Below are 246,708 nucleotides of genomic sequence, written 5' to 3'. Positions count from 1 at the left end.
CACTCTCTGTCTCAAAAATAAATAAACGTTAAAAAATAAATAAATAAATAAACATTAAACAAAAAAATTTAAGAAAAGCAAAGATTACTATCTCCCTTCTCCTGAGGAAGAAATTGAGGCTAAGGAAGGGTTGATTCATTTTCATAGAGACACACAGTGAGCAAATTATTGTTTTCTTTGGCTCATTGGTCCCGTCACTGTACTAAGCAGTTGCTTATGGAAAGAGAAATGAATGAATAAGTTTCATCCACTTGGTAGGAATGCTCTGAAGGCCAGGGGCCCTTTTAGGAAAAAAAAAACCCAAAAAACAAAAAACAAACTATTCCCAAATACTGGCATGCATAAGAATCACCAGAGAAACTTCTTTAAAATACAGGCTCTCGTAGGGGCACCTGGGTGGTTAAGCACAGAGCCTGATGTAGGGCCCCAACTCAAGAACCTCAAGATCATGACCTGAGCCAAAATCGAGAGTTGGGTGCTTAACTGACTGAACCACCCAAGTGCCCTAAGATTTTACTTTTAAGTAGTCTCTACACCCAGATTGACCTTATAATCCCCAAATCAAGAGTTGTATTCTCTAATGACTGAGGCAGCTAGGCACCCCTTCCTGAGAGTTTTTTGCACACTTTAAGAAACTCCTTTGGCAGAGAATGAAGTGGTGGTTGTACATGGTGATGGTGATAATGATGGTAAATGGAGAACAGGGAAAGGAGTCATGTGTCGGGGCAGGGGAAGATAAATCCTGTCAAAATTCTTATAATCATTCAACAAAGTTATAGGACACATAGTAGGTTCTAGGTACTCTGTTAGATGCTAGGGCTATAGTCATCAATAAGATATATATCATCTACCATCTCAGTGGAAAAAGAAAATTCATCCTTGAAATAGAGTGATGCCAATAATATTTGTGGATGTTTCAGGGGTAAAGAAATGTGGGAGAAAATAGAGTAGGCCGAGGTCTGTTAGAAATAAGCCCGTCGACCCAATCAAAGAAGGGACACAGAGACTCAGAACACAGTGAAGGGGGGCTTTAATCAACATTCTTGCAAGAGCGGGTGTCTGATAGACAGGCACACTCAGGGCAGTTACAGCAGACAATTTATCTCCTAGCATGCAGGTCCTTTCCCTGGTTCCTCATTGGCTGAGTACTACAGAGGTTACAGCCTTACCCAGATGTCACCTATGCCCATGTAAGGCAAAAAGTAGTCTGACTGGAACAAATGTGCATTCCCTGAGGTCACACAGAGACTTTCAGCCCCTCCTCCTTTTAGAGCATGCTCATTGCAAAGCCCATGAAAATAAGCCAGGGAAATGGAGAGGGGAAGAAAAACCAGGCAGTGAAATGTTTAAGGGTTTGGGACTCCATCGTGGGGGGGAGGTGGGAGGTTTCGTACGTATTTCCAACAGGTGGTAAACCTATTAATTAGACAGCACAGTTTTTATTTGGTATTTCTGAAAATGAATCATCTCCTTTACTTCTCACAGGTCAAGGTCAGGAGAGGGAGTTGCGTGGGACAGGTTCTAGGAGCCAGAAGAAGCAGAAGCCCACCTCTCTCTGGGAACAAGCTTACCCAGTTGCTTCTGCTGCTTGTCTCTCTGTGGGGCTCCTCTCCCCCTTTCCTCACCTCACCTCTTCTCCTCAGTACCTCCTACTTCACTTCATCCCCTGTGCCTATAGTTGATTTTGCACTAATGACTGGTATTAAAAAACACTGGAATGCTACTGAATTGTTCACTTTAAAATGATTAATTTGTATCATGTAATTTCACCTCAAAAAAAAAAAAAAGCTAGGTGCTCATATTCATCCATCCAAATCAGCTAAGCCTGCCATCCTCCAGGACATGTCATTAAAGACCTTCCACAGCTATAACTTCTCTTCCTATTTTTGCCTTCACCACAGTTCCCAAAGCTGCTCCAAAGATGTTCTCTCCTTCCTCAGGTCTGGTCCATACTAGAAGACAGGAGGAAGAGCACTAGGTTGAGTACTTGTTGACTGTGTGACCTTGCACAAGATACTTAACCTACCTAAGCTTGGTTCCTCAAGGACTTAAACCATTTACTTTAATCACTCATTCAAAAGCACTGAGATGATATTTCCTTAAAGAAAACAGGGCCACTAGATCAGCTGGGATGGGAGTGGGAGGGGTTCCTTCCCAGGGGAGGTGAAGCTAGAAACTGAGGTTTAAAGGAGGCGTTAATTAATTAGTAGGCAAAGAAGAGGGAGAAGAGTGTTTTACAGACAAGTTCAAATTTATAAATCTGAATTTCAGTTTTCTTGCTCGTTCAATGGAGGTAGTAACATCTTCCTCCAAAGGTCGTCATGAAAAGTAAATGAGATCTCAGGTTTGTGAAAAACTTAGCACGGTGCCTGTTACACTGTATGCTCAACAAATGCTATTTTTGCTTCTTCCTTGACTTCCAACTTGCATTGTGTAATCTAGAAGGGAACCTCAGATTCAGAGGAGGCAAAGTCCCCTATAGGGTGGGTTGCAAGCCCCTTTGTCCACCCAAGTGATTGGTGATCACCTTGGAATCTGGTTAAGCTAGTTGTTTGGAATGAGTGGCCTCAGGGGTAAGTGGTCACAGGATTGGGGGAAGGCAATTTCATGGACAGTAGAGAATGAAAGGGGTCAACGCAGACAGCCCCTCTCCTCCACACTAGCTCTAATCCTTCAGCCAATCCAGACCACTATTGACACTCTTGAAATAACAGATAACCTCATAGAAAGTAGGAAGGGGCTAACATATATTGAGAACTGACTACACGGCTGGCATGAGGCTAGGTGACTGGGCATACATGTCTAGTGATTCTCACCAAGCTGCAGGTACCAATTACAGAGGTTAAAGCCAGAGCTCAGAGTAGGGAAGTCAGTTGTCTCAGGTCATTTGCTCTGTATTCAAATCTAGGTATCCCAAATTCCAGGCATGGGTTCTGTTGCTTTTGGTTCTCCTTAATCCTTCTACTGCTGACCTCTGCCTGGGGGAATGTGAGGAGGAAGTGGACAGAGGCAGGGGATGCTGCCAAACAAAATACCTGTATAAGTATGGATGGCTTCAGTCAGGTCCCCCTGCAGCCCCTGAGGTAAGGGAATCCACAGCATGGATGAGAATGCTGGAGTTAAGAGTGTGGCTGTGCTCACAGCTCCCTTGCCCCACCTTCTCCTAAGCATATGGAGGGGGTCTAAGCATCTCTGGGTAGGCTGTCTTTTCAATCCCCAGACTATGCATCTGTCCATCATTTCGTGCTCCCTCAGCAAAAGCAAAGATAGAAGGGGTCTCACACTTAAACCTTAAACCTTCACATCTTGACAGCTGGTCAAGCCAGCTGTGTAAACTTTGGGCAGGAGTGGGGGCCGTCAAGGCCCCCCCCCCCCTCGCCAAGTAATGAACAGGAAGGGGACCCCCTACCCAGTCTGGGCCAGATGCCCTAGAGAGGGGACACCAGCCCAGGTCCAGAGTGTCTACTCCTTGGAGCCAACCTTGAAACTTAAGCTGGCAGCTGGGGACCCCCCAGAAGGGAGAGGGGCCAGCTCTTTCTTCCAGACAGCTCCCTTCCCCTCCCTCTTCCCTGCTAATAGGTATTTCCTGTTTATGAGGCAGCTAAGGCTGGGCTTTTGGGAAGGGATGGTGATGGAGGCTCTCCCCGCCCCCCTCTCCTTCCTAGGGCTGGGCTGGGGAGTCCTTGAGGAGTGCCTGAAGGTTGGGAGGCTCCTCCCTGGGGAAGGAGTGTTCCTTACATTGACCATCCAGATCATCTTTCCTCCTACCCCCTACCAACCCCGCAGCCCCTACGGGTAGGGGGCACTGGAGGGGTCTGCTTCCTGTTGTCTCTAGTCTCGAGGCCCTCAAAGGAGAGAAGCTTGCAAGCGAGGGGGAGTTGGGGGAGGCCGAGACTGGATGGAGAAAGGGGGAAGGGAGGAGAGCGTTTTGACTGATGAGTCAGAGCCCGCAAGGGGGAAGGATGGCCTGCAGATTACCCCCTCCCCAGACCAACCTGACGGTCATTCCACTGCCCTCCTCCCCCCAGCAAAACGCAGATCTCAGCCCTAGGGCAGGGGAGGGCGGGGACCACACTTAATTAACCCTTTTGGTTCTAGTCCTAACTGGTTTAGCAGGCAAGGGAGGGGTGGTTAATTTAGGGAGGAGGTGAGTTGGGTTGCTACAGAAATTAGGATAGTGCTTTCCCCGCCCAGGCTGGGGTGGGGGGCACATGATAAAGGCCCTCCGGAATAAGACGGTAATCTCAGCAGAGAGCTTGGGCGGGGGTCGGCAGTCCCTTTTCCCTCCCAGAGCGTGGCCGGGGTGGAGGGAGAGCTACACCTCAGGCCCACCCTGGCTCCGCCTCCCCCAGTCCCAGCTCCCGCTCCGGCTCAGCTACGCTCCCAACTCGGAGGCACCGGGAGGACGGACACCGAGTGTGAGGCTTCGCCTCTCATTCCTCCCACCGCCCTCCCCCTCTGGGGTCTCTGCCTCCGTCTCCTTTTTTAAAAGCTGCGTCACATGCATGCCGTTCCCCGAACGCTCCCGGCCCCTTGCCGCCCGCCCGCCGCGCGGCGCACGCACGTCGTCGCTCGCTGCGCGCTCGCCCGGGTCACTTTGACACGGCTCTCCCCTCCCACTAGCAGGCAATTAGCATATTAATAAAGCCCAGCCCAGCCCGGCTGGGGCTGGAGAGCGGGCGCCTACGAGAGCTAGTGCGCGAGCGAACGCGGGAGGGAGAGGGGGGCGAGCGGCGGCGGCGTTGGCGGCGGGGAGGGCGGCGGGAGCGCACAGACACGCACACGCACACGCGCACACACGGACACACACTCCGGGGACGCACACCCGCGCGCGCACACGCAGAGGCAGCTCGCCTTCCTGCCTGGCTTCCTTCCTGTCTGCTCCGCGCCTGACAGGCCCCTCGCTGCAGCCAGGGGCCGCCCGCACCGGGCCGAGGCCGGGCCGGGCCGGCGGCGAGGGCAGCGGGGCCGCGGGCGGCGGCGGCGGCTCATGCCCGGCCTGTCCCCGAGCGGGGCGGGCACCGTGACTCGGCTGGGCCCCCAGCGGCGGGCGATGTGAAGATGTCAGTGGGCTGTGCCTGTCCTGGTGAGTGGGGCGCGCGGTCGCCCGGCCCCTCCCTCCCTAGCCCTCTCGGCAGATCCCTCACCCCTTGTTTGGCATGAACTTGTGTGGGGGGCGTCGATGGCACGGCGGAGGTCGGGGGCTCTGAGGGGTATAGCGGGCCTTAGTCCGGGGGAGGGTTCTCCCCAACTGCAAATGCGCAGCAGCATAGAGGCAGGGGAGGGGGTGCTAGTGGAGGGGGGGGGGAGAGAAAGAGAGCGAGAGAGTGTGAGTGTGAGAGTGTGTGTGTGTGTGTGTGTGTGTTTTGGTGGGGGAGGCTAATTGAGGAGGGGTTTGGGGGGCTGAAATTCCCAGAATTCCAGGGTGTTAGCCAATCAGAAGTGAGTTTGGACTTTTGACCCCCCCCCCCTCAGGTCACCATAGAGTTTTGATTGGCTGGTTTGGGTTGCCCCCCCCTTCTTGCTGCCTATTCGCTTTTACATATCCTGTGATACCCCCCTCAGGGCTCTTTCTGAGGACTGTTTTTGGGAGGAGGGATTGGTTGGGGCCCATCTTGCTCCCCTCCAAATTTTCCTGCCTGTTGCCAGGGAAGGTTAGCCCTCCTGAGGGACGTGAGGTACTCTGGGGAGGGGGGGGCGCTCAGATAATTGGGCCCTCAGGTCTGGCGTCTCCACCGTAGTGGGAGGGGGAAATGTGGCAGCTCCAGCAAGTTAGGAAATAAAGTGGTTTGAGGGAATTGAGTTGAGGGGACCAGTACTTGACCTCAAAGTGAGAACTTGGGACAGGACTTAGGCCCAGATCCCCATCTCCCCAAAACGTTTACCAGCTCTTGCTAGTGACAGCCTGGGTCTGAGTTCTTTCCTGGGAAGGAGAAGGTTGTACCTCACTGCCAGGAGAAAAGAGGGAGGCTATGTGACTGGAGAGGTGGTCTTCAGAGGGCCCCCAAACACTGTCTATCCCCATTCTCAGGACTCTGGGTTCTTGCATTATGTGCAGGACCCCCTCTTGTCCCAGGCTGGAGTTAGCTTTATTCTGAAAGTCAGGTGTCCCAGGATCTAGCCTGGTTTGGATCCTTTGCTTCTCCACATGCCTTTTCTCTGGGAGCCCCATACTCCACAACTGAACCCTTGCCACACACACACACACACACACACACACACACACACACACCCCGTCCCCAAGGGAAGCTGCCAGTGCGGAAGCTTCCTTGAAAATCATGTGACACAGGCCAAGCTGGGCTGGGCACACATTTAAAGTGCCTGCTGAGGCTGATGTTTAAGGGGCATGGGGCCCAGAGGTAGGGCTAGTAGAGTCTGAGGATCCTGGAATATCTGGGTGTGGGAACCCCTGACTCCTGCTTGTAGAGGGTGGGGAGAGGAAAAAAAGGGAAGAGCTTGCCAAGCTGGAATCCTGCCTGGCACCATCATTCCTTCTCTTACCAGCTTGGTGTGGATGTTTGTATGTGTATTTTCTTTATAATTGCCCTATGCTGGGTACCCCTTCAGATCCTTCCATGCTCGGAGTCCTCCTCGTGGCCTTCATCCTCCATCACCACACATAAACATAGTAGAAATTAAGGCTGTGAACAAGCTAGAGGCCTGAGTCTTAAATTTTGATTCTTAGTTCCTAAATGGTAGGTAGGAGGTGGGTATGGAAGGGTTGTCAGGTTGGAGGTAGATAAGAGGTTGTTCCTGAAATTGGGGCAGGGTGCCTGGGTCCAGTAGGAGAAAGGATAAAGTTTCTCCGTCATTTTCTTTGGGAGCAGCATGGGGACAGGAAGAGGACCCATGCACAGAGATGTGCGTGAGGAGGGACAGCTTCAATCAGTGCCTCAAAACACATGTTCCTTTTGTGTGTCTGGGTGGCGTGGCTAGAGGAGAGGGGGCAAAAGATGGTTAAGAGTGGGGTCTTTTTTCCTTAATATGAAGAAGTCTTATGGGTTAATGCCACTGAGAATGGATGGAGGTTAGACTTCAAGGAGAACCAAATGGGGAGGGGACTGAGAGTGGCCTGGGGGTGGGGAATGTTAGGAGTTGCAGTGAGGGAGGGGACCAGACTGGATGGATGGGTGGGAGCACATGGTTGAATACAAGGGCATCCTGGCAGCATGTACAGTACAGGCCCAAAGATCCACCCCCCAACTTGAGCAGGCCTGGGGTGGGGGCCGAGGCGCCCTGGCAGGCCGCCTGCCTGCTGCCTGCCTGCCTGTCTGAGTCTCTCCTTTGTGCTCTGCTGTCTCCCGGCTCCTCCTCCTCCCCCAGCCCAGCAGAGACAGCACATGCCCCACACATGTGACTGAAGGAAGCCAGAGCATACGCAGACCCACACACATGCACACACGGAAGGAAACACCACAAGATACACACACACACACACACACACACACACACACACATATACATATATACCCCCAGCTCCCATAGTGCTCCTGGGGTAGGTAATAGCTCCTGAAGCTTTGGTCAGGAGCAGGGAGAACCTCTGCTAAGGGGCATCACCCAGGCACGGCAGGTTGCTGAGGGGACCAGGGCCTGTCTGGGGCAGCATGTGGCTCAGAAGGGTTAAGGCAGGGAGGAGTAGGGGGAGGGGAGGAGGCAGCAGTGGTGGCGGCTGGGAGCCAGGAGAGGAGGATGGCAGAGCGCCAGGCCAACGGGAGGCCGGGCACAGACAAAGGAAGGGGGGCAGGCACACTGGAGGCCTGGGTCAGGGAGCCCCAGGGGCCCGGGCAGGGGGCAGTGCTGGTACCTTATCCTGTGGGTTGGGGCAGGCTGCTGCCCTTCAGAGTTCCCACCTCCAGGAGGGGTACTCTTCCTCTTCGCTCTTTCATCACCTTTGTTATTCTTTGCTGCTCTGCTTTCTCCCCACTGCCCCCCCATCCCCTCCCCTCCCTGCTCCACCAATTTTAGGGCCATCTAACTCAGACTTGCTTTCTTTAGTTGTACCTCTTCTGCTCCTGTGCAAATGGGGGAATTAAGTCAGAAATGAGAGAGGAGCAGCCTTGCTAGAAAAGGGGAACCAGAAGAAGGGCCCCGTTTTGAATGACGTGCCAGAGTCTTGATACATCTTGGTATTTAAGGGCCCTTCCTTCTGAAATTTGAGGAGACAAACTGGGGGTTCTGAGCTCTAGACTGGGGGCAGAAGCCCGAGCACACGCCCATCCCTCTTCCCCCTGTAGACAGTCATTTGGGGCCTGGAGTGGCCATTCCTTGGAGGGGGAAGGGAGTAGGAATGGTTGCAGTGCCCCGGGGCTGGGCTTGTATGAGTGGGGTTAGAAGTCCAGGGTTCCAGCTCGGGCCCTCCTGTCTCACTATAATCTGTTCGAGTGAGCATAATATTTGGCCCTGCATTCAGTAAGAATCTCTTGAGGTATGGCCTAAGAATGAACTTTGGAAAGTTTAAAGGCATGAAACAAACGACAGGAATTGTCCCGTAAGTGGAGGATAAGTGTAGTCATCCTAGAGTTGTGCTGTTAATTTGGGACTCAGTGGAATATTTCAGTTCCTGGTGGTTTCAATTCTGGGCAGAATGTTGCAGGGTCTGGCTGAATGTTATAGATTTCAGTATGTTTGTGAAAGCTGGAGCATATCATATGGCTAGACTGTGATGGAGAATGGTGTGCAGGTTTCAGGGAGGGTGGTTTATGGGGTTAGTCTCTGGGTAACAAATGGCCAGGGTGTGCACATAATAGTCTGTCACAGATTCTGGAGGTATAATGCAGCTTGGGTGTGTGTATTGGGGTCCAAGGGCATGTGTTACAGGTCCCGGTGTGTAAAGAAGTCAAAGTATGTCATAGGCTATGTGTGTGTCCTGGGTTTGGGTTTATCTTGCATTTGAGGTATGTCGCAGGTTGAAGTGTGTATTAGGGACCGATTTATGGAAAAGTAAAATGAGTTTTTTACGTGAGGAGAATGTTCACAGAGCCAGATGCAATATTATTGCACAACCAGTGTGTCTATCATGAGAAACCTTGTCATGGGGCTGTGTGAATGTGGTTGGCGCGGCAAGGTGGGGCATAGGGAACAGAGACTCAAATTGCAAAGAAGTAGGAAGGCTGTATGGCTGCACCCCCTCGTGTGTTGTGTGCTGTGGTGTGTGTGTGTTTCCTTTTTCCTATGTGTCCGGGTAGTATACCTGGACCACTACCCAAGTTTTAGAAACACCTCCTCTCTTGGGAATTCCCCCCCTTGCATTGGAGAACATGCTTTACTTCAGTAACCACATACCTTTTTTTTTTCCCTGGGATGGTGGGAGGATTCAGCAGCAGACTAGGCCCTTTCTGGGGACCCTTGGATGGGCAAATTTGCCTTCCCCAGTTCTGACAGTGCCTCTTTCCCCTGCACCCACCCGACTCTTATGGTGGGGGTTAGGGAAGGGGGCTAGGAACTTAGCTGGGTTGAGGGCAGGGAGCCTGGAGTGCCCCCCTCCCTGCAATCACTGTTTACAGGTTGAAGCAGAGTGTGGCTCTGCCAAAAATAACCCCTTGGAGGTTTCCCCCAGCTGCTCTGGGATTTCATCAGGGGCTGAAGCCCAGGGTGGCAGCTCAGGCCAACCTTCAACCCCAGAGATCACAGGGGAGAGGAAGAGAGATTTGGGGGACATTGGGGAAGCAGTTTGAAGATACTGGGGGTCTCCAGGGAGGAGAGCACTCTTCTCCATCCCTGTCAGTGGCTCCAGCCCTCCTGCTCACCCCTGAGCACCAAGCTTGGGGCTGGGATGGGGGCATTTCAATTCCTGGCCCCACACACCTCCCCTCCATCCAGGTCTCTCCCCAGGCCCAATCTGTTCTGTCTCCATCTCTCCCTCCCATCTCTCTCAGTCTCTGTCTCTCTTTTGTTTTTCTCAGCAGTCCTCCCTGCCTGCCTCCGTCTCTCCCTCCCTCCCTCTCTCTCTCCCTCTTCCTCTTTCCTCGCAGGGAGGGGGCGGGGCCAGTGGGGGCAGCTCCACCCTCCGCCCGCCCTGGGGCCTCATTCTGAGAGAGGCTCGGAGAGCGGAGAGCGAGCGGGGAGGGAGGGCTAGAAAGGGAGAAAAGGCAGGGAGCCGGCGGGCGCTGCGTGTGTCTGTGCGTGTGCAAGTGTGAGTGAGTGTGAGTGCTGGGCCCTGTCTCTCCTGGTGCCCTGGCGGAGGGGCCTGGTGGCCTGGGGAGGGCGGGCGGGCTGCTTGGAGGCAGAGGCAGCGAGAGGCGGCGGCGGGGAGAGCCGAAGAGGAGGAGGAGGAGAGAGGAAAGAGCGGAGCAGCCATTGTTGAGGGAAACCTTGCAAACAAAGAAGGCTCCGGACTCCCCGCGGCCCCCCGCCCCCCAGGCCGGCCCCCTGGCCCCTAGCCCCCGGCCCAGTGGCCATTGTAACTTTCCCCCGGGGCTGTGGCCGCCGCGGGGCGGGCCGAGGCTGTGTGTGCGAGTCTTTGTGCGGCCCGCGGAGTGGAGCTCTCAGCCAGGCCTGCCTGTCCCACTTGGGACATGAGCGGCTGAAGTTGGCCCCCTCAGCCCTCACCCCTGCCAGGGCTCCGCTGGGCTTCCAGCTGCTCCCCGCACCTCTCTTGGCCCCCTCAGTTCTCCCAGGTAAGTCTGGGCACCGTGCAAGCCTGTTGGGGGTGGGCGGAAGATCCTGGGTCTGGCCCAGGCCTGGTATGCTAGCTGGGGCAGAGGTGCCCCAGCTCAGAGAGGCCAGGGCTCTCAGGCTTGCTGACCTGTGGTCAGCCCCCAAAGGAAGGGGGCCTGCCCTCAGGTCAGGCTGGTTACCATGGAAATGCTCAGCTGGAGGTGCCCCCCTCAGCCCCAGGATGCAGCTTCCATCCTGAGAAACTTTACTAGTTCTGGGCTCTTCCTCTCTTCTCCCTCCTCCTAAGGGCTCCCAGATTGCTTGGGGATGGGGGGGGGGTGTATGTGTGACTCCGAGGCTGATGACACATCCCCTTCACCCCCACCCCCACCTTGCTCTCTCTACCCCTGTTGCTGGGGACAGGCAGTAACAGGGACAGATGGTCTGGGTGATGTTCCCTCCCCTTCTCTTCTCACTCCCAAGCCCTTGTGCTGGGGCTACTGGGAGTTGCTATGGCTCTGGAGAGATGCTGAGTTTGTGTCCATTCACTGGAGGTATAAATAGAGGCCTCAGAGCTTCAGGCTTTAGCTCTTCAGAGCTGTTCCCCAGCCCCAGGCAATGTTTGTCAGGTCTCTGGTGAGAGAAATTGAAGCTCTGAAACTTTTTTCAGAATCAGAGAGGAACCCAGGTGTGCTTCCTCCCTTCTGAGGGTCCTGAGGGTCCAGATAGCCCTGAGACTGTGGGGCAGGGCCAGTGATGCCTTTAGGGAAAGGATGGCTTCCTTAGGGGGCAAGGGCAAGGTCTGGTAATCTAGACTCTTGGGTTCATTGACTAGACCCAGCCTCTGGTAGACTTTGGGAGTTTGGGCTTCCTATGTGGCCTTAGTATACCTGTCTGTGGAGTGGGGAGACTTGGAGCTGGGTGGCACTGTCTCTTTCCTAAGGATACAGGCTCCTCATTCAGTCCAAACTGGCATGTGAAGGTTGTGTGTGCTGTGCTGGGAGCATGTGGATGTGGCCTGCGAGAGAGCATGAACGGGGCAAGGGCCTGTTGCAGCCACCCTGATCCTGCCTGGGGCTGCTGGGTTCCAGCTCTTGGTAGGCATGTTGGAACGAGCTGAGGGTGGAAGCCTGCTAGGCAGGATGAGGCACACGCGTGTGCAGGCACACACAAGCTTTGAGTCTTGGCACCTTCAGGAACTGTGTAGTGTAAGCCCCTCTGGGACCCTCCGTTTGCCCATATTGTGAGGAGGGGGCCCTGGAGAGATAATTAAATGATGTGTGTTGGCACAGGGTCTTCCTTTGTCTCTTTCCCCTAAGGAACAAAATAGATTTTGTATTTAATTTGGGGAGGGGGCTTAGATACGGCTAATATGGCTGCCCTTCCAAATGCAAACAAGTTTTGGGGTGGCTAGGAAGCACCTATGACTGAGTTTAGAACCTTTGGTGCTGTGTCTCAGTTTCCCTTCCTATCTGGTTGGGAGGGGGAAAATAGAATTGTAGGGGTGCCTGGCTCGTACCCAACTATGAATGTAATACTTCTTCTAGTCAGGAAATAGTATACCAGGAACAGTGTGCTGCTCATTGAGGTGGAGAGGTGACACATGTGCACATACGCAGAGACACGTGAGCAGAGACCCCTGTCTAGTTACCACTTGCCTCCTAGACTAAGCCCCCTGGAGCCTAGATTTCCTCCTTCCGAGACCTAGGTTTGTAAGTAGAGTGGAATCCATTGGAGGCCTGTCTATCTCCCTCCCCCACTGCAAGTCTCAGAAGTGAGAGGAGGTTGAGGCTTTGGGTTTCTGGTTTGGAGACAATACTAGACCCATGGTAGCTGTGGGGGAGGGGGCTGGGCTGATAAGGGAGTGGCCGTTGGTGGGGGAGGCAGAAGGCCCAACTGGTTATCTGGTGGGAGGCACCCAGCAGGCACCCACTCCCCTTTATCTTTCTATCCCCTGCCCTCCTGAGACCCTGGGGGTGGAGGAGGGGCAGGGAGTTGGCAAAATCCCGGTTCCGGTTCCTTTCCCCAAGCTTGGTCTCCAGAGGGCAATAGAGGGGTGGAAATACTATAGGATATGGGAATCAGATCTGGGCTCAAGTCCTAGCTCTGCCAATTGCTACCTCTGTGATCTTGGCAAGTCCCCTCGAGCTTTCCGTTGCCTCATCTGTAAAATGGGGATTTTATAGTTGACCCTGCTACCTCACAACGTTGTTGTGATGAGTGAACAATACTAGGTGGATGTAAAGGGAATTTATCAAAATTAAATTGTAATGTTTGGATATTCATTTATTCTATGGTGTTGACATTTCTTTGCTGCTTCAATTCTATCATCCAGGGTTCAGCACGTGAAGAAATGGGGTCTTGGGTATTAGGGCTGAGTACTTCTAGTTTCATAATAAAATAAAATTGGAGGCAGATTTAGAAGCAGAGGTAGGTGTTCCATAGGGTAGTCCCCCTCCCCTAGTCCACCCACTCTGGGTGCTCTGGAAGACCAGTCCCTTTCCACACAATCTAGTAGACTTCCAGGAAAGCTCCCTGGGACTCAGGGCACCACTTCTCTTTTTCCCTTCTAGGTTGTTCCTCAAAGTCATTCAAGCTGTACTCGCCGAAGGAGCCCCCGAACGGCAACGCCTTCCCTCCTTTCCATCCCGGCACCATGCTAGATCGGGATGTGGGGTGAGTCTTATCTACTTCCCATCCCTTCTCCAGATGGGATCCTGCCTGAAAGGGGGAGGGAGTGACACCCCCAATAATTCCTGTCTTCCACTCCCATTCTCATAGCCTCTTCCCTTACACAGCCCAACTCCCATGTACCCGCCTACATATCTGGAGCCCGGGATTGGGTAAGTGGAGTCCAGTGGGGAGGGAGGTGCTTTCCATTACATGGGGGAAGGCAGAAGTGGGGGTGGGGTGGAGTGGGGAGACCCTCTTTCTACTGACCTCCCTTCTTCACTTTTCCCAGGAGGCACACACCATATGGCAACCAAACTGACTACAGAATATTCGAGCTTAACAAACGGCTTCAAAACTGGACAGAGGTATGGCTAGGGGAAAGCGGCTGGGAAGGGGGAGGGCCATCTGGAACCCCTGGGATGTCTTCTGACATACACACACAAACACCTCTCCCTGTGCTCCTTAGGAGTGTGACAATCTCTGGTGGGATGCTTTCACAACTGAGTTCTTTGAGGATGATGCCATGTTAACCATCACTTTCTGCCTGGAGGATGGACCAAAGAGATATAGTGAGTGGCCTTTGGGGGTCCTGCTGGTTCTGCTGTGAGAGCATATACTTCCTATGTCCTTCTAAGGACTGGGAGTAGGTATTTGTCTCCGGGGATCTGTCTTGGCAGTTATGGCATCTGCCTGACCCTCTTACAAGTCCTTCTGTTCTAATGAGTTTGTCCCATCTCTACAGCCATTGGCCGGACCTTGATCCCACGCTATTTCCGCAGCATCTTTGAAGGGGGTGCTACAGAACTGTACTATGTGCTTAAGCACCCCAAGGAGGCATTCCACAGCAACTTTGTGTCCCTTGACTGTGACCAAGGCAGCATGGTGACGCAGCATGGCAAACCCATGTTCACCCAGGTCAGCAACCCAGCTGGATGTGGAATACTGAAGCGCCTGGGTTTGATTCCCCTCCTTTCTCCCAAAATGTACTCAGCTGTTCCCCAGGGAGGCAAAAGGGGAAGTGGCAAGACCAGAAGGGAGGGGCAGGCATGGTGCAACATCCATCAGATGCTTATTAAGTTTGTACATGACAGTTTTCTGGGCTGCAGGGGCACACCAGTGAATGAGAGCCTGCCCTCATAGAGTTTATAGCAGATGAGTGTATCACTAGCTACTTGGGAAGAGGACAAGGGTCTGTTAAGCATTTCCACTTTGTGTGTGTATGTGTGTAAGGGTCAGGGGTGTGACAGGTAGATGAGGGAATGGCCTTTGTCAGTTATGCACCCAGATTTATGTGCAAGTGGCAGAAGTGTGTTCAGTGGGAGAGTTGTGAGCAAACGGGAGAGCAGGTATATTTTCAGGCACGTGGGGAGAGGGCAGAGATGTGACAAGCTTGTCTCCAGGTGTGTGTGGAGGGCCGGTTGTACCTAGAGTTCATGTTTGACGACATGATGCGGATAAAGACGTGGCACTTCAGCATCCGGCAGCACCGAGAGCTCATCCCCCGCAGCATCCTTGCCATGCATGTGAGTTGTGGGCAGGACCCAAAATGCAAGGGTGAGGGCAGGCAGTGGGAAGAGTGGATGGAATAAGGTCTGCCATTTCCTGACAGTGACCTCAGACAGAGGGTTAGAGTATCTCCATCTGAAAAATGGGTTTCATAACAGCCCCTCTTCTCTCTCTGGAGTGTCATGAGGCTCAGTGATAGGGCAGGTGAGCAGATGCAACCCAGGTTCTAGTCTTTTTCTCCCCATCTAGGCCCAGGACCCCCAGATGTTGGATCAGCTCTCCAAAAATATCACCCGGTGTGGGTTGTCCAATTCCACTCTCAACTACCTCCGAGTGAGTCCTTGATCACCCAGTTTCTGCCCCATCCCATTTGGAGTCAGCTCCATGTCTCTCTCCTGACAAGCCACCTCCTCGTCTCCCCCCAGCTCTGTGTGATACTCGAGCCCATGCAGGAGCTCATGTCCCGCCACAAGACCTACAGCCTCAGCCCCCGTGACTGCCTCAAGACCTGCCTTTTCCAGAAGTGGCAGCGCATGGTAGCACCCCCCGGTGAGTGCCTTGCACCTGCACCTGCTCTAACCAGGATCTGATGAAGCTCCCCAACGCTCTATCTCTGTCTCCTCATGAAGCCCCTTTCTCACTCCTGGGTCTGCAAGATTGGGATCAGGGTAGGCTCAGGCTCCTTAGGAGCCAGAATGGGGAACAAGGGACCCAGGGCCTTGCCCTTCCTGAGTCTCCTTTGCCTTGGCACAGCGGAGCCTGCGCGGCAGCAGCCCAGCAAACGGCGGAAACGAAAGATGTCAGGGGGCAGCACCATGAGCTCGGGGGGTGGCAACACCAACAACAGCAACAGCAAGAAGAAAAGCCCAGCCAGCACCTTCGCCCTCTCCAGCCAGGTACCTGTAAGCATCTCGGCTTTCTTCTCTCTTCTGGGCTGCCCTACTGCTGACCCCTGACCCTTGACCCTGTCCCAGCCTGAGCTCACTAGCAGGCATAGAAGCAAAAACAGTTTTTCCTGGTGTAATGTGCCAGCATGAGCTGGCTCCTGTCACTGATGAGAGTCCTTGTCAGTCAAATGCCATGGTTGTGATCACAGACTCAGACAGAACATAGGACATAAAGGGACAGAGACAGCCATGAGAACATTTGGGTGTTCAGGATAGACAGCTTAGGGGCACACATACCATCAGAGACCCACACACTCACACTGACAGAGGGACACATAAATTTGAACGTGTGCGAATCTAGAATACACATATGTACATGCACACGCTTTCCCCATTGGTGTTTTTCTTTTTTTTTCTTTTAATCTGCTCCCTCCCTATTATATGTGGACAGAAGTTTAGGAGCCCCCTGAAGTTTGGGGGAGATGAACTAGGGAGCTAGGGGAGTAGATTGACTTCTAGAATCTAGTACATGTGGGTCAAAGCCTGTGATGCTCTGCAGTCCTTCAGTGGGAAGGATTCCAGGGGCCGAGGGTGTCCGAGGATTTGGGGTTTTAAACTTGGGTATGAGAAGGGGTTGGGGGTGTTGAGTTTCCTGGGTGGGTATTGGGGCTCTGGGGGTATCTGCTGCCCTGGGCCGGGCGAGCCCCTGCCCCGATTATGTTTGGGGACCTCCGCCACTCTCAGGATGTGATGGTGGTGGGGGAGCCCACCCTGATGGGCGGGGAGTTCGGGGACGAGGACGAGAGGCTCATCACCCGGCTGGAGAACACCCAGTTTGACGCGGCCAACGGCATTGACGACGAGGACAGCTTTAACAACTCCCCCGCCCTGGGCGCCAACAGCCCCTGGAACAGCAAGCCTCCATCCAGCCAAGAAAGCAAATCGGAGAACCCCACGTCACAGGCCTCCCAGTAAAGGCCTTTCCATGGCCACCCAGTGCTCTGCCTGCCTGCCCCACCCCTCGCAGCCCCAGGGAGCAGAAGACAGAATGAAGAGACTGAGCATCTAAAATGGGCAGCCTCCATCCACCCACTTCAGGGAGGAACTGGACTCGCCTGGGGGGCAGGTGCCAAGATTTGCCCCCCAGTGGCCCTGGGCTGGGCCTGGCCTCTGCAGAGCCTTTTTGGGGGAAGGGGGTACTCATGTGGATGCCTACATGGACCCTGGGCCTCTGAGAAATGTCCTGATCACCCCCCAGGGCATTTGCATCCATCCTCACCCCAGGTTCTGGGTTCCCAATCCTCCTGACTTCACCCCCTTCAAGCCTGGGGTTGTCTATTCCACAGCCCTTAGGGACTTAAAATTATGGGGCTTGGTTGAGTGCCCCTTTCCTAAACCTTTCCCTAGGTGGCTGGTAGTAGAGGGGTAAACCTCTGGCTCCTCCCTGCAGCCACCTATCCCAGCTCCCAAGTTTTTTAAAAAATAATATTATTAAAAATGTAAGTTTAAAAAAAAAAGTCACACATTGTACCCCCTCTTCCCCTTATTAAAAGTCCAGCTACCTCCCTACTCCAGGCAAATCCGGGGCTTAGGGCCCACGTGGAGGTGAGTGTGGGGTGTGGGGGGGTATGCATTAACATTTTATACAGTTTGAGAGCTTCAGACCAAGGAGATACTTTGCCATCTCTCTTCCCTTTTCCTCTGGGTGACTGGAGTTGGGGAAGGCATGCCTTGGGGTAGGGGGCCGTTGATGGCCTCACCTTTGTGACAACCCCCTGCTGTTGTCTCTGTCTTCCCATCCTCCAGGACTCTGGCCTGCCCTCCTAGTGCTTGTGACTCCCTCCCAGCCCCAACCCCCTCCCCCATGGTGTGTATATTCTTTACAAGTCCTCCACTAGAGCAGCTGTCTTGGATGGGGGGAAGGGAGGCTCCCTCCCTTAGGAAGTGTGGAGGGAAGGGAGCAACCTTGTTTGTTGCTGTTTTTTGTTTTGTCTCAGTTGGGCAGGCATGGGATGGAGGGGGAGGGGCTCGTCCACTCTCTCCAGCACTCTCTTTCCCCAACTCCTCAAACTGTGTATCTGGTCCTCCCCTGTCCTCCACAGAGGGGAAGGAGCCACTGAGGATGGCCCAGCTCTAAGCCCACCTGGGAGCAATAGACCTGTGTCCCCCAGCTGAAGTAAAGGTCTTCATCTCCAATATCCCTTCCATCCCTTTCCTCATAGAAGGGAGTGGGGAAGCAGCCAGGATCCTCAGCTCTATTTCACAGTTGGACACACGGATGCTCTGGGCCCAGGGTGAGGCCAGGAGCAGGGTCCCGTGGGTCTGGGGCCAGCTCTGTGGCTTCGCTGCCTTTTCCTGTGGCCAGTTCCAGAAGTGTTAGCACCACCTCTCTCCCCACTCTTCCTTCTGGATTCTCGGGTCCCCCACACCCAGTTTCCTTAACTCCAGCTGCCACTGTTGGAAGGGTATTGTGTCAGGAGCTGAGGGGTGGGGTGGGGAAGATGGATGTCCCACCCCAAATGTAATGCCTTTTTTTTTTTTTTTTTTTTTTTTTTTTTTTTTTTTTGGGCCATTTGAGTCATGTATGGTACCGATCAATAAAGAGACTTTTTGGTTTGAGAGTGTCTTGGTTGGTCATTGCTGCCTAATAACCGCTAAGTTCCAGGCAGTCTTTTCTCCCTCCTTCATGCAGTCCCTTAGGGACCATGACTGGTCCCTAAGACCAGTCATTGGAAAGGAGGTAGGAATTAAGCTTGTGGATCCCCCTTCAGTCTCATCTCACAATGCCCCTCACTCTTCCACCGTTGCTCCTCCTGTCCCAGGCTGGCCCTGTCTCCCTCAAAAGTTGACTTTTCCACCCTCTGGGGCTGTTGTTCCTTGCCCCTAACTGTCCTGGCTGCCAGACAGGTGGCCCTGAGGCAGGGTTCCTGGGATAGAAGGCCTTGGATCAGGCTTTTGGAGGGGGAGGGATCCTTGCGGAGGAGGGCGCTTGGGTTTGAGGAGTTTTGGGTGGTTACAATGACTGGGAGACTTGGTCCTATTTTTGATAGATTCCTGCCCCTATCCAGCCTCCAGCCTCCTGCTCCTATTGGGCCTAGCCCAGCTGAGCTGTCTGAACTAGGATTCCCTGGTGTTAGGTCTTGGGTGGGGAAGTAAGAGTAGCTTGATTGATTGTACCCTTGCTGACTTTGGGTGGGGACACAGGAGGATGCCTGAAAACGGTTGCTAGGAGGCAGCCTGAAGTTCCTTAGGTGGAAGGAAGAATAGGGTGCTTTCCAGATTCCTTTCCAGGTGTTTACTCCCCCCGCCCCAAGTCCCCTCCTCTCCCACCATTAAAGAAGATTGGCAAGATAGGGAAACCCTGCTGTGGATTGGGGACGGGATCTTAGCACCTACCAAATCCCCCTATCCAGACTCCCATTTTCATCCCAGGGAGGGGAATCGGGCCTTTCAGACTATTCCCCCACCAAATTCCCTGGATTTGAAGCAAGTCCTCATAGATGTGTACCTCTACCCTCACCTCCCCAGCTGGCAGGAAGAAACCAGAGGAAAGGACTATATGGCCCATTCCACCCCTCTCCAGTCCACATGGTTACCTTGGCCCTGCCCTGCTGCCAGCCCACCTCCTCATTGCCCATTGCCTCAGGATCCCAAAGGCTTGCATTTGTGCACATGCCCACTTCACTCCTCTGCAGGCCTGACGTGATGGAAGGACATTCACCAGCCAGCTGCTACCAGCAACTTACCCTGGGAGTGCTAGGTAACACCTACCTGTGGTGTGTCTGCTTTTGTAACTAGGTGTACATCTGGCTTTCTTGCCTGAGTGTGTGCCAGGGTATGTATGTGACTGGGCTGGGAGAGGGCTTGGATATGGGTGTGTAAGGAAGCATTGCATGTGTGAATATGTATGTCGGCTTGTCTATGCATTTGTTTGTGGGATGTGTCTTGGTGGATTCATTAATTCAGCTAATATTCATTGAGCCCTCTTTAGGTGCAAGGCCAAACTTTAGGTACTAGAGAGATGGTGCTGAACAAAGCAGAAAGGCGTGACTACTGGGTGTGAATGAGAGGCTACAAGTACATAAATAAGAATATGTTGTTGAACGTGTGGCTTGGCGGTATTGTGTTGGGTTATGGGGTTGCTGGGCCAGGAATTGTGTGACAAGGTTCATATCCTGTATGTGTGGGGTGTGTGGGTGTGTGGGTGTTTGTGTTTTGGAAGAGGCAGTGTTCTAGCGAAAAGGTAGATTGTCAGGCCTGGACTCTGCCCTGCTTGGGGGAAGGGAGTGAGTCAGAGAGACAGGGGAACCCACTTTTTAAACTCAGGAAGCATAGTGGCCAGCGACTTCCTCTGGAGCCCCGGATCTGGCTCCTCCCTGTTTGCCTCAGCAGCCCCTCTGGGGAAGACCTTGGTCTGGAGGAATTGCTAGGGTTGGGGAAGGGAAAGGCCCTTTAAGGCCCAGCCTCAGGTCCCAGCATGATCCTGAAAAATTTGTTTCAGCCCAACTGTGTACTCCAGCCAGCCCCAATGCAGACACAAGCCCTCAACCCTGAGACCCCCTAGCTCAGCCTGAGCCCAGCTTCTTCCCCATGTTTCCTATTCTAACTCAATCCAACCTGACCTCCAGCCCCTTTCTTAGGAGTTCCAGCACAATCTCCAGGACCTCTTTTATACTCTTAGCCCAGTCCAGCCTGACCTCTAACCCCTTCCCCAAAGGTAAGATTCCAGCCCAGCCAGCCCTGTCTGGTTCCATCTAACCCCAGATCCCTTCCCATAAAGTGAAAAGCTCTTAAGCTGTTCCCCTAGGGCCTTCCCTAACCTTTATTTCACAAAATAGGGCCTTATCTTAGGGACTGTAGAAGTTCAGGTGAGGGTACAGGATTGGAACTACAGCCTGGACGAAGAAGGGATGGGCAGGGAAAGCAGGCAAAGGAATTACAAAAAGTGCTGAGAATGGCCCAGGAGTGTTCTGGGCCAGGCTGAAAGGAAAGGGATATGTAAGAAGTTTTGATTCAGCAGCCCCCTAGTTCCAAGCTGAACTTCAAAGATGCTGGGTTTGACCACTGATGGTCCCAGCTCCCCAGTATCCAGAATATTTACAACTCTCTACCATGTGGCCACAGCCTCATCTCTCAGGACTCAATTCTGAGGCTCCTCCCCACCTCCCAACCCCACCCTGAGGTCTTTGACAAAGCAGAACAGGAAATGAGTGGAAGCCTACTCACTTGCAGTTCTTAGACTGGGGAGTGGGGGAAGCTGGATAGGAATGGAAGCTGCCCCACATCTCTAGGTTCCTACTCCAGCCTTGGGAATGGTCCATTTTCCCACCAATTCCGGGACCCTTTTCCTGAAGTAGCCAAACCCTGGATTACTCCCCTCCCTGCTGCCCCACCGGCTCACTTCTGCAGGAGGAGAACCTAGAGACTGTCTCTGGAGAAAAGACCCCACAGAGAGGATTGAGGTAGAAGAATCTTTTCCTCATTGCTCCCAAACAAGTAAGTCTGTCTGGAGAAGGTAAGCATAATTTCTCCCCTTTTCCTTTAAAGATGTCAGATGCACAGAGTTAGATTAATCATGACTTTGGTTCATGACACATTCTTTTCATTGCTTCATGCACAAGACATTTATTTATTTAGAACACTGTCCTCAAAACTCATCACACGAAAGTGAAGACCTTGGCAATAACTGAAATCTGTGGTCCATCCCCATCCCACTCCCCTCCCCTCCCATCATTCTGTCATTCTTTTATCCTTTTTATATATTTATCTTCACGATACGTACAGATTTCCCCCACTATCTGAAAGTAGAGCATTCCTATGAAACCTGTAACATGAAATGGTGTAAAGCAAAGAAGCAATTACCATTAATTTATATGGAAAAAATTTTGAGCATGCCCAGACTCAGAAAATAAGACTCACACTCAAGCTTTTCTGATACCCCAGGACACATCTTGCTAAGGGATGCACAAAATAGAGATAAAGCACAAATGCTCAGACACAGTTCAAACCTGTGGAGGTTTGGTGCAGAGATGCTGAGTGTCATTCCCAGGAACCGAGCTTCTTGGTGGGGCCACTCTTGTTGCTCTGGGTGTGTGTTGCCTCTGTAATGGCTTACTGCAAAACAAACGCTGAACTCTCTTTTTTCCTTTTTTCATAAAAGTGAAAATCTTCAGATTTTTTTCTGTTATTGAAAATAGGTCCTAATGTAGGTCTTTCATAAAAGCGAAGTGGTATAACATGAACTTTTTTTTTTAACATGAACTTTTGAAAATCGGGCAATACTTGTATTCAAAACTTTTTCTTTTTTTAATGTTAGGGGTTTTTTTAACTTATTATAAAGAAATACTGCTATATATAATTTTTGGCAGCTTATTATTTTTACATAGTAGTATATTGTAAGGTTCCTATTATGTATTGCTGCGGTTCGTCTTGAGGTCTGTGTAATATTCTATGGTAGGACTATACCACAGGTCTTCATTCTTCTGTCACTGGACATTTGGGTTGTTTCTAGGATTTTACTATCATGAAGAGCACTTCTATGAATGTTTTTGTTCCTATTTTCTTTTTTTTTAATTTTTTCTAATATTTATTCATTTTTGAGAGAGAGAGAGAGAGAGAGAGAGAGAGAGAGAGAGAGCACAAGCAGGGGAGGGGCAGAGAGAGAGGGAGACACAGAGTCTGAAACAGACTCCAGGCTCTGGGCTGTCAGCACAGAGCCCGACATGGGGCCTGAACCCATGAACCATGAGATTATGACCTGAGCTGAAGTCCAGATGCCCAACCAACTGAGCCACCCAGGTGCCCCTCTTTTCTATTGTACATGTGAAGAGTTTTTCCTGGTTATATATTTAGATATGATCTCTGCAAACTCCTGTTTGCAACTCTGAAGCCCATGTCTGAGTGCTTTCACTATGGCAGAGGGCCTAAGGTTAACTTGGATTAAAGTTCAAGTATGTGTTGAGTACCTGCTATATAAACCACTTTGTCTATTTCTTCATTCAGCAGCCAAGATGCTGTTGAGCATCTACAACATGCTGGGAACTAGAGATAGAACAGTGAACAAGACAACTTAGCACATACAGTTGAGCGAGGAAACATTTTTTAAAAATTTTTTAATATTTATTTATTTTTGAGAGAGAGATTGACAGAGCATGAGCAGGGGAGAGGCAAAGAGAGAGAGGGAGACATAGAATCCGAAGCAGGCTCCAGGCTCTGAGCTGCCAGCGCAGAGGCTGACATGGGGCTCGAACTCACAAATCACGAGATCATGACCTGAGCGAAGTCGGATGCTTAACCAACTGAACCACCCAAGCACCCCGAGTGAGGAAACATATTAAACAAAAGTTCACATATATATGCAGTTACAATTTATGATATAACTGAACAGAGCAGGATAAATACATAATAGGGAGGCCCGATTTAAACTGGTGTGTTAGGCAAGTCTTCTCCAAATTCTATCAGCTAATATATGAAGGACAAGGAAGACTTCACCAGGTGAAGAGCATAGGGAAGAGTATTTCAGATAGAGGAAACAGGTTCTGATGCTGAAAGTGCTTGGCAGGTTGGAAGAATAGAACACCAGTGGGTTCTGAGTCTAGTTAGCAAGGGGAAATGGTCACAAGAGAGAGGCTAAGGCCATATGGGACAATACCGTGGTGTCCACGACAATGATGATGATGACAATGATAGCAGTTAACGTCCATTCTGTACCAGGTATTGTGAGAAATCCCTTCTATCAGTGATCTCATTAAAAGCTAACCACAATTCTGTGTTTAGGCACTGTTGTTATCTCCCATTAACAAGAGAACTCTAAGAGCCAGAAACTAAGGGGGAAAACTAAGGGCCAGGAGAAGCCAATGAACTTGCCCAAGATCATAGAGTCAGCAAGGATTTTGAATTTCATCTAAATGTAATGGGAAGTGAATGTAAATGTCAGTGAAGGTCAGTAAAGCAGGTCATAATTAAGACCTGGTCCCTGCCCTCCAGAAACTCCCAGAGCAGGGGAAAGTTAGACCTTGCCATAATATGAGTAAAAAGCCCACATCAGGGAGCAGCATTACAAACCTACAAAGTGCTATAAAGACCTATAAGGAGAGAAATTTGTTTTGACCTAAGAGATCTGGAAAGACTTCTTGCTAAAGGCGAAATGGGTTGTGATTGTTGAAGGGAGGTGGACCTGTGACAGATGATTTTGGTGAGGACCTACAGACATTCTAAATTGAGGGAAGATACTGAAGCAGGAGGGTCTAGGGAGAAGACAATTAAGCAAGTTAAGTAGGTCTGTAGCAGCAAAGGAGGCACTGTGGCCGTTTGCAGTGTCGAGAAAAGGAATAGTGTGTACTTTGAGGGATGGGAGAGAAGGCATCAGCAAGACTGCCCTCCACAGTCTTCTTAAATTGTAGAGAGTTTTGAATGACAGGCTGAGAAGTTTGACTTAATTTTATTGGAGTGGGAAGCCACCAACAGTTTTTGAGCAAAGAAGTGACCTAGTTAGATCTATTTTTTAAAAAGATTAGTTTTGGCATGGTGTATAGGACTAGAGAAGGGGAACCACTTAGGAGGCAATGAAGTCCATACAACTTAGAAACTTAGCTAGCAACTTAGAAAACCAAAACGAAAAGATCCCAACTTATCATAAAATTAAAGATTAAATAATTAAATGCAAGCAAATAAAATTAGAAGAAAATAGATGAAATGGTATTCATTAGCCTTCTAAGAGTATGTGTGGGGAGGATAAACTTGCAAGTTTAAATACCACAGTAGAAATCAGAAAGGAAAAGAGTGAATTTCACGTCAATATAAAAAAGAAAAAAAACAAATGGACTCAAGAGTAATCAATTACAAATTTTTTAATTTATTAAAAAAATTTTTTTAATGTTTATTTATTTTTGAGAGAGAGAGAGAGAGAGAGAGAGAGAGAGCACAAGTGGGGGAGGGGCAGAGAGAGAAGGAGACGCAAAATCCCAAGCAGGCTCCAGGCTCTGAGCTGTCAGCACAGAGCCTGACGTGGAGCTCAAACCCACAAGCTGTAAGATCATGACCTGAGCCAAAGCCGTACACTTAACTGACTGAGCCACCCAGGCGCCCCTGATTTATTTTTTTAAATAAACTCTACCACCAGTATGGGGCTTGAACTCATGACCCCGAGACCAAGAGTCCAATGCTCCACTGACTGAGCCAGCCTGGCGTCCCAAGAGTGATCAATTTGACTACATACAGACTAAATTTACAACTTTGGTATGTGTGTGTATAAATAAAAAGCAAACTAGATTCCTTTCTCCCCCTCCTCCATGCAAAAAAAGCAGATACTCTGGAAACTCTATATTTATGCACTATTATACAAATTATACATATTTATGCATATTATGCAAACATGATGAGTTATAACTTTTTGTATAACTAATTAATGCAAAATAAGTTAAAGAAAAAGAGGCTTCTCAATAGATAAGTAGGTAAAGGACAATTTCAGAGGAGGAAGTATGAAGACTAAACCTCGTAGAAATATAGTAGAGACAGGATGCCTGCCTGAGTGGCTCGGTTGGTTGAGCATCCATTCTTGATTTTGGCTCAGGTCATGATCTCAGGGTCTTGGGATCCAGCCCTGTGTCAGTCTCCACACTGAGTGTGGAGCCCGCTTAAGATTCTCTCTCTCTCTCTCTCTCTCTCTCTCTCTCTCTCTCTCTCCCTCTCTCTCTCTCTCTCTCTCTCTCTCTCTCTCTCTCTCTCTCTCTCTCTCTCTCTCTCTCTTTGGGGCGCCTGGGTGGTTCAGTTAAGTGTCTACCTCTGGATTTCGGCTCAGGTCACAATCTCATTTATGGTTTATAAGTTTGAGCCCCGCATCGGGCTCTGCTCTGACAGTATGGAGTCTGCTTGGGATGCTCTCTCCCCCTCTCTCTGCCCTTCCCTCCCTCTCTCTCTCTCAAAATAAATAAATAAGCTTAAAAATAAATATAGTACGGGCACCTGGCTGGCCTAGTCAGAAGAGCATGTGACTCTTTATCTCCAGGTCATGAATTCAAGCGCCACATAGAGTGTAGAGATTACTTAAATAAGTAAAATTAAAAAAAAAAAAAGAAGAAATATAGCAATCAAATAAATGTGTATTAAAATAATATGGCTCTTTTTTGCCTATTAAACTAATGAAGGTGTTTTTCCTGGTACATTAAAACAAAGTATATCTGTATATAGATATATATGTATATAACAGCTTTATTGAGACATAATTAAAAAGTTTTTTTTAATTTTTTTTTTACATTTATTTATTTTTGAGAGACAGAGAGACAGAGCACAAGTGGGGGAGGGGCAGAGAGAGAGAAGGAGACACAGAATCCAAAGCAGGCTCCAGGCTCTGAGCTGTCAGCACAGAGCCCAATGTGGGGCTGGAACTCACAAATCATGAGATCATGACTTGAGCTGAAGTTGGACGCCTAACCGACTGAGCTGTCCAGGTGCCCCTAAAAATTTTTTTAATGTTTATTTATTTTTGAGACAGAGAGAGAGCATGAGCGAGGGAGAAGCAGAGAGAGAGAGGGAGACACAGAATCTGAAGCAGGTTCCAGGCTCTGAGCTGTCAGCACAGAGCCAGACGCAGGGCTCGAACTCATCAACTGCAAGATCATGACCTGAGCTGAAGTCAGACACTTAACCAACTGAGCCACCCAGGCACCCTATTTTTTGTTTTTTAAATGTTTATTTATTTTTGAGAGAGAGAGAATATGCACAAGTGGGAGAGGTGCAGAGAGAGGGGGGCAGAGGATTTGAAGTAGGCTCCTCACTGACAGCAGAGAGCCCAACATGGGGTTCGAATTCACGAACTGTGAGATCATGACCTGAGCCGAAGTTGGACACTCAGCCAACTGAGCCACCCAGGCACCCCACAATTCACCCATTTAAAGTGTGTAATTCAGGGGCACCTGGGTGGCTCAGTTGATTAAGTGTCCAACTCTTGCTTTTGACTCAGGTCGTGATCTCATGGGTTCATGAGGTTGAGCCCCACATTGGGCTCTATGCTAACAGCCTGGAGCCTGCTTGCCATTCTCTCTCTCTCCCTCTCTCTCTGCCCCTCTCCTGCTCATGCTCTCTTGCTTTCAAAATAAATAAATAAACTTTAAAGTGTATAATTCAGTGGATTTTAGTATATTCATAGTGTTGTACAACCAGCACCACAGCGATATTTTAAAACATCTTCATCACTCCAAAAAGAAAACCATACCCATTAGTAGTCACTCAACATATCCTGCCCACTGTTCCAGCTGCAGGCAACTACTGATCTACTTTATGTCTTTATAAATTTGCCTATTCTGGACGTGTCGTATAAGTGGAATTATACAATATATAGTCTTTTGTGACTAGCCTCCATCACTTATCATGTTTTCAAGATTCACCCATATTGTAGCATGCACCAGAATTCCATTTCTTATTATTGCTGAATAATATTCCATTGTATGGATATACTACATTTTATTTATCCATTTATCAGCTGATGGACATTTGGGTTGTTTTCACTTTTTGGCTACTATGAATAATGTTGCTGTGAACATCCATGTACACATATTTGTGTAGACACATATTTTGATTTCTCTTGAGCATATACCTAGGAGTGGAATTGCTGGGTCGTATGGTAAGTGTATGTTTAACCTTTGAGTACCTGCCAGATTGCTTTCCGAAGTGGCTGTGCCATTTTACATTCCCATCAGCAATGTATGAAAGCTCAAATTTCTCTATATTCTCCTCAACACTTGTTAATTTTGTCTTTTTAATTATAGCCATCCTGGAGTGTGCTCAGTGGTATCTTACTGTACTTTTGATTTGCATTTCCCTGGGTGACTGATGATGCATCTATCTTGTCATTCTTGCTAGCCATAGGTACATCTTCTTTGGAGAAATATCTATTCATACCTTTTGCCCATTGTTAATTGAGTTGTTTTTCTATTATTGAGTTTTAAGAGTTCTTTATATAGTCTGGACACAAGTCTTTTTCAAGATATATGATTTACAAATATTTTCTCCCATTCTGGGGGTTGTCTTTTCACTTTTTTTTTTCTCAATATTTTTCTTTATTTTTGGGAGAGCACAAGCGTGGGGGACGGCAGACAGAGGGGGACAGAGGATCAGAAGCAGGCTCTGCGCCGACAGGCTGACAGCAGACAGCCAGACACAGGGCTCAAACTCATGAACTGCAAGATCCTGATCTGAGCTGAAGTCATGCTCAACAGGCTGAGCCACCCAGGTGCCCCTCGCTTTTTTGAGGGTGTCTTTTGAAGCACAGGTTGTATACCTTGATGAAATCCAAATGATCATTTTTTGTTTACTGTCGCTTGTGTTTTTGGTGTGCTTGGTAAACTTTGTATTGAAGTATAACATACAGAAAAGTACACATATCATACATGTACAATTTGACAATCTTCTCAAACTGCACACACTCTGTAACCAGCGCTGACAGCGAGAAGTAGAACATTACCAACGCCCCAGAAGTCTTCCTCATGACCCTTCTCTTCCAAGGGTAACCACTGTATTGATTGTTAACCCCATGACTGGTTTTGCCTGTTTTTAAAATACATAAATGGGATCATACGGAAGAAGCAGAGATGTTCAACAGTCTTAATGCTGGGAAAGATGTGAAGAGACTAGAATATCATACACTTTGAGTGAGCTAATCTCTCAGAAAAGCAACTTGTGTTAATGTGCACATCATTTGACCCATTAGTTCCATTTCTGGGAACCACAGCATCACTTGTAATACAGAAAATTGGGAAACTTCAGACAGTGATGGGTAGGAGAATGGCTTGGTTAACTCAGACATCCTAATAGTGGAATGCGACACAGCCATCAGAATTATGTTTACCAAGAGGTTAAAAGAATGTGAAAAAAAAAAAACCACTTATGATAAATGTTAACTGAAAAAGTAGGATAAAAACTAGTGGCTATAATTATGTAAAAAGGCCTATGCCTTGGAAAAACACATGGGAAGAATGTACAATGGTCGTAATAAGATGATTGGATTCTTTATTAAAAAAATATATTTTTTAATGTTTATTTATTTTGAGAGAGAGAGAGAGAGCACAAGCAGTAGAGGGGGAGAGAGAGAATCCCAAGCAGGTTCTGTGTTGTCAGCCACCCAGGCTCCCCACATGAACCGGGAGATCATGACCTAAGCCAAAATCAAGAGTTAGACACTTAACTGACTGAGATACCCAGGCACCCCAAGATGATTGGATTCTAACTGAATTTTTCTTCTCTTTGCTATTTTCAAATTTCCTTGAATGTACTCATGCTACCTTTCTAACAACACTAACCACAAAAGAGACAGACTCCTGGTGGGAAGTAACAAAGACCTGATTAGAGCTGAATTAGGGCACCTGTGGTAGGACTGGGTCAAGAAGGAGGAGAATAGATACAGTGTGGCTGCTCACTAAATATGGGGAGTGATGAGTGGGAAGGATGGAAGGCAACTGTTGAGGTTTGGAGGAACTGAGAGGACACAGATGTCAGGAAGTAAAACAGGGATCCTTGGAGTGAACACACCGCAGTGGTTCAGAGCATGGGCTTTTGCTATAGTTGCCGCTGTTTTGGATCCTTGCCCATCCACTTATAGGTAACCAAACTGAACAAGTTATTTAACCTCTTGGAGCCTGTTTCCTCATGTCTAAAATGGGCATCATAACAGCACCTCTTAGAGGATTGTTAGGGGGATGAATTGACAAGAGAGTCTAGAAAATGCCTGGTACACAGTAAGCTTTCAATAAAGATGAGCCATTTGATATGCCCAGAAGTCTGGGAGATTGGGGGTGGGGAGGGTGGGTAGTGGCTAGGACTTCTCTGTCCCCATCACCCGTCAGATCAGACATAGTCCCTCCACTTTCCCTCTCCCAGCTAGCTCATTGCCAGGAGGTTGCCCTAGAGGATGCTTCGAGGCCCACAGAAGTGGAAATGGATGGGACCCTGAAATGGGACATGTGGGAGGACTGGAGTAGAGGATAGTAGAGTTGGGAACTAGGAAATTGTGAATTACATTGGATAGTCTAGCAACAAAGCAGCAGGGTTCTGGAGCACCCCACTATCCCATGTCAGGGCATTAGGATGCTTTCTGGATGGTGTAAGGAAGGAGCACTGGGCAGACTGTCCCCTCTTTCTTCAACAGGTGCTGGCTAATTGGGTCCATTCTGCCTCATCACTCTGCCTCCTCCCCCACCTAGACCTAAACTTGCTGACAGCATAAAAAACAAGGACAGCCAGTGGGACATCTACAGGAAGATAAAGGGAGCTCTGGCCTCCAGAGGCCTCCCCTGCCACCGCCCTTCCCTGCCCTGCACACACAGGATGTAGGACTATGAGGAGCTACCCAGATGTCTGGCTGAAGGCTCAGACCACATTCCCTCCTATCTTTCTCCCAGGTCTTGAAATCTGAGGCTGGCTACATAACTGGGCCTGGCATTTGCCTTCATCTCCAGTCTGGTGCTCTTCCTATCTGATTTCAGCTTGTCTGGCTGCTCTGTGAGTTCTGCAGGGCTGTTTGTTCTATCAGTCCAGTTCCCAGCACCACCTGTCTGCCTGCTTCCTGGTGGCCATGACCATACTCCTTTTGCTTGTTGCCCTTCCCTTACCCAGTGTCCACCTCTCCTATCCAAAAGCTGGTCCCTGAGGCCAGAAGCCACCTCTGGTCTCCTCAGAGAGATCCCATCCTAACCCGTGACTCTGCCATACCTTGTGCAATTTGCTCCTCACTTTGACTATCTGGGCCTCATTCCTCCAAGAACCACCCACTTTCATTACCCAGAGCTCCCCAAACCCAACTCCTGCCCATACCCTGGTTCTTCTCATTTGCCTGTGACCCTTTTCCATTTTCCTTCATCCCTGACTCCCCATCTCCTCCCTTCCCCTCCTAACTCCCTCACCTCCACCTATCTTCTACCCCATTCTCCTCTCCTGATTCTCTGAACCTCTCGGCATTATGACCTGGCCTTGAGTTCTTTTCCCCTTGTCCTCCTGCCTTATCTCCCCAGGGGCTAGAACATCTGCAGCTTCATAAGCAATAGGCAGCTGCATGAGGTCATTTCCTACGGTGGCTACTCCTTCAGAAACAACATGTAAAACCTTCCTTCCTCCCCAAGTCCATCCTCCAGACTCAACTCTCCCTCTCCCTCCACCCCTGGGAGTTTCCCTTGGTGTCCCAGACTCAGATCCCATCCCCATTCCAGAATCCCAGCCTCCTGGAGAGCCTCATCACACTCAGATTCCAGGCATCACAGTCACAGATGTAAGACCCCAGCCCATCCAATCTCATTTCTCTGTCCCTTTTCCCTAGGGATCATTTTTGGTCAGGGAAACGCTTTCCCTCAAACTTCTCCTTATTCTTGGTATCCTGATCTTACTCCTTTTACCTCCTAGGACATGGATATAAACACTTTCTATGGATGGGATCTCATCAGAAAAGTCCAATCCAACCTACTAGGCAAAGTGGAGGCAGCCTGCAGTGGAACTAGGAGGGTTGAGGAGTTCTAGTGGTGTGCTATCATCCTGTCGCCCCAAGACTTCAGGTCCTTGCTGGGGGATCAACATTAGATTGCCCTCCATGGTCATCTTCATTAAGTGTTTTTTTTGTTTTATTTTGTTTTGTTTTGTTTTGTTTTGTTCGTTTTTCAACCCCACCAAGCAATTCTATGACACCAGCTGGGTGTCCTACAGTTCAACTCAATTCCGATGCCATCTCGCTGAAGATAGTATCAGATCCCACAGATTAAGGGTTTGGTCCCACAAGACTGCCCCCCCACTTCAGACACCAGGCAAAAGTCTAGGTTGTTAACCTGTGCTTCTGATGGACTGGCTATACTTAATGTATTTTATTTTATCTTAAAATAAGCTCTTCACCCAGCATGGGACTTGAACTCATAACCCTGAGATCAAGAGTTGTATGCTCTGTGGACTGAGCCAGCCAGCCCCTCCCCTCCTTTTTTTTTTTTTTCTAATACCTAGAAGACTAAATATAAATTGGATATTCCCATGATCCTCTCTCCAGTTTGACTAATTTGCTAGAGTGGCACACAGGAAACCAGTTTACTTACTAGATTACCAGTTTATTGCAAAGGATATTAAAAGATATGAATGAACAGCCAGATAAAGAGATACATAGGGCAAAGTCCAGAATAGTCTGGAACACAAGAACTCTGTCCCTGTGGAGTTTGGAGTACATCACCTTCCTGGCACAAAGATGCATTCCAGTTCACCAAACTAAAAGTAATGGAGGCTTCATTACTGAGGTGTGATTGATTAAATCATTGGCCATTGGTGACTGATTCAACCTCCAGTTCCTCATCCTCCCCTAGTGGTGGTGGTGGTGGTGGTGGGGGGGGAGGTGGGGGGGGGGACCGAAAGTGCCAACCTCCAGTCACTTGGCTGGTTCCCCTGGCAACCAGCCCTCAGCCTTAGGTACTTTCCAGAAGTCACCGCATTAACATAAACTCAGGTGTAGTTGAAAGAGGTTTGTTATGAATCTCAAGACACATTTACTGCTCTTTATCACTTAGGAAATTCCAAGAGTTTTAGGAGCTCTGTGCCAGAAATGGGGACAAAGACCAACTATGTATTTCTTTTTATATATTAGATTATCAGAGCATCAAAAGCTGGTGCTGGAATCCTTGTTTGAGCTGATTGAAAATGAGAGGGATGGGTTTGGGGAATGGCTGTGAGTGGGTGAGCGACCCAAAGCAGACTCAGGAAAAAGAAGGCCCACGCTGGTGACAGTCAGGACACCCTAGCTGGAAGAACAAATGCTTGGGAGGGAGGCATAGCTATTAGGTTTGAATCTTGCTTTAACCACAATGGAGCTGCACCATGGGCTTTAACTGAGGGCCAGTACAGCTATGTGCACTGAGCAGAGAGCCATTCCATTTTATTTTAAATTAATTAATTAAAAATGTTTTCATTTATTTTTGAAAGAACCCGTAAGTGGGGGAGGGGCAGAGAGACAGGGGGACAGAGGATCCAAAGTGGGTGCTGCCCTCACAGCAGTGAGCCCAATGAGGGGCTCACACTCACGAACTCATGAACTGTGAGATCATGACCTGAACTGAAGTTGGATGCTCAACCAACTGAGCCACCCAGGCACCCCATGAGCCATTCCATTTTAAATAACTGGCCGGGCGAGAAGGAAAATGGCATCATACTAAGTGTGAGTTCATCGATTCAAGCATTTTCCACACAATATGGACCCTAAAAGCAAGCCAAATTCCAAATCTGGTGCTTAAGCTTTGAAACAGCAATTGGTTCCAAACTAGCTGAGGGGGACTTATTGAGAGGTTGGCTTTACTTTATGGATGATTTAAGGAATGTTCATGTTTTAACTATATTCAATTTTTGACCAATACATTGACTTTAGAACCTAACCCCTTTGTATGATACAATTCTGCCGTACTTTGTGAACTTTTCTCAGTCACTTAACCTCCAAGCCTCAGTTTCCTTCTGTGTAAAACAGAGTTAGAGAAACTGACCTTAGAGATCCCTGAGTTTCCTAACTATGAGTACCTTCCAAGTGCTATGTATAGAATTTACAATTTACAGTAGTTTTTGCCATATTCATTCTCTCTTTTAATCCTCAAAACTATCCTATAAGGCAGATACCATTACTTTTCCTATTTTGTGACTGAGGAAGTTTAGGCTCAGAGAGGTTATAAAAGTTATTTAGGGTTACACACACAGGCAATAGGTGGTGAAGGCAGGATTAAATCCCTGTGAGTCTCCACAAGGAGACTCCAGGGAATCTCCAGGTACACTTCAAACAGTTCAGAGTGCATGAAAGGGTAGAGGAATGCCACAAATCTGAGTGGGCAGGCAGGCTCTCTTGAAGGTCAGGTCTAATTAAAATGGAGGGATGTAATTTTACATGTACCTGTTTTGGTTTACATATCTCAATGCTCTTAGTCTTTTGTTCATACACCTTAGGGACTTCTTCCCCAAGTCCAAAGTTAAAATTCTGTTGCTAGGGCATTCCACTCATGGCTGGGGGATCCTATCCTGGAGCTGAAAGGGGTTACCCACATCCCTGGGGGAAGAGGAAGGGCACTGGCCTAAAGCCTGCAGACCCGTCTCCTTTATAGTCCTGGCTCTTGCTTATTATCCAGGGATCCAGCTTGTCAGTTTGCAGCTTAGTTTTCTCATCTGTAATGTGGGCACCATAACCCCTGTCCTGTGGGCTTTAGATGTTAGGGACATGAGATGAAGTGACTGATAGGGAGGTCCTTTGACATGTGAAATGCTCTCCCATTGTGTGTGTGTGTGTGTGTGTGTGTGTGTGTGTGTGTGTGTGTGTGTGTTTGCGCACTGGGAAGGGTGGAAGTTATCAAGGAGTCCCCAGGATTGTGGCCTCAGCTTGGCCTGGCAGAGCAGTGCCTTCCTGGGCGGAGGTCAAAGCCAGGTCCTTTTCCCACGGTCAACACCAAGGCCTGGGTCCTCTTTGTTGTTCCTGGCTCCTCTCCTAGCAACCAAAGTTTCAAAGAAGGTTCTGCAGAGCAATGGGGACCTTGTCTCTTAGCTTCCTAAGAAGAGGGACCAGTTGGACTAAGAGTTCAGATCCTGGGCAGCAGCATTAGACCACCTTGGGCAAGTGCAGGGAGCAGCTCTGCCAGCAAGTCAAGTTCATGGCCTAAGGCTTGACCTCAGCCTTAGCCTGGTGAGGAGTCTCCTGCAATTATCTCCCTTTCTTACTGTCATGACTCTGACACAAAAAGGATAGCCTCCACCCAAATTATACACCTCATCCTTAGAGAGACCTGATCTCATCCTTTGGATGTATATTAACTTTCTAGAGTTGCTGTAACAAATTAACTGTAAACTTTGTTGCTTAAAACAACAGGAATTTATTCTCTCACAGTTCTAGAGGCCAGAAGTTCAAAATCAAGGTGTCCACAGGGTTGGTTTGTTCTGGAGGCTCTAAGGGAGAATCTGTCCTATGCCTCTTTCCTAGTTTCTGGTGGCTGGGAACAATCCTTGGTGTCCTTTGGCTTGTAGACCTATTACTCTGATCTCCGCATTTGTCTTCACATAGGCTTCTCCTTCTCTATCTCTGTGGTTTCTCCTTTTCTGTCTTAGGAGCCTACTTCCTCTTGGATTTAGGGCCTATCCTGGCCTAGGATGATCTCCTTTTGAGATCCTTACCTTAATTACATCTGCAAGGACACTTATTCCAAATAAGATCACATTCTGAGGTTCTCAATAGATGTATCTTTTGGGGACCAGGGTTCGACACAATGCAAGTGCCTCCAATTTAATTTCTCTGAAAGGAGAAATCTGTCTCTACTTTAAGAAGCTCCTTTATGATAGTAAAGACCTTTAATTCCCAGCCTGGTCCCCACAGAGCCTTTAAATTGAAACAGGTGTACAAATGCTGGTGGGCAGGGAAGGGTCAGCATCAGCGGAATCCAGACCGCTGTTCTCTATAGAACAGAATGAATGCATTGTGTCCAGTTCATGTCAGGATTTGGAGCGGGGAGGGCAGAGGAGTTTCTGCCTCAAAGGCTAGTGAGGCAAGCAGGGTGCCTGGTTCCAGTTTTGCCCACTCCCGTTTGTCTTCTGCTAGCTCCCAGATGTTAATGAACTAATATCATTGTTAAACACTTTTTTGAAAATGAACCCCCATATGATCATAAAGTGGGACTGAGAGTTGTTTCACTATGCTAGGGAAGCCATCAGGGTGAAGCCCCCAGAAGGGTCCTTTTTTGAATCCTAAGGTAGCTCTCTAAGCTCTGTATTTTCTTTTCTTGCAAGGGCCTAACAATTCAGATTCATTCTCTCTCTCTCTCTCTCTCTCTCTCTCTCTCTCTCTCTCTCTCTCTCTCTCTCTCTCTCAGGATTCTCTTCCTGAACCAGGAGCCATGCAAGGCTTGTTCATCCTTCATGCCCACTTTCTTCCCTCCTACAGGCTGGAAGAGCCTCAGCCTGCTGACTGTCTACCCATTCTCCAGGCTTCTCACGCCTCTAGAGCGGACGCTGAGTGGGGCACCACACTCATTGCCTCCCCTGTTAACATCTCTCTAAAGACAATTGCATGGCATCTTCCTTCTAAATGTTGTATGGTTGATCCTGTGGGGAAAGAGACCCAATGCTACCAAGTTACCAGTCTGGGGAAGGTTTGAAACTTTCAGAAACCTGGAGAACTTCTCTAGCCCTGGTCCACAGAATGAAAGGGCAGCCAGCAGCCTGGCTCTGTCTCCTCTCCTCTTAGGTCGGCTTGAAGATATCGACCAGGGCGACCACTCAGTTTTCTCCTTATCTCTGAAATGGCTGAAACTGAGCATCTCCCAATTGTTATTCTCACCTCTGTTTCCTCAGTCTCATGCAGGAACAGCCCCCTTAGGGAAAGATTTTTAAAAGAGCCACTAAGCACAAGGGATCTCATTCTGAGGAGGTCCTAGTAGGGTCAGCTCCTAATTCCCCCTTTCCTAGAATTAGTCACGTGGATTTGGAATCAGAGAAACTTGGAATACCGTTAGGGGACCCACAGTTTCTCTGTAGCATCCCAGAAATAGTGGACAAGGAGGCACAGACATTGTGGCAGATGTGGAATGGGCTACCCCCCCCCCCCGGCTCCAGATCCTACTGTTGTACCACCACCCCATTTGTGAATACCCAGCTGGAGGATATTGGGACATCAACAGAGTTTATTATACAGAGGATTTACTGCATTCAATTTTGAAGAATTTCAGGGCGCTGGTGGAATCAGTGGGTTTGACCATCAGTATACACAAGCTTAAAATCCATGACTTTGAGAGACTGAGGAATGATGTGAGATAGGTGAGGAACGGAAAGGGGTGGCCAGGACTTGACAGGGTGGTGATGGAGAATAGAAGCTGGGGGACAGAGCTGGGAAGGACAGAGCAGACTTAGGACTGAGAGTTGCTCTCCCTTTGCTATCTTGATGGCTCCTTGGCTGTCCCCACCCACATGACCCCTTGAGCTCTGCTTCCAAAATACTGTTCACAGGAGAAGAAATGGATTGACCACAGATTCTCTTCTTGGCTTTCGCTCATGCCGAGCACAGGAACCCTGTTTGAGTTAAGGGTCTGACTGCTGATAATTAAGCGGATGATGGACAAGACTAACAGGAACAACAAATATGGAATCAAGAGCCTACTCCTACCTTCAGTTAGGTCTCAGAAATATCTAGGGTCACCTGAGAAGGTGCTGCATTCTGCAAGGAAAAACTTTTATTGGAGAAGCCACAAAATTCTAGGAAATCCAACCCATGTTTGCCACGCTGTCTGAGTGTCCTCTAGTTTGATCCCTTTTGGCCATACACTTCCAAACTTTCTACTTTGGAGCCATTCCATCTCCTCTCCTGAAGCAGCCCTTCCCTTATACCCTGTAAAGGCCACCTTATGTCCTTCCCTTTCCCAACATTTACATGGGAGACCTACTTGCTGGGGAACTCTCTAGGGCCTGATCAGTATAATAGATGGGGAAAGTGGGTCACTGATGTATCCGTTCTCCCTCTGCTAAGCTCCTCATTATTTTTTTTTAAACTTTTATTGTTAAATTTTTTTTTAAGTTTTATTTATTTTTGAGACAGAGAGAAACAGAGCATGAATGGGGGAGGGTCAGAGAGAGGGAGACACAGAATCTGAAACAGGCTCCAGGCTCTGAGCTCTCAGCACAGAGCCCGATGCGGGGCTCGAACTCATGGACCGTGAGATCGTGACCTGAGCCGAAGTCGGCCGCTCAACCGACTGAGCCACCCAGGCGCCCCTCCTCATAAATTTTGTATCCCACACTAACCCTCCACTATCCCTAAAGGGGTCATGAGAACAGTGAGCCAATCTAGGTAGTGATGAGTGGTCACTTGATTTGGACAATGGTCCCCTTTGGACAATGATTTCAGTTACATCCAGGTCAGTGTCCTGGGCCAAGGCCGGCACACTGACCTGGCTCTGGATCCTGTCTGCCCCTCTAACTCCTCTCAGCCTTTCATTCCTTTCCCCCCACTGTAGCCTTCCAATCCCAGCATCAAGGCTCTGTCCACCTCTGCTGGGGAAACCCTGTCCTTTCATTTCAAGGCTCCAGGCTGCTCCCGGAGCCAGCATAGGGCTGTTTCTGGAAGCAATGTCCACTTCTCCCCATTTTTCCTCACTACAAACCAAAGATAATAGAGACTTTGGGATCACTTCATGTCACTTTGGAATCAGGTTGCTGAAGCCTGAAGACCTGAGACTTATGAAAGCCCTGGGCAGTCTGCTCCTCCAGAACCTTCAGCTGAGTTGGGGGGTGGGGAGCAGGATGAGGTGGGCCATCCTCATTGGAGAAGATCACCCTCTCATTCCCCTTTCCTGGCTCATTCCGGCTCCTCCCTTTTTCCTTTATTTACCAGATAATGGAAAACTCAGAGATCAGACCTAGACCAGCTGTCTTGCTGGCCCTACACTTTGGTTATAATTCTGGCAAGAGGCTCCAAGAGACGCCCCTAACTGCCCCTTCCTCAATCCTCACACCATTCACACTGAGAGCTTCCTCTGCTCCCCAGAGTAAGTGCGTTTCCCTGCCTCTCCCAGGCCTCTCTCCCCATTCACATCTGTCTGTCTCCTGGTCCAATCCCATCCTCCAGTCCCACCCTCTTGCTCATCTCCTGACTGTCTCTCCTTATCTTTGTTCTTGTTCCAAAGCAGAGACTTCAGAGCCAGACCCAGGCCTTCCCTCTGGCAATTAGAGGAAAAGCTGTTCCAAGACTTCTACCTACAACTTGTGAGTGACTCTGGCCACTCAGCCATGATCTCACGGCCTGATTCAGCCACCTTCCCCACCTGGATTTTTGTTACTGACAGAAATGGGGACCCATGGGGGTAACAGTGTAAGTAAGCACAGTATGCAATTCACACCATCTATTAGCTATGAAATTGTGATTCTTGAAAAAGTTTTTATTTGGGGAGATTCACCTCCATTTCACGTTTTGTGCATAAAGTAAAACTATTGATTTTGAATAAGGCCTGACATGTTATTCCTATATTTCAAATTCATATAAAATATAACCTTTCTGTGCTTTCCCAGGAAACTCTGCTGTGTCTTCAACTTCCTCCCCAGTTGGACTAAATTATCCAGGTCAGGCTGGCAGTGTTCCAGTCCTAGCGAGGAAGCATTCTGGCAACTCAGGACCTCTTCTGAATGATACTATCCTATTACAAGTCCAAGGTAGTCCTTTCTCCTTCCATGATTTTGCTCCCTGAATTCTACCCTGATCTTCTCGTCCTTCTCCTTCTTAATTTACCACCTCCAGAGGCTTCCTTAGTCCTTAGTCAATAAATGGGCAAGCGTGTGCATGTTTGAAGGTAATGAGGAGGAGATGGCGATGATAAGAGTAACCACCAGGGGGAGCCTGTGCCTAAGAAGACACTTGACTAGAGGCATAAGGGGGCCACTCAGGACTTTTCTTCCCTTTTTTCCAGAGCAGTAAAGCTGCCAGGCATTCCAGCTTGAGGGGCGGGGTGGGGGAGGTGGGGGGGGTGGTGGGGGTGGGGTGGGGGGGGGCTCCCTATGGACCTGGGGGTCCAGAGCTGCCCCCTTCTCATTCTCTGACTCCCTCTCTTTTCCTGACCAGGCAGAGAATTGTGAACCAAATTCTGGTACATCTGCACATTTCCTAAGGACAAGTTCCCTGATGGCCATGTTCAATGTGGGAATTAATCCTCAGGGGTTTTTTTTGTTTTTTTTTTTAACCTCACCCTACAACCCCCACTAGTCCCTGCCACCCATCCCTCCCTGAAAACCTCACTGACCCAGGCTTTCCCACTACCTTCCTTTCTTGGTTTAGGGATCAGGGGGCCCTGGGTAGTACAGTGACATCCATTCCTTCCACCTTCACCCCAACTCCCAAGATAAGCCTGGTTCAGTGACTCCCCCCACCCCCACCCCACACGGCCCTATTGCCCCAGGTAGTCTTATTCTTCCTTCAGATCCAGCTGACCTATTTCCATCAATTTCAGGTCTGGGTCAACCAAACAGTGAGTCTGGCCTATGGGAAGAAGGGAAGAAAGTCAGAGAATCCCTAAAGCCTATAAACTAATCCCTTCTCACCCTAGGCCATAGGGACCAGTCAGTTCCTGCATCTATGATCAAAGTTACTATGCCCCTGGTACTGTGATGCATGCTGAGGATACAAAAATACAAATAACCATGGTCTTGGCCTTCTAGGAACTTATACACTAATCAGGGAGACAAATAACTAGGAAATCACAAGATAGTTTGATAAATGCTGTTTTAGAAGTATGTACCAAGAACTGTGGGGGAACAGGAGAAGGTGCAACTAAATCTATCAGGGGTAAGTAGAGAAGTCTTAGGAGATGGGGTGACATTCGAAGCATATGTTAAAGGGTTGAGGCGAGGCAGAGAAGAGAGTGAAAAACTTGGTAAGCACGAGACAGAGTGAAGGGGAATTTGGTGAGTTCAAGGAACTACAAATAGTTCAAAGCATAATATATTCTTCAGAGAGTGGGAGGAGGAAATGACTGGAGAGAAGGCTGGAAGGAGAGGCAGGGCCAGTTGTGAAGAAAGAGATGTGTTTGGCCTTTACATCGAATATTGAGCTTGATTAGATTTGCTTGTTATAGTACTCTGGACAAGCAAGGTTAGATTTGAGGAGACAGGGACACCACCTTGAAACCCACTGTTGTTTTTTTTTTTTTTTAATTTTAAGTTTATTTATTTATTTTGAGAGAGAGAGAGAGAGGCGGAGAGAGAGGGAAAGGTAGAATCCCAAGCAAGCTCCATGCTGTCAGTGCAGAGCCCAACAACTCAGGGCTTGAACTCACCAATAGTAAGATTGTGACCTAAGCTGAAACCAAGAGTTGGACGCTTAACCAAGTGAGCCACCCAAGTGCCCCTGGAACCCACTGTTAACAGTCTCAGTGACAGGTAGCCAGGACCAGGCCTAGGGCTAGACTAGTATATGGGAGGAAAGCTGGAGTGGTTTGGACACTGGCTCACCCTAGACATGAGATCCAATTTCCTACAGGTCACATGGAGAAGGAGGGGTGGGGCTCTGGTCTCTGGCTTTTGTGGCCTGGAGAAGATGACGGTTGCTCTAGTCCTGTGGTCCGTCATTGGTGGCATAGAACCTGTAGTCTGTGTTCAAACAGTGGATCCCCTGGTGAGGGAGGGGAGGTATGGGGCTGGGGGTGGGAATATGGGTAGGCAGTAGGGAGATGAACAAGGGATTGGTCCCCATACGTAAACAGATAGAGGAGCCTGAGGCTTTGCTTTCTTTCCTTTGCCCAGACTGCATTCTGGTCTTGCCTACCTTTACCTTCACCTTCAATCTTTCTAGGGGCTACTGCCAAGTGAATGTCAGAGATCTCCAAAGGTGAGGCATCCCTGTGGAAATGCTCCTACCCTTGGTTTAGGGTCCTCTCCCTCACCTACCCAGCGACTTCAGGCCCTCCTGCCTCCTCCTGTCTAGGGGCTATGGACCTGGGACCTTGTCCACTGCTCAAAACCTTTAGCCCTAGAACTACCCTCTTTACCTAGATGCCCAAGATCAAAGACTTCACTCTTAGATCTCCCATTTCCCCAGGTCCCAACATCCTGTTCAGGGATCTTCTCTATCTCTGGCCCTAGAACACTCCCTACCCACCAAAGACCTCAGACTTGGGATCTCCATGTACCTATTCAGAGTCCTCTTACTCAGGAAGACCACACTGGGTTGTCTCTCTGATGACCTTCTCACACACTCCACCAGAACCCACACGATGATATCTACATTCCTAAGCTATTCTCCAAAGTCCTGACACATGGTTTGGGATCACTTGCCCCTCCTACACTGGAGGTAGGGCATAAACAAAGACAACAGCAAATAAGTGCCCAGTCTGTAAGAGCAGGTGAAATTTTCCATCTAAGCCTACTTTTCCCCTAGGAGTTTCCAGGCTGGGTAGTTCCCTACCTGAAGGCTCTTCTTGTGGGCGGCCCTGAGGAACTTCCTTGAGTCATACAACTCCAATGAAAAACCTGGTCCCCTTTTTCTGTCCATACCCCCAGGGGCCTACTAAGTATAATTCCTTCTCCTCTGAGCATGGATACCCAAGCCAAATCTTAAGCTGAGAAGAAACAACCATGAGTCAGCAGGATTGTGAATACAAAACAGATTCCCGCTTTTGTCCATTTCCAGCTTCTCTCTGGGGATCCAGAATGGGTCCAGCTTCAAAACGTAGAAGAGGAGGAGGAGCCCCTCCCAAGCAGGAAGGGGCTGAAGTAGAGGCCAAGGATGACCAGTCCCCAGTTCTGGGCCTCTGGGAAGAGCAGTGGCTTAAGGGCCAGTAGCTTGAGTCCTGATGTTGGTAGACAACCTTGCTTGAGGGTTAGGACAAAGGCCATCCAAGTCCTTGGATGAGGCAAAGGTATTATTCCTAGGCTTTAATGAGGCTGAGGAGCCATCTCAGGACTTGGCCATGCAGATGCGTCACCTCAGGACCTCCATGAAGCTGAAGAGTATCAGTAGCCCTGGATAAGCCTGAGGGGCTGACCCCTTCCCAGAGAGACTGGGGAACCGTCCTTAATCCCATATGAGCCTAAGAGCAGAATTTAAGCTGTAGGTCTCAGCTGAGGACAAAGCTGATGGCAGTCCTTACCTTGGTCCCAAGCCTTGGACAAGGGATGGCTGGGGGCCCAGGAATGATGGTGAGTAAGCACCCAGCACCCAGGGGCCTACCCTAAGCCCAGAACCAGGCTGAGAGGTCACTTGGGTTCAAGTGGGGTTGGGGCAAAGACCTCTAGGGAGGTGGTCTTACTGACTAAATCCAGATAACAGATATCTGTGCTGGAGATGCTCTTGTTTCTCTGCTTAGGGAGTCAGCAGCAATGCGGGGCCCTCCAAGCAACCCCACTTCAATGCCTCTTGTTACTAGGCCAAAGGGCTCTGCAGGTAACTCTGTTGTCTGTGGCAAATCTTCCTCCCAACCAGGGGCTGCTCCAGGAATCCTGGGAGAGACAGGCATGGGCCCAGAGCCCATCACAGTTCCTACTTGGTTTCAGAAATCTTGGGGAAAGAAAGGGCACAGTTCTGCAGATCCCCGTCCTCACAACAGGTGAGAGAGCTAGCATTGAGCCAAAAATGAGAAGTGCATTCAAGCCCAAGCAGGTAGCAGCTACTGGATTGTATGGTGAGGTGATTCAAGTCTTAGAGTTGCTACTTTCTAGTTGACTGACCTTGGTCAAGTAATCTTTCTAAACCTTTATTTCTTCACTTGTAAAATGGGGTTACTATTAGTACTTTTCTGATGAGGTTATTAGAAGCATTAAATGAGGGACTTTTAAAATGTTTATTTATGTTGAGAGAGAGAGTGAAAGAGGGAGAGAGAAAGTGAGCAGGGGAGGGGCAGAGAGAGGGAGAGAGAGAATCCCAAGCAGGCTTCATGCTGTCAGTGCAGAGCCTGACCTGGGGCTCGATATCAGGAATTGTGAGACTATGACCTGTACTAAAATCAAGAGTCAGATGCTCAACTGACTGAGTCACCCAGATGCCCCAAATGAGGGGCTTTTTAAAGACCAATAGAGTGCCTGGCATATATTAAGTACTCATAAATGTTAATTACTTCCATTAATGGAAGTGACCAGTTTAGCCAACAAATTCCAATTCAACCACTCCCTCCATTACCCACAGCCCTCAGTTATTCAAAAACATACAAACCGTGTGTATATTTCTAGAGTGTTTTCCAACACCAACAACAAATTCTCTGTGGACTCCAATTGGGTGTCCTACATGTCAATTCAATTCTGACACTAACTACCTGGAGTTAGCACAGAACCCACAGATTAAGGGCTTAGTCCCATAAGACTGCCCCCACTTCAAATGCCAGTTGCAAGTCACTGGTACTTTCCATGCTATAAATTGGTTTGACAATTTGCTAGAATGGCTCACAGAATTCAGGGCAATACTTTAATTACGTTTACTAGTTTATTACAAAGGATACAACTCAGGGGTGCCTGGATGGCTGAGTTGGTTAAGCATCTGACTTTGGCTCAGGTCACGATCTCACGTTTCGTGGGTTCAAGCCCCATGTCCGGCTCTGTGCTAACAGCTCAGAGCCTGGAGCCTGCTTTGGATTCTGTGTCTCCCTTTGTCTCTGCCCTTCCCCCACTCATGCTCTGTCTCTGCCTCTCAAAAATAAATAAACATAAAAAAAAAAAAAGAATAAACCCCCCCAAAACACAAAGGATATAACTTAGGAATAGCCAGATGGAAGAGATGCATAGGGCAAAGTACAGGGTGGGAGTATGTGTGTGTGCAGCTCCCAAGTCCTCTCTGAGTAAGTCACCCTCCCAGCACCTTAATGTGCTTTACCAAATTTCCTCATTCAGGATTTTTATGGATTTCAATCTCTAGCCCCACTCCCCTCCCAGGATGTTGGGGATGGGGCTGAAAGTGCCAACCCTCTCATCACTTGGGTCTTTCAGGTGACCAGTCCCATCCTTAGGCTGGGTATCCCCACCCTAAATTACCTCATTAGCATATGTGCAGGTGTGATCTAAAAAGGCTCCTAATGAATAACAAAAGACTCCTATCACTTAGGAAATTCCAAGGGTCTTAGACGCTTAGACAATATTTAATACATATATATATTATGTATATATTTTTTAATTGTTCCAGAAGAGAAGAGTATTATTGCACGCAGAACTCCCACCCTGGTCCCTGCCAACTCCTAGGCACCTTCCCGACTGGTGTCCTAGAAATAATTTTTAGCCTGTGTCAGTCACACAGAGGCCCTGTCCAGATGGTGCCCAGGCCTCCAAGACTGGGTGGTCTGATGTCTGGAGGGTAGTCATGGGTCCCCGAGGTGGGGTGGGGGGTGGAGTGCCCGGGTCGCATAGGATGTCCTCATACAGGCTTAGAACCGGGCCCAAGGGCCGTCCTTGAGCCCCAGTCTGCTCCAGCAGGGCTCTGAGCAACCCCACAGTGAGAGGGGGCTCTGTTCCAGGCTTAGGGAATGGGGTGGGGGGCTCCAAATCATCTGGGAGGTGTGTCCGTATTAGAAGCAGGAGCTCAGCTGGAGTTAGGTCTGGTGGGCACAGGCGGCGAAGGTGGGGGAGATAAGCATCAAGTCGGCGGTGCCGGGCAAATTCGGCCAACAGCAGTTTGAAGATCTCGCTTCGAAGCAGGGGGCTGGAGGGGCCAAGGGCCAGGCCTGCCTCCAGGGCCCGCTGCCACTGCTCCTTTTGCACCAGCTGGCCCACAGCTTGGAGCACAGCTTTGGGCCGCCCACTGCCCAAGAGCAGCTCCAGCTCCAGGGCCTCAGACCTGGTCTCCTCCTCACCCAGTACTGCCAGGGCTCGGCGATACAGGGGCAACCCTGGGCCCCCTGCCCCCCAGCCCGGCCCACCCTGCTGCTGTGCCAACTCCACAAAGGGTGGCAGCCATCGAGGCTCCAGCCGGCAGAGGCACTGGCACAGGAGTTCAAAGAGGGGCAGTATCCCATTGGGGGGTTCCTTTCCAGCTGAAGTACCCCCCAGTACCTTCTTCCACACATCAGGGGGAGCATGGGACCTCAGCCTGCCATTCCCATCTGGCTGGAGCTGCAGGGCCCTGAGGACTGCACCCCAGGCTGCTGTAGGAAGGGCTTGGAAAACAGTGTTGAGCTGGACCAGCTGGTCTCCCATCAACTCGGTCCTCAGCAAACGTGCCACTTCGTGCTCTGCCAGCTCAGTCCAGCCAGCCTCCTCATCATCCCCAGCCACCAGGTGGGCTTTGAGCTGATCTAAGGCCCGGTAATCTCGAAGCTCAGCCCTCAGTGTGGTCACTAGTGTAGATGGGGACACATGTCCCTGGAGAATGGAGGCCAGGGCCTGAGGCGCCCGGAATGTGCTGTTGTGTTTCAGTTCCTCTGGGGTAAGCTGGGCACCCCGTAGACTCCGCCGCTGGTAGTACTCGCAGGCCTCCTCAAACACCAGGTCTTCAGCTGAAGGCACTTCAAGGCCCTGTGGGGCTTCCCAGCCTACTCGAAACAAACCCAAGGCTGAAAGCAAACGAAGACCCCCTCGGGTCTCCAACTCTTCCTCATCCTCCATGCCAGGGGCTGGGGGTGCCAATAAATGTACTCGGTCTGTACTTAGGACCTTTCTCTCCAGCAGCTGCCCGCTGCCCATGTCCAGCAGTTCCAACGTGGAGCCCAGCACACAGGCCAGAGTACCATGAAATGTTCCCAGTGCTGCAGACCCTGCCAGGCCTACAGGTGCCTCCTGCAGCGTGCCTACAGTCCGGGTACCACCATGGGTCTGCACCAGGCTCACAGTACCCCTGAAGTCAAGCAATAGCAGGCCCTGGGGAGTTGGGGCCCAGGTATGTACAGTCAATGGCTTCATGGGGGACAGCAGCCCAGGAAGGCCTCGGAGCAGTGTCCGGAAGTCCCATGTGTCCCCTCGTACGGGATTCAGGCTCTTACAGTGGGAGAGGCCAAGACATGGGGCAACCACCATCACCTTGCCCTTGCCTGGGCTCCAAGTGAGCAGAATATGACCCACACCAGGCCAGGTGGTGGCAGTGGGCACCAGGAAGAGGTCCTTGCGGGAGGCCAGCAGCCCAAAAGAGGGGCAGTGGTGCAGCAAGACATGTGTGCGGCCCAGGTTGGTGCCGCCCTCTCCGTTGGGCTCCAGGGTTCGGAAGCACACGCAATGGCTGAAAGCAGCAGGCGGTCCCAGCTGGCCCTCCGCGCCAGCCTGACGCTCCTCGCACCACACCAGGCGGCCTCGGAGCACCGCCACGGCCACCACACAGGCTCCACCGGCTGGACACAGCTCGGTACTCCTCAGCAGCCGCCAGCCAGGCCCCACCCCGGCGCCCCACACCTCGGCTAGGCCACTCTCCCACACCAGGACCAGCGCCGGTCGCGCCGGCCACGGCAGGAAGAAGGCGTCTAGCGGTGAGGGGTGGCCAGCGGGCCAGGCACGCTCCAGCTCCGCGTCGGAGCCACGCACCGCCACCAGCAGCTGTGGGCACGGCGCCCCCGGGGATCGGAGGAGCAGCAGGTGGCGGCCGTCTGGGCTGCAGCGGACTTTTACGGCTGGGTCCGCGGCCAGCAACTCCCGGAGCCGGGCCGCGCCGCTGAAGTGGCTGAGATCCGAAAGCTGGCGCAGAGTCCCCATACGCTTCATGGTGCCGCCGGTGCCGGAGCACGCCCGGGCCTGGCCGCCCCGTGGGGCGAGGCTCGGCGCTCGGTCCGGGTTCCCGGGGGAGACAGAGCCGGGCTGAGACTTCCGTCCCCCGTCGATGAGGTGGGCCGACGCCAGGCCTGAGAGGCGGCTCCACACCGCCCCACCAGGCTAACTCATGGCTCCGCCCCGTTCACGCCCCGGCGGCGCGACCCCGCCCGCCAGGGGAGGAGCCACGGGAGTCTCGCGGGAGGGGGGCGGGGGGGTGGGAAATGAGGTTCCCGAGCACCCAAGGGTCTCAGTGCGTCCGTCCTTGTCAGCCCTACGCAAGCTCGTTGAGTCGGGATGTAGGCCCAATGCCCCAGGCCCCAAGAAGCCAAGAGCCTTACTCAGGAATCTCCCAGTCTGAGCCCTGAAGTGAACATGTCATACTCCCAAGGCTTTTCTTCTCCCCCAAGCCTCTCTCTCACCCCAACTCCTTAATTCAGTTAGTCATGAAATTTTTATTGAGCACCTACTAAGTGCCCAGCTGACTAGATAGCCTTGAACCAAACAAAACTCCAACCTCACGGAATTGACAATCTAGTGGAAAATAATAACAGTTTAATATTTCTATGGCACTTGCTGTGTAACTCCCCCACCAACCCCCACCCAGCAACAAGCCCCTAGCACAGATACGGAAAATGGGATTTCAACCACAAGCAATCTGAATCCTGAGTCCTTGCACCATACCTCTTTACTATATCAACAATTTATCACCCAAACTAAGAATTTGCTAAAAATCAAAATTAAAGTATACTTAAAAATTTTTTTTTAATGTTTAATTTTGAGAGAGAGACCGAGCATGAGCAGGGGAGGGGCAGAGAGAGAGGGAGACACAGAATCCCAAGCAGGCTCCAGGCTCTGAGCTGTCAGCACAGAGTCGTAGGCGGGGCTCCACCTCACAAACCAGGTCATGAGATCATGACCTGAGCTGAAGTTGAACGCTTAATTGACCGAGCCACCCAGATGCCCCAAAACATACTTTAGAGGCACCAAGTGTATGTAATTTCTCTAGCAACACCTACACATTGATATGCAGGGGTCCTTTCCACCCCTGACTGCCTTCTCAGATGATGTGGTATTCCCCCTCCCTCCAAGTCCAGTCCCTCCTCATGAGTCTGCTTCTCCCTCCTTCCCCCAACAACTTCAGTGAGAATTTGCATCAGCCTCATTCTGTCCTCTTGGTCTCAGCGTAGAAACACTCTCCAGTCTGTCCTGTCTTAGAACTCACTCTTTCATCCTCATCTCCCCACTACCACTACCACAGTGGCTTCCTCTCCTTTTCCCTTCAATCAAGTTTCTTGCAAAGATCCTCTAGCATTTGCTGCCTCCACTCTCTCTCCTTCTATTCATTCCTCAAACCACTACTTATCTGAAGTAGATCTTCAAGGATATTTTTATTTCCTTTTCTAAGAAGCTTGACAACCTCCTTGATAGTCCCTCCTGTGATTTCCATGGCATCTTTCTCCTGTTATTTTCCTCTTTTTTAGATAGTACTTGGTTCATCAATAAATGTTGGTATTTAAACTCTATTATGGGCCTGATCTCTCTCTCTCTCTTTTTTCTCTCTCATTCTTTCTTTTTGTTGTCCTCTTCTTAGCCCATTCCTTTCTCATGGTTTGAACAATTACTACTAAGTTAATGGCTCAAAAATATTTATCTACAGTAGATATGTCTGCTGAGCTCCAGTAAAGGGTACCCACATGTCTACTAAATATCTCTGGTTGAATGTCTCATGGACATTTCAGTCTCAACATGTCCTAAACATCACCTTCCTCCCCAATTTGTCCTCCTCCATTTATTTCTAGTTGTCACAGGATTTATTTCATCTTTGTATCCTCACTTTTAGACGTGAGCCTGGCACAGAGAAAGACTTCAATAGATGTTTGGTGAAGGAATGAATAAGCTTGAGTGGCCACATGTCTGTGTGTGTGATATCACTGAGGAAACTTGGCTAAGAGTTACAGAAAAGTTACAGAAATAGGCCCTCTTAAGAAAAGTGAAATTTATTAGAACATAAGGGAGGAGAAGGCTTGGAAAATGAGCAGGAAGCAAGATACTCTTTGAAGGCCGAGAAATGGGAAGCACGACTGTTTTTCAGCAGGAATCATCTGGCCAGGGTACACTTGTTATGAATAAATTTTGACCATCCCTTCATTTTTGCATCTTTTGGCCAAGAGTCAAAACCTTGGAGGCTGCACCTAGTGGTCAAAGTCAGGTCATATGAACTCACTTACTTTGGCTGCTCAAGGTCTGGTTTTCTACCAAGAATATACCCAAAGGAAGAGGCCCTCAGAATATGAGAGGAAGGGTTCAAGGCTGGATAATCAAAACAATATGACATAGGCGTTTTACTATCCCTGTTTTTCAGATAGGAAACAAAGGTTTATTTATTTATTTAAGTATATTTATTTTTAGTAATTGCTACACTCAATGTAGGGTTTGAACTCACCACCCAAGATCAGGAGTCTCATGCTCTTCCGACTGAGCCAGCCAGGCACCCTGTAACTAAGGTTTAAAGAGCTCAAGTAATTGTCCAAAGACATACAGCAAATAGGTAGCAGTTTTAGGATTCATTCTCACAGTATTCCAGAGGTTGTGCTCTTACCTACTCAGTCTATGGCCTTCTAAACTTAACCCTTGTCTGAATCTGTATTTAATTAACTTCCTTGACATAGGCATGGACAGTGTGTTATGTTGCTTCACCTTTATACCCTCTCCTCTAAGACTTGGCCCCATCTTCACCTTCCCCCAGGAAGCCTCCAGAGATTGACATGGAATTTTCCCTTCTCTGAATTTTCAGGGCATTTACAACTTGAGCCTTCCTAAGCCTGCCCTTGATAACTCACTGTCTGATTATTTATTTATTTACTTATTTATTTATTTAAAATGCTTATTTTTGAGAGAGCACAAGCAGGAGAGGGGCAGAGGAAGAGGGAGAGAGAGAGAGAGAATCCCAAGCAGGTTCTGTGTTATCAGCAGGCAGCCCAAAGCAAGGCTTGATCCTGGGAACCTTGAGATCATGACCTGAGCTGAAAGGAAGAGTCAGATGCTTAACCCACTGAGTCACCCAGGTGCCCCAGCAGCCTATCTTTTTTAAAATTTTCCATTTTGTACAGAGAAAATTGAGACTCAGAGGAGTTACTTGCCCAGTTAACACATGTTACTTTGAACACACTAGGCACACAATACTGTTTGTTGAATGGATTTGTTTCCAATTTTTCATTTACAAACTTGCCATAAACATCTTGGAACATATATCTTTATTCCTATAAGTGGAATTGCCGAGTTCAGAGTCCGCTGTATTTAAAAAGTGTGTATGTATATTTCTCCCATATTTGAAAATCTGCTATTGCAGCTTGTATCCAGTAGACTCTCAATAGATGTTTCTTTGGCTAATTTATTTCTCGCGGTGCATTTCGGGAGTTGTAGTCTTTGTGATGATTGCTGGGAACCATGGTCTGAGCCAGGCTCAGGAAACGGGCCTGGACGTACCTATCACACAGCGGGCTTTAGGACCCGGCGGGGCACCGTGGGCCGGGGGAAGGGTCGGGGGAGGTCGGGAGCGCGCCCGTGAGCCGAGAGTAACAGCGGCGTCGGTGGCGTCGGGAGCGAGCGGGTCCGGGAGCGGCGCGGGTGGTAGAGGAGGAGCCCGGGGCTCGGTAAGCGGCGCCGGCCCGGGCCGGTTCCCGAACCTGACCAACCCCTGCAGCTCCCGTCGGACTAGGCCTTGGCCCCGAGGCGGCTCTGGGGGCGGGGCCTGCGCTCGCCTTGGGGACGAAGGTGGTGGCGGGGGGCGGGTGGGAGGGGGAGGGCAGCTGCTGAGGCGGGCCGAGTTTGCGTGCGGCTAGGAGGCTGGGCCCGGGCGGCGGAGGGGGCTGGAAGCGGCTCGCTCCTCCAGCGGCTGGTCCCTCGGACCTTCCGGTGCCGGTCACGGCCCTCCCACTCCCTGCTGGGTCCTCCTAGCTGCCGAGATGCTGACCTTTGACCCGAGCGTGGGGCTGATCCTGCCGCCTCAAGCTGCCTCCAGAGCCTCTCCCACTCAGCTTGTCCCCATTCGAGGGAGGCCTTCTGCCCAGCCCAGCCTGGCCCTGGGATGAGGGCCTTTGGACAGGACCTCTGAGAAGGGTTAGAGGCAGGCCCGGTTGTCCTGGAAGGCCCCTCATCCTGCTCCTTTTTTCAGTCTCTGACGGGCTGCAGTCCACCTTACACCCAGAATCAATGAAGCGACCGTATTTTCTCAGGGTTACTTGGTGCAAGCCTGGGAGATGAACCTGTTCCCAGGCAGGCGTGGGGAAGAAATAGAGGAAAAGAAGCAGGTTCTCTGAGGAAGGAGAGCTATCAGAAGCCAGGGAATGCTGCCTTTGGAGACTGGGGAAGTGCGAACTTGGGCCAGACTGAAAAATGTTTCTGGATCATCAGACCTTCCCCTTTTCTTTCTCTCCAGAAAAAGTTTTGAGCTTAGTGAGGACGGTTTCTTTGCTCTTCTGAGTTCCCAGTGACTTTGTAAACCAGGACAAGTATGGTTTGTGTTCCTGTCTTAAGCACAAGTTAATGGAATTATTTTGGGTGTGTCTTCAGCTGGATTTGTGTGCACAGTACTTTCCTAGGGGAAAGTTTTTGGGATATCAAGTCTATCAGTCTAGGGAAAGGTGGATCCTTCTTGTTAGGATTGTAAAGGGGGGATTCCCACTCTTCTTAGTCAATTGGGAAGCGTTTATGACTTTTTTTTTTTTTTTTTTTTTTTAAAGTAGGCTCCAGGCCCAGCTCAGAGCCAAAGCTGAGGGTTGAACTCAGGACCCTGAGATTGAGACCTGAGCTGAAATCAAGAGTCTGACCCTTAAATATCTGAGCCACCCAGGTGCCCCAAGACTATTTCATTGGATGTTTAGGCATTATAATTCACTCATTCGTTCAACGTTTGTGTAATAGAATTTTAAAAAACCCTTGAAAACTCAAAGCAGTTGTGACAGTTGGAATCTCACATAGAGTCAAGTTCAGAAATCATAAAACTTGGGGAAAACAGCCAATCACAAATTGGTCCAGGATATATGAAGGTGAACTGTTTATTCAACACACATCTATTGAGTATATACTATGTAACTGGCCCTGTGGTTAGAAATAGGAGTATCTTTTCTCAAGGACATCAGAGAAACATTCATATGAAAATTATAGTGCACTGTTACATATCCATATAAAGAAATTTATACAGTGTGAAGGGAATATTGCCATTGTGTGGGAGAGTCAAGGATATTTTTGCAAGGAGGAGTTACTTTAGTTGGGTTTTGAAGGATGAGTAGGAGCTTGTACAAATAAGGTGTTCCAGTTCAAGAGCACAGCATGCACAAAGGCATGGTGAAAGTGTGACGACAAGAAATAACATGATGTTTAAGTATTAGAAATTTGTCCTAAGCAGGATGTTTGGTGGGGAACTTGCCATGAGGGAAGACTGAAAGGAGAGTAGGGAGCCATTGGAGTTATTTATGTTAGGGAGTGACAGATGTATGAATTCAAGTAATGAGAAATGTGTCAGTGAACTAGTTACCTAGAGTCTGAATAAAGTGTGGCATTGGGAACGAAGAGGAGAGGTATGGATTTTACAAATATTTCTGAGATACGCACCATAACTTAGTGACTAGGGAGAGAGTAGGCTAAGGTTTGTAATTTGAGAGATTGGGTGAATGGGCATTTCACTGACCAGGATGTGGATTAGAAAAAGTAGAGCAAATTTTTAAGGGTTGGGGTGACTATGGAAACAGGTATCGGGGGGGATATCTGGTTTGTTGAGATCAAGTTGTTTGTGGGGTGTGCATACGGAAGTGTTAGGAGACAGCTGAAAGTAAGGAGGCCTGGCGAGCTTAGTATCTTGGCCATAGCTCTCTGTAGGTGAGGCCGTATATTAAAAAATCCTGGGGAAAATGATGTCTATTTTGTTTGTTGATAAGGAAGAATTGGAATCTGCACTTCTTCCATTCAGCAGTGAGCGTCTCAAGGCAGGTACCATAACTTAGTAATTTTGGGTCCCCTTTTTGTCTCATACTTTACCTGTGCCATTATAAGGTCTTGATAAATGTTAGTTATTAAGCCAGCAAGAAATCCATTTACTTAGTAAGGTTGCAGTTACCTGTTGGGTTTTAAGAAGCTTATGAGAGTCTGTCTTAGAATTTTCGTTTTATACTTAGGTGGTATTCATGAGGCTTGTATGGTTGAACAGGAAAGGAAATGAAGAAGATAGGAGTGACGTGCTGCTCGAGGAGGTTCAGGGCTTGAACAGGAGATGGACAGTATTAATTTACAGGAGGCTCCAGCTCATCGAGAAGAGGTTCTTACAATGAATTCTCATTCTGGGAGATGTCAGAAAAATGTGATTTTCAGTCAAAGTCTCCCGAAAGCCTGTCAGTTTGGAGTTGGGTCCTCCTTATGAAGGTGCGAGCGTGTTCCTTCTTGTATAAAATAATTTGAAAGGGAACCTGAGGTAGTCATGTTTATTTAAACCTCTTCATCTGTATTATTAGTTTGTGCAAGTAGGCAGACTCAGTAAATTCATTTGGGACCAGACTGAATTCTCTCCTGTGAAGCTACTTCACCTCTAGTGGATGCAAACAGTGGCTGATACGTAGAGTAAGGATTGGGAAATTCCTCTTTTTGCCATTTGCTGCTTAGTCTTAGGAAAGTCCCTGAATTACTTCTACTTTCCTTTTCTTTTCTTTTAGACATTTTTTTAAATGTTCACTTATTTTTGAGGGAGAGACAGGGCGTAAGTGGGTGAGGGGCAGAGAAAGAGGGAAACACGGAATCTGAAGCAGGCTCCAGGCTCTGAGCCGTCAGCACAGAGCCCGATGTGGGGCTCGAACTCCCAAACTGCAAGATCATGACCTGAGCCGAAGTCAGATGCTCAACTGACTGAGCCACCCAGGCGCCCCCACCCCTTTATGTATGTATGTATGTATGTATGTATTTATTTTTGAGAGAGAGAGAGAGAGCACGTGCGCTCGAGAGAGCACGCATGAGCAGGGGAGGGGCAGGAGAGAGGGAGACACAATCTGAAGTAGGCTTCAGGCTCCGAACTGTCAGCATCGAGCCCAGTGCGGGGCTTGAACTCACCAACGGTGAGATCATGACCTGAGCCGAAGTCGGTCGCTTAACTGACCGAGCCACCCGGGCGCCCCTGTTTCTACTTTCAAGTGTAAGCTGAACACCCATTCTGAGGTGAGCCCTGTAGACCACATGCAAGATGTGAATGCTGCCCCATAGTGGCTCATGTACCTACTGGATCAGGCTGGTTCTTTCCTAGTAGAAAGTGGGGATGATGCTTGTCAGACAATGTCCTGACTTGACTGACTTTTCTTGGATAAGGTGGGAACGTTGATATTATGGATATCAGTTTGGAGTTTCCGCAGAACTTTAACTGAATCTGGATTTTGAGTATTCCGTTAGTCAACACCTGATTTTTTGTGCTACTGGGATATTCTGCAAGGACAAAGGACTACCAGAGAAGGATTTAGTGTCTTTACCACTTTCTATAGCTATTTTACTTTGGCAAGTGAAATCTTCATTGTAAAATTATGGTAATTAAGTACCTACTACAATAGTACCTATCTACTTTAAAGGATTAAATAAAGTATATTTAAAGCACTTAGAACAGTGCCAACTATATAGTCAGTATTCAGTAGTGTTATTTATCATATGTCACCTTGATTGGAAGGCTGTGCTCTGAAAGATTTGGAGGAATGAGTGATGAGTTCCCTCCCCAGGACTTCATAAAAGCAAAGTGATAGCCTGAGGGGATGGTGGCCTATCCTTTAGCTCTCCATGAAGAAATTCAAAGAGGTGGCTTCATGAGTGCAGACCTCACTCTGTTTTTATTTTGGAGATAAGAGAGACTTGGAGTGACTAGCACTAGAAACCCGTTAAAATGGAAAGGCATTATATGCTTCAGAGACAGTCTGTGGGGTGGAATTGGGGGAACCAGTGTCCCATGTTATGAGAGAAGCTGTGGCGAGGAACCACGTGGAACAGTAGGATGTGAATCCAGCAAGTGAACTAAATCCTCGGTCCTTCGGAAAGAAAGAGGCATGTTAGGAACTGGTTTGAGAAGGTAAGGGTTGGAGTGTGGAAGTAGAAATACTCTACATTTTCTTAAATGTTTATAGTGCTAGTATTTACCTTCAAGGAGTGTGGTATGCCTTTCGGAAGAATTTAGGGAGCAGATAACTTCTGCCTAAGGATTAGACACACACACATATACATACGCATACACACACATGTGTACCCATGCTTCTGGAGAAATTGTGGACTTTTAGGAGAGCCAGGGCAGGAGACTATATTTCTGGTTTTATAAACATACTGCTTCTTGTGTATTGAGTGAATGGCCAGTGATCAGACAATGATAATATTTGACTCAGCTAGCCACAGCTTCTGGGGAGACAGGATTTTTATCTCCTTCACTTGAAGCATTTTAGATTACTGTAGTCAGTGTGTCTTGTAGTGGTCTATCACAGATGGACAAACTGGGGCTGAGGTCCTAAGGGAGGGGATGCCATTGGTGAGTTAGCGTGGGGAGAATGAGCTGGGAGTAGGTGAGGGCTGCTTCAGGGCCTTTTCTAGAGGTGACAAGTTTTATTCATCCTCTCAGAATGGTCCTCTGTTTAGATGTTCCTTTCAAAGCATTTGATGAGTTTCAACGCTTTGATGAGTACTTCTCAAACTTTAGTGAGTATCAGAATTACTTGGGATAAAGTTTTTCAGCCTCGTTAACTTTCACATATTGAGCCAGATAATTCTTTGTTGTGGGGACCGTCCAGTGCGTTGTAGAATGTTAGCTTTCCCCTACCTAGTAGATGATAGTAGTATCTCCTTTCCTAGTTGTGACAGACAAAAAATGTTTCCAGTCATTAATTTCCCCTGGAAGGCAAAATTGCCACAGTTGAGAACCACTGACCTGGGGTGATTATTAAAAATGTAGACCCCTAGTGTCAACTGTGCTAAAAAAAAAAAAAAAAAAAAAAAAAAAAAATCTAGACCCCTGGTCCTTATCTTGAAAAGTCTGTTTCAGTAGTGGGAAAAGGGAGCTTAGGGATCTACATTTTCAGGAGGCACCTCAGGAGGTTCTGAAACAAGTGATCACAGCTCAGTGGTAGCAACGTATAATCGTTCCTAAGCTGAGAGCTGTATAGATTTATACTTGACTTGCTCTGCATTTCATCTTTCTGTCTTACCTTACTGTATCTTTCCGTTCATTATCAAATTTTGGTGGAGAATTATCCTTAGAGCACTGACTAAGCTCAGTTAAAATTTTATCAGGGGGCCTGGGTGGCTCATTCATTTACGTGTCCCAACTTCAGCTCAGGTCATGATCTTGCAGCTTGTGAGTTTGAGCCCCGAATTGAGCTCTGTGCTGACAGCTCAGAGCCTGGAGCCTGCTACCAATTGTGTGCCTCCCTCTCTCTCTGCCCCTTTCCCACTTGTGCTCTCTCTTTCTCTCTCTCAAAAATAAACATTAAAAAAGTTATTATCGGGGCGCCTGGGTGGCTCAGTCGGTTAAGCGGCCGACTTAGGCTCAGGTCATGATCTCGCGGTTCGTGAGTTCGAGCCCCGCGTCGGGCTCTGTGCTGACAGCTCAGAGCCTGGAGCCTGTTTCAGATTCTGTGTCTCCCTCTCTCTGACCCTCCCCCGTTCATGCTCTGTCTCTCTCTGCCTCAAAAATAAATAAACGTTAAAAAAAAAATAAAAAAAAAAGTTATTATCAATTAAATCTTTTTGTGGATATTAGTGAGTTTCGGCTGTTTTTTTTTTTTTTTCTATTACCATATTGGATACATCTATCAACTTTACTAGACAGATTCCTTTCCAGTGTTTTCTTCCAAGTTTTTCTACCATTCCATTCATTTGTATGTCTTTTTCACTTTACCATTATCAATATTTATATACAATATTTATATATATATGCATGTGTCAGACACATGCATATGTATCTTTTACTACTTACGGTGGCACTTCTACCCATTGGCAAACTAGAGTGTTGAAACTCAAGATATCTGGACGTCCTAAAGTTTGTTCATTGAGAACTGGCCTGGAACCTCGTCTCAGTTTCTCTGCAGATCCTCAGCTTTGTTTATATATAGGTTACACCACTTCTGCCCACTCTTCTGCCTTTTGAGAGACAGGGTAGCATAGTGTTTAAGAGCAGGGATTCTAGTCGGTTAAGCGTCCGACTTCAGCCAGGTCACGATCTCGCGGTCTGTGAGTTCGAGCCCCGCGTCAGGCTCTGGGCTGATGGCTCGGAGCCTGGAGCCTGTTTCCGATTCTGTGTCTCCCTCTCTCTCTGCCCCTCCCCCGTTCATGCTCTGTCTCTCTCTGTCCCAAAAATAAATAAAAAACGTTGAAAAAAAAATTTAAGAGCAGGGATTCTAACATGTGGCTGAGTTTGAGTCCCTACTCTCACACTGGCAAATTTTTTTTGTTATTTTGTTTGTTTGTTTGTTTTCGTAACCCCTTTATGCTTTAGTTTTCTTATGGTAAAGTTCCAGGATCATAGGTCTGTGAGGATAAAACCAATTAATGTATACAAAGTGCTTATAACAGTGCCTGGTGAATAGTAAATGTTAAGCAAATGTTAATGTTTTGGTTGTTATTTTTGATTAGTGTCCTGAGTGTGCAAGTTGGGGTCCCTGCTAGTTCTAGTGTTTTGCATGGGTGCTGTTAATTTTCATATACGTATGATTGCACAGACTTTTTTTTTTTTTAATTTTTTTTCAACATTTTTTATTTATTTTTGGGACAGAGAGAGACAGAGCATGAACGGGGGGGGGGGCAGAGAGAGAGGGAGACACAGAATCGGAAACAGGCTCCAGGCTCCGAGCCATCAGCCCAGAGCCTGACGCGGGGCTCGAACTCACGGACCGCGAGATCGTGACCTGGCTGAAGTCGGACGCTTAACTGACTGCGCCACCCAGGCGCCCCAATGCACAGACTTTTTAAAAAATTATTTATGTTTATTTTTTAAAAATATTTATTTTTTAAAGTTTTTTTAAAATTTATTTTGAGAGAGAGAGAGAGCAAGTACGTGGGGGAGGAGCAGAGAGAGAGAGAGAGAGAGAGAGAGAGAGAGAGAGAGAGAATTCCAAGCAGGCTCTGTGCTGTCAGTGCAGAGCCTAATGTGGGGCTCCATCCCACAATTGTGAGATCATGACCTGAACTAAAGTCAAGAGTTGGGGGCATTTAACTGACTGAGCCAGCCAGGGGCCCCCAGACTTTTTTTTTTTTTTTTTTTTAGTTCAAGGAATAGCTTACGTAATGGAAAGTGTACAACTTGATGATTTTCTTTCTTTTCTTTGTGTGACCTCCACTCTGATCAAGATAGAGCACATTTTCAGCACCCGAGTAGGCTTCCTTGTGCCACTTCCTCCCACTCATTACCCCACCAGAGGTAACCACTGTTCTGACCTCTGTCACCATGGATTAATTTTGCTGTCTTTGAACTTCATATAAATAGAATCATTTGCTTGTACTCTTTTCTTTCAGAGGTTTTTATTCAACATCTGTGAAAGCGATCAATATTTTTTCAGTAATTTGTTCTTTTAAATTTCTGGGTAGTACCCTGTTCTACGAATAAATTATAATCTTCCCATTCTGCTGATGGACATTTGAATTCTTTTTTATGTATGGAAAAAAATCACAAAAACACAAAATACCCACTTCAGAAACCTTTCAACATTTCAAAAAAGGAATGTTTATTATAATCTAGGCATTTTGGCTCTTCTGTTCCTCGAACACGCCAAGTATGTTCAAATCTTGGAGACTTTGCATTTGCCATTCCCTCTATGCCTTTCCCTCTTAACACTTTTGCCAAGACTTTCATGTGGCTGTTTCCTTCCTGTTATTTTGGTTCCAGCCCACATATTACTTGTCATAGAGGCCTTTAATCTCTCAGTCTAATGTAGCCCCCCTATATAGTTTGTCTTCAAGGTACTTATCACTTGTTTGTTATCTTTCCCCACTCTAGAATGAAAACTCTGAAAGCAGAAATCTTGTCTGTCATGTTCACTTCTGTATCCCTAGTGCTTGGTACCAAAAAGGTGCTCAATAGATATTTGTAGAATGAATGAATGCCTGATCTGTGCATATGTTTTTTCTTTCTAGAAGATGGGCACATTGGTTTTTATTCATTTTTTTTTTTTCTCCTTTCCTTTTCTCTCTCCTTTTTCTTTTCTTATGTACTGGTTGAAATGTTTTAGGATGTTTACCTCAGCATCTACCTATAGGTGGTGTTTTGGAGCTTCACTCACCAGTGAAGAGAGGGTGATACTTGCTAACAGTCCATTACCAGTATGAACCGAACCCCAGTCCATTAAATTTGGAAGCCTATAGAGAACCGTTCCATGGCTTCCCCCCGGCCCCCGGGTTTATTGAATTGAGATATAATTGATATATTATTGAGATTATAATTAATATATAACATCGATATATAATTTTAAAGTGCACAATGTGATGATTGGATACACATATACATTGTGAAATGATTGCCATGATAAGGTTAATTAAAACATTCATGCATGAGGCACCTGGGTGGCCCAGTCAGTTGAGCGTCTGACTTCAGCTCAGGTTATGATTTCATGGCTCGTGAGTTCTAGCTCTGCGTTGGGCTCTGTGCTGCGAGCACAGAGCCTGGAGCCTGCTTCAGTTTCTGTGTCTCCATCTCTCTCTGCCCCTCTGCTGCTGCTGCTGCTGCTCTCTCTCTCTCTCTCTCTCTCTCAAAAGTAAATAAACATTAAAATTAAAAAAACACACCATTCATCTATCATCTCACATAGGCATATTCATGTTGTTGCAAATGGCAGAATTTCCTTCTTTTTTGTAGCTGAATGATATTCCATTTTATGTGTGTACCACATTTTCTTTATCCATTCATTTATTGATAAGACTCTTAGGTTGTTTCCATAGCTTGACTATTGTGAATAATGCTGCAGTGAACATGGGGATGCCGGTATCTCTTTAATGAGACAGTGATTTCATTTCCTTTGGATATACACACAGAAGTGCGATTGCTGGATCATATAGTTTTATTTTTAATATTTTGAGGAACCTCTATACTGTTTTCTGTAGTGGCTGCGCTGATTTACATTCCCAACACTGTACAGAGGTTCCCTTTTCTGAACACACTTGCCAGTGCTGCTTTTTACAGATTGGCAAATTGAAGCCCAGGGAAGGAAAGGAAATTAAAGTTTACAGAATGAGTGTATAAGAATTGGGGCTAAAACTCAAGACGTTTTGCTGTTATTTAGTATTTTTTTTAACTTTTTTTTAATGTTTATTTTTGAGAGAGAGAGAGTGTGACAGAACGGGAGTGGGGTAGAGTGCCTTTCTCTCAGGCAGAGAAAGAGGGAGACACAGAATCTGAAGCAGGCTCCAGGCTCCGAGCTGTCAGCACAGAGCCCGACGTGGGGCTCGAACTCACCAACTGCAAGATTATGACCAAGCCGAAGTCGGATGCCCATGCCCTAACCGACTGAGCCACCCAGGCGCCCCAAGCTGTTTTGCTTTTAGATTTTTTCCAGTTTTATTGAAAAATAACTGACATACATCAGTATAAAAGGCGTAACAGCATGATGGTTTAAAAAAAAATTTTTTTTTTTAATCTTTATTTATTTTTGAAAGAGAGACGGAATGTGAGCAGGGGAGGAGCAGAGAGAGAGAGGGAGACACAGAATCCAAAGCAGGCTCCGGGCTCCGAGCTGTCAGTATAGAGCCCAACACGGGGCTCGAACTCATGAACTGTAGATCATGACCTGAGCTGAAGTCAGACGCTCAACCCTCAACCGACTGAGCCACCCAGGCACCCCTGTGGTTTTATTTACATATATCGTGAATTGATTACCTCGGGTTTCATTAGCCTCTGTCATCTCGTGTAGATACAATACCAAGACTTTTGATAGATTAACTCTGGAAACTCTCTGGAAATTAGAGTGAATTACTTTTAAATTAATTTTCTGCTACTAGAGTTGGCATGTATTGTCCTCAAGAAGACAGTAAAGTCAATGAATAACTAACTTGCCTAGTGTAACTAGCATTTCTTGTGTATTAGGCATTGGCAGAGTTTGGCTTTAGGTTTTAAAATCTTGATATTTGGTTGTTTTACCCTGAAGGGATTTGAAATGATGTGCATTTAAGACAGTCGTGGCTGGATTGCCTTAAGATAGAATTCTTAAAAAGTTGTATGACTTGAGTCTTTCAGAGAGAAGTTGTTCTGTGGGTCATGGGATTGGCAGTCCCTGAGGTTTAGTGATAAAAGACTTCATTGATATACCATTTACTGTTGGGTTGGGGGATTCGAAACCATTCCTAAGTTTGATGGTAAGTGAAATTAGGATTGATATGTTGCCTTATTCTTTTTTATATTTTGCCTATTATCTCTTATTTCTGAGAAACCGTGTTAAAGCCTAAGATGGCATTTCTGTGGGATTACAGTGGCTTTGCTGTATTTACTGCTTCGCCAGAAGGATTTAAAAGCCCGGATCAACAGAGGTCATAGTGTAGTCGCAGAATGCTTTTTTTCCTTCCTCATGATGCCATAGCATTTTCTTTGTACTTTTACTCTATTTCGCATGATTCGCCTAGTGCTGTGGGGTTATCATGTGTCTGATGTGTCTGTCTCTGCCAATCGATTGAAAGATCCTAGAGGATCAGCTCTGTAGTTTCATTTTTGTAACCCCATAGTGCCTAAATTAGTGTCTTAACCACATTTAGATTTTTTTTTTTAAGTTTATTTATTTTGAGAGAGAGAAAAAATGCGAGTCAGGGAGGGGCAGAGAGGGAGAGGGAGGGAGAATCCAAGACAGGCTCCACGCTGTTAGCACAGAGCTTGACGTGGAGCTTGAACCCATGAATGGTGAGATCTTGACCTGAGCTGAAGTTGGATGCTTAACCGACTGAGCCACCCACGTGCCCCTAGGTGTTTCTTATGTGTTTGTGGTATTTCAGTGATGCTGAGAGAATTATTCAATGATATGTCTAGTCCAGGGCCTTGTTTTACTTGTAAGGAAACTGGGAAACACAGTGACTTGCTCCATTTCATCTAGGTGGTTGGAACCTAGTGTTCCAGTCTCAGTTTTGCTGGTTGGTTGGTCCATAATGCCTTGCCGCTCCTTAGCTGCTACTGGTTTTCTACAAACAGGAGGAGGGGTTTTGTACAAAGGGGAGAAAAACCCTGAGAAGACATAAATAAATTAAACTCACATGACGGATGTGTTCTTCCAGTCAGATATTTTACTTTCAAATTTAAGAGCAGAGGCTTAATTTCTGAAATCCCCCCCCAAAACTTTGTAATACAGAGTTCTACACTTCTCTCAGTCCTCAACCCTAGAAGCAATGTTTTCTATGTTCCATGGGTTAGAAGTGCTGGCAGGAGAAGGAGACTCTGTTGTCAGTTTCCAGTCACATTTCAGGCACCTTGGGTGGTAAATTCCAATTGTCTGTGATAGTGACAGAGAGTAATGAGACAAGGCTCTTGGCTGAATTTCCCCCCTGCTCCAAATGAGGAAGAGTGATGAAAAGAATTTAACTTCTTAGGAAATCTGGTACTTTGGATGGAATTGTTTTTCCTTCCTCTCCTATTCCCTTTTGCTTATTAGAAAGTATTGATTCTGAAATAGAGAAAGTGAGTTTATTAGATTTGGGGTGGACATTGATTAGCTGTAACCCAATTATAAATCCTCAGAGGGGCATGTTTGTAAACAGGTGCTTCTCACACCCAGGAACTAGTGGTTCCTGCTATTCCCACTAATCAACTGGTTGAAGCTGAACACATGAAAGGTCTATATCTACTAAGTTTAGAATTGCATTGCGTTTGATTTATTTTAATAGGATCCTGCTGATTTCCAATTTATTTTCCCCCGATAAGGACATCTTCCTCTTGACAACCTATTTAAAAGACACAAGAATGTTTTGAACAGAGGCTGTATTTCATGCTTTAAGGTAAAGCCATGATCAATATAGTATAAATTGCCCCAAAGAATCTTCTCTCTCTCTCTTTTTTGGTTGTTGTTGTTAGTTTTTTTTCCTTCAGTTTTCTCTGGACCATAGTGCTTATAAAAAAAAAAGGATAAGATTGGGGCGCCTGGGTGGCTCAGTCGGTTGAGTGTCCGACTTCAGCTCAGGTCACGATCTCGCGGTCCGTGGGTTCGAGCCCCGCGTCGGGCTCTGGGCTGATGGCTCAGAGCCTGGAGCCTGCTTCCGATTCTGTGTCTCCTTCTCTCTCTGCCCCTCCCCCGTTCATGCTCTGTCTCTCTCTGTCTCAAAAATAAATAAACATTAAAAAAAAAATTAAAAAAAAAAGAAAAAAAAGGATAAGATGTGCCACAGATGCTGGATACCTAGTTGGAGAAATTTTCTGTGCTTTGTGTTTTTTGTGCTCAAAGGTAAATCTCCTTTTTGGCTATATATATTAGAGAAAGGCCATGTCTGAGATACAGTCTTTTAGGTGGTGGATGCATCTCTTCCTTAAATAAAATTTTGATTTTGATTTGAAACATAGCACATATTTTCCAAAAGTCACTGAACAAAATTAATTTTGTTCTGCTGCTTTGGGTTTGTCTGGAAGTAAAATCAGCCTCCTTGCTACTGCCCACACTTGCCATTGGATGAGATTAAGTTTCACAACTAGAGCCTAGAATTTAAGAGAGAGACAGGAATTTTGTCAACAGTAGAAAGAATCTGGGAAGTGAGGGGAAATGTGTAAATCCACAGTGGAGACCTGTGGGATTTCAAGTTCTCCCTTGTAAAAACTTGAAATTCCTTTAAACAAGATGGGGAAATTGGGCGTGATTCATGGAATTGCTTCTATAAAAGAATTGAAAAATACTTTGAAGTTTGATCTGTAATAGTGTTATATATATAATTAGATTTGACAGAAGTAGATTGTTATGTTTGGTTATTTTGAAATCAGATTTAATTTTTGTCCTTATAACTGCTATTTTCTGCCTTGGGTCTCTTTCCAGAGGAATTTCTGAAGACAGTCAAGTGCAGTGTGATTTATGAGGCAGTGAAGGCCAAGTACTTTGCAGTGCTGAGGACTTACTTACTTTGGGGAAATCAATGGAGCACATCAGTCTGCAGCACACTTCCTGCCTTAATGGTCCTGAGCTCAATCAATACTTGTAATTTAACTTCACCATCAGTCTGTGGGCAATGTGTGCTTTGTAGCCTTCCTTCCATCAACCTCAAATATATGGCCAGATCTATTCTAGTTGGAGCTGGTTACACTTTCTTTCCTGGTTTTGGATCTGGTGTAAGTCTTGTCCACTGGCAGGTTTTAAAGATGTAAAATGTGTTTTGCTGTAGGCCAAGCAATGATTTAAGCCTTGAAATTACCTGGTCAGGGGATGGGGTGTTGGACAGATGCACAAGATCTATTACATGGTTTATCATTTTTTTCTTTTTCTTAGAAAAGTTCCCATTGAGAGCTTTTCAACAGACCATCCAGCATCTTGGAGAGCATTTCAGCACTGACTGTGGCTTTCTTTTCACAGATTCTCTAACCATGGCACAGGTGGAGAAAAGAGGGGGTTTGCTCCGGAAATCTTCAGCTTCCAAAAAACCACTGAAGGAAAAAGTGGTGCTGATGTATGATGAGATCTTCATGGTAAGGCCTGGAGCTCTGACAATTCTGCACAGATTGACTCCTTAGTTTCTTGTACCAAAATGAGAAATAAGCTCACCTCTGCCTGCTACCTTCTAGTTCTTTAGAGGGAGAATGAGGGCGAGGATGAGAGTGAGCTCTCTCCTGGTGGAGATTATGATCATGTATTAATTTATATGTATTGTTGTCATGTTGTTCTTACAGATTGTTGCCATGAGCCGGGTAAAACAATTGAAAGGAGGGAGGAAACCTCGGGAACCTTTTTTTCCTGAATATCTTTTTTTTCTTTTTTAATGTTTATTTATTTTGAGAGAGAGAGTGTGTGAGTGGGGGAGGATCAGAGAGAGGGAGAGGGAGAATCCAAAGAAGGCTCCACGCTGTCAGTGCAGAGCCTGATGCAGGGCCCGAACCCACAAACCATGAGATCGTGACCTGAGCTGAAATCAAGAGTCAGACGCTTAACCGACTGAGCCACCCAGGCACCAATTTTTTCTGAATATCTTTAAAAACTTGTCACCTGCATGACCCAACTTACGGACTCTTCTATCCTAAATGTTCCTTGAAGTTTCTTTTGGTCTTAGAATTCTATGATTCTAAAAGATGAACTGTTCTTTCTCTCTCAGTCTCTCTCTCAAAATGAATAAATAAACTTAAAAAAAAAAGATGAACTGTTATATTTCATCTCAAGTGCCTAGTGGACGGAACAATTGCTTAGTCTCTCTCATTCTCCAACTCTATAAGATAACTGATGAATTATTAGTGATTAAGTGGGAGATTTCTTTGGGTCTTCATAACTGCTGATTGACCATGATCCAAGCCTTTGTTTTAAAATTTACCCTGTCAGGGAAGGTGAGAGTAAATTAGATACTCTGCAGGGGTACTTACCTTTTGAAATTCTGATCATAGCTAGCATATGTAAAACAGAATAATACTTCTAAAAAGAGTTACTGAGTATTGAATTTTTACTATGTGCCTGGCATTATTCTAAGTGCATCACTAAGTTCATTATCTCTAATTCTGACAAGAATGCTGCAAGAGTGCTATGTTTTCACATATGCCATGTAAAAGAGCATTTCACAGATGAGGAAACTAGGGGTCACAGCTGGAAGGTGATGGAGCCATGGTTTGAACCCTAGTGTTTGACTCCAGGGCCCTTACTTGTTCAACTTTGTCACATGGCCCAGAATAAATAATGTGATCAAGTAAAACATCTAACTCTTGGGAAACCTTAGAGACAGTTTGATATGCAGAAAATTAATACAGAATTGCGCAGATCAGCACAGTGTGGAGCAAATGAGTGGGTACTTGGGTCCTGTTAGGGCTCTCTCTATATGAAGTAAGGTTGGCATACATAGAATTGTTGATTGCGTGAGCTTTGAAGATGGGAAGTGCCAACACCATGAGTAGTCTGAGTTTCACATATAGATAGCAAAATGACATCACAGAAGTGTGAGAGGCAGAGTGTGACCCCTCCTAGGAGAAGGGGATGGAAAGAAATCACTAAATGAGGACCTTATGAGAAGGCCAGAAATGTTGCTTCTCTGTGTCATTCTTAGTTAAAAATCCAGAAGAGATTCCTAGTATAGTATTTTCTTAATAGATCAAGAGTTCGTAACTAATGAAGGTATTAGTTCTTGGTAGTAATTTTAAAAGGTCAACTTATGGGTGATAGTGGGCGATTGATCTCCTGGTTTTATGTCATTAGTTTTCCTTTAAAGTTGAGGTTCTCTTTTTCTTATTTTGCTCCTGAACCAGAAGCCTCTGACTCTTTAGAACTTCTGTTTGAAAATTATTGCTAAGAAATTTTGTATTTTAGCACTATACTTTTGTTAACCTTTTGGATCAATTTGAATTAAGGAAGACCATATTACAAGCTCTGTACAGTGGACTAAATGCATATAGGAGGGCAAGTAGAAGCAGTCAGCACAAGATGTTGTAAAACCATGCAGTATTGCTGATGTGATTCAGGTTCTGGCTCCTGTATGGGCGTAAGTAACTTAACTTTGTGGACCCTCTTTTCTAAAAGGAGTATACTGATAGTATCTACTATATCTGGCTCTCTGGGCCATTGTGTTTCATTTATGTGAAAGGGCTTTGCAGAACATACAGATGCGGTAGGGACATCATAATGTGACTATCTTAATCAGTTGGTTAGGTTTACTTCTTGCCAGAAGAGAAAGATTTGGGGGGAGATTCTTTGAGCCATTATTTAACTTCTGGCACACAAATATATATCTATGCACAGTGTCTTCCATTTGGGGGAAAAAAACCCTCCAAAACTGTTGTTCCCTGTTATAGCAGTTTAGAATGATCAAGCATTTTCAAAGTTAATTTTGAAAGATAAGGTTGATTATGTGTAAGTGACCCTTTCAGATGTGTTCTTAATGCTTTGGTGTTAGCTGGGGACATTGAACTGCTTATTTTCTGGTTTCAGACAGAGGACCCCAGTAAGTGCAGTCCACGATTTTGGGAGGAGCTCTTCCTTATGAAGGTAAACTTGATGGTATCTCTGGATTTTCCTACTAACGAAATTGCCTTCTCCTGTGTTCTACATGCGACACTAAAATGCACTCACATTAAATAGAGTACACTGAAAACGTTACTAAAAATAATATCCCTGTTGTTCCCTTGGTAGGTGAATTTAGAGTACCTAGAAGGCAAGCTGGAATCTCTTGATGGTGAGGAGTTAATGAAGATCAAGGACAATATTAATTGCTTATTTCAACACTGTATCCAAGCTCTGGGAGAGGAACATCCAATTCGAGTTGTCAATGCACTACAGGTATACAGCTGGGAGACTGGGGAAAGGAGTTTAATAGGGGAAAGGAGTTATAATACATCTGTTGGGACCTGAGGAACCTAAAATTGCCCTTAGGTATGAAGTTTTTTTTCCCCTTTAAATAATAAACATCTATGCCATGTTTGTTGAGCCAGCTTCCTAGTTAAACAAATTGACACTTACACTAGTCATCTTGTTCATTGTATGATTTGATCTAAAGCCAAGACAGATGGACAGAATTCTTGATTATTTGAGGAAAGGAAGAGATAGAGGGGAAACTATGAGGTAGGGATAGTTAGTCTATCAGAAGAGATTTAAAAAAAAATTTTTTTTTAATTTTCGAGAGAGCGAGAGAGCATGAATGGGGGGAGGGGCAGAGAGAGAGAGAGAGAGAGAGAGAGAGAGAGAGAGAATTTTAAGCAGGCTCCACACTCAGCACAGAGCCTGATGAGGGGCTTGACCTCATGACCCTGGGATCACAACCTGAGCCAAAATCAAGAGTCGGACACTCAACCGACTGAGCCACCCAGGCACCCCCAGAAGAGATTATTCTTAAAACAGTATTTTCTCACTGGATTAGGAGTTCTTAATTTGAGGTTTCAGAGGGTCCTTGACAACCTGAAGTTATATGTAATATTTTAGGTGTATGTGGCTATTTTTTTCTGAAAAGAGAGCTTTCATCAGATTCTCAAAAGGGTCTGTAACTCAGAAAACATTAAGAATCATTGTTCTTAACGCTAAGTCACATATTCATGGGAAAGACGCACTGAGTAATTATTTCTTGAATGACTGTTATGTGCCAAGCATTGGGATAATGGGGATACATTACAGGTTTCTTGAGAGCAAAGACTTTGTTAGTTTCATTCAGTACTTTGTTCCTAGTGTACAGTACAGTGCCTGGCAAGTAGGACTTCAGAAGTAAATTTACTTCTGAAGTCCTACTTGAATGAAGTAAATCTTCAATCTGAAGTCCTGATTGAATGAATCATGGGCATAATTTCTAAGTTGATAGTCCAGTAACTCCGGTGCATCTTAGATCAGGCTGAGTAGCTAGGGCAGTGATTGACAAGCTTAGGATATGAAGAATCCATGACAACATAAAGGATTTTATTGGAAATTTTGATATTATTTTTTTATTTTAGAGAAAGCATGCGGGTGGAGGAGAGAGGCAGAGTGAGAGAAAGAGAATCTTAAGCAGTCTCCCTACTAAGCACAGAGCCCGATGTGGGGCTCAATCCCATGACCCTGGGATCATGACCTGAGCTGAAATCAAGAGTTGGACGCTCAACCAACTGAGACACCCAGGCACCCCTGGAACTTTTGATAGTTGGGGTTTAAGTTTCTAACTTCCTAGTTGGGCAAATCACTTTGTGAGCCCCAGTTTTCTCATCTGTAGATTGTAGAAATTACCTGTTGAGCTGATGTCCCAGAAAGAAGGGCCATGTTTACCCTGTAGTTGTGTTAACAAAGTTAACAGTAAATTCTGCATTTTGGGTATTGCAGTTGTAGGGGTTCACTGAAAGCTGAAATGAAAGTTGGAAATTGTACTTCTTATAATTGCGGTAGCTCACTATGGAGGCATGAATGGTAAACTGTTTTTAGTTCAGTGGAAGTAAATTGCGTTAAGTCACTTAGTAACCCATAAAAATATAGTATATTATTAAAATGGCTGATACTTGTTGAGCTTTAAAAAGTTTCAGGCACTATTCTTAGAGCATTAATAAAGTTCCAGGGACTATTCCAAGTGTTTTAATTCTCATAGTTCTCACAACATCCCTATGAGATGGCTGCTATTATTGTCATTTCCATTTTATAGATGAGTAAACTGAGGCACTGAAAAGTTAACTAACTTGTCCAGGTTTACACAGCTAGTCAGTAGTGAATGGAGATTATAATGAATTTAAGATTTCTTTTCATGTTTATTTATTTATTTTGAAAGAGAGAGCAAGCGAGCGAGCACGAGCAGGGGAGTGACAGAGAGAGAGAGAGGGAGAGAATCCCAAGCAGGCTTCACGCTGTCAGCGCAGAGCTCAACGCGGGGCTCGATCTCACGAACTGCAAGATCATGACCTGAGCCGAAATCGAGAGCCAGTCGCTCAACTGACAGAGCCTCCCAGGCGCCCCATGAATTTAAGATTTGAAGCAACTGGTTGTTATCATATGGACCAAAATAACTTTTGTAGTTGTTAAAAAATACTAAGAATTATAAACTAAAATGTAAATACGGTAATGAATTTTAAGTAAAGGAAAAAAGCTCCACCAATCCCATGACTCAAGCTCAAGAACTGTTGTTATTTTTGAATTCACCTTCCAGTCTTTGTCTGCAATGCAGTTTTGAAAAGAGGATGACTAAAAAACAACAACAAAAAAGATGGCAACAATTTCAAGTGCTGTTCCTCTTTTAATGTCTGGATTTTGCACGTAGTAAGACTCCGACTGTTCTGAAGCTTAGAGTGATAGAGCAATTGAATGTCAGCTGTGTAAGGAGGAGGTTCTGAGGTGGCAATGCGAGGCGACAGATCCAGTGCCCTTCACGTTTTGAGACTTCCTTTCTACAAAAGAATTCTTTCTCTAATCTCTGCAGACCTTGTGTGCACTCATTCGAGGAGTCCATCAAAAGAATAAATCTACCTCTGGGTTTGACATCATCAACATGCTGATGGGCTTTGACAAGGCAGAGTTGTGCATGAAGGTGAGGCGTAAGTTGTAGATGTGCTTGTGGATGGCTGCTTCTGACAGCTGTAGACAGTTAACGTACTAGAAGATTTGCACTCAGGTGGATAGAAATGGTTGAATTTGTTCTTGAATTTGGATATTTTTGTTTTACAAATTTGTTTATCTGAATAGAGGAAAATTTGAAATTCAAATTTGAAGTATCCTTCCCCTGCAGGATAAAGACTGAGCAGTTTATTTTATGATTTGTATCATGTGCTCATACATTCTTAAAAACACTTATGAACTCAAATAATATATAACAAGGGTAATGTAATATGCAGGGGTAACTTTAGTTCTAAACTTAAGTTTTCTTATTTACATGATGACTTTACCAGAATTTTTATTTCTACTGTTTGACACTTTTAAAGTAATAGCTTTATTGATAGATAGTTCACATATACAATTCACCCTTTTAAAATATGTAATTCAGTGGTTTTTTGTTTTAAGATTTTACATTTAAGTAATCTCTATATCCAACACCATGGGGCTCAAACTCACACCCTGAGATCAAGAGTCACATGCTTTACCGACTGAGCCAGCTAGGCACCCCTTGTTGAGTGGTTTTTAGTATATTCACTGTTAATTTTGGAACATTTTTATCACTCCAAAAAGAATACATGTTCCCACTAGCAGTCATTCTCCATTCCCCCTTCTCTCTAGCCCCTGGCAACCATTAATCTGCTTTATGTCTTTATTGGTTTACCTATTCTGGACATCTCATCTAAATGGAATCATACGTGGTCTTCTGTGTCTAGCTTCTTGCACTTAGCATAATGTTTTCAGGGTCCACCCGTGTTGTGGCATGTGTCAGTGCTTCATTCCTTTTTATGGCTGATACTTCATTTTATGAATGTACCACATCAAATTTATTCATTCATCAGTTGATAGACATGTGGGATATTTCAGTATTTTGGCTATTGTCAATAATGCTGCTGTGAACATTCATGAACAAGATTTTGTGTGGATGTATGTTTTCAATTCTCTTGGGTATATACATAGGAGAATTGTTGGGTCATATGGTAACTCTATGTTTAATATTTCAAGGAGCTTTGAAACTGTTTTCCAAAGTTAGTATACCATTTTACATTTCCATCGGCAGTGTATAAGCATTCCAGTTTTTCCACATCCTCGTCAACAATTGTTTTTGCCTCTCATATATATATGTGTATATATATGTGTATATATATATTTTTGGGGGGGGGAGAAATATTTATTCAAATCCTTTGCCCATTTCTAGATTGAGTTATTTGTTTTATATTGTTGAGTTGTAGGAGTTCTTTATATATTTTGGATAGAAGTCCCTTATCAGATATCTGATTTGTAATGTTTGACACTTTCTTGAGTGAATGTTGTTTATAATATGAACTTTGAAGAACTAGTCTTCTGTCATTCTCTGAATTTGAAATAATCTATGTGACAAAGAATCCTTATAGCGATCAGGTCATTTTTTACAAGTTATGAATATACAGTTGTAAGTACATGAAGACTTAGTACTTGGAGTCCGTTTTCCAAGCCTCTACTGCTCCTATGTATATATCATGGTAAAATCTCAGATCTCGCTCTCATTCTTGTAGTTCTCACTATTGTCTATATGCTGCCGATTACTAAGTCTCTATTGTTAGTCTTAACATCCCCTCATGAGGCTCAGAGTTGTATACTCTGTAAGCAGTTGCTGAATTTACCCACTCATACATCCCTAAAGTACCTCTTGCTTGACATCTACAAAATGGAACTCCTTATTTTCCCTTCATCTGTTCTTCCTCATTCATTCCCTGTTAGAATGGGCTCTCCTGTCATCTCAGTCACCCAAGCCAAAAGCTGGAGTCATCCTTGACTCTTCCTCTCATCTTTCATATCTAGATGATCACCATGTTCATCTAATTTTGCCTCAGTTCATATTTTTCATACCTGTCTTTGCTTTTTTTCCCCTACTGCCAGTGTCCCCATTATCTCTCACCAGAACCATTTCAGTGATGCCTTCATTCATTCTTTTGACAAATGTTGGTTAGGCTCCAATGTGCCAGGCACAGGGGATACACAGGCAAATAAGACATGGCAGCTTCTTCAGAAAATTGCTAGATTAGTCCTCATTTGTCTCCCTCCCTTCAGGCTTACCATCTTTAAATCTGTCATCCACACTGATACCACAGTGATGTGTCTTACACTCAAATCTCTGCTGCTTAAAACCCTTCGTTAGTTTCCCATCAATAACAGGATAAAGACCAAACTCCCTAGTTAGCTTTATATAGCTTTCATGACCTGCTCTCTATTTATTTCTCTAGTCTCTCTCACCACTGTGTTTCCCTCTGTACTTTCATAATAATAAACTACTTGTGTTCCAACTCCACACCCAGGGCCGTTTCTTTCCTCATGTGTCTTTGATCATGCTATTGCCTGTCTAGAATTCTTTTCCTCATCAAGTTTTAATTAACTCCTACTGATTTTCCAAAATATAACCCACCGCTTAGGAGTCTTGGAATAGGTGACTTCTGAGATAATTCCCCTTTTCCATGTATATTTCTGTCATAGTAACCATTAAATTAAAACTGCTTATTTTTCTCTTCCAGTAGACTAAAAATGCCTTGAGAGCAAAGGCCATTACCTAATTTTTCTTCTTGAATTCTTTGAAAGCACAATATTTAGCATATAGTAGACCTTCACCATATATTTGTTGAATTGAAGTAACTAATTTTGAACCTTCACTTGAGCTTTCAGCATGCTAAATCCTATTCTTCATTCATTCTCCTCCTTCATTTAATGTAAAATATTTCTTTTCTTGTTCCTTCTGTTGTAGTGTGTGAGGGTTTCATCTTTGATTACATTGGGTCTGAGAGCTGGTTGTTAGTACAAGTGATATACTCCAGTCACATTGTCTAGTAGAATCGACCAAGGTGGACACAGCTAGTTTTGTTGGATAGTGTCTACGGCCAGTGATGGCTAGTAGTGATATTGTCTCTTTGTTGTTTATTCAGCGTGCCTCCATCAAATGATATATTTTATCAGATAGTGAAACTTATCTATAGTTATTTGACCATTATTAATCTTTTTTAACCATTATTGTTCTTTAACCACTTTTTTTAACCACTTATTTTTTCCTAATGTAATTGAATTAATTTAATTGAATTAGTTTATTGTTTTTAATTTATTATTCAACCACTGTTATTAGCCTTTAAAAAATTTACTTCTATTAAACATTTTTAAAAATTTTTTAATTGTTTTTGAGAGAGAGAGAGAGAGAGAGAGACAGTGTGCAGGCAGGAGAGGGGCAGAGAAAGAGAGGGAGACAGAATCCGAAGCAGGCTCCAGGCTCTGAGCTGTCAGCACAGAGCCCAACACAGGGCTCAAACCCATCTACCATGAGATCATGACCTGAGCCAAAGCTGGACGCTTAACCACTGAGCCACCCAGGCACCCTTACTTCATTCTATTCTAAAGGTCACGAGAATGATAGGTTGCAAACATTCATTTGATGAAGTAGTGAATTCTTTATTATTCTGTGCTGTTGTTCTAAAGCATTTTTCCCCAAATAGCTACACTTTGAAGTCTTACTTTTCTTTGTCTGATCTTGCAAGGCCTAGGCCTGAAGGAGTGATATGGTTGCTTCATTGAATGTTGTACACATTACCCTGTGTAACATAAACCCAGAGTTGGACAGAGACACAGTAGAGACGTTATTTGGTATGCTTTAATACTTAACGGATCTCTTTCTCAGAACTTGATGGAGAGTTTGGATTCATTGCTTTGTGCAGAAGGTTCTGAAAGTCTGAAGAGTTTATGTCTGAAACTTCTCCTTTGCTTAGTGACCGTAAGTGACCCATTTATATGTTTCTCTATCAAGGGTGTTACTGACAGTAGGAGCAAGCTTATTTGAATGCTTGAGCCCAAAGTTAGAAAGGAAAAGAGGAAAAAAAAAATTCTCTGCTGGGGCATCATATCACTCCATTGTGTGAATGTGTAGAAGGAAGTTAGATGAATGGGCTTTCACTTCCTGGAAGCTGCTCTTTGCAACCATTGGCATTTTTAGCCTATGGGATACATGATATTTCTCACTTTAGAGGTACTACCCCTGCAGAATTCTTGTCTTCTGAATTGTCAGATTTGCTCTTCTCATCAGGTCTCATTTGGAAACAGTTTTTGTGATTCTGAATAGTTATTTGTTCTGATTTTGACATAACTGGAAGCTGGCCCGTACCTTCTAGTGGGAGGAGGGCGGGGTGTTGTTCATTAATTTCAAGTAATTCCTTTTCCCTGCCATCACTCAAAGTCTTCTGGATCATAAACTTCTTTCTGTGCATTTGAGGAATGAAACCCCCCCCAAAACTGAAGTAAATGCTTAAGTGAGGGTGTGAGAGAAACAGTACATTCAGAGATTCGGGAAGTTTTAATTTGCTCATTTCTTACCCTTCTAGTGTCTGACTGTTAAGGCTCTGGCAGCTTCAGAGGTGCTTATTAAAAGTCTACTAAGTATCTAGTAGAATGTTTTAACATTTCTGATTCTCTTAGATAGTGGGGGAGGAGTTATACTTGAGATAGCAGAGTGCCTAGGAAATAGCCTTTTAAAAAAATATTTATTTATCTTAGAGAGAGAGAGAGACAGAGACAGAGACAGAGAGAGAGAACCAACGTGGGAGGGGCAGAGGGAGGGGAGGACAGAGGATCTGAAACGGGCTCTGTGCTGACAGCAGCGAGCAATGTGGAGCTTGAACCCCTGAATCATAAGATCATGACCTGAGCCAAAGTCAGATGCTTAACCGACTGAGCCACGCAGGCGCCCCTAAAAAGCCTTTTATTGCATTTAGGTGACAGATAACATCAGCCAGAACACTATCCTAGAGTATGTGATGATCAACAGCATATTTGAAGCAATTTTACAGGTAGGTCATTTCCCCCATCCTCTCTTTCTCTTTTGGGTAAACTGCTTCCTCAAATCTTCTCTGTCAGCATTCCTAGGAACTAGGAGTTAGCACTCATGCATTTCTGGTTCATGTTACAGATACTCTCCCACCCCCCAAGTCGCAGGGAGCATGGGTATGATGCTGTCGTCCTCTTGGCTTTGTTGGTGAATTACAGAAAATATGAGGTGAGTGGGCCCCTTAATGGACACTTAAAATCTTTCTGTAATCTTCCTAAGTGTGGCCACTCCTAGAGGACTTTAACATAGAAGACATGTTCTTGGTAAATGGTATATAGATTAACTTTGATTAACCAATTCTAAAACTTCTATATTAAATGCTTGGGGCAGAGGGTATAGCCATTTAAAGGAATCCCGTGGTACACCTTCTAATAAAGTGAGTGAATGTCCCTTAATGTAGTGGTTCCCAAACCTAGTTTATCATTGGAATCACCTAGGAACTTGTTAAAAAGAAGAAATTTCTGGGCTTTACTCTGGACACACTGAATCCAAATCTCTTGGAGGGAGGAACTGGGAATCTGTTGTTGTTGTTGTTGTTGTTGTTGTTGTTCGTGGTGGTGGTGGTTGTTATTTATTCTCCTGTTGAGTATGATGATTAGCCAGGATTGGGAACCACTGACCTAACACATCTGTTTTGAAAGACTGGACTTTTGTATGTTGGATTTCCTTAATGCGGTCCACTTGTGTAAGTATCACTGTTGGTCTGGGAACTCCTTTTGATTTTAATGGAGAATTGAAGACAGAGCCTTACTCCTGTCAGTTCTGGAATTCTCTTTGTTCCTGAGTTAATCAGGGACAGATTTACAAGTTTTTGAGATGAAGAGCAGAACTCAGAGATTTGTATTTGATTTTATGCCTCTACTTGATTCTTCTTAAAAGGGAGAACACACAGAAAAGGAAGGTGGGGCTCACGGAAGACCAGGGGCCTCACTGGGGATTGCTTTGGAGGGATAGGGAGCATTTGGCACTGGGCTCTGGACACTAGGGGTTGAACCCAGAATCCAGGAGCTGCCTTGAGGTAATCTGACGTTCTTCACTTAGCGAGTAGCAGTGCTATGAGAAATGAGCCAGCTGAGGGAGGCTTTTCGTTTGTGAGCTTCTGGATCCTCAGTCAATGATTTTCTTTTAAGATTTCTTTTCTTATAATTTAATTTTTAAAAATGTTAATTTTTAATTTATTTTTAATGTTTATTTTTGAGAGAAAGAGAGAGGGAGAGAGAGATAGAGCACAAATGGGGGAGGGGCAGAGAGAGAGGGAGACACAGAATCTGAAGGAGGCTCCAGGCCCTGAGCTATCAGCACAGACCCCAACACGCGGCTCAAATCCATGGACCACGAGATCATGACTTGAGCCGAAGTCGGATGCCCAACTGACTGAGCCACCCAGGTGCCCCTTAAATGTTTGTTTATTTTTGAGAGAGAGAGTGTATGTACGGGAGAAGGGGAGAGGAGCAGAGGAGAGAGAATCTTAAGCAGGCTTCATGCTCAGTTCAGCACGGAGACTGAGGTGGGGCTTGAGCCTCATGATTGGGAGATCATGATCTGAGCCGAAATCAAGAGTCAGACACTTAACTGACTGAGCCACCCAGGCACCCTTAAAATTTTTTATTTTTAAGTAGTCTCTACCCCAGCGTGGGGCTCAAACTCACAGCACTGAGATCAAGAGCCACATGCTTCATCAACTGAGCCAGCCATGTGCCCCACTTAGTGATTTCTGAGATGGCTCTTAGTCAAGTCAAGAGTGATGGGTAACAAAATCTGGAGCTTATTCTTATAAGGAGAAGTATGGAAGAAGGGGAGGCTGTGAGAAAGGAATACTTAAAGAGGGACTGGAATATGTGGAGCAATGTTACTGTGTTAGGGATCCCAGGAGTTGATTGCTTTAATTTTCTTGGAGTAACTTACAAATGGTGTGTGGAGCTACTAATAAATATGTGATGTGTCACCAACACCTGTTTTGCTGGTGATCTGGAGGGGTTGGCATGGTAGCCATTTTGATCTCTGTCGTGTGTAAAAGCCACTGTGGCCTTATTACAATAGCAAGAGAAGGAACTGAGGAAAAATGCTGGAGATAGTTAATGAAAGTTGAGTTGTACATTATAGGAAAGCGCCATCATCAGTAATGAGTATTTTCTGAACATTCTGCTGGATGCAGGCCGATCTGAGGCAATGGCTTGGTTTCTCTAAATGTGAACTGAACCCTGGTTCGGCCCAGTAGGGCTCTTTGAAATGTCGGCCTGAAAAATTAGACAGGGACAAGGAACTAGAGAAAATCATATTTCTGGAGTGAGGTATGCATCTCTAGTCTGTCAGAAGCCTCAGAAGAATTAGTATAGTAGGCAAGGGCAAGCTAGTGGGCATAATTTATCTGGGCTTTGCAGCTTTTGATAGAAGTCACTCACCAGAAACCATTAAGGAAACCTAGTGACCATGGAGCAGGAAGGTTTTTGACAGGCACATGAGGAATTCCAGATGAACATAGCAAAACCAAAAGCTGGTAAAATTTTATGCAAACTAGTATGAGAGGATGCATGCTGGGGAGGACAGATTCTAGCTACCACCACAATCCATCCCATGATGGATGGGGAAAGTTGCAACCTTTTAGCAAGGTGCAGAGGGCTCCAGGGAGACTGGGCACCCACCTAAACGCAGAGAAGGCAGATAAGGTTGTTGGACTTAAGGAATGGAAGTGATGGAAAAGACATCATGTAGTAAATGTAAATAATTCTTCTTCACCTGAAATAGTGCATTCCATTTTTGTTATTTCATCTAAGGGGATAGAAGAGCCCCCCCCCCCCCCCCCCGCAAAAGCCAATGAAAAATGATGGGTATGGTTTAGATCAAATAAAGGCAGAACCCTATTAGAGTGATCCTGTATAGGCTCACAGAGTTTGTAATTCTGTCTTGTGGATGAGAAGTAGATTGCTTTCAGTTTAAAAAACGTGACCAGCACAACAGGCATATAGTGTTAAGGAAAATCAGTATCTGGTAGAATAGAAATTTTCACAGCATTAGGATCCTGGCCTTCTCGGTTTGCCCAGTCTCCTGTAATGACGTGACTCAGTCCCCAGTTGGACATGATGTTTCCCAGAAATTACAAACTTGTTTATTGTCCAGTTGCAAATTGATGCTTCTCGTTTTCTTTTTTTTCTTAAAGAGTTTTCCTTCAAACATGATAAAAATGTTGAAGAAGCAAATACATAGTTACCGATCATGTAGCCCTCACCGTATGCTAGATACTATGCTAAGGATTTTACATGTCTTAATTCATTTTTTAAAAAATTTTTTTTTTTCAACGTTTTTTATTTATTTTTGGGACAGAGAGAGACAGAGCATGAACGGGGGAGGGGCAGAGAGAGGGAGACACAGAATCGGAAACAGGCTCCAGGCTCCGAGCCATCAGCCCAGAGCCTGACGCGGGGCTGGAACTCACAGAGCGCGAGATCGTGACCTGGCTGAAGTCGGACGCTTAACCGACTGCGCCACCCAGGCGCCCCATTAATTCATTTTTAAGTCTTATGGCAACCCTGAGAAAGAAAATATTGTCCCCATTTTGAAGATGAGGAAGTTGAGCTTAGGTTAATAAAGGTGCCTAACTTGTCACAATTAGTAAGTAGAGGAGCTAGAACCCAAACCTTTGCTTTTAGCCACCTTCCCTTTTCCTCAACTGCTAAAGATAGGTTGTTCTTGGTAATCAGATGATCATTATTATTACCGAAAACTGGACTTTTGGGACGGTGAGTGACAAGGACGTTTTAAAGATTATGCCAAGAAACAGTGACCTGTTCCTTCTAGTGTTGTTCTCTTCATTGTGGCATCTCTAAGTCAGCCTACTGCCAATTTCTTTTCCAAGGACCCACTTGCATTGGACCTTGTCTGACATCTGCAGCATCAGCAGGATTTGACTACTGGTTATAGGAAGCAGTGTAGAGAGCCTTCCTCTTTCAGATCAAGTGGCAAATGGAGTGGATTTTACCTCCTTGGGTTGTGTTGTAGAAAACATTGTAAACATTTGGGCTCTTAAGAAAGTAAAACTGCTGTCTCTTTTTATATTCCCAGTTGACATTCAAAAGATACCCTCAGAAACTTGATGAAATAAAGTCTATGTGGGGGGTTTCCAGGTTTCTCAGTGATGAGTTTTCTTGGGTGCTGTAGAAACTACCAGTATTGTTCTTTGCTTCCCTTGGGTTAAAATTGGTGGCTGATCTAGGTGAGGTCTTTCCTTACATCCCTTGTGTGGGATGTTTTTAAGGTGAGCAGGTCATTTGTTCTCATTGCACTAGTAGGATATGGCCCAACTGCATAATGAGTTTAAATATATGTCCATTTCCATATGCTGCCCAGCTGAGATTGGGTCTGGGAAAACTCAAGAAATCTTCCAATGTTGTCAGTGATGGGACAATCATTAAATCCCAGTGTTCTGACCAGATTGTAGTTTGGATAATTACATCTTTTTTTTTCAGTTCCCCTGCAGTGTTATTTGGGTATCAGATCCATAAATGGCCTCTCTGGCTGTTAAGCAGCTGCCACTTTCCACCCCCAAGGTGGCTTTGTTTTACGGGTGGGTGAATCAGTCCTTGCATATAGTTTGTGGAATGGTTAGGGAGCCTTTGGGATGAGACTGTAAGTTAACAACTTATACCTCTGTGCCTTATGGCAAAGAAGCTTTATGTTCCCCCAAGACTGCTGTCCCTATGGACTCAGATTATTGGTAGGATAGGACGAAATGAGTTTTGTGGAGTGTTCACTTCTTAGAAATAAATAAGATGGAAAGATGGGAGAAGTGGTAGACATAGGCCTGGACCGATCCAGCCTAGAGGAAAATGCAAGTAGAACAGAACTGGGGTGTGTGTGTGTGTGTGTGTGTGTGTGTGTGTGTGTGGTGATTGCCCATGCACACTGAGAGATTTACTGGAAATGGGGGGAGTCAGTTGGCAGAATGGGTTTGATTTGGGTATTAGGAGCATCACTATAGAGAGAGGGCCTTATAGAACCATTTTTGTTAACACTTTGTTAAATAACTAATGGGTTGTTAACTAAGTCAACTCACCTTGAATCTCTTCTCTTGTTTAACAGTCTGTGAATCCTTATATTGTGAAGCTGTCTATCGTGGATGATGAGGCTACGCTCAATGTGAGTATCTAGATCCTTGTATGTTGTTTTAAGTACTTATGTTTGTTTAAGTACTTGATATTTAGAACAGAGAGCAGAGAGCTATTGTGTTAATTTCATCTGGCTATAAAGAGGGAATTGGTCTTTTCCTTTTAGAGCATCAGTGTGACTATTTTATTGTCTTTAATCTTCTCATCATGGAAGGAAGGTATGAAGAGACGTTTGTTTGCTAATCATGATGAAATGGTTGGTTATGTTTCATGTTACAGTGTGCTGAGGTTGATGATCCTATAGAGTCAGTAAGTTACATTCCCAAGAATAAGAAGGCTTAGATGATATATCAAATCACCACGATGTATATACTTTAGAGATCTTACAATTTTGTATGTCAGTAAAGATGAAATAAAAAAAAAAAAAAGACACAGCGAGGCTTAGAAGACTAACTGATGGGAGATCCCTTCTTGTAGAACTAGCTAGATGGCATTTGCAGCCCAACTTGGTGAAGCTGAAGAATGGAGGATGGTCTCTGTATCTGTTACATGTGTCCTTGAAAGTTTGGGATCGAATATCTGATCTCTGACTAAGGGAGGAAGAAGATGACCAGGTGTCAGGCATATTGCCCTCTTCATTCTTCTAATTTATCTTATGAAAAAAAAAGCACACATGATTCATCCCATGGCCTTACTTGATCTTTGTGTCATGTTTATTAGCGGGTTCTAAAGGGAAAGTGGATAAGAAGATGGATGCATCTTCCTGGTAACTTCCTGTTTTCCTGTGGCCTGAAAGAGAGTGGCTTGTCTCTAAGCACCTTCATTTAGCGTGAGACTCATTGTCGCTCTTACTGTGACTGTTTTAGAGACATGAGAGCTTTTTGTTTGAAGATTCTAACTTTGTCTTATCTTTTGAGGTGAAAATGATCCCAGTGAAATTGTCAGTGATCTGGGCTGGTCTGTTTTGTGCCCCCCACCCCCTTGTTACTCTATTAAAGTAACATTAAGATAGTTAGATCAGGAAAATCTGGACCCCAGGACTGTATTTAGTGTTTTCCCTGGCCTGGCATCACCACCAGCCCCTTATTTCACCTGTGCTATCCTTTTTCTTTCTAGGGAATGGGACTTGTGATTGCCCAGGCTTTATCTGAGTATAATAGGTAAGTCCACTGTTCCAGAAGGGAAGGGTCTAATTTTCGTTTGAATTGGTTGAGTAGAAAACAGGTTTGTTCCAGTGCTTGGGTGAATTTCCCTTACCCATCCTAGAAGAGTATTCTTAGATTTAGCTTCTGGTAGACATATTTGCTCTAAGCTCAGCTTGATGGCCTTAGCAAAGGTGGTTTCTTTTTTCTTTCTGCCTTTCTTTCTTTCCCTCTTTCTCTCTTTCTCTTTCCCTCCCTCCCTCCTTCCCTCCCTCCCTTCCTCCCTCCCTTCCTCCCTCCCTTCCTCCCTTCCTCCCTCCCTCCCTCCCTCCCTCCCTCCCTTCCTTCCTTCCTTCCTTCCTTCCTTCCTTCCTTCCTTCCTTCCTTCTTTTTGAGAGACAGAGCATGAGCAAGGGAGGAGCAGAGTGGGAAAGAGAGAGAATCCCAAGCAGGCTCTGTACTTCAGTCCAGAGCCTGACATGGGGCTCAAACTCACAAACCATGAGATCGTGACCTGAGTTGAGACCCAACATTCAGACGCTTAACTGACAAACCACCCAGGTGCCCCAGCAGGAGTTGTTTCTAATACCAGGGGGAAAGTAGCCACCAGGTTAGTGTCATCTTTTATTTAAGCAATTAGACACTTTTTTTTTTTTTTTTTTTTGCAACCTTCGGTATTTTATTGCAGGGTATTTTAACTTGTTTTCCAGCCACAAGGAGGCTCTTCCATTTAGCGCGATGTATCATACAAGTCATTTTCTATTTAAAAAAGGTTGCGAAGCACCACTTTTTTGTACACTTAAAAAATAAATAAAAGGAGAAAACATATTGAATTAGCTCTAGTTTGGTGGATACTTCTTTTTCATCAGGAATCAACCGCAGCTTCCCAGAGTCCCTGTCTTTTCTGAGGGCTCTCTTCACTGATGCTTGTTTTCCCTTTTGCTTTGGATGAAGAAGGATCTGGTATTCAGTGAATGGAAACCAGAAGTGTTCCTAATCCTGGCAAGGGCCAGGCAGTATCTTTCTTGTTCCTCTCCAGACTTTGCTCACACACAATTGGATGTGGAATTTCAAATCTGCCCCATCTCCACAAATAGTTTAGCTCACAGATTTCCCTCCTCTTCCTTCAAAAACAAACAAGATTTTCACTCTACAGCCTTAAAGTAATTTCACTGTTACACTTTTCAAGTAATAGTCTGTTTGGGAAATAACTGGATCAGCCATATGTTAGAGCAGTTTCACACGTTTGCAGCTTGCTTTCTGCCTCTCTCCCAAAGTAGCCAGGCATTTTGATACATTCCGCCTCAAGAGCAGAGGCATGCATGCCTCTTAGCTTGCAGGGGAGACTGGAGTGGCTACATTGTCATAATGCTTTTGTTTTCTGGAGTCACTGAATTCAAAGAGTGCCCTGCCCTGATTATCTAGAATGCCAAGGATGGAGACATACTTGATAAATAATACTAAAGTTGAATTTAGTTATTTTTGTTCAGGCAATATAAAGACAAGGAAGAAGAACACCAGAGTGGTTTTTTCTCTGCTTTAACAAATATGGTAAGTCCAACTTGTTTTTTCTGCCTTGCTCAGCAGTCTTAAGGCGTCTGCAGGGGTAGACAAATCTGTACTTAGAAGTTCAAATGTTTGAGATGATGGCATGATGAGGGGAGAGTGGCTCAGAGCAGAGTTTTGAATGTTTATCTTTGAGAGAGAGAGAGAGGGAGAGAGGGCAGGCGCAAGCAGGGGGAGGGGCAGAAAAAGGAAAGAGAAAGAGAATCTTAAGCAGGCTCTAAGCTGTCAGTGAGAAGCCTGTTGCGGGGCTTTATCCCATGAACCATGACATCATGACCTTAGTGGAAATCAAGAGTTGGATGCTTAACCAACTGAGCCACCCAGAAGTCCCAAAGAACAGATATTTTTGAGAGCTGTATCTCTTTTATTGATTCCCAAATCCAAGTGAGATAAGGAAAGGAGAGCTCCGATTGCTCTGGGATTGATTTTTTTCAAATTAATTAATTCAGTTTTATAAAAGCTAAAAAAGGGTACACATTAAGCCAGACTTTTGCTTCCTGAAGAGCTGGCTATGTTTGAGGACTGACTCTACAGAATATTGAATAGGAAAGTTTAGATCTTAGCCCAGCCCCGAGTGTCCCTTGGCTGTCTGCTGTGGCCACTTGATCCCTCATAGCTGGTCCTGGAGTTGAGGGATTGATGCAGTGGATTTGACCCACTTATCTAAAGATTTAATGGACTGAGAGGTCCATAGTTTAGGAAAGTTACTGGTCCATTTTGCAAGACTTCTGAATAAGGTTTCTCAACCTTGGCACCATAGTCATTTTGGGCCAGGTAACCTGGGACTAATTTTTATTGTATTTTATTTTATTTATTTTATTTTATTTATTTTATTTTATTTTTTAATTTACATCCGAGTTAGCATATAGTGCAACAATGATTTCAGGAGTAGATTCCTTGATGCCCCTTACCCATGTAGCCCATAACCCTCTCCCACAACCCCTATAGCAACCCTCTATTCTCCGTAGTTAAGAGTCTCTTATAAGTTTTTGTCCCCCTCCCTGTTTTTATATTATTTTTGCTTCCCTTCCCTTATGTTCTCGTTTTTGTATCTTAAAGTACTCATGTGAGTGAAGTCATATGATATTTGTCTTTCTCTGACTGACTAATTTTGCTTAGCATAATACCCTCTAGTTCTATCCACATAATTGCGAATGGCTGGGACTAATTTTGTTTAAAAAAATTTTTTTTTACATTTATTTATTTATTTATTTTTGAGAGACAGAATGAGACTTATAGCACAAGGGGCGGGGAGGGGGGGGGGGGAGAGGAGGCAGAGAGAGAAGGAGACACAGAATCTGAAGCAGGCTCCAGGCTCCGAGCAAGTGCTCAGCACAGAGCCCGACACAGGGCTCAAACCCACGAACCATGAAATCATGACCTGAGCTGAAGTTGGTCACTTAACCTACTGAGCCACCCAGGTGCTCCTGCTGGGACTAATTTTTAAGAGATAAATCTTGCAGGTCTTAGAATCTAGGCAGATTTAGAAAGTCTTTCTTCTTGGACATTAGTATTCAAGTGATCAGCTGTAGGGCAAGACAGTTTTTGAGTTCACTGCAAAAAATAATCATCCATCTATCCCCAAAAAGGCAGCTTTTCCCCCTCAATGCCTGTCATCTTCCCTTCTTTCTTAGAGTCTACTCTCAGAAAAGGATCTGATAAGCTCTTTAACTCTGAAGCATAAGTGAATAAAGTTTCTCAGAGGTCAGAGCAATATGAGCACTGTGTTGGTATTTGGTTAAATGAATTGGATATAATTATACTGCTCCCAGGGATCCTGGCCTTTTAGCCAGGAAGGAAAAGTTTTGTATGAAACAAAGGAAGTTTGAGCTGCATAGTTTGGGAGCATCAGTAGGCAGATGGAAAAGTATTTTTAGAGGGATGGGCATCTTTCTCAGTGCCTCTGATATCACACATATTGGAGATAGCCTACTCCATTTACTTCTTTGGCTGCCCTGCCTACAACACAGACTAAAGATTTTATGATCTGAAAGTGGGTCTCACATAGACATTTCTGGTCTGAAACCCAAATATTCCTCCGAAGATGGCTCTATGTTGGATGAAATCAGTGTGCTTTCTGTGGTGTTCTTTATAAGTTAGTTTCTGACTTCAAATAAGCAACTTTTGGGAAAGATGCAGAGTGACAAGGAGGTCTAGGTTACCATTTACTTGCTGTCAGCGGTTACTGAACTTACACATTGAAGAGGAGAGCTGGACCAAAGTCCTGATTGTTCTGTTTTAAGGCCCCTTAAGGAAAGACAATTTAGTGGAGTTCTTGTGATTCTTTGAAGATCTTTAAAGTGGGCTGGTTTTCGTCTGTAGGATGGGTGGGCCAGTTCCCTGTTCCCTCAGGCTGCAAGCAGCTTGTCCTTTCACTGGTTTAAAGGCTTCACCGGCACAGAGCCCCTTTCACATTTCCCTGCTATAAATCTGCAATTCCTCTTTCCTTCCACAGGTGGGCAGCATGTTCATAGCAGATGCCCATGAGAAAATCTCAGTACAGTAAGTGGCTGACATTCTTGTGCGGTGACTTGAACTCTAGTGTGGGCTATCTGGCTGGATAGGAGTGTGAAACGTTACCTCTTGTTAATCTTTTATGGATTCAAACTTTTATGGTGATTTATCAGATGTTTCTTGGGTTGTAAACAATAATGGACCCTTAGAAACCACTCCTTTGGACATGTCTGTTGAGCCCTAAGAAGCTGAAAAATGGTTCTCAGCTGTCTCTGGAATGAAATGAAGGGGGGCTAGGTGTCTAAGCCAGTTAAGGACTTAACTGAATTGGGGTAGAAAAATGAGAAGGAAAGTAGGGAATGAAGGGAATAAGAACTAGTCCTAAGGAATTAAAATTAAAGCCCTGACTCCTTGCCTATATACCCTTTACATAAACCCAACAAGGAAATAAAGGGAACATTAGAAACTCAAAGGGATTGATAATGAGGAACTTGGGTGAAATTTTATCTTGTTGGTCATAGTGTTTTAACTCTTCCACTGTAAGAGCCTCTCCAGTTTGTTCTCTTTGTTTTCTTTCTTTAGAACCAATGAGGCCATCCTTCTGGCACTTTATGAAGCTGTTCATTTAAATCGCAACTTCATCACAGTGTTAGCCCAGGTTGGTTATATTAAAAACTCCAATCCTTCTTCTCCCTGAATTTCATACAGATTCACTCCATTGAAAAGCCTCGCTGGCTCTGCCCGTTTAACCCCTGCTTTGTATTGGTAAGTGGTAGTAACAAAGAGTTGCATTAGTTGCCTCTGTATCAGGTTGTCCTCAATTATGTATGTTTCCATCTAGTGCTGAAGTGGGCCTGATAGTATGCAAAGTTAATGGTTTTGACCAGTCTACTAATTCATTTGACCAGTTTACTGATTCTGTTAACCCAGACAAGTTGAGATTACTTCATTTTGCTCACTGGCAATTCCCATATGGATTTTTATGTCAGGCTTTCTGCTTCCTAAACCACCGTGGAATTGCAACTAGAGATAAAAGAGGCCAAGTCACTTGTCTTATTATTTCACCAATTTCCCGAGTACGGAAGTAAAAAGTATCGTATCTAGCATAAGGCTAGCTGTTAGGAGAAAAAATGGTCTATGCGTACTGAAAGCAGGAAGTCACAGGATCCTGAGTGCTAGGTCACTTCCTAGCTTGGGATGTCTTCGGTAGTTGGTAGAGAGGGACTAAAACAGGCCAGGAGCTCAAGTGCTGGCCATGAAAGCTGTCTTTAAAAATAGATAAAGTGTTTGTATCTTAGAGTCAGAATGTTTAAAATATGTATGCAGGTTTCTTTTAAAAGAACGTTTGTTTATGTTTATGCTTTTTTCTGTCTCAAAGGGCAGATGTGTACGGATGGAATCACTGATGGAGTTTTATTTAACAACAACAACAAAATGAGGCCATGCTTAAAAAGTAGTGTGCTGGTTTAGGCTCTGCCTATGAGGACACTTATTATTTATCAAGACTGAGAACATGAGAGATTTTATCCACCATTCTCATTATGTTTGTCTGCTGTCTGGTGTCTGTCACTGATGTTAAAGGAGGGATGAGGAAGGTGAAAGGCTGGAAAAGCTGTTGGGGAGGAGAAGGGAATAGCTGCCACTCAGCTTAATTCTCAAGAGCTAATGTGACAGAGGTGGCTAAGGAAGGTCAGGGACAGAGGAGTCATCTGTTTGGGTCCCAGTGGATGTCTCCCCCATGTCTCTGCTTCCACACTGTACACTCTTATTGGTTGTGGAACAGGGAGACTGCTGTCTGCTAGCTCTTTTTATAACACCTCTTATCCACTTGCTTCGCCTGTACTTATTCGTCAACTGTGTGGTCATCGAGACAGTCTATGTATGTGTTTTAGGTTGATCTGATGAGAGGAGTCCTTTCCCAGGTTCAGTGAGGACTGTAGATGCCCTCTTTTTGGTAGAATAATCTCAGGTATTTGTTTACCCCAGTTTTTATTTGCATGGTTCTACAGAAAACTTATGTAATGGAAACTTAGTTGCTTAAAGAAAACTTGGGCACAGAGCTTCTTAGTAGAATTTAGCAAGCATCAACAGGAATCACGTTCTCACGGGAACTCAATGCAGAAGCAGTCCCTCCTCAGTGAGCATTCCATCTAATTATGACGCCAGGAATACCAGAAAGACTGTTGTGGGGAGGCTACTCAGAACTAGGTTATGTCTTTTCTTACCTGCTTCTGTTCTCTTTCAGAGTCATCCAGAGATGGGCTTGGTGACAACCCCTGTCAGTCCTGCTCCGACAACCCCAGCCACACCACTTGGGACCACACCACCCTCCTCGGATGGTAAACCCACCACCTCATGTTTTCTTGATTAATACGATCTTGAATCTTTCAGGGTGAGTGTAGCTGTGTTGAACAAAGAACACAGTTGTTAATTCTTTCACCTAAGAAATTGTCTGAGGTGATATCCTTTAGGACTTCTGAAGCTCCAATGGAAATTTTGGAAAAGATAGTCAGGTGCTTTTCTCTGTGTTAGAAGCCTGTCCTCAGGAAATGCTTGTAGAATCATGGAGTGCTAGATCTGAAAAGGACCTCTGAGGTCAGTGATGCCTGTCTTGCCAAACTCTCAGGATACTTGTGAGGCGCTGATGAGATACTTTATGAAGGTCTCTCTGAAATAAATGTAAGATAGTAATGTTATCTCATGTTACCATTGGTCAAATGAGGGAATTGAGGCCAGAGAAATAAATGGTTCACCTACTGTTAGTGAGAGTTGAGCCTAAGATCCAGGACATGGGTCAGGGCAGGGACCATGTCTGTTTTGTTCACTATTGTCTGACCAGTGTAGTGCCTGGCATGGTCACTGCTTAGTAAATATTAGTTGAGTACATGCATGAGAAAGTGAACCCTAAGATATTACATACTGATATGTGTCTGCCAGCACTCACAGGGGGAAAATATCAAGCTTTGAGTGTATTATAATTGGAATTTGGTGGGTATTTAAGACTTCTACCCCTAACCCCCCCCACCCCCCACCCCACGCATGCACACAAATTTCCACTTTATAAATTTTATGGCTGGAACTTAAGAAAAAGGTAGCAGGAAAGAAGTTATGAATTTTGCCCAATAAGCTTTGTTGTCACCTGAGTGTGTTTGATAGAGTACATTAACCTAAAAATAATCTTTGTTTAATACTTGATGTTTTACCTGAAATGTTTACTGAATTTTGGGTAAAGAAATATAGGAAATCCAACTTTGATCCTTTCTCTGTGCCTCTCTACTGTCTGTACGAGAAATGGTCTTGTTTGATCTGCCTTTTCTCCTTGAAATTTTCATATAGCACCTGTGGCAGTAGCATTTCAAGGTAGTAAAAGTGGTGTTGGTACAGAAGAGTGTCAGGAAGGTGCCATTCGTACTCAGGTCTGTGGTAGCAAGTTGGATCTGTTTGGAACTGAAAGCCAAATTCCAAAATATCTTAGTGAGAAGGAGCAAGTAGTAAGGATTGCTTACTTGTCTTTGCTTTTTCAGGTCACTGAATAATCCAATGGAAATACTGTTCTTTCTCTTTAAGGATGAAGCCTGCCTGGTTACCATGGATATCAAAAGCCATATATATATATATATATATATATATATATATATATATATATATATATATATCTCCATATATCTGAATTCCATGTGATGTTGGGGTTTGGATGCTTCAGAGAACTGCCTTTCAAACTGTTCATTGTGAACACTCCACCCACACACTTGATTATGCAATGGCAGGATTTGTGCTTACTTACCTACAACCAGTTGAGCTTTTATTGTTTCTAGTGGGAAGATGGAGTCAGCCCACTTTCAAATGACTGTCTCCCTTGTCAGAGGCTGCTGGGAAGAATTATGAAGCCAAAGATCAAGGAATAACTCTTCCTTAAGAAGGGGATTTTAATTTATGAGGGATTTTATTCTATTTCTTCTATTTTGTCCTTTTTCCTCTCTCCTAACTCATTTCCTATCTATAGGGATCCTAAGCGTTATAACCTTGTTTCCAGGTTTTTGTCTTTAATTATGTATAGTGGTGCTCAGTGGCCCAGTTATATTTAAAGGTATGTCACTGAAGCCATTATTTTTAAAAGCCAGGAGTTTAGATGTAACATTTGTTCCCAGCTCAGACTTGACATTTGACAACTCAGCCTTGGCATGAGAGGACTTTCTGGTAAACTAAAAATACATATACTTCTATATTTCTGCATATTACATAAGACATTTTTCCAGTTACTGCTGTGTGTGAGTGGGGAAAAAAGTCCCACTTACCAGTTAGATTCCTCTTTGTATTGGACAAAGGAATGATTATGGGCTCTGAGCTTCAAAATAGGCTTGTAGTAGTAGTCTCAGGTCATTAACCCATAACGTGAATTAAGACCTTTTAGTATTTGAACATAAAAATATATTTGTCTTTTATTAGTTTTGGGAGGCTGAACTATGGGAAAACAGCCAAGGATTGGACATGCTAATTTCTTCTCATAAGGCTTTCTGTTGTGCTTGTTGTGTGTTATGGAACCATTATATGCAAATGTTTCCCATTGTTAATAAATGTTCTCAGCATACATCATAATAACTCCAGAAGGATCCACTATGGTTGTGAATACATATTATGAGTAATATCCCAAACTCAGCTGAGTCTTCACAGGTGAAAATACTGCAGAAAGCTATAGATTTTCTAGCTTGTCTGAGCCATCATGAGCCTCCTTTTGCTTTATATTATGTCTTCGTGTAAAAACAGTTAACAAGATGTCTAAGTCTAATTTAAAGTCTTAGAAACTTGATATATCTACATTAAGACTGTTCTGGGGCCATCTGACTGGCTCAGTTGATAGAGCATGAGACTCTTGATCTCAGGGTTGTGAGTTCAAGCCCCACATTGGATGTGGAGCCTACTTTAAAAAAAGAAAAAACCAGAAAGACGATTCTGTGTGGGTTAGCCCTGGTTTGGTCCCTCATTGTTCATTACAACTGTGGCTCAGAGAGTGGGGACAAGGGGTAATTTCTCTTGGAAATAAGAAGTAGCTGGGTGTATAAAACTCAGTTTCCAGGCTATCCCAATCAATAGTGTCCACCTGTTTTCAGTATTCTTTTTCAGGTTCCATTTCGGGGGGCCGGGGCAGGGGAAGAGATTAAGGAGTAGAATTTGCATGTAATTCTGTCTTAACTTTTTTCCCTTCCATCTTGGGTATTTCTAGCCTAAAGTCTTATTCTTAAAACTGAGCAAGATTTCTCCTTATTAGGAATGAATTGTCATTTATTTTAAGTAGGAGACTCATCAAAGCAAGGCTCATTTATATTCAATACAGATCTTTCCCTTAGGTACAAATCAGAGTGCCTTTAAGAAGGGCCCTGAACACTTTTGGGTTACTTGACGCTAAAAGCAGAATCAAAAGACCCTTTTTAGGATGTTGGGAGAAAAGCACTGTTCCCGGAGACCTGCTCTCCTATATTACAGGAAAGGTATTGGTCTTGGGACCAATCATGGGAGTAGGAAGGGCTCTAGAGGCCTAGGAACAGTAGCTAAGGGTTTAATGCGAAGCACTTGGTCCTCCCTCTTTCGTGGAAAAAGTTTATTTGGTGCTTTTTGTCTGCTGGCAAATTGGCTATGTAAGTAGAAGTCTTAGAATATGTTATAGGCTAAATACATTTCATCTGTTCTATTCCAGTTATAAGTTCTGTGGAACTCCCACTGGATGCAGATGTACAGACCAGTAATCTACTCATAACCTTCTTAAAGTACAGCTCGATTGTCATGCAGGACACCAAAGGTAAGGCAGGCTACCTGGGGGGCTCAGGAAGCAGGAGGTGTGGCAGGCAGCTACTTAGCTAGAATCAAGGAGCAGCATTAATACTTTGAAACTTTGGATGAACTGTTGGGGCCTCCTGTACAGGGTGATGGTCCTGATTACTGGAAAACAGTGATTTCTCACTGCCAGATGGCAATTAGGTGGTGTTGGGAAAACCTGGAGCTGGAGGGGGAGTACTTCAAAAATAGAACAGGAAAAAAAAATTGGTCTTTACAAGAACTAGCAAGTGATTTTAGCAGATTTTGGTAAGTAGATGCAAAGTCTATTGTGTGGGAAGGGGAGGGATTAGCATGCATCAGGGACTTCCCTTTTGAGGACAAGAATTGGAAGCATCAGCTTGTGGTGAGAATTCGTGGACTATTGTACTGAGTACCGTAGGAAGAGGTGAGATTGAGAAGGACAGTGTTCCTTAACACTTAAAACAGAAGTGTCCTTACCCATCTAGAGATGTAGGGTGGAAGCAGGAGGGGAGTGGCTGTTGGAAAAGTTTGAGTTTGTTGTCTCTGGTCTCCTGTTCTTCATCTGTTACATCTATAGTCTTTTAACTGGCAGTAGGGAAGGGTAATAGTTGGGCTAGGTGTGAGAGGGGATTGGGAGGAAATCCAGCAGATTCTATCCAGTATGTATCTCAGTCCGCTCTGAGCGGAGCGGCAGAGATGGTTGGTGGGCCTCTGAGACTCAGCAGGTGAGATCTGGTAGGCCAGGATAACAAGACTTTTGTGTATTTATGTTTCCTGGGGCCCTGGCTTCTCCTTTGTGGAGGGAGATAACCTCTTCCTTTCTCTAGAAATGTCATAGCAACCACAGAAAAGACTGTATAGATGTGACCCTGCAAATGAACTTGTAGCTTTGCTTGCTATGTAACAGTGAACTGAGGCCCGTGGAACTTACTTTCAGCTCTAATGATTTTATAAACTTCTTTGTCCTGGTCACTTTGTCGTACATAAAATAGAAGGCAAAGTTGAGGGCAGATTAATGGTAGCATGGGTGGTCTCAGGCTGTCTCTCTGAACTCAGGCTGGGATTGGTCTTTGCCAACAGTCAGCCTAAATATGGCAAGGGGCAGTGTTAGGTATGATGGAGAATTAACGTCAAACATGGCTCCTATGAGACTGAGGGAGTGAGGAACAGAAGAAGAAAAATGTCTCCTGTGCTACATTGGCCCAGCTGTTGCTATGTGTTAATCCCCTGACCTTCTGTATGCCCTGACTGATAGGATCTCATTATGATTTTAGGAGCAATAGAAGCAACTTTGTCTTGGCTCTGCTCTGTCCCCCTATCCAGATATTAGCTCTTTATTCTTTATTATATATTATTTGATACCTATAAAAAGATACTTCTTATATGTATGAATATTAAATTATGAGGCTTATAGTAAGCATAACAAATAGCACAAGTTATGAAGCATAATAAAACAAACATATATAAACCTGCTACTCAACCTGAAGAAATCATGCTTTTGAAGCTACCTGTGTGTCCTCTACCCAGTTTTTCCTCTCTTCTCCATTCTCCAAAATTTTATCATTCCTTTGATTCAGCTCTGCTTTCAAAGCCTTTTTCTCCTGAGGTTCTTCTAATTTGGGGTATTGTTACCTTGAAGGAGTATCTGATTAATCTTAAAAATAGACATTAGGCGGGGCATGCCAGGGTGGCTCAGTCAGTTGAGCATCCAACTCTTGATTTCGGCTCAGGTCATGATCCCAGCGTTGTGGGATCGAGCCCCACCTTGGGGTCTGCACTGGGCATGGAGCCTGCTTAAGATTCTGTCTCTCCCTCTGCCCCTCCCAATCGCCCTCTGCCCCCTGCCACCTTCCTTTGCCTCTCCCCTGCTCGTGCACGTGTTCTCTTGCTCTCTAAGATAAAAATAGACAGTAGGCAAAAATATTAAAAATATATATGTATATCTAAAATGTATATGTGTATATACGTATATCTACGCAGACTTTAAAGTTGATTCACCAAAATTTTACCAGTTAGGACAAATGGGTGGGGTGATTAAACTTGTTTTTTGTTGTCCTTTTTTTGTGCTTTTCTGAGTTAAAAAAGTTTATAATGAAATATGCCTTCGTTTTGTATTCAGAAACACTTTTTTTTTCTTAAGTGGAGAGATTGCGGCAGGCTTTTTTTACAGGAGTTGCTTATCAGCTTTTGAGGAAAGGGAGGATAGTGCCAGAGAAATTGCAGATAAGTAGAAGAGTCTCATGAATCTAGTTTTGCACAGGCGGGGGCATTTCTCTTCTGGCTGCCTAGGAACTCTGATGTAAGCTCTGGGGAATGTCAGGTAAGTATTATTACTGTATTTGCATTGTCTATGAGAAGAGATGAATGTATTTCTGGACTACAACCCCCATTATGCCTTCTAATTGTCAGGTTTTAGTTGATTTTATCTTTGAGGCAGTAGCAGGTTAATGTCAGGGTGAGTTCTCTTAGCTCATTTCTATAGCACTGTAATCTGTTAATAGATCTTCTCTCGGAATGGACTTCAAGCCGGGTCCTGTTAAAGCTGATTTGAGACATCATAAACCATTTGTCCTTTTTGGATATTCTGGCATGAACCCTCTTTTTGCTTCCATTTCACCTCCTCACCCACAAAGATCTTGGAAAGTAAATAAGCTTTCATGGTTCTGGTAATTGGCAGTGATGGAGTAGCTCTTTCTTGGTCATTTGTGTGGGTCTAGAGCCCTGCTGTTGAGGTTACCTTCTTTTTTATTTTTATTTTTATTTATTTATTTATTTATTTTTTTAAACGTTTATTTATTTTTGAGACAGAGAGAGACAGAGCATGAACAGGGGAGGCGCAGAGAGAGAGGGAGACACAGAATCTGAAACAGGCTCCAGGCTCTGAGCGGTCAGCACAGAGCCCGACGCGGGGCTCGAACTCACGGACCGTGAGATCATGACCTAAGCCGAAGTCGGACGCTTAACCGACCGAGCCACCCAGGCGCCCCGGTTACCTTCTTTTTTAATAACTAGAATGTGGGTCTTGGGAGACTAGGGACCTTTGTTTAGTTCAGTGCTGTGTCTGTAATGCCTAGCACAGTGCCTGCCACATAGTAGGTACTAAGTAAATATTTGTAGAATGAATAATTTTGGCAGGAAGGAAAGAAAAATGATGAAGAGTTCACAGCTTTTCTGGTCATAAATAGTGTGCACAGTACAAGGAAAGGCATGGGGTGGACCCTGTTCTTCAAGTAATTTGTTTCTGATTCCACTGCCAGTTTGCTATGAACAGTTATAAAACCTTTCCAGATTTTGTGGGAGGTGGATAAGAAGGTTGTGCTTCTAGCTGGTAGATGGGAGGGGTGGGGAAAGGGCCTGACTATTTAGAAGCAAAGAGTTGATATGGAAACAAAGGGCATGGCCCTAATGTGGGCCATGACAGTAGGAACCATTATATTAAGTAGATGGCTCTCAGGAAGGTGGTTAGTGGTCCATCAGACTGCCAGAATATTTTAGAAAAAAAATCTTCTGGGGGAATTCTTTTGCCAGGTAGAAAAGCAAGAATTATGCAAGTAGAGCCTTGATTTTCATTCAGGAATTTTATGAAAGGGGGGGAAAGTAGAAATGTTCATTTTGATGATACATATCTTTTTCTGTATAGAAACATGGTTTGGATGATATGGAGAGAAGGGTTTATTTTTTCTTTACAGATGAGCACCGACTTCACAGTGGCAAACTCTGTTTGATTATACTTACGTGTATTGCAGAGGTAGGTGCTGCTAGCCTTCTGATAGTAGCCCATCTCTTACAGGGTGCTTTTTTCTGCCCTTTTCTTGTTCCTGACTTTTAGGTTCCTAAAGCTTGGGAGGGAAACTCTTTCCTCTTTGTTTGTCTCCCTACATTCCTCCCACTAGAATGTAAGCTCTGAGGGGTGCCTGGGTTGCTCAGTTGGTTAAGCCTCTAACTCTTGGTTAGCTCAGGTCACGATCTCATGTTTTTTGAGTTTGAGCCCCATGTCAGGCTCTGTGCTGGCAGTGCAGAGCCTGCTTGAGATCCTCTCTCTCTCCCTCTCTTTCTGTCACTTCTCTCCTCGTGCTCTCTCTCTCTCTCACTCACTCACTCACTCACTCAAAATAAATAAATAAAGTTAAAAAAAAAAAAGAATGTAAACTCTGATACCAAGTACTTTGTCTCCTTCACCAGTGTGTTCTCAGTATTCTCAGCATCTAGCATGTAATAGAGGCTCAATTAGTATTTACTGGATTAATTAATAATGAGTGGTGTTATAACTTCGATAATTTCAGACTAGAAGATGTGAGGTCTTAAGAGTTTTTTTTTTTTAATGTTTATTCATTTTTGAGAGAGAGAGTGAGTGAGCGAACATGACTGGGGGAGGGGCAGAGAGCGATGGAGACGCAGAAACCAAAGCAGGCTCCAGGCTCTGAGCTGTCAACATAAAGCCCCATGTGGGGCTCGAACTGATGAACCTGTGAGAAGTTGGACACTTAACCAACTGAGCCACCCAGGTGCCCCCCCTTTTTAAAAATTTTTTTAATGTTTATTCATTTTTGACAGAGCATGAGTGGGGGAGGGGCAGAGAGAGAAGGAGAGCGAGCTCTTAAAGAGTTTTAAATAACAGACTTAAGCCTCTGTAGAAAAAATGATAATGCCCCTTTGAAGCTGCCCATGTTGGGTTTTTTGCATTTAGCAAAATGAAAAAAGGAGCCCAGGGTGCCTCGGTGGCTCAGTTGGTTAAGCATTCGACTCTTGCTTCGGCTCAAGTCGTGATCTCATGATTCGTGAGTTCGATCCCCACGTCTAGCTCTGAGCTGACAATGAGGAGCCTGCTTGGGATCCTCTCTCTCTGCCCACCCCACTCTCCCCACCACTTGCTCTCTCTCTCAAAATAAAAAACTTAAAAAAAAAAAAAATGGAGCTCAAGTTTCCTATGGGGAGTTGGTGGAGAGAAAAGCCAAAGAGAGGAATTAGAACCTGAGTAAAGTTGGGCTGATTGCAGTTTGGTGAAGAACAAGAACCCAAGGGTAAAAATAAAAGGTGCTTTATAAGGAGGCTCTTTTGGTTGGATTAATTAGGCCTGAACTCACCCTGCATCTTGGTGGCAACAAAGGTGTAAAAAAAAAACCCACAGGACCCAAATGGTTTCACTTAGGCTGATCCCTGGTTATGGGCAGGACTTGAGTCAATTTAGAGCTAAATTTTCTCTTCAGTTTCCTCCTTTACTATTCCTTATTTTCATCTTTTCTCTCTTAAGAAAAATGGTAAAGGTGGTCCACATGGAGTAAAGATCTTGCTCAGTTTTTCCCTTTTTATATTCTCTGTGAAAAGATGACCTACTTTTCACCAGGTTATGGGTTGCTGGTTATAGAAGAGCTGCTTGTTATTATTATTATTTTTTTAGGTTTTATTTATTTAAGTAATCTTGGGGTACCTGGGTGGCTTGTCGGACGAGCATGTCCGACTCTTGATTCCGGCTCAAGTCATGATCCCAGGTCTTGAGATTGAGCCCTGAGTTGGGCTCCATGCTGAGTGTGGAGCTTGCTTAAGATTCTCTTTCTCTCTCTCTCTCTCTCTCTCTCTCTCTCTCTCTCTCTCTCTCTCTCTCTTTTCCTATGCCCCCTTCCCTGGCTTGTGCTCTTTCTCTCTCAGTCTCTCCATCCAGCATGAGGCTGGAACTCATGACCCAAGATCAAGAGTCGCATGTTCTTCTGACTGAGCCAGCCAGGTGCCGCTACAAGAGCTGCTTATTAGCAGTGGGCTGGTTGTAATTGCTTTTCAGAAATCTTTCTATCTTTAAAGGAGTTGTTTTTCACAAATTGTAACAGTTCTTAGTAATTGGAGTCTGTCAGATCTTCAAAAACACTGTTGGGAAAGGGCCAAGGGATATTTATTACTGATCCACGGGTGAGAAGTTTTTGATTTTCCGTCAGTCTTGAGCAAGGCCAGAGATAGACAGGGTCTTCCCTACTGCCTTGCTGCCAGCATAGCAGTTTTCTCCTGTTGTGCCAAGCCCATTCCCAGTGGAGTACAGACCTTTCTTCCTAATCGTGGCTCCTCATGTGGAGTCTGCACATGTATCCTGCAGCCCTGATGAAAACCTTCAAGCTGTCACAAATAGAGCAGGCTCCTTGGGCAGATGGAAAGGAAGAGAAAATAAGAAAACAGATTCCTCTCAGCATTCGCCTCAAGTCCCTGTGCCTTAATTTTTATTGTTTGTAATTTGCTGAGAGATTTTTGACCAGTTAGAGACACACTGTGGAATTACATCTAAGTCTCCTGGCTTAAGTAGAGTTTGACATTAAGATTCTAGGCTCATCTCATTAGCTCTTCAACTGGTCCTTGAAAGTAGTAGTTCTTGAAGTCCAAGGATTTATAGCAAGTGTGATAGATTATAAACTGAGTTTCCTAAATATAGCTCTCATTCCTTACTTTTTCTCCTTATTTCTATTTTTTAAGGATCAGTATGCCAATGCATTTTTGCATGACGACAATATGAACTTTCGAGTAAACTTACATAGAATGGTAGGTGTGATTTTGTTTCTTGTTTTTCTTAGAGGAAATTTTTGGTGTGTTGGCAGGATTTGGGAGGATGAAATTGATCCTACTTAGAACAAATGTGGGTGGAATGTTGTACTAAAGAACTTTTGCTTAACTGCTGTTCAACAGGCCCATGCCTGTTGTTGGAATTTTTTTTTTTTTTTTTTTTTTTTTGCATGTCATGGAGCTCTTTCTTACTCAAGAGAGGATGAAAAGATCCACAACCATAGTCTCATGGCAGTAATGTTAGAATGTATCAGTAGAAGTATCAGAAATCAGTAGATTTCCACGAGGAGATGGGTCTAAGCCTTTCATTTGCAAAATGCCCTGTGACCTTTGATAGTTAAGACCACATGCTGCTTTATTTATCTGAGAGGTGGGGGAAATTGAATTTGGAAGATCAGGGAATTTCTTAGAACTTGGAGATATGTTTAAAAATATCATGTTGAGGTTTACATTTCAAACTTAACTTTTGTTTTTTGCAACTGCTACTGTTGCTGCCTCTACACAGTTACCTGCTCCTCTTCTTTTTCTTAATTATTTTATCAAAGAAAAGATACCAGTATGTCTCTTTTGTTCTTAGTAATGTCCCTTGTATAGATAAAATCAAGGTAAAAACAACAGCTTTCCCATTGTAGTATGCTCCAGTGTCCATTGGGGCTGTTGTCTTGCTGTGAATTGTGTTTTTGTCACAGGCCTGCGTTGATAACTGAGAAGCATTTATAAGTCCTCCCTGCCCCACCCCACCCCCATCACTAGAAAAAGAAAGAAAAGGTAGCATGTCAGAGTGATTTTATTTTCATGAAGAACATGATGACGAGCCATTGGATGTCAGTTCATGTGTCCACTAATTTCATTTCTTTTTTGTGTGCAGCCTATGAGACACAGGAAGAAGGCAGCAGACAAGAACCTTCCCTGCCGTCCCTTAGTATGTGCAGTACTGGGTGAGTCTTATCAAAATTGGCATTTTCCTGAGCCAGTGACGGATTTTCATGATTAAGAGGAGGGATAGATCCTGGTTGATGTGCTTCTCCCTCAAAGAAGTTACTAGTTACGTTTCTTCTCTGGTGTAAGAAACCACGTTTATCGTTCAGTTTGGTAAAACAACTCCAGTGACTAGATTGCTCAATTAAAGCGTTCTCTTGTTCAAAGAGAAAGATCTTTCCAGGGAGATAAATGGGTAAGTCTAAGCCTGGTACATGATTTAAATTTGTAAAATGTTTTATTCCTGATCAAGATTTCAAATTTCACTCTCTTCTTGGTTCATATTGATGTGTCAGCTGGCCAGGAGGCTTGAGGTTCAAGGTTCAGCTATACAAAAATTTCCTTTGAGTAAATTAAGCTGAGATGAAGCTGACAGAGCTGACAGTAGGGGGTTGTAACTTAGGGAATTTTGTCTGCCCAGAATTCTGCATTTTCCTCAGGGGAATAATATGAACTCTTAATCCCATTTCACTTGGATTTTCAGCCCTACTTCCTAAATCTACCTGATTTTAGAAACAGTAATTAAGACTATATAATAAGGCTCCATTGACCCAAAGCCCCACAGACCATTTCAGTCAATATCTGTCAAACTGAGCGTGATTGTGAGATGAGATAGACTGACATCTCTTTAAAGTGGAGTCTCGAGTTGTACACATGCGATCCATAATTTCTTCTCTACTTGCCTCATTGCTCGGTTCTCAGAATATGATTTCCCTCTGGCATTTTGCTTTAGTGCCATGGTACAAAATATCTGTGCAGTGAAATCTCTTGTGTACGTGAATTTATTGGCAGGTCAAGGTATCCTTCTGGAAGTAGGAGAGTGAGCTAATTGTTACTTTACAAGTGGCAGGTAGTGCAAGTGTTGTGAAAAGTGCCTTATATAAAATAAATTTCAGTGTACGTGAATAAAGACGTGGTTAGCGGTTGCCATTCAGCATGAGAGCAAGGTATACTCAGGTTTTTTTCCCAACTCAAAGGCATGGAATGCGTTTCATTCTGATTCATCTAATTGTTATCCTTTTCCCATTCAGACCTGATGGTAGAGTTTATTGTAACACACATGATGAAGGAGTTTCCTATGGATCTGTATGTGTAAGTATCATGGATCGCTTAATGTGTACAAATCTATTTTATAGAATTGAGTGATAGGAAATTTATAGTCACATTTCTATATATACTTTGCTTCAGGAAAAACACACTTGTGTATGAGTGTCAGGGAGCATTTTATGGCCTGGATTTATACATCTTTCCAGAAGGGAGAAACTGTACAAACTACAGTTTGGATTCTGCACATATCTTCATTATCCCTTTAGGCACACTGCATGGAGAACAAGGTTGATGCACTGAAGTAGTGATCATGGGTGGCTGCTGTAATCCAAAGATACAGAATATCAGCAGGCCACTTAGTCATCCCTAGGCATTGGCATGAAAGTAGTCAGAAGTAGTTAGGACGTAGGAAAAGGCCAGAGAGATAGAGCTTCTTAGCCTACATTGTCCTCAGCAGCCTAGTCAGAACCGTGTTAGCTAGGTAAATTACGTATGTAGTGTCCTGGTTGGGAGATTCCTGCCTCCTGAGATCAGATTGTTTATCCCATTTCTTTAAACCAACACAACTAGAGGCAACTGAAAATCATCCTATTTTAATAAAGTTTAAGCCTTTAGGCTTTCTCTCTCATTTGATGTTTCTTCATTCTTCTTTAGTGCCCAAGAACAGCCGTGCTACATTAGTGTGATCCCAAATATGTATATTATGTTTTTTCCTTAAAAAGTATCTAAATTGAGGGGTGCCTGGGTGGCTCAGTTGGTTAAGTGACTGACTTCGGCTCAGGTCATAATCTCACGGTTCATGTGTTCGAGCCCTGCGTTGGGCTCTGTGCTGACAGCTCAGAGCCTGAAGCCTGCTTCAGACTCTGTGTTTCCCTCTACTCTCTGCCCCTCCCTTGCTCGTGCTTTTTCTCTTTTAAAAAGTAAATAAACATTAAAAAAAAAAAATCTAAATTGAGTCTGACAACAGAATCAGTACTTCCATTTTTTTCAGGAGGAGAGTTGTTTCGTGAACAGCAAGGTCATTGTACCTCACTCCAGTGCCAGGCCTGGGATCTAGGAGGTATAAAGGATTTTACTCTGAATAGAGTAGCCCTCCAGCTCTTTAGACCGTAGGTCATGTCATGTAATCTTGGCTTCTTAGGTCTAAATAAATGCTACAAATTAGGTTAAGTAGGTTGCAGTTTGCATTTTTCTATTTGCATTTTCTTTTGAAAATGAGGAAAGAAAGTGAGCCTGATTCTTTATTTTAATTGAAAGACCATGGAAGCTGCTTTCTTTTTTTTTTTTTATGCTGATTAGATTAGTTTTTGGCTCATTTTAGGTGTATCTCTGAACCTTAGTACCTTAGGGGTCAGATTTATTATACTACAACTTTATTTGTTACTTGATTATCTTATGTTCTAGTTTTAGGATATGCTATTTACTTCGTAGTTTATTATTATAGTTGTTGTTTTCTCATTTTCCAGGTAAGGAAACTGAGACTCCAGAGATGGAGTGCTTTGCTCAGGGTTATTCTGTTAGTAAGCACCACTGCCTTTTCCTGAAGCCAGCTTTTCTTACTGTAAATTCTAGGCTGTTGCTATCCCTTCTCTGGTGTATTAGTTACCCATTGCTGTGTACAAATGACCCCAAACCTAGTGGTTTAAAACAAATATTTGTTATCTCAGTATCTGTGGCTCGGGAATCCAGGAGCAGCTTAGCTGGGTAGTTTTGGCATAAGGTTTCTTACAAGGCTGCAAAGTGTTAGCTGGGCCTGTAGACATCCAAGACTCTAATGGGGCTTGAGAATTTGCTTCCAAGCTCACTTACATGGTTGGTGGCAAACCTCAGTTCCTTGCCATGTGGCCCTCTCAATAGCGTTGCTTGCCATGGCAGTTGGCCTCCCCCAACGCTAGTAATCCAAGAGAGGAGAGTCTAGGATGGAAGCCATAGTGTCTTTTATAACCTGATCTCAAATGACCCACCATTTCTATTGGGCACATAGACCAACCCTTTTACAGTGTGGGAAGGGACTATACAAGGATATGAATATGCCAGGAGGTGGGGACCACTGGGGCCATCTTGCAGGCCTACTACCATAGTCACACACCCAGTAAGTTGCATCACCAGGATTCAGACTCCAGTCTCTCCGACCCCAGAGACTGTACTCTTAACTACTGCTGCGATAAGTGACAAAGGAAAGATTTGTACAGGGTGACTAATGCTGACTGGGGCATCAGAGAAGATAACAGAGAAGGTTGAATTTGACCTGAGTCATGAAGAAACAGTGGGAGTTTTCTATGTGGAGGAGTCAGGGAGGGACACACCAAGCAGGGGACCAGCATGTTCAGAGGCTTGAAAGTGTGGCATGTTTGGAGAGTAGAAAGTAATTCAGGATGATTAGAGTGTAGAGTGCATGGAGGAAGCATAGGAGAGTAGAAAGATGGCTGCCTAAGTGGCTGATGGTGGACAGTTGAAAGTGGGATGACATAAGATTGGGTGTTCAGTATGTAGAATTACAGGTATGTAGCTGTCTACCCAAATCCTCACATCCCAGCCAATGACCCTGGTCTACATAAATATTTTAATTCTCTCCCTGCCTGCCTCCCCTCCCCCCCCCCCCCACCCCCGTTTCTAACTTTTTTGGTATTGCCTTGCTTTCTCAGTTGCTTTTTCCACCTGTTCCCTAATTGAATGTCCTGAGGTTAGGGAAGATGGAGGAGATAATGAGGCATCAACCTGACAGCGGCTGGGCAGAAGGTCACACCCTCAGGCTGAATTCACTTTCTTCATTACTACCCGTGGGCATATTTCCAGATCTCCCCACCCCCTCCTCCAGCCCTCTTCCCAGCTTTTAGCATTTGGAGCATCAAGTCCTTTTTAGGTGAACTTCTCTGCTCCCAGCTGGGCATCAGGCCAGGTTGCTGTTCTCACTTCTCATTATGTACTGCTTTTCAGCATCGTACAGCAGAGTGAGAAATTGAAAGCAAAATGAATTTCTATCATTTCAGATAAGTTTATAATCCTCCTGGTAAAATATGAAGAAATAGATAGTGTGGAAAGCCTTAATACTCCAAACCAGAATCTGGGTCAAAAATGAAACAATTTCACATCTGTGTATGAATGCTGTAGGTGAAGTAATAATGGAGAAAGGTACTTATAAAAAAGGAGAGAGAGAGAGAGAAAAGGCAGGTCTTGCCTGGAGCAGTAGGAGGTGGGGAAACTTAACCAATTAATTTCATTCCTGACTATATTTCTTGATTCTTGCTGCCACCCCCACTGCTGCCACAGGATTTGGGAGGGAGGAGAAGTAGTCTCTGAGGAGAATATGTTTCCTTTAAGCTTCTCTTACATGCCGGACTTTCTCAGTAAGAGATTCTCAAACCTGGGGGGAGGCTCTGGAAGAAAGTAGAGACGTCAGTGGACCCCACAAGAAGACTTCAGGCTAGAGTGGAACTGTCTCATGTTGAAACAGGAAACAAAATGCCCCAGAGAAGCAGTACATTTAGAGTAATTCAGCCAGTATTTTTAAGGCTGTAACAGTTGTGAAAATTTTCATTCTGCTTGGTAAATAGTGTAAGTTATTGAGACCACCAGGCTGGTGTTGTCACCTATTGGGTGGCTGCAGAAGCAGGAGCAGAGCTCAGGAACAGTGTCATAGCCTTTGAACCAGAGGGTGGTGGCAGCAGAAGTGGGGGCACAGGTAGTATCTCCCTGCTGCTCTGCAGGGGCTCCATGTTGGGTGGCATTGTCAACAGAGCCGAGGTTCAGGCTGTCCAGATCCCGGGCCATGTGAGAGGTGCTGGTGTGCAGGAATGTACTGTGCATGGTTGGTCATTTCTCTGGCTGATTAATATTCCATTGTATGGATGTGTGACATCATTTTATTTATCCATTCATCAGTGGATAGACATTTGTGTTGTTTATATCTTTGGCTATTATGAATAATGCTACTACCAACATTCACTTACAAATTTTGTTTTTAAATGTTTATTTTGAGAGAGAGCATGTGCGTGTGCACACAAGCAGGTGAGGAGCAGAGAGAGAGAGAAAGAGAGAGAGAGAAGAGACTCCCAAGCAGACTCCACGCTCAGCACAGATCCTGACATAGGGCTCAATTCCACGACTGTGAGATCATGACTTGAGCCGAAATCAAGAGTTGGATGCTTAACCGACTGAGCCACCAAGTCGGCACTAACCATCTTTCTTATTAGGGGCGTTATTATTTTTTCTTATCAATTTGTATAAACATACACATTAAGCGTAGTAATGCTTTGGTATCTTTTGCTACACGTATAATTTCCCATACGGTTTGGCTTTAATGTAATTAAAAAAATCACACAAGGTATTCATTTTTAGGAAGTAAATTTCATGAGTATTCAACTTTGTACTTTCCTCCATGGCTTTTTATGCTTTCAAAACCGTCCCCCAGTCAGAGATGAAAAAACATTTTTTGTTAGGTTTATAATGTTTATTTTTTTTTAAATTTTTTTAATGTTTATTTATTATTGAGAGACAGAGAGACACAGAGCGTGAGCAGGGGAGGGGTAGAGAGGGGGGAGACACAGAATCTGAAGCAGGCTCCAGGCTCTGAGCTGTCAGCACAGAACCCGATGCTGGGCTTGAACTCACAAACGGCGAGATCATGACCTGAGCAGAAGTCGGTCGCTCAACCAGTTGAGCCACCCAGGTGCCCCTAGGTTTATAATGTTTAAAAATGTCTTTCCTATTTGCTGCCTATTTGGAGGTACTCCCCCAAACATATATGTTATTGTGATGTGACTAATATTGAATATTCCAGTGATCTAGAATTGTATCATCCAGTAGAAGTTTTAGTGATGATAGAAAAGTTCTGTATATTTGTGCTGTCCAGTGTTGTTGCCGCCAGCCTCATGTGGCTGTTGAGTGTTTGATAATGTGGTTAGTGCAAGTGAAGAATGAATTTTTAATTTAACTCTTAATGTAAATACAATTTAAGTTAATTATGAATTAAGCCAAAATTTAATTTAAAATTTAAAAACAAATTTAAATAGATCTGAAGACTTAAGGTCTTTAATTTTTTATTTTTGTATCCTGTGTTTGCAGCATCTAACGGAGTGGTCTAATTCTGCTTCACTGATAAATGCTTTCCTCTGGGGAAAGATAACTTAAGGGAATGGTATCCATAATGCCTAATGAATGGCTGACCTATATGTGATTATAGCCCCCTTTTCCTAGTGATAAAGGGAATTAGCACAAGCACTGTGTGCGGGTGGCTGGGGGAGAACAGTTTAAAAGCTAAAGTGTCTTTCTTTGACCTGGTACAAATTCATATCCAGCATCTTTAGTGGCCTTAGCAAAGCTGTCTTGCCACAGTATAGGGTATCTGTGGTGAGTTGCATCAGACTCTTAGGCTTATCCCAGTTTTCCTCTGTTACAGACGCTGCATTCAGGTAGTACATAAACTACTTTGCTACCAGAAGAAGTGTAGAGTACGCCTGCATTACACCTGGCGGGAACTCTGGTCAGGTAACTTTCTCTTCTGAATTCATCTTCTTTCTCTATATTTTTTATGAGCCTCTAGGGCTAGGCACAGATGAATTTTTTTTTTTTAACTTTTTAGTTTGTTTAGGATGCTTCTAATCGGGACCTGGGAATGCCACATATCTGTTCCATACTTTCTCTCAAATTCCTTCTCCCCCATATTTTTTTTTTATTAGCCGGTAGAAACAATTGAATATATCTGAGTTCTAATGATTCTTGCTTTGAGTAAGAGTGAGGTAGGAGGAGTCTGTACAAACTTGGATTCTCCCTCCATTCCATGTGGTAGCGGCATATGGACTATAGGGAGTCTTCTGTGTTTCCTCAAGATGAGTAATCTCAGGAGGAATGTCATAGGGAGAGGGGGCGGGGAGGGGGTGGAGAGATGGGGGGAATCCTGTTCTTTGTGTTACATCTGGCGTTATTACTGTTTACAGACAGTGTCATTTGTACCACTCCCCCTGTGCCAGAGACAAAAACAGCAAATTACAGTGTTTACTTTTGTCTTTGTATCCATTTGGTAGCCCAGTAAAGTCACAGCCACCCCTGCTGGCGGGAAGTGGTTCTTCTCTAAGGGTACAATCAATGCTGGCTTGCCACCCCTTTCTTTTGTGTAACTAAATTGGAGGTTTCAGGAAAGCAGAGGAGGCATGCTCCCTGAGGCATTTGCTTGCTGATAGGTCCTGTGACTTTTGTGACCTGATGGTACAATAAAGTCTTTTTCAGATGATTACAGTGGATGAATGGTTGCCCCACCCATGAGAGCTTCTCTGTATTCTCAACAGAGGAGGGTGTGTTAGTGTCAGAGCCTCTATGAGAAACAGGCCAGTAACTCCACCCCCTCCCATGGAATTCATCTCACTTGTTGTGACACATGGTTTCCTCCCAACCCAATTTGGCTTTCTAAATTTAGTCCTCTATAATGGGAAGTAGAGATCTTTAATTAATGGATTAGCAAGTTCTTTGCAGTTATTGCCAATGGTGGTGAAGGGCGAACAGGAGAAAAACACTAAGTGGCAATAGTGGCTTTTTCGTATTTTAGGAGAAAAGAGTATGATTGTGTGAAAGTTTGAGATTGAGGGAATATCAGACGGTCTAAAGAGATCAAAAGAGATTGAAATGACTAAAAGGCGGTAGAATCTCCTGGGTAGAAACAATTCTTTTTAATATACAGGAGTATTGTGGTTGCCTATAGGATAGTTATATGACTGTTAGGTTCTAAAGAGTTAGGTTTAAAGAGAAAACACAAAAATGATACAAATCTATGGATGTTGGTACAGTTGTAGGACTTACAACGAGTACAAATGGCTTATGTCTGTAACTGGGGTTAAATTACCCATTGTAATATTAACGAGTTGGTGGCAATAGTTTTTGCCTGCTTTTGATTCTTTCCTGGTTTGATTTTCTCTTTTTCTGCTTTATTTTTTATCCTAGCCGTCCTGTCTCTGGTCCTTGGGATCTCTCTGGCTTTTCTCCCATCCTCATCACCTGTGGTCCTCTTCCTCATTGTTCGTTGCATTGCCTTTTCCATGTTGCCTTTTACTGTTCACCCTAGTCTGTCTCCCTGGGGCCCAGGGCCTTCCATTACTCTCTTTCCTCCACCTTGTATCCTGTCCTTTGTGCCACTGCTGTCATACATTCTACTTGTACAGATGTTGTAAACCCCAAAATACATTGCCATCCTCTTTGTTTAAAGAGGCAATTATCGGGGCACCTGTGTGGCTCAGTTGGTTAAACATCTGACTCTTAGTTTTGGCTCTGGCTCAAGTCACGATCTCATAGTTCGTGGGTCTGAGCGCGCATCAGGCTCTGTGCTGACACTGTGGAGCCTGATTGAGATACTCTGTCTCCCTCTCTCTATGCCCTTCCCCCACTTGACTGTGCACTCTTTCTCTCAAAAGTAAATAAACAAACATTAAAAAAAGAGGCAGCTATCTTTTAAAGAGATTAAAAATGTCTTTTATACTTATCTTTTCTTGACCTTAGCATTTCCCCATTCTGGCTAGAAAATTGTGAGGCAGGAGACCACTTTTATTCTGTGTTGGTCAGTGACTTTAAGTCTTTGAGTACTTTGTCACGTGCAGCTCTGGTCTGAATTATGTGCTATCCCAGGACTGATTGATTGGCATTCTGTGGTCCTTGATAGGTTCAGAGGAGATGTTTATGAGGGTCATTGTAGTAATGCTTGGACGACTTCTTGTTCCTGAGGTATAGGCACTTGTACTAGAGTTCTCTGCCAAATGAGGTTAGGTCCTTTTCCTATAGAGACTGGGTGAGCCTCCTGGAACCCTGGCTCTGTGTGTTCGTACACGGAGTGTACAGTGAGATGGAGAGCAGCAGGTGTTAAGGAAAGTTGCAAAATACTACACTAAATCTGAGGCATCAGAGCCCATAATAATGTATAATATTGCAATCAGTGAATATAAATGTGGCTGTGGTGGATCCACCCACTCCTTGGCTGGCAGTACCCCTCATATGTTGGTATGCCCATGCTTTACTCTTTCTTTGCCTTCTAGGTTTAGGGATTTGCTAGAGATGTTTGAACCTCACGCTGGAAAATATGCTGATGTGTATAGATGCTTGACATACATGTGCTGCAAACTTTAATTGAATTTTATTTGTAAGTAAAACTGATAAGACATGTGTTGTTAGATTGGACACACAGAAGCCGTTGGGTGTCTCGGAAGCAGTTGGCTAGGGCCCAAATGCCTTTTGTCGTTTGGAATGTGGGTGTGTAGTATCACTGTGCTTAGAATGGTGATTTTATCCCTATGCTGTTTGACTATAGTCAGTTGTTCTTTGTTATTGGGGAGGTGGCCAGAGGTCCCCTTCCAGATACCCATATGGAATTCCTAGGGTTGGTCTTATTGACAAGAAGGCAGCTGTATTAGTTGGGGGTTTGATCCTGCCTGATATGTTGGTTTTGCATGTATAAGCCCTGACCTACTCCGTGCTGCCATTGTCTATTTATATGGTGCCTGTCACCATGGTATTTGAGTATGTGGGAAAATATATTTAGGCTAACTTCAAATAGAATAGGGAAAGGGATAAGTCCTGCCTCTCTCATTGCCCTCTTTTTAGCAATCACTATTTTTCCCTAAGTTATGGAAAGTTCAAAAGCTCTTCCTTCTCTGACCTCTAGACTACCTAGATCTCCTATTTTAGGTAAAAGATTAGGTCTTAAATCTATTCTCTGTAGGGATAGAAAAGTAGGTTTTATGATCAGATTCTAGGAGATAGGTCTTTACCTTTGAGAATATAATGAAAAATGATCTTTGTGTCCAGAAAAATGCCCATTTGTACATATGTATTTTGCATATAATTTTAGAGAATTCATGGCCCCCCTGAAGCCATCCATGATCCTTTGCTAAGAATCCCTGTCTTGGGGTGCCTGAGTAGCTCAGTCAGTTAAGCAGCAGACTCTTGGTCATGATCTCACAGTTTGTGAGTGCGAGCCCTGCCTTGGGCTCTGCTTGGGATTCTCCCTCTCTCTCTGTCTCCCTACTCCCCCCCACCCCCAGCCGCTAGCGTACTCCCTTTTCTCTCTCTCTCTCAAAATAAACAAACATTAAAAAAAAAAAATCGAATCTCGGTCTTAATTTTAGGTTGCATGGCCTCCTAATTAATTCCGTTTTCACAGAACATCTTACTATCTGGTTTAATATTTTTCATTTACCGATCATACTGTATTCCTCCTGGGAACTTTACCTTTACAATCTCCTCTCTGAACTTCTTAGGCTAAAGAGCACATTGGTCACTATGTCTTAGTTTCTGTGTCTTCCTACAGCACTTTGGGTTTCTATTTTAGCATACGGTATTGTTTTGCTGTGTTCGCGTAAGTCTGTATAATGATTTATTTAAATATCTTTCTTTTCTCTTAAAGTTCTATAGTGCAAGGCCTGTGTTTTTATCATTGCTTTATCCTGAGCACACTACTTGGCTTATAATAGGTGTTCAGAAAACATTTGAATGAATAAATAAATGGGTAAGTGGACATGTAGAATTTCCATAATTGATGAATCAACATTCTCTTAAAGTAGCGTGGTGTTATGTCTCTGCCTGAAAACAACAACAACAATGATAACAATAATGGAACCCAGTAGGATGTTTGTTGTCATGTTTCTGTTGAGCTGATTTTATCACCTTTTTATTTGAATTGTTGATGTGACAGGGAGTGGTGGGTGATTTCACTTTCCTTTGTCTGTTTCTTCCTTACCTACAGATACATGGATTGCTTTTAACTAAGTAAAAATGGAAACTTTGTTGGTTTCTAAGCCATTAACCAAAGAATGAGCAGAATGCTTAGAGAGAAGCATGTAGTTGTTCCAGAGGAAAAGACCTGAACAGAGCTTCATGGGTGGAGTCAGCTTTTTTCACTTCCTCTGCAGGCAGAAGGGGCAGTGGGGAGGCAGTCTGCATTTAAACAGTGTAGCTTTCCATAGTCCTAAAACATGGGTCGATTTAAAGGCAGATTTATACTGACATTTTATACTCGACATTTATCTATGGATCACAGTCCTTCTTACCCTTTCACTTTGCCACATCCCTGGTGATGTCATTATTTTTATCACCATTTGTTGGGGAAGGGAGTGGAGGTGTAGAAGGGTAAGTGCCTTGCTAAGGATCATGGAACCAGATACTAAGCAGAGTCATGATTAGAACTTAGAGTTCCTGACTCCTATGCTCAGACGCAGATCACTAGGCAACATTTGCCTCCCTGCAGGAAGAAAGGCCCCTAAAGCCCCCAAAACAATCTGTTCAGCTTCACTGTGCTAAATAGCATCCAGAGCATTCACAGCTTTGTGAAAAAGAGAGAAATTGTACATGGCCTGACCTTTTAGATACCTACTGGGAGATATGGAAAACCCAGAGAGTGTCACAGCTTTGTGGATCCAGCTGGCTTTCTCATCGCTGGCAGAAGCCTGTGACTTCATGGTTAGGTATACCTTGAGACTGGGAATTGAGAGGCTTTTGTTGGAAGCTTGTTATATTGTAGGTGTTGTCATACAGGACTGAAAATTTTCAAGAGAAAGACTGACCTGAGCCTTAGGTAGATCTGTGCATTCTTGTATAAGTATAACTTCGACAGCTTGTCAGCCCTTCCTGATTTGGGGAAACTATCCTTTGAACTTTTAATTATCAGCTTTTTTTTTTTTCTTGTTTAGTTTCTTTTTTAAACTTTCAATTTAAAAAAAAATTTTAATTTTGATATAATTATAGAGTCAGGAAGTTGCAAAAATAGTATAGCGAGTTCTCGCACCCTTCACCCAGCTTCCTCCAATGGTGACATCTTATATAACTACAATATTGCCTCTTTTAGATTTGAAGAAGGTATAGGGAGGAGGGAAGGACAAGCAGTAAACAGCTAGAGTAGATGGGAAGAGGAATTTTGGCAGCTGCTGTTGCTATTTTGTTTTTAAAATTGCTTTTTAAATTGTTCTTCCTCTTTCCCCCAAATTTTCTCTGATGTAGGAGAAGATATTACAAGATGTATTCTAGGCTTGATGTGCCTAATTAAGAGTGCTCTAGCTTCCATGTGCAAAAAGATGGAGGCTTCTTTCTTCTGTGGATAATCAATTCTTCTTAGAATGTTTTAATACAGGGTCATTAGAACGCATTTTTCTGTTTCCATAATTTGGTTACGAAAGATTCTGTACAGCAGCGTAGAAAGCCCCAGGACTGAAAAAGAATGCCAGGAAACTCTTTTTTTCCTTCAAATCACCACATTTGGCTAAATCTGAAATTTATACTATTTTGACTCTTTCTTTCATCCCCTCAGAAACTTGGCAGAAGCAAAAGATAAGAATTTCTAACAGGTTTAGCCTGTTAGAGGGAGAAAAAGATTCCCACCAGAAAGCCCCTAAAAAGAGTGAGAAATCTCTGTTCTTTTCTCTGCACATGAAGTCACTTCCTATCCAGAGAAATGTCAACTCTTACAGGCCCATTAGCATCTTGTCAACTAAAAGAGACAGAGGAAGGAGTAGCTGTGCTTTTGTTGCTTTGCCTGTACTAGTTCTAAAGGAACATATCATTTGGTTTCATGAGGTGCCATTGTTTCTAGATCTCCAGTGAGCAGGATAGGTCTGTGACTGGTTTCTGTCATTTTGGCAGGTAAAGTTCTTGGTTCCACATCACATGCCCCCACTGAGACACGGTCTCACTGACTATTAGATTTCTTAAAGGGTGATGATTTTGGCTACCTTTCAGCTAGGCAGTGTTGGAAAAAATAAGCAGGTGGTATAGGACCCTAGAAGGCAGTGGCTTCTGAGCAAGGTTACAGGTGGCTGCACAGGAATGAGGTGGATGGGATCCTGCATTTCCCAGAGTCTGAGTTCCATCTGGGAACTTTCACCTAAGGGCTCATTTTCATGGTAAAGAAGAGGGTGTGTGGTAACTGGAAGAATTGCAGTGTCCCCAAGTAAACGGAGACTTGGAGATAGTTGAGAACCTTATTTTCCCTTCTAAGCAGACTACACTTCAGCAGCAAGGAAAACGTAAGATAGAACCTAATTTCCACTTCCAGAAAAGATTTGTAGGGGTGCCTGGCCTGGCTTAGTCAGAAGAGCATGCCACTCTTGATCTCGGGGTCACGAGTGTGGAGATCTCGGGGTCATGAGTGTAGAGCTTACTTAAATAAAAGTTTAAAAAAATGATAAAGAGAGGATTTGTTCTTTTTCCCAGTTCATCTGGAGGACTGTGGAGTCTTCAGCTGTGCAGCCTATTGATGTACTTTTTTTTTCTTATTGTGGTAAAGTCACATAATGCTTACCATCTTAACTTTTTAAATGTACAGTTCAGTGATGCTAAATGTTCACATTGTTGTGTAGCCATCACCACCATCTATTCCCATAACTCTTTTCATCTTGTAAAACGAAAACTCGATGCCTATTAAACTAGAACTCTCCATTCTTTCCTTTGCCAGCCCCTGGCAACCAGCATTCTACTTTCTGTCTTTATGATTTTGATTACACTAAGCACCCCAACTAAGTGAAATCCTACAGTGTTTGTCTTTTTGTGACTGGCTTATTTCACTAACTATAATGTCCTCAGGTTTAAGAAATCAGATTCTCCCTCAGACTTGGCATTTTTGGTTGTTACTATTTTTGTTTATTATTTTTATTTTTATTTTTGTAGCTTGCTTCTGCCCAGGATCAGCCCGAGTATAAACATTATGTCTTCTTCACCCTCTTCTGAGACTTTTCTTGGGCATGTGCAGTCACTTTTTAATTTTCCCTGTATATGCAGTTGTTTTACTTTTTTAAGTTTATTTATTTATTTTGAGAGAGTGAGCGAGAGAGAGCATGAGCGGGGGAGGAGCAGGGAGAGAGGGAGCGAGAGAATCCCAGTCAGGCTACATGCTGAGCCTGATATGGGGCTCAGTCCCCTGAACCAAACCGTGAGATCATGACCTGAGCTGAAATCAAGAGTTGGACACTCAACTGACTGAGTCCCCCATGTGTCCCTATGTGATTGTTTTTGAATGTTCTGGTCTTTAATGTCTGGCTCCCAAAAGGAGAAAGACAAAGAAATGAAGGTGGAGAAAAAAGGGGCACTTGGCCCTTTAAATCTTGTGGATGTAATTTATCTGCATGGGGCAGGGCTTGCCCATCAGTGAGGGGAGGTACAACAATAATGGCTGCCTGCTTTCTCTGCATCTCTGTAATCAGAAGCAACAATCAGCTATCAGAGCACAGATCCCCAGTATTTGGAGGACAGGGTCCTTTTTGCCCACCTTAGCTCCTATAGACTGCTGCAGGACCAAGTGCATAGCTGCTTGCCACATGGCTGGTGGGGAGCAAGTGGGGGATGGACAGCTGCTTCTGTGCTAAGAGCTCAGATTGCCCAAAATTAACCAAAACTTACCATCCAGGTCTTCCCCAGAAGTTGCCAACTTCTACCAGACTTCAGAGTTCCACAGTAGTTAACATCAGACAAATTCTGCTACTGCAGTTACTGTCTAGGTAGGGAGAGAGTTTCCTGGTACTTTCTACTGTGCTGTCTTCCCAGAATCCTCCCACTGGATATACTAACTTTTGTGTTCTGTTCACCTGGAGAGGCTCATAAGGCACAACCAAAGCCATTTCATTCTCTTGTTTGATTCATTGGCCTCTTTTAGTGAGGTGCTTGGGTTTGCAGCCAGACAGATGCCAATATTCTGAGAGGCCACCTGGTGTATTTTAAAATTATTCTGTTGGTAGGTATTGGGTTCTAAGTCCTTCCGGTGCCACTTTGCTCATTGACAGTGAGCCTGCTGATTCTTGGCAGTGTCCTTGGGTAATCGGTGATTTTGTCCAGAGATGGTGGAATTGGCTAGAGTTTATAGTGCCTCTGGGGTTTTGGAGGCATTGGCTTGTTACACTAGTGCTATTTCTAGCCTGTCCTTGGAGTTCCTCTGCCTTTCTTCTAAGCAAGTGAGATGCTAATATTGCTCTTTTATCAGTCACTGTGAAATTACCCATTTCCCCAAATGAACCTGGCTTGATTTGGATCTGTGGAGTCTCATCCTAACTCCAGGCCAGGCCAGAAAATAGGGCCTCGTTGAGTCTTGTCTTTGCTTTCTATCTCTTTTTTTCTCATAGTATGTTTAAGCTATTCAAACAGGCAGAGAGCTCTCTGACCTGATTCTTTTGAGACATTTATTTGTACTCTGCTAGAGGCTCTCTGTCTCCTTCCTGTTTTTAATATTATTTAAATCTCATTCACTTGGTTTTGTGATTAAACCTCCCCTCTGCTTCTCTGAGGCAGGCATCTGAGCTACCACTTCATTGTGTCTTCCTGTAGTTGGCTTGTTCTCTGCACCTGGTTTACCTCAATGTGGGGGACAGGTTGTAGTCCTGGAGAAGTTCCCGTATCCATTATTCATTCTACTCTTCTACATGACAACACAGTTTGCTGCTACTCTCTCCTTGAATTCAAAGCAGTTTAGGGAAAAATCTGGGCAAGTCCTCATTATGTGGGGTACATTGATGTTAGGAGCAGCTCTGCAAACCAGGTTCCTTGTGGGGTGGGAGAGGCCTGTGTGCAGTGGCAGGATTCTCAGGTGGATAGTCCCAGAACCTGTACACTCTCCTATATTCCACATGTGTCTCACACAGAAGTCAGAACTTCAGTGCACTGTTGCCATACTTGATGCACAAGACTCCCCAAGGGAGGGAGCTTGGGCCAAAACTAAGTGTGAGACTGACAGGCCCCTCTAGTAGAGTTAAAAGAGGCAGCAGTTGCAGCCAATTTGTAGTTCCTGAAAAAGAGCCCGGAAACAAAGTTTTCAAAGTGCCTGGTGGAAAAGACTTTCCAATGAAGAAACAAGCGTGTATGGAGCACCCATTTCCCTACAGCTAAAACATATAGGATGTGTAATATAATACCTCAAGTATTTCACTGACGTAACTTCTCTATTTTTCCACTCTGTGTAGGTTAAGAGTTTTTGGAGCCAGGTATCTGGATCCTCCTTTTGTAGTGTTAGCAAAGATTAGGAGTCTAATCCAGGATTCCTGAGGATTTCCTAGAATATTGTTGGTACTTAAGTGCATTGGTAGCTTTGATTGTGAACTTTGATCATTATTCTGGAGACTGCCATAGTGTTATCTTGAAGGCTACTCAGGATTCATTTTGACTTTTCATTCCTGCCGAAGAGTCCATGGTTTTCTGTTGATTGTGTATATTTGGCTCTTTTTCTTTAACCCATCAAAGAGGAAACATCTTTGCATGCTTGGCTGGGTACTCCATACTATATATATGTATTGTGATGTCAAGTGTAGCTGGTCCCTTATGCTGAGTACATAGAAAGTTTGGATGGGTGTTTGTAGGGCTCATGCTTGTGTTGGTGGAAAGAAAAACATTGACCTTTTATTTGCTTTTAATTAGTAAAACATACATAACATAAAATTTACCATTTTTAAGTGTGTGATTCAGTGGCATTAAGTACATTCACATCATTGTTGCAAACATCTCCACCTTCCATCTCCAGAATTTTTTTCATCTTCCCAAACTGAAACTCTCTGTACCCATTAAATAATAACTCTATATTTCTCCCTCCCCCACTCCTGGCAACCACCATTCTACCTTCTGTCTCCGTAAATTGCCCAACCTGGGTACCTCATATAAATTGAATCATTTAGTATTTATCTTTTGTGACTGACTTTTTTCACTTTGCATCTAAAAGCTGTGCCCTTCTGTTTTGTGGGGATGAGCAGCCATTGCTCTTCAAATGGGCAAAACTATTTACACAGTGTTGAGTTATTATAACGTGGGCCCTTCTTCTTTGGAAATGTCTTAGACTAAGGGTCAAGTCTCTGGTAAGGAAGAGTGGTGTAGTCTCTTCTCCCCCTTCAAAAACTATTTGTTTAAAAAATGGAAACATGGGGGCACCTGGGTGACTCAGTTGGTTGAGTACCTGACTCTTGGTTTCAGCTCAGGTCATGATCTCATGGTTCAGGGGTTCAAGCCCCACGTTGGGCTCTGCGCTGACAGCACGGAGACTGCTTGGGATTCTCTCTTCCTCTCTTTCTGCCCCTCCCCTGCTGTCCCTCTCTCTCTCAAAATAAATAAATAAAAACCTTAAAAAGATGGAAACATGATAAACTAAAAGGTTAAATTTTTTTAAGTACATCCTGCCCCTCTTATCTCCACAATGACTACAACATGTACTTGATACCAAACTCTTACAAAGACTAATTAACAACGCTATGTTTATACAACCAACCCCTTATCTTTTATAGTTATCTTAACTCTTCTCTCTATGTACTGCTACTTCTGTGACTGTCTGTGGAACAGTTTGGCTGGTCATGTGCCCACACGACACCAAGTAGACAAGTGGATAGATATAAAGGGCAGTTTTCTAAAAATATGTGTATGTGTGTGAAGAGTGGTGAACCAGGAGCCAGCCAGCATGAGCTCTGTGCTACTTCTGTGTTGGCACTGAGATCCCGAGTACCAGTTCTCTACTGTCCTTGAACCTGTCCCTGGATGACATCAAGCTGTTCTCTTCTTTGGTCTGCAGTTAAATCCTGTGCATAACTCTATACCATAACAGCTTATGAATAAGCCTGGCTGCTAATTATTTATAACAGTGTTTTTGTTTTGTTTTGTTTTGTGTCTGTTCTGATTTTGCATAAAGAAAGGGGATCTTGGCTCCCTTTAAAATCCAGATCCAATCACATTCCATGTTCAGTATTTAATTTTAAAGGGGGCAGAGCTGAGTGAGGAGTGAGGGGTATAGGCACAGTTTTAGTTGACAGTGATGTTTCTCCCTTTCCTCTCTCTCTTTCTTCTTCCCCTTCCGTCCCCCTGCATGCTGGCTTCCTTCCTTCTTTCCGTCTTTCTTTCCGTCTTTCTTCCCGTCTTTCTTTCTTTCTTTCTTTCTTTCTTTCTTTCTTTCTTTCTTTCTTTCTTTCTTTCTTTCTTTCTTTTTCAAGATACTACAAAGGAAGCAGAAACAGAGAAGAGGGGATAGAGGTGTGTGAGAGGTGAGCTGTAGAGAACAATGAGAGCAGATACAGAGGTCCTGCTAAGGCGTTTGATGCTGAGAGAAGCTGCTTGGGAGTCTTAGTGTTGCAAATGGACAGTAGAGAGGTAATAATGAGGTATTAAACACCTGTACTCTAATAAGTAGCTCAGGACCAAGAGAAAAAGTGGACCAAAAATGTGAAAATAACCTGGAATAGCGAGTAGGTAGAGAAAGTTATAAACCAGAGTCTAGAGAAGTGTTGGGAACAGTGTAGTCAGCAAATCTAAGCACACCATTTATAGGTAAGTGTCTTTTCCTTTAACATAAAACTCCATTTGGAGTTTATTTAATCCACCTTTATTTAATTTTAATGGAATGGCAGAAAGAACACTAAACCACAGCCCAGGTTTTAGTCCCAGCTTAGTCACTAGCTCCTTGGGGTGGGTGGGTGGGGAGGGGAGGAAGTGTTTTCTTATCCAAAAACAAGGGAACTGGATTCATGATCTCCAGGGTCCTTTCTAGTTCCAAAAATCAACTATATTGAAAGCTCACAGGGGCGCCTGGGCGGCTCATTCGGTTAAGCGGCCGACTTCAGCTCAGGTCATGATCTCACAGTCTGTGAGTTCGAGCCCTGCGTCAGGCTCTGGGCTGACAGCTTGGGAGTCTGGAGCCTGCTTCAGATTCTGTGTCTCCCTCTCTCTCTGCCCCTCCCCTGCTCATTCTCTGTCTCTAAAATAAATAAAAACATTAAAAAAAAAAAAGAAACCTCACAGACTTAAAACTCCCACCACATCAGGTCAGAGGATAGCACACCATGTGTGTGTTGTAGGGGACACCACACAGTTGACAGAGTGAGTGCAAAGTCAGGGCGATGATGAAGGAGAAAGAAACCACTATTCCACGGGAGGTTGGGGCATTCCCTCTTGAGGAATTGTGGTCCCTGATGTCAGAGATTTGTGGGAGCCAATTTTAAGGTTGCTTTGTTCATTTTCTCTGCCTATTAAATTTCCTCTAGAGAATGACTACTTCCAGGTGAGAAGACCTGGCCTTTTTGGGATGTGGGGTCAGGTCGGGGTCTGCTTGAATTATCAGGGGTAGAATGCGGGTTCTCCCTGGTGCTGACAGTATCGCAGTGCTGGATTCTCCTTCTCAGTGCTGTTTGGCTCCACTGATGTCTGTGGTAGTTGGGACACAGGGTGCCTCTTGGTCTGTGGCAGAATTGCTCTCTTCCTCCCCTTGTATTTATTATCACTTTGTCATCCCTGGCTCTGAATCCCAGAGATCAAGACTAGCTGTAGTCCAGCAGAGAAGCAATAAATCATTGTTCCCACTTCCTTTTCTCCAGGTTTTCTGCCCCTTAATTACCACATAACCACTGCTGAGGCTGCATCTTTTTGCTGTGTGTGTTGGGGACAAAAGTCCTCGTTGATTGGATGTGTGCAAAAGCTGCTTTGTCTCTCTCCAACCATTATGTTTTGTGGAGTGCCAGGTGCTCTACCCATCCTTTTCTCTTGTCTCTTGTGAATTTATAGAGTCTGATTGTCAGGTGATTTATCCATTAACAGGGCTTGTCCGAGCTCTGGGGGTAGGGAGTGGTGTGGGCAATCCTTAAAGAACTCAGCAAGATGATCTTCATTGAAGATAGATGTTTGGGCTAGCTTAGTCATTTTTATGTGGATTTCAGCTAGACCCCTTCATTCTCTGAGCTCCTGGTAGGAGTTAAGCAGGTTGTGTGATCTAGAATGGGCTCCTATGGAGCTTTTTTTGGGTCTAGTCCAACAGATTGCTTGTTAACAGACGACATCAAAAGGGCCACCTGCCTGTCATTTGCCTTTCCATTATGAAATCTCCGAGAACTGGAGTCAGTGTAAGGGTGAAGAGTTCATAAATGAGGATGCCTATCACCTTCATCTCTAGCAAGGCTTTTTTGCTATTTGAGGGGAAGATTCAGGCTTTAGAAACGGAACGTAGACAGGCTCTTGTACTTTTCCTTGCCTGCTGTTTCTTTACTGTACCTGTGATTTCAGAGGTTGAGAGTAAGGGGTGTTGTGTGGCAGGTGGCAAGTGTCTGGAGAGTCTTACTCCTACTCATCATTGCCTGCTGTTTCAAATCAAAGCTAACATCTTTTCTCGAGGGGTAGTAAACTTCACACAAAGCTCAGACAGCATGGGAGAATGGGCTTCTTTGCTGGCAAAGAAGCAGGTATGGTCTTAGAAAAGGAGAGGTCAAGCCTTTTTTTATATCTGTGGGAGTAGAGAGGCTTGAGGGGGAGAAGACAGAAGGACCGCCGATTGCTTGCAGCTGCTGAGCTCCTTCTGTAAGGTTTCCCATCAAGTAGGGGAGGTAGGTACAGGGACAGTAGTCATGATGGGCACAGAAGTAGGATTTATTTCGTGATTACGGGTGAAAAAGTACAAGGCGACTGGTGATTTATGCTTAATATTTATTTGCAAAAATGTCTTTATACCTACATGTTAAGCTAGAGACTTAACAGTCAGTCTTTTAGCTGAGATTGCTTGGGTTTTAATCCTCATTAAGAATTACCAGACAGAAAGGGGACCTTTTAGGTAAATGTTGTCATGGTTGAGAGAGGACAGAGCAAGTTGTACTTTTGTTTGAATAGTTAAGGGCTTTTTTTTTTTTTCTCTTCACGAGCTGTTTTCTTATCTAGAGCTGAAGTCCAATATCGTTGGCATTTCTGGTGACCAGTTAGAATTGAAAGATGTCCCTCTTAACCATGGTGTTTGAAACAAATGTATAACTAAAACTTAGTGACGTGACATGCTAGCCACGTAGGGTGAGAGGGGGATCTTCATTTTAATCTATAAATTGAGCAAATGTGGTAAGTAAATCTGGAATACTAAGATGTCCTTTTTATAGTCAGATTTGCAAGCTTACTTGCTATTTAAGAAGTTGCACGAAGAGGTGAGACTGTGGGTCTTCTTGAGACGTGGCAGCTCCGGAGCAGAGTACGCACTGCGGTGCCCGGAGTCACAGCAGGACAGGCCTTTAGAAAGTTTCCTTCCCTTTGAGTTTTAGTTGAAAGGAGGGCAACCAAAACTGTAACCAATGGAGGCATTATACTTCCAGAACAATCTCCAGGAGAAGTATTGCAAGCAACAGTGGTAGCTGTTAGATCCGGCTCTAAAGGGAAGGCTGGAGAGATTCAACTAGTTAGAGATCCAACTAGGAAGTTGGAGACCAAGTTCTTTCAGAATATGGAGGCACTAAAGTAGTTCTAGATGACAAGGATTATTTCTTATTTAGAGATGGTAACATTCTTGGAAAGTATGTAGACTGAAAAAAATCATTTTTGAAACGGCATCAAGTGAAGCTGCCATTACAGTAAAGTTGTTAAATATTTCATCATGTAAATAATTTTCATGTTTCTGTTTTATAATAAATTAATGGTATCCAAAAAAAAAATGGCACAAAGAAGTAGATTTTTAGAAACCTTCTATGGGCAGATAAGCAGATATGTGCTTGGGAAGATCAGTGCTTGCTTCAAATATATCTCCCTTACCTGCTTTTATTTATTTCATTAAAGTTTATTTATTTATTTTCAGAGAGTATGTGTGTGTGAGCAGGTGAGGGGCAGAGAGAGGAGAGAGAAAATCAAAAGCAGGCTCTGTGCTGTCAGCATAGAGCCTGACATGGGGTTTGATCTCATGAATCATGAGATCATGACCTGAACAGAAACCGAGATTCAGATGCTTAACCAACTGAGCCACCCAAGCACCCCTACCTTACCTGTTTTTAAAAAGTTCTTGGGGCGCCTGGGTGGCGCAGTCGGTTAAGCGTCTGACTTCAGCCAGGTCACGATCTCGCGGTCCGTGAGTTCGAGCCCCGCGTCGGGCTCTGGGCTGATGGCTCAGAGCCTGGAGCCTGTTTCCGATTCTGTGTCTCCCTCTCTCTCTGCCCCTCCCCCGTTCATGCTCTGTCTCTCTCTGTCCCAAAAATAAATAAAAAACGTTGAAAAAAAAAATTAAAAAAAAAAAAAAAGTTCTTGGTAGCTGTGACTTACTCATTCTAGACCTGTTTGGATTTCTTAGAATTAAGTGTATTTTCATTGCTTTCATTTAACTTTATTGATTATTCTTTGAATAGCTTGTTGATTTTTTTTTTTTTTAAGCCTTGATAAATTTGCTGAAGTTCCTTATGTCAAATGAGACCGTACTTTTGGCCAAACACAACATTTTTACATTAGCCCTTATGGTGAGTAACAAAAAATATTTCTTAAGGGGAATGGGAGATACGGGCTTCTAGTTATGGAAAGATTAAGTCATGGAGATAAAAGGTACAGTATAGGGAATATAGTCGTTGGTGTTGTAATAGTGTTACATGGTGACAGGTGGTCACTACACTTGCAGTGAGCACAGCACAACGTATAGACTTGTTGAATCCCTGTATTATACACCTGAAACTAATGTAATGTGTGTCAATTGTACTTAAATTAAAAAAATTTTTTTTTCCTTTTTTCTGAAGCCACATCCTAAAATCGAGATGGGCCAGTTTGAAATAGGAGCTGGTATTATGGGGACTGAGCCACCGGCGGAGCCAGGCCTTTATTTTCCTTTTGGGTTAGACGTTCTAGACTGGTGCTCCCCACTCTTCCCACTCTCACCTATGTCTTTGGAAAACTTGAGACTCTTTTTCATGAGAGTATATTGTCTGGCAGGGGCAGGTATGGGTCAGTCTCTGTGAGCCTTGGTCCCAGGTGAGAGACTACTAGACTGCTGTAGTCTCTGTGTTGATACAGAGCAAAGCCTGGAGAGGTGTCCCAGCCAGATGAGTGGTTCCATCATGGCTGTACTTGGTTTCAGAGGAACATTACATATTCCTGTTTATCAGACTAGTTATTTGGGGTAGAAGGAGGGCATTGTGCCTTTTGACTATCTTTTTAGGATATTATCCAGTATGTTCATAAATGTTTAACATGTGGGCGGGGAGGAAGCCCTGATTTTTGTAGCATTTGTGGATTTCTGTGGTAAAACTACTCTCACCATGGCCAGTTTCAAGCTAACTATGTGACATTGTTGAATGCAGAGTTGGGGAGATGATCAATAATACACCATTCTATGATATTCCTACCACACAGGTATAAGAGTTGTAAATGAATTTCAAGAACATAATACTAAAAGATAGAAAGTAATTAGGAAGTTGTGAGTTTGAGTATTACCTTCATTTTAATATAATTTATTGAAATGTAAGTTTATATGTTCATTTTTAATAATGGCTTTGTTAAACAACCAGCTCACAAAATTTCTGAAAATGTAACAGTCAGTTCTTGTTCTTATGAGCCAGTAAGAACTGACTACAGCATATTACTGATAATACCATTCTGGTCTTCATAGCTTGATGCCTGTGTATGGGCTTTTGCTTCTTTTTTAGATTGTGAACCTGTTTAATATGTTTATCACATACGGCGACACATTCCTGCCCACTCCCAGCAGCTATGATGAACTCTACTACGAGATTATCCGCATGCACCAGAGCTTTGACAACCTCTACTCTATGGGTAAGCTGTCTTTTCTTTTTGTTCTCCTCTCTCTGTCAGCTGTGGTTTTTGGCATGTAAGAGGAAAAAAAACTATCAAAGATTTTCTTCTGGTTGCTTGGTGCCCTGCTTGGCATAGAAATACAGAAGTCTTCTCTTCTCAGTAAATAGGAAGTTGTACGTGCAGTTCTTTGCTTTTAGGCACTCAAGGCTGATTGCAGTAGAAAGCTGGTTAGCAGCCCTGTAGCCCTTATGTTTATGAGAGAGAGAGAGAGAGAGGGAGAGAGAATAGGGAGGCCTGTGGATTTAGTGATTGTTAGTGAGATGGGAGTGAAAGAGTGGGTGGAAATTGACAGCATAAATAGAAGAGCTTGAATCCCAAAGGAACATTGTGTGATTTGAGAAGGTACAGGATTTTAAAGAGTTTTAATGTACCTATGTATTTTTAGCATAACATACAAGAGGAAGTGGGCATTAGATAAAAATCGCTCTTGCAAACCTTTTGGTGATTGGCTCAATGAAAATTTACTCTGCGGCCATAGTAAATATAACTTATTTCTGAAAGAGGACTTGTATCCCTGTCAATTTGAGTGAAGAGTCTAGTCAGACCTACCTGGAGTTGGAAAGGTTAGGAAAGGTTTCTATAGATTGCACAGAAGCAGAAAGCCCTTCGCTAAAGCTATTTAAAAAAAAACCCAAAAATCTAATTTACTAGCTTTATTAAGGTAGAATTGATATATAATAAACTGCACGTGTTGAAAGTATACAATAATTGATGAGTTTTGACATACATATATGTACCTGAAGCTATCACTACAATCAAGATAATGAACATATCTGGGGCACCTGGATGGCTCAGGCGGTTAAACGTCCAACTTTGGCTCAGGTCATGATCTTGCGGTTCATGAGTTTGAGCCCTGCATCGGGCCCTGTGCTGACAGCTCAGAGCCTGGAGCCTGCTTTATATTCTGTGTCTCCCTTTTTCTCTGCCCCTTCCCCTCTTGCACTCTATGTCTGTCTCTCTCTCAAAAAATAAATAAACATTAAAAAAAAAAAAAAGGAAAAAACAAGATAATGAACATATCTGTCATTTACCAAAAGTTTCCCTATATCCCTGTATGTCCCTCCTGCCACCTCTTACCACCCTTATCCCTTGCTTTCTGTCTCTGTGCAACCACCGATCTGCTTCCTGTCACTACAGATTGGTTTGCTTTATCCCTTTTGTTGAGACTATTTGTGAAAACTCTCATATCTTGAGAAAACTAGAGGGGGTTTGGAACAAGTACTAGGAGAAAGAGTAGAAGCAAACAGTAGAAAAGAAGGATTGCCCAGGAGGAGCAAAATTTTTTGTAATATATTTTATTTTTTAGAGCAGTAGAGGAAAACTTTTGAGAGGCGTGTATAGCTTTGCCGTGATGTCTTTGGCAGTGGAAGTAAGGCCTTGTATCAGTAGGATGTTTTCAACTGCAAGTATCAAAAACTGACTTAAACTACCTTAAACAATAGGAAGATTATTTCACCTGGCAAGAATTCTAAGGAATGACAACTCCGGAAAGGTGTGATCCATTGCTCAGTGTTTGCAAGGACCAGGTGTTTTCTGTTTCTCCTCTCTTATTCTCAGAATAACAGCTTTAGCATCAGGTCAGTTCCCCTGAGGATAACAAGTTCCAGTTGTCGCATCAAGACACATGGTCTTTTTTTTTTTTTTTTTTTTTAGGAGCTATTAAGTGTTCTATGAGAACCCTCTAGCAGACTTCCTATTGTCAAATGTGCTCAGTGTTCCTTGTGGGGTTTGCATCCGCCCAGCTTTATCTATATCCTTGTTTTCAAGAATTTGGAATTTTCTGAGGGTGAAAAGCTGCCCCAGAGGTCTTAGCAACCATTAATAGATGAATAAAGATGTCTTTCAGTGAGGAAAGGAAGGAGAGTTGGAGTGGGGGAGATATTTTATAGAAGCCTGACATACCTACTCAGCTGGGCCATGTGCACAGTCAAATGAGGTAAGCCTTTGTAGCTACAGCAACAAGATAAGAGGAGATATCTGGGCATGCTCACATCTGACAAGGGAATTAAAATGTTAACCAGGTGAGCGCAAATAGGAAAATGAGAAATTTCACTAAATGAAATACAACAAACAGAGCATGTTTCAGTGCTTTCCATTTTATGTAAAGTATGATGAAAAAACATTTAGTTTTTTAAGTCAGGTTTTTAAAGGTATACTTCCATATATAGTAAAATGCACCCTTTTTAATGTATAGTTCTGAGTTTTGACAACTGTGTGGAAGCATAATTATCACAAAAAAATGAAGATGTGAAAGAGTGTCATCATCCCAGAAAGTTCTCTTGTGCTCTTGTGAGGTCAGCTCCTTCACTCATCCTAAACCTGTAGTAGCCACTAACCTGTTCCCTGACCCCAGAGTTTTGTGGGGTTTTTTGTTTTTTGTTTTTTTTTTCATAGTTTTGCTCTTTCAAAAATAACCCAAAGATGAGGTCATATAGTCTTTTGGGTCTGGCTTCTTTTACACAGTAATTCATTTGAAATTCATCTATGTTGATGCATATATCAGTAGTTTATTCCTTTTTATCATAGAATAAATCCCATTGTAAGACTATGCCAGCTTGATTTATCCATTTCTAGGTTGAAGGACATTGAGAGGTTCCAGATTTTAGCGATTATGAATAAAGCTCCTGTAAACATTATTGTACAGGGTTTTATATGAACACAAGCTTTTATTTCACTTGGTGACATACCTCTGAATGGATTTTTGGCTATCATGGTTAAGTATATGTTTCTTTTTTTTTTTAAATGGGGTGCTCAACCCAGTTGGTTGGGCATCCTGACTTTTTTTTTTTTTTTTTTTAATTTTTTAATGTTTATTTGTTTTTGAGAGAGAGACAGAGTGCAAGCAGGGGAGGGGCATAGAGAGGGAGACACAGAATCCGAAGTAGGCTCCAGACTCTGAGCTGTCAGCACAGAGCCCAACGCAGGGCTCGCTCACGAGCAGTGAGATCATGACCTGAGCTGAAGTTGGACGCTCCACCGACTGAGCCACCCAGGCCCCAAGTATATGTTTCTTATAAAGAAAACACCAAACTGTTTTCCAAAGAGATGACCTATTTTACATTCCCCTCAGCAATATGCAAGAGTTACAGTCATTCCATATCCTAATCAGTACTGGTTTGTCTGTTTGGTTGGTTGTTTTTGGCTTCTTACAGGTGTGTGGCAATATCTCTTTATGGTTTTAATTTGCATTTCCCTAATGAATAATGAGGTTGATCATCTTTCCTGTTTCTTTTTGCCATATTCTTTAGTTTTGAAGACCTTTTGTCCATTTAAAAAAACATTGCATACCCATGTTCATAGCAGCACTAGTCACCATAGCCAAGAGATAAAAGCAACCCAGACATCCATTAATGGATGAATGGATAAATAAAATGTGGCATATACATTTTATGGAATACTGTGCACCCTTAAAAAGGAAAGAAATCTGTTACATTCTACAGTGTGGATGAGCATTGAGAGCATCATGCTAAGTGAAACCAGCCAGTCACAAAAGGACAATACTGTGTGGTCCCACTTATGTGAGATATCTAAGGTAGTCAAATTCATAGATACAGAAAGTAGAGGGGCACCTGGGTGGCTCAGTCGGTTGAGCATCTGACTCTGGATCTAGGCTCAGGTCATGATCTCACGATTCGTGGGTTCAAGCCCCACATTGGGCTCTGTGCTGATGGCACAGAGCCTGCTTGAAATTCTCTCTTTCTCCCTCTCTCTACCTTTCTTCCTCCTCACGTTCTTTCTCTGTGTTTCAAAATAAATAAGTAAACTTGAAAAAAAAAAAAGGAGAATGGTGGTTACCAAGGGATGGGGGGAGGGTGCAAAAGGAGTTGTTTAATAGGTATAGAGCTTCAGTTCTGCAAGATAAAAAGGTTCTGGAGACCTGTTTTTAACAATGTAAGTATACTTAACACTATTGAACAATACATTTAAAAATGGTTAAGATGGTAAGTTTTATGATATGTGTTTTCTTAACACACACACACACACACATACACACACACACATACACACACACACACACTGAACCCTAGACTTTATTTGGATTCTGATTTTTCCTCTAATGTCCCTTTTGCATTCCAGGATTCCATCCATGTTACATTTAGTCCTAATGTCTCTTTAGTCTCTTCTTGTCTGATAGTTTCTTGGTGTTTCCTTGTTTTTCATGACCTTGACAGTTTTGAGGAGAATCTTCCTCAGTTTAGGTTTGTCTCATGATTTACTCAGGGTTAGACTGGGGTTCTAGGTTTTGAGGAAGAATGCCACAAAGTCAGGTGGTCTTTTCATTACATTTGGGTGTATATTATCAACATGACTTCTCACTGGTGATATTAACCTTTATCACTTGGTTAGGGTAGTGTTTGCAAAGTTTCTCTGGTGCATAGTTGTGGTTTTTCCTCCCTTTCCGTACTCTTTTCTTCGGAAGCAAGTCAGTAAATGCAGTTAGCACTAAAGTTGGTATTAGCTGTGGGGAGGTTAAGCTCCACCTCCTTGAGGGGAGAGAGGATCTCCATAAATTATTTAGAGTTCTTTAAAAAAAAAAAAAATTAATGTTTTTTTATTTTTGAGAGAGGGAGAGAGTACAAGTGGGGGAGGGGTAGAGAGAGAGGGAGACCCAGAATCTGAAGCAGGCTCCAGGCTCTGAGCTGTCAGCACAGAACCCGAGGCCAGGCTCAAACTTGTGAACCATGAGATTGTGACCTGGGCCGAAGTCGAATGCTTAACCGACTCAGCCACCTAGGCGCCCCTAGAGTTCTTCTATAAGGAGAATTGGTTGTTTTTTTATTTTTGAGATGTGAGATTTCTTTGTATATTTTGCCTACTAGTCCTTTATCACTTATGTGGGTTTTATTTATTTATTAAAAAAAATTTTATATATAATTTATTGTCAAGTTAGTTAACATACATTGTATGTATACAATGTGCTCTTGCCTTCAGGAGTACATTCCCATGATTCATCACTTGCATAAAACACCCAGTGCTCATCCCAACAAGTGCCCTCCTCAATGCCTATCACCCATTTGCCCTGCCCCCCCCCCACACTCCCTTCCACCCTCGGTTTGTTCTCTGTATTTAAAAGTCTCCTATGGTTTGCATCCCTCTCTGTTTGTAACTATATATTTTTTTTTCTTTCCCTTCCCCCATGGTTTTTGTTAAGTTTCTCAACTTCTGCATATGAGGGAAAACATATGATATCTGTCTTTCTCTGGCTGAATTATTTCACTTAGCATAATACCCTCCAGTTCTATCCACATTGCAAATGGCAAGATTTCATTCTTTTTCATTGCCAAGTAGTATTCCTGTGTGTGTGTGTGTGTGTGTGTGTGTGTGCGCGCTTGTGTATCACATCTCCTTATTCATTTACCAGTTGCTGGACGCTTGGTCTCTTTCCATAATTTGACTATTGTTGATAGTGCTGCTGTAAACCTTGGGGTATATGTGCCCCTTTGAATTAGCACTCCTGTATCCTTTGGATAAATTCCTATTAGTGCTATTGCTGGGTCATAGGGTAATTCAATCTTTAATTTTTTGAGGAACCTCCACACTGTTTTCCAGAGTGGCTGTACCAGTTGCATTCCCACCAGCAATGCAAGAGGGTTTCCCTTTCTTCATATCCTTGCCAATATCTGTTGTTCCTGAGTTGTTAATTTTAGCCACTCTGACTGGTATGAGGTGGTATCTCAATGTAGTTTTGATGTATATTTCCCTGATGATGAGCGGTGTTGAGCATCTTTTCATGTGTCCGTTAGCCATTTGGATGTCTTCTTTGGAAGAATTTCTATTCATATCTTCTGCCCATTTCTTCACTGGATTATTCATTTTTCAGGTGTTGAGTTTGGTAAGTTCTTTATAGATTTTTGATACTAACCCTTTATCAGATATGTCATTTGCAAATATCTTCTTCCATTCTGTCGGTTGCCTTTTAGTTTTGTTGACTGTTTCCTTTGCTGTGCAGAAGCTTTTTATCTTGATGAGGTCCCAATAGTTCATTTTTGCTTTTATTTCCCTTGCTTTTGGAAACCTGTCAAGTAAGAAATTGCTGCAGCCGAGGTCAAAGAAGTTTTTGCCTTTTTTCTCCTCTAGGATTTTGATGGCTTCCTTTCTTACGTTTAGGTCTTTCATCCATTTTGAGTTTATTTTTGTGTATGATGTAAGAAAGTGGTCCAGGTTCATTTTTCTGCTTGTCCAGTTTTCCCAATACCTTTTGGTGAAGAGATTGTCTTTTTTCCATTGGATATTCTTTCCTGCTTTGTCAAAGATTAGTTGGCCATATGTTTGTAGGTCCATTTCTGGGTTCCCTATTCTGTTATATTGATCTATCTATCTGTTTTTGTGCCAGTACCATACTGTCTTGATGATTACAGCTTTGTAGTACAGCTTGAAGTCTGGAATTGTGATGCTTCCAGATTGTGTTTTCTTTTCCAGGACTGCTTTGGCTATTTGGCGTCTTTTCTGGTTCCATACAAATTTTAGGATTGTTTGTTCTAGCTCTGTGAAGAATGCTGGTGTTATTTTGATAGGGATTTCATTGAATATGTATCTTGCTTTGGGTAGTATCAACATTTTAGCAATATTTGTTCTTCCAATCAGTACTGCCTATATTTTCTTTTAGGAGTTTTATGGTTTTGGGTGTTCCATTTTGGTCTTTAATCCATTTTGAGTTTATTGTGTGTGGTGTAAGGAAATAGTCCACTTTCTTTCTCTTTCTTTCTTTCTTTCTTTCTTTCTTTCTTTCTTTCTTTCTTTCACATTTAGCTATCCAGTTTTCCCAACACCGTTTATTAAAGAGACTGTCTCTTCTCCATTGTATATTTTGCCTCCATTGTCATAGATTAATTGACCATATAGATGTGAATTTATTTCTGAGTTCTCTACTCTGTTCCATTGATCTGTGTCTCTGTTTTGTGCTAGTACCATGCTGTTTTGGTCACTGTAGCTTTGTAGTAAAAGTTGAAATCTGGGGGGCAGGATACCTCCAGGTTTGCTCTTCTTTCTCAAGATTGCTTTGGCTATTCAGGGTCTTTAGTGGTTCCATACAAATTTTATGATTATTTGTTCTATTTCTGTGAAAAATGCTGTTGGTATTTGGATAGGGATTGCATTGAATCTGTAGATGGCTTTGGGTAGTATGGACATTTTAATAGATTTAATTCTTCCAGCCCATGAGCATGGTATATCTTTCCATTTATTTGTGTCCTCTTAAGTTTCTTTCATCAGTGTCTTAGAGTTCTTAGAGTACAGGTCTTTTACCTCCTAAGTTAAATTTATTCCTAGGTATTTTATTCTTTTTGATGCAGTTGTAAATGAGATTGTTTTCTTAATTTCTATTTCTGATTGTTAGTTATTAGTGTATGAAAACACAGCATATTTCTGTATATTAATTTTGTATCTTGCTACTGTACTGAACTTATTTATTGGTTCTAGTAGTTTTTTGGTGGAGTCTTTAGTGTTTCTGTATATAGTATCATGTCTGCAAATAGTGATAGCTTTACTTCTTCCTTCCCAATTTAGATGCCTCTTCTGTATTTTTTAAATATGCCATTAATCTCAGTAATCTTAGTTCATTTTTTCCAGTGTAGTTTGCATTCCAGAAGGTTTATTTCTTCCTTAAAAGTTCTATTTGGACTTCTTTTTAATATGTCCATTTCTTTCCTCATTGTATTTGTATTTTCCTCAATCTTCCTGAGAATATGGAGCATATTTACAATAGTTGTTTTAATGTCCTTTTCTGCTAATTCTGCTATTTTTCTTCCTGTTTAGATCTATTTCTGTTAACTGATTTTTCTCCTTATGGTTTATGTTTTTCTGTTTCTTTGAATGCCCGGTCATTTTAAAATTGGATTTTGAACATTGTGATTTTAATGTTATGAGTGCTAGATTTTGTGACATATTTTTATATAATGTTAACCTTTGTTTTAGAATGGGCTTGTTTTCGCCTGGGTGGCTCAGTCGGTTGAGCGTCTGACTTCGGCTCGGGTCATGATCTCGCGGTGTGTGAGTTCGAGCCCCGCGTCCGGCTCTGTGCTGACAGCTCAGAGCCTGGAGCCTGTTTCGGATTCTGTGTCTCCCTTTCTCTGACCCTCCCCCGTTCATGCTCTGTCTCTCTCTGTCTCAAAAATAAATAAACGTTAAAAAAAAAAAAATTTAGAATGGGCTTGTTTTGGGGCGCCTGAATGGCTCAGTCAGTTAAGCGTGTGACCTCAGCTCAGGTCATGATCTCGTGGTTCATGGGTTTGAGGCCCTGCGTCGGCCTCTGCGCTGACATCTTGGAGCCTGGAGCTTGCTTCAGATTCTGTGTCTCCCTCTTTCTCTTGACCCTCCCCCACTCATGCTCTGTTTCTCTCCATCTCTCAAAAATGAATAAACGTTAAAAAAAAATTTAGAGTGGGGTTGCGTTATGTGGAATCAGTTTTATCCTTTTAGGTTTGCATTTAAGGGTTGTCAGGGGAGGTTGAGAGCAATCTTTCATATGGACTAATTTGGCTCCATTACTAATGCAGTACTCATCTGTAGATTCTGTCTGACAACCCATGTATGAGTGGTGGTAAGACAAATTATTTTATTTGTGAAATTGAGCTTTACAATTTCTTTTTCTTTCCACTCGTTCTTTGTGCCCAGCCTTGAGTATTTTCCTCTTCCATGTATGCGGATCAATACTCAGTTAAAGGTGTAAGAGGACCCTTCTGTAGACCTCCAGAGCTCTCTGTCAAACTCCCTCTTCTATAGTACTCTCACCCACAAATTCTAGGTGTCTTGGCCTCTCCAAATGTTGATCTCTATGTCCTCAGCTTGGCATGACTTATGGATTGTGTTTAGGTTCCTCCTCCCTGCCCCACAGGCTAGAAAACTTCTCCATGCAGGAAGCTGGGGTAATAGTGGGGCTCACCTTGTTGTTTTTTTTTTTTTTCCTTCAGGGATCACAGTTCTGTATGCCTGTTGTCCAGTGTCTGGTGATTGTTGTTTCATATATTTCATCTACTGTTCTGTTATTTAAGGTAGGAGGGTAGATTATGTCTTGTTCTCCTGTCATGCTGGAAGAGGAAGGCTCACTGAAACATTTTTGATAAAGACACACACTTAATATTCCTATGATAATTTTCTGCAGTGAAGTCCACTGAATAGGAAGGCCCTCCACAGGAGCTGCTCTGAACCGTGAATGAATGATACCATATTTTGAATTTTTTTTTTTATTAAAAAAGATTATTACAAATACTTAAGAAAAAGCAAGATGGAAAAACTAAAAACTTTTACAATCTCTTTTTTCTACTACTACCATTGTTTTCATAGTTACATATTAGCCTACATGTATGCATAGTTTTACATAGTTGTAATCATGTTATCCTTCTATTTTATGTTTTTTAAAACTATATGTCATAAAATACTTTCCTTCTTTTGTAATTCTCTTAAGTCTTTCTCTCTTTTTTTTGTATAGTGTGGGTTTAGTTTATTTATTCTTTTCATGGAAATTATGGTTGTTTCCAGTTTTTACTATTACTTAACGTCTCTTTTTAAAATGGCTGTGTAATATGTTATTTTTGTGAACCATAATTTACAACATAAATGATTACCTTAGCTTGAGGCTTTTAGGGCATTTTGAAATAATTTTGTGTTTAAATTTGGTAACCTAGAAAAGAATATAAAAGCCTATGGCATTTCCAAAGGAAATGCATTGATGATGTCATCTGGCGCTTGTTCACTAAGGAACAGAGCTGACAGAATGTTACAGAGAAATAATCCGTGTACAGAGTTAAATACCTCTCTGAAATAAAGAGCGGAGGATTCAGCTCAGTTCCATATATGTTTTGGTCCCCACCATCAGAGAATCTATGATCTAGTAGAGGATCTCGTGAAAAACAAAGCTATCTCATTAGTTCCACAGTTGAGTTGGAAAAGATACGTCTGACTTGCTGAAACAGTTGTGTTCATTACATGAATAAATTTGCATGTACACTGGGTGAAACTGGATTTCAGACTGAGGAGCTTTAACTTGGAACTATACCAACTTCCCCTGCACTAAATCTTGTAAATTAGAAAATCAGTGTTCTGATAATATGTTTTATTAAGGCTTCCATATTCTCTTTCATAAAATTGCATGAATTTATAAAAATGAGCTATTGCTGGAACAGATGCAGAGCAGCAAGATGAGTTTCCTTTCCCTGCTACAGCCATAGGCCTTCCCTCCGATAGAGCTGCTGCTCTCCTTGCTGGAATCTTGGGCAGGAGTAGGTAGTGATGGTACTCAGGGATCAAGTTCCTGTGCTGGGGCGCCTGGGTGGCTCAGTTGGTTGAGCATCTGACCAGCTCAGGTCATGATCTCATGATTCGTGAGTTTGAGCCCTGCATCAGTCTTGCTGAAGCACACAGTCTGCTTTGGATCTTCTGTCCCCCCTTCTCTGCCCCTTCCCCACTTGTGCTCTCTCTCTCAAAAATAAGTAAATCTTTAAAAAAAAACACACAAAGTTCCTGGGCAAATTGATTACATATTTCTTAATGTTTGTTAGGCTCCTCTTTCCTTCTTTGGGGAAAATCTCAGATATATTAATTCATTTGTTTGGGAAGCAGTTTATTTAAATAATAATAGCTAATACTTATAACATTTACTATGTGCCAGGCACTGATCTAAGGCTTTATATATATTAACTTATTTAATTTTCACAATAGTCCTTCCCTGTAAGTATTGCTATAATTGTCTCATAAATGGCAGGGGCTGGAACTGGACTTTTGACAGTTAGCTTCAGGGTTAATACTCATAACCACTCACTATACACACATGCCCTAGAGTCATACCCTCCAGGTTTGAACTCTAGCTTGGTTACATACAAGTGAATGTACTTAGATCAATTGGCTCCTCTGAGTCTCCGTTTTCCTCATCTCTTTGCTATATTGCATATAACCTAAGTTGGTTCACTTCTTGACACATAGTAAACCTTAGCTCTTATTAGCTATTCCTTCATTAAACACATGTACGTGGAGTGCCCACCATGTGCTTGCTCTTTCAAGGTGCAGTTGTACTGGTTTGTCTCTTTTCTAAAATTATATCAGTACTGTACTGTATGGTCCTGAAGTTCAGCATGATAGAGGATGTTCTATATTTCCATCGTCTTTCCTCCTATTGGTAAGTGTGGAAAAGAGATAGAATCTGGTCAGAAAGGGAAGAATATTCCTGTTGATTCATGTTGCAGGTCACACAGTTAAATCAGAAGAGCTAAGACCGGTTACGTCTTTTTTTTTTTTTTTTTAATTTTTTTTTGAAGGTTTATTTATTTTTGAGAGAGAGAGAGAGAGAGAGAGCGCATGAGCAGTGGAGGGTCAGAGAGAGTTCTGGCTCCAGGCTCTGAGCTGTCAACACAGAGCCCAATGCGGGGCTTGAACTCCTGAACGGTGAGATCATGACCTGAGCTGAAGTCAGACACTTAACCAACTGAGCCACCCAGGCGCCCCAAACAGGTTACTCCTTGATTGAAACATGACCATCCTCTATCTAGCAAGATTATTTGTTCTGTTTGACCCAGCTTAGACCTTTGGGAGAAAGATATGTATGGAGCAGGAGGGGATACTTAATCAGCCAGCCACTTCCACTGAATCAGCCCCAGCAAATACGGAAATGGTAACTGTGGCAGCCAGGTTAGCCTCATATTACCACCTCAGTGTATATTTGAAACGAATGTAAAAACCAAGTATGGAAACCTGTTAGTAGGGAGTAGATGGAGGGGAACCCAGTGTAGAAGAGGAGTATTTTGATAGAAAGTGAAAAAAATTTAGAGAAGAAAAAAATCCTGGTGAAGATAGTTGAGAATAAGCCCTTATATTTTTCTCTGAGATGAGGATGTTTTAATCAGAACCTTGGTATAGGCTCCATTTGGTTATTCTAATAGTATTCTTCTGAGATGTGTCTTTATCCCTCATATTTGTATTTTGTACCAGGAATCTGACAGATCTTTGTTCTTTTCTTCCTTACAGTTCTGAGGCTTTCTACCAATGCAGGCCAATGGAAAGAAGCAGCTAGCAAGGTGACGCATGCATTGGTTAATATCAGGTAAGGAATGAGAATTTACCGCTCTCAGAGCTCCTTGGCTCATCTTGAGATTTATTGTACCTTTCTGAGTGGAGTGTGTTGAACACCACTGCTATTTTAAACCCTGATGCCTGTAGGAGTGGAAGAAATGTCGTACTTGATCAAGAAAAGTAGGAATGCGTGAGACTTTCATATTGTCATATTGAAATAGCTCACAGTGCTGTACTATGAATTTTCTTACCAAGAGACGGTTGCAAGCCCTTTCAAACATCGCTGTTGCCAAAGTGTTTTCTGTGTATAGGCCATTTTCTCTGAAAAATTTTTTCTGCCATCCTCCGTGAGTTCAGTGAATGACTCATGGGGATCTGGAACTTTGACGTTTTGCTTTACATGGCTCTTTCTATTTGTGGTAAACAGAGGCAAATGGAGCTCATGGGGCTAAGTTATTTTAGTTTCCTTATGAAACAGCAAGGCAATTACAGAGTGCTATATGTATTGGATGAAGTTGATTCAGGCATGGAGTTTGGTTTAGGGTCTTGAGGAAATACCACATACTCATAGGAGTGAGCTGTTTGTAAATGGAGAGAATGTGCTTTCAGTTTCATGAAATCTCAAGCTCACTTTCCTTACATTCCTCGCTCCCTTTGTGCCTATCATTTCCCATTTTCTCAACATTTATTAAATTTTTCTTGCAAACAATTGAAAAATTAACACTGAGTAGAAGAGGCAAACCCAACAGATGGGGAAACTTGATTTAGCTCCAGATGTAAGCCTTGCCAGACATTCCCAGCAATAGTAATGCACGTCTACAACTTGGTATAAATTCTTATATGTGACAGAGCTGGGATTTAGTGTTTATTTCTGTATCTTTCTTTTCTATTCTTTTTTCCTCTCTCTCTCTTTCCCTTTTTTAAAGGTAAAATGTCCCTTAGTGATTTACAGCAGTATTTGGCACATCTGGGAACAAAAGGAAAAGTGTGAAATGTGTGTGTTGGGAGAGCTGGAATGAGGGGGCATGGGGGTGAGATGTGCTAACAAGATTGCACTGAAGGTTGATCTGCCTTACCTGACCCCAGAGACATTTTGCCGCAAGCACAGTTTTATAAATCTCACAAATGCATATCCGTACCTAGCAAATAAACCAGATACTGTAGTGAGGGCTTATGATAAATGTGATTTTCTATAAGAATCAGGAATTACAAACTGCCTTCTCCCAAATATCCCTTTGTGACCCAAGGGCAGTATGACAAATGTGGGTGTTTGAAAGAAGCTCCAGATTCTGGGCTAGAGTATGAAGTTCATACCAGTATAATTTATGTTGTGTTTATTTATTCATGTATTTACTTAGGCTTTCCAGGCAGCTCCTTTTCATCTGGGACCTGTTTCCTTGATCATATTCCTTTATGCTTGCTTTATCTTCTACTTTGTTGCTTTGCCTTTCAGTGGCTTCTGGCTTGGCCACTGTCCTTATTCTTCCCAAGGGCCGTCAAATAGCTGATTGAAGCTTTTGGCCTGTGCTTTTCTAAATTTTTTTTTTTTTTTTTCAACGTTTTTTATTTATTTTTGGGACAGAGAGAGAGACAGAGCATGAACGGGGGAGGGGCAGAGAGAGAGGGAGACACAGAATCGGAAACAGGCTCCAGGCTCCGAGCCATCAGCCCAGAGCCTGACGCGGGGCTCGAACTCACGGACCGCGAGATCGTGACCTGGCTGAAGTCGGACGCTCAACCGACTGCGCCACCCAGGCGCCCCTGGCCTGTGCTTTTCTGAATAGCCCAGAAAGCATTGGGCTGAACTTTGAGCAGATGCCTATAACCATGACGTCTTTCTTTTCTTTGCAAGTGTCTGTCAGGCCTATACCTTGACTTTCATTCCTCACATTTCTTTGATGAACTTGCTGCAGAGAATAGTTACATCATTTTCACTGTTGCTAATGAATTACACTTGGGAGTATATGTCAGAAGTATCAAGGATCCAGTCAGTTTTCTCAAGAGAATACAGGAAAAATGCGTTTGGATGTCACTTATCACTAAGGCCAGATTAGGGCAAAATACCGGTGATGCTAAGCCAGCTAAAGTTTACTTTTTTTTTCTTTCTGACATTTATTTTCACTTACCAAGTGCTAAACTTTGTGCTCTTTTATATACTGTCTTCTTCTTTGATATTCAAACTCTAAAGAGTATATTACAAACTTTTAAAAATACACTTTTTCCAGTGAGGAAACTGAGTCTCAAAGATATGGTGAATTGCAGAAAGTCCCACAGTTGTTATTTGGCAAAGCTGAGAATCATAGGTCCTTTAACTCCCAAGTCCAGGACTCAGGGCTCTTTCTTCTGGAAGTTCTTTATGTTTAAGAAATCTCTGCACCCAACTTGGGGCTCGATCTCCCAATCCTGAGATCAAGAGCCATACACTCCACCAACAGAGCCGGCCTGGCGCTCCAGGGCTCTTTTTTCTGTATGGTAATGGTCCTATAGAGTTGCCATGGAGGTAAACAGAAAACTCAGTATGATGTATTGAAAGGAGCATGGAAATTTGAATTAGAGAAACTGGATTTAAAATTTTTGTGGCTACCACTTAATGTGTGACCTTGAGCAAGTTATTTATCTTCTCTGGACCTCTTTCTACTATCTGTAAAATGGAGGTCACGTTTCACAGGGAAATAGTTGTGAGAATTATATAATGTATGTGAGAGCACTTTATCAACTCTTAAGATACTGGCCATTTCACTTAGCATAATATATTTAAGATTCTTCTCCGCTGTAGCAAGTGTCAGAATTTCCTTCCTTTTTAAGGCTGAATAATATTCCCATTGCATGTATATGCCATATTTTGTTTATCCATTCATCCACCGATGAAATCCCAAGTGGGTTGCTTCCACCTTTTAGTTGTTTGTACATGGGTGTACAGTCTCTCCAGTCCCTGCTTTCACTTCTTCTGGGCATATATCTAGGGGTGGATCGTGATAATTCTGTGTTTAATTTTTTGAGGAATTGCATACTGTTTTTAGGTCTAGCATTTTGAGCCTTCCTTAGAATGTTTCCTAAGTATGTCTTCATTTGTCTCTTGTATAAAAAATTAAGATGTTAACAACCTTAAAAGATGTTTTGCTTTTTTTTTTTGTGGGCAGACTTTTTTTTGAGTTTATTATTATTATTTTTTAATGTTTATTTTTTACAGAGAGAGAGAGTGAGACAGAGCATGAGTGGGGGAGGGGCAGAGAGACAGGGAGACTCAGAATTGGAAGCAGGCTCTAGGCTCCGAGCTGTCAGCACAGAGCCCAATCTGGGGCTCGAACTCACAGACCGCGAGATCATGACCTGAGCCGAAGTCAGACTCTTAACCGACTGAGCCACCCAGGCGCCCCTTAAGTTTATTTTTTTAAGAGAGAGCATGTGCATGGACGTCCGCATGCAAGTGAGGGAGGGGCAGAGAGAGAGGGAGAAAGAATCCCAAGCAGGCTCTGTGCTATCAGCACGGAGCCCAACACGTGTCAGAAAATTGGCCCCTTGGGTCTCCCAGGGATACTGTGGGATGTTTAACTATTGGCCACCAAGTTTATTATCAAGGGTATATAAAGGCTCAGCAGTAAAACGCTGATAGTGTGCAACATTTACTTCTGTTGTCATAAAGATTGTTTGTGCTGATCCCACACCTGGAAGGGATTTCTAAGGAAGAGTGAATGAACTCTTAGCCACCTCTCCTGTAGTATGTTCTTTGATAACCAGGGGAAGGGTTTGGGCTGCCTGTGAAATTTTCAGACATCTAACAGTTGAGAGGGTCTCAAACAGGTTTGGCGGTTGATGACCACTACAAGTTATGTCTTTGAGATCTTCTGGAATGCAATACATCTAACAGCAACACTAACATAGTATCTTACCAGCAGGTGAAAAGCAAGGCTGCAGACTTTTCTGTTCTTTGGAGTTTAGATTGTGACAGTGAAAATTAAAAGTGCCTCCACATGCTTGGAGGCCTAAATTTGCTCAAGTGTCAGTCTGTTTGCTTTTCACTTGTCTTTCATGGCTTAGTCATGCTAGTTCTTTAATTGTCAGAGTTATTTGTGTTTAAACAATTTGTCTCTCTCTTCCTGTTTGATCCTTCAGAGAGATTCTTAAAATGCAGCTGCTTAGAAACTGCTATTTTTTGAATTGAATTATAGTTGACATACAATGTTATATCAGTTTCAGGTATACGACATAGTGATTTGACAGTTCTGTTCATGGTGTGGGGCTCACCATGATAAGTGTAGTTACCGTCTGTTACCATACAAAGCTATTATAGTATTATTGATTGTATTGCCTGTGCTGTACTTTTCATCCTCGTGACTTACTTATTTTATAACTGGACATTTATACCTCTTAATCTCCTTCACCTATACCATCAATCCCCCAACCCTACCCATCTGGCAACCACCAGTGTGTTGTCTGTATTTATTAGTCTATTTTTGTTTATTTGCTTTTTGGTTTTGTTTTTTAGATTTCATATGGAAGTGAAATCATATGGTATTTGTCTTTCTCTGACTTATTTCACTTAGCATAATATCCTCTAGGTTCATCTATGTTGTTGCCAATGACAAGATTTCATTCTTTTTTATGGCTGAGTAATACTCCATTGTGTGAGAGTGTATTTGTATATATACCACAAATTTATCCCTTTATCTCTTGAAGGACACTTGGGTTGCTTCTGTATCTTGGCCAATGTAAATAATGTTGCAGGAAACATAGGAGTGCATATATCTTTTCAAATTAGTATTTTTGAGAAACTACTGATTTTATTAGAACACCTGAGGTCATTAACATACAGAGCCCTGTGTTTGTTCCTTTCCATGGGCAGGTTGTTCTTTGCTTTGCCTCAAGAAAATAAAATATTATTGCTCCATCTTTAAAATACCACTTTGAAAAGAAAATCCACTTTGTATAATTGTTACTTCAAATGCCTTCACGCATCAGCTGGGCCACAAAGGAAAAATACTCTGAGGGGCCACATACAGGACTGGAAGGAAGGCATTTGGGAAGTTCTGCTTGGAGACACCTATGCTAAATATTTCCTGCCACCACTTAGCAGATTACCCCAGTGAGGTCATATACTTTAGGATGAGGTCTGCTGACTATTAACCTAATTAGCCAAAAGAGAAAAAGAAAAATGTGAGACTAAAATCTGACCTTCATCTAACCAACTTTCAAGGTAAGTAATTTGAAGCCCTTTAATGAATCTATTCAAGTTAACATCTTAATGCTTTTCACTTAATTAGCATTTTATTAGCACCAAGTTCACAATCCTATTCTCTGGTTGCTCACAGAAATAGTGGCTGAATCACTGCAAATAGGTTTTTCTTCTCATCTGTAATTTTCTTAAGGTGGATAAAGTTTTAACTCTATGATTAATATATTAAATTTTTCTTTTATTTGGAATGCATTAACCTAAAGTTTAGTTTTTCTTTGACGATGACCTTTTATCCATTAGGCTTCCAGGACTGGCAAGAATGACTTTTTAATTTTTTTTTTTTAATGTTTATTTATTTTTGAGACAGAGACAGATAGAGCATGAATGGGGGAGGGTCAGAGAGAGAGGGAGACACAGAATCCGAAGCAGGCTCCAGGCTCTGAGCTGTCATCACAGAGCCCAATGCTGGGCTTGAACTCAAGAACCGTGAGATCATGACCTGAACTGAAGTCGGAGGCTCAACCGACTGAGCCACCCAGGCACCCCAAGAATGACTTCTTAGATATTACTGTGGTTAGTAACAAGCTTGGGGTTTGGAATGAGAATTTATTGCATTTCTTTGTAAGTCTCATAATTGTTCACCTTGTGAGTTTGCCTCTAGTCCCTCTGTTTGCTCCATGATCTTTTTGTTTCAATGCTGAAGCGGTCCTCCCCCTACTTCCTGCTTATGTGCTTATGTAGCTGTTTTCCTTCACCCTAAAAAATGTTCCCTCCAAAAAAAAAAAAAAAAGAGAGGAGGAGGAGGAAAGCTTTAAATGTACACTCTGCTAGGGAGGCTAGAGAACAAGAATAGCTCTCAGCAGTCTCTAGATAGGGGGGTTCATTGAGCATAACACCCTTTGGAGCAGGCTGCATATAGAATTCTGAATGTCATGGGAAAAAAGCCCTCAGGCAGTAATCAGGGAGAGCACATTCACTGTTGATGTCCAGAGTTAGGGTTGGAAAGGGAATGTAAGGTCTCGCTCAGCCAGGCAGAGTCCCCCCAAATCCTCTTGCCCATGACCCTGTTTGAGCTACAGAATTTGCCTTAGTCACAGTTCTTTTATCAGAAAGGGTACCGATGAGTTGAGAGGACACAAAGCACTTCAGCTGAAGGATGCATCTTAGTCTAATGAAAAGTATATACGGACCGAAGCAATCAAATGATAGGAGCAGAGGCTCTGGGCTGATGACTCTTGAGTAGCAAGAAGTACATGAAAATAAGCTTCTAGTCCAGTTGTCTGCTCAGAAGTGGCAGACAGGCAGGCTTACATTATCCCCTGGGTTAGAATTTATCAGTAATGACCTTTCTTGTGTTAATCAGACCCTGCTGATCCCCCATTACAGAGAATGAAAAGCATTATGCAGATTAAAACAAAGCACCAAAATGAGGCTGCTATAATATCGTTTCCCCAGTGACTGGGAGTATTACATATTATTCTAATAGTTGCTGTTCCCTAATCTCTTAAGACTACAGCTAGAAATAAAAAACCCAACACTGAATCCCATGTGGTTAATCATCTGTTTTGCCCTAACTTGGTTTGTATTGCCAAGTGAGGTTTTTTGCATTAGGTCATAGCTGGGCTTGGTGAACTGCAGTGCAGTCAGGAAGTCTTCGTTGAGCAGATTCACATATTTGTAACGAAATATTAAGATTATTATTTGGGGCTGCTGTGATTTTAGGTAAGTGCGACTTTAGTGTATCAAACCCCTCCTTACCTCAATCTGAAATTTTTTGGGGTCTTTTTCCACTTTGCCTTTTTAAAGGAAAATTTCAAGAAAATATACCTAACATAAAATTTACCATTTTAACTATTTGTAAGCCTACGTTTCTGTGGCATTAAGCCCACATTGTTGTGCAACTATCACTATGAGCCATCTCTTTCATATTCTTCAATTGAAACTGAAACAGTGACTCGTTCTCTCCTCCCCTCAGCCCCTGGCAGTCACCATTCTGCTTCCTGTGCCTATGAGTTTGACTACCATAGGAACTTTATATAAGAGAAATTAAGCAATATTTTCGCTTTTATAACCAACTTATTTTACTTAGCATAATGTCCTCAAGGTTCTGTGTTGTGTCATGTATCAGAATATGCTTTTTTCCTTTTTTTTCTTAAGTTATCTCTGTACTCAATGTGGGGCTCAAACTCAAAACTCTAAGACCAAGAGTCACATGCTCCACTGACTGAGCCAGCCAGGAGCTCCTCCTTCCTATTTTTTTTAAAGACTGAATAATATTCCATTGTATGTATACCACATTTTATTTACCCACTTATCCATCGATGCACCCTTTGCTTCTACTCTTTGGCCATTGTGAATAATGCTTTTATGAACATTGGTGTACAATTATTTGAGAACCTGCTTTTTCTTCTTCTTTTAGTGTTTAGGTTTATTTTATTGTTTTTAAAGTTTATTTGCTTATTTTGAAAGAGAGAGCAGGGGAGGGGCAGAGAGAGAGAGAATCCCAAGCAGGTTCCATGCTGTCAGCACAGAGCTTTACACAGGGCTTGAACTCACAAACTGTGAGACCATGAAATGAAGAGTCCGAGGCTTTAACTGACTAAGCCTACCAGGTGCCCTAGCTTTTTCTTGTTTTCTTCTACCCAGAAGTAGAATTGCTGATCTATGGTAATTTAATTTTGGGGGGAATCACCATAACACTTTTCTACAGTAGCTGCACCATTTTACATTCCCACCAACAATGCCTAAGGGTTCCAATTTCTCCATATCATCGCCAACCCTTATTATTTTCTATTATTATTATTATTTTTAATATTTATTGGGTCACCTGGGTGGCTTAGCCCGTTAGACATCTGACCCTTGATCTCATCTTGGCTCAGGCCATGATCTCATGGTTCATGGGTTTGGGCCCCACTTTAGGCTCTACGCTGGCAGTGGATCCTGATTGGGTTCTGTCACTCCCTCTCTCTGCCCCTCCCCCTCTTGTGTGCGTGTGTGCTCTCTCTCTCTCTCTTTCAGAATAAATCAACTTTAAAAAAAATTGATTTATTTTGTGAGAGAGTGTGCATGTGCACACATGCACCCATGCACACACATGTTGGGGGAGGGGTAGAGAGGGGGGAGAGGGAGAGTGGGTGAGTGAACAAGGGAGCATGAAATGGGGAGGGACAGAGGGAGAGGAGATTTGTCAGTCTGTCCCCTGCTGTGGGGCCCATTGTGGGGCTGAATCCCACAAATCCTGAGATCATGACCTGAGCTGAAATCAAGAGTTGAATGCTTAATCAACTGAGCAATGCAGATGCTCGTGTATTTTTTTTTTAACGTTTGTTTGTTTTTGAGAGAGAGAGACAGAGAGACAGAGAGACAGAGACTGAGTGTAAGTAGGCAAGGGGCAGAGAGAGAGGGAGACACAGAATCCAAAGCAGGCTCCAGGCTCTGAGCTGTCAGCATAGATCCCGACGCTGGGCTCAAACACACAAACTGTGGGATCATGACCTGAGCTGAAGTCAAGGCTTAATCGACTGAGCCACCCAGGAACCCTGGCCCTCTATTTTTTGATAATAGCTTTCCTAATGGATGTGAAGTAGTATTGAATTGCAGTTTTGGCTTGCATTTCCCTAATGAGTAGTAGTATTGGTTATCTTTACATGTGCTTATAGGCTATTTGTCTATCTTCTTTGGAGAAATGTCTATTCCTATCCTTTACCAATTTTTAAATTGGGTTGTTTGGGTTTTTTGTTGTTGAGTTTTAGGAATTCTTTATATATTCTGGATACCAATCTCTTGTGAGGTATGTGGTTTGCAAATATTTTTTTCCCATGGTTTGCCTTTTCATTCTGTTGATCATGTCCTTTGATACACAAAAGTTTTTAATGTTGATGAAGTCCAGCTGATCATTTTTTTCTTTTGTTGACCATGCTTTTGGTGTTATATCCAAGCAATCATAGCTAATTCAAGTCCTGCAGCTTTCCCATGTTTCCTTCTAAGACTTTTATAGTTTTAGCTGTTACATTTAGGTCTTTGATACATTTTGAGGGAAGTTTTGTATATGGTGCAAGGTAAGGGTCCAACTTCATTTTTTTGCATGTGGGTATGGAGTCTACCCAGCACCCACTTTGCTTTTTTGATATAACACAGTTATGATTTCTGAATTTGAATCAGGCTGAATTAACTTGTAAGCACAGAAATGGAGACTCCACATTTTTTTCTGTATGCATCTATTGTGTTTTGTGTTTTAGGTTTGCTCATTCCTCTGCTTGTTTAGAGATGGCATAACATAGTGATTAAGAGCAGGGTCTCTTAAGAGTTAAGTTGTCTGAGTTTGAGTCTAAGCTCTACCACTTACTTTGGACAAATTCTTTAACCACTCTTTGCTTTTCCTCATGGAATGGGGGTCATTGTTGAGATGATTAAATGACAATATATGTAAAGCACTTGGAATAGTGCCTAGCATACCATCAGTGCTATATAAGTGTCCATTGTTATCATCTTCTTAAAAAGAAGATGATGCACCTTGTTCTTGCACCATGTTCTTAAGGTACAAGTCTGGAGGTCTTACCAACCTTGGTTCTAATGATCTGCATGGGACTTCATTCTAGACAAGCAACCCCCTTCCATATCCAACTGTATTCAGTTCTCTTGGCTTTACTCATGTGGACTTAGAAGGGACCAGAAATATAGAATGATACCATTTACAACCTGACCTCAGGGGCCCCATTGGAACTTAGGTTGTCAGTCTGTATCTTGGCATCATCATTGGGAAAATAGTTTGGACAGGGAGAGTTTATGTTTTCCCTCACTTCTAGCCCTTTGAGGAGATATTTGACCAAGAAACTTTGTCTTTACTATTTTAACACTTCCTTCTTCCCATTAATGTGGTTAAAGAGAATGTGCCCAAAAGGAATATGCTTATAACTGCAAAGATACGAATCAATGTGTTCTAGTGTCTGATTGGAGGGATTACAGATATTTTAATTTTTTCTTACATTTTAATTTATTAAAAACATTTGGCTGTGGATTTTTTTTTTAGATGCCCTTTATTTGTAAGTTGACAAAATTCCCTTCTATTCCTAGTTTATTGAGTGGTTGTTTTTTTGTTTTTTTGTTTTTTTTTTTGTCATAAAAAGGTATTGGGTTTTGTCAGATGCTTTTTCTGTGTCTATTGAGATGATTTGTTTCTTATTCTATTGATACAACTATATACATTGATTTTCACATGTTAAACCAGCCTTGCATTCCTGGGATAAAGTCCACTTGGTTAAGATGTATAATTCTTTTTATATGTTGCTAGATTCAGATTGCTAGTATTTGCTGCAGATTTTTGTACCCACATTCGTCAGAGAGATTGCTCTGTAGTTCTCTTTCCTTGTGGTCTTTGTCTGGTTTTGACACCAGGGTAATGGTGGCCTCATAGAATGAGTTGGGGAAATGGTCCCTCTCTTCAGTTTTTTTTAGAAGACTTTAAAGGATTTAGAGATTCTTTAAATCTTTGGTATAGTTCATCCATGAAGCCATCAGAGCCTGGATTTATATTCACAGGTAGTTTTTTAAAAATAGTAATTAAATCTTTTTGCTTGTTTTATAGGCATGTTCAGATTGCCTGCCTTTTTGAGTTAGTTTCAATAATTTTGGGTTTTTTTCTTGTTTTTTGAAAAATATTTTAATGTTTATTTATTGATTTTGAGAGAGAGAGAGAAAGAGTTGAGTAAGAGAGGGGCAGAGAGAGAATCCCGTGCAGATTCTGCAGTGTCAGCACAGAGCCCAATGTGGGTTTCAAACTCACAAACTGTGACATCATGACCTGAGCGGAAATCAAGAGTCAGTTCTTTAACCGACTGAGCCACCCAGGCGCCCCTAGTTTCCGTATTTGTGTCTTCCTAAGAATTTGTCCATTTCATCTAAGTTGTCTAATTTATTGGCATACAGTTGTTTATAATGGTACTTTATAATACTTTAGTGTTTCTGTAAGGTGAGTAGTAATATTCTTTCATTTCTGATTCTAGGAATTTGAATTTCTTCTCTTTTATCAGTCTAAAAGGTTTGTCACTTTTGTTGATCTTTTCAAAGAACCAGCTTTTGGTTTTATTGGTTTTCTTTTTTGTTTTTCTATTCCTTATTTCATTAATTTCTACTCTTTATTATTTTCTTCCTTCTGCTTATTTTAGGCTTAAACGTCATAAAAAAAAAAAAAAAACCCTCAATGTTACATTAGTTTCAGGTGTACAATATAATGATTGACAAGTCTATACAACACGTCTATATGTTATGCTCAATAAATTTTACATGGTAGAAATAATATAGGGTGGGGATGCCTGGGTAGCTCAGTTGGTTAAGCATCTGACTCTTGATTTCAGCTTGGGTTATGAACTCAGGGTCATAGGATTGAGCTCCCCATTGACCTCTGTGCTGAGTGTGGAGCCTGCTTGAGACTCTCTCTCTCCATCCCTCTCTGCCCTTCCCTCATGCTCTCTCTCTCTCTCTCAAAATAAATAAATTAAAAAAAAATAATACAAGGTATATTCTCTGACCACAATAGAATGAAATTAAAAATCAACAACAAAAAGAAATTTGATCAGAGAATATATCTTGTATTATTTCTGTCATTTAAAATTTTTGAGGTTTATTTTATGGCCTAGCATATTATCTATCCTAGAAAATGTTCCATATGTCCTTGAGGAAAATATCTATTCTGCTGTTGAGGAAAATATCTATTCTGCTATTCTTTTCTAGATGTCTGTTAGGTTTAACTGATTTTTAGTGGTGGTCAAGTTTTCTGTTTCTTTGTTGATCTTCTGCCTAGTTGTTCTAGCCATTATTAAGGAATGGGTATTAAAGTCTCCCAATTTCTATTAGGTTTTTATTTTATTTTATTTATAACTAACACATAACATTATTTACTTCACTGAAAGCCTTATGGTACATACCAGGTTTAATAGAATTGACCTCAGTTTTGTTCACACTGACTCCAGTGAGTTGTATTTGGGTTTTCTATGCTGAGACTACTTGATTTCTGCTGTTGCTGTTGGTTTGTTTTCTTTCAGGATCAAGGTGGGTACTTTCATATAAAATCTTATTTTTAGTTCCTTCTCTGGCAATTCTTTTCTCGATTTTTAGCCTTGCATAATTATACTTAAAATGGAACCAGCTTCCTAAAGCCACCAAGATAAATCTTCCTACTCCAACATCACATGATCTTCTAATTCTACTAAAATGCCCAAGGCCAGCCACAGAAGATCCTAATGAACCATACAATATTGAATCCCATGCACAGGGAATGTTTTCCACATCTAAAATTCCTAGGAGCTTAAAGGGCTTCCGCTTTGCTGGTTTGCCAGGCAGTGGTGTGGCGGCCATGGGCTCTAGTACCCAATTTTTATTGTTGAATTGCCTCAGCTTTTATTTCTGTCGTGACATACCTTTTTCATTCTTTTACTTTCAACCTATTTGTATCTTTGAATCTAAAATGTGTCTCTGGTGGATAGCATATAGTTGGATCTTGTTTACTTTAGTCTGACAGTCTCTGCCTTTTGATTGGGTTATTTATTCCACTCACATTTAGTGTTGTTGTTGATATAATTGAACTATGTCTGCCATTTCATTTCTAGTTTGCTGTGTGTTTCATGAATTTGTGTTCCTCTGTACCTTTATTTTTATTTTTTTAAATGTTTGTTTATATTTGGGGGAGAGAGAGAGAGTGAGAGTGTGAGTGGGGGAGGGGCAGAGAGAGAGGGAGACACAGAATCTGAATCAGGCTCCAGGCTCTGAGCTGTCAGCTGTCAGCACAGAGCCTGACGCAGGACTCCAGCTCACGAGCTGTAAGATCATGACCAGAGGCCAAAGTCCAGCGCTTAACTGACTGAGCCACCCAGGTGCCCCAACTTCTTTTTTTTTAATTAAAAAAAACTTTTATTTTAGAGAAAGCATGAGTGGGGGAGGGGCGGGGGGGGGAGAGAGAGAGAGAGAGAGAGAGAAAGAGAGAGAGAAAGAGAGAGAGAAAGAGAAAGAGAGAATTCTAAGCAGGTTCCATCCCATGGCCCTAGTATGACCTGAGCCAAAATTAAGAGTTGGACACTCAACAAACTGAGCCACCCAGGTGCCTTTTCTCTGCACCTTCTTAACTGCCTTCTTTTGCATTAAGTAAATATTTTTCAATGTAGCACTTTGATTTCTTTAATGATTTTTTTTCACTGTTTCTTTTAGTTACTTCGTTAGTGGTTGCTGTAGGGTTTACCATATACATAAACATCTTAACTTATTGGAATCACAAATTGTTTAGATTATATTAAATTCCAGTGAGATACAGAAACATAACTCTTCTGTAGCTCTAAATAACATACACATGCAACACTCACTTCAGTGAACTTTATTTGCCAAAAGCACACTAAAAAGGAGAATTTCATGTATTTCCTGAGAAAGTAAGGATGCATTAGAAACAGGACCCTAATTTTATTTACTTTATCATGTCTGGAGCTAAGACTAGGTGAGAATGGGGAAATAGTCTGTTTAGAGTTAAGATACATTTTGTTTGTTAAGAGATTCTGTCACAGGTGGGTGTTAAACACAGCATTCTAGATCCTGCTCCATTCTTCGGTGAGCTGATAGCCTGCGGCTCAAAATATATTGAGCTCGTTGTCTCTTGATGCTTGCATGTTGAGCTTTGTAACAAATAAAGAGTATGGTGCAAAAGGAATAGCACTAATTGGTAAATGTAATTTTGAGAGAAGGACACAGTAGTTTGATGTGGAATGGATGAAGGTGTGTTCATTTATGTCTGGAGTCAGTGTTGATTTGTGGAAAATCATCTTGTCCTGTGCTCCATCTTTTGCATCTCATTTTCTCCCACCAAGGTGGGGGCTGCTAATTGTGGCCTGTTTTTATCCACGCAGATAAGGGACTATTTCTGGCATATGACTCCTAGGAGAAAAGAAGCCAACCTTGAGCTCAGCCCTCTGTCCTGAATCAAGCTCTTGGGCTGTAAAACAGGACCTCCTTAGTGGGCCCCAGGTGCATGCTCTGGAGTGTCAATTGAGGCCTCCCAGGTGTGGGGCCTCAACTTTTGTAAACACTGGGTTTTATAGGAATGTGAATAGCCAACTTAAGGAACCTTGTAAATGGTGAGTTAGTTGGAAGAGATCTTATACATATCTGGTGACCTTATTTTGAATGTTCTTTTGGAAAACAATTAGTCTTTTTGCTTGTTAATTACATTGATGTTTTTCTCTTTCTTTTTTTTCTTCTTTTTTAAAAAAGTTTATTTATTTTGAGAGAGAGAGAGAGAAGGGCAGAGAAAGGGAGAGACACAATCCCAAGCAGGCTTTGCTCTATTAGCGCAGAGCCTGACATGGGGCTTGAACCCACAAACCTTGAGATCATGACCTGAGCTGAGATTGAAAACTGGATTCTTAACAGATGAGCCACCCAGGCGCCATGATAATTTTTTTCCTTCCTTCCTTCCTTCCTTCCTTCCTTCCTTCCTTCCTTCCTTCCTTCCTTCATGTTTATTTAATTTTGAGAGAGAGAGACAGAGAGCGCAAGCTGCAGAGCGGCAGAGAGGGAAGGAGACAGAGGAGCCAAAGCACGTTCCAAACTGTCAGCACAGAGCCTGACATGGGGCTCAAACCCACAAACTGTGAGATCATGACCTAGCTGAAGTTGGATGCTTAACTGACTGAGCCACCCAGGTGACCCTATTTTTCTCTTTCTTAATGAATTATGGCAAGTACTTACTTGAACATTTTGGAGGTGGTTTGGAGGGACTGTTTTTGTGACCGAGCCAGTGATACTAGAGGAGCTGTTTCTGGGTGACTAGAGGTAATTAAGAGCCCTGGGCCTTGAGGTAAGTTGAAAGGGCTTGATTCTGAGCAGACAGTTGTAGGTGAAATTGGCAGTTTCTTCCAGAGTGTTCTAGCCCTTGGTCCCAGGTGTGTGAGTGAATGGCCCCCACGTGGTAGGAAAACAAATTCTCTCCTCTTTTTAGGTCCACAGTCCTTCAACATTCTGTTTCTCTAAATGTGTATATACACAGCAAAGTCCTGTTGTTTGCGCTTGTGCCACCAGTAATTAATTGGATCTCCTTTCCTATAATTCTGTGGTGTGGTAAATTAACTTTAGGTTTTTAAACTTAGCATTAACTTTTTTATGGCTCTCGGAGATGAGCCATTTGACATATGTCCTTTATTCTGCTAGTCTTTTAATCAGCAGATCCTACCCTGTGCCTTTTCCAGTTTCTTATTACGTAAGCATCAAAAACCTGGGAAGAGAGAGATTCAGAGAGAGAAAGAATGAGTAAGCGAAAGGGTGGTATATTTGTGTGAGATAGACTTGAGATCCTTTCTTTAGAAGTCTCTGGTCTTAGGAGCATTTCTTTATTCTTCTGTTTCTGTCACTGCTTCCTTGTCTTTACATCTGTTTCTAAATGCTAGGAGTTGAGAACCAGAGGGGCAGTCAAGATGACCTAGAATTACTGCTGTTTTAGTAGGTCAGAAGGAAAGGTATTTCCAGTTGATTCATTAGATAATTGGGTCAGAGGGTTGGGAAGGGGCTAGAGTCTATAGCAGTCCAAAGCCTAGCTATCACTCCTGGGCCTTTGCTCTTTCCCAGCCAGCTCTTCTCCTTCTCTGGCTCTCTGGAGATGGCCTGCTTTTGCTGGTACAACTGTCCTTGGTCCTTTAGGGATGTGCTGCTCCCTAATTGTCATTGATCCCAAGGTAAGAGAAAAAGTTTCATTTTCACTTGAGAAAAGGTTGATTTTTTTTTTCTTCTTGAAAAGGAACTCTTGCTAGGTAGGAAGTATAGACACTTAATCATGACTTAGTTCACAAATGCTGGGGTTTTAAAAAAAATTTTTTAATGTTTTTATTTATCTTTGAGAAAGAGAAAGACAGAATACTAGTGAGGGAGGGACAGAGGGAGAGGGAGACACAGAATCCAAAGCAAACTCCAGACTCTGAGCTGTCAGCACAGAGCCCAACGCAGAGTTTGAACTCATGAACCGTGAGATCATGACCTGGGCTGAAGTCAGATGTTTAACTGACTGAGCCACCCAGGTGCCCCTCACAAATGCTGGTTTCTAAATGTAACTTCTATAAATCCTAGCCACAAATGGGATCAATAGGCATAACTTAGATCCTTAATTCCTTTCCTTTTTCCATCCAACATCTAGGGCACTTAAAAAAGTCTTTTAAAATTGTGGGCAGTTCTTCACCTTATCCCTTAATTTTCTCTCTCCATTTTTCTTTCCGAAAAATTGGGCTGGAACTCTGGTCATATAACTCAGATATTCTAACCCCGTAGAACACAGTAGATTGTTAATCTGTTAGTGGGTTCTAGAACCTATTATAATTGGGTAACAATATATCATCCTGGTCAGCAAACCCAACAGGCTTCTCTTCAGTAGGTGAAATTTTAGTTTTCTTTGGATTATTGTGAACAAAAAGAGGAGTGTTTTGGGCTCCATAGGAGCGTAATCACTCAATTAAATTCTCAGATTTATACCAGATACCACATACCATACTTCGTCTTTTCTATGGGACTTTGATCTTACAGATTAGCGGTGCCAGGATCACAGAACCTTAAAAGCTAAAAGAACTGAAGACGCCATCTACTCTGGTCTGCTTCCCAAAGCAGAAATCTCACTTATTGGGGTCACAGCCTGCCTCTCCTTGAATACTTAGTGAAAATAGTGCTTAATACTTTAGGATATAGACTATTCAGTTTTTTAAATAATGAGAATCATAGGGCATCTGGCTGGCTCAGTTGGTGGAGCATGTGACTTGTGATCTTGGGGTTGTAAGTTCGAGTCCAACTTTGGGTGTAGAGATCACTTAAATAAAATCTTTGTAAAAATGTTGAGAATCTTTTCCTCATGTTGGAATCTTCCTCTTTATAACCTGAACCTTTAGATGCAACACCAAAAAATGTACTCTGTCTTCTGTATATTAACTTCTTCAAAGGGCTAAGATGTATACTACTGCCTTTCTGTACTATCCTTTCTTCCTTCAGTTGTTATTCATTTGTCATGGTTTTTAAAATATCTGGCATACTGTGATTGTCCTTTAGATATATATTAAAAAAATTTTTTTTTACATTTATTTATCTTTTGAGAGACATAGACAGAGCACAAGTTGGGGAGGGGCAGAGAGAGAAGGAGACACAGAATCCAAAGCTGGCTCCAGGCTCTGAGCTGTCAGCACAGAGCCCGACGCGGGGCTCGAACTCACAAACCCTGAGATCATGACCTGAGCAGAAGTCGGACGCTTAACCGACTGAGCCACCCAGGCGCCCCGATAGTGAAAATCTTAAGCAGGCTCCACGCCCATCTCAGACAGTGAGATCATGACCTGAGCCGAAATCAAGAGTTGGACATTTGACCAACTGAGCCACCCAGCCACCCCTGAACTTTTCTTTAACCTAAATGAAACTCTTTATCCTTACTATATTGTTTTAACTTTATTTATTTTGAGAGAGCGAGAGCAAGCAGGGAAGGGGCAGAGAGAGAGAGACAATCCCAAGCAGGCTCTCTGCTGTCAGCTCAGAGCCCGACACAGGGCTGAGCCCACAAACCACAAGATCATGACCTGAGCCAAAATCAAGAGTCAGACAATCAGCTGAGCCACCCAGGTGCTCCACTCTTTATCCTTATTAAATATATCTTGTTCATTGCAGCTCATCATTCTAGTTTATCGGGATATTTTTTGAGTCCTGATGATGTCATTCTGTGTATTGGTTTTCTTTTGCAGCTTTGTATCATCAGCACATTTGATAACTATGCCTTCTAAATTTTTGTCCAGATGCTTTGATCTAATCCTGACTCTGCTACTGATTTGGTGGATGATTTGGGAATATTTTCTCTCCTTTTTGGGTTTTGGCTTGCTGCTATTATATAAAATGGCCTCAAAAACTGGGGAAAAAAAACCTCCTTAAGAATCAACTGCAAAGCTCTTTGTAAAGAATAAATTTGTGAAGAAAAAACTGTGGGTGGGGAATCATCAGCCAGGGCCAGACTAGAAAAATAAAATCCTTTTATAGAAAAATCAGAGACAACAATCTTCATAGAATGGTTCAAGTCTTCCCCTGTCCTCCTACTCTCCCAAAACCCCAAGAGGGAATTTACCAGTTGAAATAAATTAAAAAATAATAACATAAAAAAGAAAAAAAAAAGAAGGAAAAAAAGATGGTTGCAAGTGTTAGTTCTTATTATATTGAGAAATTAAAACCTAACAGAGAACATTGAAGAGGCGGTTTGGAGTGAGGGTAGGTGGGAGAGCTTTACTGAGAAAGAAGATGCTCTTTACTGTTTTCTCTTTTAATTAGTAGTAAGCTTGGTGGTCACAGTAAAGGCTCTTCTGAGTTGGGGTCCATAGGGAGAGAAGGAAAGTCACTGCTGCCTGCTATTTCTCCTCTAAACAAGCCTTGCCTTGTGCATTGCCTTTCCCCTGGGTTCTTAAAGAAGGTGTGTGATCATCTAAAACTGAAACTGAGGCAGCGTTTTAAGCAGGCAATTAATGACATGGTAAGAATTTTTAGCTTCAGTACATTAATTGTTAAATGAATTGTGTCTGCATTTTACTGTCATTTCACTGTGATATCAGCCTAATTACATATATAGTGTTACAGAGTGGAAGATAATAATAAGCAGAATTATGCACTCAGTGATCAGACTTCAGGAATTTCTAACACTGAAGAAAGATTTTCTTCTTAAACTGTCTCTTGCTGTTCTTTTTATGTGTAGGTTTTGATTAATTTTACCTCGATTATACATTTCTCCCTGGGGCCCAGATATTGTGCATGCTCTAGCAAAGTGGGCTTCTATTGTAAGAGGTTTAATGAGATTTTTTGTTCTAATTGGTTTCCATATAATTTCTTTTAAAACCAATAACATGTGAGGGGGATGTCAAACACAGGGTGCAATAATGCATTTTCACTGCCCTGAACACCAAAAAACATTAATTTCTCTCTCATTTGACATTATTTTCATATAATGAAAATTCTCAGTCTCAAGGAAGTTCCAGAGACAGTGGTTCTCATTGATCTCCCCTTTCCTTTATTTATGTTGGTGACATCCCTGAAAAGGCAGCAGGATTGCTTACCTGTAGTTGGAACTCAGTCTGGGTAGAAGGGAGTGAAAGATTTCCGACTAGGGTTTTGACTGTGCATCATCTTCCTTATGGGATAATTTTCTAATTGGGATTCAGATAGGGATGGATTAAAGACCGTTCCTTTGCCCATTTAATCGGAATTAATTTCCTACTTGAAAAATGTGAACTATTTGATAAGTTCTAAAAAGTACTATATTAATTTGTATTTGTTATAAAGCTTGATCCTAAAATGAATATCTGTGAGCCACTCTCGCTAATCAATAGAATGTTACCAACTCACTGAAAACCTTTCTATTTTAATTATACATATAGTAAAATGCAAAATCGTAGGTGTGTAATTGGACAGCTTTTTACGTATGTATATACCTCTGTAATACCATCCAGTTCAAGACCTAGAGCCTTCCCATTGCTCCAGAAAGTGCCTCGTGACTCTCCTTTTCCCCAGAATTGTGCACTTTTCTGACTTCTTTCACCATAAATTAGTTTTTCCTGTTTTTGAGTTTCATGTAAACAGAATCATATAGAAGATCCTCTTTTGTGACTCTCTTCTCACACTCAATAAGTTTTTGAAATTCATCCACTTTGTTGTGTATATTATTTCATTCCTTTTTAAAAAATATAAACATTTTTATGATTTTTTTAAGTTTTATTTATTGAAGTAATCTCTGCACCCAACATAGGGCTCAAACTCAAAACCCTGAGATCAAGAGTCACTTGCTCAAGCCAGCCAGGGCCCCCCAAATTTAGACAGTTTTGAACTCTGGTAAAAAAAAGATATAAAATTTACAATCTTAAGTGTTTTTAGGTATACAGTTTAGTAGCATTAAGTGTTTTCACATTGTTCTACAATAGATCTCTAAGGCTTTTTCATCTACTCTATACCCATTTAAAAAACAGCCCCCCCCCCCATTTCCCCTCCTCCATGTCCCTGGCAACCACCATTCTACTTTCTGTTTCTATGAATTTAACTACTTTAGATATCTCCTATATGTGGAATCAACACAGTATTTGTCTTTTTGTGACTGATTTATTTCACTTAGCATAATGACCTCAAAGTTCATTCATGTTGGATCATATGAAAGGATTCTCTTCCTTTTTAAGGCTAAATAACATTCCATTGTATGTATAAACTGCATTCTGTTTATTTATCTGTTGGTGGACATTTCAGTTGTTTCCACATTTTGGCTGTTATGAATAATGCTGCTATGAACATGGGTGTGCAAAGATCTAGTATATGTAGTTCATTCCTTTTTATTGCTGAGTAGTATTTTATTTTGTAAATATAACACAGTTTATTCTCCCCATTTCTTTATCAGTTGGATTCTCTAACCTTCTAGTCTTACTTGTTATCTTCTGTGCCTCTCTTTCTCTTGCTCTTTCCTGTGTTCATTCCCTTCACTGGCTCCCTTAATACCTGCAGAACAAAATTTAATCTCTGTAGCATGGCATACAGTTCCATTCTTTTTTAAAAAAATGTTTTTAAGTTTATTTATTTTTGAGAGCGAGAGAGCAAGCAAGCACAAGTGGGGGGGGGGCAGAGAGAGAGAGAGAGAGAGAGAGAGAGAGAGAATCCAAAGCGGGCTCCAGGCTCTGAGCTGTCAGCACAGAACCCACGAACTGCAAGATCATGACCTGAGCTGAAGTCAATGCTCAATTGACTGAGCCACCCAGGCACCCCATAGTTCCATTCTTAATATGCTTTCTGGACTCTGTGTCCTCACCACAGCTATGCCAGACCACATAGAGTTCTCTGGACAAAACAATGACACTTATAGTTGTCTGGCAGTTTCCTACTCCAGACCCTACACACACACACACACACACACACACACGTTTCCTCCCTGCCTTAGATGTGCTTAAATAGTACACGTTGATCATTGCTTTTAGAGCCAGGTCTATCCATACTACAGTAATAACTATTTGTGTATCTTTTTTACTAGGCTGTGAGCTCTTTGAAGGCAGGCAGCATCCATGTCTAACTCCATAACACAGTGCCTGTGTTCATTGAATATCTGTTGAACATAGATCTATAAACAGAGTTCTGGTCTTTTAGACAAGTGGGTATTCAGGATACTGGCTGGGCCTGATCTGGAATGGGCTGGGAATAATATTAATTCCTTTACTGTTGGGCTGATGAATATTAATTCACTTACTGTTGGGAGGGAACCCATAGAACAATCCAGAGACCACATTTCAGAGAATCACTGAACAAAAGTGCCAGTCAGACTCTCCAAAAGAGAAATGGACTGAAGGCCAGAGTGTAAGAGTTCAGAAACAGGTCATAGGTGCAAGCCAGGGATAATAGAGCAAAAAGGTTTGGAGAGGAGGGTAAGGATTAAAATCTAGAGGAAAATGCCCTAGGCCAAATAGGGTCTCTACAACAGCTTTTCTCAAGTTGTGAGCATAGTCAGGGTGAAGTGTGAAAAGCATGACTTTCTCTGTACAGTTGAATAAGTGTTGAATGTTTCATGGGATCCATCATTGGAGGTCAAGCAGGTCAGTAAAGAGAAAACCACTTTGATACAGCCAGCAGATGCCTGGGACTCTGTCACGTGCTTTAACTTATAGGAGTTTGCTTAAAAAAAAAAAGAGAGAGAAAGAGAGCCTTTCAAGACTAGTAAATAAAGAAAAAAAAAGCTAGAAATGGGAATATTAAGGGAAAGACTTAAAGTGCCATGAGCTTCCTTTGCAAAGAAAAGGGCAGTTCTTCTGGTCTCAAATATGGCCAAGCAGAGAGGGTGGCTGGGAAGGAGGAGATAAGAAGATAACTTTCTTATACCTTCTTAGCTAGTGTATATCACTTTGTCTTTGAAAATTGAAGGCATTCAGAATTATCAGCCTGTTGGTATTCTTCAGACTGGTGAAGCTGTTGGGGCCTAGGGAAAATGGGTCATTGTTTAAAGAAGGAATGAAGAAAGGAGGGAGAGGAGAGAAGGATGGAGTAAAGGTTTCTTTGAGCTAAGTTTCACTGCAGTGATACGTGCATCCCCCTCTACCCTTTGCTTATTCTGAAATCAGAAGCTCTCTTTGCCCCTGTTGTCAATTATTAAGGATCTTCTCCTTGGGTTTTGGTAATATCTGTGACCCACAATTGTCACTCCTAGTGCTGTTTTCTTTTCATGAGTCATTTAGCAATTATTTATGGATTTCACTAAACTGACCTAGATTTAGAACTCTTGTGGTTAAGACCTCCATGCCTATTGACATGTACCTCAGCCCCATAACCCTTAGCTCTTTGGGTGTTCAAGGGACTGTAATTTGATTTGAAAAGCTCGGTGTTCTTTTTCTTCAGAAATCAGTGTTCTACTAAGGCTGACAATTCATTGTCTCCTGGATAATTTTGAGTCAGGATAACAAATTAGAGTTTGGGATACATTACAGATGATAAATGCGACTTCCTTAAAGGGAAATCCATTTGTTTTGCTTAGTGTTTCTGTGATTAATTACTTGCCAGATTAAATTGCTCCATAAAAATGCATAGTATTTTATTCGATTGCTCTTCATGGTGATTAATTAGGCCATACTGTTGCTTTGTATGTTAATTATGCTGACATTTTTTTTTTTTCTCTTCTCTAGTTTAATTAATACAGCATATACTTGAAAGATTGTTTTTGGGATGGGATACTATCTTAGGAAGAACGAAGCCCTGTGTAGCTTTTAGGCTGGTATTAAAGAGTAAGACCTCAAATTTTGTGTGTTCTCTACCGATCCTTGTCTGTATCTGTGACTTGCAGAAAGTGCACTAACTGCAAACGAGTCAGGAAGAGCTCTGCTTGGTTTCCCTGTAATTATTAAAGGTGATATACTGAAGATTCTTGGCTCAATTGAAAAGTGATTAAGAATATAGAGGAGAAGCTACTGATGCAATGTGTGGTGTAAAACAAGTGTAAAGCTAAATGCTAGTGTGTGGGGGTAGAAAGAGTTTGTTCCCTAGGCTGCTGCAGGGGGCCAGTGAGGAAATCAGGCATATTTAACATTTTTATTAATGATCCAGGGCTGAAAGTATAAACACTGTTAATGAAGTTTGTAAGTGATCCTGATTTGGAGATATTTCCTGCACCCAGGAGGGCGGAGAAATGATATAGATGGACCCGGAAGAGAAGCATCACAGTTATTCTATTGGGAAAATGCATATCTGCTTTGTAGAAATGACATGCATAGAACCAGGCAGGTTTTTTTTTTTAAAGTTTTATTTATTTTGAGAGAGAGAAAGCGTGGGCGATGCACATGAACTAGTGGGGAGGTGGGGCAGAGAGAGAGGAGGGGAGAGAGAATCCCAAGCAGCCTCTGCTCTGTTGCTGTCACTGCAGAGCCCGATGCAGGCTGTGTGTCATGAACCATGAGATCATGACCTGAGCCAAAATCAAGAGCTGGGCCACTCGGGTGCCCCCAGGGAGATGTTTTCAAAAGTAGATCTTCCAGCAGTCCACTCCTAGGTACTTACCCAAGTGAAATGAAAACTTGGATTGAACACATGTTTGCAGTGGCTTTATCCACACATTCTCTGGACACTGGAAACGACCCAAATGACCCTCTACTAGGGATTAAATAAATAAACTTGTCTACCCATATAATGAAATACTACTTAGCAATAAAAAGGAAAGAACTACTGATACATACAGCAACGTGTATGAATTCAGTTGCTTTATACAGTAGGAAAGAAACTTGACTCAAAAGGCTACATAGCAGAGCCCTGGCTGGCTCAGTCAGTGGAGCTTGGGACTCTTGATCTCAGGGTTGTGAGCCTGAGATCATTTGAGCCCCATATTGGGTGTAGAGATTAGTTAAAAATAAAATCTTAAAAAAAGAAAAAAAGCCTACATAGTGTATGATTCCATATATATGACTTTCTGGAAATGGCAAAATTGTAGGGACAGAATTCAGATCAGCCAGGGGCTAGGGTTGGGACCAAGGGCACAGAGGAACTTTTTGGGTGATGAAATTGTTCTGTATCTTCATTGTGGTGTTTGATTACATGACTGTATGCATTTTTCAAGACTTGTAGATCAGATATTAAAAAGGGTAAATTTTACTGTATGCAAATTATACCTTAGTTTAAAAATTAGAAAAAAAAAAAAAAAAAAAAGGGCACCTGGGTGGCTTAGTCGGTTAAATGTGGGACTTCATCTCAGGTCATGATCTTGCAGTTCGGGCTCAGAGCCTGGAGCCTGCCTGCTTCAGATTCCGTGTCTCCCTCTCTCTCTTCCCCCTCCCTCGCTCATGCTTGCTCTCTCTCTGTCTCTCTGTCTCTCTCTCAAAAGTAGATAAATATTAAAAAAAAATTGTTTTTAATTAGAAAAAAGATGTCTTCACAAGGAAGGGTAGGAAACTTAGCTTTTGACCATTGCTGCCATACTTTTCATGTGGCAACTTATTGAAAACAATTTGAGTAACAGGAGCTACAATTAGAGGACTTGGATTTTCTTCCTGTTGCTTCCAAATTCCAAGAGTTTTTATTCATTTTTGAGTGGAAGCAGAGGAAGGGTGGGTTGTGGTGGTTTTCCTTGGATGTTAGCATAATTAAACATGTGCCCTGATAAGATTGTTTTGAAAAAGAAATCATAGATAAGGAGCTCTTGGACCTTGTTGATAGCCATGAGACATAGACAAGAGGATCATTTGCCCAATTTATGAGTTGAGTCCAATTATTTGAGGTTGTGTGGATTTAGTTTTAGGTTTTGTTTACTTGCTCTGTCTGGGCCCTCCCACTGTGGAATTGTTATTAGACCTACGTAGTGCCCAGATATTTCTGTCCCAGAGCTAATCTCCGAGACAACTTCCACGCCTCTCTGCTTTTGGACTGGAGCAAGAAGCTTTGTCATGCTATGAGTTTTGTAAAGCAGGTTTGTACAATGTCAGGGACCCAGGGATAGGTGAACCACAAATGCTGAGCCATTGCTGATGGCTGCTATGCCTCTTTCCTCCCTTTCCCCCATGTCTCCAGTGATCTGAACTGTGTTTATCGTGCTTGCTTCTCATGTCCAACTTGGAGCACCTCCCTGAATGCCAGACTATTTGATAATCTATTCACTGTCCCTAAAAATAGTCCAGTGGGGGAAATTATATAGTGGCAGAAATTATATGGTGGTAGACTTATTGCACTACTTATAGCAATATTAGTACAGCTATGTGGCTGCAGCTTAGTGTGCTAACATGCTGACTACCCCCGAGCCGATGTGTGGCCATCATTCTGGCCGAGAGCAGGCAGATTACATTTAGCAAGCTGCTGATTCCCAGAGTGACTTGTTGAGCCAACATCGCTGGGTCTTTCAGTGTTTTCAGCTAAATGATTTTCAGCACTGGACCTAAAGGGGCTGTTGTGCTCCCCAACCAAGACTGCATCTGTTGAAAACCTCATATTGATTTGTATCCCTGTTTTTTAAAATCTGTCCCTTCTTCTCCTCCTAGTGTGATAAATAATGCAGATACACTAGATGAAGTCTGCTATTGGAGCAGAACTCTAATCATATTGCTTAGGGTTGAAATAAACTAATTTAATCAGAACTAGGACTTTCTCAAATCACCATCTATATCAAGTAGCATATTCTTATTCTGACTTGGCACGTTCACCAGTACTTGCAGGGTGTAGCAAGTAGCGATTTAAAAAGTTGTAACCTTGTAAAAAAGGAAAGCTTTTAGTAGGGAAAGAAATCATAAGACAACATATACAATTTTTGACTGGATAAATGAAACGTTATGAGATAAAGCTTATGGCGGCAGTGTATCGTGCCTTAATACTGCATTTTTATGCCCTTTCTGTCCAAAAGGGACTTAAGGGGTAATTTACTGACTGTACAATAGTAGATACGCAGCACTCCATCCAGGTGGGAAATGCAGGTCTGTTTTGGCCACTCTTAATTAGTCCGTGATTACTTATAATGTGTTTCCTGTGAACCGTCTCTGTGCCTTTACCTCCTGACCTGCATTAATAGATAGTACCACATGACAAGACTTCATAGGGGGGATGGCATGGCAGTTAAGACTCTGGAAGAACATCTGAAGGCCCAGGTACAATCACGTTGTACCTGAGATAGAATGTGACCAGGGTAGCTGTGTTTCATTTGAAAAGCTCCAAGAGATGACAGACTATTGCTTACCATCCATTATTTGCTTCTGGAGAGTTTCTGAAGCATTCCCTCTCTCCTGTGCAGTCATGAAGGTCACTCCAGGAAGGAAGAGGCCACTCTCAGCACTAAACCAAAACTCAGTACAGGAGTATTGAGCACATTTACCCACTAGAGTCTAGGGGCCATTGACTTTGGTTGACACTGATGTTCTCCCTTCTGTCTGATCTTTCAAGCAAGGGCTTTATCCTAGAGAAAAGAAACCCTTTTCCCCACCTCTTGAGTACGCTTCCAGAGATAGTATTTACATGTAGAAGTATGTTCTGTTTTGAGATTTTTGTTTGTTTATAGTCATTTGGGAAATGCAAAATCTGACATCTAACCCTGATTCAAAATTCTCAGCATACTAGCAAGTGAAGAGAACTTCCTTAACCTGATAAAGAACCATCTATGAAAAACCTAGAGCAATCATACTTTTTTTTTTTTAATTTATTTTTTTTAACTTACATCCAAGTTAGCGTATAGGCCAACAATGATTTCAGGAGTAGATTCCTTAATGCCCCTTAACCCATTTAGCCCATTCCTCCTCCCACGACCCCTGCAGTAACCCTCTGTTTGTTCTCCATATTTAAGAGTCTCTTATGTTTTGTCCCCCTCACTGTTTTTGTATTATTTTTCCTTCCCTTCCCTTATGTTCATCTGTTTTGTATCTTAAACTCCTCATATGAGCAAAGTCATATGATATTTGTCTTTCTCTAATTTCGCTTAGCATAATACCCTCTAGTTCCATCCACGTAGCTGCACATGGCGAGATTTCGTTCTTTGTTATTGCCGAGTAATACTCCATTGTATATATATATGTACCACATCTTCTTTATCCATTCATCCATCAATGGACATTTGGGCTCTTTCCATACTTTGGCTATTGTTGATAGTATTGCTATAAACATTGGGGTGCATGTGTCCCTTCAAAACAGCATTCCCTTGGATAAATACCTAGTAGTGCAATTGCTGGGTCATAGGGTAGTTCTATTTTTAATTTTTTGAGGAACCTCCATACTGTTTTCCAGAGTGGCTGCACCAGTTTGCATTCCCACCAGCAATGCATGAGAGATCCCTCTTTCTCTGCATCCTTGCCAACATCTGTTGTTTCCTGAATTGTTAATGTTAGCCATTCTGATAGGTATGAGGTGGTATCTCATTGTGGTTTTGACTTGTATTTCCCTGATTAAGAGTGACGTTGAACATTTTTTCATGTGTCGGTTGGCCATCTGCATGTCTTTTTTGGAGAAGTGTCTATTCATGTCTTTTACCCATTTCTTCACTGGATTATTTGTTTTTTGGGTGTTGAGTTTGATAAGTTCTTTATAGGTTTTGGATACTAACCCTTTATCTGATATGTCGTTTGCAAATTTGGATACTAACCCTTTATCTGATAACCTTATTATGTAATAATAATAACCTTTATTAAGTCTCCCATTCCGTTGGTTTCCTTTTAGTTTTGCTGATTGTTTCCTTTGCTGAAGCTTTTTATTTTGATGAGGTCCCAATAGTTCATTTTTGCTTTTTTTTCCCTTGCCTCTGGAGATGTGTTGATTAAGCAGTTGCTGCGGCCAAGGTCAAAGAGGTTTTTGCCTGCATTCTCCTTGAAGATTTTGATGGCTTCCTGTCTTACATTTAGGTCTTTCATCCATTTTGAGTTTATTTTTGTGTATGGTGTAAGAAAGTGGTCCAGGTTCATCTCCCTCCATGTTGTGCAGTTTTCCCAGCACCACTTGCTGAAGAGACTGTCTTTATTCCATTGGATATTCTTTCCTGCTTTGTCAAAGATTAGTTAGCCATATGTTTGTGGGTCCATTTCTGTGTTCTCTATTCTGTTCCATTGATCTGAGTGTCTGTTTTTGTGCCAGTACCATACTGTCTTGATGATTACAGCTTTGTAATACAGCTTGAAGTCTGGTGTAGCGATCATACTTAATGGTGAAAGACTGAATGCTTTTTGCCTAAGATTAGGAACCAAGTGGGGATGTCTGCTCTCACCACCTCTATTCATCATTGTGTTGGAGGTTCTAGCCAGAAAAAGAAACATAAGGCATTTATATTGTAAAGAAAGAGATAAATTGTCTTCACTCTCCGGCCACATGTCTGTCCAAGTAGAAAACCTGATGGACTTTACAAAAAGCTGCTAGAAGGGGCACCTGGGTGGCTCAGGCAGCTAAGCGTCCAACTTCAGCTCACATCATGATCTCACGGTTCATAGGTTTGAGCCCCACATCGGGCTTAGTGCTAATAGCTGAGAGCCTGGAGCCTTCTTTGGATTCTGTGTCTCCCTCTCTCTCTGCCCCTCTTCCACTTATACTCTGTCTCTCATAAATAAACGTTAAAAAAAAAACAAAAAACAAACAACACCTGCTAAAATGAGTGAGTTTAGTGAAGTTGTTTTCCCTTGGTAGTAAATTCCAGAGATGATGCTTAGTTCATTTTTTTTTCAACATTTTCTTTTCTTTTCTTTTCTTTTCATGTTTATTTATTTTTGAGAGAGAGCAGCAGAGAGCAAGAGAGACAGAGAATCCAAAGCAGGCTCCGTGCTGTTGCATAGAGCCCAGTGCAGCGCTTGAACTCACGAACCCAACGAACCATGAGATCATGACCTGAGCCGAAGTCAGACGCTTAACTGACTAAGCCACCCAGGTGCCCCTCAGTTCAGTTTTAATTCTTCCTGTTAGTATCAGCAGCAATCTATCAAATGCATCATTTCTTTATTCACTAAAGACTAAACATTTTGAAGGGAATTTCAACCTTTAGTGTTTTTAATTTTCCAGGACCCCATTATTATAATGATTTTTTAAAAAATTTAAATTCCAGTTAGTTAACATATAGTGTGATACTGGTTTCAGGAGTAGAATTTAGTGATTCATCACTTACATGTAACACCCAGTGCTCATCCCAACAAGTACCCTCCTTAATGCCCATTAACCATTTAGCCCATCCCCCTACCCATCTCCCCTCCAGCAACCTCAGTTTGTTCTCTATATTTAAGAGTCTTTTATGGTTTGCCTCTCTGTTTTTATCTTCTTTTTCCTTCACCAGATATCATACGATATTTGTCTTTCTCTGATTTATTTCACTTAGCACAATACACTCTAGTTCCATCTATGTTGTTGCAGATTGCAAGATTTCATTCTTTTTGATCACTGAGTAATATTCCAATGTGTGTGTGTGTGTGCGTATATATATATATATATATATATATACGCACACACACACACCATATCGTCTTTTTTTTTTTTTTAATTTTTTTTAACGTTTATTTATTTTTGAGACAGAGAGAGACAGAGCATGAACGGGGGAGGGTCAGAGAGAGGGAGACACAGAATCTGAAACAGGCTCCGGGCTCTGAGCTGTCAGCACAGAGCCTGACGTGGGGCTCGAACTCACGGACCGCGAGATCATGACCTGAGCCGAAGTCGGCCGCTTAACTGACTGAGCCACTCAGGTGCCTCCATATCGTCTTTTTTAAATTAATTTATTTTTAAATTTACATCCAAGTTAGCATATAGTGCACCAGTGATTTCAGTAGTAGATTTAGTGATTCATCCCCTATGTATAACACGCAGTGCTCATCCCAACAAGTGTCTTCCTTAATGCCCTTTACCCATTTAGCTCATCCCCCCTCTTGCAACCCCTCCAGCAACCCTCTGTTTGTTCTCTATATTTAAGAGTCTCTTATGTTTTGTCCCCCTCCCTGTTTTTATATTTTTTTTGCTTCCTTTCCCTTATGTTCATCTGTTTTGTATCTTAGCTTCCTCATATGAGTGAAGTCATATGATACTTATTTTTCTCTGATTAATTTTGCTTAGCATCATACTCTCTAGTTCCATCCACATAGTTGCATATGTCAAGATTTCATTCTTTTTGATTGCTGAGTAATACTCATTGTGTATAGATACCACATCTTCTTTATCCATTCATCTGTCAATGGACATTTGGGCTCTTTTCATACTTTGGCTATTGTCGATAATGCTGCTGTAAACATTGGAGTGCATGTGCCCCTTCGAAACTGCACATCTGTATCCCTTGGATAAATACCTAGTAGTTGAATTGCTGGGTCATAGGGTAGTTCTATTTTTAATTTTTTGAGGAACCTCCATACTGTTTTCCAGAGTGGCTGCACCAGTTTGCATTCCCACCAGCAGTGCAAAAGAGATCCTCTTTCTCCACATCCTCACCAACATCTGTTAAGCCATATCTTCTTTATCCATTCATCAGTCAATGGAATCTGGGCTCTTTCATAATTTGGCTATTTTTGATAACACTGCTATAAACATTGGGGCGCATGTTACCCCTCCAATCAACATTTTTGAATCCTTTGGATAAATGCCTAGTACTGCAATTATTGGGTCATAGGGTAGTTCCATTTTTAATTTTTTGAGGAACCTCCATACTGTTTTCCAGAGTGGCTGCACCAGTTTGCATTCCCTGTAATGATTAAAAAAAAAATTTTTTTTTTTTTTACATTTATTTATTTTTGAGAGACAGAGCGTGAGCAGGGGAGGGGCAGAGAGAGAGGAGACAGAATATGAAGCAGGCTCCAGGCTCTGGGCAAGCTGTCAGCACAGAGCCTGACTCAGGGCTAGAACTCACAAACCATGAGATCATGACCTGAGCCGAAGTTGGTTGCTCAACCGACTGAGCCACCCAGGTGCCCGTCCCTGTAATGATTTTTTACATTGAAGTATAGACCACAGAAAGAGCCAGTAGACCAGTAAGATGGGAAACATTTGCAGCAAGGTCTACACAGCTTGTCCAGTATAAGTATATTATAAGCTGCGTATAGCTTTATTTTCCAACAGGTGAAATTAATTTTAATAATGTTATTTACCCAGCATACCCCAAAATTATTGTTGGAACCTATAATTAATATAAAAAATGGTTACTGAGATATTTTGTACTCTCGGTATATTTTATATATTTAAAGTCTTTGAAGTTAGGTGGATATTTTATACTTACACATTTCAATTTAGATGATATATTTTCATTGGAAATATTTGATCTATATTTAGATTTCATAGAATTTACAGTTGAAAAAGTAAGAGTCATATACCCAAGTTGTTCCATACATACCTAAAAGTTTTCCGATAACTGTATTGAGTACCTAAAAATCATTCCCCTTTAACATTTGCATCCACATTGATAAATCTGGTTCATCTTTTTTAGAATTTATTTAACTTCTAAGCTACATCTGTCCAGATTAAGGAAACTTGCTAACTCTGTGTTAATATCAAATTCAAAGAGGTATGGCATAAATAGTTAAGGAAATTGTATATTTATCAGTATCAACAAAGCATTTTCCAAAGTTTTCTTGTAGTGTGTGAAGCTAGTTAGTGCTGTCAGTTACAATTAGAATCCACTCCGTATAGAGGCACCTGGGTGGCTCAGTCAGTTAAGGGTCCTAGTCTGTTTTGGTTCAGGTGATGGTCTCATGGTTCGTGGCTCCATGCTGACAGCGTGGGGCCTGCTTGGGATTCTTTCTCCCTCTCTCTGCCCCTTCCCCGCTTGCATGTGCATGCCTGCATGCATGCATGTCCTCTCTCTCAAATAAACAAACTTAAAAAAAATCCATATTGATTCACATTAGAAAAATGTGTTAATGATATTATGGAAAGCTTCAATTTTAACGTAAATACCTGGCCAGGTAGGTCACACAATAAGCTTTTCCTTTTCTTGAAGTTTCAATTTTAACTCATTAATTAAAAGAAAAGTTTTGGGGGCACCTGAGTGGCTTAGTCGGTTAAGCGTCTGACTTTAGCTCAGGTCATGATCTCATGGTTCATGGGTTCAAGCCCTGTATGGGGCTCTATGCCGACAGCTGGGAGCCTGGAACCTGCTTCGGAATCTGTGTCTCCCTCTCTCTCTGCCCCTCCTCCACTTAACGCTCTCTGTCTCTCAAAAATGAATAAACGTTAAAAAAATTTTTTTTTAGTTTTTAATTATTGAATACTTGAAGGCATTCCTTTAAGAAGATTTTGCGTTGAGGGGCGCCTGGGTGGCTCAGTCGGTTAAGCGGCCGACTTCGGCTCAGGTCACGATCTCACGGTCCGTGAGTTCGAGCCCCGCGTCGGGCTCTGTGCTGATGGCTCAGAGCCTGGAGCCTGTTTCAGATTCTGTGTCTCCCTCTCTCTGACCCTCCCCCGTTCATGCTTTGTCTCTCGCTGTCTCAAAAATAAATAAACGTTAAAAAAAATTTTTTTTTAATAAAAAAATAAATAAATAAAAGAAAAAGAAGATTTTGAGTTGAAAATAACAGTATAGTAAATTTTTTGTAAACCTTCACCTGAACCAATGAGCACTGGCAAAGAATTCGTGATCATTACATTGTCTTTAAATTCTCTCAGCTGTTCCATAAACTGGTAATGTTCATAGTTTTTGCAGGTATATACTAAATGATTTTAGTACTGTATCCATGACATTTACAGAATCTGGTTTAGAAAACTGCACACATATTTTTAATTTGTACCATACAGTAGAATGAAGCAGAGGGGAAATTTCAGTTTTGTTTAAAAATGACAGTAGGGGCGCCTGCATGGCTCAGTTGATTGAGCGTCTGACTCTCGATTTCAACTCAGGTCATGATCTTGTGGTGGTAGGATAGAGCCCAGAATCAGGCTCTGCACTAGCAGTGTGGAACCTGCTTGGGATTCTCTCTCTCTCTCTCTCTCTCTCTCTCTCTCTCTCTCTCTCATTCTCTCTCTCTCTCTCTGCCTCTGCACCTCCCCTGCTCACATTCTATAAATAAATAAACAAACAAACTTTAAAAAAAAAAGACCATAAATGCTGGACTTTTGACCTATATAGCTGGAGCACCATACATGTGATAGAATTTTTTTTTTAATATAGTCAGATTTGGGGTGCCTACCTGGCTTAGTCGGTGGAGCATGTGACTCTTGATCTCAGGGTTGTAGGTTTGAGCCCCATGTTTGGTGTAAAGATTACTTTAAAAATCTTAAAAAAAAAAAATTTAGTCCAATTCTTCATTGACAGATGTAGAAGATAAAAAATATCCATGACATGAGTTCAGGTTTTCAGTCTGCAAATTGACAAAATTTCTTTGTATGTTTGAAAGTCTTTTGAGACAAAGTATACCCAGAGTATTAATTGAGCAATATCATCCAAATCTAAAGAAAAGTACTTGTATTTTTTTTTCTTGTTAATACTTGTCATTTACATTTGAATCACCTGACCCTTGATATCATTAGAAATGTCTTATATGCTACAGGCAAATTGATGGTTTAATTTGAAGATCTTTCACTTTTTATAAAGTGGTTCTTTTTTTAAGTCTTTTCCTCATAATTTTCTGAGAGAATATCCATAGCTGAAATAGTAATTTCTTTTACCATACTTCGATCTAAAAAATGGTATAGTGACCAAAGATACAAGCTCAGATCCTATTCAAAATCATTAAAATTTTTTGTTGGATATTTATCTATTTGTTTAAGATGTTTATTTATTTTTGAGAGAGTGAGAGTGGGGAGAGGCAGAAAGAGAGGGAGACGGTATCTGAAGTGGGCTCTGCACTGACAGCAGGGAGCCTGACATGGGACCCAAACCCACAAACCATGAGATCGTGACCTAAGTCAAAGGCAGACACCTAACCAACTAAGCCACCCAGGTGCCCCTTTTGTTGGAAATTCTGATTTCAGACAACCTATTTTTTTGATTCATTAGTTATTACATGTATATGTATATGTGTATATATATATACACATATATATGTATATATACACACACATACACACACACACACATATATATGTATGTGTGTGTGTGTATGTGTGTGTATATACATATACATATATATATATGTATATGTATGTATGTATGTATGGGTTTTTTTAAAGATTTTATTTTATTTTATTTTTTTCTTTATTTTTTTCAATATCTGAAGTTTATTGTTTTAAGCAGTCTTTCCACCCAACATGGGGCTTGAACTCACAACCCTTAGATCAAGAGTCACATGCTCTACCAACTGAGCCATCCAGGAGCCCCTATTCATTCATTTTTACTGTTTAATGTTAAGAAGAAATTTCTTACTCACTTTACATACATTTGCCAACATTTCTTAATAGTGTTTCCTTCATTATCTTGAAAAGGGTTTTTACACAACAAACAGGTTTTTCATTTTGCTTTGCTGAAGCAAATTGCATTTGCTGTTGATCATGAAACTAGCAATATACCTTTTTCCAGTCTCTCTCTCTCTTCTTTTTTAGTGTTCCAACGCAGTACTGTCATTTGCATCTCCACTCAATTCTGAATCAGTAGTATGCCTTCACTTTATTATTTTATTTTATTTATTTTTTAAAACTGTTCATTTATTTTGAGAAAGAGAGAGTGTGAGCAGGGGCGGGGCAGAGAGAGGAGGAAGGCGAGAATCCCAAGCAGGCTCCACACTGCCAGCCCAGAGCCTGACATGGGGCTTGAATCCACAAACTGTGAGATCATGACCTGAGCTGAAATCCAGAGTCTGTTGCTTAATCGACTAAGGCACACAGGCGCCCCTGCCTTCGTTTTAAACTTAAAAATCTATTCCTGTTTACTTCTTAAAACTAGAAATATAATCTAATTATAATTTCAAAAAAATAAATATATTACTCTAATTGCCAATTCTGATTTTATGGTATCACTGTAACTCAGTGGTTCTCAACTGTTACGATTTTGCCTTCCATGGGATATTTGGCATGTTTTAGTATTCACAACTTGGGGAAGTAGGGGAGTACTTACTAGTGTCTAGTAGGTAGAGACCAGAGATGCTGCTCAACATTCTACAGTGCTCAGGACAGTCCCCCACAACAAATTACCCAGCCCCAAATATCAGTAGTGCTTAGGTGAAGGAACTCTGCTGTAACTCATGCTGTCTGCATAAAGTAAATAAATACATTGCATTGTGAAATCCATACATAGTAAGTCATTTGAACTGAATCAATCCATTGACATCAACCAGATTGGTAATGTGGTTTTTTTTTTTTAAACTGTTTTTATTGTTATTACTTTTTAGAGAAAGAGTGCAGAGCATGTGTGCACACAAGTGAGCAGGGAAGGGGCAGAGGGAAAGGGAGAGAGAAAATCTCCAGCATGCTACATGGCCAGTGCAGAGCCTGGTGTGGGGCTTGATCCCATGACCATGAGATCATGACCTGAGCCGAAATCAGGAGTCAGACACTTAACCAACTGGGCCACCCAGGCACCCTGTTAATGAGTTTATTTGTAGTACTAGAAACAGCACACATGCACTGTAATAACAGCAATAATATTTTATACAATACAATGGTTAAAGTGAAATGTAGTCCTTCCTAAACAAAGTTGTATTTAATGGAATAATATTTTATCCTGCTTTAGTTTTTTTTTTTTCCTTTTAAATTAATTAAAATAAAAATTCAGTTCCTCAGTTGCATTAACCACATTTCAAGTGCTAAATAGCTACATGTGAATCTTCGAGAACAGTTCTAGACATGATGGGTTGACTAACACTCATCCTCAGACTGTAGGGCAAGGAGTGGGGACACTTGACTCCTTACTCACCTTAGGGTTTGAAATGTATGTGGCATTTTAACCTGGCTTCTGTAGCCACTCTGTAGCTCTACTTTCTTTGTAAAAATAGACCAACATTGAACATTGTTTTATTAGAATATAACTCCAGGTTTTCAATCCTGCATTTTCCAAGGTCAGTTATTGCTGAAAAACAAGGCTGATACTAGTGGTATAACAGATTGCCAACTGTTCCTATATCCTATAGATGAAACTACTGGTCCACAACTATTATCCCATTTCCTGAGTTTCTATTTACACTTTGTGAAATTAGGCAGAGAATGAAGTATTCATCATAACTTCTTACTAAATACTTCCTTCTTGCTTGAAAAGCACTTCCCCATAGATCGGGAAGAGCAAGGAGTTCAAAACAGAGCAAATTATAGAAATGCTCGAGTGTATCTGAGTAGGATACACTCAAAGGAGCTAAACCTTTTCTTCTTTGTCAAACAGGATGTCAGGTTGTCTCCCCTTTGGTAATAACATTTAAAGCACAGCTTGGTAGCTCTTTGAGGTCTAATGTTATGAAGCTGTCTTCTTTCATCCCTGCTTGTTCTACCTTAAGCTGAAGGGTTCAGTCTAGACAGGTGGAAATTCAGATATAGAATTAATTTAAGGGGAGGGTACCTACCTTGTATCATGGGGCATATAAATTGACTTTTTTTCCTGGAATAGAGAAACCAGTGTTAAGTAGTAGAGAAAGTGCTGTTCTCTTTATTTATTTTTTTTTTCTTAACCTTTTTGAGCCTGGATATCTGATTTATGGTAGCTCCCTGGGTAAACAAGCTTCATAGTTTTTACTACCAGCATGGTCTTGCCTCTTGAACTTCATACCCTACCCAGAGATATCACAAATACCTCAAACTTGATATTCCAAAGAATATGCCTTATTGCCTTCCCTCTACAATTTAAGAGCCATCTCCTACATTTATCATCTCAATGTTATCATCATCTGGTCATTTGCCTAAAGTAAAAATCTTGGGTGCCTGGGTGGCTTAGTCAGTTAAGCATCCCACTGCAGCTCAGGTCATGATCTCATGGTTTGTGAGTTCAAGCCCTGCGTCGGGCTCTGTGCTGATAGCTTGGAGCCTGGAGCCTGCTTCAGATTCTATGTCTCCCTCTCTCTCTCTCTGCCCCTGCCCCGCTCACGCTCTGTCTCTCTCTTAAAAATAAACATTAAAAAAAAAAGATTTAAGTAAAAATCTTAAGTTTGCTTTAGTGTCTTCTCTCTCCTTCACCCAGTCAGTAGGTTCTTTCACCTTTACCTCCTAAATATTTCTCAAGTAAATTCTTCTCCATTTATACAACCACCATTTTAGTTCACGTCCTCATAACAAGAGCATCCTAACTATTCTCTCTGCTCCTAGTCTTTCCCTCATAGCAGCCACTATTTATTTTATTCATTCAATAGACTTGAATTTCAGAAGTGCGTGTCTTGACACTGCTCTTGGGAGTGTATGTTGGTACCATCACTTGAAGGCAGTTTGATAATATCTGGTAAAGTCCAACTTACCCAAACCTTATGACACAGTAATTTCATTCCTAGATATTGTTCCTTGAGGAACTTTCCCAAATGATCTCAAGGGTGTATAAATAAAAACACTTATTATTATTTTGTTTTGAGAAAGAGCTTGAGCAGGGGAGGGGAGGGAGAGGGAAAGAGACAATCTCAAGCAGGCTCCATGCCCAGCACGGAGCCCAACGTGGGGCTCGATCTCACCACTGTGAGATCGTGATCTGAGCCAAAATCCAGAGTCAGACGTTTAACTGACTGAGCCCGACTCAGGCTCCCCTATTTAGTACTATTTTAATACCATGAAAATTGGGAGCCACCTACATTTCATTTCCATCAACAGAATGGATTGTGGTATATTTACACAATTAAATATCATACAACACTGAGAATGGATTAGAGCTTCCCAAAGGAATAAAAATCTCAAATATAATATTGAATAAAAAAGTAAATTGCAGAATGTATGATAATATGCACATAATGTTTAAAAACACAAAAAAATATGTTATTTAGAGACACATTCATATTTAGTAAAAGAGTAAAGCAGCGTATAAGAATGATAAGTACCAAAATCAGCTGAGTGTTTACCTCTGGGAAGAGAGAGACCATATACAATGAAGAAGAGGTACATGGAAGTTTTGAAAGGTAATTATAATGCTTTTTAAGTTGGATATAGGGTACACAAACATCACTATATTCTTTTCTGCACCTTTTTAAATATCTGAAATATTTTATTAGAAAAAATCACCAGATTAAAAAAATTTTTTTTAATGTTTATTTTTGAAGGAGAGAGAGACAGAGTCTGGGTGGGGGGAGGGGCAGAGAGAGAGGGAGACACAGAATCTGAAGCAGGCTGCAGGCTCTGAGCTGTCAGCACAGAATCTGACGTAGGACTTGAACTTACGAACTGTGAGATCACAACCTGAGCCGAAGTCGGACGCCTAACCAACTAAGCCACCCGGGTGCCTATGAAAAATCACCAGATTTTAAATCTTATGTGATTCCCCATCATTGATAGGGATCAGATCATGTCCAGACTCCTTCACATGACACCTTGACCCTAGCCTACCTTTCTGGCTCTGTTTATACTATCACTGTCCCATGTATCTTAAGATCTGGCCAAATTAGACATAGTCACAGAGTCTCAAATTTCATACCTCTGTGCCTTTGCACAATGCCTGTGCTTTTACCTAGAATGTCTTCCCATTCTTCTTTTTATCTAACAAAATCTTATTTATGCTTCAAAACTAAGCCTAGACGTCGCCTTCCTTGAAAGCTTCCGGATTCTTTGAGGCCGAATGATTCATACCTGCATTGCCACAGGACTTTGTACAGTTATTTCTCAGAGCAGTTATCACACTGTGGTAAGGCCGTTTACATGTATGTCCATCACTAGATGGTGAGCTCCTAAGACAGAGACCATGCTTTTCTTCTATAATCTCTGCCCCTAGCAAAGTACAGTATGGTACAATAAATATTGGTTGAGTGAGTGAAGGGATGCCTGGAATGAATGGTTCCATCTTCCAAGGACTTATATTGCCACCATTGTCTCCCGGAATTATCAGCTGACCTGAGGGTCCTAAGCTAGGGAAGTGGATATTGAGATGCCTAAGAAGTGCTTGTAAGGCTGTCCCTCTGATTGTGCTCCCCAGTTGCATCTGTGTAGCCCCGTTATAAAAGCCTGCTTCAGATCCTAATAGACAACAGGAAATACAGTCTTACCAGCCCCTGAACTGACCTGGTATAGCCAGGAAGTATGTTTTGAATTGTTGCCAAGAGAGATGGACCCCTTTCTCAATGATGAGCTGAATTGTTTATCCCATCACCATAGAATTTACTGACTTCTAGTTCCCTCCAGGGTAACAATAGGACAGCCAAAAGGTTTTAATTATATGAAATGGGGCTTTGAGACAACTAAAGCCACTTTGAAATGAATTATTGATAGCATTATGCATTGTTTTTCTTCCTTTTTTTTTTTAAGTAACAAGTCAAGGCAATTAATGCTATTTTTATGTTGCAGATTCACTGAATTTTAAAGATGATTTTAAGGATGCCTTAAAAAATCCTCTCACTGACTGAGTGATGGGCTGCTGTTCTTTATGTAAAACAGAGGACCTGCTGAAGGAATCTGTGTGTTCTGATGCTGTTTCACATGCCACTGTTTTAGGTGTTTGGATGCCTGCTGCCCTTGGCAGTAAGGTGTTTTTTCAAGCTCTTCATAAGGCTAAAAGTTCTCTTGTGTGTTTCTTACAGAGAACCTTCCCAAATGTATATTAATGTCTTATAAGCCAAAAGAGAGCTGAGGAAGCTGCTATAATTAACAGGCAGCTGCAAAGCAGAGCCATTTAGTCCCTTCAGTATGGTTTGGTGGAGATGAGAGAATAGAGGCTTCAGTGTGGCTTTAAGTGAAGCAGCTGCATCACCAGCTGGAGACTGACACCCTGTCGAGGGTGGGCACATGCAGCTGAGATCCATTCACTCCCACGTGACACTGAAAGGCCTGCCTTCAGCTTAGTTGCTTTGTGTTTACATTTAATTTAGTGAAGAGGAGGTACAGAGCCTGCCATAGCCCATCGCCATGAGCGTCTTTGAGTCAGCACTGAGCAAAAACCGTGCAAACAGGACCCCGGCAGGCAAAGGTCTCATGACTTTCACGAAGATATCCTGCTGGAAAAGATTTAAAACACGGCCCTAGGAAAAGAATCTATAACTTTTCCCTTTGGTGTACTGGAAAAAATTGGCTGGATATTTTTTGAATGCGTGAACGTAATGTAACTTATCTAGTAAGGTTTCTCTAGTCTGATTTAGTAAAAATTGGGTATGAGTCTCTGATCCTATAAGAAAATGTACCAGGATCTTCTCACCTTTACCTGCCTGATTAAATTAATATTTCAAGGCTCCCTTCATGCACCATCTCCTTTAAGATGCCTTTCCTAAGCCCCCAAGTTGGGCAGAATATCCCTCCTCAGTGCTCCCATGAGACATTTTGTTTGCTCTTTGTCTAGCCCTTAGCACATTGTAATTAAATTATCTGTCTGTAGTATGTGTCTTCCCACTAGTCCGTAAATCCCTTGCTATCTGGAATCAAATTTCATTCACCTCCCCCACTGCCTAGCATAGCATCTGCATGTAATGGGTATTTAACTGTTTGTCAAACAAACTGAACTACTGAGTCACAGACTATGCTAGCAGACTCTTAGCTTCAGATACTATAGACTTTTCTTCTAGGGACAGAGTGGTCCTTCACTATGTGGGAAAGCAGTCAGTTTGACAGCTAAGGGAGGAGTAAATAGAATTTTCTTTCTAAAATGGTGCATGTATGGGGTACCTGAATGGCTCAGTTCACTGAGTGTGTGACTCTTGATTTTGGCTCAGGCCATGATCTCATGGTTCATGAGTTTGAGCCCTGCATAGGGCTCTGTGCTGACAGTGCAGAGCCTGCTTGGGATTCTGTCTCACTCCCTCTCTCTCTGCCTCCTCCCCCCTGCCCCCCCCCCCCGCCAAGATAAATAAACTTTAAAGAAAAAAGTAATAAAAATTAAAAAATAAAATGTTGCGTATAGGGTAAACAAAATTCTCATCACTTTAAAAAAATTTTTTTTGTGACATTAATTTACTTTTTGAGAGACACAGACACAGAGTGTGAGCAGAGGAGGGGCAGAGAGAGAGAGGGAGACACAGAATCCGAGGCACGCTCCAGGCTTCGAGCTGTCAGCACAGAGTCCGACACGGGGCCCGAGCCCACAAAATGTGAGGTCATGACCTGAGCCGAAGTTGGAGGCTTAACCGACTGAGCCACCCAGGTGCCCCTCTAATCACTTTCAAACTAAAATTCTCCTTTTGGTAGCGTCACCTTTTCAGGAGGGGAAAAATCTTAGCACTATTTCTGGTGTATTAGAGAGAAAGCAGCTAATAACTTCTTTGTGAACATAAAACAATTATACCCAGCCTCCTGTAGAGACAATCTGCCAGAGCCAACCGCCTCACCCTCTCCACGCGGGCTTCATTTTCTTACTCTGGAATTTCATAGACTCTCCCCCAAAGACCGTCAACTCATTGCACTATTATGATGAATGTTTGGAGCTGGCTCTCACCCTGGCTCTCACTGCTTTGCTAGCTATTACTGGAGGTGCTGTCAAAGAATCAGGCCCCAAATTTATCCTCCCATTAAGTCCTCTCCTGGGTAGCGCTGCTTGGGTCTGGGTAGTAGTCCTCTAGTCTCCCCTCCTCCTCCTGCCTCCCACTGCCTTTGAATGTAAGGAAGCCACAGGCCCTGTTGCAAACAAAGAGCTGTGGTAGAAAGTAAGGTTGCAAATAATTTTTTACCACAGCTCTTTGTTTGCTCTTGTCCTGGGCCTAGAGAGAAGCTCAAACCTGGGAGTGCCTGCTCAGGTGCTTTGAGATCTCCATCAATTTCAGTTCAAGCCCATTACATCTCGTTTCCTCAGTTGGCTGGTCATACCTGTCTCCCAGCAATGTCTTTCAGACCTCCTCTCCATAATGAATTAGAGATTTATTGGTTTCTGAACACAGGAGCCTTACCTACTTAGCTGTCCACTCTTATCCACTCCTTTTGAGTGACAGACACATGGCCTTTGATGAGTTTTGAAAATGTTACATGGTTTTTGAATTTGTCCTCACAGGTACTTTTAGGAGCCTTCTTCCCATGAGGTTTCTGTTGAAAAGAAGCTATCTGGGTCTCTGACATAGGAGGCTGCATTTAGTCAGCTTGGGGGCTTTCGTTTTGACTCTCACAATTATTTGCAGAAAGAAATAGGGCTAAAAGATGTACGAGGTGCCATTTGTAAATCTTAGGATAATTGGTAAATACTCATCTCCTCTAGCAAACAGTGAATTTTGTTCAATAACAGATCCTGATTAGGTTGTTGAGAAAATCTGGCTCTTTACCTATGGCGTTAACTCAGAGTAAAGCTGATTTTAAGGCTGCCGTTAACATTGCAAAAGCAGTGTTCCTTAGTAGCATTCCTTTTCCTGTGGAGAAAGTATTTTGCAGTGACATTTTAACTTTTTCTCTTTTCATTGAGAGAGATACTGTCAACTTCACTTAAGAAGAACGGCTGAATACTTTGAGCAGCTTGTTTATTCTTCTCTTCTTGATTTATTAAACGATCTCATTCTCCTTACCTTACAACCGGACTGCTACCCAGCTCCCTTGCTTTCTCTCATACCTGTCCTCTCTCTCAGGGCTTCTCTCTTGAGCCAGTCCCATCTCCTGCCCCGACTCTTCACACCCCTGCTTCTTAATGGGAAACCACTTGTGCTAGGGCCTCTCCGAAGGCAACTTAAGTCACTGCCAGAGCCAGTGAAAGCAGCCTGCTTTTTCAGCCAAGAAAGGCAAAGCTCTCCTTCACAGTGGGCAGGCAAACAGGGCCAAGTAACATGGTGTTTCAGTGGTTAGCACCTGCAGGCTCAGAGCTGACAGTGCACCGTAATAAGATTCATCTCTGTTCACTTAACTGATGTGGGCTTTATGGTAAATGTTCGCTTGCTTAATTACTTTGGCAGACTTGCTGATTGCCTTTCCTGAGGAGTTCTAAAAGGTCCCCCTGGGATGGAACATAAACCTCTTTCCATGTCTTTTAATTTCATTCTTTACTTGGAGTACTTGAAAACCAGTATGTGATCCATATGGCCACCATCCCCTCTCTCCTGTGCACAAACATCAGGACCACTCCTTTCTAGTATGGTGTCCATATGGCCCACACTGGACCACTCAGAAATCTTGACAGCCTTCTTCCTCCTCTGTCCACGTGAGATGCCCGATCCTCCTTCCCCATCACTGAGGTCTGTGCACGACTCTTCTAACTTAGTTAGGGCTCCATGTGTGTCTTTTTCTCTAATTAGTATGGGATCCACAGAAAATTTCCCTCTCTCTTCTGTCTAGCATGTGATCCACAAAAACAATTTCCCTGTTTTTTGATGTGATAGGAAAAGAAGCTTAAGTTAGTCAATTGCTGATTTTTTTTTTCTTTGTCTTCCTGCTCCCTCCTCCCCTGTGCTTAAAATTAAAAGTTAAATATCTTTTGAGGCACCTGGCTGGCTCAGTGGGTGGAGCATGTGACTCGATCTCAGAGTCGTGAGTTTAGGCCCCATGTTGGGTGTAGAGATTAGTTAAAAATAAAATCTTTAAAAAGAAAAGTTAAATATCTTGTAATTGATTAATTGGGCTAATGGAAATGATGTGTAATTAAAATATTTCAGGTTTTTGGCTCATGCCCGGTTTTTAAAAGTTCTTGAGTCACGTTCAAGGGATTGGAACTTTCACCGTTAATTAACATTAGATCACTTCTTGGAGTTTTAAGCTGATTCCCACTGCCTCAGAAGCCTTCCCAGGTACATATTAGGATTTTCTTATGTCCTGAAGTGAGATAGAAAATCTAATAGACCCTTTCACATGGCCTATTTTGTTTCCTTATATTTACTAGATGTTTCTGAGAATGTAGAGGGGCCTTGCCTCTCAACATAGGAAATCCAGGGCTAAAGTATTTGTAACTTCTATCAAGGGTTTGTATTCTGTATCCCCAGGAACTCTGCCAGCAACTCCTGGCCTGCAGCTAGAGACAGTATAAAGGAATATGAAGCACAGAGCAGAGATTAGCTAATCTTGTAGGTGTTCTATCCCTCAGAAAGTTTTGGAGCCTCTGTTCATTTATTGAGAGAAGGGTTTAATACAACAGTAGACATTCCTAAGGGGAATGGATTAAGTGATGTCTTTTATGGAAATGTAGATGGTTCATTTTACTTTTGTGGTTCCTTCAACTCCTATGGTTCGTTCTTCTCCATTTACATTCATTGTGATTGTAGAAACTGGAAAAATGTCAGGCTGGTATCTAAAGCAGGAAAGAATTCCATTCCTCTCTTACAACAGAGCTAGAGGAGATAATTTAGCCAAAGTGTACAGCCCATGGCATCTTACTTGGCTTAAATCTATGGTTTGGGGCCACAGTAAGTAGAAATTAGCTCATTTTTCAAGCAAAGTAGCTATAACCAATTGCTTAATTTCCAGCAGGTGATGAGGTGGAAATCTACATTGGGTAAAGTCATGCATCAAGGTAGAAAGCCCAAACTGCCAAAATGCATAGTCATGCACACAGCTTCAGAAAATGAGGCAGCTGCCCCTCAGGCCACGTGCACATACATTTCATACACATTAACTCTTTCTTGTTTCCCTCCAGTTAATGAATTGTGAATGTTCACTTGTTCAGTGCAGAGGCTGGATGAAAATGTAGTCCAGTAGGTGAATAACTTACCTTGTATGTCACTTTTCACCTAGAAATCAAGAGAAATGTTGACCCAAATCATTCCCTAAGTTGAAATATCAGGATTACTATGCTGTAGTCAATGATACACATTTCTTGTTCCACTCCCTTCAACTAATAAACTTGTGTACACAAATAAGTCAAGTTCTCCTTAGTAATTAAGAGGGCCAGTGTACGTAGTTGGATCACTGGGTAAAGTAAGCAACTCGGTGCAGTGACCAGTAGTAGCTCATCCTTCTTGGTGGTTGCCAAAATGCCTTCTTTGGTAAGGTTGAAATGAACCCACGTTTGTGTCTCTGGTCCTGAAAAGAATGGCCCCAGGAACAGCGGTATAAGAAAGGGGATAGACATGAAAGGGTTAAAGCCTAGTACATAGGAGATGAGTTAAAGGAACACTCTAAAGGGTCACTTGCTGAAGTTTAGACTATATAGTTTCAAAGTGAAAAGGTTAGCAGGTATTCTTACTTTAGATTTTATTTTGCTTAATGTTAATCAGCAGAGTCTCTGAGGCTTGTAATGCACTGCTGTTAACAGGCATCAAGGGAAATTGAGTTTTTTTGTTGCTGTTGAACGGGATGGGCTGAAGATTCGTTGACTCCATGAAGAAGGAAGCTTATTACTGCATGAAATGGGAGTATGGGAGACAATTCTGAAGGTGAAAAGAAATGATAATTTAAAATTAAATATCTCGTGGTGCCTGGCTGGCTCAGTTGGAGGAGTGTATGACACTTGATCTCGGGGTTGTGAGTTCGAGCCCCACCTTGGGTAGAGATTACTTAAAAATAAACTTAAAAAAAAATTAAATAACTCAACCTCAGATGAACTATTTTATCTGCTGCCTCATACTATTCAGTCCTACCTTTACCCCTTCTCAGAAGCCAGCCTTTTACCTATACGAAGATTTCCCAGGTAGAAGCAATTATAAATATAGTTTTCTTGTCTTTAATCCCAGATATCTGAGAATATGCTCTGTAGTATAGATCACCGGACTGCTCTTTTAGGTCTAGGTAAGGGGAAGCTACTTGTGGGGAAAAAAAAAGTTCCCTTTAGGTCAGGCTAGATATTATATAGGAAAACACAGAAGAAAACTTTGGAAAGGAAATCCAACCAAATGGAGAAACTGGTACTAGAGAATATGGTCTCTTGCCCAAGGTCATACAGCCTAGAAGTGGAAGAACCAGGATGTTTAACTTGGGTCTACTGCCTCTAAAGCCTTGCTTTTCATTTTATATATACCATGTTGTTCATAGAAGCAGTGGTATTTTAACTGGGCCGTCAAGGGAAAAATAAGACTTACGCTTTTTAGGCGTAAAGAAAAATAGCATTCCCTGTGAAGAAAACCATGTAAGTAAAAGCATGACATCCAGATGTACATGTTTAGCAAGTATTTGAAAATACAAGACTATAGTTCTTATGATGTTGAGGCTTGAGATCCCAATTTATTTTTATCAGGCTTCAGATATGCACCCATGTTCAGACTCTTTAATATATATCTAGTAGCCTTATAGGAATAATTTTAGAGTGAAACTTCTAAGAATATTCTCAGTGTGTACCATCTTGAGTATACCAGTTATGTTTCCTCCTTCCTTGGAATGAGAGCGACAGAAACTTTTCCTGTAAGCAACCTTTGTCTGTTTTTCTCCTTTCTGCTTGAAGGATTTACATAGCAGCTTTTAGAGCTAGGCTGCTTGCTTCAAATATCTCAGTAAGGAAACAGTCACCATGTTCTGGGCTTCTGGTTGAAACTGTGATTTATCTATTGTTTCATAAAAGACCCTCAGATGCTGTGGGAGATAGCTGGGATTGTGAGAATTTGCATCTTTGGAGGATTTGCTTTAGATTCCCTCTGGATATGAGAAAGAATCTACATTTTCTCTTAAGCTACATTGCCTTCATGGTTAAGGTAACATTCCTGTGCATTTCTTGAGTAAGCTGGGCATTAACTATGTGTCTCAGCCATCATCCACCCAGTACTAGGGAAAAGAAAGCTGCTTTGCAGAGTCATGAGTCAGAGAGAATAAGTTAAAAATGGAGCAAGAAATCCCTAGCCAGTTTGTGGCTCAGCCTTGCTGTTCCATCTGTCCGCTTCCTTTTGCTTCGGTTCGTGTAAGTGACCCTGTCTTGGACAGTCAGAAGTTGGCAATTGCATTAGAGGGTGGCCCAGATTCTTGCCTTTAAAGGTGCTTTGAGTGCAGAGCTACCTCTCTCTGGCTGACTTTAGCAATTTCCCATTACTATGACACTGTCTCTTTTGCCTTTCCTCTTTGGGACTTCCTAATTCAGTGGCATTAGGAGACCCAGTGACACACTCCCCTGCTCCTTTCCTACTCCGCTACCCCAGACAAAAACCTAGGCTTACTTTCAGAAGATATTAGATTACTTTAATAAGGATTGCCAGAAAGCTTTTCTCTGGCCTCCCGGTATGATTTAAGAGGAAGAGAAAGCTTTACTGTCTTCAGTGATGACTTCTGTTCCTTCTTTGAAGGACAGCTGTTCATGTCCAAGTCACCTTTTCTCTTGGGATGGGCATAAAACATTGTTATTGTTATTTTCATACTTTTTGAGCGTAGCTGATCACAGACCTCCTTACTTGTGGTAAGACTGAACAAAAACCTTCTTAGACTTTGATTTATTCATTCACTTTTAAAAATTGAATCTCCCAGTACACCAGGCATTTTGCTAAAGTTTGGAAATATAGTGGTGAGTAACATAAATTTGGTCCCTGCTCTCATAGAGCATTTAGTTCCAGTTTGAATAAAGCTGGGGGTTTGGTTAGAAATTATATTCCCTTTCCCCACAAAGTTCTACTTCCAGATTTCTTTCCCTTTCCTTGGGCCTTATTTCTTTAAATCTTCTTCCTAGTCCTGGATGGATGGCTGTCTCTGAGTAATGTGGGCAGCTCCAGCCATTAAAAAAAAAAAAAAAAAAGTGTTCAAGAGTGTTGAGAATAAGAGAGCCTTCCTTCTTCCCTACCAGTCTACCCCCAAAGTTTTATTCCAGGGAATTTTTTGTTCAGTAGCCAAAAGTTGACATCATTTGCCAGATGCAGGCCTTTTAATCTAAAGTTATCGAGGGGTGCCTGGGTGGCTCATTCAGTTGAGCATCTAACTTCTGCTCAGGTCATCTCATGGTTCGTGAGTTCAAGCCCTGGGTAGGGCTTTGTGCTGACGGCTCAGAGCCTGGAGCCTGCTTCAGATTCTGTGTCTCCCTCCCTCTCTCTGCTCCCCTCCTCCTCCCTCTCTCTCTCAAAAATAAATAAACATTTAAAACTTAAGAATAAAATAAAGATCTCAAGCATATTACCAGGAGTTGAACTCTCCTTATCTCTCAAGAGAGTTGGTCCTCTCTTGCACATGTGACTTCCACTGCCAGTCTCACTCACATCTCTGCTACTTCATGTGGCACTGCACCTACCACAGAGGCTTCTACAGAAGTTCCTCAAACTCTCTCTGCTTTGTAATGTACAAACTAGTCAGTGACCCAGTGAGCTCCTTTTCCTCCTGCCACCAGCACTAGCGTATGTGAGCTCTAGGAAAGTTATCTCGGTGAGTGAAACACCTTGGGATCTGTGAATTCTGTGTAGACTTGGTTCCTGGGGAAAGCGGCTTACTTAAGAACTGCTGGAGTCAAGGTGGCCTTAATCTTAAAAACAACTTTATTCATATGTGTTACAACTCACCCATTTAACATATACGACTCATTATTTTAAAATTTATCATCAGTTTGTACAGCTATCCCTACAATCTAATTTTAGAATATTTTGTTCCTACCACAAAGGTACTCCATACCCATTAGCAGACAGCCCCCATTCTTCCTCTAACCCTACCCTCAGCCCAAAATAACCACTAATTTATTTTCTGTCTTCATAAACTTGCCTCTTCTGTACCTTTCCTATAAATGGAATCATACAGGGGTACCTGGGTGGCTCAGTTGGTTAGACATCCGACTCTTGCTCTTGGGTCAGGTCATGATCTTGTGGTTGTGAGATCAAGCCCTGCATCAGGCTCTGCGCTGGCAGCACAGAGCCTGCTTGGGGTTCTCTCTCTCCCTCTCTCTCTGCCCCTCCCCTGCTCGCGTGCATGCACTCTCTCTGTCTCAAAATAAATGAATACGCTTTGAAGGAAAAATATTAAAAAGAAAAAAAAGGAATCCTACAATATGTGGCCTTTTGTGTCTGGCTTCTTTCCTTTAACATAATGTTTCTAAGGTTAGTCCATGTTGTAGCATTGATCAGTACTTCATTCCTTTTTATGGCTGAATAATATTCTATTACAGCTATACCACATTTTGTTTATCCATTCTTCAGTTAATGGACATCTGGGTTGTTTCTGTGTTTTGGCTATTATGAATAATGCTACTGTGAACATTTGTGTACAAATTTTTGTGTAGACATAATGTCTTCTTTTCAGTATAGAGAATGGGTCATATGGTAATTCTAGGCATTAATATTTGAGGAACTGCCAAAGCACTAAAGTAGCTGTACCATTTTACAATCCCACCGGCAATATATGAGAGTTCTAATTTTTTCATGTCCTTGCCAACACTTATTACTGGTTTTTTGATTATTGCCATTTTAGTTGGTGTGAAATGGTATTTCATAGAGGTTTCTTGCCAGATGTAGGATTTGCCAATATTTTCTCCCATCCTATGAGTTGTCTTTTCACTTTCTTGATGGTTTCATGTATGGCACAAAAATTTTTAAACTTGAGCTAGTTTTTCTTTTTTCATTTCCACTTTTGGTATCCTAAGAAATCGTTGCTTAACCCAAGGTCACAAAGATTTATGTGTTCTTCTAAGGTTTTTATAGTTTTTAGATCATACATTTAGATCTGTGATCCTTTCTATGTTAATTTTTGTATTTGGTGTGGAGTTGGGGGCCAACTTCAGTCTTTTGCATGTAGATATCCAGTTTTGCTAGCACTATTTCTTGAATAGACTATTCTTTTCCCATTTGTCTTGCCACTATGTCAAAGGGACATCTTTTTTGGTCATCTTTGTCATATGTTAATTTTTCCATAATGGCTATGCTTTCTCCTTCTTTGCCCACTCAAACCTTCCTCTTCATGCTCCTTTTCTTCCTTTCAAGTCCTCTTTTCTAAAATACTTTTCAGCATATGGGGCGCCTGGGTGACTTAGTCGGTTAAGCGTCCGACTTCGGCTCAGGTCATGATCTCACTGTCCGTGAGTTCAAACCCCGCGTTGACAGCTCAGAGCCTGGAGCCTCCTTCAGATTCTGTGTCTCCCTCTCTCTCTCTGACCCTCCCCCATTCATGCTCAGCCTCTCTCTGTCTCAAAAATAAATAAACGTTAAAAAAAATTTTTTTAAATACTTTTCAGCATAAAAACTTTTAGCTGGCATAAGATTGGTTTTGTTTAAATACCTGAAGGGCTGTGATTAGATGAAAGTCAATCTCAAGATGCAAATGAAAGGAAAAATGAGCATCTCTTTCTTGGCCATGTATGGCCTAACCTACTATTTTTTCAGACACTGTATGTCTTCAGTCTGTGTGTGCCTTCTCTATGGTAGCCACTCAGACACCCCTGAAAGATCTTTCTTTATTGGAGTCCGTGTTTCTCACTTAGTAAAGGCTAAAGGGCCCAGCTCACTCTGCCTGGGAAACTGGTAACCCATGTAGCTACATGTGTGGCTTTTGTGACTGGAACTTTGTCACACAGGAACCTCAGGATCCTCTTCTAGAAGAGAAGGAAATAATAACCCACAATATGAAGGCTTCAGAGAGAGGAAGTAACCTGCAGAATGAGAAGCAGACTTTATCTACTCTACTACTTTGCTAAAGACTGACTCAGGCTTGGAGTGTGCTTTGCCCGAATGCCAGGGTCCAGTGGAGAGTAGAATATCCATGTACAGTCTTCTCAATGGCCATAACAAAATATCATAGACCAGGTAGCTTAAAAAACAGATGTTTGTTTTCGCACAGTTCTGGAGGCCAAAAGTACCAGATCAAGGTTCCACAAGGGTCAGTTTCTGGTGAGGACTTTTTTCCTGGTTTGCTCACAGCTGCTTTCTGCCTTGTGCCTTTACATGGTGGAGGGAGGCAGAGAGGGAAGAAGAAGGAGACAGAGAGAAATTGCCATATCTTCTTTCTGGAACACTCAAATTTTAGACTTAAGCATTGGACAATTGCTATCTGTTAGGTTTGGGTCAGTAAAATGAGAAAGCTACTGTTAGAATGTATCAGAAGACCCCCCCGCCACCTCCCCACCAAAAAATGTTCAGAGGAGATAGTATTAAATCCCTTTGGAGATGATACTGGTGGGAAGGGAAGCCTAAAGAAAAGAGAGGCTCCTCACTTATAAATGTAGTACCTCATCTTTCTCCCACTGAGAGCTACTCAGGCATAAATCCTATTCTAGGACCTGGCCAGGTGGGGCAGTGTGGAATCACAACCCAGGTGAGCCCTAGTAGGCTGCAAACTTGCTGGGGAAGGAGAAGCTAAGTATTTCAGTTACTGCAGAGGCATGTGTCACTCAGTGTGGGCGGACTTAGCCTGGTTTCAGTGTTTTGTCATCTCTTTGCTATCTCAGAAGAAATTTCCATTTCAGCAGTATGAAGTCCTGAGAACTTTAATAGGAAGCTTCCAAGCCCTCTCTGAAATTCCTTGCTAAAGAGCCTGGAAAGAGAACAGCCAGTGTCAGACTATTTTTCTTACCTCTTAGGCTTAGTGCCCTGCGCCTGGCATCTCCAGTAGATCAGATTAGTATTCAGATTTTACAGGTAACTGTCTCAAAGAGACAGCAAGAAAAGTAAAGCAGAGATATGTACTCTATGCCCTTCGTGGTTTACTGGCTTGGAGACTGCTAACTGAATTTACACTGTTCCACCTCTCAGGTTTTTTGTTTGTTTCTTTTTTAAGTTTTTATTTATTTATTTTGAGAGAGAGAGAGAGAGTGAGTGAGCGAGACAGGGGCAGAGAGAGAATCCCAAGCAGGCTCCGTGCTGTCAGTGCAGAACCTGATGTGGCACTCAACTCATGAACCATGAGATCATGGCCTGAGCCGAAGTCAGGCACTTAACTGGTTGAGCCACCCAGGTTCCCCTTTTCTCAGCTTTCTAAATAGTCCCTCCCCATGCCTGGTGAGAGGCTTCAATTGCCTGCTGAGATCTGAGGCTCTGGGATGGCAGTGTCATGGGGAGGTTGGAGGATGATCTTATCCTCATTCCAAATTTCCCGAGTGGCATATCTGTCATACCCTCAGGATGAGTTTGCTCAGACAATATCAGCACATATGCCCTGATGATATAGACCATGCATAGACCCAGCGGACACTTGATGGGTATAACTTTGGGAAGGGAAGGAAATAAGTATACATTTTGAGAATGCCTTCCAGGTTTTTTGTTTCTCTCCCTCATTCCCTTTCTCTTCCCTTCCTCCCACTTCCCCTCCATCCCTTTCCTCCCCTGTCTTCTTCTTCCTTCTTTCCCTTTCTCCTTTCTCTTTTCCTTCTTTTCTTTTTCCTTACTTTCTTTCCTAGTGAGAGAATTCCTTAGGTAGGAAGGGAACAGAATTACAGCATCCCCATCAGTTTCATTCCCAGGGATTATTTCATTGTCCAGACCTTATCAGCTTCATTGGGTTGCCAACTGGGCGCCCATGGCTGCTACTCTCCCACCCAGACGGACACTAGAATACTTTGGAGTTCTCTGTTCTCCAAACCTAGGCAAACAAAAACAAACAACCCTAGTTAGTTCAGTTGAGTCAGGATTTTTTTAAACATTTTTTCAAAAAAATTTTACTGAGAAATTTAAGGAAAACCTGAAAAAAAAAAAAAAAGACCACTATAAAACCGTGAAATGAATGTATTTACAGAATTCAAATTCTTTTTCCTAAAATAACTGAGATTTAACGGTAGATTGATTTGGTGACCGTGTTTTATTTTCTTAATCCTTGTTTTATTTTCTTAATCCTAGCTCTTGGATGCTAGACCCTGTGATCACACTCTACACTGGATTAACTTTAACTTGGTACTGCTGCTAGGTTTGGTGGGATTCTCAATTCTTCTCTAAACCTCCTCCCTTGTCTTCTCATTGCATTTAGGCTCCTGGTTTTCCTTTTCTGCTCCTGGACTGTTGTCATCCCTGCCAATATCCTCAACATTTCACCTTCTGGATGAGAAAATTATTTGACCCCTACTTGGTCCAAATTCTTTCCCACTTTGGATTTAGACCAAGCTACAACCTTAACTTGCACATAACATCTCTACCCTTTTTGGTAGTCTCTGGAAAAACAAGTTACCAGAATTTTACTCTGTTCCTGACCCATTACTGTCCTGTTTGATGTATTCATTCATTGAATATTTATTGAGTACCAGCTGTGTGCCAGGCACTGTGGTAGATGTTTGACATTGCTTTATTATATAAATGTTGCAAGAATCCTCTTAAGATTTAGTCACTCTTTCGACAAACATTTATTTTATGCCTACAATGTACTATTCCTGGGTACTGTACTAAGTGCTAAGGTAGGTGTTATTCCCACTTTTTTTCCTCTGAGACATATAGCATCCCAAAAACCCAAAATAACAAATGGCCAAACCATGATTTTTTTTATTTAAGCTTTGGCTTATACTTTCATTACCCATATTAGATTAAATGGTTCAAGAATTTTATACTATCAGTAAATTATATTAAAAGAATATATTGATTTCAATTGTGCTACCATACATTCACGTGCATGTGCACTTTAATAAAGTTTTTATTTTGGAATAAGTTTAGAATTATAGAAAAAGTACAAAGGTAATACATAGAGTTCTTACATGCTCCTTAACCAGGTTTCCTGCATCTTCCATTACCATGGTACATTTATTCAACACTAAGAAACTGGCAATGGTACATTACTGTTAACTAAGCTCTGTATTTTATTTGGATTTCACCAGTTTATCCATTAATGTTCTCTTTCTGTTCCAGGGTCCAGTTTAGGGTATCATGTTGCATTTAGTTGTCATGTCTCCTCAAGATCCTCTGGTCTGTGACGATTCCTCAAGTATAGTTTTTCATGACCTTGACAGTCTTTAAGGAGTACTGACCAGGTATTCTGTAGAATGCCCCCAGCCTGGTTTTGTCTCATGTTTTTCTCATGATTAGATTGAGGTTATGGATTTTGGAAGTATATAACAGAAGCAAAGTGCCCTTCTCAAAAGATCATACCAAAGGTTACGTGAATACCAGATTCATGCCACATGAATGTTCACCGTCTTCACTTGGCTAATAATACGGTATTTTCCAAGATTCTTTACTGTAAAGTTACCATTTTCCTCTCTTACTACTCTATTTTATTCTTTGGAAATAAGTCACTAAGTCTAGCCTGCTCTCAGTGGGAATGGGAACCTAACTCCACTCCTAAAGGGGAGAGTATCCACACATACTATTTGAAATTGTTCTGTTAGAAAGATTTGTCTCGGGTCATGATCCCAGGGTTGTGGGATTGAACCCTGTGTCGGGCTCTATGCTAAGTGTGGAGCCTGCTTAAGATTCTCTCTCTGTGTCTCTCTCCCTCCCCCTCTTCTCCTGCCCCTCTCCCCTGCTCATGCTCTCTCTCTAAAAAAAAAGAAGAAAGAAAGATTCATCTCTTCCCATTTATTTAATCATTTTTGTATCAATTTGGACTTATGCTAAACTCTGATCTGAAACCTGTGCTTTTTCTGCTACACAAGATAAGAAGTGACAAGGACCTATGTATACACCGAAGTATTGGTTTCATGGAACTTTATTTATTTCAGATGGCAGACTTTTTTTTTTTTTTTAAAGAGAGGGCACTCATGGGGGAGAGAGGGGCAGGGGGAGAGAATCTTAAGCAAACTCCATGCTCAGTGTGGAGCCCCATATGGGGCCCCAATGTGGGTCGTAATCCCACGACCCTGGGATCATGACTTGAGCTGAAATCAAGAGTCGGACACTCAACCGACTGAGCCTCCCAGGCGCCCCCAGATTTCAGAGATATTTAAGAACTATATTTTTTTTTTTAATTTTTTTTTTCAACGTTTTTTATTTATTTTTGGGACAGAGAGAGAGACAGAGCATGAACGGGGGAGGGGCAGAGAGAGAGGGAGACACAGAATCGGAAACAGGCTCCAGGCTCCGAGCCATCAGCCCAGAGCCTGACGCGGGGCTCGAACTCACGGACCGCGAGATCGTGACCTGGCTGAAGTCGGACGCTCAACCGACTGCGCCACCCAGGCGCCCCAAGAACTATATTTGATAAGACTTGGTGACCTTGAATGTGAGGGTGATGGAAAGGAAGTGTTTGAAAATGACACTCAGATTTTGAATGGCTGGAAATAACATTGTGGTTTGAAATTATTAACTAACAAGTATGAAGGTTGGTTCTAGGCTTTGATAAAGCTCAGCTTCTTCAGAGATTGTATTTAGCCTACATGTTGGTCCAGCTTTACCAAGTGCCCTGTTCTCCTAAGTCAGAGCAGAGAAAACTACTTTTCTTTCTGACTGAAACATCAGGGCCCCCTAGTGGAGAGCCCCCTGGGTCTTGTTTCTTGCCTGAAGGAGGTTTGGTTTTGTTTTTTGTTTGGTTATGAGATTTTCCCCCTGGTTCATTTGCAGAACAGAGACACTTGATTCTTCTCTTTATCTAATAAATTGTAAACACTTCTCATTTCAGAGTTATCCGTTCCCCACCATGTGACCTCATGGTCAATAAAAAGATAGTTACTCTCTGACAATCACTCCCATGTACTCACACTCTAAACCAGAGGGTACTTGGTACTTATTTTTAACTTATTTATCTGCTTCTTCCATCTGATGCCATATTAATGTTAATTCTTTTTTTCAGGGCCATCATCAATCACTTTAACCCCAAAATTGAATCCTATGCTGCTGTGAATCACATATCCCAACTGTCAGAGGAGCAGGTAAGCCACATCCCTCCCCAGAGTTGGTGGCAGGGATCAAGCAGTTGTCCTCTCTTTGATAGCAGAGGCATTCTGTGACTGAGCATCTGGTGGCAGGAGCCAGGCTGCTAAGAGCAATTAGTAAGGGATTTGTTGATAGTACTTTAAATAGAGTGCTGGCTTCTGCTTTTGTGCCATGTAAGGGGTTCATTAATTGTATAGAAGATATGTAGGTGAAAATTCGGTGAATTATTATTTTAGAGTGGGTGATAGGCATTTCTTTTTTTAATTTTAGGCAGAGAGTCATTTTTATTTTTAAAAATAAGAAATGAGAACTTAGAAATGGATAAAACTGCCAATTAGAAAAACCCTGAGTTCAGCTTAATTTGATGCTATTTGGCTTGTTAAAATATGAGCCCTCATTGGGGCAGATTTTCCTTAGTAATTGAGTTCTATTTGCCTCGAGCAGTTATTTCTGAGCAGGTTTTTCTGTGGTATGGACTGAGTTGGAGATGCAGATAGCATTATGTGTTTGTTTTCCTTGAGTCTGGCCTGATTTCCCCTTCTCCCTAAGTGCCTGCACTCGGCTCTGCATTATATAAAAGTACAGATGGGGCTTTAGCGTGGCATGGGATTGAACTTGATGTTTCAGAATGAGACTCTTGAGTTCTGTTTTTAAAAGCACCAACTGAGACATCCCATTTACACAATCTCCTTTCTTTCCTACCTGACTCCCCAGCTGGAGGGCCAGGGTAGTCATGAGTTGAGAGTAAAGGTGTAAGTTCCAAACCAATAAAGTATGCTCTCCCTTTTTTGCCAGTATATCGGTGAAACCCTTCTCTGAATCTTTTGCTAGCAGAGCCAACCAGCAATGGTATGAACGAGTGTTCCAGTGTTCCTAAAAGCTATTCAGCCAGCTCAGTGAGGCACCAGGCAAGCCTTTTCCCTAACAGGCCTCTCAGTATTCTCACCAGTGGCTCTTTCCTCAGCCAGATGGATAGGACTCTATTAGTCTGTTGTTCCCTTTGACATATTTGTTCTCTTTTGTGAGGCCAGCTGTGAGAATCCATCCTCTTATTTAAACTGCTTTTGTAAATAGCTTTCGTTTTCTTTTTTCCCCAAGTCCTGTTCTTTGATGCCACTGCTTTCTGTGAGGTACTTCAAGATGCTACCTTTTCCCTGTTGGACCAGTTCAGATTGGTTTTACTATATCATTTTTATGCAAAAGAATTCAACATCCTGAGTTTTGTATAATAAGAGAAAGGGTGACTTTCCTACCACAGTGAGCTCTGGTTAGTCTAAAAGCTTTAAAAAAAAAAAAAAAAGAAAGAAAAGAAAAAAGGAAGGCACATTTTCCCTGTCAGCCACGTGCAGTATTCATTCCCCAGCAGCTTGGGAAGGTCAGGCTGAAATCTTTCTACAGCAGTAGCAGCCACAGACCAATAATAAAAATCCATTCTGGCGCACGAGGCAATCTGGAAAAGGATGATTAGCAAGCACGTGTCCTCACCCTCCTCCAACTTCTCTCAAAGTTAAATGAAGTGATGAAAGTGCCTCTCAGAAAGAGTCCACAAGCCAGAGATGAGGTGATTTCTGTGGGGAAGGAGAGTACACAGTCCTATTCAAGAATGGAGAAGAGATAACGGCTCTGGAAGATTTACTTAGTGAGCAAGTAATTACATGCCTGCCGTTTGCAAGGTGTCGTGCTGGGTAGTGAGGATCCATGGTGAATAATCTAAGTGTAGTCCTTGCTGTCACAGAGTTTTGTACACTATCTCTCTTAGCAATCCTTTTCACTTTGGGAGTGGGGGAAGGGTGTTGCTATTCTAGGACCCTTTTCAAAACTGCCCTTAAAATAGTTGTTGCTTCTCTTCCCTAGCTGACTTTGAAGGGCTCTAAATGACAGCATTAGGGTGCACTTGGTTTTATTCTTAGCACTATCAGATTAGAAGTATTTGACCGCCTTGTTAATCTCCGACATGTGTTGGAACACTTCTCCCCCTTCACTTCTGAACATAAATGGCTACTATCACTTAATGTTAAGTGTATTCACAGCTTCCCAAAGAGCTGGCTATGGGATCCATTTGGGCCCTGTAGTTGTTAGCAGCAAACTAAGTAGAGAGAAAAAAAATCAGGAACTTAATCCCCAAGTAGATTCTAAAGCACTCCTAGGGGCCACCTGGGTGGCTCAGTCGGTTGGGCGACCGACTTCAGCTCAGGTCGCGATCTCATGGTTTGTGAGTTCGAGCCCCCACGTCAGGTTCTGTGCTGACAGCTCAGAGCCTGGAGCCTGCTTCAGATTCTGTCTCTCCCTCTCTCTCTTCTTCTCCCCCCTTGTGTTCTATCAAAAATAAATAAACATTAAGTAAGTAAATAAATAAATAAAGTACCCCTAAAAAAAAAAAAAAGAAACCCAGAAGACTATGGATAGGTGTTAACTGGAATTTATAGCACTTAGTAAGACAGCAGACAAGAGAAGGCTCTTTGCTAGATCTGCCTGCCCCGCCTGCCATTTTCTTCTGGCAAGAGATTTGTGAATTTTGAGTTCCGACAGCACCCAGACACATTCCAGCCTCTGTTTGAGGCATTTCAGAGTGATATTTGTAAATTCATTATTGCTTACTGAACAAAGCCCATTCTCTTACACTGGCGCTTCTTTTCAGATTTCCAGAAGATACATGACATTTTTCTGTTACTTCTCATTGGCTTCATGGAGGGCCGAGCTTTTTAATCAGTCAATACCCTCAGTGTGACAGAATAGTTGTTCATTATCTAGTGTGATAAACTGCATGCATTGTTATAACTTTATACACATGTCACATTTGTCTAAGGTTGATGGTGAAGCTTGTTCATTTTGACTCCTTTTTGTGTATATGATAAAATATACGTAAAATTTACTATTTTAACCATTATTAAGTGTAGAGTTCAGTGGCACTAAGTACATTCACATCTTTGTGCAGCCATCACCACCATCCACCTCCAGAACTTTTTCATCATTTCATACTGAAACCCCATGCCCATTAAACACCATCTGCCCGTTTCTCCTCCCCCCACCCCTGTAATCACTGTTTTACTTTCTCTCTCTATATATATGTCCTTTTTTTTTTTTTTTTTTAATATCTGTTTATTTCTGGGAGAGCTCAAATGCGGAAAGAGTAGAGAGAGGGGGACAGGGGATCCAAAGCGGGTTCTGCACTGACAGGCTGACAGTAGCGAGCCCAATGTGGAGCTCAGACTCAGACCACGAGATCATGACCTGAGCCGAAGTAAGACATTCAACCAACTGAGCCACCCAGGTGCCCCAGTTTTTTTTTTCTTAAAGAGGGTCCATTTTGGGGTGTCCGGCTGGCTCAGTTGGTGGAATGTGTGACTCTTGATCTTGGGGATTATAGGTTCGAGCCCCATGTGTAGAGATTACTTTTAAAAGTTTTTTTTTTTGTTTTTTTTTTTAACGTTTATTTATTTTTGAGACAGAGAGAGACACAGCATGAACGGGGGAGGGGCAGAGAGAGAGGGAGACACAGAATCGGAAGCAAGCTCCAGGCTCCAAGCCATCAGCCCAGAGCCCGACGCGGGGCTCGAACTCGCAGACCGCAAGATCGTGACCTGAGCCTAAGTCGGACGCTCAACGGACTGAGCCACCCAGGTGTCCCAAAAGTTTTTTTTTTTAATTAAATCTTTTAAAAAAAAAAAAAAGGTCCATCTTTCTTAAAATTCTTAACCAGTCTTTGACACCTCCCCACTGCCCTCCAAATTTTAAGAATCACTGGCATAGTTCCTTTAGTAGTAAGTACCTTATACTTTCCTTGTTCCTGATGCCATCAGACCTTTGAAAATGCCCATTGAAGATCTTGAGCTCTTTTTAAACTATTCACTATTTGTTTTGGTTTACAAATGCTGTGACATATTGATTTATATCAGCTCTGATTTCCTAATAGACAAGAGAGGAAGGACTTCATGGTAGAATTTTACGGAAGATTCTCTAGAGCTCTGAATATCTAGAGTACGTAGTCACAATTTAGGATTCAAGTCAAAACCTTCTCTGAGTGCCTGATTCCTTAAGCTTTTAGTCACATTCATGACCAATTTTGTGACTTTGAAATATCCCATGGGAAAGCAAATAAATGGTTGGCCCACCCTTGCTTTCTTCAGCCTTCATTCACCTATCAGTATTTTAGCATTTAGCACCTGCTCTGTGCTCAGATTATGCTAGGCATTTGAGGAATAGAGAAGTATGGTAAAGGGCCTTTGTTCTCAAAGGATGGAATAAGTTCAAGAGATGGCTTAACACAGCTTATCGATAGCTGACCAGTACTAGCAGTGGGATCTGTGAACTCCTGTTAGAGGAAGACCTTTGCAGGTTGTGGTGGTCAGGAAAGGCCATATGGAAGAGAGAAGAATTGAGTTGAGCCTTGAAAGAGCAGGGATAGGAATTGGGTCAATAGAGAGGCATAGATTGTAAAATGTACTCAAAGCAAGGACCTGAAAAGGACAGAAAGAAAGGAGAAGAGTACCAGAGTTTCTGTAACCCTTGTCCTTGGATCACAGGATATCCAGAGGCTGGATGACTTAGAAATACAATTTTGTCATTTCAATTGTCATCACAGACCCCATAACCCACAATGTACTGACTCTCCTCCCTGACCTAATTGTACTGCCTTTGATTCAATTCATAAGTGTTAATCAAAGGCCTAGTATGAGCCAGCCTCAGTGCTAGGCATGTGATAAGGCCTAATGAGCAAACCAAGCTTTTAAAAAAAATGGTAAAAAGTACATAACAAAATTTACCATCTTAACCATTTAAGTGTACAGTACACTAGTGTTGATATGTGTGCATCATTGCACTGTTGATCTCTAGAACTTTTTCATCTTGCAAAACGAAACCCCTCTCCATTGAACAACTTCCTTTCCCACCTCCTCCTCACCCCTGGCAACCACTATTCTACTTTGTTTTTCCGAGTGGGCAAACCTTTCTTGAAGCTGGTGTTCCTTTCATCCAAGTGGCTGAGGAGACTACTAGACATTTCTCTACAGGGAGGCTTAGCAATTTTCCAGGAGGATAAGCAAGGTGGTCTGCTGGCATCCCCATATGTCACAGGACCATAGGACAATGTAACCAGATTCTTAAGTTTTCTACTTTCGGAATTTTATGGAGTTTTACCTCCCATTATCTCTTTAAGTCTCCACTCTCACTGTGGGCTTTGGATTTTGGACTCAGAGGAGGCACGAATAATATTGTATATTGCAAGAGGTATCTTTAAAAGTATCGTGACAAAGCAAAGAATATAACTTATTTATAGGATTAGATTAAAGTAAATTAGGGAAAAGAGATGCTTCACATCTGAAGGTTACATTGGAAGCTAGTATACCTATTAGTAATCTTTCTAAACCTTTTTGATTTTCTCCTGATCCTAAGATGAGAGCCACTACAAATAAATGCTAGGCATTGAGAAATCCTAGTGAAATCTTGGGGTGCCGGCGGGGGCTCAGTCGGTTGAGCATCGACCTTGGCTCAGGTCATGATCTCACGGTTTATGTATGAGCCAGCTCTAGCACATTACTAGTTGTTGAGGAGCATTGGGAGAAGCAGGCTGTAAAGTTGTGAGGCAGGACTTTCTGAGCAGGGAGTGAGTGTAGCTCACTTTCCCCATGAGAGCCACTGATAGAAAGTTCTCCCCAGGACAGTTGAGATCTCTGAGTATTCCACTCTGAGAGTCCCTGTGATGTTTTTTCATCTTAGAGTAGGGCCTTAACCACCATGGAAAGCAGCCTTGACGGAAACACCTGCTGGAGACCTAAGATTTAGGATTCCTATGATGATAGCCATGACTCAGTTTCCTGTTGTTTTTCCACAACAGCCTGTAGTTTTGCACTGCCTCTCTATAACCCTGAGCGATGGTTGCTGTGTGAACTCTTACTGAGTGCAAACATGCGACACAGCATTGGCTGTCTGAGACCCTGCCTTCCTTGTTGCCTTTGTTTAGACTCCAGCTGAATGTTGACCTGTTTGGCAGAAAAAAAGTTCAATATGAGTTGTTTGTTAACTGGATCCACTAAAACAGGAAAGACAGAGTCAGTGGAAGAAGGATTTTCTTACAAGCTGCTTAACCTCGGAAATCAACTTTATGTTATATAGGGCATCTTAAGAAGGTCCAGATAAGAGGATAAGCTGATGATGTGCTGCCAGGATGGCCGTGGTCTCACTTGGACCAGGAGGTGGGCTTCACTGCCAGAGAAAGGGGAGACAGTATCTTGGATTTTAAGAGGACACAAATAGATAAAAGGAAAGGAAAAGCTAGTAGTTCTTGAGCTGGGCACTTTTATATAGGTTATTTGCTTCATTGTTGTATCAACTATTTGGGATAGGTACAGCTATCTTATAGATGAGGGTGCTAATGAGGCTAAGTAATTTGTCCATGGTCACACAGCTGTTAGTGCAAAGCCATAATGTGAACATAAGTCTGTCTGACACTGAAGTCTGAGCTCCTTCCACTTCATCAGGCCAAGGCATGTGTGACAGCTTGAGCTTGCCAGGTATTCTGAAGGAAGGTGGAGGGAGAAGCAGAGACAGTGCAGATAATAGGGCTCATTCCTGGGGGCGTGGGAAAAGGCCCTGGTTTGGGAAGAGACCGTTCAGTTGAGGAAGGAAAGTACTGAACAGGGGCCTGGAGAGTTTGCTTGTCAGCCAGACAGAAATGCCTGAGTAGAGGCTTCTGGCACAGTATGATAACTTTATAAATGAGGAAAGAGTCTCTTTATTCCATCAAGCATGTCAGCAAAGTTACTGTGAGAAATAAAGCTTTTCCACAGACCAAAGGCGACTTAAAAAAAATAAAAAGATTTTTTTGTAATAGACAATATATTTATATGGGTCAAAATCTAAAAGCATACTGAATTTTAATTGTTTTTAAAGTAGTAGTTCCATTTTGTTAAAACAACAACAAAACAAAGACTCTCAAAATTAATGTCCCACAGCCAAGCTAGATGAATGTAGAGGTCACTGGTAAAGAGCTCAGCTTATTATTCATCTCTGCCACTGACAGCATTTTCTCCAATTAAATATGAATTGTGAAATGTGCATTACATGAACTTCTGGTCTTCCTCAGTCAGGCTTCACTGCCACTGAAGCTTCATTGGCAGCGAATAGAGGAATAGTGTTGGAGCTTGTAGGAATTGCAGTATTTGTCAGCTTTTCCAGAGGTTACAGGGGACAGCAGCCCTTGCTTTCTTGGTTTAATCTAAGAAGGATCCTTTATTCCAATTATTAAATGAGAGTGTACAAGTAAGACTTCCCCCTTTGGTTTGTTTTTTGGTCACCTCTTTCCTCCCAAATAGATCTTCCGGGAACTTTTATTTCCACTGCAACCCTTTCCTCAGGAGGTAGCTCAAAACTCTATAAGGTGTGCTAGAAAGAGCACGGTTTGCCACTGTGGTAACATCAGAGGCCTCAAGTGTTGCCATGCAAATTTACCTCTTCTAAGTTGTGCTAACGGGAAATGTTTTTGGTGGGTACCATAACAGTACTTTGACTTTTCGCAGTGATAACTGCACAAAGGAGGTTGCAGTCTTAAAAATGACCCACTCAACTAGAAGGGAAACTGTGGATAGCTCACAACTAGGATTTCTGGTAAAGAATTCTGTCTTTTAGGGAGGGATAGATCCGTGAGTCCTGGCAGGGAGGCAGAGACCCCATGTCACAGTGCTCGTGAGTTAGGAGCAGAGATGATGTTTTCTCTCTCCCTCCGTGATATGTTTCCAAAGAAAGACACCTCAGGTGGGGAGGACAGACACACTTGCCTCTTGGGTTGAACGGGGAGGAGTGGCCTGCCTATAATAAGCCACAGAGAAGGAGAACGCCTGATGCAATACTTGTGTGTCATGATTCCCCCACCTTCATTTCCTTGGCTGCCTCTTAGTGTGATTGCGTGCCTTGCTTGTGGAGGGAAAGGGCCTGGGCACTGGGCACACTGGATCTGTAATTAGTGCAAAGAAAAGCGTTACAAGGGCTGTCTAGGGCTTCAGCCAAATAAAGTCAGGGAGGTGGGGGCAACTGCCCAGGGAAATTAAAGAAAGTCACTGTCACCACTCCTTTAACCAGCTGATGGCCTCTCACTAATCACCACTGTGAGGTTCATTATCTGATCCACCTTGCTGAAGGGCAGAGCCAGTCTGTCAGATCAATAAATCTCAGGGTAGTGGAAAGCCCTTTGGTAGCAGGCTTGAAAGACATGGACGGGACTGGGAGAATTGGCCAACTTATATTGGTTTTGAAATTGAGTTTAATCCTGAAGTATAGGAGATGAAAATAGAAAAAAAGGGGAGAAACTTCTACGTATTATATGCAAGGTAGCTGTATAGAGGAAACAGTTACCTTTTAAAAGGCATCATCTTTTTTAGCCTAAGAGATTTTTTCACCTTTTGGATCCTTGTTTCCAAACAATTATATTGGATAATTGTGCCCTGGAGAGATATCCAGGTTATCCTGGATAGAAAGTCACTGTAAGCACACAGTAGAGGGAGAAGTGCTCACTCAATAGAGTCTGTGATTTTTGTTACCAGGCTGTTACTTGTTCTAGTTCCTGGGCTGTTGGCTTGTTTTCTTTTTTTCAGCCGCTTTGAGCTAAAGTGTTTTAAAAAACAACCAATCCTTGCCTCTCAAGGAAACCCTCAAGAACCTCCTTTGGTCTAAGAATTCTCTGATTTTGAGTGTCTTTGGTTAGAGCAGTAAGACAAGGAATATGTGCCCTAGCCTCAAGTTCCCCAGAGTAATTTCCTTCGGTGCAACAAGTATAGAAGTATCTGCTATGTGCCAAGCCAGGGGCTATAAAAATGCAAAGATTGTGCCTGCCTTGAAGACTTCACAGTGTAAGAATCAGCGTCACTACTTCTTGGTTAGACCTTTGCCTGTGTAGACCTCACTCAGCTGATGTATGCGGCATGCTTGCAGCAGCCCCACTTGACCTTGTATAAACCTAAGGACAGATAAAACCTCCCTGGTCTCCTTGTACCCTAGAGAAATATTGCCTCAGAAATCCATAAGTGGTTGGCCAGTGACCCTTATTTAGAATGAGTTTCCACAAGGAGAGCCATGATCATTTCATATCTTTATCCTTGCCTCAGTTTCACTAAAAAGGCAAAAATCAGAACCTTCATTAGATTGGTAAAGACAGGAAGGACCCTATAAACCCCCAAGCTTGGCAAATTATTGAGTTTGTCAGAAGGTCCAGGTAAGTACAGCCACTTATAAAAACCTCATGTAGCTAGTGTCCACTTGAAAAGTATTCCAGACACTGTTGATTGCCACCCAGAGCCCTTCTGTCTGTCTGTCTGTCTGTCTGTCTATCTATCTGTCTATTCTTTTTATTTTGTAGGGGGGAAGAGCATAGACAAGGGGCAGAAAGAGGGAGAGAGAAAATCCTAGGCAAACTCCACATACAGCACAGAGCCCGACACAGGGCCCCTGAAATCATGACTTGAGCCAAAATCAAGAGTCAGAAATCAAGAGTTGAAATCAAGCCACACAGGTGCCCTTGCCCAGAGTCCATTGAATTTGTTAGGGAGGATTTCAAGGAGTGGAGGAGTGGAAAGGAGGAGCACAATGAGGAGAATCCTTGGCATTGTCAAAATACTGAGAATTCCTAACTTAGTTACTTGCCATCAGTCTGAATCATTCTTGCCCCAACCAAAAATGGAATAGTAATACCAAAAAAAGACATAAGCTTACTGCCATAGTTGTACATCTTTTTTTTTTAATTAAAATTTTTTAAGAGAAAGAGAGCATACAAATGGGAGAGAAGGGCAGAAGAGGGAGAGAGATAGAAAGAGAGAGGGGGAATCTTAAACAGGCTCCACCCTCAGTGTGGGGCCTGATGTGGGGCTCGATCCCACAACCCTAGGATCATGACCTGAGCTGAATCAAGAGTTGGGCCCTCAACCAACTGAGCCACCCAGGTGCCCCCATCTTTTTTGTTTTTAATCTAGTCATGATTTACTGAATTTTTAAAAACTTTATTGAGGTATACTTGACATAATATATATCATGCAAATACATATATCCACTATCCACCCCACCCCCACAACATGTAGAACATGTCCATCCCTGCAAAAAGTTCTCCTTTGTGGTCAGTCTTAACCATGAGTCTGGGCCCTAATCAACCACCAGTGTCTTTTCTGTGTGCTCTTTTGTGTCTGAGATTCATCTATATTATGACACTCTTAGGTATTTACTGAAAGAGAAATGAAACTATGTCCACTCAAAGACTTGTACACAAGTGTTTATAGTAGCATTATTCATAATAACTAAAAACTAGAAACAACCTAAATGTCCATTAGCAACTGAATAGATTAAAAAATGTGATACATCCATATAATGGAGTATTACTCCTCCATAAAACAGAATAAAGTACTGATACATGCTGCAATATGGATGACTCTTGAAAACATGTGCTAAGTGAAAGAAGCCACACACAAAGACCCAAAGGATTCCAGTTATTTGAAATGTCCAGAATAGACATATCTATAAAGACAGAAAATACATTAGTGGTTACCCATGGCTAGGGTTGGGAAACAGAATGGGGAATGGCTGCTAATGGGTACAAGGTTTTTTGAAGGGCTGATGAAAATGTTCTAAGTTTAGATCATAGTGATAGTTGTACAACCATGTGAATACACTAGAAGTATTAAGGGGCGCCTGGGTGACTCAGTCATTTGATTATCCGACTTCGGCTCAGGTCATGATCTCGCTGTTCGTGAGTTCGAGTCCTGTGTTGGGCTCTGTGCTCACAGCTCAGAGCCTGGAGCCTGCTTTGGATTCTGTGTCTCCCTCTCTCTCTGCCCCTCCCCTGCTCATGCCCTGTCTCTTATCTCTCTCTCAAAAATAAACAAACATTAAAAAAAATTTTAAGCATTGAATTGTATACTTTAAATGAGTTAATTTTATGGTATATAAATTATATCTCAATAAAGATCTTTTTTAAAAAATGCCAAACCATTTTCAAAAATGTTGTACCATTTTTCATTCCAACTGACAATGAGTAAGAGTTTTAGCCACTCCATATTCTTGTCACACTTGGAATTGTCTTTTTAATTTTACTTATTCTATGGGTATGCAGTGTTCTCATTATACTACATACATTACAATTTTAAAAATTAGTATTGTGTTTTGCCTTGTCACATGCAAGATGTGTCACATCCAAAATGGGTCACCAGCAGCTCTCCTAGAGCCATTTGAGGAAATTTGGCCAGGGTTCTTGTTCTGTTCAAACCCACATGGTCTGATCCAGAAACACAGCCTCGATATGTGCCGGCTGTATTTTCATCAGTGCACAAAGGATATATGCTTCATTAAGTTGGGTTAAGTGAACTTCCTTGAATGGGTCATCCGAGATACCTACCTGATGGTGGATATCTAAGAGACCTAGCTTAATGCTAACTCATTTTACATAAAATAAAAATACTGCAGTTATGGTTCTTAAAAAAAATAAATAACTTACTATCAATTTTATTTTGCATTATGACAAGTGATGTTGAGCAGTTGTCATTTGCTTACTGGACATTATATATCTTTTGTGAAGTGTCCAGACTATTTGGTTATTTAAAAAATCGGTGGGTGCCTCGGTGGCCCAGTTAGTTAAAGTGTCAGACTCTTGATTTTGGCTCAAGTCATGATCCCACACGGTTAGTGAGATCGAGCGGGCCCGGTGTGAGTCTGTGCACTGACAGCACAGAGCCTGCTTGGGATTCTCTCCCCCTCTCCGTCCCTCCCCCACTGTGCACACACTCTCTTTCTCAAAGTAAATAAATACTTGAATTTGAAAATCCGTTCATTTGTCTTGTGTGTGTGTTATTTAAGAGTTTTTGTGTATTCTGGATGCAAGTTCTTTGTCATATATATTTATTGCAAATATTTTCTCCTAGTCTATGGCTTGCCTTTTGCATTGTCTTAATGATGTTTTTTAAAGTCGAGACTTTTTAATGAAGACCTATGTATATCTATTTAGTTAGTTAGTACTTACTTAAAGTTTCTTTATTTTGAGAGAGAGAGAAGGAGAGAGCAAACACAAGCAGGAGAGTGGCAGGGAGAGAGGGAGAAAGAGAATCGCAAGCACTGGGATCCACACTGTGAGCACAGAGCCTGATGTGGGGCTCAAACACGCCAAGTGTGAGATCGTGACCTGAGCCAAAATCAAGAGTTGGATGCTTAACTTACTGAGCCACCCAGGCTCCCCTAATAACAACTAATTTTAATTTAATTCAACATTCATGAAGATAAATTTATTAATCTTTGTAATGATTTGTGCTTTTGTGTTTTATTTAGTAAATCTTTGCCTACTCCTAGCTGTGAAATTTTTCACCTATATTTTCCTCTGTAAGTTTTATACTTCTAGCTTTCACATTTAGTTCCATGATCCATTTCACGTTATTTTTTTTTTTTTAAATAATCTCTATGTTCAATGTGGGGCTCAAACTCAAGACCCCAAGATCAAGAGTCACATGCTCTACTGACTGAGACAGCCAGGCACTCCTCTGCCTTTTTTTTACATTGATACTTTTATATGGTGTGTGATGAGTAAATGTTCATTCTACCCCCCTCCACCCCCTACCTCACATATCCAGTTGTTCCACCGTTGTTGTTGAAAAGACTGTTCTCTCTCCTATTGAAGTGCCTTGGCACATTTGTAAAAAATCAATTGACCATATATATGCGGGTTCTGTTCCTTTGGTCTGCATGTCTAAATTTATGCCCTATATTGTTTAGATTATTGTAAGTCTGTAGTAAATCTCAAAGTCGGGTAATATTAGTCCTTTAATTTTGTTCTTTTTAAAACTTGTTTTGTGCTTGCTTTGGCAGCACACATGCTAAAACTGGAACGATACAGAGAAGATTAGCACAGCCCCTCCGCAAAGATGACACGCAAATTCAGGACGAATTCCATATTTTTACTAGAAAAAAAGTTGTTTTGGATATTCTAGGGTCCCTTGCCCTTCCATTTAAAGATGAGCTTGTCGCGGGGTGCCTGGGTGGTTCAGTCGGTTAAGCCTCCGACTTCAGCTCAGGTCACGATCTCACGGTCCGTGAGTTCGAGCCCCGCATCGGGCTCTGGGCTGATGGCTCAGAGCCTGGAGCCTGCTTCCGATTCTGTGTCTCCCTCTCTCTCTGCCCCTCCCCCGTTCATGCTCTGTCTCTCTCTGTCTCAAAAATAAATTAAAATAAATAAATAAATAAATAAAAAATAAAGATGAGCTTGTCGGGGCACCTGGGTGGCTCAGTCGGTTGAGTGTCCGACTTTGGCTCAAGTCATGATCTCACAGCTCGTGAGTTCGAGCCCCGCGTTGGGCTCTGTGCTGGCAGCTCAGAGCCTGGACCCTGCTTCAAATTCTGTGTCTCCCTCTCTCTCTGCTCCTCCTCGGCTCATGCTCTGTCTCTCTCTCCTTCAAAAACAAATAAAAACATTAAAAAAAAAAAAAAAAAAGAAAGATGAGCTTGTCCATTTCTACAGAAAAAGCCTGCTAAAATTTTGATTGGAATTGCATTGACTCTAGAACCCCAAGATCAAGAGTTATATTCTCTACCACCAGCCAGCCAGGCGCCCCTGGATTTTCTCTTTATTCTGATATAGAATTACAGTGATTGATTTTTAATATTAACTTAACCTTACATTCCTGGGATAAACCCCTCTTGATCATGATAATAGTATTTATTTTATGTGTTACAGAATTTGAATTGCTAATATTTTGTAGATTATTTTTGCATCAGTATTTATGAGGGATGTTAGGTCCATAGTTTTCTTGTGATGTCTTTGTCTGGTTTTAATACTAGAGTAATGTTACCCTATAAAATAAGTTGGGGTGTAGCAGGATTCTCTCACAGAGAGTTGTGACACTGAGGCTTTTCTTTCCAGGAAGTAACTTTATTCCTGCTGGCACTGCTCAGTTGGGTTCCTACCTGAAGAACTGAGCCCCGAATGTCACGTGGCATAGTTTTTAATATATTTTTTACTTTCCTTAATGTGTTTTTTACTTTTTTATCTCCCATATATGGTAACATATGATTAAGTGCTCTCATGTTACAAGGTCATGTTTGTGTTATCATGGGATGTTATCATGTTTGCATATAACCAGGTTGCCTTGAGGTTTTTTTTTTTTCCTTTTCCTTTTCTTCTTTTTTTTCAATAGGGAGGAGACCCTACCACAGGAGCATATTCCTTCCTTTCTCTATTTTTATTTTATTTTTATTTTATTTTATTTTATTTTATTTTATTTTATTTATTTTTTTCTTTCTCCATTTTTTAAAAAAGAGTTTGTGTAGGGAAAAAAAAGGTTTACGTAGGATTGGTATTTTTTCTTGCTTAATGATTAATAGAATTAACCATCGAGGGCATCCAGGCCTAGAGTTTTCCTTGTGAAGAATTTTTTTTTAATTAAAAAAAATTTTTTTAATGTTTATTCAATTTTTGAGAGTGAGAGAGACAGAGTGCAAGTTGGGGAGGGGCAGAGAGAGAGAGGGAGACACAGAATCTGAAGCAAACTTCAGGCTCAAGCTGTCAGCATAGAGACCGTTGTGGGGCTCGAACTCCCGAACCATGAGATCATGACCTGAGCTGAAGTTCAGTGCCCCAAGTGCCCCAAGAATGTTTTTGTTAAGTTTATTTATTTATTTTGAGAAAGAGAGCAGGGGAGGGGCAGAGAGAGAGGGAGAGAGAGAGAATCCCAAGCAGGCTCCACGCTGTCCGCACAGACCCCGATGTGGAGCTCCACCCCGTGAACCAAGAGACCATGACCTGAGCCGAAATTAAGAGTCAGATGTTCAACTGACTGAGCCACCCTAGGCACCCCTGTGAGAAGAATTTTTTACCTAAAATTTTATTATGAAAAATTTCAAACATATAGTAAAGATGAAAAATTATATAGCAAATACTGATAAAACCACCTAGATTCTGTCATTTACCATATTTTTTCACATATCTGATCCATAGGATGGCGCTCCATCAATCTATTTTATTTTTTTATGCATTTCAAAGTAAAATTTCATATATCAGTATACTTCTGTGGGAAGCATTTTAATTAATTCAGCTTTTTTAATAGACTTAGGAATAGTCAAGTCTCCTACTTGTTCTTGGGCCAGTTTTAGTAATTTGTGTCTTCAGGAATATGGATTGTTAAATTTATTGGTAAAATTTGTTCATGTATATCCTTTTTTCTTTTTTTTTTTTTAATTTTTTTTGTCAACGTTTTTATTTATTTTTGGGACAGAGAGAGACAGAGCATGAACGGGGGAGGGGCAGAGAGAGAGGGAGACACAGAATCGGAAACAGACTCCAGGCTCCGAGCCATCAGCCCAGAGCCTGACGCGGGGCTCGAACTCACGGACCGCGAGATCGTGACCTGGCTGAAGTCGGACGCTTAACCGACTGCGCCACCCAGGCGCCCCTCTTTTTTTTTTAATGTTTATTTTACTTATTTTTTTTTTAATTTTTTTTTTTTAACGTTTATTTTATTTTTGAGACAGAGAAAGACAGAGCATGAACGGGGGAGGGTCACAGAGAGAGGGAGACACAGAACCTGAAACAGGCTCCAGGCTCTGAGCTGTCGGCACAGAACCCGACGCGGGGCTCAAACTCACGGACCGCGAGATCGTGACCTGAGCCGAAGTCAGATGCTTAACCGACCAAGCCACCCAGGCGCCCCTATTTTATTTATTTTTGAGAGAGACAGTGAGAGCATGCAAGTGGGGAAGGAGCAGAGAGAGGGAGACAGAGAATACCAAGCAGGCTCCATGCTGTCAGTGCAGAGCCCAGTGTGGGGCTGAAACTCCCTTACCATGAGTTCATGACCCAAGCTGAGATCAAGAGTCAATGCTTAACCACCTGAGCTACCCAGCCGCCCCTATCCTTTTTTCTTTTAAATGCCTGTAAGATTTATCATTCATGATGAATAATGTGTATGTTTCCTCTCTTATTCCTGACCAGTCTGGCTGTAGGTTTATCAATTTTATTAATCTTTCCAGAGAATTAGTTTTTAGTTTCATTCATTTTCTGTTATTTTTGTGTTTTCTATTTCTTTGATTTATATGATTATCTTTGTTATTTCCTTCTGTTTGCTTTGGTTTAATTTGCTCTTCTTTTTCTAATTTCTTAAGGTAGAAACTTAGATAACTAATTTTAATTCTTTTTTTTTTTTAAGTTTATTTATTTTGAGAGATAGTGTGAGCGGGGAGGGACAGAGAGAGAGGGAGAAACCCATGCAGGCTCCTCACTGACAGTACACAGACCATGCAGGGCTTGAGCTCATGAAACTGTGAGATCGTGACATGAGCTGAAACCAAGAGTCAGATGCTTAACCAACTGAGCCACCCAGGCACCCATCTTATTTTCTAATATAAAAATTTAGTGCTATAAATTTCCCATGTTAGCAACATTCTACAAATTTTGGTTAGTTGTGTTTTCATTTTCATTCACTTCACAGTATTTTCTCATATCTTTAGTGATATTTAGAAATATGTTGTTTTGAGAGACTTAGGTGGATCAGTTGGTTGAGCATCTGACTTCAGCTCAGTCATGATCTTACAGTTCATGAGTTCGAGCCCTGCATCATGGTCCATGCTGACAATGTGGAGTCTGCTTGGGTTTCTCTGTCACCTTCTCTCTCTGCCCCTCCTCCACTCATGCTGTCTCTCTCTCAAAACAAATAAAAATAAATTAAATAAAAAAATAGAAATGTGTTGTTTTGTTTCTATTATTTGGGGATTTTTTTTTTTAATGTTCTTTTATTTTTGATAGAGAGAGAGAGAGAGAGACAGGGCACAAGAGCCGGGAAGGGGCAGAGAAGGGAGGGAGACAGAGGATCCAAAATGGGTTCTGCACTGACAGCAGAGTCTGATGCAGGACTCAAACTCACAAACTGTGAGATTATGACCTGAGCCAAAGTCAGACACTTAACCAACTGAGCCACCCAGGTGCCCCTATTTGGGGATTTTTTTTTTTAATTAAAAAAAATTTTTTTTTAATGTTTATTTATTTTTGAGACAGGGACAGATTGTGAGCTGGGAGGGGCAGAGAGAGAGGGAGACACAGAATCTGAAACAGGCTCCAGGCTCCAAGGCATCAGCACAGAGTCCGACATGGGGCCCGAACTCACAAACCATAAGATCGTGACCTGTGACCTGAGCCAAAGTGGGACGCTTAACCGACTGAGCTACTCAGGCGCCCCAGGGGATTTTTTTCTTTTTAATGCTTATTTATTTTTTAGAGAGAGAGACAGAGAGCCAGTGGGGGAGGGACAGAGAGAAAGGGTAATAGAGGATCCGAAATGGGTTCTGTGCTGACAGCAGAGAGCCTGATGCGGGGTTTGAACTTGCAAACTGGGAGATCATGACCTGAGCCGAAGTCGGATGCTTAACTCACTGAACCACCCAGGTGCCCCTGGGGATGTTTTTTTGTTTTTTTGTTTTTTTGTTTTTTTTTTAATTTTTATTTATTTTGAGAGAGAGAGAGAAAGAGAGAGTACACATGCACACGAGTAGGGAAAGGGCAGAGAGACAGAGAAAATCCCAAGCGGGCTCCATGCTCAGTGGGGAGCCAGATTTGGTGCTCTATCTCATGGCCTTGAGATCACAACCTGAACCATAATAACCAAGAGTCGGTTCCTTAACCGACTGAGCTACCCAGGTTCCCCTTGGGGATTTTCCAGATAAATTTCTGTTACTGATTTCTTATTTTTAATATACTTTTTTTAATGTTTATTTTTGAGAGACAGAGACAGAGTGTGAGCGGGGCAGGGTTAGAGAGGGAGGGAGACACAGAATCTGAAGCAGTCTCCAGCCTCTGAGCTGTCATCACAGAGCCAGATGCAGGGCTCAAACTGACTGACTTCAAGATTATGACCTGAGCCAAAGTCGGTTGCTCAACCCACTGAGCCCCCCGGGTGCCCCTCTGTTATTAATTTCTTACTTAATTCTTTGGTAGACAGAAAATATACTCCATGTGATTGATTTCAGTCCTTCTAAATTTATTGAGATTTGTTTTATGGTCTAGCATATGCTCTATGTTGTTGAATGTTCCTGTGTGCATTTTTTTATTTTTGAGAGAGATTGTGCACATGTCGGGGAGAGGGGCAGAGGGAGAGAGACAGAGAGAGAGAGAGAATCTTAAGCAGTCTCTATGTTCAACACAGAGCCAGATTCGGGGCTTGATCTCACAACCCTGGAATCATGACTTGAGCTGAAATCAAGAGTTAGGTACTCAACCGACTGAGCCACTCAGGCTCCCCAATTCTGTGTGCATTTTAAAAGAATGTATACTTTGCTGTTATTGAATAGAATGTTCTATAAATGACTTTAGGTCAGTTTGGTTGGTAATGTTTAAATCTTCTGTCCTCACTGATTTTCAGTCTAATCGTTTTATCAGTTATGAGGAGTATTGAAACTTACAGCTGTAATAGTAGACTTTTCTATTTCTTCCTTTAGTTCTGTCAGTTATGCTTCATCCAGAATTTTGAAACTGTCTTATTAGGTATATATATATATATGTATATATATATATATGTATATATATATATGTATATGTATATATACATATATATATATAATTGTCTCTGTAATTAACTGACCCCTTTATCATTACAAAATTTCTCTCTTTACTTCTGATAATATTCCTTGTTTTTTTTTTTTTTTATTTTTTTTTTTTTAACATTTCTTTTTGAGACAGTGAGAGACATAGCATGAACGGGGGAGGGTCAGAGAGAGGGAGACACAGAATCTGAAACAGGCTCCAGGCTCTGAGCTGTCAGCACAGAGCCTGACGCAGGGCTCGAACTCACGGACCGCGGGATCATGACCTGAGCCGGTCGGCCGCTTAACCGACTGAGCCACCCAGGCGCCCCTAATATTCCTTGTTTTGAAGTCTCCTTTTTCAGATGTTAGTATAGCAATTCTACTTTAATTAGTGTCTTCAGAAGCATATTTTTGTCCATCTTTTCACTTTCAACCTATCTGTGTCTTTATATTTTAGGTGAATTTATTTTATTTTATTTTAAGTTTATTATTATTATTTTTTTTTTTTAATTTTTTTTAACGTTTATTTATTTTTGAGACAGAGAGAGACAGAGCATGAACGGGGGAGGGTCAGAGAGAGGGAGACACAGAATCTGAAACAGGCTCCAGTCTCTGAGCTGTCAGCACAGAGCCCGACGTGGGGCTTGAACTCACGGACCGCGAGATCATGACCTGAGCCGAAGTCGGCAGCTTAACCGACTGAGCCACCCAGGCGCCCCTTAAGTTTATTATTTTAAGAGAGATCAAGAATCCTAGCCAGGCCCTGAACTGAGGGTGCGGAGCCTGATGTGGGGCTTGAACTCATGGAACTGTGAGATCATGACCTGAACTTAGGTGAATTTCTTTTATTTAAAAAAAAAATTTTTTTTAAGTTTCTTTATTTTTGAGACAGAGAAAGAGAGAGAGAAGAGAGAGAGGGAAACAGAGTGTGAGTGGCAGAGGGGCAGAGAGAGAGGGAGACACAGAATCCAAAGCAGGCTCCAGGTTCTGAGCTATTAGCACAGAGCCTGACACGGGCTCGAACTCATGAACTGGAGATCATGACCTGAGCTAAAGTTGGATGCTTAACCGACTGAACCACCCAGGTGCCTCTAGGTGAATTTCTTTTAGACAACCCATAGTTGGGTCTTAATTTTATGTCTAGTCTGACAATCTTTGTCTTTTAATTTAAGTGTTACACTTAATTTATATGTCAATATAACTATGTTAAAATCTCCTGTATTGGTTTTTTTTTTTCTTCTTTTTCTCCCATCTGTTCTTTATTCATTTTTTTATGTTCTGCCTTCTTTTGGATTAACTGGATATCTTTTAGTATTACATTTTATGTCCACTATTGACTTTTTTAGCTATACCTCTTCATTTTATTTTTTTAGTGGTTGCTTTTTAACCTATCACAATTTACCTTCAAAATAATGTCCTGTGATTTCATGTAACATTTAATAACCTTGCAATCATGTATTTCCATTTGTCCCCTCCTGTCCTTTGTACTAGTGTTGTCATACATTTTTCTTCTAGGTTTTATACATTTCACAATACATTGCTATTATTATTTAAGAAAAAAAAATTTTTAATGTTAATTTATTTTTGAGAGACAGAGAGAGACAGGGGAGGGGCAGAGAGAGAGGGAGACACAGAGTCCGAAGCAGGCTTCGGGCTCCAAGCTGTCAGCATAGAACCCAACGTGGGGCTCAAACTCACAGACCACAAGTTCATGACCTGAACTGAAGTCGGATGCGTAACCGACTAAGACACCCAGGTGCCCCTATTATTAATTTTATTTAAACAGGAGAAGAAAACCAAGTTTAACAGCAGACATTAAGTATATGGGGGAGCCCACACAGACATGGAAATTCCCACATTACTATTATTTTTTGCTTTAAAGAGTCAGTTATCTTTTTCCTCATTTTTTTTTAATGTTTATTTATTTTTGAGGCAGAGAGAGACAGAGCATGAATGGGGGAGGGTCAGAGGGAGAGGGAGACACAGAATCTGAAGCAGGCTCCAGGCTCTGAGCTGTCAGCACAGAGCCCGACGCGGGGCTTGAACTCACTGACCGTGAGATCCATGACCAGAGCTAAAGTTGGACGCTCAGCTGATGGAGCCACCTAAGCTCCCCTCTTTTTCCTCATTTTTAAATGTAGATAAAAATATTTTATGTTTATCAATGTGTTTACCATTCCTTCATTCCTATTTATAGATCCAGATAATGTAATTTTCCTTTTGCCAAAAGGACTTCTTTTAACATCTCTTGTAGTGCAGGACTGTTGGCAATACATTCCCTCATGTTGTTTGCTTGAAAAGGTCTTTATTTCACCCTCATTTCTGAAGGATGTGTTCTGGATATAGCATTCTAGGTTAACAGTAAATTTTGGGGAGGCACAGATAGCATTTTATTGTTTTCTGGTTTGTATAGGGTTTCTGACAAGAAATGTGAATTCTTTTTTTTTTCTTCTGTATCTATTTTCCTCCCTCTGCCTGCTTTTAATATTCTCTCACACGAATTTTCAGTGGTTTTATTATGGTGTGCATTATATCTTCAGTTTTGCTCCTTATTATATGTTTGTGGATGTTCTAAAATACTTGAACGTATTTATAATAGCTCTTTAAATGTCCTTGTTTTTAATTCTGGTATCTCATTTCTGGGTCTGTTTATTTTGGCTATGAGTCACATTTTCCTGTTTTTTTACATTTCTGGCAATTTTTTATTGGATACTGGGCATTGTGAATGTTATGTAGTTGAGTGCTAGATTTTGTTGTCTTTATTAAACAGTGCTGGACTTTGTTCAGGAAGACAGGTAAATTCTTTCTGGAATAGCATGATCCACTTGAAACTTCCTTTTTCTTGGTCATGATCTCCATCTACCCTGCCTCCCCAGTTTTATTGAGATACAATTGCCGTGCACTACTTATAAGTTTTAAGGTTATAGCATAATGACATGACTTACATATATTATGAAATGATTACCACAATAAGTTTAGTCAACATCCATCTCATATAGGTACCTAAGAAAGGGCAAAAATGTTTTTTTTCCTTGTGACGAGAACTCTTAGGATTCACTCTTAACAACTTTCAAATATGCCATACAGCCATGTCGACTATAGTCAACATATTGTATATTACATCACCGGTACTTATTTATTTTATAACTGGAAGTTTGTACCTTTTGACCAAACTCATCCATGGAACTTCTTTTTAATCTTTGTTTGAATAGGTTCAGAATAGCCTTTACTCCAGGGCTAGTTTAGTTCTACTACTGAGGTGTGACTGCTCTGGGGTCTCCCTGAATGCCGTAGGTGTTCCACAGGTGCTTTTCATTCTGGTCGGTCAAAATTCAAACACCTCTCAGTGGTGCAAGCTTACGGATTCTCAGTCTTTTTTTATTCTGATCTGATTGAATTTTACCCTATACATGCAATCCTTAGTATTAGCAACAGATTCAGTGGGTACACTGTGCAAATTTCTCAAGCTCTTTTCTTTGCCTCATTGCCTCCGCTGGTAGTCCGCCTACAAGTTCTAGTCGCCTCTGCCTCCTGAAATCCAGTGTGTCTGTTTAGCCTAACAAGACCTTCATGCTCACCTTAATCTCTCTACATACCTGTCCTACACTCCCTGTTATCCAGTGTCTGAAGAGTTACATCTTTCACAGTTCTCAGTTACTCCATCGTAACTGGAAGTGGAAGTCCTGAACTACTTTTAAAAATGACAATTGGGGCGCCTGGGTGGCTCAGTCGGTTAAGCGTCCGACTTCAGCTCAGGTCACGATCTCGCGGTCCGTGAGTTCGAGCCCCGCGTCGGGCTCTGGGCTGATGGCTCAGAGCCTGGAGCCTGCTTCTGATTCTGTGTCTCCCTCTCTCTCTGCCCCTCACCCGTTCATGCTCTGTCTCTCTCTGTGTCTCAAAAATAAATAAAACATTAAAAGAAAAAAATTAAAAAAAAATTACAATATACCCAGAGTTACTCAGCTGATTTTTTAAAATTTCACTCACTTTTCAGAGAACCTTCCCTTGCATTAACTATTCATATATATTGTCCCATTTTACTTCATTCTCCTCCTTCCTCCTCTATCAGTCACTGGAGGGGAGAGTCTTGAATAGATATATTCAAGCCTGTTTCAGATTCTGTGTCTCCCTCTCTCTCTGCTCCTCCCCTGTTCATGCTCTGTCTCTCTGTCTCAAAAATAAATAAACGTTAAAAAAAAATTAAAAAAAAAAACAGCATGGAGAATTGAAACATGAAGCTCTTGTGTAGCTGGTATTTTGTCCTTTTAACTGGGTGCTTGATCACTCTGTTCCTTTTTGGCCATGTTTAGATGGACAAGCTTTGTCTTGTATAAGAGAAGGTTAAGCAGGCAGTGTCTGAAGGAAGTAAACCCTGTCCTCTCTGGGTACCAGTTAGTCTTGGAGCCCCTGAACCTAATTGTTTCTTCTCATCTTCTGAGGTGCAAATCTCTTAGTTACTGTATGCAAAGAAGTGCTAAAAATAACTCAGCAAGACTTTGAACCTGGCTATTCAAAGATCACAGTGTGTATCTGCCTAGATTGTTTTGGACAGTTATCTAATGAGTACCCTGCACAGTTGAGCTGTATTTGTGCAGTTGAAATCCATTGCTAAATTGAACACACCTCGAAGGACATCCTAGAATGGATCAAACCTGATTTCTGAGAAATTGAAATTGTAGATTGTATGATTGGGAAGTAAAATGACATTCTTTCCTACCCTTGTAACCTTTGGCCCATCTTTTGTGCAGGACTTATTTTCTCAGCATCAAGGTTGAACCTGAGCAGTCTGTCCCTCACGTGATGGGACCTGACGGAGCCTAAGCTGTCAGTGCCAGTCACAGACCTATCAGAGCTAATGGCCCTTGCTGCGGCTGCTGTCTCAGGGGCCCTACTACACTGGTGGACAATTTTGTACTTAGAATTAACTGGTGGCAGTGATATAAAGTGGAGGAAGTGGTAGACAAAATAGAAGAGATCTTGGATAACTTATTTTCCCTCTTTTAAAAGGTGTGACACAGTTTCAACCGGGCCACTCAATCTCTGCTCAGATATGTAGCTTAGCACTGCTGGCTCCACCCAGTATGCGCTTATGTCTGTGGATGTGTCCTTCCACTGTGGTTTATCTTGAGTCCCCATTTTGCTTATTAGCTCCTTAAAGGCAGGACTCGGCTCTGAGGGCTTTAGAAACCATATGCGAATACTGAGAAGAGCGCTGGGTGTACTGTGATGGCCTGACTCTAATCTTACCATGTGACCTTGAGAAATTCCTTTCCTTTTTGGTTGGGCCTGAGTGCTACTAAATTAGTCCACAGGCATGTTGAATGTTTCACTGCTTCTTAGGACTCTGTTAGGCATTGTGGAAAATCTATAATGTAACCCTGGGTCTCTTCCTCCAGGGTGCTAAGAATTCTGCTGTGACACAGTTTCCATAAGAAATCAGTGGTGGTAGTAGCATGTTTGCTTCTCCAGGAGAGGGCCTGCCACCCTACCTGTCTGCACCTACTAATGCATGAACTCTAAAGCAGTGTGTTCTTTCCACCATAGGAAATCCCTCTTTGAGGAGCCTGTAGAAGACACATCCCTTCCAGAAAGCGGGGGAGGAAAGAGTTTGCTAATTTATGGCAAGCCTTGGAATTTCAGGTTCTAAAAAGCAGTTATTTGTGGAGTTACATTAAAATGAAAGAGAATAATAATAATGAAGCACTCTCTGTGTATCAAGAAGTATGCTTGGCGCTTTGTATCTGTTGCCTTATTCAATCTGCACAACTAGCTCTCTCTAAAGAACATTATTATAACCCCCATTTTACAGTTGAGGAAACTGAAACTCACCCAGCTCTACCCTGCTAGTAAGTGGTAGACCTAGGATGAGTCCAGGCAGGCTGACTCTAGAGCCATACTCTTTTAAATTAACATACAGTGTTATATTAGTTTCAGGTGTATAATATAGTGATCCAACAATTCCATACATTACTCAGTGCTCATCAAGATAAGCACACTCTTTGGGGTGCCTGGGTGGCTCAGTTGGTTAAGTGCCTGACTTCGGCTTAGGTCACGATCTTGTGGTTTGTGGGTTCAAGCCCCGCGTCGGGCTGTGTGCTGCTGACAGCTCAGAGCCTGGAGCCTGTTTCAGATTCTGTGTCTCCCTCTCTTTCTGCCTCTCCCCCGCTCATGCTCTGGCTCTCTCTCTCTCAAAAATAAACATTTAAATATGACAATAATAAATAATAAAAAAATAAAAAGATAAGTGCGCTCTTTAATCTTCTTCACCTGTTTCACCCATCCGCCACCTCCCCTCTGGTAACCACTAGTTTGTTCTCTCTAGTTAAGAGTCTGTTTTGTGGTTTGTCTCTTTTTCCTTTATTTGTTTCTTGTTTTGTTTCTTAAATTCCACATATGAGTGAAATAGAGCCATACTTCTAACTATGTTATTTTAGAAATTATTAGCTGTTGGTTGAAACTCTTTTTCAGGGCCTAAGCACAACTAGATCCAGTAGTGACCCACCAACGTCTTTACTTGGAGAACATCTTTGCGGTGCTTCTTGCTTAGCTAGCCTTGAATTTGAAGACTAAATGTGGATTATGGAGGAGGGAGAATTGTCTTGTTGCTTCTTTATTATCAGAATTCCACTTCCATGCAGTCCAACAGCTGAGCAGAGCACCGCTTAACTGTAAGAGTGCCTCTGTGGGTTGTCCTTACGCTGGTGAAATTGCAAGGTTAGGGACAGACTTTTATTGCTTCTGGGAGAAGAGAGTGTTGTCCCTCATTGGGAGACATCAGTTCTGGGGAAAGTCTGGTTTGGAGAAAGTAGGGGAAGGATGGGAGGCTAGATTAGCTCCTTCCAGAGAAAAATGAAGGATGTGACCTCTGATTTCTTTTCAGTCTCTTGCCAAAATTTACAGAGCATTACAGCCCTATGAAAAATTCAGAAAAGGGAGTTAGGCAATGCCTTGAGTCAGTCATTCTCATTTTTCAAGGAAAGGGTATCTTCCGTTGAGTTTGAGGAAATTTACTGAGTAGAAGGAGAAAGGTTTCAGCCTGCCTGGCTGAGAAGTACTGTGTTTGACTGTGTTGTTCTTCCATAGACAATGAGAGGGAGAGCTCAGTCTGCATCTATCATAAAAATTGCCTGCAGGGGGGCCTGGGTGGCTCAGTTGGTTAGGTGCCCAACTCTTGATTTTAGCTCAGGTCATGATCTCACAATTGGTTGTGGGATCAAGTCCCCCTCTCCCCACCCCATCGGGCTCAGTGCTGAGCCTGGAGCCTACTTGGGATTCTCTCTCTCTGCCCTTCCCCTGCTAGTGCGAGCACATGCATGTGTTCTCTCTCTCTCTCTCTCTCTCTCTCTCTCTCTCAAAATAAATAAATAAAATTAAAAGAAAAAACTGTCTGCAGCTACTTGGCAGTTGCTCTCCGCTCTAGCAGCCCAATTGCCGCTGAGTGTTGTTGAAGACCTACTCTGCTCAGCACCATTTCTTTAGAGATAAGACATTACAGTGGAGCAGGGAACAGTTTAGAGAGGTGGCATGGAGAGCAAACCTTTTTATTCAGACCTTCTTGGTTCTCTGAGCACCAAGATAGGTTTGTCCCAAGTCTGGAGCCATTGTGAAGGATGAACTTCATTTCCCAGTGGCTTGTGGTTCTTTCATTACTTCTCCATCATCAGCTCATATAATAAGCAGTACCTGGTCAACTCCCTCTAACCGATGGGAGAGAGAAGCAAAGGCAATATGCAGGCTTATGGCTGGTGATGCTCACGTTTGTGGCTTCAGAGCTTGGATCTCTCAAGCTGTCTTTTCCTGCTTTGTGGGGGAAAAAAAATGGAGACAAAAAAAATCATATTCTCTAACTAGTGAATAAACATCTGAAATAGAGGAAATGGCCAGAGTCCAGTGGGAGAGATAGATGGAGATTATCATGAAAATCCTCTAAAAAGCCTTTATCATCTTTCGTCCTTGTAATTACTTTATCTGTTTCAAATCATCCAGAGATTAACTATCACCCAGAGATTAATTTTCCTATGATTAGGGGGTTTGGCAGGGTTAAAGCAGAAGACATGGAAGTGGGAACAGAGTGGTTACAGTCTCTTTCAGAGAATGGAAGGTTGGCCTTGAGGTATGAGCATTCATTGTCGAGTGTATTCTGGGATGCCTGGCTGGCTCAGTCAGTGGAGCCTGCAGCTCTTGATCTTGGGGTCATGAGTTCAACCCCCATGTTGGATATAGAGTTTACTTTAAAAAAAAAGGTCACACGGTAGGAGGCATTCATCTCCAGCCACCCCAAGCCTGGAGACCACCTGACGGCTGCTGCCAAAGAAGCCCAGTGAAAAGGCTCCTGGGTAATCCAACTCTTGATTTTGACTCAGGTCATGATCTCGTGGTTTGTGAATTCGAGTCCTGCATTGGGCTCCACTCTGTCAGCTTGGGATTCTTTCTCTCTCTCTCTTCCCCTCCCCTGCTTGTGCGCATGCTCTCTCTCTCTCAAAATAAATAGATAAACTTTACAAAAAATAATAAAGACGTCCAGTTGAAGATTAAAGACCTTTGTATTTCAAGCTTCTCAATGAGTACTAAGTAATTAAAATAGCAACCAAATCTCGATTTTGCTGATAATGAGTTTGGAGTGGTCTGTACAGTTTTGGTGGTGGTTGACACCCAACTAAGCAAGGCTGAGCAGGATCTTTGGCTTCTATTGGTGGAAATTGACATGCCCTGGAGCCCTGAGGGACCTGGTAATAATGAAAATTTAAACATCAAGCCAAGCTTTTCTCCAGGTTACAGCTCTCCACAGATCATGCTTCCCACTTCTTAGGAGTGAGCTTTGAATTCCTTGAATGCTTTCTGAAAGATTAAGTTTAGCCTGTAAACTAAGGAATGTGCCTCAGGTTAAACTAGCCTGCCAATACAGGAAGAACATTGGATTGGGAGTCAGAAAATTCTGTTGTCTAATCTCTGCTTTGTGTTTTTGGATAACTTACAATCTTTCTCGACATCTGTTTCTTCATCTGTGAAATGAGGGCCATGGATTAGGTAGGTGATTTCAAAGGTTCCTTCCAGAACTGTTATTTCTATGGTTCTGTCACCATGGTAACATTGGCAAAAAGAGGTAAGGTTGCCTTCCATATCACTATTCTTACATATTAATGATGATGCCAGACCTCCCAGCTGCCCTTCAGCCACCGCATTCATCTTATTTAAATACATCAAGTATTTTTTTTTTTCAAGTTTATTTATTTTGAGAGAGAGAGCACACGCACATACATGAGAGTACAAGCAGTAGAGGGGCAGAGAGAGAGAGAGAGAGAGAGAGAGAGAGAATCCCAAGCAGCTTTGTGTTGTGAGCACAGAGCAGGGCTTGATCCTACTAACCATGAGATCATGACCTGAACTGAGATCAGGAGTCTGACGCTTAACTGACTGAGCCACCCAGGTACCCCTACATCAAGTATTTTCTATTTCCATTTCTTGTTTTGTTTCCGTCTCAATAGCCTTCATTCTTCTATTGGTGAGATCCTATCATTTATATTTTTGTGTTTATTTTATATATTATCTCTAATCTTCATAATATTCTAAGAAAATAGTATGATGATGACTATTTTAAGATGAAGAACCTAAAGCTTAGGTCAAGGTCCTAGAAGTACTAAATGATGATGCCAAGATTTGACCCTAGGTTTCTATAATTCTGTAGCCTCTTTCTTCAACAAAACAAAACAAAACACCTTTTTTTTTTTTTAAGCTTATTTATTTTGAGAGAGAGCATGGGAGGGGCAGAGAGAGAGGGAGAGAGAATCCCAAGCAGTCTCCACACTGTCGGAGCAAAGCCCTGCGCAGGGCTGAAACTCAACAGATGGTGAGATCATGACCTGAGCCAAAATCGAGCATCGGATACTTACCTGACTGAGCCACCCAGGCACCCTTCTGTAGCCTCTTTCTGTTATATCCCACTGCAATCTTGATAGGTTCCATGTTTATTTCCTATTCTATAAAAAGTCTCTAAGTTTCTCTGTTTGGAGAGAATAGTTTCTCTATTCTCTATTTGTGGTTTCATCCTCATTTGGCAGCCTGGCTTTAGGGAAGGCCTGCATGTTGCCCTGGCTGGAAGTGGGCTGGTGGCAGCCTTACATACTCTCCCCAAATAGGTTATACTGTAGATGTCAGTTCAAATTGAGAAAGCAGTGAATACAAGTTTGCTGTCAGGTCATATCCTATTACTTAGTTGTCTGCTAATTCTCCTTCTGGGAATTCAGTCCATCAGAGATTTGAGACTAAGCAATTTTTCAGGCACAAGGCAAAGCCCTCTGACATCTAGATAGGATAGCCATTGCCAAGAACTTTTCCATTGGTGATTCTCCTTTGCTGCTGTCTTTAGGCCAGAAGTTATTTCCCATTTCAAAGGCTCTGCTAAAAATATGGGACACAGGCTACTGAATAGTCTTTAGGGAATGCCTATTGTACATGCTTGGAGAAGGGGTGTGTATGTATGTCTAAAACCTCATCAATTTTGAACTAACTTTGTGCACTGGGATCTCTCTCCTTCCTGATCCTGATATTGCCAAGAGCTTCACAACCTGTGTTATGCAAAACTGGCCTCTGTGGGCATCTCTGCTCAGTTTTTCTTTAGTATAACCCGTATCCCCTTGTACCACACCAGGACTGTTAAGCAGTGGATACTGGACATTCTCTGACTTTTGGCTGATACATTACCTGTTACACTCAGGATAGTGGGGTCATTATGGAAAGCCTGCTTCATATGGAATAGAGAAATTAGGTTTCTTCTTCACCAGAATCTGAATAAAGATGTGCAAGGCCTTAGCTCCTGGTTTATGGTTAGAACTATCTGGGGATAAGAGCTACCAAATGCCTATTGTCACCAGAAATAACTTTTCATTGTAAAATTAGTAAGCACTTACTGACTATTCCTTATGTGCAAGACACTGGACAGTCATCTCATGTCATCCGTATATGAGCTTTATACAGTTATAGTATAGATAGGATAAGAAAACTGAGGCTCAAAGAGATTAAGTGATGTGTATCAGTTTACATAGCTTGCTAGTGGTTGATCTGGGATCAAAATGTCTCTCCGACCTTAAAGCCTATGTCAGGTGCTTTTCCTCCAGAGACTCCAGGCTAGGGGTTTAGGTTCACACCCCAGTCCCCAATCTGTTCTTCTCTCACCTGAGGCAAAGTGTTTCAAGGCAAAGAAGAGGGCATAGAATCTTTGAAACTGAGGCCGTTTGTGTCTTCCACTTAAATCCAGAAGATGTTCCTTTGTGGTGAAGAATTACTTATGCACATAGGCTCTTTGGGTTAGTTCAAAATAGGTAAGTACTTCCTGGGCTGTGAAGACAGTTGTTCTGGAGTCCCAGGAGCTGTCTAGGTAGCTGTATAGCTACTGGGATGATAGTGTTTCTGTCAGTTGTATGTTACTTTCAGGAATCAAAATGTTTATTCCATGTCCTTTTAGGAAGGTGAGTTCAAATTCTATTTTATAGAGAGAGACAGGTTGAGGCTCATTAGGTAAATTGAGATCCATAGTAAGAGTGAGATTCCCAGTTCAGTTCTCTTTCTATTAGGTCCCTTGCCAGCACCCAGGCTCCTGTCTACTGAGGGCCATATGTGGGGGTGTAAGGACTCCTTAGAGAACATGTGGCTTATCAGTGCTTTTCTGACTTTGAACCTGCCTGGAGCTAAAGTGGTGGACATGGTTCTAGGAAGCCCAGCAGCTGATGAAAGAAAGTGGGCTTGCACTTGGGAAATAGACTGTTACCTGATGGATTGGGGAGAGACCTCAGCCTAGGAGGTACCTTTGGAATGGCCAGGAGCCAGAGACTGAAGCTGCAAATTGTAAAACCTAAGGTCTTTAGACAGAAGCAGTCTGGGAGATTGTCTTCTGCCTCACTGCTGCCCTCTGCCACGTCCCAGGCCAGTGTGGAGTGTGAGGCCCAAATGGGACATGTTCCTAATGTCTGAAGCTCCAGAAAGCGAAGTCACAGAATAGGAAGTAGCCCTAATGTTCCAAAGTCCCAAATGGACTGGAGTCCAGACTTGAACTTAGAATATCTTCTTCTCTTGGAAATATAAGAGAGGTGATGAGGGCAGGAGATGGCAGAGGCTGGGTGAACTGAAGGGCAGCTTGCCTTGAATAAAAAAGAAAGAAAGGAAGTAAGGTCTGGACAAGAGGAGAGCTGAGATCATGCACGGAGTCCAGCCAGGCCTTTGGTTTCCTTCCAAGGAGCTGATAGCTCCAAGGCCTTCTCTGTTTTGCCTTCCTTTAAGAAACAGAACTGAGTTCTTCTGCCAAAAGCCAACTTTGTTGGGAATGAAAAATATCTGTTTTTAGACCTTCCACTTGGCCATGGCAAGGGGAGAAAGCCCAGGGATCAAGGCAGCATTGCCTGAGGCCTGAGGCTCTCAGGATGTAGCATCTCTGACAGGCTGCACCTTCTCAAAATTCGCTTTAGCATAGTATTTGTCTTACCTGATAACCCTTAGGGAAGACTGAGCCCAGGATACTGGCTCATAGGCATTGCTGAGGCTGCCCAGAGTTCAGGGTTAGAGAAAACATGTAATACTCTCTTTTGCCTGGTTCCTGGGGGCCCAGTTCCATCTTGGAGTTTTGCTTTTTAGGGGGTTTTGAGCCGTTCACTTCTGAGCCAAGACCTTGTCTATAGATATTTTAGCTACAAGCACAGCCCACATGCATGAGAGGGCTGGATTACTTTGTGAGTGACAGCCATTGCTGAGTGAGTACTGGTCCTCCTGCTGACAGAGCTGATAAATGGAATTAGAAGCAAAGGAGCCAGCCCCTGCTAGGGTATGTGGGACACAGCCAGGCAGAGTGACCTTGAGGAGCTGGGTGTCTGGAGGGAAGGACACTGAGCCTGGAGCCTAGGCTAGACGTTTGCCCTAGCTGTCCCTCCCCCCACCAAACTTGAGGACACAAGCCCTCCTTGTGTTCTCCATCTGTACTCTCCCCTCAGAATTTGTTGGCAGGCAGAAGTGTTTTCTACCAAGTGACATGTGCCCTGGCACAGGATTGAATTGGTGAGAACTGCCCAGAGGTACTTTTGTCCCCCTCAGGAGGCCATCCTCAGTCCCTCTGACCAGTCCTGATTCTAGCTTATTCTCTTCACCCTGCCCTACCTTCTGTTAGAATTAAGTCTTGGGGCACCAGCGTGGCTCAGTTGGTTAAGCATCCGACTTTTGATCTAAGCTCAGGTCATGATCTCACTGTTTGGGAGATCAAGCCCCAAGTTGGGCTCTGTGTTGACAACACAGAGCCTGCTTAGGATTCTCTCTCTCTCTCTCTCTGTGTCTCTCTCTCTCTGTCTCTCTCTCAAAATAAATAGATAGATAGATAGATAGATAGATAGATAGATAGATAGATAGATAGAAAGAAAGAATTAAGCCTCACTCATCCCTCCCAAGCTCCTTACTGAGCTGGGAGCTCTTCATGATGTCATAGACTTCTGTCAGGTCAAGTTGCAAAATAGCTACCACCCAGATTACCACAGTGAACAGTCATTCCACCTCCTGGTCTCTCCTTTCTGCCCAGCTCCTTTCTAACTTAAATGGTATGCCTTTCCCCCTGGTTGTCCTTGGCTTTGATTCATGGTCTTATCAACTGAAGTCCTACCAGAACTTCCTTTGGAAGCACTGAGATCCAAGGTTCCTGGAGTCCGTGGAGGTCTGAATCCACCCCACCCCCATAGAAAGTAAGAGAAAGGGGAGAGACCCCTCATCAGAACAAAACATGCGCTTAGCTCTAGCTTAGTCAAGAAAGTGTCCCCTACATCACAAGGCTGGGAGGCCCAAAAGTTCGATCCAGGCAGTGGATAGGAAGACAGTTGGCACTGAGAGATGAAAACAAGCGGCAGATGGTGCTGAGGAACATCCCGGGACTGAAGAAATGTGGTTCCCAGAAAGGGAAAAGGAAGGAGATATTGGCAAAATCTTACTCAGCAACTGTGACAGCCTAGCCAAAGAAAGCTGCAGGATATGGCTGAGAACACATTTATGGTTTGGGGATGTTGCTGAGCTCAGACACTCACTCTTCTGTCACCTCTTCTCGTGCTCTTTTACCATACCCAGAGTAAACAGCCCTGGTGTCCAGGCTGGATGGGTCAGGAAAAGCCAGGAAGAGAAGAGGTTAGAAAATGGTCCCAGAAACCTGAGGAATTGCTCTGTGACCAGGCTTTTTTTCTGGGTGATAAGTAGTAAGCATGGTCTCTTGGAGGTGTCGCCCCAGCCTGAATCCAACCCAGCAGGGCAGCAAGAGGGGCCTGGGGACCAAGTGACCTAGGGTTTGAATGGCCTAAGCCCTGCCTGGCCTTTGACCTCCTGCAGGTGCTGGAGGTAGTACGAGCCAACTATGACACGCTCACACTGAAGCTGCAGGATGGCCTGGACCAGTATGAGCGCTATTCGGAGCAGCACAAGGAAGCTGCCTTCTTCAAGGAGCTGGTGAGTCTGCCCCGCCTCCACCTCTGCCTGTGTCTCCTGAGGGCCCTTTCCCAGCCGGTGCGTTGTACTGTGCAGGTGGGCATCTAAGGAAACAACCACAGTTTCCCAAAGGCTGATGAAATAAGACTTGAGGAGTCTGCTGGGATTGGGTGTGCGAATTGTCTCCTGAAGCAGCCCAGGACCAGGCAGTGAGAGAAGATATTCCCCAGGGTACTGGTGCCAGGCGGGGAAGTGTGAGAAGCCTGAGGCAGCATTGCCCATCTCTCTTCTGCAGCCATGGAGACGGCCCTTGCACAGCTCCAGCTGGGCCTGGGGTTTGACGTGTGTTCCCAGTGGCAGCTCTGGCTCATTACCCCGTATCCTGTCTTCCAGCAGCTAATGAGAGTCATTGATTCTTCTCCTCCTTATGCAATCACTTCTTCCTAAATTCCTAACTGGCTCCTGGTCTGAGTGCCCTCCCGATCTAGTTCTCCAGTCTTCACTCCTCACCCCACGCCCCCCTTTCCCATCACTCAGCTTCCTGCAGCCCCTACCCCTGGCCACCTGGAGTCAGTGAGCATTTGCTCTGCCTCCTACTAGTCTCCCAGTCAGCCCTGCCACAGAACTGGGCTCTCCCCATTGATGGTCTCTCTGCTGCCCTGTGCTTAGAGCTGCTCTCAGGAAGAGCGAAGCCTGCCAATCTCAATCCTGCCGCCCCCCCCCCCCCGCCCCTCCAGCCTGGGTGTACACGAATGTCGTAGCTGCGAGTTGAGACCAGAGCACGCTATACTTCCTTCCCATAGCCTCAGCCCTCCCACTGCTGGGGCAGAACTCACCTCAGCCCAGCTTTTACTTCCCTATGCCAAGTTTATGATGAAGGTGCTGGGTTGTAGATTATCTGTCTTATGCTGAACACAGCCCTGCTCTGACCCTGACATGAGATTCCTGAGATTTTGGACTTCCCCAGGGTGAGGGAGATCTGCTCTGGAAGTGAGTGAGTTGGGAGCAGGGAAACAATTGATATAAAGAGATAGCAGAGTCAAGTATGTTTATGGGGTCAAGTATATTTATGGCAAGTCTTTAAGTTGTTGTGGGGGGATTACTGGGGGCCCAGACTTCACAAAGAGAGTAAGTAATTGGAGAGGAAAAGATTGTGGAGGAGTTAGGGGAGCTCTCTTGGTACTAGCCTCTACCTGACTCAGTTCTCCTTATATCTCTACCTCTAGCACCAGGGAGCAAAGAGGGTCTGGTTGGGCTTGGAGGTAATGAGCTTGAGCCGCCCGCTGTTTGCCGTGCTGCCCTTGCCTCTGCCTCCTGCCTGATGACTTCATTATGTTTCCCATAGCTAAGCAGAAATTGAAGGAAAGCTCCTTGGTCTTTGGGGCCCAGGATAGATACACATGCTTTTTCTCCTCCTTCTCCTACTTTGTCTCTTAAACAACATTCACTTCTGTTGCCCATGAACAGCACTCCTTCCAGAGTGTGCTGGATTCCTCCCAGAACCCAGTCAGAGTAGAGAGTTTGGCCCTTTGACCCCTTCTCCACAGTCCTTTCCCCCACTGACAGAGGCAACACTTCCTGCAAGGCTCTCCATCTATGGGGAGAAAGCATGAAGGGAGTAGTGGGGACACAACGGGGATATGCCCCAGACTTCCCTTTAAAGCAGGGGGCTTCTCTGTGGTACGGAAAGAGTTCTGGACTCAGAGTTGAGAAACCTGGGTCCTGCTTCCAAGCCTGGGACTCACAAGCTGTATGACCTGCTCCTCGTCGTTGGCCTCTGGATCGTACTCCTGCCCTCTATGCCAGACAGGGGCTGTGTCTCCAGGTGTTCTTTCCAACCCAGGAAAGTAGATAAATACAGACAGAGAGTGAGATCAGAAATGCATTCCCTGGCCTCATTTTCTCCTCCTCTATCAGACCACTGACAGACCAGTCTCCCACTGCATGGCCGAGGCAAGGACAAAGGCCTGCCCTCACCCTCCTTCCCTGTCTGTGCTTACTTCTGCCTCTTCAGGTGCCCACGTGTACTCTTCTCACATCTGCTTCTCAGCCCTGCTTTTCTTCCACTTATCAGCTTATCACTGAACTATTCGCTGACTTGCCTGCAGGGATGATAGCTGTTAAGGGTTCATTTCCTAAGAGAGAAACTTCTAGCATTGCATCTCGGCCTTGTCCCTCAGGCACCGCCCTCTGTTGTTTGTAACCAACTCTCTCCTTGTTTTCTCTCTGCCTGTGCCCTCTTACCTTCCCCCACCCTTTCCCAGGTTCGATCCATTAGCACCAACGTCAGGAGAAATCTGGCCTTCCACACACTCAGCCAGGAAGTCCTGCTCAAGGAGTTCTCCACTATCTCCTGAGGCCACACGAATCTAAGCAGCTGCTGACTGCCCTTACCCATGAGGCTCCCGGGCTGGAGGGGGACTGAGGGGAGAGGGGCCGTCCCCTAGGTTGGAGAATTACACAGATACCGAGTTCTCTCGGTGAAGGCCACGCTTCAGTGGAGCTTGGACAGCAGGGGCCAGGAGGGGCAAACCAGGGATAATCGAATCTTATTTGGGGAGGGATTGGGGGGGCACAGGGAGAAGCCTTCAAGAATGTGGGGGCTTCCAGCATGGGCTCCCTGGACACCCCCTCACATTTTCAATTGAGATTACAAGTTGTGGCTGCTGACTGATTTTCAGGGGTTGTTGGGGCAAGTCTTAGGGTGAGGCCAGCATCCTGAGGATCAGTGGCTGTCCGAGGCTTCTGAAAACAGACTAACTCTCAGATGTAGATGGAGCCAGTTCTGCTTTCTTTGGGCCTGGAACTGAGCTGAGCTTGAAATCTGTGTCCCCTGCCCCTGATGGTGCACTGTCCAGTCGTGAGGACCCTTAGCTCAGCTCAAGGTAGGGTGGGAATTGAGGACCTTTTTCTACCTTCTCCATCTGGGAGACTGGAGATTAGAATCTGCCCAATGCCCTGCTGTCCAGCCACCACTTTCTGGATTTGATTCTTGGCACCAAGAGTGCCTGTTAGCTTTCCCCTGCCTTCCAACCCGTTGACTCCTCAGCACTATAGGGTCACAACCTGAGCTTTTAATTTTCAATCTGGTTTAAACTGTCTTTAGGGTGTGTGTGTGAAATAAACATTGACAGGTTTTCTGGAGCCCTCAGGTGCCTACTTTGCTGGTTCCCTTTCCAGCAGCCTCCCCACCTCCCCAGTCACCTTCTCCTCTGGGAGCCTCTCCTGCCTCTGCTGAGCTCCCCTCCACGTGTTCCACCCCCTCACCCGGCTGTTGTTTACATCCAGCCTGCCTAAGAATTTCCTCTAGGGAGGAATCTGTTCCTGCTGTGGTCTGGTGCCTGGAAGGGAGAGAACTTGCTGGGGGGCAGGGTGCCCTCCATCTGAAAGGGGCCAGTTGCGCATCATGGAGAGGCCATTCTATCTATTCTGGGCGGAGCCACAGGCCAGTCTCCTGGCCTTTGGGAAGCTGGCCCATGGTTCCTCCTCTGGACAGACTCCATGGAACTTCTGTAGGCTTTCCCTACCCCACAGCTGCCTTCAAAGTAGCTGCTGGTCTGAGATTCCCCTCCCCCCGCACTCCCACCTTCTAAAGCACTTTCTAAAGCTCTCAGGCTGGCAGGACACAAGCACCATAAGAAGACTCTGGGAGTAAGGGCATGAAACCAGCAGTGAGAGCAGGTCTGGGACCTCCCTGGCTGCTATTCCACTTAGCTTCAAATCTCTTTAGGATACTTGCCTTCCCTGGGCACAGAGTTCTGGCTCCTACATTGAGCAGATGTGCACTAGTTCCAGAGGATCCACCAGCATGCTGCCATGTATAGATGCAGATTCCTAAGAGATCAGGGGCTGGGTCATCTGATCACTAGATGGGTAGCTCAGCCTGGGGCATTTAGTGTTCTCCACAGTGATAAACCCCAGAGGAGCTGGAGCTGGAAGCTGGTAGCAAGTTGGAGTTATTAAAAATTGATTTGTATGGGAGTCTTTTTAGTGTCTTTTGTTTGTTTTTCTTCATCTCTGTTAACTCAGAACTCATTTCCCAAAGAGGAGGTTAAAGTGATCTCCCAGGTGCTGCTCCCATTTGGCTAGGGGACCCTTACCTATCCTCACTCTCCTCCTAAGTCTCCTGGCTCTAGTAGAAGCCACTTAGGTTCAGACAGGTGTAGCTCCCTTGTCTTCACTGCTTATGGATTCCTTGCCTATGAAATGAACAAGGGCATGAAGCAGTAGTGAAGGACTCCTTGCCTTCCATTGTAGAAGCCCATCTCTTGGCCCATTTACATATACCTGTTCTAAGAACTCCAAATGGGAGTCCCATCATCTCCTAGAATTCAACCACAAAAGGAGCTGCCCATGTCTGTCCATGCCCCAGCGGCTATGCTGTGTCCTCCGGAGGACCCTCCGGAGCAGGAGAGAGCTAGAAGCAGGGCATTGCTCCCAAAGGCCATCCTTCTTTTAGCTGCTTATCCCCCTCTCACGCCTGAACTCCTACCACAATTCCTGCTGAGTTAATTGAATCAAGTGCTTGGAAACTCAATCCAATTGAAGACATTAAACGTGCTGGGGTCACTTTAGCTGAAGCTTTCAGTCTCAGTAGGTCATCCCTCCAGAGGAGCCATTGGGCAGAGAGGAGGATACACGGGACACTGCCACAACACCACCCAGACCCACTAGACACTGTTCCTTCTTCCTTCTGGTGGGTTGGGGGCTCTTGGGCTAGGAGTCCAGTTAAAGAGCCTGGAAAAGGTCAAATAGGCTTAGTCACTCAGTTCCTGGAAGCTGGAGGCAGCCCAGCTCTGTGATGGCCCCCGGCTTCAGAAAAGGAGCTTATCCTTCTAAGGGAAGGGAGCCTAATAACAAAGGCATTTCTTACCCACGCTGTATCCTCACCTGGGTCCCCACACCCTTCAGTCATCTTCAGATCTGGAAAACAGAAGGAATCTAGGACAGGGCAGGTGACAAGAGAAGGGCAGCAAAGTTGAAGGTGGGGGGGGAGGAACAAAAGAACCAGAAAAGTCTTGAAAAACCGGCCTGTTTTCCTGTTCTTCCCAGTGGGCCAATGGGGGTCATTAGATCCCAGAAGAAGGCACTCTCACAGTGAATAGGGCCCAGAGACAGGGTTCTGCAGTGGGTGAGGGTTGGGGTCTTTATGTGAAACCTTTAACATGAGATGAGCCTGATAGAGGCTGGGTTGACCTTTGCTTTTCGTCCCTAACCCCCTCCGAGCAAAGCGGGCACTGGCAGGGGTCCACAGAGACCCATACATGGGAGGAGAACGTAAAAAATAGGGGCTGACGTGGAGACTGACCCGGACAGGGCACTTACAGACTTCCCCTGGCCCGTACTGATGATGGGGGAAAGAGTGCCTGAAGGTTGGAGCAGGGGTTTCCTCACAGCGGGGCCTTTCAGGCCCTGCTCCATCTTCCACCATCAGGACCCACAGCTCCAGGTTTAGGGGGTAATGTTGCTGTAGAACCAGTCTCCCTCCCCGCCCTTCCCAGCTCACCCTTTCACCGCGATCCTCCCCCAAGCTGCTAAGAGGAGGGGGCGGGGGTAGGGGGAGCCAATCCCGGCAGCGCCAAAGGGGGGAGGCGGCGGTGACAGCCGCGGGGAGGGGGCGGGAGGAGAGAGGCGGCTTGGCTCCAGCTCTGTGCTTAGCTCGGCTCTGCCTCCGGCTCTGCGCTCACCTACAGCCCAAGCCTCCCGCTCCTGCCCCAGGACCCCAGGCGGGACCCCAGCCCATTCCAGACTCAGCCCCAGCCCAGGCAGCGTGCAACGCCGCCAGGGGGCGCCGTGTGAGCACCCTGTCTTGGCTACCCGGCGCCCCCTCCCACGGCCCAAGCGGGACGGGACGGGGGCGCCGGGGGCCATGCGGGGCCAGGGCCGCAAGGAGAGTTTGTCCGATTCCCGAGACCTGGACGGATCCTATGACCAGCTCACAGGTGAGTCAGGGACTCAGGGGTTGCAGGAGGGAGGGTAGATTCCAACCCCAGACCCTATCTGACCCTGGCCAGGCCCTTGCTCACACTTTGCCCCATTCCCAGGCACCCTCCAGGCTGTTCTGCGCAGCAGGACACTGGGGGTTCAAAGCCTTGGGTCCCCTGGGGGTTGGGGGGGGGGGACTAGCGGGCAGGTGGGGAGAAGCAGCAGGTGTGGGCGTGTGTGACACAAAGCTAGGAGAGTGTCTGGAGTGGGAGGTGTTACGTGCGTGAGCGCCTGTCATTCTTTGTGTGTGTCTGTGTGTGTATATGTGTGTGCCTGCACGCACGGTCTCCTTCAACTGGTTGCCATGTGCCCTAGGCTTGGTGACAGGGTGAGTGTGATTTTGTTGGCTGTGCAATTGTATGATCTTATCAGATGTTTGAGTGACGTTGTGTTAGGACGCTGTATAAATGAAGTTGTTTTGACCATGTGCCTCTGTTTTATGTGCAATTCTGTGGAGTGTGCGATTCTGTGTGAGACTATCAGAATGGTCAGGACTTCACTTCATGGTGTATGTCTCTTTGTAAGACTTATGACTCTGAACCTCCTGGGGCAAGCATTTGTTAAAGTAGATTGTATTTTGCTTTGTGATTGTGAGACTATGCACATTATATTTGGCCTTTCGTGCTGATTGTGTACTTTCATGTGGCAATATCTGCGAGTGTCTATGATGTGTCTTACCCTTGCTGCCTCTCTGGGTTCCCGGTGCAGCAGGAGGCCTTTACTGCCCACCACTTTTCCCCCAATTTTTTCACAAAGTGACCAGGTGGACCCAAGGAGAGACTTCAGTGTCCAGCTGCCTAGCCTGGCTCCCAGGAACAGCACCTGGCCCTTGCGGGGAGGCTTTGGTTAGTGTTTGGTCACCGCCCTGCCCCCTGCAAAAGTACTCAGATCATTCTTTCAACTGAAGCTCCTTAAACCTTCAACAACCCTCCCAGAACTTCACCCAGTCTTGAAGGAAAACACCCCCTCTTGCTTCCACTCCAGACCCAGAGTTAGAAGCTCTTGACCTGGAAGGTGCCGTGTAGCCTCCCCAAACCACTTTGCTGCCCAGGCATGCTCTCTCTCCCACAGTGGGGAGTACATCTGTGCCGCACATATTCCTGGGTTTGGTAGGCAGACCCACGTGTTTGTGGGGGGGCCTGTGTCACCTTGTGTACATTTCCATGTGTGTGTGTGTTTTCTGTCTCATTGTGCAGCCTGCCCAGGAACTCCAACAGTGAAAGGGAGGAGGGAGACTGTCTCCTTGTCAGAAACAAGCTGGGGAGGTGGAAGGAGCCCAAGATCCTTGTCTGTCCAGAGGGGAGTGAGGTTAACACTTGGGGGTGGGGAAGAGAACTAGGATCTAATGCCTTGAGAAAGTGTCTCCCCTACTCATTGACCCTGGGGAAATCCTAGTTCCTATGCTGAGACTCCTAGAAGGGAGGGCCCTTCCTCTCAAGTAGGCTCCAGGTGTGCCCTAGATGTGGCTCCGCCTGGGATGGAATCCAAAGGTCCAGCTCTGCTTTGAACTGTGTTCTCACCAACTCAGGATCCTTGCTAGTAGTAAGGCCCCAGGGCACTCATTAGCATCACATTAGTCAGTGTTTGCTTCTACTTTAATTGATTCTCTCTTTTAGTGGAATCATCCCCTCCCCACTTGGCTATTTAAATCAGAGATTGAGTGAAGGTGGGGAAGCACTTGTATTGGAAGGTGCAGGAATGGGCTTTCTATTACTTTTGGTCTCTGGGTCTTACTTTTCTCATCTCTAAAATGGAGAATACTACTTCCTGCCTGCCTACCTCCCGAGGAAAAATAGGTCAAATGTTGACAAGCATCAAGAATGGTGTTCTTCAGCAGCAGCAACCTCGATCTAGAGAGCTCCACACAGGACTTGGAAAATAGAAATAGCACTACCAGGAGATCTCCTTTCAGAGGAGGGCTTGTCTTACAGCAAGAGACAAGAGGCTGGGACGCTCTGAAACGCGTGAGGGGAAGCCAAAATGGGAGTCGTTGTCCGCGGTGCTGAAGAGCGGTCGGGGCGGAGGTACCATGGGGCCACCCTTGTGCCCAAAGTTCCTTCCCTGTGCAGTCGGGATTCCTGGGATGGACATGGGGGTAGTCTTTGGCTCCTATCTTTCTGGTCCATCAGGCTGACAGAGAGGGAGTCTTTAAGTCATACCTCAGGGCATCCTGGGTACCCCCGATCACTTTTCTTCCCCACTCCCCCGGACTCAAAAGCTGGGGGAGATTTTTGGGGGTGGGGAGAATTTGAGCCCCCAGCCGACCCAGATCTACCCCCTGTGGTCTTCCAAGCCTGGCAGGTCTGTTTGGAAGTGCAGCGTAGTGCGAAAAAGGCAGCAATCCGTGGCAGTCCTGTCCAAGCCGGAGGCAAAGAAAGGACTGGGGACAGTGAGGAGACAGCTGGAATCTGGCCAAGGCCTGAACTCGGGTCCCTCTGGCCATAAAATATCTTTCCCAAGTCTAGGGCGCCCTCGTGTGGTCATAGAGCAGCCATGCTTGCGTAGTTGATTCCGAAAGGGGATGTCGCGGCTAAATCTAGTGGCAAAATTTGCACGGAGTTCGAACGTGACTTTTGTCTCATAAATGTAGAATTTTCAGCCAAAATGACAGGATCCCAGTCGGAGGAGTGGAACTAAGTCTCTCCTGTAGGCTGTCCCGGTGGTTTGAAGGCGTCAGTGGGTCCTGGAAGGGTTTATTTTGGGTACAACCCGATGGAGATGAGTCCTGGAAAGGGTCAGGGCTGAGACTGAGGGGAGGGGAGCTTCTCCTTCATGCATTTGGCTGACAACCAACATATGATGGTAGAATCTGGGAACCCACTGGAGCAAGACAAAGGGACACAAAACAGAAAGTTATGAGAGAAAGGGATTCGGAGCCGCCTCTTCTTTGCCATCCCAATACGCGGTCCAGTTCCTCCTCCTTCCTCCAGCTCTCTCTCCCATTGGTCCAGGAAGTATGGAAGTGTGGGACGTTGCCATGACAACTGTGTCCTCTTACTCCCCCCCCCACCCCCCCACTTGCTTCTTAGTGCCAAATTGGTAGGAGGAGGTTGCTACCGGCAGAGAAGAAAGGGCTGAAGAGGGGCAGTAAAGCATCAGGTTCATTATCCCCTTCCCCATCTCCTTTTTCAAAACCTGTGGGTGCCTCCCCTCCCCACCAGAATATCAGAAAACATTCCCGGTGATGGCTGTGAGGACTCCTCCCATTCCAACCCCCACCCCCGCCCCCGCCCCCGCCCCGCCCCGCCCAGTCTAGAAACTTTGAGGACGGGTGCTTCAGATGGTGGGGATAGGGGAAGTTCCTCTCCTGCGGCCCGGAGGAAACAGGAAGCAGAAGAAGACTCCGTTGTCCGAGAGATTCTGGTTCTGGTCCTGCGGGTCCGGCCCTCCAGCGCCGCCCACGCAGGGCCCACTCGGGTGGAGGCGGAGACCTGACTGCCCCGGGCCTTGGGGGAGGAGCTTGGCCAGTGCACTCTCAGCGGAACCATGAACCGATGCCCCCGCAGGTGCCGGAGCCCGTTGGGGCAAGCAGCACGATCCCTCTACCAGCTAGTGACTGGGTCGCTGTCGCCAGGTATGAGGAAGGGAGGAAGGGCCTGGACCCTTCACAAAAAGTGAGTGAAGTGGGGTAACAGCCTTACAGAGGTGGGGAAGGGAAGGGCCCTTCACAGAGATGGAGGGAGCTGGATCCCTCAATGGAAAGCGTTTAAAGGGCAAGATCCCTGACAAAGTAGAGCTAGGAATAGAGTCTCCTACAGAGAAGGTGGAAGATAGGGGTCTTCAAAGAGGAAAGGGTAGGGGGCATCATGGTCCTTCACGATGGTGGAGGATGAGGCAGGACTTCTCACTGAAGGCAGAGGAGGGGGCCTCAAGCAAGTGGATGTAAAGGGATAAAAGGAGGACACTTGCAGGGGAGCAGGGAAAGGGCTTATCGAATTGCTTAATTTAATGGGATCTTAAGATGACTGGGGTCAGCGTCCAAAAGGAAAAAATGCCGAGGCGGGACTGGACCAACATGAACTCAGCTAGTGAGTTCATGAATGATGGGATGAATAGACTTGTGTGGCATAAGGACTGTATGTCACCGTTTTGTCTATCCCTGGGAGTTTGTATGAACCGGGTTATACATTACTGGGGTTGTGATCACTGGAACTGTGCATGCTTGGGGTTGCATATCACTGGGATTCTATGACACTGAAATGGCATGTGCCTGGGGTTCTACGCTTTAGAGTTGGGTAGGGGGTTCCTGAGTCACACTAAGTTAGTTGTACAGTCTTCATAAGCTTGTACCTTGGTGTGGGATGTGTGGAGTTTATGACATGTGGATTGTGAATATCATATCATGGCACTGCTGAGATTTACACACACTTCCACTTGAGTTTCCTTAAGGCTGCCTGGGCAAGGCCCACAGAACCTCGCATCACCTCACTACCTGGCCTGGAGAGACCAAAACAGCCTCGCCCCATGGCATTCTGGGATCTGTAGTTCTCTGGCTTTCTCCATGGTATCCTCTTGAGCCCCTGGAGTATAGGCTGGCCTCTCCTTGCCATGTGTTCCCAGGAAGGCAGGGAGATGGGGCTAAGCCAGAGCCATGCTTGGAAGTCTCTTGGGGAGCCTGTGTCCCTCAAGCCCCCTTCTTGGACCTGTCTCCAGTGACAGATGGCTGGAGCCCGGCAGGACCAGCTCTCAATCATAGCAGGCATGACTTCCAGGCCCCAAAATAGCCCCAAGGCCTAGGGAAGTCATTAATCACCTAGTGCAACTGGGGGCTGCTGTGTCTTCTGGCGGGGCTGGGGATGGAGTGGGGCTGGGGGACCGAGAGAAGAGCTCTGCGGTCTTTACTGGCTGGGGTCTTCACTGGGGGATCATGGACAGATGAAAGTGGGACAGCTACATAGGGTGCGTCCCCTCATAAAGCAGTATTATTCCAGGTTCCAAGGGTGAGAGACAGACAACTAAATGATAGGAGTATCTCTGCAGTGAGGTTTGAGGGATTTAGGGAGGGCCTACCTAATGTTTTAAGATAGTGTACCTTTGAGCCTTCACTCTGCCTAAAGTGCTTCCATTAAGACTTCACTCCCTTGGGTGAAGAGCTAAGTGACACCAGGATGCTTAGGGAGGACAGATCTGGACGAGTCTCTCATAGGGCCCCGGGACTTGAGAGGTTGCTGAGTGAGGAGAAGGGAGAGCCTGGAAAACAACTCACTGTTTCCCTTTTACAGACCCTCCCACCAGAGTCCTGTTAGGACCTTGAGTCCTTGTGAGGCTGAGTCAAGGTCTCTGAAGGTTGAGGGTGGGGATGAGAGAGAGAAGAGGAGGGTCTAGAGACAGGGCAATTGGGTGCAAGGTTGTCAGTCTCTCCATCTGTGAATCAGCATCAGAGAGCCAGAGATGTGGCTGTGCTGCCTCTTTCCTTCCAGATAGTTTGGCTTGGTGTTCAAGGCTCCATGGAATCTGACCATTGGTCTTACCGCTTATGGTTCCCCCGGCACTAACTAAGCTACAGCCATCCAAGGTTCCTTGGCATCCCCACACGCATTGGAAGGACAGACTGGAAATCATTGGTCCTGGTTCAAGTCTTGATCCATCCTTCACCATCTGTTTTATCTTGGGAAAATTATTTCCCTGAGCCTCAATTCTTTCATCTGCAAAATGGACATACTGCTACTCACTCTGACCATGTCAGCTGTAAACACAGGAGTAATATTTTCATTTTTCATTTTTATTATGAGGCCTAAGTGAGACAATATACGTAAAGTATCCAGGACACAAAATGTGCTCACTAAATGTTGACCCCTTTGTTAGGGTAGACTGTTGACATTTCGCCATCTTTTTTTTTTTTTTTTGAGACAGAACATAAGCAGGGGACGGGCGGGGGTGGGACAGAGAATTTGAAGTGGGCTCTCTGCTGACAGCAGCAAGCCCAATGTGGGGCTCAAACTCATGAGAGATCATGACCTGAGCCGAAGTTGGACACTCAACCAACTAAGCCACCCAGGTGCCCTGCCATCTTTTAAGAACCAGCTCAAAAAATAACCTCTCCAAGTTTTTCCTGGCCTTCCAGTTAGAGAGCTTTTACAGTTAAATGAGCTTTTTGTTTGTTTTGTCATTAGGGAAATGCATTTTAAAGTTTATTTTTGAGACAGACAGAGACAGCATGAGTGGGAGAGGGGCAGAGAGAGAGAGAGAGAGAGAGAGAGAGAGAGAGAGAGAGAATATCCCAAGCGGGCTCCACGCAGTCAGCATAGAGCTCAATGCAGGGCTTGAACTCACAAAACTATGATATCATGACCTGAGCCAAAACCAAGAGTTGGATGCTTAACCAAATGAGCCACCCAGGTGCTCCTAAATGAGCTTTTATAGCTCATTTCATGGCCTGCCTGTAACAGTTCCTACCACATAGTAAGCACATAAATATTTTATGAATGAATAGAAGCCTTAAGGTTCTTAGTGGGCTTTCTCTCCCTACCCAATAGAAGCCCCTGTTTAGTTCACCTTTGTTCCACAAGCACCAGATCAGAGCCTGTCATTCAATTTATATAAGTCCAATTTTAACCGACTGAGCCACCCAGGCGCTCCTATATAAATCCAATTTTTAAACTCTTTGCCCTTTAGGAGCTTGGAATCTAGTTGAGGAAACAGGACTGATCCAGAAAGATCTGGGTTCAAATATGCAACCTCTCATCTTAGCTAGGTGACCTCGAGCAAATCCCTTTCTCTCAAATCCCTTTATTTGGGCCTCCTTTACCTCATCAATGAAATGGGCACAATACTATTCACTCCACCTACTTCATGGAGTTGTCATGAGAAGCCATCAAGATAACAATGTTTGCGGAAATGCTTTGTTAATTGAGAGCTATAGAAATGTAAGGGGCGCAGGAGATGTCGTGTTGTTAATAATGGTAGAAAACACTTCCACAGTTACTCTGTGCCAGGAATTATTCTAACAGCTTTCCATGTATTAATTCATTTACTCCTTCCATCAACCATATGAGGTGGGAAACAGAGGCACATAGAGGTTAAGAACTTGCCCAGTTAATTGTAACTGACAAATCCGGGATTTGAACCCAGGGAATCTGGCACCCTGGCCCGCACTATTACATACCATGCTATGCTGTCTCCTTTTACTTTTCCCATTTAATAACATTACAGAATTAGGTGCTGAGTTTTGAGGGCCCAACAGTGAGTTCGCTAGAAATTCTGCTGAGGCCTGGAAGTCCTGTTAGGTGAGAACTGTAGAACAGAAGGAGAACAGAAAGGAGGGCATTCATAACAGGAGCAAAGGTACAGAAATGGCACCTAGTTTGATGTGTTTGGGGGACAGTGAAGAGGCCAAAATGGTTGGAAAGGCTATCTGCCGATGAGGGTAGAGGGAATTAAATGCCAGATGTGGAATTTGGACAGTAATAGGGAGATATTTGCTGGTTTCATCTGTTTATTTGTAACTTCTAGGGTATGAGAAACCAAAAGCAGTCCCCAGGTTGACTTCTTCCTGGAGGAGGGGGTGGAGGGGCAAGCAGAGGACCAAGCCTGCCAGTGGCATACCCTTCTTCCCATCCTTTCCACACCTTCCCAGGTTGTTGTGGGTGGGGTAAGGGTTAGGGAAGGGTTAGATAGGAGTAAGATGGATGCCTGACCCCCAGTGGTGGCCATGTGGAACTGCAGAGCAGTGATCCTCAAATGAAGTGGCAGGGACAGCCTGACAGAGGGACTCCTACACCACTATTGGGCTGAGACACGTTCATCCCAGAGCCGGACAAAGGAGAGGGCTCCCTCTGGAGTCAGTCTCCCTAAACGAGGCCTCCTGAGTGGGCAAGCTGTCTAACAAGAGCCAGTGTAGTGTGATGGTTTAGAGCACAGGCTCAGGGTCAGACTGGGTTAAAACTAACACTCTGACACTTACTGATCTTGGTGATTTTCTTAACCTCCTTTTGCCTTAGTTTCACTCCCTGTAATGTGGGGATAATGGTACTTCCTTCATAGGTTTACTGTGAAAATTAAATATGATCATGTCTGGGGTCACCTGGCTCGCTCAGTCAGCGGAGCGTGTGACTCTTGATCTCTGGGTTATAGGTTCGAGCCCCACGTTGGGTGTAGATACTACTTAAAAAATAAAATCTTAAAAACTGTGACCATGTCTGCAAGCACATAGCATATTATCTAGCACACAGTGAGTGCTCAATCAATGTCAGCCAGCTGTGGCAGTAGTTGTCTTCTGGTTCACTGGCTCTGCAGGCCTCTCCCCACCCCTACACATGTGCACACCCACACCCACACACAGACACACAGCCAGCAGCAGCAGCAGCAGCAACAGCAGCAATGGGAAGGAGCTGGGCAGATGGGGGAGGGGCTCCAGGAATGCTCTAGGGGGTGAGGGTGGATGGCTCCCTTGGAGGATTCAGATTTCCCTCCTACTCTCCATCATTCTTCTCCATCAGCCCAGTAACAGTTCAGGAGCAGGCAAGGCTTTGGCAGATCCTGGCTGAGAGGAAGGGAGGAGCTCAGTCTCTCCTCTTCCAAAGAACTTGAATCTGTGGATCCCAAAGGCAGCCACAATAAGTCCCCTCCCCAGAGGGTCATGATAAGGCTAAGCAGCCTTTTTCCTGTCCCGGCTATTGGACCTAATCCTCCCTCCCTTGGGCCTCAGTTTCCCTGTCCGTGGGCTGTGGGAAGAGAGTGCTTCCCGCCTCACTGTCTCTATGACAACCGCGATCGATGTTGGTGGTGTCCTCCTGACTGGAGAGGTCACCGCCTTCTCCCGGCTTATATTCTCATACAGCTCCGTGCAGATACAATTATGCAATCACCGTAGACCCATACTCCTACTAATTATAGGACACAGCTATACTACCAGTCTTCAGACCTCTATCCCGCAGCCCTGCTGAAACCCATACACTTCATGCCCCCCACACACTCAGACATACGCCAGTGCACTCACACACACATACTATGGACACCCAGGTCACTTACTCCCATATACAAGACACACACCTAATAGACACATACGCAATCATGTGCAAACCACACACAGAGAGGGGAGAAACACATACTCTCTATATAGTCAGACACGGGAATACACACAAGAAAATGCCCAGACACTTATAATTTCTGACTCATGTATCTATTCCTTATACACGTGTAGCTCATAGTCTTTCTCTCTCTCTCTCTCTCTCTCTCTCTCTCTCACACACACACACACACACACACACACACACTGCCCTTCCCTGCCCTCTCCCTAAGCACAGCTCCTCCCTCTACCCCCTCCCTTTGGCACAGAGTAGCCACAAGGTGTCTGGGGGAAGCTGTCCTCAGGGACAGAGGCAGGTCGCTGCCTTCCTCTTACGGCCTGGCCTGTTTTGTCCCATATCCTTCACGCCAAAGGCTCCTGAGGAGATGCCGGTCTGTAGGCTGAAGTGGCCCCGCGAAGAGGAAAAGGCTGTGACTGGGAGGCTTGCGGGGCAGAGGCGGGGTGAGGGGGCGGGAGAGGGAGGAGATCCTGGGAGGGGAGGGGGAGGGAGGCTGCAGGCGGTCCTCTTACTCCGGCCGGGGAGCCTGAGGGGGAGGTGGTGTGAGGAGGGCTTCCAGTGTGTCTGACCCTCAGCTGGTGGGGGCCATGCCCCAGGCCCACCATGAACCTGGAAGGGCTGGAGATGGTTGCTGTGCTCGTGGTCCTCGCTCTGTTTGTCAAGGTCCTGGAGCAGTTTGGCCTTTTCGAGCCTGTCTCCTTGGAAGGTAACCCAGGTGTCTGGGCGTGTCTGGGCTGCTGGCCTGAGCGGCGCTGGGGAGGGGCTTACTCTGATTTTATGACTGGGGTCAGGGGTGAGCATGTTAGCGATGGGACAGGGCATCTAGGGGAGGTGAGGAGGGGTGCTTGGGGGACAGGACATCTGAGAGAGGTAAAGAGGGAAATTCAAGGAGTGGGTGGGGGGGAAGAGTGTCTGAGGGAGGTGAGGAGGGGATCTGGGGGCTGGATGTCTGAGGGAAGTGAAGAGAGAGGGCCGGGGGCTAGGGTGTTTGGGGGGGGGGTGGTGAGAGGAGCACAGCATGGGAGGACTAAGGTATGGAGATGAGGGGAATCCATTTGGAGCATGAGGAGAGGTCTGGAGACAGGCAGGGCTATCTAGAGTAGAGGAAGGAGGTTCGAGGGATCCTGAGATAACATCAGACTTCTGGGGTATCCCTTTGGGGCCAGGGACCCACAATGGCCCTGAAGATGCGTGTGACTCTCCACACCTCCATCCTTGCAGGTGTAGGTTACAGAGTGTAGTGTATGTGGACTCTGTGTGAGAGATACGGGGGGTGTGACTGTGTGTTCCTCTATGTGAAAAAGGATAAAGTGTGTGACTGTATGAGCCTTTGCATGTGACAAGGATGTGATTTAATGTGTAGAGGGACCGGGTGTGTGGCTTTGTGAGATGTGGATATGACTGCCTGAGGGGGACTGGTTGTGCAGTTGGGCCTCTTTGGGTACTGGATTGTGTGTGTGGCTGTTCCCAGAGTTCCCTGAGAAAATACCAGCTCCATAGTCAAGGCTTGGGATGGGGGTGGGTTCTGGAGGGGTAGGAGTGGGAACACTGGGAATGAGACATTTATAATCAGCTCTGGCAGGAGGGTGAGGGGTGGAACAGATCAGGGACCTTGCTTCCCAAGCCCCCTTGCCACTCCCAGTTTCTCTCAGGATCTTCAAGGCCTAGGCATTGGGAATTCTCCACCCCGCCCCAAAGTCTAGTGGGGAGAATGATATTGGAGGTAGAGAGGAGAGCAGGTTGTGCCTCCCCCAGAGAGGTTTGGCCTCTCCCTCCTCTTCACACCAATAACTGTGCAGCTCTATAGCATGGCTGTTCTCCAGTTCCACAAGGGACAGGAAAGTAGGCAAGAACCATGATAGGAGGGCTGTAGGGTAGACACCAGGGAGAGCTGCAAAGATGTGAAGAGAACTGGAAACGTGGAAGGGCCAATGAATTGCCAACTCAGGGGTTCAGTAAGAGCAGGAAACCCCTAACCCACCCTCCATCCTTTGCTACATTTATCGGAGTTGGGTGGGGAGCAGGGGTTCATCCAATCCTGAAAAGATCAAGTCAGTTTGGCTCTGACTTGCCATCCCCTTTAGACTATTTGATGGGAAGAGGGTCACCCTGGAAACCCAGGTGTCCTGTAGGCTGAAGGCAGAGGAGAATGATTCCTGGGAGGACCAGAGAGGGAAGTGGATGTGTGAACAGCTGGAGGTTGGGAGAGGTGGGGGTGGGGGTGGTGTCGTGTCCCCCCCGCCCTTCCCAGTCCAGCTGCGACTACACCACCGGAGGCCCCAGGCACAATCCGGCTTCGGGAAACCAAAGTCCGGGCTAATGGAGCCCTGGGCGGGGGGCCAGGCCGCCATCGATCCCGACTCGGCCCACCCTCCTACCTCTCCCTCCCGTCTCCCTCCTACCTCTCCATAGCTCTGAGGGGGAGGGGGAGAAAGGACGTATTGGAGGGGAAGGCATGGACTTCAATTACCCTCTGGGAGCAGAGCCTTTTCCTGAAGGGCGGAGCCTGCCTGAGGGGAGGCGGGGCCTGCGTGGGATGTCGGGTGCCCTAGGAACCTACAACCCAAGGAAATTGGGCCCCTCCAGGAATGGACTGAGGCCAACTGCAAGCAGTGTGCTAGGTCTCTGTGAGCTCTGGCTCTGGAGTCTGGAGGTGGGTGCAGCCAGGAGACAGGCACAAGAACGTGGAGTCTCTCCCTAGGGTGCAATTAGCACTGTAGGACAGGGGTGTAAATAAGGGGAAGTGAGAGGAACTGTGGTCATCGGCTTTGGATAGCCCCCCATTACACCAAAATGCTCATCGGGAAGGTCTGTTATTGCTTCAAAGTTTGCTATCATGTCACCTTCAAAGAGCAAGCCATGCGAAAGGACTGGGAGGGGACACACTTTTAGAGTGGGTGAGTTAGCTGATGAGGAACTCTGTTCCACTGACAGGGAGATTCTAAGTGCCCTGAAATGAGGGGTTATAGGAAGGAAAGGTGGGCAGAACAAACATGGGTTCTATTGGTGAGGTGCGGTCTTAGGTATCTGGGGTGCCATGGGTACCTAAGTCACAATATATGATTATATGTCCTGGTGACCTTGATATGTGTCATGTTATAGTGGCACAGTGTTTGTAGTGTCCTTAACACACCGTGTCATGCTGTCCCATGTATTCTTGTATGGTTTGTTCATGCTGCATGGAAAATGGCCAGTGGGTCTTCATATGTGTGTGTCATGTTTTTCCTAGGCCACATCTATATATGTTTGTATTAAGGAGTACTGTGTCAAAGTGTGTGTGTGTGTGTGTGTGTGTGTGTGTGTGTGTGTGTGTGTTGGGGCCTGCTTAATTAGGCCATTGTGGGGGGTGCCTGACTGGCTCAGTTGAAAAAGTGTGTGACCCTTGATCTCGGGGTTGTGAATTCAAGCCCCATGTTGGGTATAGAGATTAAATAAATAAAACTTTAAAAAATTAGGCCATTGGTTTTGAGTGTGTTCCTGGGTATCAAGCTGTCGCTGTATGGCCTCCATCACTGTGATTTATCATTCTGTGTGTCACTATACACGTTTGTCACTGTGTGTGTGAGAGAGAGAGACAGAGACAGGTGTTCCTACTTAGGCAGTCCTTGGGTTGGACATCACCCTCAGAGGTCCAGCTATAGCACTGGAGCCAAGGGCACTGGGTCAGCAGGCACCAAGGCCAATGCCATCTCCCCTCGGTGGCCTCACGGCCCCCGGCTGTGTCCCATTATGCAAGGTGTCTGAGTGGACTTTATATGCCTGTGAACCCCACTGGGCTTCCCTAACCCAGCCCCAGCTACTCTCACCATTCTCCTCCTCCGGTCCTCTCCCAACACCCGCTTCCCGTCAGGTTGATTTGTGATGGTGGGGAGGGGATCGGAGGGACAGTGGGGGTTAATGTGCCTTCCTGGGGTCTTCTCTCTTCCCAGGCCACCCTCCAGGGCCCACTAAAAAAGCGCTGAAGCAGCGGTTCCTCAAGCTGCTGCCTTGCTGCGGGCCCCAAGCCCTGCCCTCAGTCAGTGAAAGCAAGTGCCTCTCCTGTGCTTCCGGGGGCGGGTTGTTTGTGTTGGGGTGTGACCTGTGTGACCGGTTCGGGCCAGCTAGTGTGAGTGTGTGTGTGTGGGCGTGACCAATGTGGCTTGGGGGGTGGGGGTGGGCGCTGGTTGGCCCGAGTGTGAGGAGGGTGTAGCTATAGAACCCGGAGCCTGTGGAATGTGTGGGCGTGGCCAGTTTTGGGGGCGGGGCCCAAGTGCCTGTGGGCCTCACTGGTCAGTGGGCGTGGCCAGTGTGGCAGGGCCGAGACCTGAGACTGTGTGGGTATGGCCAATGTGGCCGGGCGAAACCAGACTGCTGCGAGGTCTGTCGTGGCTTAGCTAGGTTAGTGTCTGCGGCTGTGGCCGCCCACCCTGCCCTGGGCATGTTTTGGGCCTCGAGATGCAAGTTGCCCTTGCCCTGACTGGATGGATGCAGGTGCAGAGGATGGAGCCCGCCTTCCTCCAGGTGCCAGGATACTTGGGCTTTCTAGTCCCAGCCTGGTCCCCAGTTGAGTGGCCTCGCTTTCTCTCCAGGCCTGTTTCCTCAGTTGGGCCTTGCCCGTCTCAAGGGATCATACTGAATTTTGCAAGCCACAGAGGCCCACTTTGTAGTTACATTTCGAGAGTGTCATTGTGTTTGATTCCACATGGGGCTAGCTTCAGGAAAAGGACAGGCGTGAGTCCCCCAAGCGTATGTGTGTAGGGTCTGTTTTGTGTGTGTTTGTGCTTGTTCGTTATGTGTGCCACTGTGCACGGGGCTGGGGTGTGTGCACTGTAACACGCAGGTCTGTGAGATTTGCTGTTGAGTGTGAGGGGCGAGGTGTGTGTCTGCAGTTGGCCGGGTCTTCCACTTTCTCGGTGACAGTTCGCTCCCTTCAGCATTAGCAGTCCCAGCCTCCCTCCGCCCCCACAGACCCCGCCCGCTGGACCCAGGTGACTTACTGTCCTGGTGGGGGCGGTGGCGGGTGCCTTGGAGAGCGTGGGGTGGGGGCACTTGCCTGGGGACTGGATGTTGGGAGCTGGGGCAGGACTGAGATGGGGCCAGGGATGAGGCCTTCGCTAAGGTATACTGGGAGCAGGGTAGGGGTGGGGTCTGGATGGGCTTGGCTGGGGCTGGGCGGGGCATGGCTGGAGCATGGCTGGGATAGGTGGGGCTTGGCTGGAGAAAAGGATCTGGGCGGGGCAAGTGTGGGGCTCCATGGATCTGAGTGGGTCAGGGAAGGTCCGGAGCCTGGACCCTCAGACGCTTCCTCTTGAACCCTTTTTTTCTACTCTTCCCTTTCTGGGACGCAGATGGGGCTGGGGGGCCTTCTCCTTCAACCAGGGATCAAGGGCCCAGGGCAGCGATGAGTCGGACCCCTGGCTGTGGGGCCAGGCCTGCCCATGGGCCCGGACAACTGGTAGACTTGGAAGCTAACCGGCGTCTTCTCTCCTTGCCTTGATGTCCTCGGACCGGGGTCCAAGGGAACTGGCAGGCTGGTCTCTGGCGTTGGAGATGGGGAGGATGGTTTTGAAGCGGGGTCCTGGAGGCTGGGCCTGAGGCGCGGCTGTCCCCTCCCCCCTCGTCCCCTCCCACCTCCCCGCAGACAGCGTGGAGGATGAGTTTGAATTGTCCACCGTGTGTCACCGGCCAGAGGGTCTGGAGCAGCTGCAGGAGCAAACCAAGTTCACACGCAAGGAGTTGCAGGTCCTGTACCGGGGGTTCAAGAATGTGAGTACAGAGCCAGGCCAGACAGGGCGAGGGGTGGGGCAAGGGGGCGGGGCCTATCCGAAACTTCCCTGAAGGATTGGCCTGGATGCTTATAGGGGTAAGAGAAGGAAGGGGAGGCGGAGCGGGCCCCTCTTCCCCGCTGATCAAACTTCTAGCAGGAAGCTCTAGCAGATTTGAGACGAGGCGGAGCCTGTAGACTGGCCGTCTGGTTAGTTCTTTGTTTTTTTAAACTTGTGCACTGAAGAGAAGTCTTGCCTTCCTTAAGAGAACTACATGGTGAGCTCCCTGGAGACAGGAAGATTTTCCTTCTCTGGGAGTCTCTGGCATAGAGTAGGTGGTGGTGAGTGGAAGGGGGTTTTGTTTCTGCTCTCAGTCTGGTTTCTAACCCCCCTTCCGCCCCCAGGAATGTCCCAGCGGAATTGTCAACGAGGAGAACTTCAAGCAGATTTACTCTCAGTTCTTTCCTCAAGGAGGTGAGGGGACAAGGCCTGAGAGGAAGCAGCTGTCCATCTCTAGGCTGAGTTGGGGAGAGGGTTCTGGAGGGGCTGGGAATGCCAAATGATAAAGAGGGGTGTGGGGTAGGAAGTCCTCTCCTGTCTGAAAGCCAAACTTATCCACGCTTACCCTACAGACTCCAGCACATATGCCACTTTCCTCTTCAATGCCTTTGACACCAACCATGATGGCTCTGTCAGTTTCGAGGTGAGCTGGAGGAGGTGGGTCAGGGAGACCTGTTTCCTGGAGCATCAGGGCCAAGATCCACAGGCCAAACCCAGAGAGGGGATTGGGTTAAGGGTATCTGAAGAACCAGTTCCCTCCTCTCTCCTTCCCAGGACTTCGTGGCTGGTTTGTCGGTGATTCTTCGGGGAACCATAGATGACAGGTTAAACTGGGCCTTCAATCTGTATGACCTCAACAAGGATGGCTGCATCACCAAGGAGGTGTGGGGAGACTGAAGAGTTGGAGAACTTCTATGTGTGAGGGGAGGTTCAAAGAGCCCTTAGGAGGAAAATGTGACCCACACGTGCATCACCAGCAAGGCGTGAGGTCTGCCCTGGGCTCTAGTCTTCCTGGTTTGGAGGCTGGAGGCTCTGAGGAGGGATCCTTTTCTCTCTTGCCTAACAGGAAATGCTTGATATCATGAAATCCATCTATGATATGATGGGCAAGTATACGTATCCTGCGCTCCGAGAGGAGGCCCCAAGGGAGCATGTGGAGAGCTTCTTCCAGGTGCCTGGGACTGGGTAGGCTGGAGGGTCCTGGAGTCAAGGGAAGGAGGCAAGGTCCCAGCAGAGAACTTACCTGAGTTCTGCCTGCCTCTCTCCTGTCATCCTTTCTCTTCTCTCTGACTATCTTTTTGCAGAAGATGGACAGGAACAAGGATGGCGTGGTGACCATTGAGGAATTCATTGAGTCCTGCCAGAAGGTACAAGTCCCTGCGCTCCATACTTCCCTGGTCTGGACTCAGGGTCCGATTCAGTGATGTAGGAGAAAGCTCCTTTGGGCACATTATCATCTCCCTAACTTGCCCACACTCCTGGGTCCTATTCCTTCACAACTCAGGGAGGCCTGCCCCTCCCTACAAGTCTCTCTGGGTGTCTCCTTCCTTGCTGCCTCTGTCTCTGAATGTTCCCATTTCAGAATGAATGTCCCTCTCTGTGTCTCTGATAAGCTCTTTTTATTTCTCTCTCTCTCCAATCTGCTTCTCTCACATCATGGCTACAGGACGAGAACATCATGAGGTCCATGCAACTCTTTGACAATGTCATCTAGCTCCCCAGGAGAGGGGGTCAGTTGTCCTGGGGGGACCATGCTCTAGCTCTAGTCCAGGTGGAACTCACCCTTCTCTTCCCAGGTCTGTCCTCATTCTAGCCCTGCCCTGGGGGCTGTAGGAATCCAAGAGCCTGGGGATTCAGTGGTCCAGACTGCTGGAGCTAAAGGGGCCAGGGAGTGGGCAGAGTGTACCTGTGGAGTGTTCCCAACTCCCAACAGCTCCCACCCCCTTCCTGCCTAACACTCAGTGCTGAGGGTGCCCCTGCTAATAGGAAATAAGTGGTTCTCCACCTTCCGTCCCTACTCTAGAAACTACAACACTAGACAAAATGTCTCCTGCTATGGTGCTTCCCCTATCTCTGATCTCATATGCATTTCCTCTAAGATTTCCTTCTCAGAGAGGCTACTCTGTCAATGGCACTGACTAGCCTGTTAGACCAGGGCCTTTGAGAGCCTTGCAGAGGGGGACAAGAATGTAAAGGGAGAAATCTTAGGCCTGAGCTGGGTGTTTAGGTCACAGGTGGCTGGGACAGAGTGCAGAAAGGCCTGGAGATTGTAACACCTCAGGCATGCCAGACTATAGGTCTAAGCTCCATAGGTCTGCCACCCCAGGCTATCATGAGTTTCTAGGCTCTCCAGAAGACTCTGTCTCCTAGGAAATGCCCCAGAAATTTCCATACTCCTCAGTATCCCAGGAGAGCATAGGATCTTGATGTCTGGCTCATCCCTGGAATTCCTTCCTTTCCTTCCTTCCTGTTTGTGTGGGTGGTAGCAGCAGCAGGGGAATATGGGTGGGAGATGTCCCAGCTGATACCTGCCAAAGTTTCAGCCTACCCTCTCTGATGGCTGCCACTTAAGTTTTTATTTGCCATTTATTCTAGACTTGGAGGCATGGAGTGAGTCAGTGGATGCCTTAGAAGAAAGGGGAAGGAGGGAGGCATGTATAACATCTGAAACCAGTGTGGGGGCATTCACTAGAATCTTTGGTCTACCCAGGCTCTATTCTAACCCCCCACATAACCTCCTCAGTTCCTACTTAGGGTGTCCTCTTGTTCAATTCAGTCTACCCAGAGATGCCCCTGAACACACCTAGAAGGCAGGGACCACTCTTGCCATGCTGCCACCCTTTAATATACTTGCTCGTTCCACTTAGCTCACTCTCCCAGTCAGTCAGGATCTGAGGGTTAGGGCCCTAAGGGGGGCCCCTTTCCCATCAGAACACTGTTGACTGCTTTGCATTTTGGGCTCCTCTGTATATTTTGTAAAATAAAAAATATACCAGATCCAATAAAACGCAATGGCTATGCACAGGCTGCTGTCTCTGCCTTTTTGTCCCTCCCACTCCACACATACCTCACAACCCTAACCCCTGCACCTGTAGTCTTTTAGGTCCCAAATAAAGTACCTCTCTTTCCCATAGTATGGCCAACCCTTGGCAGAAAATTGAGATACAGGTTCTGGAAGTGTTGGAAACCCACCTGACCTCAGAGAGGTCCCCATGTGAATCTCTCTCCCATCTCCTTAGAGGAGACAAGAGACAGGATATTAATGTCGTGAAGACTATGCCAAGCCAGCTGTCTTTTGGCTAGAAATTCTTACAAGTGGAATCAAGAATTTCTAATTTACAGGGGTGCCTGGG

At 43.7% G+C, this 246,708-nt stretch overlaps 4 protein-coding genes, 1 long non-coding RNA gene, 1 other non-coding gene and 3 pseudogenes across 17 annotated transcripts; 7 read left to right on the top strand and 2 right to left on the bottom strand.

Annotated features, from left to right (window-relative positions):
* Positions 1 to 4,941: 4,941 nt before the first annotated feature.
* Positions 4,942 to 20,711, top strand: LDB1 (LIM domain binding 1). 4 transcript variants are annotated; one of them, XM_042960195.1, is made up of 12 exons: positions 4,942 to 5,086; positions 13,170 to 13,272; positions 13,395 to 13,439; positions 13,559 to 13,634; positions 13,736 to 13,838; positions 14,012 to 14,184; positions 14,670 to 14,792; positions 15,025 to 15,108; positions 15,201 to 15,324; positions 15,529 to 15,671; positions 16,407 to 19,422; positions 20,291 to 20,711. In XM_042960195.1, exons 1-11 carry the CDS (start codon positions 5,062 to 5,064, stop codon positions 16,635 to 16,637), a joined length of 1,230 nt encoding a protein of 409 aa, XP_042816129.1. In that variant the 5' UTR covers positions 4,942 to 5,061; the 3' UTR covers positions 16,638 to 19,422; positions 20,291 to 20,711. The 4 variants fall into 4 exon arrangements, with proteins under 4 accessions (XP_042816129.1, XP_042816128.1, XP_007080261.1 ...); XM_042960194.1 differs by having other exon boundaries at positions 4,943 to 5,086; positions 15,529 to 15,677; XM_007080199.3 differs by lacking the exon at positions 4,942 to 5,086 and adding an exon at positions 10,401 to 10,616 and having other exon boundaries at positions 15,529 to 15,677.
* Positions 20,712 to 34,087: 13,376 nt separating this feature from the next.
* On the top strand, positions 34,088 to 38,973 carry LOC122231780. The gene is made up of 4 exons (XR_006209015.1): positions 34,088 to 34,326; positions 38,017 to 38,170; positions 38,309 to 38,493; positions 38,691 to 38,973. It is a non-coding gene; the product is annotated as an uncharacterized LOC122231780 (long non-coding RNA).
* A 5,295-nt stretch (positions 38,974 to 44,268) lies between these two features.
* Positions 44,269 to 46,947, bottom strand: HPS6 (HPS6 biogenesis of lysosomal organelles complex 2 subunit 3). Its single transcript, XM_007080284.3, has one exon. It carries the CDS (start codon positions 46,773 to 46,775, stop codon positions 44,367 to 44,369), a length of 2,409 nt encoding a protein of 802 aa, XP_007080346.2. The 5' UTR covers positions 46,776 to 46,947; the 3' UTR covers positions 44,269 to 44,366.
* A 3,440-nt stretch (positions 46,948 to 50,387) lies between these two features.
* ARMH3 (armadillo like helical domain containing 3) lies at positions 50,388 to 225,684 on the top strand. Of its 3 annotated transcripts, none has more exons than XR_006208947.1 (26): positions 50,388 to 50,476; positions 64,340 to 64,452; positions 66,884 to 66,940; positions 67,085 to 67,231; positions 69,813 to 69,920; positions 73,656 to 73,748; positions 74,743 to 74,817; positions 74,937 to 75,023; positions 79,932 to 79,988; positions 81,074 to 81,117; positions 82,590 to 82,650; positions 85,121 to 85,167; positions 85,702 to 85,777; positions 87,365 to 87,458; positions 90,812 to 90,913; positions 94,602 to 94,660; positions 97,366 to 97,431; positions 98,321 to 98,390; positions 99,462 to 99,522; positions 104,876 to 104,964; positions 120,556 to 120,638; positions 121,815 to 121,941; positions 133,939 to 134,014; positions 189,494 to 189,572; positions 213,646 to 213,741; positions 222,445 to 222,529. XR_006208947.1 is itself a non-coding variant. In XM_042959896.1 (26 exons), exons 2-26 carry the CDS (start codon positions 64,351 to 64,353, stop codon positions 224,895 to 224,897), a joined length of 2,070 nt encoding a protein of 689 aa, XP_042815830.1. In that variant the 5' UTR covers positions 50,388 to 50,476; positions 64,340 to 64,350; the 3' UTR covers positions 224,898 to 225,684. The 3 variants fall into 3 exon arrangements, 2 of the variants coding, with proteins under 2 accessions (XP_042815830.1, XP_042815831.1); XM_042959896.1 differs by lacking the exon at positions 213,646 to 213,741 and adding an exon at positions 224,805 to 225,684 and having other exon boundaries at positions 222,445 to 222,561; XM_042959897.1 differs by lacking the exons at positions 73,656 to 73,748; positions 213,646 to 213,741 and adding an exon at positions 224,805 to 225,684 and having other exon boundaries at positions 222,445 to 222,561.
* LOC102971192 lies at positions 118,598 to 119,724 on the top strand (annotated as a pseudogene).
* Positions 146,329 to 146,557, bottom strand: LOC102970889 (annotated as a pseudogene).
* Positions 200,748 to 200,908, top strand: LOC122232045 (annotated as a pseudogene).
* LOC122232196 lies at positions 202,386 to 202,492 on the top strand. Its single transcript, XR_006209542.1, has one exon. It is a non-coding gene; the product is annotated as a U6 spliceosomal RNA (small nuclear RNA).
* A 2,682-nt stretch (positions 225,685 to 228,366) lies between the features above and the next one.
* Positions 228,367 to 246,377, top strand: KCNIP2 (potassium voltage-gated channel interacting protein 2). 7 transcript variants are annotated; one of them, XM_007080196.2, is made up of 10 exons: positions 228,367 to 228,482; positions 241,481 to 241,576; positions 242,420 to 242,518; positions 243,172 to 243,296; positions 243,700 to 243,769; positions 243,928 to 243,998; positions 244,130 to 244,237; positions 244,422 to 244,526; positions 244,660 to 244,722; positions 245,022 to 246,377. In XM_007080196.2, the coding sequence occupies exons 1-10, from the start codon at positions 228,410 to 228,412 to the stop codon at positions 245,067 to 245,069; spliced, it is 858 nt and encodes a 285-aa protein (XP_007080258.1). In that variant the 5' UTR covers positions 228,367 to 228,409; the 3' UTR covers positions 245,070 to 246,377. The 7 variants fall into 7 exon arrangements, with proteins under 7 accessions (XP_007080258.1, XP_007080257.1, XP_007080256.1 ...); XM_007080195.2 differs by lacking the exons at positions 241,481 to 241,576; positions 242,420 to 242,518; XM_042960650.1 differs by lacking the exons at positions 228,367 to 228,482; positions 241,481 to 241,576; positions 242,420 to 242,518 and adding an exon at positions 231,831 to 232,099 and having other exon boundaries at positions 245,951 to 246,377.
* The last annotated feature ends 331 nt before the right edge of the window (positions 246,378 to 246,708 follow it).

The sequence above is a fragment of the Panthera tigris genome, chromosome D2 (genome assembly GCF_018350195.1).
Source record: "Panthera tigris isolate Pti1 chromosome D2, P.tigris_Pti1_mat1.1, whole genome shotgun sequence".
NCBI lineage: Eukaryota > Metazoa > Chordata > Mammalia > Carnivora > Felidae > Panthera > Panthera tigris.
Note: the sequence above shows the minus strand (reverse complement) of the source record. Positions and strands in the feature narration are given on the sequence as shown.

Excerpts from the sequence above, each read along its gene's own strand:
- LDB1 (XM_042960194.1), top strand. The coding sequence starts at position 5,062 with ATGTCAGTGGGCTGTGCCTGTCCTG. Across the intron at positions 13,273-13,394 it reads ATGCTAGATCGGGATGTGGG|CCCAACTCCCATGTACCCGC; the intron begins GTGAGTCTTATC and ends TCCCTTACACAG. Across the intron at positions 13,635-13,735 it reads GGCTTCAAAACTGGACAGAG|GAGTGTGACAATCTCTGGTG; the intron begins GTATGGCTAGGG and ends TGTGCTCCTTAG.
- HPS6 (XM_007080284.3), bottom strand. The coding sequence starts at position 46,775 with ATGAAGCGTATGGGGACTCTGCGCCAGCTTTCGGATCTCAGCCACTTC.
- ARMH3 (XM_042959896.1), top strand. The coding sequence starts at position 64,351 with ATGGCACAGGTGGAGAAAAGAGGGGGTTTGCTCCGGAAATCTTCAGCT. Across the intron at positions 79,989-81,073 it reads ATGATGAGGCTACGCTCAAT|GGAATGGGACTTGTGATTGC; the intron begins GTGAGTATCTAG and ends TTTTCTTTCTAG. Across the intron at positions 81,118-82,589 it reads GCTTTATCTGAGTATAATAG|GCAATATAAAGACAAGGAAG; the intron begins GTAAGTCCACTG and ends ATTTTTGTTCAG.
- KCNIP2 (XM_007080196.2), top strand. The coding sequence starts at position 228,410 with ATGCGGGGCCAGGGCCGCAAGGAGAGTTTGTCCGATTCCCGAGACCTG. Across the intron at positions 243,297-243,699 it reads TGTACCGGGGGTTCAAGAAT|GAATGTCCCAGCGGAATTGT; the intron begins GTGAGTACAGAG and ends TTCCGCCCCCAG. Across the intron at positions 244,238-244,421 it reads ATGGCTGCATCACCAAGGAG|GAAATGCTTGATATCATGAA; the intron begins GTGTGGGGAGAC and ends CTTGCCTAACAG.